This window comes from Mustela erminea, chromosome 12 (assembly GCF_009829155.1).
Source record: "Mustela erminea isolate mMusErm1 chromosome 12, mMusErm1.Pri, whole genome shotgun sequence".
In the NCBI taxonomy this organism is placed as follows: Eukaryota; Metazoa; Chordata; class Mammalia; order Carnivora; family Mustelidae; genus Mustela; species Mustela erminea.
This window is the reverse complement of record NC_045625.1, coordinates 89,399,397-89,661,795: the sequence shown is the minus strand read 5'-3', so window position 1 is coordinate 89,661,795 and position 262,399 is coordinate 89,399,397. Positions and strand designations below refer to the sequence as shown.

General features: G+C 53.9%; 5 protein-coding genes across 20 annotated transcripts; 2 read left to right on the top strand and 3 right to left on the bottom strand.

Annotated features, from left to right (window-relative positions):
- Nucleotides 1-48,699: 48,699 nt before the first annotated feature.
- WNK2 (WNK lysine deficient protein kinase 2) lies at nt 48,700-167,387 on the bottom strand. 11 transcript variants are annotated; one of them, XM_032306410.1, is made up of 30 exons: nt 167,145-167,387; nt 165,989-166,674; nt 135,985-136,157; nt 135,668-135,888; nt 132,240-132,397; nt 130,039-130,127; nt 128,250-128,469; nt 123,476-123,758; nt 119,795-120,003; nt 117,621-117,752; nt 117,090-117,281; nt 115,374-115,943; nt 113,167-113,460; nt 112,638-112,687; nt 111,687-111,855; nt 111,484-111,600; nt 111,070-111,240; nt 110,780-110,825; nt 110,153-110,272; nt 82,942-83,717; nt 82,598-82,667; nt 80,742-80,803; nt 79,958-80,649; nt 77,735-77,946; nt 76,704-76,892; nt 75,906-76,004; nt 70,386-70,430; nt 68,733-68,992; nt 51,531-51,636; nt 48,767-48,899 (listed from the first exon to the last, which is right to left on the bottom strand). In XM_032306410.1, exons 2-30 carry the CDS (start codon nt 166,670-166,672, stop codon nt 48,874-48,876), a joined length of 6,435 nt encoding a protein of 2,144 aa, XP_032162301.1. In that variant the 5' UTR covers nt 166,673-166,674; nt 167,145-167,387; the 3' UTR covers nt 48,767-48,873. The 11 variants fall into 11 exon arrangements, with proteins under 11 accessions (XP_032162300.1, XP_032162301.1, XP_032162305.1 ...); XM_032306409.1 differs by lacking the exon at nt 51,531-51,636 and having other exon boundaries at nt 48,700-48,899; XM_032306405.1 differs by lacking the exon at nt 48,767-48,899 and having other exon boundaries at nt 49,797-51,636; nt 80,742-80,800.
- Nucleotides 68,992-75,743, top strand: LOC116569924. Its single transcript, XM_032306429.1, is given in 2 exon segments — nt 68,992-71,999; nt 72,001-75,743. Coding segments are annotated over 2 exon segments (1,038 nt in total). The 5' UTR covers nt 68,992-71,828; the 3' UTR covers nt 72,868-75,743.
- A 33,532-nt stretch (nt 167,388-200,919) lies between the features above and the next one.
- On the top strand, nt 200,920-209,745 carry NINJ1 (ninjurin 1). Of its 2 annotated transcripts, XM_032308051.1 has the most exons (5): nt 201,808-201,827; nt 201,918-202,050; nt 207,323-207,548; nt 208,179-208,340; nt 209,196-209,745. In XM_032308051.1, the coding sequence occupies exons 1-4, from the start codon at nt 201,823-201,825 to the stop codon at nt 208,331-208,333; spliced, it is 519 nt and encodes a 172-aa protein (XP_032163942.1). In that variant the 5' UTR covers nt 201,808-201,822; the 3' UTR covers nt 208,334-208,340; nt 209,196-209,745. The 2 variants fall into 2 exon arrangements, with proteins under 2 accessions (XP_032163943.1, XP_032163942.1); XM_032308052.1 differs by lacking the exons at nt 201,808-201,827; nt 201,918-202,050 and adding an exon at nt 200,920-201,075.
- A 7,654-nt stretch (nt 209,746-217,399) lies between these two features.
- Nucleotides 217,400-232,120, bottom strand: CARD19 (caspase recruitment domain family member 19). Of its 3 annotated transcripts, XM_032306554.1 has the most exons (7): nt 231,905-232,119; nt 226,692-226,836; nt 221,299-221,441; nt 219,523-219,676; nt 218,378-218,437; nt 218,123-218,194; nt 217,400-217,683 (listed from the first exon to the last, which is right to left on the bottom strand). In XM_032306554.1, the coding sequence occupies exons 3-7, from the start codon at nt 221,395-221,397 to the stop codon at nt 217,568-217,570; spliced, it is 501 nt and encodes a 166-aa protein (XP_032162445.1). In that variant the 5' UTR covers nt 221,398-221,441; nt 226,692-226,836; nt 231,905-232,119; the 3' UTR covers nt 217,400-217,567. The 3 variants fall into 3 exon arrangements, with proteins under 3 accessions (XP_032162445.1, XP_032162444.1, XP_032162446.1); XM_032306553.1 differs by lacking the exon at nt 226,692-226,836; XM_032306555.1 differs by lacking the exons at nt 218,378-218,437; nt 226,692-226,836 and having other exon boundaries at nt 231,905-232,120.
- Nucleotides 232,121-236,304: 4,184 nt separating this feature from the next.
- Nucleotides 236,305-249,287, bottom strand: SUSD3 (sushi domain containing 3). 3 transcript variants are annotated; one of them, XM_032306552.1, is made up of 6 exons: nt 249,145-249,224; nt 242,939-243,026; nt 240,476-240,664; nt 238,608-238,752; nt 237,950-238,108; nt 236,305-236,925 (listed from the first exon to the last, which is right to left on the bottom strand). In XM_032306552.1, the coding sequence occupies exons 2-6, from the start codon at nt 243,024-243,026 to the stop codon at nt 236,730-236,732; spliced, it is 777 nt and encodes a 258-aa protein (XP_032162443.1). In that variant the 5' UTR covers nt 249,145-249,224; the 3' UTR covers nt 236,305-236,729. The 3 variants fall into 3 exon arrangements, with proteins under 3 accessions (XP_032162443.1, XP_032162442.1, XP_032162440.1); XM_032306551.1 differs by lacking the exon at nt 242,939-243,026 and having other exon boundaries at nt 249,145-249,287; XM_032306549.1 differs by lacking the exons at nt 242,939-243,026; nt 249,145-249,224 and adding an exon at nt 246,134-246,374.
- Between the last annotated feature and the right edge of the window lie 13,112 nt (nt 249,288-262,399).

The following is a 262,399-nucleotide window of genomic DNA, read 5'->3' as shown; positions in this document are numbered from 1 at the left end:
TATTTTTGTATATAATGTAAGAAAGTCATCTAGTTCATTCTTTTCCATGTAACTGTACAGTTTTCAAAATAGTTTGTGCTGAAGAGACTATATTTTCCCCATTGCATATTCTTTCCTCTTTTGTTGAAATTAATTGACCATATAATTGTGGGTTTACTTCTGGACTTTCTATTTTGTTTCATTGATCTATGTGTCTATTAATCTACTGTTTTGATTTCTACAATTTTGTAATATAACTTGAAGTCTGGACTTACAATAACTCTACCTTTTTCTTGTTTTTTTTAAAGATTTTATTTATTTATTTGACAGACAGAGATGACAAGGAGGCAGAGGGGCAGGCAGAGGGGGGTGGGAAACACGCTCACTGCTGATCAGAGAGCCTGATGTGGGGCTCGATCCCAGGACCTGGGATCATGACCTGAGCCAGAGGCAGAGGCTTTAATCCACTGAGCCACCCAGGTGCCCCTACCTTTATTTTTCTATTTCAAGATGCTTTTGGTATGTAGGGCCTTTTGGGGTTCCATACAAACTTAAGCCTATTTATTCTATTTCTTTGAAAAATGTTGTAAGTATTTTGATAGGAATTGCATTAAATGTGTAGATTGCTTTGGGCAGCATACACATTTTAACAATATTTGTTATTCCAATCCATGAGCATGGAATGTCATTCCTTTCTTGTATCATCTTCAGTTTTGTTCACCAGTGTTTCATTGTTCTCAGAGTATAGGTTTTTCACTACTTTGGTTAAATTTATTCCTAGGTGGGTTTGTGTGTGTGTGTGTGTGTGTGTGTGTGCAATTATAAATGGTATATTCTTAATTTCTCTTTCTCCTGATTCATTATTAGTGCATAGAAATGCAACAGATTTTAGTACATTGATTTTAAATCCTGTGATTTTACTGAATTCATTTATCAATTCTGGTATTTTTTTGTGGAGTCTTTAGGGTGTTCTTTATATAGTATCATGTCATATGCAAATAGCAGAAGTTTTACTTCTTCCTTACCAATTTGGATGCTTTGTATTTATTTTGTTGTTATTTGATTGCTGTGGTTATTGACTTCCAGTACAATGTTGAGCCAAATGATGAGAGTGGATATTTTGATTTGTTACTAACTTTAGTAGAAAAGCTCTTAGCTTTTCTTCATTGAGTATGTTAGATGTGGGTTTTTCATATATGGCCTAATTTATCTTGAGGTTCATTCCCTCTAGACCTAATTTGTTGAGGATTTTGTATTTTTTTTTTTACCATGAATGCATGTTATACTTTGTCAAATGCTTTTTCTGCATCTATTGAAGCAATCATATGGTTTGGGGGCCTTTTCTAATTTGATGTGATGTATCATATTCATTGATTTGCAGGATACCAAATACATACTTTAACCCCTAATCCCTAGCCCTAATAATAACCCTCTGGAAAAGTCTTTTAACTGCAGGATACCAGGCACATACCTTAACCTCAAACACCAACCTGAACCCACACACAGAGACTCTGTTTCTCTTTCCAGCATTTCCCTGTGACACCCTGTGGAGTTTCCACATCTTCCCCCACATCATCCATCCCTTCTTGTAGCTTCTGCATGATCGATTCACTAGAGCCTGTAGCAGAATTACCATATTGTTTGAGTTCCCAATCAGAATTCCAAAATCTTTGTCCTATAGAAATCTGCTTCCGATGCTTGTTCTCTTTGAACTGCTTGCCTTGACTTTAGCGTGCCTTGTCTCAGTGTCTCAGTGCCTGTAAGGCGGGCAGGGTTAGGGATAGAGGCGCGGAGGCAAATAGATGTCACCATGAGATTCACATTTTCCCGGTGAGGAGTCAGGCTGCCTTTATTATCTCAACCTCCCTCTAAGGGTGTTCACCACAGACGCAGACAGGGAGCAGGACAACGCCAGCACGCCTTGCCCTCCTGGGCGCTTTTGCTCCTGAGGTCTTTGCTCCTGAGTCTCCCTTGGTCCTCACCAGGGCTGAAACCTGCCGAGGGGTCCGGCAAGCATGCCCAGAGACATGTTCCGCAGTGACTGGCAGGTCCTTTTGGACAGGGAGTTCTATTTGCAAACCCATATCCCAGGGAGCACCCGCGGGAAAGTCTCAGAGGCCTTTCCCCCCAGAGATCCTACTTTGTGTGCTCCCTCCGAGGCTGCATTGATGTGCATTCACAGTCCTTCTGAACACTTCACTGGAACCCACTGCCACCACCAGAGTAAACTTTGTGACCCAGAGGAGCAACTCAGTGTGCAAAGTTAGTGGCGAACCTTAAGTGCCATGATCTAGTTCAGTCCCTATCCTGTGGCAGGGCTCGCCATCAAGGACATCATTGGCGGCACCCAGCACTGTCCTTTCCTGGGAGTGGGAAAAAACCTCTTGTCCCCGTTCCTGGCTCCTCCTCATTCCATGTTCTCCGACCCCCGTCACCCAAACTTTGGGTCTCTGACCCCTGGACTGGTCTGCTCCGGCTGACCCAGAGGACATGCAGCAGGACTGAACCTGACCCCTGACCTCTCCATGACCTTGAGGTACCACTCGAGAGAAGGTGACTGCAGAGTCCTCTGACTCTCTCATATCCCCCATGGGAGAGGCTGTGGGGTGGGGTCAGCAGCCCTTCCCAGGACGTCACCCTCCCCCTTCAGGGTAGTAGAGCCTGACCGTCCAAACGCAACTGCTTCATCCTTGAAGGGGATCAGAAGCGGGCGGAGGAGATGACAGTATTCCAAAATACCAAGTCAGCCCTGAAGAAAGAGACGTGGAGATGAAATCATTGGCCCGAAGTGGAGACAGTCTGCTGTGTGAAAGACCACATTCCAAACAGGGAGGGTTCCAGAAGTTCTGGAATGGCAGCTCCAACTCCTCCTTTGAGGAGTGATCTGACCTTTCACAGGATCAGTCTGAGGGGCTGGTTGTAGACTGAGGGGACAAAACAGGTTGTTCACATCAGATGCAGAGAACGTTCCCTTCATTGGCAGCTCTTGAGGTGTGGCTCGTGCCTGACTCCTTCCATTTGTCCACCAGTCGTGCAGCCGTCAGTCGGGTCCCTAGTGTCTGAGTTCATTCCCGCTGCTGTAACAGAGCATCAGAGAAAGGCTGCTTCGACAACAGCAATTACTTCTAGTTCTGGAGGCTGGAAGTCCCTGATCGTGGAGCCAGCACGCTTGGCTGCTGAGGAGGCCCCTTTCCCAGGCTGCAGGTGGTGCCTTCTCCTTGCATCTCGTGACCCGGAGAGAGGGAGAGAAGTTTTCTGGGGTCCCTTTCTTGAAGGCACTCATCTGTTTCATGAGGGCTTCACCTCATGACCCTGCGGACCCCCAAAAGGCCTTACCTCCTAACAAGACCATACGGGGGGCTAGGTTTCATTGTAGGTTTTGGTGGTGGGCAGTCAGTCTTTAACACCCAGCATCCTCCAAAAGCAGCTAGTGGGGTTTGGGGTTAATATTTCAAAATACTCATCTTTCAGATACCGGAGGAGTTTCAGACCATTGCACTTACCGTTGTTCCAGTGATCCCATATCTGGCAAGTGGAAGCGCCACCTCATTGGCCCCTGGGTCCTTCCCACGTGCGCCCACAAGCAGTCCCTGTCACTTCCTTACTTTTGGTTATAGGAAGATGCTCCAGGATCACGACGCACCTCCTTCCCCCAACAGGGCATGGCCGCTTCTTCCTGAAGGATGTCTGGTTTCTTTGGAGGGAAGTGCTCCTTAGCATCCTCAGTGAGGGCAGTACCTATGCTCATTGCTATGGGCTTTATTGTTCCCAGCCCCTGGCAGCAGATCCAACGAGAACATAGAAATTTTTAATGAGCGTCTTGATTCCAAGATAAACTATAGATTCCCATGCAGCGTTAAGAATGTGTTATTTACTGAGGTCCCACGTAAACTCGATTCCAGTCACACCTCTGAAACTATACTACAACAGCACAACCAGGAGGAGGGCATTCCCACTGTCAGGATCCATTTCCAGCCTTATAAGGATCCGTCAGGATCTTTCAGAGCTACACCACTTACCCTGTCCTGAGCCCATCCCGCACTCCCGAAAGCCACTGTTCTCCATTTGTCTAACTTTGTCCTTTGAGGAATGTCATATAAATGGAATCCTACACTGAGTGATCTTTCGGATTGGCTTGTTTCACTCTGTAATTCTGTGGCAATTGGTCCACCCTGTGTGTGAACCGTGGTGTGCTCCTCCTAGTGTCTGCACAGAGCTCCGTGCCTCCGGTGTGACCCGGTCTGAGTCATTCACCCCCTGGAGCACCTCTGGGACTTTGTCCCCCAGCTGCTGGCTGATACAAGCAAACCTGCTACAAACGTAGGTGTTCAGGCTTCTGGGTGAACACCAGTCTTCCCTGCTGTGAGAAATGCCCAGGACTCCATGGCTGGGTTGTATGGTAGCAGCTCTTTGAGAGTTTAAAAGAAGTACAAAAAAAAAAAAAAAAGAATAAATAAAAATAAAAGAAGTACAGAACTACTTTCCACTGTGGCCCCGCCATCTTCCATCTATAAGAGTAGTGAAGGAACAATGCATTTCTGCATGCCTTTGTTCCCTGTGCCGTTGTCAGAATTTTCTCGTTCAGCCATTCTGACAGGCGTGTGGTGAGAGTACCTAAGGAATTTAACTTTCATTATGCAATAGCTAATGGTGTGGACATCCTTCCATGTGCTTGCTCACTCCCCATCTCTTCACGCTTTCTGGTCACTTGCTGGTTTCTTTGGTTTTCCCGTGGAGACTGGATCAGCAGGTTCCTGCAGCCCTGGAGCACAGGTGGAGCCTTTCTAGACCAGGCGGGCTGCCCTCACCTGACGGCAGCTGACCATTAATCTGCACCCTGGACGGCGGTGCAGGAGGCCATGACAACTTCCCAGGAAGTACCCGCTTAGACCCTAGTACACTGTGGACTGCAGTGGACAGGTGCGTCCCAGAACTCTCGCCCAGCGTCCACTGCGTCAGCGTCTGGCGCTGGAGGATCTCCACCCAGCTTCCTTTGCCTCCTTGATGGCACCCGTGGAAAACCCGACAGCGGATGCGGAGTCCTGGAAAGCACCTGCGGCCACCCAGCCCCACAACAATGACCGAGATCCCTCCCAGCATCCTCTGCACCCTAGAGGGCACCTGGGGCAGCTGCCCAGCCTACGGCCTCCTGGAGGATGTCTGCAGAAGTGCCGCCCAGAGTACGGATTCCTGGACAGCGCCCTCCGTGGCCCCGCCCTGTGTCCGTGGCTTCCCAGACTGCGCCTGATGCCACTTCTCCCCACAACGAAGTCTTAGAGGAGAATCCAGCATCCACTGCGCTCGGGATGAAGCCTGTGGAATCCCTGCCTGACCTCTACAATATCCCGGAGGGTGCCTGCTGACGCTCTGCTCAGCCTGTGAGGCGTCCTGGAGGGCGCCTGCAGCCTCTAGCCCCTCGACAACATCCTTGGAGGGTGCCTGCGAAGGACCCTCCCACCACAAAGGCCCTGGAGGAATCCTCGGCCCCGGGAGCCAGGCATGCTGGAAGCCCCTTGGAGCGTCTGGACGGCCCTGTAAGGCGCTTGCGGAAGCCCCGCCCATCGTCACCTGCGCCTTGAACGGCACCTGCGTCCCAGACGATGTCCTTGGAGGCCGCAATCAGTGTCTGTGGCCTGTTGGATGATGACTTCCCCCTGCCCCTGCTGAGGTCCTTGGAGGCCCCGCCCGGAATCCACGGCTTCCTCAGCCACGCCTCAGGAAGTCCCGCCCCACGGCGGCGTCCTTGCCGAAGGCCCGCTCGCCCCTCACCTTTGCCCTCATCCTGGATGGCGGCTGAGGAAGCCCGGCCCCATGACGACGTCCTTTTAGATGGGTTTCCCCCCACCATCTTTTTCCTCATCCTCGTTGGCGGCTGAGGAAGCCCCGCCACATGGCGACCGCTTTTTGTCTGGGGCGGTGCCTGAGGAATTCCCACCCAGGCTCCACTGCCTCCTGCAGGGAGTTCAGGCCCAGCGTCTACGGAGTCCTGGACGGCGATAGTGGAAGCCCCGCCCCACGACGACCTTCTTGGAGGAGGTCACCTCCGCCCAGCGTCTCCAAGCCCCTGGTCGGCGTCTGTGGAAGCCCCGTGCAAGGGCAACGTCTTTGGAGGAGCACGCCCAGCCCAGCATCTGTGGGGCTCGGGACGACGCTTGTGGAAGCCCCCCTACGCCGGTGCTCGTGGAGGAGACCCCGTCCTGCGGCTCCGCGCTGCCGGAGGGCGTCTGTGGAAAGCGCGCCCCACAATGGCGTCCGTGCCGGAGGCCCGCGGAGCGTCGCGGTTTTGGCGGCGCTTGTGGAGGCCCCGCCCCACGACGCCGTTTTTGTAGGAGCCCCCGCCCAGCGTCTGCGAGTCCTGGACGGCGCCCGTAGAGGCGAGGCCCGTGTTTCTGCGCGGTCCTGGGCCACGGCGCTGGAGTATCCCCAGCCACGCCGCCGGCCCTCCCGACCCCCGCTCTCGCGGGCCCGTCAGTGCGCGTCCCGTCGGGTTTGGATGTGGGGCGAGTCTAGAGCTGCCCGTCCGCGGCTGGGTGTTCCCGCGGGCGCGCGGCCGGCCCCGGAGGCCGTCCGGGGTTGCTTCGGGCAGCGCCGCTGGCCTCCCCCGCACTCTGCTGGCCTGCCCCGCGGTCCCGACAAGTGTCTAGTAGGAGCCTGTCCGCAAGTTTCGCTCCTTCGTGGACAGCGGCCTGGTCCTCGGAGTTCCTGAACGGGCCGAGCGTTGGTGCGGGGACGGCCTTGGGGCTGCGGACCTGGAAACGGGTCGGCAGCGCCGGTGGGGAGGAGAGCCGTGGCAGCCCCGCGCTGCCGTCCCGTCTGTGAAGGCGGCGCTTCCCGCCAGCGGCGGCGCGGGCGAAGCTGGGGAGCGTCGTCGCGTCCCTGTCTGCGGAGGCGCCTCCCTGGGACGCGCCGGACTGCGGGGAAGCCGTGCGTGCGTTCCAGCGGGATGGCCGTCTTCTCACCCACGCACCAGGTGTGTCTTTGCGCTTCTTTCGATGCCGGTTGATGTCATTCCATTCACCTGCGTCCCGTAGTTCTCAGGATACGAGGCCTGTGGGTGTTTTAGGAGACGGAGCTCACATTCCAGGTTTTGAAAAATTGTGAATGATGCCGTCTGTGTAACTAACATGTCCGTGAGTTGTTTACCGCTGTCTACAGCAGCGCGTGGTTTGTTTCTTTTAAGATTTTATGTATTTGAGAAAGTGCGTGTAGGAGCGGCGAGAGGCGGCGAGGGAGAAGCAGGCTGCCCAGTGAGCGGGGAGCCCGGTGCTGGACGTGATCCCCGGACCCCGGGATCATGACTTGAGCTGAGGGCAGACGCTTCACCGACTGAGCCACCGGGCGCCCCATATTTTTTCCTTTTTTATGTCGATCTTGTATCATGCGACTTTGCAGAACTCGTTTTGCATCTAAGGGTTTGGCGTTGTTGTTGCTTTGGGTGTTTTTTGTTTTGTTTTGGATTGTTTGGTAGGTTCTTGTTTTTTTTTTTTTTTTCCTACATAGTCAATCACACCGTCCGCAAATAAGAATAGTTTGATTTTTTTCCCCATTGATTTCACATGTTTGTATTTCCTTTTCTTGATTGATTTTATTGGCCGTGTTGAAGTCCGGTGGTGAGAGCAGATACCTTATTCCATTTCTCGGGGGAAAAGCATTCTGTCTCACCTGGTAGGTGAATTAGGCCTTCTTACTGATGAATTTTATCAAGTCTAGAAAGTTCCTTCTACTCTTATGTTGCTGAGGGGGCGTGGTTTGTCGTGAATGGGTATTGAGTTTGGTTAAATGAATGCCTGCATGGATGAATGCAGTCATGTACTCTTCTTAGGCTGTTTCTTAGGAGGTAATGAAGTACGTTCACTTAGGAAACAAGTCTCGCAGCCCGGAACAAACTCCATCTGTTCATGCTGTGTAATCCTTTTTATTTATTGGTGGATTGTGTTTACTCAGATTTTGCGGAGGATGTTTGAGCCTGTATTAGGTCTGTTGGCCTGCAGAATTTTTGAGGTACAGTCTTGGTCAGGTTTTTTTAGTACTTCAAGGTTACATTAGCATCACGTACTTTGAGAAGTGTTTTGTTGTTGTTTTGGAAAAAGTATATATACATTGGCATTGATTATTTTTAAATAGTTTTTTTAAGATCTTTAGAGAGAGAGAGCATCGGTGAGCCAGAACATCAGTGGTGGTGGGGGTTGGGTGGGGGTGAAGGGCAGAGGGGGAGGGAGAGAGATATTGAGAATCTCTTATGTAGACTCTTCTTTGAGCAGAGAGTCTGACCCTGGACTCCATCCCACAACCCTGAGATCAGACCTGAGCAGAAACCAAGAATCGGACACTCGACTGACTGAGCCACTCAGGTGCCCCTGATTATTCTTTAAACTTTTGGCGCAATTTTCCAGTGAGACCTTTAGAGAGTGAGGGTCTCAAAGTTATGGAATAAATTTGCATAATAGTTGTTGAGCTATTTATATTATTTTTATTATCCTTCCCTCCCTCTCCTGTAACCCAAGGCAACCACTCTCTCCGTAGTTTTGCCTTTTCTGGGATGTTGTCCAATTGGAATCATAGGAAATGGAGCCTTCTCAGATGGGTTTCTTTCACTTAGTAATACGCATTTAAGATCACTCCATGTCTTGTCATAGCTTGATATTCCCCCTTTAAAAAAACTTATTTACTTGTTTTAGTTTCATAGGTAGAGCTTAGTGATTCGTCAGTTGCACATAACACAGAGAGTGCTCATTACATCCTGGGCCGTTCTCAATGCCCATCGCCCAGTTACCCCGTCCCCTCACCTGTATCCCCTCCAGCAACCCTCAGTTTTGTTTTTTATAGTTAAGAGGCTTTTATGGATTGTGTCCCTCTCTGATTTCGTCTTATTTTTCCTTCCCTTTCCCTGTGTTCATCCATTTTGTTTCTTAAATTCCTCATATGAGTGAAATCAAATATTTGTTTTTCTCTGACTTGCTTCACTTAGCATAATACTTTCTAGTTCCATCCATGTTCTTGCAAATGGCAAGTATTTTATTCTTATTGTTGGCTGTGTGATATTAACGTTCATGTTTATATACCACATCTTTATCCATTCATTTGTGGATGGACATCTGGATTCTTTCCATGTTTTGGCTGTTGTGGATATTGGTGCTGTAAACATTGGGGTGTTTTTATCGCTTGGAACACACTTGTATCCTTTGGATAAATACTTAGTAGTACACTTGCTGGATCATAGGGTAGTCTTACCAGATAAAAGGCAAGTATCCAAAATCTATAAGGAAACTCAAACTCCCAAAAAACAAATAATCTAGTCAAAAGTGGTCAGAAGAGATGAACAGATATTTCTCCAAAGAACACATAGAAACAGCCAAAGGACACGTGAAAAACTGCTCAACATCATTTTGCATCAGGGAAATACAAATCAAAACCAACAGTGAGATACCACCTCACACCAGTCACAATGCCTAAAACTAGCTACTCGGGAAACAACAGACGTTGGCAGGGATGTGGAGAAAGGGAAGCTCTCTTACACTCTTGGTGGAATGCAAACTGGTACAGCCACTCTGGAAAACAGTATGGAGGATCCTCAAAAAGTTAAAAATAGAGCTATTTTTTTTTTTGGAGATTTTATTTATTTGAGAGAGAGCATGTGAAAGAGAACGGGGTGGGGTGGGGGCTGTAAGGGCCTATTTAGCCAGAGCAGCTCCATCCTGTAAGTTCCCCACCTTCAGGGAACTTACTTACAAGTCCTGGAAACCAGTCCCAGGTAACAAAGCCCAAATACAAGGGTGGGTCAGGCCAGGTGGAGGTATTCAGTCAGTGGGGCCGCATACTGTCTCCTAGCTCCTAAGGAGTATGGGCCCCGTCCTTTGGGTGCCTTTTGGGCACCCATTCTGACCAAGGTGATAGGCTGGTTCAAATGTCTACTATAGGGTAAATTGTAATTCAATTGGTCACTTATGTGTGACCTAGCAGGACTGTGCAGTTTTCTCTGTGTTAGAGTCTCATTGGCCACCTGTGCATGGCCAGGCCCAACCACATGGCCTTTGCCCTTAAAAGCTAGTCTGTAAGGCAAGAGGTCTCTATGCAAGAGACAGCCCTGGCTGATCAGTTTGATTCTTGATGCTTGGCGCGAAGTAAAGCTTTGCTTGACCTTCACTTTGTATCAGTCTCGCTCCTTTGACCATGGACCCAACAGTGGAGAGAGGAAGAGAGAGAAGCAGACTAGAGCAGGGAGCCTGTCAGGGAACCTGATCACAGGATCCCGAAATTATGACCTGAGCCAAAGGTAGACGCTTAACTGACTGACCCATCCAGGCGCCCTCCCTCCTTTTTTGGAGGGGGGGGCCACTGAATGACATGCCATTATATGGATTTGTCAGCTTGTTTATTCATTCATTTACTGACAGATGCTTTGGATGGTTCTTGGAGGTAAAGCTGCTGTAGACACCTGGGTGCAGGTTTTTGTATGGACTTAAGTTTTGGAGTTGTGTGTGACTACCACACGAAGTGTGATTGCAGGGTTGTATGATTAAGAGTACATTTAATTTGATAAGGAACTGCCATATTGCCTTCCCTTGAGGTTTTAGTGTTGTGCATTGATACCAGCAGTGAATGAGAGTTTGTTACTCTCCATCCTATCAGCAGTTTGTGCAATCAATGTTTCGTATTTTTGCGGTTGCACGGGTAGGTAGATGCGTGGTAGTAGTTATTGTTGATTCAGTTTGCAATTCCCTAAAGACAGGTAAAACTGATCATATTTTATATGCTTATTTGTTATTTGTATGTCTTTTTAGGTGAGATGTGTGTTTGGATTTTATAAGATTACATTTTTAGTTTTTTTTTTTCCTAGCATAACAGTATTCATTGTTTTTGCACCACACCCAGTGCTCCATGCAAACCATGCCCTCTCCAATACCCACCACCTGGTTCCCCCAACCTCCCACCCCCCGCCCCTTCAAAACCCTCAGATTGTTTTTCAGAGTCCATAGTCTCTCATGGTTCACCTCCCCTTCCAATTTCCCTCAACTCCCTTCTCCTCTCCATCTCCCCATGTCCTCCATGCTATTTGTTATGCTCCACAAATAAGTGAAACCATATGATAATTGACCCTCTCTGCTTGACTTATTTCACTCACCATAATCTCTTCCAGTCCCGTCCATGTTGCTACAAAAGTTGGGTATTCATCCTTTCTGATGGAGGCATCATACTCCATAGCATATATGGACCACGTCTTCCTTAACCATTCGTCCATGGAAGGGCGTCTTCTTTCCACAGTTTGGTGACCGTGGCCATTGCTGCTATAAACATTGAGGTACAGATGGTGATTCTTTTCACTACATCTCTATCTTTGGGGTAAATACCCAGGAGTGCAATTGCAGGGTCATAGAGAAGCTCTATTTTTAATTTCTTGAGGAATCTCCACACTGTTTTCATTGTGGGTGATCACATAAGCTGAGATCTACTCTGTCAGAAAATTTTTGAAATGTATAGTGCAGTATTAGTTAACTGTAAGCAAAAATGATGTACAGCAGAGTTCTTGAATTTCATGTTGTGTAACCAAAACTTTCTACCTGTTGACAGCAACTCTTCATTTTCCCCTCCCCAGCCCCTGCCAACCAACATTCTACCTTCTGCTTCTAGAAGATTGACTAATTGAGATCCCCTCATGCAAGTGGAATCATGCATTAGTCCCCCTTTTGTGACTTAGTTTGAGCATAATGTCCTTCAGGCTCATCTCTTGTTGAAAATGCCATGATTTCTTCCCTTTCAAGGCTGAGTAATATTCCATTGTGTGTAAATGCCGCATTCTTTTTATCAGTTCATCTGCCAGCAGACTTTTAGATTATCTCCTTGTCTTGCCTGTTGTGAATAATGCTACAATGAATGCAAGAGAGCAGATGTTTCTTTGAGATCCTGATTTCAATTCTTGGATAATTACTTTGAACTGCTGGATCATATGGTAATTATGATTTTAATTTGGGGGGACCTCCATACTGTTTTTTTTTTATACTGTTTTTTTCCAACATTTACTTTTTGTTATTTTTTAAAAGGTTTTATTTATTTGTTTGAGAGAGAGGGAGAGAATGAATGGTGGGGCAGGGCAGATTGGGGGAGAGAGAGAGAGAAGCAGACTCCCTGTTTAGTAGGAAACCTGATATGGGACTCTATCTCAGGACCCGGAAATCACTATCTGAGCTGATGGCAGCCACCCAACCAACTGAGACACCTTGGAACCCTCTATTTTTTGTTGTTTTTCTTTTTATTTATTTTTTTTAAGATTTTGTTTATTTGACGCGGGGGCGGGGGATGTGTGCGAGCACGCACAAACAAGGGGAATAGCAGGGAAGAGGAGAGGCAGGCTCTCTGCTGAGCAAGGACTTCTGCTGTGTGGGGCTCAGTCTCATGACTCTGGGATCATGACCTGAGCTGAAGGCAGATGCTTAACTGACTGATCCATACAGGCACCTCTGTTACTGTTAGTTTCTTATTTAAATTCAATTAGTCAATATATAATACATCATTTGTTTCAGATGTAGAGTTCAGTAATTAGTTGTGATTAACACCCAGTGCTCATCACGTCACGTGCCCTCCGTATTGCCTGTCACCCAATTAGTCCATCCCCCTACCCACCTTCCCTCCAGCAACCCTGTTTGTTTCCTATAATTAAGAGTCTCTTATGGTTTTTCTTCCTCTCTGTTGACTTCCCATACAGTTTTCCCTCCCTTCCCCCATGATCCATACTCTTTTCCATGGTAGATGCACCTGTCTCCACAACAGTGCACAAAGATTCCAATTTCCTCACATCCTCATCAACAATGGCTATATTATAATGGCCATTCTACAGTGTGGGAGATGATACCTCATTGTGCTTTTCATTTGCATTTTCCTGATGATTAGAGATATTGAGCATCTTTTCATGTATGTGTTGAGTATTTTTCTTTTTTGGAAACATGTCCATTCAAGGTCTTTGGCCATTTTCAAATTGGGTGGCTTTTTTTGTTTGGTGTGTGTGTGTGTGTGTGTGTGTGTGCAGTTCAGTTGTCTGTGTTTATATGTTTTTAAGGGTTTTTTTTGGTTTGTTTTTAAAGATTATTTATTTATTTGACAGATGGAGATCACAAGTAGGCAGAGAGGCAGGCAGAGAGAGAGAGAGAGGAGGAAGCAGGTATCTTGCTGAGCAGAGAGCTCGATGTGGGACTCGATCCCAGGACCCTGAGATTACGACCCGAGCCGAAGGCAGAGGCTTTAACCCACTGAGCCACCCAGGTGCCCCTGTTTTTAAGGTTTTAATCCCTTATCAGATACCTGGTTCCTGGTTCAAAAATGTTTTTCCCACTCCATAGGTTGCCAGTACTCCCTGTTGGTTGTTTCCTCTGCTTTGTAGTTTGATGTAGTCCCACTTACCATTTTTGTTTTTCTTGTGTGCTTTTTGTGTCATATCCAAGAAATCATTGCCAAGACCACTATCATGCAGCTTTTCACCTATATTCCCATCCAGGAGATGTATGGTTTCAGGTCTTTTTTTTTATAACTTCGGTTCATTTTTAGTTGATTTCTATGTGTGGCATCAGAGAGGGTTCCTTTCTCATTTTTTTCCATTTAAAGATCAGGTTTTAGGGGCGCCTGGGTGGCTCAGTGGGTTAGGCCGCTTCCTTCGGCTCGGGTCATGATCTCAGGGTCCTGGGATCGAGTTCCGCGTCGGGCTCTCTGCTCGGCGGGGAGCCTGCTTCCCTCTCTCTCTCTGCCTGCCTCTCTGTCTACTTGTGATTTCTCTCTGTCAAATAGATAAATAAAATCTTAAAAATAAATAAAGATCAGGTTTTCCCAGCATCAATTTATTGAACAGACCTTCCTTTTCCCAATTGTGTGTTGGTGGCATGCTTGTTGAAGATGGGCTGACTGTAAATGTTTTGGTTTATTTCTGAGCTGTTGTGTTCCATTGGTCTAGGTGTCTGTTTTTACGCCAGTACCATACTGTTTTAATTACTGTAAGTTTATGATCATTTTTAAAATTTTTAAAATTAAAAAAATTTTTTTTAAAAAGCGTGAGGCCTTTAGCTTTGTTTTTCTTTGTCAATATAGTTTGGGATCTTCAGGGTCCTGTGTAGTTCTGTGTGATTTTCAGGTTTGTTTTCTCTTTTTCTGTACAAGTGCCATTGGGATTTTGATAGGGACTGCATAGACTCTATGGACTGCTTTGGGTAGCTTTGATATTTTAATAATAGTAAGTCTCTGATCCATGAACATTAGCTATCTTTCCACTTAGGTGTCTTCTCTGCTCTCTTTCATCAATGTTTTATACTTTTCAGTGGACGAGTCTCTCTCCCCCTTGGTTAAGTTTACTCCTAAGTATTTAATTTTATTGGATGCTCTGGCAAATGGGATTATTTTCTAAATTGCTTTTTAGGATAGTTTATTGACAGTGTGTAGAAACCAAACTGATTTTATTTTTATCTCCTGCTTCTTTACTGACATTGTTTATTAGTTCAGATTGTTGCTGGTGCTGTTGCTGGTGTTTTTTCTGGCCTTATTAGGGTGTTTTATTTAAAAGATGCTCATTGTCAATGCAAAAAGTTTTTGTTTTCCTTCTCAATGTGAATATTGTATAGCTGTTTCATATGTTGTTTTTCTGGCTAGTGTTTGGAGTACTATGTTGAATATAAGTGGTGGAAATGAGTGTCCTTGCCTTATTCCTGATGAGAGAAAAAGTTTTCAGTTTTTCACAAGTGAGTGTGATGTTTAATGTGGGATTTTCACCCATAAACTTTCTTATGTTGAGGTAATTTTTTTCTGCTTTGTTCAGAATTTGTATCATCAGATGTGCTGAAATTTGCCAGAAAAATGAGCTTTTTCTTCATCTGTCAAGATGATCAGATGAATTTTTATCCCTCATTCTGTAAATGACCAGTGGTCACATTGATTGCTCTTCATATTGAACTGTCTTCACACCCCAGGGACAAATCCCACATGACCCTGGTGTATGATCCTTTAATGTGCTGTTGAATTCTGTTTGCTAGTATTTTGTCCAGGATTTTCCATCTGTGTCCATCTAGGATATCAGCCTGTAGATTTCTTTGTGGTGTTTTTGGTTTTGGTATCAAGGTAATGCTGACATCATAAAATGAGTCTGGAAGTGCTCACCTTCAGTTTTCTTTGGAAGAGTTAGAGAAGGATTGGTGTTAATTCTTTCTTAAGTGATAGGTAAGATTCGTAAGGGAAGCCATCAGGATCTGGCTTTCCCCTGTTCAGAGGTATTTGATGCGGGATTCAGTCTTTCTCTTAGTTATAGATCTGGTCAAATTTGTATTTCTTCATTATTCCACTTGGGTATATTTTACATTATTTTTGGAATTTATCTATTTTATCTAGGTTATCCATGTAATTTTTGTAATGGTCTCTTGTGATCCTTTATATTTGTGTGTCATTGGTTTTAATATCTAGTTGTACATTTCTGATTTTATTTGAATTGTCTTTTTTTCTTATTTGGTATAGCTAAAGGTTTATCACTTGTGATAATCTGGGGTACCTGGGTGGCTCAGTTGGTTAAGTGTCTGCCTTTGGCTCAAATCATGATCCCAGGGTTCTGGGATCGAGCCCCACATCAGGCTCCCTGATTAGCAGGGAGTCCGCTGCTCCCTCTGCTCCTCCCCCGTGCCTTGTTCTTGAGCTCTCTCTCTCTCACAAAAATAAATAAATCCTTTTTTTATCTTAAAGATTTTTATTTACTTATTTGACAGAGAGAGAGATCACAAGTAGTCAGAAAGGCAGGCAGAGGGTGGGGGAAGGAGGCTCCGTGCTGAGCAGAGAGCCCGATGCAGGGCTCAATCCCAGGACCCTGAGTTCATGACCTGAGCCAAAGGCAGAGGCTTAACCCACTGAGCCACCCAGGTACCCCATCTTTTTTAAAAATTGGAGGAGGAAAAAAGACTATTCTTTCTTGAGGTTGATCTGGCTGTTTAGAGTCTTTTGTAGTTCCATACAGATTTTAAGATTGTTCTATTTTTGTGGACTGTGCCTTTGGAATTTTGATAGAGATTGCATGGAGTCTGTAGATTCCTTTGGTAGTGGGGACATTTAATAAATGTTAATTCTTCCAGTCCATGAACTCATGATATCTTTCCATTTATTTGTTTTCTTCAATTACTTTCACTGATGTCTTACAGTTTGCCGGATACAGTTCTGTTCTCTCCTTGGTAAAACTTATTCTTATGTATTTTATTCTTTCTGATGCAGTCATAAATGGGATCACTTTCTTAGTCTTTTTCTTTGATAGTTCATTATTAGTGTATAAAAATGCAGTAGATTTTTGTATATTGACTTTGCTGCAATTTTGAATTCCTTTCTTCATTGTAGTCATTTTTTAGTGGCGTTGTTAGGGTTTTCTATGTATGATATCATGTAATTTGGAAATACAGTTTGCCGCTTTCTTTTTTATTTGTATGCCTCATTTCTTTTTCTTGTCTAACTTCTCTGACTAGAACTTCTAGTACTATATTAAATAAAAGTGTCAAGATTGGGCATCCTTGTCTTGTTCCTGATCTTGCAGAAAAAACTCCACTTCTCCGTTGGGTTGTCATTCAGTGACTTTGTTATTAAGTTAAGTTCTCTCTGTACCTACTTTGTTGACCTGTTTTTTTTTTTTTTTTAATCATAAATGGTTGTTGAATTTTGTCAGATGCCTTTTCTGCATTTATTGAGAAGATCACCTGGTATAATGTAGTTAATGTTAATGTGGTTTATGTTGTTAATATGATGTATCTCATTGATATATTTTGGATGTTAAATCTTCCTTGCATCCCTAAAATAAATCCTTCTTAATCAGATGTTATGGTCCCTTTAACATATTGTTGAATCAGTTTACCAATATTTTTTGAGGATTTTGGTATCGATTTTCTTTATGGATATTGGTCTGTAATTTTCTTTTCTGCCATCTTTGCCTAGATTTGGCATCAGGGTCTCAGAAAATGAGTTCGGGAGTATTACTTATTCTTGTATTTTGTTTAGTTTCTTGATTTTTTTCCTGTTGTCTTTTTGGTTGATTTTTTATTTATTTCCACAGTGATCTGTATCGTTTCCTTCCTTTTACTAACTCTGGGCTTTGTTCTCCTTTTTCTAGTTCTTTGTGGTGCAGTGTTAGTTTATTTGAGATTTTCCTGGTTTTGTGACATAAGCATTTATCTTTATTACTGTTCCTCTTAGAGCTGCTTTTGCTGCATCCCGTAAGTTTTGTTTTGTTGTGTTTTCTTTACTGATCATCTCCAGGTCTTTTCTGACCTCTTTTAGTTTCTTCTTTGACCCAATGGATGTTCAGTAGCATGTGATCTAATCCGCGGTTACCTGTGAATTTTCCAGTTTTCTTGTAATTGATTTCTAGTTTCATGACATTGGTTGGAAAAGATTCTTGATATGATTTCAGTTCTCTTAATTTTGTAAATTTTTGTTTTGTGGCCAACATGATCTGTCCTGGAATATGTTTCATGTACGATTGAGAAGATCGTGTCTTCTCTTGCTTCTTTTTTTTTTTTTTTTAAGCATCTTATAAAGTGATATTTTGTTTTTTTTTAATTTATTTTTTATTTTTTTTATTTCCAGCATAACAGTATTCATTATTTTTGCCCCACACCCCGTGCTCCATGCAATCCGTGCCCTCTATAATACCCACCACCTGGTACCCCAACCTCCCACCCCCCGTCCCTTCAAAACCCTCAGATTGTTTTTCAGAGTCCATAGTCTCTCATGGTTCACCTCCCCTTCCAATTTCCCCCAACTCCCTTCTCCACTCTAAGATGATCTGTGTATGTCTAGAAAGGCCCATTTGGTCTGAAGTGTCATTTGAGTCTCATGTTTCCTTACTGATTTTTCTGCCTGGATGATGTATCACTGATGAAAGTGGGATTTTGAACTACCCTTCTATTATTTTATTGTTTTATTTATTTTATTGTTTATATTATACTGTTTATGTTTATTATTTTATTTCTCCCTTTAGGCCTTTTAATATTCTTTTTGTATATTTAGGTGCTCTTCTGTTGGGTGCATAACTATTTACAAATATTATATCCTTATGTTGGATTGACCACTTTGTCACTGCATATTGACCTTCTTTGTTTCTTATTACATATAATCATTGTCTTAAAAAGTAATTGTCTGATAGAAGTATTGCTATCTGAGCTTTATCTTGGTTTCTGGTTGCATGGAATATATTTTTTCAGTTTGTGTGTGTCTTGACATCTGAAGTGAGTCTTCTGTAGGGTATTATGGGTATGGATGGGTAATGTTTTTGTGCTTTAATTTTTGTAATGTTCTTCTTTTTATAACATTGGGATGACTTTTTTCTTCCAGATTCTTGAACTGTAAATTGGGATTGAGATTTTAAAATTTTTATTATTTTTTTAAAATTTATTTTTCTTTTTAAAATAATTTTTATTTAAATTATTTAAATTTAATTAACAAAGATTGTATTTGTTTCAGAGGTGGAGTTCGGTAATTCATCAGCTTATATAATATGCAATGCTCATTATATCATGTCCCCTCCTTAATGTTCATCACCCAGTTACTCCTTCCCCCACCCCCAATCCTTCCAGCAGCCCTCAGTTTGTTTTCCTATAGTTAAGAGTCTCTTATGACTTGTCTTCCTCTGATTTTTCTTGTTTTATTTTTCCCTCCCTTCCCCTATGATCCTGTTTTATTTCTTAAATTCCACATGAGTGAGATTATAGATAATTGTCTTTCTCTGAATGACTTAACTTTGCTTAGCATATATCCTCTGGTTCCATTCATATTGTTACAAATGGCAAGTTTCATTTTTTTGATGGCTGAGTAATATTCCATTGTGTATATTGTATCTTTATCCATTCATCTGTTGGTGGTCATCTGGGCTCATTCCAGAGTTTGGCTATTGTGGACATTGCTGCTATAAACATTGGGGTGCAGGTGCCCCTTCAGATCGTTACATTTGTAACCTTGGGGTAAATACAAGGTAGTGCAATTGCTGTGTTGTAGGTTAGGTCTGTTTTCAACTTTTTGAGGAACCTCCACAGTGGTTTCCAGAGTGGCTGGACCAGTTTGCATTCCCACAGATAGGGTAAGAGGGTTCCCCGTCCGCATTCTCATCAATATCTATCATTTCCTGACTTCTTAATTTTTGCCTCTCTGACTGTTGTGAGATGGTATCTCATTGTATTTTTTTTAAAGATTTTATTTGTCAGAGTGCACAAGCACACAAGCAGAGGGAGTGGCAGGCAGAGGGAGAAGCAGGCTCCTTGCCAAGGAGCCTGATGTGGGACTGGATCCCAGGACCCTAGGATAATGACCCAGGAGCAGATAGTTAACTACTGAACCACCTGGGCATCCCTCATTGTGGTTTTGATTTGTATTTCCCTGAAGCCAAGTGTTTTGAACAGTTTTTCATGTGTCTGTTGGTCAGTTGTATTTCATCTTTGGAGAAATGTCTATTCATGTTTTCTGCCCATATCTTGACTGGATTATTTGTTTTTTTGGTGTGTTGATAAGTTCTTTATAGATTTCAGATATTAGCCGTTTATTTGGTAAAACTTCTGCAAATATTTTCTTCTATTCTGTCAGTTGTTTTTTAGTTTTGCCGAATCTTTGCTGTGCAAAAGCTTTTTATCTTGATGAAGTTGCGGTAGTTCATTTTTGCCTTTGTTTCCCTTGCCTTTGGAGACACATATAGCGAGAAGTGCTTGTGGGTAAGATCTCAGAGATTGCTGCCAGTGTTCTCTAGGTTTTTGATGGATTTCTGCCACACATTTAGCTCTTTCATCCATTTTGAGTCTGTTCTTGTGTATGGTATAAGAAAATGGTCCAGTTTCATCCTGCATGTGGCTGTCCAATTTTCCCAACACCATTTGTTGAGACACTGTTTTTTTTTTTCCATTATATATTCTTTCCTGCTTTCTAAAATATTAATTGATCATAATTTGAGGGTCCATTTTGAGGTTTACTATTCTGTTCCATTGATCTATGTGTCTGTTTTTGTGCCAGTACTATACTGTCTTGATGATTACAGCTTTGTAGTAGAGATTGAAGTCTGGAATTGTGATGCTACCAGCTTTGGTTTTCTTTTTCAACATTCTTCTGGATCTTCAGGGTCTTTTTTGGTTCCATACAAATGTTAGGATTATTTGTTCCAGCTCTGTGTAAAAAAGTTGATGGTATTTTGATAAGGATTGCATTTAATGTGTAGATTGCTCTAGGTAACATAGACATTTTCACAATATTCTTCCAATCCATGAGCATGGAATGTTTTTTTATTATTATTATTATTTTTTTGTCTTCCTCAATTTCTTTGAATAGTGTTCTGTAGTTTTCTGAGTACAGGTCTTTTGTATCTTTGGTTAGGTTTAAATCCTAAGTATCTTATGGTTTTGGTTGCAATTGTAAATGGGACTGATTCCTTAGTTTCTCTTTTTTCTGTCTCGTTGGAGTATAGAAATGTAACTGATTTCAGTGCATTGTATTTATATCCTGCCACTTTGCTGAATTCCTGTGTGAGTTCTAGCAATTTTGAGGTGGAGTCTTTTGGGTTATCCACAAAGTATCATGTCATCTGCAAAGAATGAGAATTTGACTTCTTTCCTGATTCATATGCTTTTTATTTCTTTTATTTAATTGCTGAAGCTAGGATTTCTAGTACTGTGGTGAACAACAGTGGTGAGAGGGGACATCCTTGTCATGTTCCTGACCTTCCTGAAAAATTGAGAGCTTTTCCTCACTAAGAATGACATTCGCTGTGGGCTTTTCATAGATTGCTTTTATGATACTGATGTATATTTCCTCTATCCCCATGTTGTGAAGAGTTTTTATCAAGAAAGGATGCTGTACTTTGTCAAATGCATTTTCTGCATCTATTGAGAGGATTGTATGGCTCTTGTCCTTTCTTTTATTAATGTAGTATATCACACTGATTGACTTGCAGATATTGAATCACCCTTGCAGCCCAGGAATAAATCCCACTTGGTCGTGGTACATAATCCTTTTAATGTACTGTTGGATCCTGTTGGCTAGTATCTCTGTGAGAATTTTTGCATCTATGTTCATCCAGGGATATTGGTCTGTAATTCTCCTTTTTGGTGGGGTTTTGTCTAGTTTTGGGATCAAGGTAATGCTGGCCTCATAGGAAGAGTTTAAACGTGTCCTTCCATTTCAATTTTTGGAACAGCTTCAGAAGGATACGTATTTCTATTTCTTCTTTAAATATTTGGTAGAATTCCAAGTTCTACCAAAGAATTTGGGGACGCCATCTGGCCCTGGGCTCTTGTTGGTTGGAAGATTTTTGATTACTACTTCAGTTTGCTTACTGGTTATGGGTCTGTTCCGGTTTTTCTGTTTCTTCCTGGTTCAGTTTTGGTAGTTTATATGCCTCCAGGAATGCATCCATTTCTTTCAGATTATCTAATTTGCTGGCATATAATTGCTCATAATATATTCTTGTAATTGTTTGAATTTCTTTTTTTTTTTTAAAGATTTTTATTTATTTATTGAGAGAGAGGTAGTGAGAGAGAGCATGAGCGAGGAGAAATCAAAGGGAGAAGCAGACTCCCCATGGAGCTGGGAGCCCGATGCGGGACTCGATCCCAGGACTCCGGGATCTGACCCGAGCCGAAGGCAGTCGTCCAACCAACTGAGCCACCCAGGCATCCCAATTGTTTGAATTTCTTTGGTATTGGTTGTGCTCTCATTTTTCATTCATGATTTTATTAATTCAGGTCCTTTCTCCCTGGCTAGGGGTTTTTCAGTCTTATTAATTCTTTCAAATAACCAGCTCCTACTTTGTTGAACTGTTCTACTGCTCTTTTGGTTTCTATTACATTGATTTCTGCTCTGATCTTTATAATTTTCTCATCTCCTTTTGGGTTTAGGCTTTATTTGCTGTTCTTTCTCCAGCTCCTTTAGGTGTAGGGTTAGGTTGTGTATTTGAGACCCTTCTTGTTTCTTGAGAAAGGCTTGTATTGCTATATATTTTCCTATTATGACCACCTTTGCTGCATCCCAAAGATTTTAAACAGTTGTATTTTCATTTTCATTTGTTTCCATGAATTAAAAAAAATTTTTTTTCAATTTCCTGGTTGAGCCATTCATTCTTTAGTAGCATACTCTTCAGCTTCCATGTGTTTGAGTTATTTGCAACTTTTCTCTTGTGATTAAGTTCTCGCTTCAGAGCATCGTGGTCATGCTCTGGTCATGCAGGGAATGATCCCAATCTTTTGGTACCAGTTGAGATCTGATTTGTGACCCAGGATGTGATCTATCCTGGAGAATGTTTCATGCACAGTAGAGAAAAATGTGTATTCTGTTGCTTTGGGATGGAATGTTCTGAATATATCTGTGATGTCCATCTGATCCAGTGTGTCACTTAAAGCCTTTATTTCCTTGTTGATCTTTTGCTTAGATGATCTGTCCATTTCTGTGAGGGGGGGGGTGTTAAAGTCTCCTACTATTACTGTATTATTGTTGATGTGTTTCTCTGATTTTGTTATTTATAGGTTTATATATTTGGCCACTCCCATGTTAGGGACGTAGGTATTTAAAATTGTTAGATTTTCTTGTTGGACAGACCCTTTAAGTATGAAATAGTGTCCTTCCTCATCTCTTTATTATAGTCTTTATTTTAAAATCCAATTTGTCTGATATAGAAATTGCCACCCCAGCCTTTTTTTTCCCCTAAGATTTTATTTATTTATTTGACAGACAGAGATCACAAGTAGGCGAAGCAGGCTCCCTGCTGAGCAGAGAGCCTGATGTGGGGCTCAATCCCAGGACCCCAGAACCACGACCTGAACTGAAGGCAGTGGCTTAACCCACTGAGCCACCCAGTTGCCCCTCAGCTTTCTTTTTGATGTCCATTAGCATGGTAAATGGTTTTCCACTCCCTCACTTTAAATCTGGAGGAGTCTTTGGTCTAAAATGAGTCTCTTGCTGACAGCTTATTGATGGGTCTTGTTTTTTTATCCATTCTGATACCCTATATCTTTTGATTGGGGCATTTAGCCCATATACGTTCAGGGTAACTGAACTCTTGAAATTGAACTCAACTATTGAAGTTGAACTGAACTATTGAAAGATAGGAATTTAGTGCCATTGTATTGGCTGTAAGGTGACTGTTACTGTATATTGTCTCTGTTCCTTTCTGGTCTACTGCTTTTAGGCTCTCTCTTTGCTTAGAGGACCCCTTTCAATATTTGCTGTATGGCTGGTTTATTGTTTGGGAATTCTTTTAGTTTTTGTTTGTCCTAGAAGTTTTTAAATCTCTCCTTCTATTTTCAATGACAGCCTAGCTGGATATAGTATTCTTGGCTGCATATTTTTCTCATTTAGTGCTCTGAATATATCATGCCAGTTCTTTCTGGCATGCCAGGTCTCTGTGGATAGGTCTGCCAATTTAATATTTCTTCTGTTGTAGATTACAGACCTCTCGTCCTGAGCTGCTTTCAGAATTTTCTCTTTGTCTTTGAGACTTGTAAGTTTTACTATTAGATGGCCGGGTGTTGACCTATTTTTATTGATTTTGATGGTAGTTCTCTGTGTCTCTGTGCGCCTGGATTTTGATGCCTGTTTCCTTCCCCAAATTAAGGAAGTTCCCCACTATAGTTTGCTCCAGTATACTTTCTCCTCTCTCTTCTTCTGGGATCCCAATTATTCTAATACCGTTTCATCTTATGGTATCACTTATTTCTCAAATTCTCCCCTGTGATCCAGCAGTTGTTTACCTTTTTTTCTCAGCTTCTTTATTCTCCAACATTTGGTCTTCTATATCACTATTTGTCTCTTCTGCCTCATTTATCCTAGCGGTAAGAGCCTCCATTTCTTATTGCACCTCATTAATAGCCATTTTGATTTCAGCTTGGTTAGAGTTTAGTTCTTTTATTTCTCCAGAAAGGGATTCTCTAGTATCTTTTATGCTATTTTCAAGTCCAGCTGATAATTGTCATTCTGAACTCTAGCTCTGACATCTTACTAATATCTGTATTAATTAGGTCCCTGGCAGTTGGTACTGCCTCTTGTTTTTTGAGGTGAGTTTTTTCCTGTTTTGTCATTTTGTACAGAGATACATAGGTGAATGGGAGAACAAAATGCTAAAAGGGTAACAGTGACCCCAGAAAAATATACACAAAACAAGTCAGAAGAGACTTGAAACCTGGGGGAGAAGGAAAAGAAAAGCTCTGTTCTAGTAACAGAGCCACACACTAGATTTTTGGTGTATTTTGGTCTGTTAGAAGAAACTGTATCCCAAAGTTTTAAAGAAAGAAAAAAATATATACAAAAATGAGGGTAAATATGAAAATTAAAAAAGATTTTAAAAAAGGAATTAATAAGTTCAGAAGCTGTTTGAAAAAAGAAAGAAAAAATCAAACAAAAAAATGGCAAGGGGACAGAATGTCATCAGGCAGGAGACTAGAACAAAGCCATACACTAGATTTAGTGTATGTATATATTCTGGTCTGTTAGAAGAAACTGTATCTCAAAATTTTAAAGAAAAAGTGTGTACACACACGCAGACACACACACATACATATATACACACACAAAAAAACTAAGGTTAAGTATAATGACTGCATAGAATGGGACTGTAAAAATGAAAACTAAAAACGATTTTCAGAAAGGAATTGATAAGATGTTAGTTAAAATAGGAAAGAAGAAAAATTGAAGAAAAAGAAAAAAATAAGGAAAAATTTAAAAATTAACTTCAAAAGACTAACAAATCATGGGGAAAAAAGCTGTGAATTCAGTGTGCTGTATTCCCCTACCACGGGAATTTTGTAGTTCTTATTGATTGGTAAACTTGGTCTTGGCTGGATGTTCCTGGCAATCTTCTGGCTGAGGTCGCCGTTGCAGAGATTCTCAAATGTCCTTGCCTGAGGCGGAATTGCACCGCCCTTGCCAGGGACTAGGCTAAGCAGTCTGCTCTAGTTTGCTCTCCGGAGTTTTTGTTTCCTGAATGCTTTCCATAGAGCTTTGGAAGACCGGAATGCAAGTGGTGGTCTCCCAGTCTCCAGCCTGGAGGAGCCAAGAGCTTGGGGCCCCACTCCTCAGTGCGCCCTCGGGGAAAAGCAATCAGTCCTTCCCGTCTCCCTGGTCTCCAGCCGCACTCCATGCTCACCTGGCCTGTGACCAAGCTTTTCTGTCCCTGGCACGTGACCCCATTTGGAGTCTCCAAACCCAGCAGATTCCTGAGGAAGGGAAGTCTCCCCAAATCTGCCACTCCTGGGGCTGCTCAAAGAGCAGTGGCCCGACTGTGCCTTGAATCTCAGTTTATGGCAACCCTGAGCTGACAGACCACTCCTCGGCTCTGTCTCTGCAGCCTCTTCCCCACTGCAGTACCTGGGAGCTCTGCTACACTCTCAGGCATTCCTGGTCTTTCTGTGACCCCGAGGGTCCTGAGACCACGCTGTCCCAGCAGGGATTCCACTCCCCACTTAGCCACTGGAGCGAGGTCCCTCCACGGAGCAAACTTCTAAAAGTTCAGATTTTGTGCTGTGCTGCTCTCTCACTTGCCGGTAGCTGGCTGACAGACTCCCTCCCCACCGCGGTCTGTCTTCCAGTATGTCGCCTCAGATTTACTTCTCTGCACATCCTATCTTCCAGAAAGGGGTCACTTTTCTGTTCATAGAATTGCTGCTATTCTTTTTTGTGATCTCTTGTTGAATTTGTAGGTGTTTAGAATGGTTTGATCTGTCTAGCTGAATTCCTGGGACCACTTGAAACTTAGGTCTCCTACTCCTCTGCCATCTCGCTCCTCCCTTAGACTTCTGTGGTTTTGCACTTTGCATTTCGGTCTGTGATCCACTTTGAGTTGACTTTTTGTGACAGGTGTAAAGTCCATGTGTAGATTAACTTTTTTTGCATGTGAATGTCCAATCGTTTCAATACCATTTGAGGAAAGAGTATCTTTGCTCTATTGCCTTGCTATTTTTTTTCTCTTTTTCCCTCGTTTCCACTTACAGCTTTTCTTGACTCATTATCCTCTCGCTGTCTGCTTTTGTGTGTTGTGCTAATTTTTGAATGAGATATTTTGGGAGCTTTCTTATGTTATTTTTGTGTTTGTGTCTCTTGTGTGGCCATTGTTGTGGTTGTCACTGGCTTTACATATAAGATGAACTAGTCATAGCAATCTATATTAAAAGCAACTTAAATTTGATCACACAAAAACCTTACACTTGTACTGCTTCCTTCCCACACTTTGTTATTGATGTCACAAATCACATCCTTTTAAAAAATATTTATTTATTTATTTATTTATTTATTTATTTTATAGAGAGAGTGGGGGATGTGGGAGAGGCAAAGGGAGAGAAAAACTTAAGTAGACTCTGCACTGAGTGCAAAACTCAAGCTTACGACCCTGGGATTGTGACCCTGTGCCAAAACCAAGAGTTGAATCCTTCAGTGAGCAGCTGCCCCCAGGCACCCCTCAAATTTCGTCCTTCTGTCTTTTGCCATGTTCCACTTATGGGTACTACTTATACCTTTATGTTCTAGTTTCTATGTCAGAATTAACAGGAGATTTATAACACCGTTATGGAATTATGATATTTTGTATTTGTTTAAATCCCTCACTCTACCAGTGAGCTTTATCTTTCATATGCTTTTGTGCTGTGATTTCACATCCTTTCATTGTTTCTTGAAGGACACCCTTTAGCGTTTTTTGAAAGGCAGGACTAAGGGTGGTAAAAGCCCTCAGCTTTGGGATCTTCCTGTTTTCTCCTTTATTTTGAGGGACACTTTGCTATTTAAAACATTCTTCTTGGCAGTTTTTCCTATCACACTTTGTATACCATCTCACTGTTTCTGGGCTTGCACAGTTCCTGCTGAGAAATCTCCTTGTAGTCTTCAGGGAATTCCCTAGTATGTGGCACTTTCTTTTGCTGTTTTGAAAACTCTTTTCTTGACTTCTGTCACATTGATTATAATGTGTTTTATTGTGACTTCTTTTGGGTTCATCCACTTTGGAGCCTTTGGGCTTCTAGCACCTGAATGTACAATTCTTTCCCAGATTTGGGAAGTTTGGGGCCATTCCTTTTTTCCCTTTTGGAACGCCTGTTAAGTTCATATAGCAGTCAGTTTGATAAGAATTCTGTACGTGCCTTAAATTTTTTTCACTATAAAGTTCCTTTTCATTTTGCTTCTGTGACTATATAATTTTATATGACCTGCGTTGAGTCCACTTACTGTTTTTTTTTCCTGCTTCATTGTGTCTAGTGCTGGCCTGCTCTGGTAAAAATATTCAGTTAACTTACTGTATTTCTTAGCTAAAATTCTGTTTTAAGTATTTGTAGATCTTTTAAATACCCAATTTGTGTGTCAATTTGTTGAAATTATAGCACTTTTATGATGGTTATTCTGAATTATTTAAGTCCATATGTCACCATTTTCTTTGTGTCCGTTGGTGAAGATTAATTTTCTTCCTTTGTTTGGGTTGTGTTGGTCTGCTTTTCCAGATTTTTTGGACACTTTGCGTTGGTGTCAATGCATTTAATAAAAGTTGCCGGTCTGGCCCCTATAGACTGGCTTCTTAATTGGGAAGACCTTCACTAAAGGAGACTGTGCCCACTTGCTCCCTCTGGTGTTTGGTAGCTGTTGTGCAGGTCCTCGAGCAAGAGCATACTGCCCAGACCTTTCCTTGTGTTGTTTTCAGTGGCCTTTAGACATCCAGATTGCACCTGGTCCTGTTAACACTCTGACAGGCTTGAGAGAAACTGGTGTCTCAAGTAGCCCCTGCACAGTTCTGAGCATAGGATGGATGTTTCAGTGCTATCTTTCCCTCCCCAGGGAAAATTCAGGCGCTGAGAGTCTTTCTGACTCTGTTCCTTTTTTCCTGCTTCATTGTGTCTATTGTTGGCCTGCTCTGGTAAAAATATTCAGTTAACTTACTGTATTTCTTAGCTAAAATTCTGTTTTAAGTATTTAAGCACTGAGCTTGGGAGGGGCTATGGCCAGTCCATTCCCAATACCCCAGCCATTGCCTCTGTTTTCAGAGGATCCCCGTCTTTGCTGCCCTAAAGTGTGAAGAGAACATGCATAGCTCTGCCATTCTTTTTTATTTTGATTTTTGGGCTTTTTTTTGTAGACGTTTTTCCTGCTTGGTATTCTCTGAGCCTGGCTTCTTTTGTGTGTGTGAGTTGGGGGCCCGGTGAGGGAATTTGTCAAAAAGCTTCTGTTCTGGAAAGCCACCAAGATTCTCATTTTCACTTTGGATATTTCCATAGGGTAGGATACCTTATGTTGTCAATAAAATACTATAATGTATTTATTTTGGGGAGGAAGATGTTTGTTAAAGTGTTAAATTAGTTTACCTTCTCAATCCAGCACTGGAATAAGAGCTGAGGATGACAGACAGGTCAGGGAGACATAGCATATTGGAAATGGGTTACTTTTATGAAGCTTCATATTTAGGGACTGCTTAGAAACTTATAGCTGGGGGAAATGCAGTGCATAAGGCCTTGTATAGTAGACAAAATAACACCCCCCCAACAATGTCCATATCCTAATCCACAGAGTCTGTGAATCTGCCATTATATACCGAAAAAGAGATTTTTGCAGATGTGATTAAATTCTGGAAAAGGTTCTGAAATGGGTAGCTTATAGGGGTTACCTGAGTGAGCCCAGTGTCCTTGTAGAAGGGAGGCAGGACAGTGAAGAAGGAGATGTGATGACAGAAGCAGAGATCATAGGGAGACAGGATGGTGTTTATGGTCCTTATGGAGGAAGGGTATTCAGATGAGCAATGTTGGAAGCTCTAGAAGTTGGAAAGGAAGAGCCCCAAAAAGATGCATCCGTGCTGCCACATGCTTTTCTCAGTGAGAATGACATAGGAATTCTGTTTTCCAAGACGACAGTGAATTTCAGCTACCAGGTTTGTTGGAGTATTTTACAGCAAGAAATAAGAACCAAACATAAGAATTAACCCAGGGCTGGTGGTGGTCCAGACATTACATGTCCTATCCTGAAGGGATACAAGGTATGTTTGGTGGAGGAACCCCAGGGAGACACTTTGTAGACTCAGCCCTGAAGAGAAGCATGGCCTAAAGCCCATGGATGGAGCCAGTTTGAGGTGATCTCATCAGGAAAGAGCCAGAAGATAAATGTCCTGAGTCATATGCCTTCCCTCACCCTTGTCCGGGCTTCCCTGGCAGTTGAACACAAAGTTGAACACGAAAGCTGAAGATATGGGAACCTCTTGGAGGTCAACACTTCATGGGTTCTGCTTGTGGCTCTGCCCTCTCACCTGAGTCCTGGGCTCCAGACAGGAATTGCACACACTAGGCACCTGACCCCTCGACAAGGTTGTTTGTGACATTGTGTCTCTGCCTGTACAGTGACTCCTGCCCGAAATGTCCCTGCTCTCTTCATTTTTAACCCACTCCTGCACCGTAATCATCCTAACATCGTGGAGAGTCCATGTCTGCAACTGGGGCTGACATCAACTGGGCAAGGGGAGTGGGCAGCCTGGTGCTAGAAGACCCCGCCGCCTGCCTTGGCTCTGTTCGCTGCACAGACAGAAAGGGAGACCACTTACACAGTGCGTGGGGGACATGGACTGGGCTGGTTGTGGCCTGGAGCTCAGGGCACTCTTGGCCATTCCCCTCCTCTGCCCATGTGTGTCAGGCTCGGGGGACCTGTTCCTGGGTGAGGCTCAATCCCCCGTTCACAAAAGCTTGGTCCTGCTACAAAGGTCCCAGGGGTCTCCCCCTCTGAGACTCCGTCTGTCCTTGTCTTTGGTGGATGCTGGGGGACCTGGTGCTCTGGACGGAAGGTTGTCCCCAGAGGTACCAACCAGGTGTGTAGATTTTCAGGTATAACAACACACAAGACAACAGTGGGACCAGCAGGGTTGGAGAGTTTTGTGGATGTTTGTTCGGTGCAGCCTGTTTTCCACACTGACTCCAAGTGTTCTGGAAGGGGGTGATCTGCTCTTCTGGAGGTGACACAGAGATTCACCCTCTTTCTTGACTGTGGCCCTGCTGCTGTCTTCAACTCGTTCTTTTCCAGGTGTCTCTGGGGATAGTCTCAGTTCACCGAGTCATCTTCCAGGTGGCGTCTGTGCAGGACCCAGGCCCTCTTTGCCTAAATTTGCCGCCTCTCATTTGATTCAATCACATCTCCCTGTGCTCCTGTCTCTAAGGCGGACCTAGGCTCAGAGCCTCCTGACCCATCCCCGGGACTCTGCTGTGAGTGTCTCATCCCCAGAACCCTGCCTGTAGACGAAACGAGAGAGGCCCTCGCTGAGGCCGTGTGGGTGCGTGCACGAGAAGAGGGTCTGCCCAGTGGGGCTAGGGGAGGAGGGCAGAGCCAAAGGGAGAGGTGTTTCTCCCTTTTTGTCTCTTAACAGCAGCTTTAGCTGTACATGCGACGGAGGGGGAAGTACAGTGTTGCCATTTAACACTGCGCTTCCTCAGACCAGGAGCCCATCTGAGACCAAGGTGTCCCGCAGACCGTGGGACACCTTGCGTTGGAGTACTCCAGCCCTGACAGTGGCGGATTAGCTCGCCTCCCTACTGTGCAGGGTTTGCTGCTTGTGTTGTGCAGTGCAGGGAGTTTGACAAAAATGTAACATGTTTGTCCACAGTGACCACATCGGGCGGAAAAGGTTCCCTGCCTCGAACAAGCCCGGTGCTGCGCTGCCTCTTCCATGCTCTGTCTTCTGCACCCGACCCTCTCCGTGTTGGGGAGGCTTGATCTGATGATGACGCAGCCCCTGCGGCATTCTCCGGGTCGTGTGAGCTCGGCAGAGCTCTCTCCACCCCTGTTCCTTCCCTTTAACTGTGTCTTTGTGTTAGAGCGGGTTTCTTCCCGATGACAAGTTGTTGACTCTTGTTTCTGGTCCTCGCTGACATCTCCTTTCTTTCAATGCTTGTGTTTAGAGTGTGGACGGGTTCACTGATTACTGCTCTGTTTGGGTCAATACCTGCTATATTTTTACTTTTTCCTGTGAGGTGTCTTTGTCCTTTGCTTCTTACTCTGAGTCCCACCACTTTTTTTTTGACAGACAGAGATCACAAGCAGGCAGAGAGGCAGGCAGAGAGAGAGGGGGAAGCAGGCTTCCTGCTGGGCAGAGAGCTTGGTGCGGGACTCCATCCCAGGACCCTGGGATCATGATGCGAGCCAAAGGCGGAGGCTTTAACCCACTGAGCCACCCAGGCGCCCCAAGTCCCACCACTTTCTTTCCTTGTCTGCTTGAGTTCAGCATTTCACAAGAATCCTGTGTATATCTCCCCTCTTAGCCCAGTCATTATATTTTGTTTGAGACCATTTCTTTGCAGTCCCTGTAGTTAACCACTGACCCAGTCTACTTCCCGACAACGCTGTACCGGTCCATGGGTGGTGCAGATGCCGTGGAGCGGGCGTGCCCTCCTCCGTACCTGTTCTCACAGCGATGCGGCCGGTCAGTCCACTTGTGTGTAAGCCGTGACCGCCAGGACCTCAGTTGGAGGCGAGTCATCTGTTAGGTCAGTGAAAGGTTTTGATCGCATGCATCCTCCTAGTGCTCTCTTAGACAGATCTGAGTCTCCGATGCACAGCCTTTTCCTTCATGGGAAGAAAAGCTTTCAACAATTCACGCAAGACTAGTCTACTGGGGACAATTGCCGTCATCTGTTTGTCTGAGGATGCAACATCCACTTGTAGATTATTTCTTTCAACGTTATATAGTCCATTGCACTCTCTTCTTGCTTCCACAGTTTTCTCAGGACAAGTCTGATGAAGTCTGAGCCTTGTTCTCTGTAGGTGATACATTCTTTCCCTTGATCTGTTCGGTATTTTATCTGTGTCCCTGATTTCTGGCAGTTTGAATGTGATATGTCTAGATATACCTTATATTAGCTCTACTTGGTGTTTTCTTGGCTACCTGGGTCTCTGATTAATTTTGGAAAATTCTCAATCCTTATTTTTCAAATATTTTATCTGTTTTCTTTGTCTTTCTTCTCCTTCTGTTGTTGTCGTCACATTTATGTCACAGTACCCCACGTTTGTAGATACTCTCCTCTCTCCGTGGTGTGACCAGTCTTCTGGTGAGCCCGTCAAGATGCTCTCCATTTCGTGTAAAAACAGAAGGTCCAGTATCTCTGTAAAGAGTATTTAGAGCCCCACATTGCCTCAGCTCAGTAGATGGCAGTCATGCCTGTTTCCGCCCTAGCTGATGTCTGGGGTTTATTCTCTGGAGAGCTCTCCGAACTGCAGAATACCAGGCACATGCCTTAACCCCAAACCCCAACCTGAAAATACACACACGCGCGCGCACACACACACACACACGCGCGCACGCATAGGCATAGGCACATACAGACACTGTTTCTCTTTCCTCCATTTCCCTGTGACACCCTGTGGAGTTTCCACATCTTCCCCCACATCGTCCATCCCTTCTTGTAGCTTCTACATGATCGATTCACTAGAGCCTGTAGCAGATTTACCATATTGTTTAAGTTTCCAATCAGAAATCTAAAATCTTTGTTATATACAAATCTGCTTCTGAGGCTTTTTCTCTCTTTGAACTGCTTGCCTTGACTTTTAGTGTGCCTTGTCTCAGTGTCTCAGTGCCTGTAAGGCAGGCAGGGTTAGCCGCCGCCTGGGTGGCTTAGTGGGTTAAAGCCTCTCGGCTCAGGTCATGATCTCAGGATCCTGGGATCGAGCCCTCTGTCGGGCTCTCTGCTCAGTGGGGAGCCTGCTTCCCTCCCCCACCTGCCTCTCTGCCTACTTGTGATCTCTGTCTGTGAAATAAATAAATAAAAATCTTTAAAAAAAAAAAAAAGGCAGGCAGAGTTGGGAATAGAGGTGTGGAGGCAAATAAATATCACCATGAGATTCACATTTTCCCGGTGAGGAGTCAGGCTGCCTTTATTATCTCGACTTCCCTCTAAGGGTGTTCACCACAGACGCAGACAGGGAGCAGGACAACGCCGGCACGCCTTGCTCTCCTGGGCACTTCTGCTCCTGAGTTTCCCTTGGTCCTCACCAGGGCTGAAACCTGCCGAGGGGTCTGGCCAGCACGCCCACAGACATGTTCTGCAGCGGCCGGCAGGTCCTTTTGGACAGGGAGTTCTATTTGCAAACCCATATCCCAGGGAGCACCCGCGGGAAAGTCTCAGAGGCCTTTCCCCCCAGAGATCCTACTTTGTGTGCTCCCTCCGAGGCTGCATTGATGTGCATTCACAGTCCTTCTGAACACTTCACTGGAACCCACTGCCACCACCAGAGTAAACTTTGTGACCCAGAGGAGCAACTCAGTGTGCAAAGTTAGTGGCGAACCTTAAGTGCCATGATCTAGTTCAGTCCCTGTCCTGTGGCAGGGCTCGCCCTCAGGGACATCTGGCAGCACCCAGCACTGTCCTTTCCTGGGAGTGGGAAAAAACCTCTTGTCCCCGTTCCTGGCTCCTCCTCATTCCATGTTCTCCGACCCCCGTCACCAAACGTTGGGTCTCTGACCCCTGGACTGGTCTGCTCCGGCTGACCCAGAGGACATGCAGCAGGACTGAACCCGACCCCTGACCTCTCCATGACCTTGAGGTACCACTCGAGAGAAGGTGACTGCAGAGTCCTCTGACTCTCTCATATCCCCCATGGGAGAGATGTGGGGCGGGGTCAGCAGCCCTTCCCAGGACGTCACCCTCCCCCTTCAGGGTAGTAGAGCCTGACTGTCCAAACGCAACTGCTTCATCCTTGAAGGGGATCAGAAGCGGGCGGAGGAGATGACAGTATTCCAAAATACCAAGTCAGCCCTGAAGAAAGAGAAGTGGAGATGAAATCATTGGCCCGAAGTGGAGACAGTCTGCTGTGTGAAAGACCACATTCCAAACAGGGAGGGTTCCAGAAGTTTTGGAATGGCAGCTCCAACTCCTCCTTTGAGGAGTGATCTGACCTTTCACAGGATCAGTCTGAGGGGCTGGTTGTAGACTGAGGGGACAAAACAGGTTGTTCACATCAGATGCAGCTGTTCTGTAGAGAACGTTCCCTTCATTGGCAGCTCTTGAGGTGTGGCTCGTGCCTGACTCCTTCCATTTGTCCACCAGTCGTGCAGCCGTCAGTCGGGTCCCTAGTGTCTGAGTTCATTCCCGCTGCTGTAACAGAGCATCAGAGAAAGGCTGCTTCGACAACAGCAATTACTTCTAGTTCTGGAGGCTGGAAGTCCCTGATCGAGGAGCCAGCACGCTTGGCTGCTGAGGAGGCCCCTTTCCCAGGCTGCAGGTGGTGCCTTCTTGCATCTCGTGACCCGGAGAGAGGGAGAGAAGTTTTCTGGGGTCCCTTTCTTGAAGGCACTCATCTGTTTCATGAGGGCTTCACCTCGTGACCCTGCGGACCCCCAAAAGGCCTTACCTCCTAACAAGACCATACGGGGGGCTAGGTTCATTGTAGGATTTGGGGGTGGGCAGTCAGTCTGTAACACCCAGCATCCTCCAAAAGCAGCTAGTGGGGTTTGGGGTTAATATTTCAAAATACTCATCTTTCAGACACCGGAGGAGTTTCAGACCATTGCACTTACCGTTGTTCCAGTGATCCCATATCTGGCAAGTGGAAGTGCCACCTCATTGGCCCCTGGGTCCTTCCCACGTGCGCCCACAAGCAGTCCCTGACGCTTCCTTACTTTTGGTTATAGGAAGATGCTCCAGGATCACGACGCACCTCCTTCCCCCAACAGGGCATGGCCGCTTCTTCCTGAAGGATGTCTGGTTTCTTTGGAGGGAAGTGCTCCTTAGCGTCCTCAGTGAGGGCAGTACCTATGCTCATTGCTATGGGCTTTATTGTTCCCAGCCCCTGGCAGCAGATCCAACGAGAACATAGAAATTTTTAATGAGCGTCTTGATTCCAAGATAAACTATAGATTCCCATGCAGCGTTAAGAATGTGTTATTTACTGAGGTCTCACGTAAACTCGATTCCAGTCACACCTCCGAAACTGTACTACAACAGCACAACCAGGAGGAGGGCATTCCCACAGTCAGGATCCATTTCCAGCCTTATAAAGATCCGTCAGGATCTTTCAGAGCTACACCACTTACCCTGTCCCCAGCCCATCCCACACTCCCGAAAGCAACTGTTCTCCATTTGTCTAACTTTGTCCTTTGAGGAATGTCATATAAATGGAATCCTACACTGAGTGATCTTTCGGATTGGCTTGTTTCACTCTGTAATTCTGTGGCGATTGGTCCACGCTGTGTGTGAGCCACGGAGTGCTCCTCCTGGTGTCTGCACAGAGCTCCGTGCCTCCGGTGTGGCCCGTCTGAGTCCTGCTCGCTGATCCAAGCAAACCTGCTACAGACGTTGGTGTACAGGCTTCTGGGTGAACACCAGTCTTCCCTGCTGTGAGAAAAATTCAGGGACTCCATGGCTGGGTTGTATGGCAGCGGCTCTTTGAGTGTTGAGAGGAGACTCATAACTACTTTCCAGAGTGGCCCCGCCAATGTGCATGACATCTGCTAGTTGGGATATTGTTGAGCAGAAATAGGAACCAAGGAAGAAATAACCTGGGGCTAGTGCCAGTACATCTAGTATGCCTCCCTGCCCAAAGGGAACAGAGAAGTTTTGGTGGAAGAGAGGCCTGTGTCCTGGGCGGAGCAAGGGTCAGTGATGTGTGTGTCCTGAGGGAAGGAGGGGGGGTGTGGTGTCCTGAAGGGAGAGGGGGGTGTGGTGTCCTGAGGGGAGGGAGGGGGGTGTGGTGTCCTGAGGGGAGGGAGGGGGGGATGTGTGTGCTGGGGACTCAACAGGTGCCCTCTTTCCCACTCAAACCAAAGGCCTGACGGCTTGATGTCAGGAGCCTTAGTTTTGATTGGCATGAGCTCATCTTGGGACATTCCTGGTGTATTTCCTGGGGTCGTTGCTGAGAGTCTGGGAACACTTTGCACCCTCAGGGGCCAGAGAGCCTGGCACCCCACCTCTTTTCTGACGATGGCTGCACTTTTGCTCAGCACCGATGGCTCCCACTGCTTATAAAAAGCAAATATAAAAGAAGCTGTCTACAGGAATGTTCTATTGCATAGTGGAACCTGGGTTAGTGGGGAGTCCCTGACTCAGTTTCCCCTGTGGTAAAATGAAACAGGTGTGCTGTGAGTGCTGTCCGTATAGGGTCAGAGGATCAGCTGAGGTTCTGGGTGCTTAAAAGCCCATCCCAGGTCCCACCTCTGATTTCCTAAGACTTCACACTGAGATGTGGGTAAGGGCTCCATTGTGGTGTAGAGGGAAGCGCGTAATTTTCTTCTGATGACCACATAGTTGGCACAGAACGAACAGGAGCCTGTGAGAACAGGACAGTTGGAGGCCCATTCCTTCTTTTGAGCTCAGCATCTAAGAAGTTTTCAAAATACACTCTGAAGTTATTTTCAGAGTTTGCCAAACACTTTTGGGAAGAAAAGACATCAGAACCAGATGATATATTTGCTACAGTTCTAAGTGACACCCATTAAAAACAGGGCTCACCCTCCCCACAAAGGCTCCCCAGCCCTCAAGGGAATCAGGAGCATGGCCTGCTGCTGCCTACAGGCCTGGCCCCTCTAAGCTGGGCAGGTGCGGGGCATTTGTCTGCTGGTTCTGATGGGTTGGCCTTCATGTCCCACACAGGGAACAAAGACTTCTTTAGTTTTCCACGTGGGTGAGTGACATCTCTTTCCCAGGCCAAGGGAAGCAAGCAAGAGGACCCTCAGATTTCGCATCAGAAGGTCGGGCAGGGTACAGACCTGGCTGACTTCCACAGTGAACATGACAGCCTTGTTGCTGAGGTCACAGGGTGAAGCTTGTGGCCCAGGCCAGCCTACAGACAGTCTGCAAACAGGCTGGAACAAAGTCTTTGTTTGTTTGGGGGAAATGTTCAGATATCCGTAAAGGGGAGAGTACAGTATAATGATGAGCCCACAGACTCATGATCAGGTCCACAATGACCAGCTAATGGCCTGTTTTACCACCTGCTACAGGCTGACCTGCATTCTCTCAAAATCCGTTTGCTGAAGTGCTGACCCCCAAAACTCCAGAATGTGACTTTCTGTGGAGATGGGGCCTTTACTGAGGTGATTAAGGTAACATGAGGCCATATGTGTGGGCCCTAATGCAGTGTGACTGGTGTCCTTGTAAGAAGAGATGAGGACACGGACACTCGCAGAGGGATGACCAGGTGAGGACACGGGGAGAGGACAACTGTCTGTAAGGCCAGGAGAGAGGCTTCAGGGGGTACCAGCCCTGTTCACCCTGCATCTTAGGCTTCTCGACTGTGGAACTGTGAGAAATACATGTCCATTTTTAAAAATGCCCCATCTGTAGTTTTGTTTTGACAGCCCAAGCTGACTGACATGGTCTCTGCTGTCACCCGTGCCCTTGAGGGTGTTGCTGAAGCACATCACAAACTTCGTGATTTTTTTTTTTTCTTGCCTGTGGTGTTTTTAAAGGGTTCCAGTATTCTGTGGGGCTTGTTGTGGCTCGTGCCAGACTGAGGGCCTGGGCTTCCCTGAGTGGGGAAGGTGGGGATCAGGTGAGAAATGACACGCCTGACGCGCAGTGTGGTGTGTTCACAGAGACACACACACACGGGCAGCAGCACTACTGAGAGAGGGACTCCTCCCTCACCACCAGCAGTTCCTTCTTGTCCCCCTGCCATCTCCTGCCCCCATCGTAGGCAGCTGCGGCTGGGCTCCCCATCACCGTCGGTTCGTGGTTGCCTGAGTCCGGGATGCAGGGAAACACCAGCCTCTGCTCTGCGGTCCAGCGGCTTCGCTCTGCACACCCTGAGATGTGTCCATGGTGCTCGGCACAGCAGTGGGTGATTCGGCCCGGCTGCTGGGTTGGTGCCCTGCGTCTGTGACCTCACCTGCGGGTGGCTGTCGGTCTTCCCGGTCCTGGCTAATCGGGAGAAAGCTGCTGTGAACAGTGGTAATCAAGTCGCCGTGCAGATTGATGTTTGCATTTCTCTTAGGAGGACTGCTCAGGCGTTGACTGGCTGGGTCACACGGTCAATAGCTCCTTCATTAGCGGCAGATCATTTCCTCGCTGCTGCGCTCCGCACTGCCCCCTGCGGTGTGAGAGCCCCACCTCCTTGACATGCTTCCAAACTTGGTGTGGCCAGTGTTCTGCTTTTAAGCCATTGCAGTGGTGTGCGTTGGTATCTTACTGGGTTTTATCTGCATTTCGGTGATGAGTATTGGTTGAGAAACATTTTTATGTGCTTGTTTGCCATTTGTATCTTTGGTGAAGTACTTTAAATTCTTTTCTCATTTAAAAAAATTGGTTTATGTTCTACTTGTTGCATTTTTAGAATTCACATGTCAGTCTGTGTCTTATCTTTCAGTCTTTTACCACTATCTTTGAAATGTTTAACTTTGATAAATTCCAGGTCATCAGTTTGTTTTTTTTAATTTGCCATATTTAATAAATCTTTGCCTGGCTTCTCATTTCTTTTTAAAGTCTGACACTTTCAGATTTTATATTTGGAAATGATTCATTCTGACTTGATTTTTGTACTTGGTTAAGTATGGATCGAAGTTTTATTTTTTTACATGTGGGTATCCAACTAATCCAGTACTATTTATTGAAAAATTTGTCCTTTCTTCACTGAATTGCCTTTGTGACTTATGTCATGCATGTGCAGGTCTGTTTCTGAATTCCTTGCTTTGTTCCATTTGGTTTATTCTCTTGCTGCATTAGTGTTGTAGACTCATGATATGTTTTAAAATCCAGTAGTGTTTATCCTCCAGCTTTGCTCTGCTTCAAAGTTGCTTTGGCTGTTCTAGGTCCTTTGCACATTCCTACATGAATTTTAGAATCAGCTTTTCAATTTCTCCATAAAAACTTAATGGAAGTTTGGTTGAGATTGCATTGAATCTGTAGATCAATTTGGAAAGAATTAGCATTTTAACAACATTGAGTCTTCCAGCCATGAACTCAGGATGTTTCTCATTTGTTAGAGTTTTTTGTTGCGACTTTATCTTTCAACTTAACCTTAGTTATATAGGGCTTTCACATCTTTTGTCAGATTTATCCCTAAATATTTCATAGTTTTTGGTGTTATTATTACTGGTAATGTAATACTGGTTAATTTTTGAAAGTTGAACTGTCCATGAATTACTGGGACAAATTCTACTTAGTCATATAGTGCTGCCTTCACCTAGCTAAAATCTTATTTAGATTTTTTATGTCTTTATTCAGGAGGGATATTGGCTCTAGGTTTTGTACAGTTTTAATATGCCTTTGTCATAGAATGTGAGCAGCAGAATTATCGGGAAGAATTCATGTAGGAAGAATTTGTGTAGAATTAGCATTATTTTTTCCTTAAATATCTAGGAGAGTTTACCAGTGATGCCATCTGTGCCCAGAATTGGTGGTGCTTATTGTTTTTTTGTTTATGGGAAGGTTTTCAACTATGAAGTGGATTTATTTCACAGATACAGGGCTATTCAGGTTATCTGTTTCTTTTTAAGCAAGCTTTGGTGATACATGTTTTTTAAGTAATTTGTCCATTTCATCTAAATTGTCAAATTTATTGGCATAAAGGTATTTATAATAGTCTTTTATAATGCTTTTAATATCTATAACTAGTCTTGGTGTCACCTTCCATTTTTGATAGTGGTAATTTATGTCTTTTTTCCTGACCAGACTAGCTAGTAGTTTTTCAGTGTTAGAGTTTCTCACATATCAGGCTTTAGTTACTTTGATATTCTTTATTGTTTCCCTGTTTTCTATTTTATTGATTTTTATTACAGTTTTATGCTTACTTTTGATTTAATTTTTTCTTCTCTTAGGTAGAAGATGAATCATTTGATCTTCCTTTTTATCTTTTTTTCTAATAGAGGCTTAGTGCTCTCCGTTTCCTCCCAAGTTCCTGGTTTAGCAGTATCCCACCAATTCTGTTATGTTGTATTTTCATTTTCATGAAGTAAAATTTTTTTTTCTGACTTTCTCTCTGATTTCTTCTTCTATCCATGGGTTATTTAGAAGTATGTTATCTCATTTCCTAATATATGGGTATTTTCCAGAGATATGTTCTTGATTTCTAGTTTTAATTCAATTGTAGTTAGAGAACATCATTTGTATGACTTGAATACTTTGGAATTTATTGTCACTAATTTTTTTGCATGGTATATAGCCCATCTTCATAACATAGATTATGTACGCATAAGAAAAATGTATGTGTTCTCCTGTGGGTGGAGTGTTTTAGGAATGTCCATCAGACCAAGCTGGTTGAAAAGGGTGTTCATGGCTTCTATGTTCTTGCTGATTATTACGGTCACTCTGCAGAAACAGGAGGCACCTCCACCCCAAATTTGATTCAGATGTTGAAACAGATGATGCATACGTGCGTGTGTGCACAAGCATGTGCACACCCACACAGACATACACAATCTACCCATTAGGAGAAGATGAAAAGGCTGTTACTCACATAATGAGGCTTTCAGGTCCAAAATGGATTGAGAGAGCATCGAAGGACTGGATTGGGGTTTTGGTTTTTTTCCTAATTCAAGTATAGTTAATGTATAGTGTTACTGTTTTCAGCGATACAGTATAGTGATTCAGTAATTCTATATATTATGCAGGGCTTATAATGATAAGTATACTCTTTATCGCCTTTATCTGGTTCACCCATTTCCCCCACCCCCAACCGTCTCCACTCTGATAACCATCAGTTCTTCACAGTTAAGAGCCTGTTTTTTGGTTTGTTGCTCTTTTTTCCTTTGCTTTGTTTTTTAAATACCATGAACTGAAATTATATGGTATCTGTTCTTCTCTGACTTACTTCACTTAGCATTATACTCTTTAGATCCATCCATGTTGTTGCAAAAGGCAAGATTTCATTCATTTTTAGGCTGAGTGATACTCCATTTTGTGTATATACCACATCTTCTTTATCCATTTGTCTATCAGTGGACATTAAGAATGTTTCCACAGTTTGTCTACTGTAAATAATGCTGTGGTAAACACACGGGTGCATTTATGTTTTTGAATTAGTATTTTCATATTCTTTGGGTAAATACCCAGTAGTAAATACCCCTACTGGGTCATAGGGCAATTCTACTTGCAGTTTTTTGAGGAACCTCTGTCCTGTTTTCCACTGTGGCTGCACCAGTTTGCATTTCTACCAACAGCACAAAGGTTACCTTTTTTCCTACATCCTCACCAACACTCGTTTCTTCTGTTTTTTATTTTCGCCACCTGGACATGTGCGAGGTGATGGCTCATTATGGTTTTGATTTGCAGTTCCCTGAAGATTAATGATGGTGACCATCTTTTAATGTGTGTGTTGGCCGCCTGTGTCTCTCCTTTGGAGAAATGTCTGTTCATACCTTCTGCCAATTTTCAATGGGATTATTTGCTTTCTGGTGCTGAGTTTTATAAGTCTTTTGTATATTTTGGAGACCAATCCTTTATTGGGTATGTCATTTGCAAACATTTTCTCTGATTCTGGTAAGTTGTCTTTTAGTTTTATTGTTTCCTTTGCTGTGAGGAAGCTTTCTATTTTGAAGTAGTCCCAATAGTTTACTTTTGCTTCTGTTTCCCTTGCCTCAGGAAACATACCTAGAAAAATGTTGCTATTGCCAACATCAGAGACATTACTACCTATATTCTCTTATAGGATGTTTCTGGTTTCAGGTCTCATATTTAGGCCTTTCATCCATTTTCAGTTACTTTTGTGTAATGTGTGAGAAAGTGGCCCAGTTTCATTCTTCTGCATGTAGCTGTCCCAGCGCCACTGCATGTAGTTCTCACAACACCGTTAGTCGAGGAGGCGCTTCTCATTGCAGTTTCTTGCCTCCTCTGTCAAAGATGAGTTGACCATATAATTGTGAAATTATTTCTGGGTTTCTCTTCTGTACCACGGATCAGTATGTCCGTTTTTATGCCCGTACCATACTGTTTTGATTACTATACCTTTGTAGTTCAACTTGAAGTCTGGGATTGTGATACTCCCAATCCTTCTTTTTCAAGATTCCTTTGGCTATTTGGGGTCTTTTGTGGTTCCATACAAATATTACAATTTTATTTGCTCTAATTCTGTGAAAAATGCTATTGGTGTTTTTGATAGCAGTTACATTAATCTGTAGAGTGCTTGGGGCAGGATGGACATTTTAAAATCATTTGTTCTTTCAGTCCGTCAGCATGGAATGTCTTTCCATTTGTTGTCATCTTCAGTCTCTTTCATCAATCTTCCATGTGTCTCAGGCGTACAGGTCTTTCACTTCCATGGTTTAGTTTATTCCCAGGTATTTTATTCTTCTTGGTGCAGTCGCAGACAGGCTGTTCTCTTTTCTTTTTTTTTTTTTTAAAGATTTTATTTATTTATTTGACAGAGAGAGAGAGATCACAAGCAGGCAGAGAGGCAGGCAGAGAGAGAGAGAGAGGAGGAAGCAGGCTCCCCGCTGAGCAGAGAGCCTGATGCGGGACTCGATCCCAGGACCCTGAGATCATGACCTGAGCCGAAGGCAGCGGCTTAACCCACTGAGCCACCCAGGCGCCCCCAGGCTGTTTTCTTAATTGCTTTTTATGCTGCCTTGTTATTATTGTGTAGAAATGCAACAGATTTCTATAGATTGATTTTGTATCCTGAGACTTAATTGGTTTATCAGTTTTAGTAGGTTTTGTGTGTGTTTTGGTGGAGTCTTCAGGGTTTTCTGTCTGTAGTCTGTCATTTTCTTCCAAACCAATTTAGATGCCCTTTATTTCTTTTTCTTCTCTGTCTGCTCTGGCTAGTCCCATTTGAATTAAAATGGTGAGAGCGAACATCCTTGTCTTGCTCCTGATCTCAGGGAAGAGCTGTCAGTTCTTCCCCATTGAGCATGATGTTTGCTGTGGGTTTTTCATCTGTGGCCTTTATCATCTCCAGGTATGTTAGCTGTAAACCCACTTTGTTGAGGGTTTTTTCGTGCTTGGGTGTTGAATTTTGTCAAATGCTTTTTCTGCATCTGTTGAAATGATCATATGGTTCTTGTTCTCTTGTTCTCTGGTTCATACATTCTCTTGTTGATGTGACATGTCACGTGATTTCCAAATACTGAATCACCATTGCAGCCCCAGGAATAAACCCCACTTGATTGTGGTGAATCATGTCTTTGAATGTATTCTTGGATTCGGTGTGCTAGTATTTGTTGAGGATCTTTGCATCTATGCTAATAAGAGGTACTGTCCTGTAGTTCTCTGTGTGTGGGGCATCGTTAACCTGGTCCTGGTTTTGGATCAGGGTAACGGTATCCTGACAGAAAGAGGTTGCAAGTTTCCCTTCCTCCTTTATTTACTTATTTATTTATTTATTTATTAATAGCCGGAGAAGAATAAGTATTAACACTTCTATAAAAGTTTGGTAAAATTCACCTGTGAAGCCATCTGGTCCTGAACTTACATTTTGTTGGGCGTATTCTATCAATGGCGTTTTCATTGTTGGGGATCAGTCTGTTCAGATTTTCTGTTTTTTCCCCGATTTGGTTTTGGGAGGTGGCTTCTTTTTCTAGGAATTTATCGACTTCTTCTAGTTTGTCCAAACTGTTGGCATGTCATCTCCCATACTCCTCTCTTACGTGGTCCTTTGCATTTCCGTGCTATTGGCTGTTACTGCGCCTCTCTCAGGTCTGACTCTGAGCCCTCTCTCTCGTCTGTCTGCCTCTCGATGAGGCCGGCTAAGGGTTTATCGATTTGTTGATCTCTTCAAGGAACAAGCTTTTGGTTTTATTGATCTGTTCTGTTGGGTTTTTCTTAGTTCTCACTTATTTCTACTCTAATCTTTCTTATTACTTCCTTTTAGTGGTTTGGGGTTTTGTTCTTCTTTTCTAGCTCCCTCCAGTGTAAGGCTAGGTTGTTTGAGATTTTCTTGCTCCTTGTGGTCGGCCTGTAGTGCTCTACACTTCCCTCTTCCAACAGCTTTTGCTGCATCCCGGTGATTTTGGACCGTTGTGTTTTTGTTTTCACTCATTTGTGGCCATGCACTTCTTGATTTCCTCTGATTTCTTGGTTGACCCACTCATTCATTGTTGAGTAGCATGTTATTTTTAGTTTCTACATATTTGTGTTCTTTCCAGACTTTTTTACTTCTGGTTGATGTCTACTTTCATACTGCTTTAGTCAAAAAAGATTCATGGCATGACTTCAGCCTTCCTTAACTTGTTGGAGACTTGTTTTGTGGCCTACTATGTGGTCTGTTCTGGAGAAGGCTCTGTGTGCACTAGGAAAGAACGCGCATGCTGCCGTCTGGGGATGGAGCGTTCTGAATATATCTGTTAGATCCATCTGGTCCAGTGTGTCATTCAAAGCCACTGATGCCTTGTTGATCTTCTGTGTGGCTGATCTCTCCACTGATGTCAGGAGGGTGCTCGAGTCCAACCAGACCAGATGTCTGCTCCTAGTCCAGGGCTGGGGCCGTAGCTGGACTGTTGTGTGTGGTTCTCGTCCCCTCTCCCTGGGCTGATGCTGGCCTCTGTTGGCGCTGCTTGCATTCTCTCAGGGTTTTGGTGCTGCTTTGGATGGTTCCAGCCAGGTGTGTCCCAGCCAGGTGTGTCCCGGCCAGGTGTGTCCCGGCCAGGTGTGTCCCAGAGGGGCAGGATCCCAGGGGAAGGCAGGGATAGTGCACATAGTGCCCTCTGGCTCTACCAGAGCTAATCTCGCTGATTTTTAAATTTCCAGGTGTTAAGACCCACTGATTGTAAGAACTTATAAAGTCAGTCCCCTCTGGTTTTCTAAGCCAGTGTTTTGGGGATTCATCTTCTTTGTGTGGATCCCCCATGCCTGAGGTGCCCAGTGGAGGATCTGCTTCTTCTCCCTCCCAGGACATCCCTTCATCTGTGGTACAGTAAGAGTGGCCTTCTGGCTCCTGACCACATCTCTGCCCTTCCTACCCCTTCATTGTGGCTTCTTCTCTGCATTTAGCTATGGAGAGTCTTTTCTGCTTGTCTTCAGGTGATTTTCCGGGTTATTATTTACACCCACGTGAGTGTTATCTTGGTGATCCTAGGATACTCTGTCATCTTCCCTGGAACTCTGGCTTGGGATTTTGATGGTGGTTTGGGGTAAGGTCAGAATGAGGGCTTCCCCTCCCGGTGTGACTTTCCCATGGTGCCAAGGGAGGGGGCACCTGAGCTTCTCATCTGCTGTCCAGACGTGCCCAGAAGGGAAGGAGGGAGGACAGGGCTTAAAAGTTGTCAACAGTCATACATCAAAGTGGGATCAGACTTTATTATGGTGGTTTTTTATTCTATCAGTTGAGAGAGGGACACTGAAATATCAGAGTGCGATCGTGGATTTGTCCATTTCTCCTTGCAGTTGTGTTTTCCTCGTATATTTTGAAACTCTTGTTATGAGCATAAATATTTTGAATTTTATGTTTTCTTGATGAGTTGAGCCCTTTTTATTTATGAAATGATCTTTTTACTCATAATAAGGTTTGCTCTGAAATTTACATTGTTGGATATTAATAGTCACTCCTCTGACTGATGATAGGATGGTGCATTTGGGCAATTCTTTTACCTTAGCTGTGTGCCTTTATGTATAAATAGGTTTGTTGTGTGCAACATTGGTCGGTTTGTTAATTCAGTCTGACAATTTCTTTTATTAAAGTGATCAGACCACTTACATACCATTACAAAATGTGTCTGTAGATAGGGTTGGGCATCTCATCTTGCAATTTGATTTTTCTCATCTGCTCTGTTCCCCTTTCTTCTGTCTTCTGTGGTTCTGTGTGTTTGAGGTCTAAACCAAGAGCTTTGTGGTCCTCAGTGTTGGTGTGCTGACCAGCCCCACACAGATGACCTTGTGTGTTCACCCCTGACCACTGTCAGTGGTGTTTTAGGGTCAGGGAGGGATGCTGACCTCCATCTCCCCATGACCTCATGTAGGTACCAGCAAAAGGAGCAATGGGTGATTCCTTTCAGTTTTTTGCTAGAAATAGGTCTTAACCCCACTCTTCCTCCTGTGCGTGTATGTGTGCACGTGCATCCATTTGGTATTCACTTAGTTTTAAGATAATGTGTGTGTGCAAGTAGAGACGAGTATAGTTTCCATTGTACCAACGGCTTGTATATCAAAACAATTTAATAAGCCATGTGTCTCCAACTGAATGTTTGTTTCCAGTATTCATATGTTGCTGGCTGCACTGGGGATAGGGCCTTTATGGAAGTAATTAAGGTCCAGTGGGGCCTCGTGGGTGGGGCCCTGATCTGACAGATCAATGCCCTTATTAGAAGGAGAGAGCAGAGCTTACACACTTTTGCCAGGTGCACACAGAGAGGCCAGATGAACACAGAGCAAGAGGGCAGACACACACCAAGAGAGGAGGACTCAGGAGAAACCAGCCCTGCCCACACCTGGTCTTAGACTCCAGCCTCCAGAACTGGGGGAAATGCGTGTATGTTGTTTAAGCTGCCCCATCTGGTATCCTGGGATGGCAGTCTGAGACACTGTTTTCCAAAAAAACATAAGTCAAGGCTGGACTCCCAGGCTAGACTGCAGAATTATTTATGATCTAGAAACAGTGCTAACATGGCATAGCCGGGGTGCTCAGAACCCTGGGGGATGCTTTCTTCTGTTTTACTGGGTTTTCCAACATCACAGAGAACAACCCAGCCTTTTAATAAGATGCACATTTCAGAACTTAAGCTCGTCAGCCCAGAGCAGATGCACACAGACCATGGCAGGCGCTGCAGGAGAGTGGGACGGGGGGCTCTCTGGGAAGAATGAGAATTGGAAGCAGGGTCTGCAGCTCTGCACCTAGGCCTGTGGGAAGAGCTTGGGTGAACCTGGACAATGGTGCCATTCCTGTCCTGGAACAGTCTGGGCTGGGCCCAGGAGCTCTGGGAAGGCACCCCGTGTGGGGCAGGTCTGTTCCAGTTCAGAAACCCTGTAAGCAGCGATGAGCAGCCGCAGCCACAGGCTTCTGCCCACAGCTCACCGTGCAACCACTGTGCTTGAGGATGGTTCTGGGATGCGCCTGAATTCTCCCTTGAGGGGCTTGAAGCCAAGTGTGACAAGTGAGATGTATACATAGGAACCTTGTGGGGTCTGGTGAGTGGTTCCCACCAGCCTTGTGACAGAACTAAGTGCGGGGGAGATCCTGAGGGCTTGAGAGGGCCAGAGAGGAGTCCGGGAGCAGCAGGAGAGTGAGGGCGGGCAGCCCCAGGGGGCAGAGGCGCCCAAGCAGCCACGTGCAGGGCAAATCTGAGGGGAGGCCGGCACAGGAAATCTCAGACCTGAGATGGGGGACTGGGGCTTACCCTGGCAGTTCCAGAGACCTGGGTGTGCAGGGCCCCCTGGGGTGGCAGCTCGCTCATGGCCATCACCAGCCCGTCCCCCAACCTGTGCTCGCAGTATGGCGATCGAGAGCTGCTTCTAGAGGGCGGTCCCCTTTGCAGGGAGGACCCTGCTGCTCCTCGAGTGGGCGTAGGGCAGATACTGCTTCTTGGGGTCCCAGGAACTAGGGGTTGCCAATTAGGGAATGTGGGTAAACCCTCACCTGAGCTGTGGTGTGAACAGGTGTTCCATCCCAAAGTCTCCCTTGTGCAGAATCCTCCCCCACGGGAAAGGAGTCTGGGTGCTGTCTCCTTAGATTCTTACAGAACCCTTGGGCCTCCCAGGTCCTTGTGTCCAAGTACTGTTGGGAATGAGCGCCCGCTGGGCCTCCGGCCTTCTGCCCTCGTCATGTTTACCAATAGCACCTACGATGTTACTTGCTTAAAGGGATGAAAAGGTAAATTGTGCATTACTAGTGCAGTAGAAACCTAGGACCAGCCATGACGGGGACAAAGAGAACCTGAGGAAGACACAGGATGTTGTTCCGTCCAGCTGCGTGCTTGCCTGCTCTGCTCCCTCGCAGACAAGAGCAGGGACTGAGGCCCAGATGCGAGCTAGGCCCAGGCAAGCCGACATGAGCAGGGCATGCAGAGCTGGAGAGAGCTGGGGTGGAGAGTCCTCATGAGTGTCCCCAAGCCACATGCACATGTCCCCCGCAAAGCCCATGCTGCTCTGCCTTCATCAGCCAATTGGACAGGAGTCTTGTCACAGGCTGATCTTTTGTCATGATGAACAGATCCGCTGTGACAACTGTACCCTGCAGCATCTGGGGCTCTGGCAGCAGCTCGCCCCAGGTGCTGGTAGCCCTGCCCTACAGTCACCACTGGAGGAAGCACTAAGTTGTCATCCAAGAGGAATGACAGCAAAGCTGCAGTTCCTCATCCTGATGAGTGGGAGCCCTATCCCCCCCAGGCCAGGCCGCGCTGCAGCCCCTCCACTGCAGGACTCTGTGAGGCTGCTTGCAGGCTTCCCTTTTTTCTTTTGGGGGTGCAGCCCTGCCCTGCCATTCGCTGTGGCTACAGGTCTCAGGCTGCTGTGGATGCCCACCCTGTGCCCCAAGCATGACTGTCGAGCTTCTGAGACAGAGCAGGGGAGCCCCCAGGTCAGCAAAATGAACGGAGCTGTGTGCGCCAAGGGCCACATGTAATGGGAGCTGCTGCTTGGTCTCCTAGGGCCTGGTGCTGCCAGAAACCAGGCGTCACCCTGGTGTGATGGGGAGGGTCCTTGGCTGCTTCTGAGCAAGGCGGAACCTCATCACCTGTCTGGCTTGTGCCGGCTGCTGTCCCAGCCTGAGGACCCTGGGCTAGAAGGTGCACTATAAAGTGCTACGTAAACGTGCAAGTTCCCCACCACACCAGGAACTTCTTGGTCAAAGGCACTCCCAGACCTTGTCCTGCTGCATCGTCCCAGGACATGTTCCAGCACCCCTCACTCACTTCCTACTGTCTCAGGCCACTAGATAGGACAGAGCTTGAAAAACCAAAGTCCCTTTTCCCCCAAAATATTCTTTATTCTTGCATTACGTCTGTGTTTCCAGTTGTGAATAAAAAATGCTTAGAAAGTGGTTACAAAACAGCGTGAACTGGACACGAGGCGTGGACTCGCCTTCTCCACGTGTGACGACACGGGGCCTGGCGTCGGGGTCGGGCTGGCCTGCCTGGGCTCAGTCGGGCTTCTCACTCTCAGAATCTAGAAAACAAAACCGCCACAGCTCATTACAGGCCCAACTCGTCACACAAGGCCCTGGAAGGTGGAACAGCGTGGCCAGACGGTCATCTTCCCATAGGGGAACCGGTGGCCTGTGACCCCCACACTGTGCAGGCAGACCCCAAGCAGCTTCTGCCATCGGGCCAGCTTCTGCATGGAGCCACTGCCCAGGACCAGACAGGGCCTACCGGCACCTGCATGTTTGCAGTGCCGAGCTCCTTGGGTGCAGTGAGAGAAGCCGCAGCCCTGAGATGCCCCAGCTCTGCCCAGGCCAGTGTTAGATGAGGCACCAGATGGGGCTGTGGGGTCTGCACTGGTTCTGAAAAGGGGGTCCCCTCCCTCCGACAGCATGCGCATAGGGCCTGACTACCTCTTAGCTGGCTGGGCCAGGAGGCACTGTAAACCTCAGCTGAGTGTGTACAGGGCGCGGGCAGGAGCGCAGACCACCGAGTGTGATGCCACCAAGGGTGGGTCGGCTGCAGAACGGCACCAAGGGCCATGAGGGCCCTCCCCAAACTTGCACGTGCTCCAACCTTCATGTCCTCTCCGAGCCTGCATTCCCAGTGCAGATCCAGGAGAAGGTACAAAGGAGCTCACCTCGCCCCAGCTCTCCAGCCTGCTTTGTGCAAGTCAGTCCGTGTGGACAGGGGTCAGAGGCACCAGTTAGTTGCCCATGAGTCACACTCTCCATGGGCTAGAGCCCACTGTATGTCCAGAGTGGCAGAAAGCCGAGCAGATAGGCCTGGAGGCAGCAGACCTGGGTCCTCAGGTCCCAGGCCACACCTGGCAAGCACCATGTGCCGAAAATGGCAGGGCGGGGGTGGTGAGTCCCACCTAACAACCCACTGGATCCCAAGCCAGCTGAGCACACACCAGATGTGGCTCCTGCTGGGGACCCGGACCCCACCATTCAGTCCAACGTCTCCTCACAGCCACCCTGGCCTCTGGGAGCGGAGTGTAAGGCTGCGCCCAGGACAGCCTAGGAGCCTGGATGCTTTGACATGGGCAGAGGGAAAGGAAAAGATGTTGTTCCACACTGTTTTCAAGCAAAAATGTTTATTTTTCTCCTTTATATGTACAATCTCTTGGGGATTCCGTGCCACTGACCATACATGTACGAGGCCAGAGCCCAGATCTCCCCTCTGGTGCAGCAGGGAGTTAGGGAGAACAGGCGAAGGCAGCTTCCACCCCCTCAGGAACCAGGTACGTGAAATTCTACACCAAGGGACCCAGGGCACGGTACAGAGAACAGAAATCTCTTATTACATCATCGTGCCCTGGCAGAAGACTGCGTAATCACCTAGAAAACTCAATTCTAACTGAATTGATGGAATGATCCACGTAAAATCACTCAGCCCATTCTCGTGAGGTCCCACAGTACGGCGGAACGATACAGTTCACAGAAGGCCCAAGCTGCCGTCTGAGGGGAATTGAAAATGTCCCGGCCATGAGGAGCAGGGACTTCAGCTCCCTCCTGGGGCTGCGTGGTGCCCATCTGGGAGGGGTCCCACTAAAACCTTCAGGGGAGGGGTTCTCCTGGTCCTGGCAAGGCCACCTGCACGCACACAGCAGAGTGAGACCCAGGCCTCCGTGCAAGTGATGCAAGAGGAAGCACAGCTAGCAGGAGGGTCGGCAGAACCCCAGAGCTCAGGGGCCTGTGCGGTCTCTGCAGGGTAGGGGGCCTGCCTGCCCCCCACTGGCTTTGGGTCGAGAGGTTGTGCCTGCTCATCTAGCATTTTCCAGCAGGCTCTGCACAGCCAAACACAGCTGCTTCTATTCCTTCCTGAGAGACTGGCTGCCGCCAGCAGCACGCTCCCCCAGGAAGCGCACAGCCCCGGGTAGCCTGCTGGCAGCACCCAGAGCACTACTGCTGCTGGAGGCCGGGGGCAAGGGGTGTCCGTCCGTCTGCTCTCAGGGACCAGAGGAGCCCAAAGAGACCTAAGAGAGATCTAAAGTCAGGCTTTAACTTCAGATTTATAAACTGTTTGTATCTCTGCAACTGAAAATGGGCGAGATATCAAAGCACAAGCCAATTACCAAAATGAAATACAATTTTTTCAACATATGATTTTCTTTTTTTTTTAAACATCTCTTTTCATTAGGGAACAGAAAAGCTGGAATTCAAGGCACTGGACTTCTGCAGGGCGATTACAACGTTCTAGCCATGGATTCAAGTACAGGAAGTGGGTGCAGAGGCTGTAGGTGTAGAGCACGGAAACCTAAGAGGGAGCAGGCTGTGCAGCAGTCAAGGAAGCAAGCATCGCCCGCGCGCCGGCCCCTCGCCAGGCACCCACGGGCAGGCGGGGCAGGACTCGGAGGCTAAGCCGCAACCTGGCTCCTCCAGACTGTTCAGTTCCACGCATGCCAGCTGACAAGTGGTAAGAGAGCGCTATGTGATTCGCAGTCTAGGGCCCGGTGCGCTGACCACAGGCGGCCGCAAGAACGCAGGCAGTGCAGGCACGCCTGCTGCCCCCAAGCCCAGCCTGGGGGTGGGGGTTGGGCTGCCCACCTGGGCTGCCCAGGGCCCCCAGGACACTGGAGGTGGGAATAGGATTCCGTACTGGCCCAGAGGCTGGGCACAGGGTGGGGCTGGTAGGCCGGAAAGGGCAGTACCTGGCATGGGCAGGGCTGGGGCGGTTCCAGGAATGGCCGCGGTGGCTAGAGGGCTGGGCGCTGGGGCCAGACATGGTGTCCCCACTGCTGCTCGAGGGGCGTTCATCTACGAGACAAGAAGAGGAAGGCACATGTGGCTGCCAAAAGCTGGCCTCCCCAGGGATCCCCACAGATGCTCTCTCCTCAGCAGAGAGTAGTCTCAGGACCTGCTACGGGGTGTCTTCTAATGGCTGATACCAAAGCGACAGCATGGGCCAAGAAGCAGTCCCCAAAGCCGCAGCCTGGCCACCTCCTGGCCCGGCTGTCCGTGGGCCAAAGTGGACCCTGTGGGCACAATGAGGAACTGCACACCCCACCCCAGGGCTTTTTATTTGACTGGTCAGGGTCTTTATGGAAGGACCTGAGCACAGGATCTCATGGCAGGGCAGGCCCCCCTCTCTCCACACCCCAAGGGAGGAGCAGCACAAGGATGGGAGAGTGAGTAAGGATGGGTGGTGAGACCAACAAAACCATGATACCGAAAACTGAGGCCACGGAGATTACAGACCAGGAGCCTTCAGTGCCCGAAGTCCAGGCAGATCGAAGAAAGCAGCTGTGAAAAGAGCACAGCCAAGTGGAGTCGGCCCCAGAAATGCAAGGGTGCTCTTCCCGGGGAATATCGCTGCCTCTTGCCCCAGTTACACCGTAAGGAAGAACCCCGTGTGATGCTCTCTGCAGATGCAGGGAGGGCAGCTGAGAAGTTCCACGCTCCTTCACAGAAGGCACAGCAGCCAAGGCCAGAGGATACTTCCTCCATCTGTGAGGGCCTCTCTGGAACCTGCAGCCAAACCTACGCTGCAGTGAAATGCCAAATGCGCTTCCCCTATAGCTCGCCCTGCTCCTAGTCCACGCTGTGTGGGAAGTCCCAGCCAAGGCAAGAAAAAGAGCAGAGCCAGAGATTAGAAAAGAAAAAGGAAAACCATCCTCACTTGCAGAGGACAAGTTTGTGCTTGGAGAAAACTCAAAAGACTATACAAACAGATTTCTAGAACAAGCAAATGTAGCAAGATGGCAGGATACAAGATACAAAGTTCTATATACTAGCAATATACAACTGGAAAATGAAATTTAAGAACAATACAATCTACTTACTTATTTTTAAAGATTTTATTTGAGAGAGAGAGTGTGAGAGAGGGAACAAAAGGAGTGGGAGAGGGAGAAGCAAGCTTCCAGCTGAGCAGAGAGCCCAATGCGGGGCTCAATGCCAGGACCCTGGGATCATGACCTGAGCTGAAGGCAGATGCTGAACGACTGAGCCACCCTGGTGCCCTGAAAAATCAAATTCTTGAAGAAGATGGGCATTGGAGTTTGTACCCTCCTCGCTACTAAATATACTACAAAGCTGCCGTGCATCGGGGGTGTGGTACTGTCATAATAGTACCGTCATAATAGTGAAAGAACAGATCGATGTGACAGTTCAGAAGTCGACCTACACATATAAGGACCATGTGACCCATGTCTGTGCGATGCAGTGTGGGAAAGAAGGCGCTGTAAGAGCCAGATGTGCATATCGGATGGGGGGATCCTGGCACCTCCATCAGACCACAGGCTTTCAGGCCTCAGTGCAGCAGCCAAAACAGTGACGCTTCTAGGGAAAAACGCAGAAACATAGAGAATATCCAGATTTGAGAGATGCAAAAATCCCTAATATAGGACAGAAAAATTAAATCATGGGATGAACTGGACCCCAGCAATACTAAAATGTCTGCCATGTCACTTTCAGCATTGAAGAAATGAAAGACAAGCCACAGACCGATAGAATGTATCCATGATGTGTACATATGTGAAAGAACATACAATGAACCCCACAAATCAATAATCAAGAGATAATTCAACTTTTAAAAGGTAAAGATCCCTGACTAGGCTTTTTACAAAAGCCAGCCAGAATGTGAAACGGCACTCAAAGACCAATGGAAACGTTATAAGAGCAATTTCTAGGCCTCCATTTTGTTTTACAGGTAAATTTTCATATAAAATATCTCATATAACTTAAAATTTTAAAAGATAAGGCAATATAAAGGAAAACAAGGTGAAATAGAAAACAGAAACTAAAATACTATGTGAAAGAAAGACAAGCCTGAGAATTTTTGCAGAGAGCGAGGAACTTATAAAAAAGGACATAACAGACTTGCAGGGAAGATGGTGGGCCAGGAGGATTCTGAGCTCACCTCATCCCAGGGTACACCTGGATAACACCCACATCAGTGTAAATAGCCCAGAAAGTGACCTGAAGACTGGCGGAACAGACTCCACAGCAAAATGCAGAGAAGAGGCCTCATCAAAGCAGGTCAGAAGGATAGAGACGCTGTCTGGCTCCAAACAGACTGAGGACTGTCTGCAGGAGGGAGGGACGCCTCAGGGACAGAGAAAGGAGGGAAACAGACCCAGGCACAAAGAACCCGCACGAAAATCGGGGGGTGGGGATGGGGTGGGGGTAGAATTATGCCAGGTCTTAGAATCAGCAGGGCATAACACGGGAACTTCAAAAATCAGCCAGCCCAGCTTTGGAGAGCCTGGAGGGAGAGGAAACGGATTCCTGGCCTTGAAGAGGCAGCACAACAAATGGCCCTGCTACGACAGCCTTGGAGCAATGGTCTGAAGAACATTCGCTTCTACGAGAACACTCACTAATTTCACAGTGAGTGCCACAGGGGCAGGGACATTTGGAAGACTTTCCAAGAACAAAAAAGATCGTAGGTGCTATTCCCCTCCCCAGATACATGGACACCTCTGGGAACCAGGGCAGCAGGGACACTTTACCTTCTTCCTGTAATAGCGGCACCAGCCTGCACCCAGCTGCAGGTGCCCCCCCTCCAACCTGGCCAACTTCTGCACGGTTTTGAGCTCCTCTGATCCCCTCTACAGCTGACCTGCACAAAACTTGCTAACACTGCACAGCCTGCCCCTCCCCTACATTCTCCTGCAGACCTGCCCCTCTGGGACACACCTGGCCGGAACCATCCAAAGCAGCACCATAACCCTGAGAGAATGCAAGCAGCGCCAACAGAGGCCAGCATCAGCCCAGGGAGAGGGGACGAGAACCACACACAACAGTCCAGCTACGGCCCCAGCCCTGGACTAGGAGCAGACATCTGGTCTGGTTGGACTCGAGCACCCTCCTGACATCAGTGGAGAGATCAGCCACACAGAAGATCAACAAGGCATCAGTGGCTTTGAATGACACACTGGACCAGATGGATCTAACAGATATATTCAGAACGCTCCATCCCCAGACGGCAGCATGCGCGTTCTTTCCTAGTGCACACAGAGCCTTCTCCAGAACAGACCACATAGTAGGCCACAAAACAAGTCTCCAACAAGTTAAGGAAGGCTGAAGTCATGCCATGAATCTTTTTTGACTAAAGCAGTATGAAAGTAGACATCAACCAGAAGTAAAAAAGTCTGGAAAGAACACAAATATGTAGAAACTAAAAATAACATGCTACTCAACAATGAATGAGTGGGTCAACCAAGAAATCAGAGGAAATCAAGAAGTGCATGGCCACAAATGAGTGAAAACAAAAACACAACGGTCCAAAATCACCGGGATGCAGCAAAAGCTGTTGGAAGAGGGAAGTGTAGAGCACTACAGGCCGACCACAAGGAGCAAGAAAATCTCAAACAACCTAGCCTTACACTGGAGGGAGCTAGAAAAGAAGAACAAAACCCCAAACCACTAAAAGGAAGTAATAAGAAAGATTAGAGTAGAAATAAGTGAGAACTAAGAAAAACCCAACAGAACAGATCAATAAAACCAAAAGCTTGTTCCTTGAAGAGATCAACAAATCGATAAACCCTTAGCCGGCCTCATCGAGAGGCAGACAGACGAGAGAGAGGGCTCAGAGTCAGACCTGAGAGAGGCGCAGTAACAGCCAATAGCACGGAAATGCAAAGGACCACGTAAGAGAGGAGTATGGGAGATGACATGCCAACAGTTTGGACAAACTAGAAGAAGTCGATAAATTCCTAGAAAAAGAAGCCACCTCCCAAAACCAAATCGGGGAAAAAACAGAAAATCTGAACAGACTGATCCCCAACAATGAAAACGCCATTGATAGAATACGCCCAACAAAATGTAAGTTCAGGACCAGATGGCTTCACAGGTGAATTTTACCAAACTTTTATAGAAGTGTTAATACTTATTCTTCTCCGGCTATTAATAAATAAATAAATAAATAAGTAAATAAAGGAGGAAGGGAAACTTGCAACCTCTTTCTGTCAGGATACCGTTACCCTGATCCAAAACCAGGACCAGGTTAACGATGCCCCACACACAGAGAACTACAGGACAGTACCTCTTATTAGCATAGATGCAAAGATCCTCAACAAATACTAGCACACCGAATCCAAGAATACATTCAAAGACATGATTCACCACAATCAAGTGGGGTTTATTCCTGGGGCTGCAATGGTGATTCAGTATTTGGAAATCACGTGACATGTCACATCAACAAGAGAATGTATGAACCAGAGAACAAGAGAACAAGAACCATATGATCATTTCAACAGATGCAGAAAAAGCATTTGACAAAATTCAACACCCAAGCACGAAAAAACCCTCAACAAAGTGGGTTTACAGCTAACATACCTGGAGATGATAAAGGCCACAGATGAAAAACCCACAGCAAACATCATGCTCAATGGGGAAGAACTGACAGCTCTTCCCTGAGATCAGGAGCAAGACAAGGATGTTCACTCTCACCACTTTAATTCAAATGGGACTAGCCAGAGCAGACAGAGAAGAAAAAGAAAAGAAATACTTGAAATACAGAAAGCAGATGTAGATGGGGTGTAGAAAACAAATACAGTAAAAACACAGTAACTGGGGGTGCCTGGGTGTCTATGTAGGTTAAGCAGGAGGCTTGATTTAAGCTGGGGTTTGATCTCACAACCCGATGTTGGGCTCCATGCTTAACAGGGAGTTGCTCAATATTTCTTCTCTCCCTCTCCTTCTATCCCCTTCCCCACCTCTATCTCTTTAAAAGAAATCTAAAAAAAATACAGTAACTGAAATTTAAATCTCAGTTTACAGGGTTAATAGCAGTATAGACACAGAGAATAATTTAGTGAACTAAAAGACCTGAAGGAAATAATCCAGAATAAACTGTCAAGAGAGAAAAAAATGAGAAAACATGTAAGAGACCAAGGATAGACTAAAAGACCTTATATATGGACTGGAGTCTCAGGAGTAAAATAGGGGCAGGAGAGTAGGCCAGCAGTATGGGAAGAAATGAGGAAATGGCAGAAAAACACTCAAATTTGACCAAGAAATGAAACTGTAGAGTCCAGGAGCCCTATGAAGTCTACGTAGAATAACAATGTGTATTTTTAGGCATCTCGATAAATCTTCTGAAAATGAAACTAGCAGAAGTCGGAAGAAAAAGAATTCTCTTCAAAGCAACACACTGGAAGTTCACTTAAAAGAAAAATAAGGGAGGACAAATAACAAGAGAATGATAGTGTCATAAAGCTGAACGTCATTGCTAACCTAGAATTCTATACCCACTAGAAATGTCCTTCAAGACTGACAATGAGGGGCGCCTGGGTGGCTCAGTGGGTTAAGCCACTGCCTTCGGCTCAGGTCATGATCTCAGGGTCCTGGGATCGAGTCCCACATCGGGCTCTCTGCTCAGCGGGGAGCCTGCTTCCTCCTCTCTCTCCGCCTGCCTCTCTGCCTACTTGTGATCTCTCTCTGTAAAATAAATAAATAAAATCTTAAAAAAAAAAAAAAAAGACACAATGAAATAAAGAGCTTTTCATGGGGTGCCTTGGTGGATCCCACTGGTTGAGCGTCCAACTCTTGGTTTCGGCTCCGATAATGATTTCAGGGTTGTGAGATGGAGCCTCATGTCAGGGTCTGCTCAGCGGGGAGTCTGCGTAAGAGTTTATCCCCCTCCCTCTGCCCCTTCCCCCACTTGTGTATGGGTGCTTGCTCTCTCAAATGAATCTTTTTTTTTTTTTAATGATCTTTTTTTAAAGTAATTTTTAGACAAAAACTGAGGTATAAGTCACTGGTATACATATGTTAGTAGAAATTCTGAAGGAAAAAGCTCCTAGAAGGAAGGTTAGAGGCAGGAAGAAATAAAAAACAAAAGACAAAAAACAATAAATATGCAGATATAGATGAATATTGACTGTATAAAAGAGGTATTCGGAGACTGAAAGTTGACATAGAATTGAAAAAAATCAATGTTAGGAGGGGGAGTAAAAGCAATGAGAAGTGTTCTACTGGGTATTTTCCCCAAAGATACAGATGTAGTGAAAAGAAGGGCCATCTGTACCCCAATGTTTATAGCAGCAATGGCCACGGTCGCCAAACTGTGGAAAGAACCAAGATGCCCTTCAACGGACGAACGGATAAGGAAGATGTGGTCCATATACGCTATGGAGTATTATGCCTCCATCAGAAAGGATGAATACCCAACTTTTGTAGCAACATGGACAGGACTGGAAGAGATTATGCTGAGTGAAATAAGTCAAGCAGAGAGAGTCAATTATCATATGGTTTCACTTATTTGTGGAGCATAACAAATAGCATGGAGGACAAGGGGAGATGGAGAGGAGAAGGGAGTTGAGGGAAATTGGAAGGGGAGGTGAACCATGAGAGACTATGGACTCTGAAAAACAATCTGAGGGGTTTGAAGTGGCGGGGGGTGGGAGGTTGGGGTACCAGGTGGTGGGTGTTAGAGAGGGCACAGATTGCATGGAGCACTGGGTGTGGTGCAAAAATAATGAATACTGTTATGCTGAAAATACATAAAAAATAAATTAAAAAAAAAGGCTATGAGAAGTGTTTAATGTTCTTTCCACTGCCTTGGGAAATGGGTTAAAGAAAATTAGACTGTGATAAAGTAAGGATGTATGCTATAGTATTTAGAATATCTAATCATTAAATGAACTGCAAGAGAAAGTAAAATTTCCAAGCTAATAGTGGGAGGGAAAAGAGTAAGAAAATAAATTTAACAAATTCTAAAGAAGACAGGAGAGAAAAAGGAACATGGAACAGATAGGACAAATGAAAATATATGATAAGATAATGGATTTAAGCTAAAATACACTTTGTCTTGAGGAAAATGGGTTTGAACTGTGCAGGTCTGCTTTTATAAGTAGATTTTTTATAGTGCACTACTGTAAATTTTTTTCTGCTATTCTTTTACGATTTCCTTTTTTCTTAGTTTACTGTAAGAGTACAGTATATAATACAACGTAGAATGTGTGTTAATCAACTGTTATTGGTAAGGCTAGCAGTAGCTAAGTTTTGGGGAATCAAAAGTAATATGCGGATTTTTGACTGAGCAGGGTGTGAGTACCCCTAAGCCTTGTATTGTTCAGTGGTCTGTATATGCAATTACATTGTGTGAATGGATAACATTTAAAAGTAGAATCAAAAAATAAAACAACCGAAGTTATGTGCTTTTTACCAAAGATACATCTAAAACAAGGATATAGAAGTACTGAAAGTAAAGGATAGGAAACCATACCACGTGAATAATAATAACCCACCAGAACTAGCGTAGCTACCGTAATTTCAGAGAAACTAGATTTAGAGGCAAAAGTCATTAAGAGATACTTAAAGTCACGAGGACGATGAATATAAATCTCAATTTGAATATAACTGATAGCATGGCCTCAAAATATATAAAGGAAAAATCAGAAATACGGTAGGAAATACCCAAGTCCACAGCCAGTGTGGGAAACTATAAAAATTCCTCTTTCAGTGACTGATACAATATTCACGAATATAATATCTCAGTACAAATGACATAAGCAGAACGGAGCAGGCGCCTTTAAACTTCCTTCCTTCCACAGAAGCGTTGAAAAGAACCAGGAAGTATCAAAACCAACTTTTTCAGAATTCCAGAAAGCAGTTAAAGGTTTATAGCAACCAAACAGAAGTAAAGGACAAATCAAGAAAAAGGCAAATTTTTTGTTAAAGATTTTTTTGAGAGTGAGAGCACGAGCAGGAGAGAGGCAGAGGGAGAGGCAGACTCCCCTCTGAGCAGGGAGCCTGATGCAGGGCTCGATCCCAGGACCCTGGGATCATGACCTGAGTTGAAGGCAGAGGCTTAACCAGCTGAGCCACCCAGGCACCCTTAGGCAAACTTTATAAAAAGAAGAAAAGCACTTTGATGTTTTTACTGGCCCCAGGCCCTGCCCATCCCTAGCTTTATAGGCATCTTAAGGAGGGAAGCCTATGTTCCCAGTGTGGGAACCTGGTCCTTGGTTCTAGAGGGAGCAGAGCTGTTACTGCAGGTTATTACTGTTTTTTTTTTAAAGAAGCCAAGTACTTTTAAAAGATTTCTTTTTTTTCTTTCCTTTTTTTTTTTTTTTTGAGAGAGAGAGAGAGAGAGAGAGAGAACATGATGGGGAGGGCAGAGGGAGAGGGAGAGAGAATTCCAAGGAGACTCTGTGCTGAGTCTGGAACCTGAGGCAGGGCTCAGTCCCACAACCCTCAGATCCTGACCCAAGCAGAAACCAAGAGTCAGGCACCCAACCAACTACACCACCCAGGCACCCCTTAAAAATTATTGCGTAGGTCTGTTCTAACCTGTGTATGGGCCACCTGAAGGACTGACACAAGGTACACACATCTGTCTGTACATATTTAGAACTCTCTAAGGGCAGAAGAGTGGCAGGCATTACTCATAATTGTAAGGCAATTAAAAAATCCACAGTTGCTTGGGGCCAAAGATTAAAATCATGATATAGGTAGATTGCCTAAAAGCCATAGTAGAAAACATGGTAGAGAGTTTCTATGGGAAATGAGGGAATTAAAAAGTATGTGTGTGCTGGGAGTTTAGAAAGTCATGCACATGCTCTATTCAGAGTACACTGCCAGGGAAGAAAAAACTGAGAAAAACCCAAGCTTTCACCACTCATCACACTGCAAGCATAGGCAAATTGTAAATGGCCTGGCTAAGTATTGAAGGAGTTCTCTAGCCTTGAGCCAATCAATCTGTAAAGACTGGAAGAGGTGTTTTTAAAGCTCCTGATATTCAAGGAAATCTCAAGCTAATGTAAGTTAAGCATTCATCGAAACCAGCAAATACTGGGAAAGAGGGGAATCTGATTTCTAATCAGATTCAGTTACTAATTATAATATGTAAGTGCCTGGTTTTCAACAAGAAACAGAAACTGTTGTTGAGGAAAGCTAGACATTGAACTGAAGACTTTAAGATTTATTTATTTTTAGAGCAAGAGTGAGAGCACATGTGTTGGGGTAGGAGAAGGAAAGAGAATCCTTAAGCAGACTCCTTGCTGAATGTGGAGTCCGACTCATGGCTCAATCCCAGGACCCCAGGATCATGACAGGAGCCGAAACCAAGACTCGGCCACCTAACTGAGCCATCCAGGCACCCCTGGATTAAAGACTTTAAATCAGCTCTTTTTAATATCCTCAAAGGGCTAGAGGAAACCATGTACAGACTGAAACCAGGACAACTGTGCAGGACACCATGAGAATATCAATAAAAAGACAAATTATAAAAGGAACCAAATAGAAATATCAGAACTGAAAAATTGAACTGAAATTTGAAAATCTGCTAGAGGGACTCAACAGCAGATTTGAACAGCAAATAAATAATCAGCAAACTTGAGACCATACAATTGATATTATCCAGTCTGAGGAGCAGAAAGAAAAAAATGAAGAAACCTGTATGGAGCCTGAAGGGTCTGTGGGATACCGCTAAGCAGGCCAGTATATACATTATGGGAGTCTCAGGAGAGAGTGTGCAGGAAAAAATACCTGAAGTAGAGAAGAGACTGTCAAGTAGGAATTCTGTATTCGACAGAATGATTCTTCAAGAATGAAGGAAAAAACTTAAGACTCCCAGATAAACCAAATCTAAGACCAGGTGTTACTAAAAGGTGTGCCTTACCAGAAAAGGTAGAGAGAGCCTTACAGACTGAATGGAAGGATAAAAACCACCTGAAGAAATAAAGAAGGTAACTATGTAGATAAATGTACTGAGCTTTGGCTTTAATTCCTTCTTTCCCTATATGATTTAAAGGGCAAATCAGGGGCGCCTGGGTGGCTCAGTGGGTTAAAGCCTCTGCCTTCGGCTCAGGTCATGATCCTGGATCCTGGGATCGAGCCCCGCATCGGGCTCTCTGCTCAGCAGGGAGCCTGCTTCCTCCTCTCTCTGCCTGCCTCTCTGCCTACTTGTGATCTCTGTCTGTCAAATAAATACATAAAATCTTAAAAAAAATAATAATAAATTGCAAATCCATTATGCCATAATAATAAATGTTAACGGGCGCACAGTATATGAACAGTCGGGAAAAATACAAAGGAAGAGAGATGTAGATGTATAGGAGCAGTGTTTATATGCTACTGAAACAAAGTTGGTATTATTCAAACTAGGTCATTTTCATATGTTAATTGTAATCAGTAAGGGGACCAGTTAGAAAATAACTAAAATCTATAACAAAGTAAAGAAGGGAATACAAAGTATACAATATAAAAGAACAACTAAATTTTAGACTAATTTTAGACTAAATTTAACTAGAGTTGAGAAATAAAAACTAGTAAGAAAACCAATAGTTAAAAGTCAGAATTCCCTCCTTATCCCTAATTACTTTAAATATAATATATTAAACTTTCTAATAAGCAGAGGTTAGCAGAGTGGTTAAAGAAGCATGGTCAGTCTCTATGCCGCTACCAGAGACTTACTTGAGATACAAAGACCCAAAGAAGTTGCAAGTAAAAAGATAGAAAAAGAGAGCTGGGGTGGCTGTTTTATTATCAGACAAAACTGATTTTAAGTCAGAAAAGGTTATAAGAGACAAAGAAGAATACCATATATATATATATATTTTTTTTTTTTTTTAAAGATTTTATTTTTATTTATTTATTTGACAGACGGAGATCACAAGCAGGCAGAGAAGCAGGCCCAGAGAGAGGAGGAAGCAGGCTCCCCGCCGAGCAGAAAGCCCGATGCGGATCCCAGGACCCTGGGGATCATGACCTGAGTCGAAGACAGAGGCTTTAACCCACTGAGCCACCCAGGTGCCCCAGAATACCATATATTGATAAAACTTGATACATCAAAGTTTGCCAATTATATATGCACCTAAAAACAAAGTCCCAAATTATATGATGCACACATATAATTTGAGAAGCAAATTATATGAAACAGTTCCACACTATTGTAGACTCTAATACTTTAATTTCAATAAAGGTTAGAATAATGAGACCAATGAATAAGGAAAGAGAGGATCTGAAAAGTACAATAAGCCAATTATCCCTAACAAAACTCTACCCAACAAGAGCAGACTGTACCTTCTTTTCAAGTGCATATGGAACCTCTAAAGAATAGGCCATATTAGGCCATAAAACAAGTCTCAATAAATAAAGAATATAAATATAATACAAATCTAAAAAGATTGAAATACTATAAAGTATCTTTTCTAACATAATGAACGAAATTAGAAATCAATAACAAAAGTACTAGAAAACTGTCTTATATAAAAAACTAAATACTCAAACAACCAGAGTCAAAGAAATAATCACAAGGAAATTAGAAAGTAACTTGAGACAAATGAAAAGGACAATACAATACATAGACATTTATGGGACAAAGCAAAAGTTCTCAGAAGGAAATTTAGAGCTGTAAATGCCTACATTGAACAATATCTTAAATCAATAATCTAACTGTATACCATAATAAAGTAGAAAATAGGAAGTCATAAAGAAAAAGTAAAGCAAATGAATTACAAATGAAACCAGAAGTCAGTTCTTTGAAGAGATCAACAAATGGACAAGGTTTTAGCTACCAAACTGTATAATTTAAATGAAATAGAACAATCTCTAGAAACACTCAAACTACCAGAGCGGACTCCAGAAGAAACAGAAAATCAGACCTATAACAAGTAGTGAGATTAAATTAGTAATCAAAAATGTCTCAACAGGGACGCTTGGGTGGCTCAGTGGGTTAAGCAGCTGCCTTCGGCTCGGGTCATGATCCCAGCGTCCTGGGATTGAGTCCCGCATCGGGCTCCTTGCTCCTCGGGGAGCCTGCTTCTCCCTCTGACTCTGCCTTCCACTCTGTCTGCCTGTGCTCGCTCTTGCTCGCTCTCTCTCTGACAAATAAATAAATAAAATCTTAAAAAAAAAAAAAATGTCTCAACAGAGAAGCCAGATTTTTAAGAAGAATTAATACCATTCTTTCTCAAAGTCTTCCAAGAGTTGGAAGACATGGGAATAATTCCTAACTCGTTCTATGAGGCCAGCATTAAGTGCTACCAAAACCAGATAAATACATCACAAGAAAATTCAACTAATACCCAATGAATATTTATGCAGAAGTCTTCAATAAAATATCAGCAAGCTGAATTCAGTAGCATAACTGGAGTATGTATATATACCATGACCCGGTGGGATTTATCCCAGGAATTAAAGCAGAGTTTTAACATGAAAATCAATTAATGTAATATACCACTAACAAGATTGAAGGGATAAAGAAACCTATAGTCCTCTCATTTAATGCAGAATAAGTATATGACAATATCCGACTGTCTTTCATAATAAATGCATTCAACAAAATACAAACAGAACAGAATGTCCTCAATATTATAAAGAACATATATGAAAACCCATAGCTAACATTATATACTCAGTGGTGAAAGTCTGTAAATCATACCTGTTTTTGCCACTTTTATTCAATATAATATTAGAGGTTCTAGCCAAAGAAATTAGGGAGGAAGAAAAAAGGCAGCCAAATTGGAAAGGAAGAAGTAAAATGATCCCTGATCAGAGATGACAAAACCTTACATGCGGATAACCATAAAGAATGCTTGTGCGGATTCACACAGCTAATCCATGAAGTCGGCAAAGTTGCGGGTTACAAAATCCGTTTCATTTCTGTACACTAACAATGAACAATCTGAATGGAAATTAAAGAAGTTACATTTACAATAATGGAAAAGCCATCAAATATTTAGGAATAACTTCAGGGGGTTTAAAGATTTATACACTGAAAGCCACACAACTGCCAAAGGAAATTAAGACATAAATAAATGGAAAGACACCCTGTGGTCATGGATTGGAAGACTTGTATGGTTACAGTCAGTACTACCCAAAATGATCTACAGATTCATTGCCATCACTGTTAAATTCCCAAAGGCATTTTTTCAAGAAATAGAAAAAACCCATCCTAAAATTCATATGGATCTGAAGGGACCCCGGAATAACCAAAACAATTCAAAACAAGTTGGAAGACTCACACTTCCTATTTTCAAAACTTACTGCAAAGCTAAAGAAATCAAAACAATGTGATACTGGAAAAAGGACAGACATATACACCAATGAAAAAACAAAGAATCAAGAAATAAACCTTTGCAAATATGGTCAGTTCATATTCAACAAGAGTACCAAGTCCATTCAGTGGGGGAAAGGAGAGCCTTTTCAATGAATGATGCAGGAGAACTGGTTATCCACATGCAAAAGCATGAAATGTGCACCCTTACCTCATACCATATACAGAAATTAATCAAACTGGATAAAAGGCCTACACATAAGAGCTAAAATTACTAAACTCTTAGCAAGAAACAGGGGGAAGTTTCACAACATTGGATTTGGCATAATTTCTTGGCTATGACACCAAAGAGATGGGCAACAAAAGAAAAAACAGGTAAATTGGTCTTCATGAAAATTAAAAACTTTTGTGCATCAGAAGACACTGTCCAGGGGCACCTAGGTGGCTCCAGTCAGTTAAGCATCTGCCTTCAGCTCAGGTCATGATCCTAGAGTCCCAGGATCAAGCCCTGTGTCAGGTGCCCTACTCATCGGGGAGTTTGCTTCACCCTCTCCCTCTGCTTGTGCTCGCTTTCTCTCAAGTGAATAAATAAATCTTAAAAAAAAAAAAAAAAAGACACTGTCCACAGAGTAAAAAGGCACTCAATAGAATGGGAAAAAGTATTAGCAGATCACATATCTGATAAGAGATTAAAATCCAGAAAATACAGAGAACTCCTAAAACTCAGTAATAAAAACAAAACAACTGATGAAAAATGGGCAAAGAGGGGCACCTGGGTGGCTCAGTGGGTTAAAGCCTCTGCCTTCAGCTCAGGTCATGATCTCAGGGTCCTGGGATCGAGCCCCGCATCAGGCTCTCTGCTCAGCAGGGAGCCTGCTTCCCTTCCTCTCTCTCTGCCTGCCTCTGCCTACTTGTGATCTCTGTCTGTCAAATAAATAAATAAAATCTTAAAAAGAAAATTAAAATTAAAAAAAAAAAAACAACCAAAATAAAAATAGGCAAAGGACTTGAACTGCTGTTTCTCTAAAGATCTACAAAATGGCCAGTAATCACACGAAAAGAGGCTCAACATCCCTGAGCATTAGTAGAGTACTAATCAAAACCACACTGAGATAACCACAGTAGTATCAGGATGGCTACTATTTAAAAAAATCAGAAAATAAAAAGAGTTGGCAAGAATGAAGAGAAACGAACCCTGTTCACTGCTGGCAGGAATGTAAAATGGCGCAGCCACTGTGGAAAACGGTTTGCAATTCCTCAGACAGTTAAAAACAGAATTACTGTATGATGCAGTGGTTCTGCTTCTGGTACTCTCTCAAAAGAATGGACAGCAGGGACTCCGAGAGATGCCTGCACACCCTGTTCGTGGCGGCGTCGCTCACAACGGCTCATAGGTAGAAGCGACCCGAGCGTCCCTCAGTCGATAAATGGATAAAATGCGGTGTGTACCTACACTAGAATAGCATTTAGCCTTAAAAAGGAGGACATCTGGACACAGGCTGTAACGTAGGTGAACCTTGAGGACATTACAGTGAGTGAAGTAAGCCCCAGAACGACAAATACTGGAGGGTTCTACTGACACAGCGCCTCCGGGAGTCCGAGCCATGCGGCTGGAAGGTAGAATCACGGTTGCCAGGGACTGAGTGGGGGATGGGAAGGTCGTTTTCAACGAGGACGGAATTTCCGTTTTGCAAGATGAAAAAATTCTGGGGACGCACGGTAGTGATGCTTGAACAATATTAATTAATGCTTAATGCACTTAAAACCGGCACTTAGAAATGGCTAGGATGGCAAATTTTATGTCATATATTTTGCAATTAAAAGATTGGGAAAAAGTAATTTTTAAATTTTAATTGAAGTGTGGTTGACATAAAATACTAAATTAAGACCTACAACGTCCTGATTTAAGATACATACACATGACAACATGCTCACTAGGGTAAGTGTAGGACAGGACTACTGTCTTCCCGGTTTCCTTCTCACCGCCCCGCTGCGGCCCAGCTGTAGGCTGAACACAGGACAGGGCGGACACGACACGATGCCACTTACATCCACAGAATGTAGGATGAAAGTTAATAGGGGCTGGATAAGTAGAGGCACCAGAGGTGGGGACTAGAGAATATTTTTCTTAGAAGCTTCTATCTGGGATGAAGAGGGTTTTAGAGATGGATGGTGTGACGGCTGCGCAACATTGTGAATGTGTGGAGTACTATGCTGAATTACATACTTAAAAATGACTGAAATGATGAATGTTATGTCATACAGATTTACCACAGTGAAAAAATGTTTTAAAAAAAATCTTAGTAAGGGGGCTCCTGGGTGGCTCAGTGGGTTAAAGCCTCTGCCTTTGGCTCAGGTCATGATCTCAGGGTCCTGGGATCGAGCCCCACATGGGACTCTCTACTCAGCAGGGAGCCTACTCTTCCCCCCCCCCCGCCTGCCTCTCTGCCTACTTGTGATCTCTGTCAAATAAATAAAATCTTTAAAAAAAGTAATCTTAGTAAGAATCCCTGCCATTCAAACAATGGGATTAGCGAGCTGGTAAGATGGGGTATGGCCTGCGCAGGTATGAGATCCCATGTGCTGGAGTCCGGACAGTGAAGCAGAGACTCCCCTGCCTGGGGGGGTTGCTGAAGACTCTCAACTTGGTCACAAAATACCAGAGCGGGGTTTTGAGGCATTAGGACTCCAGGGCTGCTGCTGTCGGAAGGGAGCTGCCATCACTGGTCACTTGGCGGACACAGGAAGGCTCGGGCACCGTGTGCATGGCAGGAGCGCATCGGGGCAGCAGTGCACAAGACTGATTGACAGCTGGACTGAAAAGCCAGTCCCAGCACATTTTAAAGAACTGAAAACACCCAAAGTTTGTTCTCCTACACAGTGCAGTTAAGGTCAAAAGCAGTAATAAAAAGAATGAGGCAATTAATAATTATATTGCTTCAACCACAGCGGAAATAATAAAATAATTTGAACGGAAGATTAAAGAAAATGCTATATATCAAAACCTTTAGGATCCAGATAGAACCACGGGAGGGATTTTTTTGGCTTGAATGCCTGTATTAGAAAACTGGAAAGGCTGGAGATCGATGACCTGCTCATCTCAAGAAACATTCGAGAACAGCAAAGCCGCTCAGACACAGCAGGAAGGAGATAATAAAAGGAGAAACTAATGACACATAAAGATACCATCAGAGCCCAAATGAGTTCTTTGAGAAGGCTCGTAAGGTTTATGAGCCCCTCAGGAGGCTGTACAGGAGGGGGAGGGAGGGGCGCGCACGCGGAAGCCACCGTCAGCAGAAATGAAAATCAACATCACTACAGGCTGAAGACAGGACGTTATAAGCAGCTTATGTCAATTAATTTGAAAACTTAGATAAATTTAGGTATTTACCAAATGTTAGAAAAGCAGGACTTAACGAAAAAACAGAAAATCCAAATGGCACAGAAAGTATAAAAGAAACAATCTGTAACGGAAACCTTACCCTCAGGGGATGGAGAGACGTGTGAGAAACACAGCAAAGTGTCAGCCGCAGCGTGCAGGCTGGGGCACACGCAAGTTCACTGTGCAATTTCCAACATTTCTCTATGTTTGAAATTTTTCTGAGTCAAAGGTCACAGGGAACCTTCCCACACTCAAGAAAGAACTCCTAGACCAGATGGGTTCACCAGGGACCTCCGCTAAGCATTTCAGGACCAAGTAACAACGTGACACACACTCCTCCCGAAGACGAGCAGGAGCGCCCTCCTAGGAGGCGGTGACACTGTCAGCCCCGTCGCAGGGACGCAGGGACGACGGACCAGAGCCGAGAGGGCAGCTCCTGGCGCTGCCCCGGCGCGCACCGCAGCCAGCACCCACCGCCCGTGCGCCGCCCCCTCCCCGCCCCTTCAGCCCGGGCACCCCACTTACAGCCTGCGCCTCGCCGGCGGCCGGGGGCCAGCCCGCCGTGACCTCCACGCCGTGCAGCCTCTGGGTCTGCTTCAGCTGGTTGAGCGAGGGCTTCATCGGGGCGGCCCCCACCGTCTTACTCGTCCACTCGTCCACCAGCTTGTGCAGGTCGTCCGTGAAGGTGCCTCTCTTGTTGTTGCTGTTGTTGGCCTGTGCCTGGACGTGCAGGGTCGGCTGGGGGCCCGGCTCGGGGCCCGGGACCAGGCTGCTGGTGGAGGACCCTGGGGAAGCACACACAGGCCAGGTCGGTGACGCTGCAAGGAGCGCCGCCGGCCAGCTGCAGTCATTCGGACAGTGCTCTTGCTTAGGCCTGACAACACCTTGCTTCAGGAGATGGTCTGCGTTTGGGAGCCCATGGGCCAGCCTTAGACACTTTGGAACACTGCCACAGGCCATAAGGACCAGGCTGTGCCAGGCAGCTGTCCCCCATCAGAGCTGGGCCAAAGGACAGGACCGAGGCCGCTGGCAGCCTTACTCAGCATCAACCCTATGGCCACGCTGCCCAGGAACCCCAGATTCCTAAATGTGAGGGAGCTCAGGAAACTGAGGGCGAATCCCAAGGCCTGTGCGCCCTGAGTGGGGACGAACGTGACCATGCCGGGTGTTCAGCCCACGGCAGCCGCTGTCGTCCGGCCGGCAAAGGGAAAAGGCCTGAAAATCTTTATCGTGGGCCTGCCCGTGAATGACTGTTAATGGGTTAGTGGTTTGGAAATTTAAGGCACAAAATCGTGTCTCTTCCCACCAGAGCATGTAAGGAAGGTGTTAATCAAGGGTACAAACACCCAAAGCTTTCCGCTGTGGGCCCCCACGCTTAGAGACGTTTGTGGGGCACAGGGTGCCTGCACCAGCAGGGGCCAGGAGGCCAGGCGGCGGGAAGGCCCCGGGGGCTGTGCTTCAGGCGGAGTGGGACAAAGAAGTCACTGAGATTAGTTTTAAATGGCCAACATGGGACTTTTAAATTCTTTTTAAATTGTGTTCCCCACCCCTACAACATGTAATTTCTGATTAGCAATTTTGAATAAGCCAAATTAAAATGTTTCTGCATTTAAAAAATAGTGTAACGACCATCTCTTCAAACAAGTCATTGCAAAATGTAGTCTAGAGTGGCTAGCAATGAAAAAGCACAGACACACACAGTTCGGTATTAGTGATGGAATTTTACACACACACACTGCTATTTCTACATGAATGTTTCAGCCAGAAAAAAAAAAGGAGGAAAAAAAAGGTGTGGGTGAGGGTGGTGGGCGGCCCAGGTGGACTGATACCCATTTCATCCTGGCATCTCTCCTCGGGGCACTCATCTCTAGCACTTCAGGGACATACTCATTCCTACGGTTTTGGAAAAGGAGCCAATTAACGATTGGTAACGTGTGGACGTTCCAGGAAGGGGAGTGTCAGTGTGTCAACCAGCCAGGACACACAGACTCTAGGAGCCATGGACACGCGAGGGGCACCCGCGGGTGGCTTTCCCTCCAGGCAGAGGCAAAGCAGTGCCCTTGGAGGATGGGCGCGGAGCAGACGCCGCCCGCCGGCCGCGGAGACCCTGATGTGCACTAGCCACATAAAAGCCCATGCGATGGAGAGCGGACAAGGGGTAAAAAACCCGATAATTACGACTGCTGTGCTCTTTGCCTAGACAGAGACGCTTCAGGGCAGACCCTGCAAGGGAAGAAGAAACGACACAAGACCACAGGGTTAGGCAGGACAGCACACACGGGGGACGAGCCACCACACTCTAAGCACAAGTCATCAGTGTGCAAGGAGGAGCAACGGCCAGCGCGTCAGAGGGGACCAGCCACCTGGGCTACCCGGGCGGCCCGAGTCAGTGTGCGGGTTCACGTGAGCTTCGCCGAGGGGGCAGAGGTGCAGGGCCAGGCCCCAAGCTTCAGGTAGAAGTGAGTGTGTCTCTAAAAGCATATTAAAAAAAAAAAAAAAAAAAAGGAAAAAGAAAAGAAAAAGAAAAACAAAACGAAAAAGCAAAGCACACCACTTGGTTTTCAAACAAGAGGCTTCTGGAGCCCCATTGATTGAGGCAAAAAAAACCCCAAAGTCAGCCAGGAGAGCTCAGGGGAGCCGCTGGCTGGTGGAGCCGCTGGCTCTGCCCTGTCAGTAGGCCCAAGGGAGGTTTGTTTTCCAAGTAGAAAGATACATTGTTTTGCAGGTTTGAGGCCCATCCCAGATGCCAGGCCGCTGCCATGACCAGACCAGTGGTGCCTGCGGAGGGGAAAGTACACGGGTCCTATCGGGGGGGCTGGGAAGCAGGGCTGGCCCCAGTTCCCTGCACTGCTGCTGCCTCCTCTGGTACCCAAAGCCCACCAGGTCAGGGAGAGGCTCGTCCTTCCGCCACTAAGCGTCAGGCCCTACGGTCCCGGAGGCTGGCGGTGCCGCCGGGCGCATCCTGACGGTTGGTGCCGCCTAGAGGGCAGACAGGCTGGCCTGCACAGGCCAAGTGGGACAGGCCAGGATGGCTGGGGCGTCCCCAAGGTCACTCAGCAAGGCTGCACTATCCGAGAGGGCCGGTGCTCCCACCCTAGCCCCTTGCCAGACCAGGACCCCCCCCAGCCAAGCTCCCTGAGGGTGCCCTGTGCCCTTGTCAGGCGAGGCAGGCGGCCACCCCTGTGTTTGAGGAGTGAGGAGACGGTCAGCCCAGGCTCCGATGAATTGCTCTCGAAGTTCATACTGTCTGTGCTCAGAGGCTGACTTGGGGAAAGGGAGATGATCTTCCGTTGGGGTCTGGGATGTATAAGTAAAAACAAAGGGGCCGGGCAGGAGTGGTCCAGACCAGTCTCTCAGTGGAGCTCTGCAGGGCCTTCGCTGGTCTGTGTCCTGACGTGGAATCCCACTGGGAGCTCTGAGCCCTTCGGGGGCTCCATGGCACACAGGTCCCAGGCTCTGACTGGGCGGGGCACCATGTGAGGCACAGACGTCCCCATCCAGACCCTGTGGTCTCAGCAGCTCCGTACAGACGGCGCAAGGCCATGGAAACAGCCGGCCAGCCAGGTTCCCGCAGCCTGACAGAAGCGGGTTCTTTTGGTCCCCGTCCTCTCCACGAGCACAATGGGTGCTGCCTGCTGGGAACCACCTGAGAAGTCAGGGCCTGTGGTCAGGGCCCCAGAGGTGGGACCATTGGCCACCAGCCACCATGCTCAGCACTGGCCCACAGAGGCCTCCACACACTCACCGGGCACGGCCCACAGTGACCAGAACACAGACGCTCCCTGCCCTCAGTGACCCGGCCACCTCCACACCAAGGTCGTGCCACCCGGTACGGTGCAGAGCTACATGGACCGTGTGTGGCGATGAGCCCTCACTCATGCCACAGCCCTGCCCCTCCTCAGGGCTCCCCGGGGCCTGTGCCCTGCCCTTGAGACCCAGCACGCGCCGGCTGATGGATACGCCTCCCCCACTCACCTCCCACCACGCCAGCGCGTACTCTGCCTTCCTGCCTGAGCCGCTGGGCTACAAGGCAGCGACGCAAGGGCACTGTGGACACACGAGACCCACAGGAAACCCACATGCAGCAGGAGGTCTCCCCTGCAGGACTGCTGTCCTTAGCCAAGGCCTTGGGAAGAGACAGCATGAGGTCCAGAACTACTTGGGGAAGCTTCCACCTGGGCAGGGATGGGGGTGGAAAGCCACGTGGCCAGCTGTTGGGGAATGTTCTCCCAGGCTGTGGCAGGGCCAAGGGTCTCTGGCCAGGACACACAAGCTGCTTCTGGTACGGACAGGCAGCCCCGCCAGGCACCACCACCATGCGGACCCTCGCCTGGCTGCCGGGGAGATACCCAAAGTCACGGTTCTTGGCCATGGACACGCTGCTGGAGAGGTGGGCCAGGCCTCGTGGTTTTGCCACACATGCTGCTGGCGCCAGCCTTCAGCTCCTGAGGAGGCTCCCAAGGAACTCCTGCGCCTTCTTGCAGGTCCCTCAAGGAGAGGCACACCTCCAGCCGCTTGGTCGCACCCTGCACAGCGGCATCAGACACCCGTTCCAGCACAGGAGACAGATAAGCTGCCGGCACCAAAATGCCACGGGCTTCTTTGTAACGAGCCACCAGGTCTTCACACCGCTGAGCAAAGTGCCAGCCCTTGTCTGTGAAGCACGAGATGGGACGCCTCCCTGCTCCGCTCTGCAGTGACTGCCCCGAGGGCAGTCCGGCCTGGACAGGCCTTCGTCGGGGATGGCCGCCTCCTTGGCTGCCCAAAGGCCCCCTCCCACACCCGCTGCTGTGGGTCCCCACAGAAAGGGTCGAGGACACTGCAGGGCGAGGCATGGCCTGGGCAGCCTCCTCGGAGGTCCCAGGGACAGACTCACTGCAGTGCAGACGGCAGGCTGATGGGTGCATGAGAGAAACAGAAAGCAGATCCAAAGCTGTGTGTGCAGAGACACCACGGAGGGATCGTACCTGCACCTAGTCCGGTGCTGGAGCCAGAGGCGAGGGGAGGTCTGACAGCAGCGCCTGACCACCAGATGCTTCAGTAACTCGACCACACCCCTGAACCCCGAAACATAGTCCCCAAGTTTCCCCAAGTCTCCTGTCGACCACAAGGAGGGGCCTTTGCCCAAGGCTTCACCCTGTCTGTGCTCCAAGGAGTGCAGCCCTCTCCCCGGCCAGCCCTCCCCCCGGCCAGCCCTCCCAGCAGCAGACCTGTCCAGGTGCCCACCCCAGGAAGGCACCCAGGTTTGGTTCTCTGCACGCTCTTCCTCCCAAGCCTGGCCATCTTTCCCACGTGAGGTCCCCTCCTGGCCGCCTGCGGCTGCCTGGGCTCCACCCCACTCGTCTCTGACCCGGCCTGGTTGCTCTCCTGGTCTCAGCACGTCACAGAACTGGGGGCCTCCTTTCTATACTTTGTAACTGAACATACTTTGTCTTCCCAGAGCCTGGCCTCCTATGCAAGGCCTCCGCGTGCAAGGCCATGCACAGAACACCTCTGGGTTTCTCCTCGGATGCAGGCCATACCAGCTGCACCCACGCCCCACGGCTGCAGCCCTCCCCTCGCCGCTAGCCCAGAGGCCAGAGCAGGCCCACCTCGGGGTCTTCCCACAAGCTGCCCTAAACACCCTTTTCTCTGCCACCTCTTGGCCTTCAGGGCTGTGACCGGGCTTTCACAGGTGCCCATGCAGTCTCCTTGGGCCGTGGGGTTCCCCTGTCAGCAGGGAAGCAGTTGGCCCTGGCTCCCAGAGAAGCCCAGCGGGTTGGGCAGGCACCAGGAGACAGAGCCTTGGTGGGCGCGTTTTCACACACCCTTAGGTCACACGTTTGCGGGTAAGCGGGCTCAGGGCCACAGTCTGCCGCATGCTCTCCCGACCAGCAACCTCAGAGCTGTGGGGGCCACGCTGTGGCCACGACAACCAGGTCATGCCTGGAAAGGACCCAAACAGTGATGTCACGGGGTGCACAGCACCAGAGAAGACGAGGCACGCCCGGCCAGCACACACCACCACCCGGAATCGGCCCTGCTTGGGCCAGCGCCCTGTCTGCCACAGAGCCTGGCGTTACATGTTCCTCTCCTCTTGGCCAGAGACAAGTGAAACCTAAACCACTTGTCCCTACTGTGCCTCCAATTTTTTTTTTTCCTTAAATCTCGGAATAATAATAGTAGAACAAACAAAAACCCTTCAACAACGCAGAACCACGCAGGTGCAAACATGGAGCTGGGGCAACCTCAGAGGAGTATGTGGTGCCTGACGCACGTACCACCGCACGCACCCCAGGGAAAGCACCACCTGCTCTAACTACCCTGCTTCCTGAGCCTGACCAGTGGTGTTCCCAGCAGCGACGCAGCCACCCGTCTGACCACGAGATGCCTGGAGACCCAGCTGCCCTGCACCTGTCCTCGCCAGGAGACAGCCACGCACACTCGGGCAAAAGAGGACCAGCAAGTGACCCAGGAAGCAGAACGCGTTCAGACCTCGCCCCCACTTCTCCACCAGCTCAGCAGCTAACCAGCAGCTCAGTTGGGACACCTGCTGGGAGAGGAGGATCGAGGGACAGTCCCTGGGAATCACTGTGCTTCTGTGCCTCTGACCTCTGCTGCCTGGGGGAGGGTAACAAGGCAACTCGGATGGGAATGGATGCCCACTGTGGACTTGGCCTCAGGTCCTGACAAATACAATGTATCTTTATTGTACCAGCAAAAAGCCACGTGCCCCAAACCAGCACTTCCACCCAATTGAGAGCTTAATTTTTGTGTTTAAAAAAAAAAAACAAAAACTAAAAAAACCTTGAAAATCCCACAGCTTTGGATTCATTTTCCAATTGTTCTGAGGGAGAAAATAACTTTGGATGGCCCTGAGCATGTGCGCCCTTCGGGGACAGGAGTCCTGGGTGCCAGCAGGGCATCCCGGGAATCTGAGGGCCACCCGGGCTGAGGTTCGGTTGAGCAGAGCTCGGAGCTGTGTGACTGACTTCGTGTCTGAGGTCTGTGAGGTGAGCGCGGTTCACCAAGTAAAGTGCTCCAGCTGGAGACCAGGAGGGGGGCCGGGGCCAGAGGGAGAGCCAGCGTGGAGGACACCGAGAGGTTCCCCAGGTGACCAGAGCGCGGGGAGGGGCGGGGCGTCCTAGCTGGAGCACCTTCTCTCCGCCTTTCCGCATGCAGGGAGCGGGCGCGGGGTAACGGTGCTGAGCGCTGTGGCCCTTGTACAGAAGTCACACCCTCCAGTGACCTTCTAGAACTGTCTCAGCTCGCTACATGCATGTCTTCAGAATCCAGACACGTGTGAGACACACCATGCGTCTAGAGAAGGCCGGGGCTCTCTTTTTGTTGTTGCTGGAACTGGGGACAGCGGACGTGTGTATGCACCACAATTGCAACAGAAATAAAACTACGTCCAACGTAAAAAATACGAAATTAAACAAACAGGTGAGGAGAAAAGCGCCGAGCGCTCCGGGGCCCGGGAGGGGGGCGGGTGCCCGAGGCGGGGGTGGGCGAGCCGCGGCACATGCGTCCGGCGCCGGGCGAGCCGAGAGCATGCGCGGGCGCGTTCGGGGGCCACGGGGGCGTGTGTGCGGGGCGGTGCGCGGGCCGTGGGCGGGGCAGGCGCCCCACGGAATGTACGGAAGGTGATGAAGACAGGGAGGGGCGGGGAGAAACCAAGGGCCAGGAGGTGGTAAAATACAAAGAACAAATACAGACAGATGGACACAGACACGGGTCCACTGAGGAATCGAGCGCGAGGTTTGCTACTAGACTTATAGGTCAGTCTCTCAGACGTTGGGTGGTAAACCGTCCAGCCTGCAAATGAATATAGAGGGAAGAAAACAAAGAGACAGGCATCAAGTACAGTCTCTGGGATCGCTGCCACACACCACCAGCCACATCAGCCTCGTCACTTAGCATCCACGGCTGCACCTAGCCCAGCCCGGAGGACCACAGCCGCCGACCGCGTAATGGAAAGGAGGCGCCGCTGGAGCACGAGAGAAGCGGACCCTGGGAGGGCGTGCGGGGCGGGCGCCGGCAGCGGTCCCCACGGCTTCTCTGGACAGAGATGGTGGGGACGGAGCACCTCCTCGCGCGGCGGCCGCGCCCACGGCAGAGGTGACGAGCGTTTCCTCCTCAAGGCAGACCCCCAGCTCAGGAGCTGTGCCCTCACACCCCCTAGCCGCCCCTCCGGACAGAAGGCCCTGTGTTTAGCGGGGACCTGGGGACCTGCACGGAGCGCGGCCGACGCCTCGTCTGACCCGGCGGTGCCGGTGCCGGCGCCTCCCCCGGGGCGGCTCTAGCGCCGCGGGCCTCCCTCTGAGCCGCACACGGCCGGCCCCGGGGACGGGGGGGGGGGGGGGGGGGGGGCCACCCTCTCCCTTTACTCAAGGGCTGCAGCTACGGGTTTGGCGCAGACGCGGCGGGCAGCGTGTGCTGCCGCCCTCGCCCCCTCACTCCGCGGGGGCCCGGCGCAGCTAGCACATGCTCGGAGCCGGGCAAGCTGGGAATCACCTGGGCCGTGCGCTCCGCCGCCGTCAGTGGCTAAGCCGGAGCAGATGTCTGCAGACAGGGAGGCCCGCACGGAGCAAGGCTGCTGGGTCTGAACTGCCTTCCCACACGGGTCTGACGCTGCCGCGGGCCCTGCCCCGGCTTGGGCAGGGTCCTTAGCAGGAGGGGCTCTGCTGCAGTCTGACAAGTGACCTGGGGGAGGGGGGAGAAGGGGTGACAGGCACAGTGAGGCGCTGCGGGTCCTACCGGCCGGCGCGGAGTGCATCTGTCCTCCCTGCTCATTGCTGGGTGACCTTGGGGAAGCGCAGTCCCTGTAGGCAAAGGGCATGTGGCCCGGTGGCCTGAGTGCAGGTGCCAGGAAATGCGAGACCAGTTGCTCATGCCGTGCCAGGTGTACGGTGTGCCAGTGTGCAAGGAGCACGCCACACCTGGAGCGGCACACCTGGGCACCGGAGGCCTGCTCGCTCTACCTAGTTTGCAATTCGCTTAGGAATCCTTCTGGAATTCTGGAATTCATGCAATCTGCAGAACTTTTAGTCCGACATGTACCCTGCAGGTTCTCTGTGACAGCAGAGGGTGGGCTCATGGACAGCTCACGGCTGGCTCCCCCCACCCCCCCAACCACCCCGGCGCACTGGGGGACTCCAGCTCACTTGGTCTCTGGCCCAGAGTGTGGGGGTCGCCGCACCCCACAGCCCTCCCCCCTCCCTGAAAGGAGCTGCTCTACTCCCCACTTTCAGCAGGTGACAGGTGCCTGGAAAACAGCCAGAGGAAGCAGCTGCAGACCCAGGCAGCACCCTGCAGGGAGGCGGGCCGGCGAGAGAGACCTGAGCCGGGCTGCCCAGAGGCGGCTGAGAGCTCCAAGTAGGCCTGCCTACTCCCAGGGGCCGCCTCACCTGCACGCCTGCCAAGGCTTCCCTGCTCCCACGAAAGGGGAGCCAAGGACTGCTCTCCCAGGGCTGGGTGCCCGCCTCCCAGGCTGGGTGCCCGCCTCCCACCCGCCCGGCTCCAGTGGCGGCCAGGAGGGCACCGACCTGTGCTGGAGGCCACGACCTTGAGCTGCTGCACCAGCGGGTTGAGCAGCTTCCCCGCCTTCAGCTTGCTCTTGCTCTTCCTCCTGCGGCCAGCCGGGGGTGCCGTGTGGAACAGGCCCAGGTTGGGGGGCAGCGGCTTGCCCAGGCGGCGGTACAGGGCCTCGATCTCCTGCTTCTGCTGGCTCTGCAGCTCCGAGATCTCCTTCAGGTGCCTGCAGGAGGGGAGGGCGGGCGGTGGGCATCCTGGTCGCTTACATCCTGAGGGAGTCCGCGAGAGCCCTCGGCACGCGGGAAGGGCGTGAGGGGTGGGGGGCGCAGCCGCAGGGCCCGCTGGGCGGCGGCAGGTGCCCTGAAGACTCTCAGCCTTCACTGGAACAAAGAGGGCCCCACTGGGGGGATCTCCTGCACACACACACCCAGCAACACTGAAGGGCACGAGGAAGAGCCTCAGGAGATTCAAGTTCTCATGATGCTGCCACTTTCAGTGGTTGGGGAGTGGGGTACGAACAAGCTCACATCTGCTCACCACACACACCCCATACCTACACCCTGGGGAAGAGAAACTGCCAGAACTGGGAGGCTGCCCCAGCCCTTCCAGCAAAGAAGTGTCACTTCCTCTGAGTGAGGGACTCATAGGAGGGCATGGCAGACGAGGGGATGCCCACATGAGTAGTCACCAGCCAGGGACCTGGGGTTCCTGGTGCTACCTGCCCGGGGGGCTCCCGGCACAGGCAGCACCACCCAGGGCTACACGGGTGCGAAGCGGCCATGAAGACCCAGGTGCAATTACTGACTGTGGGCGAGGGAAGTTTCTAGAAGCCAGAGAAGGACCTTCCTTTGGGGACCCGCTGGCCCATCTCACAGCCACTGTGCTCGAGTGCCCGCCTAAGAGCCCTGGGTGATGCCAGCCCCTCAGACGGGACTGCCCTGGCCAGGAGGCTCAGCCCCTCAGCCACACCCACGGCCCATCTTCTCGGGGCATGGTTGGAAACGGGTTGCTCGTGACTGGACCACAAAGCAAATTCTGGTTTCACCTCTTTTATCTCCAATGCCTACAAGACTTTAGGAAAATTATTCCAAGCAGCAAACTGCCTGTTGCATCAGATCAGCTTCTGATGGGGTGATATTTTGAAGTAAAATTGCCAAGAGGGAGGAAGAGGAAAGGTTCCCTGGAGCATCTGACTCAGAATGACCTAGGGGAGACCCCGAATCTGAGGCTCCCACCCCGGGGCTGCAGCAGGCAGCTCAAAGTGCAGGCCTCCTGGGCTCTAAGAACCACGAGTGCCCCCCACCCTGTGGCCTGGCACGTGTCCCCCATGGTGCCCACTGGGTCTGAGCAAGCAAGGCTCCCTTCTATCAGGTGCCATCAACTCCCTGTCCCCCTCCTAAATGGTTTCCCTTTTCCACTGGGATCCATGGCCCCACTACCAGGTAGGAGCCTAGACTTCTCACTTAATACCCCCCTTCCTCAGACCCCGAAACCCTGCCTTTGATGCAACTCTGGAACTCACCCTGCCCCCACCTCCAGGCTCTGCCCCCTGAGAACCCACAGCAGCTTCCCCCAGACCCTCCTCCAGCCCTTCCACAGCTCTCCTCTTGGCTCCCCCTTGTTCCTATGGACCACAGGCTCCCAGAGCGACCACCAGCCCAGAGTGAGAGCGTACAGATGAGCCCCGCAAGGACATCTATCCTCGGACCGAGCGCCTCCCTGACTGCCTCCGAGCCCAGTGGCTGCCCCGGGCCGGTGCTCAGCTGTGGCTGCACAGGGCACCAGGAGGAGGGGCTACAAGTGCCTCGTCCTGACATAGTGGCTGGGGCAGGTGGGAGGGAGGGCAGGGCACTGGGGCTGGTGTGGGTGGGCAGAGGGGAGGTGAAGGTGGGCGGGGGGGGAGCGAGGCTGGGAGAGGGGAGGGGAGGCAGGGCCGGGGCAGGTGGGAGCAGGGGAGGGTGAGGCGGGACTGGGCATGGGCGGTGGCGGGCAAAAGAAATAATGGCACTTCGGTGCAGTGTCTCCAACACAGCGGGGCACGTCACACTGGGGGAAGTGCCAGCCCAGTGAGGGTCACCACAGGAGACCAGGGACCGGATCAGCCTGCTGCAGGGCTGCTGCCTCTGCCCTGTCCCCAGCACAGGCAGCCCCAGGCGGACACGGCGGGACCCCCGGCTTCAGCTATGGACGGTTCTTCCCTGAGCCGCCCCTGGTGCCTTCATCTCAGGACCTACTTCTCCCGAAGACTCTGCAGCTCCTTCCTGATGTCCGCATCCTCGATCTCCGAGTCATTGTCGCTGCTGATGTAGGACGACTGGGAGTGGAAGGAGGTCACGCTGATGGTGGGGACCTTCACACCCACCCTGCTGGGCGTCTCTGGGCCTGGGGAGCCAGCCCGCGAGGACCTGTGCAGGAAGGCGGTGGCCTTCTTCACCAAGTCGCTGGCCACACCACCACCGCTGCTGGGCAGGGAGGTGTGCTTCTGCATGGGGGGCCTCCTGTGCGGACACTCGTCCCCAGAGTCGCTGGACACCGGCTCGCCCGCACCGACCTCGATGGATGAGGCCGTCTGCGCCCGCCGCACAGCCAGCTTCACGTCGGGGCTGTGGGGGGCCTCCTCCAGGTACACGTCCGGGGGCGCCGAGTACCGCAGGCTGTGGGGGGAGCCCAGGGTCCACTCGTCCTGCGTGCTGACCACCGAGAACCGGCCCACGGTTTTGGCTGGTGAGCTGCCGTCCTGCTGTCCCAGACGCTTCTGGGGGGACTCTGAGGCCAAAGCGCCCTGCATCTGGGGGTGGCTGGCCTGGCTGTGTTCCGTCAGTGTCCCCAGGCAGCTTGTTGTGGGCTGAGCTGAGGATTCCCCGGGAACCCCACTGCTGCGGTCTGTGGGCTCCTGATGTGCAGAGAAGGCAGAAGCAGGGACATCCTTGAGAATGCGTGGAAAGGGCAAGTTCTCAGCACACAGCAGCAGGGCGGAAACCCCACCGACCAGCGGGCGCCTCAGAGAACACTCCTTACCTGGGGGGCACCTGGTGCTGTGGGCAAGCCTGAGGCTGTCACTTGGCTCAAAGAAGATTCTGCTGTAGGAATGTCAAAGTCATTACTCAGGCTGGTGCAGAGGGCAGGGCAGGAGCAGGCACCCTCAAGCTGAACCAGATCGCTGAGAGGAAGGGGACCTACAGTGTGTGCTCGGCAGCGGGGAGAACTCAGAACATTCCAGGGTGTCCTACCGGTGTTTCTTCTCAGGAGACCTCCAATAACTCAGGGAAAGGAGGGTTCAGCCTAGCACCGCTTGGGTCCCCGGAGGCACCTGCTTGAGAACCCTGGGTGCAGCCATGCCCTCTACACCCCTGCTGACCATCACCTGTCCCACCTGTCCCTTCTGACCCCTGACAGCGTGGGCCTGTGTCACAGGTTATCTCTACATCTCTGATGACGAAAGGTCTCAGGAGGCCCTGCGTCAAGAGCGCCAGTGTCTGGGGAAGGACCGTGTCCTCTGAGTCTGTCTCCCCATCTACGGGGTAGACACGGCGTGGGATTCTGACCACCTTTCCCACGGCTGCTGAGTGTCGGGCAGAAGGAGCCGCTGTGCTGGCGGGGCTGGCCTGTGCGGAGACCTGCACACAGTAAAGGAAAGCCTCAGGCAGGCAGGGGCTGTGTGCCAGTCCGTAGCCAGACTGATGTGCTTGTAGCAGGGGTGGGGGGACAGCCTCTGGCAAGGTTTGGGGGGCTGTCCCTGCACAGACCTGGGGAGACCCAGACCCAGTGTCACCACTCACCCACGGCCAGTGCCTGACGCCCGTTCTCACACCCCTGCAGCGGGAACCATCCACCCTGTCTTCGCACGGCTCTAGGCACGGGGTTCACGGTCAACTATACTCCCTCTCTTTCCGGACAGCTCTGACTCCAGAAATGTTTACCTTTTCCAAACTAGAATATGTTTCCTTAGAGTTGCCCCATCAGCCGGGCGCTCCAGGGGCGAGGGTTTGGGACTGGCTACGCTGACGTCCCCGAAGCTACGGGAGGGGCTCAGAGTGAGTTTCTTGTGCAAGGAAGTCAGAAGACGGAACAGGCACTCCTCGTACTGTCCAGCACATTCCTGCTTTACCACCCGACTCTCACCTTCCCAGGGAAATGGCACATGCTGCAGCTTCTGACCCCACTGCTGGCTGTCCCCTCTCTCTACAGCGTGACACCCAAGAATGCGGTGTCCAGAGGTCCGACCAGATCCGGCAGCCCGCTCCCCTCACTCTGCGAACTGGGGCATCGCCTGCCATGGACGCATACCCAGAGGCCTCTTACAAGGTCAGCTGGATCCCTGTCTTCCTAATCTCTGGAGGAATTCCAGGCCAAGAAGAAACCCCACACCTTGGAAGATCAGACCAGCGCCCTTGGGCTGAGACACGGGTATTCCCACAGAGAGGCACCCCAGGACCCTCAGAGGAAGCCCGGATCGAGAAACTCGATGGCCCCAGCCTGGCCACGTCCATGGACCTGCTGGAAGCCCCTGGCCCCAGCCTGCGCTCTGCCAAAACGACCTTCAACACCCTGTAACCTTCTCAAGGAGCATGGGACTAGGGGACATGTGCCAGAGCACTTTGAGGGCACGGGAGCCGGCAGCTGCTCGCACCCTGACGCCCAGCCATCTGTGCTTTTCCCTGTTTCCATGGAGGATATTCTCACCTTGGGGCGTGAGCATGTCACGGTTTGTTAGAACACAGGGGGCTTTAACTAACACCTCACGACAGCCGCTGCTATGTCTGAGCCCCACCCACGGCGCTATGGGGGTGAGGGATAGAGATGCGGCATGGTTCGGAGCAAGGAGGGCGCCTCATGGGCACTGGGGTTCTGACCTGGGACCCAGGGCTCATTACCTGTCATCGGCGAGGACCCAGCCTGCTCTGGCGCAGCCGCCAGCTCAGGAGCCGGTTCTGACTTGCCTGGCTGCAGGAAGAAACAGCAAGAGTCACAAGTCTCGCTTGCTGACCTCCGTAGCTAACCGGCGGATCTCACCCATGAGAGCTGGACCCCTCCCCCAGGCCACCCCAAGCAGAGCCCATGTAAGCCAGGTCCCCCAACCTGCACACACATCCCAGTTCCCCAAATGGGCCACTCTGGCAACACACCCGGAGTTGGCCTCAGAGAACAGGACAGTCAGGGCCACAAGAGGCAGCTACGTGCCTTGGGAACCCGCCACCCTGGTGGGACCAGGACTCACCACAGGCTGGGGCTCCAGGGTCAAGTCTCGGTCCCCTGGCTCCACGGGGGTCCCAGCCGAGGCTGAGGAGGTGGGCATGTGCTCCTGGTAGAGCAGGGTTCGAAGCTTCTCGTCCAGGCTCTTGATGGTGCTGTCCACAAAGCCCACCCTAGGGGGCGGCCCCTCCCCATCTGACTCCAAGGCCGAGGGCGGCTGGGGGGGCACAGTGGGCCCCAGTGGGGGGCTAGGGAGCTGGGGGGTGGCCAAGCTGATGGCCCCCACCACAGGGGGAAGAGGGGGTAGAGGCTGGCCCAGGGCAGGCTGAGGGGTCCCACTGGGGGCACTGGGGGCGCTGGGTGCTGGGGCCGGAGCCCGCGAGGGCTCACCCTGGGCAGCGGCTTCCTTGGCTGAGGTGGGCTCTCCCAAAGCTGTGGGGTAACGGGGGGCCTCCAGAGGTGGGGCACAAGGCCCTCCGCTTGCTCCCAGAGGCTGTACAGCAAGCTGGGTGTCTTGAGTCTCTGCCAGTGGCTGGGGGGTCTCGCGCTCACTGGCCATCCCCTGAGAGGTCCCTGGGCCCCCCGCCTGCACGGCAGGCCCCATTACTGGCTCTGGCTTGGGGCTGGCAGCTGGTGCAGCTGCATCCTGGGGCAGAGCAGTCACAGGAGGGGAGGATGGCACCAAAGGGGCTGGGGCACTCCCAGGGGTATCCCTGGGGCCTGCTTGGCTCAGAGGCTGCGGACTGGCTGGGAAGCTGGATTTTTCTTTTAAGGACAGCTGGTCTTTACAGGGCGCTGGATCTAGAAGAAATAGGAGAAATGCCTCTGTACCTGCCTCCCATGGTCCTGAGAGAGGCCTTCTATGAGCTGCAGACCCCGCACACTGGTCTTCTATCCTTGTGCAGTGCACCAACTTCACGCGTGGCCTGGCCCCTGCCGGAGGTGCCTTCCGAGGTCCTGCAGCAGCCTGGCTTCCCTCTCCAGGCCTCCACCCCAACACTGTCCCCTCAGCGCCACGGGCATGCCCACCCCCTTCCCTTGCCCTGCAGCCCTCAGGCAGGCATAACCCGCCTCTCCAAGCCCCCCCTGCTAGGGGAGCTACAGGAATCACGGCTCTGTGATCCTTTCCACGGGCCACCCCACAGGGTCACCAAATGAACTTAAAAAAGGAAGGTATCTATGCGGTGAGGCCCACACTGTCCCCCGCCCCAGAGCATGAACTTCCCATGGACAGGAGTCGATGAGGTCAGAAGCAGCCACACCAGCGCCCTGCCGGGGGCCGGGAAGGATCCTCCGGGGGGAGCCCTGGGAACCAGGCGGTAGAACGCGGCTCCTCGGCCTCCCGCCCAGGAACCCCTGGGCCTGGGAACACCCAGAGGACGGTGGATGTCCTGTTTCCTGGACCAACTTGTCCTTTGAACCCACTTCACTTGACACTGCACACAACAAAAACGAGAAGCTTACAGAGATAAGCGGGAACGCGGCCGGGACCCCGCGCCCCGGACTCCCACTGCCCCTCCCCGGGCAGGTCACCAAACTCCGCATCTGGTTTTCTTCACGGCAGCGCCCTGTGAGCACGTGCTCTCAACACCAGAGCTCAGTTCCGCCTGTCGGAGCAGCGCGTCAAGCGGCTCCTGCTCGTTCTTTCCCGTCTGGCTTCTCTCTCCCGCCCTTGGATCCGCGGAAGGCGGCCCGTGGCGCGTCTGCAGAGTTTCAGTCCGCGATGCTCCCGCGACACTCGAGCTGCGGAGGTGCGGATACGCACCACTTGCTGCCGGTCTGGGACACGACGGACACACGCGTGTGAGTGTGCCTGGGCACCTCTGCTGGGCACCCAGCCCGGACGGGGCTGCTCGGTGAGAGGGGCCGCAGCGCGCAGGACGGTGCCCCCACCCTCCGCATGCCCTCCCGGGGAGTGGATCACACCTAGTGTGAAGCTGTTGTTTACCGTGGTGGGAACACTCCGTGCGAGGTCAACCCTCCTGGCACAACTCTGTGTTAGTTCGGTCCTGGTGTCCGCAGCTCAACAACACACAGGCTCCTCCATCCACAAGCGAAACTTCATCCCTTGAACGCCCCCCACCCTCCCCCGCGCCCTCCCGCTCTGCTCCCAAGTTCCAGAACTCTCGGGGACCCTGGTCAGCATCGCGGAACTGTGCAGTGTCCGTCTTTTGGTGACTGACTGATCTCACTTGACATAACATCCCCGAGGCTCATCCACGTTGCTCCCAAACGGCAGAGTTTTCTTTTTCAAGGATAAATACGATGTCCTTGTAAGCAGCTGCCACGTTTCATTCATCCATCCACGGAACACTGAGGCTGTTTCCATGTCTGGGCCATTGTGAATAGTGCTGCAGGGAAGGTGGTGGTGCGGGTGTCCCAGAGCCACTGACCTCCCGTCCCGTGGCCATGCAGCTGGCAGGATGACTGCGTCATATGGGAGCAACCCTTTTTAATTTTCTGAGGAACCTCCACTCCATTCTCCAGAGTGGCCACACCAATTTGCATTCCTGCCAACAGCACAGGAGGGCTCCCCTTTCTCCATATCCTCACCAATATTTATCTTTGTGTTTGTTACATTAGCCCTCCCGACTGGCGCACGGTGGTATCTCTGCCTTTCATTCGCATGTCCCAAGGGAACAGATTAAACCGAGCATGTCTTGGGCTGACCTGGACACATGCTTTCACACCACACCTGTCCGCGCCCCTTGCCTGTTTTTCTGTAGAGCTGTCATTTCCCTGTGGATTGGCTGGAGTTCTTCATGTGCGCTGGATAAGAACATACTATAAGTATCTTCTCTCATGCTGCACTTTGCCTGTTTGCCCAATTAGCAGTCCTTTAGTGAACAGGACTTACTAATCTTAACGTAATCAAATTTAACCAACTTTTAGCCCGTCTCTCCTTCAGCGCTTTTCGTGAAGATGTTCTCCTGTGTCACTTTTACATTGAGATTCACAATCCACTAGTAACGAGTTTTACAGCAGGAGGTTAGAAGCAAGGATTATTCTCCCAGTGTGGAGAGCCCATTGTCCCAACTCTTTCTGTTTTTAAAGATTTCATTAGAGAGAGAGGGAGGGAGAGAGAGCGCATGAGCGAGGGCAGGGGGCAGAGGCGAGACTAGCAGACTCCCACTGAGCGCACAGCCCACCTTGGGGCTGGATCTCGGGACCCTGAGCTCACAACCTTATCCAACTGAGCCACCCAGGTGCCCCCAACTCCCTCTTCGTTTCAAAGACCATCCTGTCCTCACAGCTCTGCAGTCAGACAGCTCTTGTCAGTCAAGATGTGGGCACAGCTCTAGATGCTTCTACTCCATAGCTCAGTGTACTCCCGCTCCAGTGCCACAGTGTTTCCATGGCTGTGGGTTTACATAATTAGTCCTGACACTTGATAGAACCACTTCCTTCCTCTAAGATAGTCTCTTGCCTTTTCCTGGCCTTTCCGTCTCCACAAATACAATATAATCAGCTTGTCAATGCCCATAAAACACTGTTACAATTTTAACTAGGACCACACGGAATCTATAAGTCCGTTTGAGGAAAAGTAATGTGCTTACAATATTGAGTCTTCCAATCCATGAACATGGTATGTATCTTCTCATTCATTTCTTTTTTTTTTTTTTAAGATTTTTTATTTATTTGCCAGAGAGAGAGCGAGAGCGAGAGCAAGCACAGGCAGGCCGAGTGGCAGCAGAGGCAGAAGGAGAAGCAGGCTCCCCGCCGAGCAAGGAGCCTGATGTGGGACTCGATCCCAGGACGCTGGGATCATGACCTGAGCCGAAGGCAGCCGCCCAACCAACTGAGCCACCCAGGTGTCCCTTCTCATTCATTTCTTTTTAAGTTTCAGTATTTAAAGGTTTGGAGTATAAAGGACTTTTATTTTTTAGATCCATCTCTATTTGATGTTTGGTATTATTTTGTTAGTACAAATGGAATTTTTCTAAATTTTCTAATTATTGCTGGTATAGAAAAATAACTTATTTAGCTACCTCACTACACTCCCTTAATTTGAATAATTTCTAAGTTTTAATTTTCACATATGTGCCATATAGTCACTTTGCCAACAAATAATAATTTATTTCTTCCTTTCAAATATTGACAGCTTTTTAAAATAATCATTTAAGGGCTGTTAAACAGAGGTAAAAAATATATATTATTACCACAAATATTACTACACATTAATTTCTACCTCAAAATGGGAAATGTTTTAGCAAACATATTCTTCAGAAAGAATTATAATTTGGCCCCAAACAATGTTATAGCAAGGGCTTCTTCATAAAAGATCATTATCTTATTCTGTTCAAATGTTTAATAAAAAGTAATAATGTTAAAAGAAACATCACCTTTTATGAAACACCAATATGGAATTACATTGAAAAATCAAAATAATCATTCAGCTCTGAGCATCTATTATGGGAGCCTACCTTAAATTGGTACCAACTCAAGCCAAAATTTACTTCAGAAAACCTTATTGTGAGGTGAACGAATGTTCTTCAGATGAAAGCTAAAGCTACTGTACCATTACCATAACACCTCCAAAAATATTTACAAAAAGTGGACAGCGAACTGGCTCTTAAACTTGACCGCAGATTGAACTCACTTGGAGGAGCAAAGACGAGGACACTGGCTCCCATCTGCGGAAATTCAGATTTTACCATATGGGCACACTTCTTCAGTCCTGCTGCTTTTCTTTCTCTATTTCTTTTTCCCTTTCTCCTCTTCCTCACCCTCACTCCGTGCTTCTCCTTCTTTCTTTCCTGATGTCTTACACCACAACATTGTACTAAGACCACCAAGAGGGTACAGAAAGTAAGTGGTGATAAGTGATAATCTGTTGCTCTCCATCTCAAAAGGAAAGCATTCAACACACCACTATTAGATACTTGCTGTTGCTTTTTAAATAGATATTCTTAATCAAATTTAACTAGTTCACTTTTAACCTATCTTCTTCTTATTCAGAGGCATTGATAGACTTTGAATCTTACAAAATGCTTTCTTCCATCTACTGAGATGATCACATGATTCTTTAATATGCACCCCTGGCAGCCCCCATTCTCCTTTCTGACTCGATGAACTCCCCCTGCCCCACACCAGACATCATACAGGATTTGTTTTTCTCCCTATGGCTTATTTCACTTAGCCTGATGACTTCCATGTTTATTCATGTTGTCACAAATGGCAAGATCTCCTAGTTTTTATGGCTGAATAGTATTCCACTCTATATATTTGCCATATTTTCTTTATTCATTCGAGTGTTGACACGTAGCTTGTTTCCAGATCTTGGCTATTGGGAATAATGTTGCAAGGAACACAGGGTTACGGATATCTCTTCAAAATAGTGACTTCTTCACCTCTAGATCCAGAAGTGGGATTGCAGGATCATATGGCAGTTCTAATTTTAATTTTTTGAGTAACCTCCACACAGTTTTCTATAATGGCTTTACCAGTGTGTATTCCCACCCGCAGTACACGAGGTCTCCCTTTCCCCTCACGTCCTTGCCAACAATTGTCATCTATTGTCTTTTTGAAAATAGCCATACTGACAGGAGTGAGGCAATATCTCACTGTGGTTTTTATTTGCAGTTGCCTGATGATTAGTGATGTTAAACACCTTTTCATGTATCTGCTGGCCATCTGTATGACTTCCTTGGAAATATACCTATTCAGATTCTTTACCTATTTTAAACTGGATTATTTGAGGCATCTTTTGTTTCTGCTTTTGAGTTGTGTGAGTTCCTTACATATTTTAGATATTAGCCCCTTACCAGATACATGGTTTGCAGATATTTTCTCATTCTGTAGGATGCCTTCTCATTTTATTTCTTTTGCTGGGCAAAAGCTTTTTAGTTTGATGTACTCCCAGTTAAAATTTTTGCTCTTGTTGCTTGTGTTTTTAGTGTCATAGTCATTGTCAATGAGTTTTTTCCTATTTTCTTCTGAGTTTTATGATATCAGGTCTTTAATCCACTTTGAGTTGATTTCTGTAAGTGGTGGAAGGTGAGGGTCCAATTTCAGTCTTCTGCGTGCAGACATCCAGGTTGCCCAGAACCATTTACTGAACAGACTATCCTTTCCCCGTTGTGTATACTTGGCACCCTTGTCACAGATTAGCTGACCAGACATGCAGTCTCTCTCTTTTTTTTTTTTTTTAAGATTTTATTTGAAAGAGTGAGAGAGCGCGAGTGGTGGAGGGACAAGCAGCTTCCCCGCTGAGCAGGGGGCCCGATGCGGGGCTCCATTCCAGGACCCTGGGATCAAGGCCTGAGCTGAAGGCAGATGCTTAGCTGACTGAGCCACCCAGCTGCCCCCAGAGTCTGACTCTTGATTTCAGCTCAGGTTTTGCTCTTGGGGTGGTGGAATCAAGCCCTGCATTGGGCTCTCTGCATTCAGCACGAAGTCTGCTGCAGATTCTCTTTCTCCCGCTCCCCTTCAACGCATGCTCTTCCTCTTCTCGAAATAAATAAAATCTTAAAAAAAAAAAAATTGGGAGAAGTCACCAGTGGTCTGGACTTTTATTTGTTGGGAGATTTCTAATTACTGATTTAATCTCCTTATAGTTACACAGCCCTTCAGATTTTCTGTTTCTTCATGATTCAGTCTTCATAGGCTGTGTCAGTCTAGACATTTATCCATTCTTCCTAAGTTATCCAATATGTTAGCCTAACTGTTCATGGTAGTCCCTCATGATTCTTTATAATCCTGTGGAATCAGCTATGACGTCTCCTCTTTCAGTTCTGTGTCCTTTTTTCTTAGTCTAGCTAAAAGTATGTCCATTTTTTTTTTTACCTTTTCATAAAAGCTTGCTCTTCATGTATATGTTGTATTGTTTTTCTGGCCCATTTATTTCCGCACTTATCTTTTATGTTTCCTTCCTTCTGCAAACTTTGGGCTAGTTTGCTTTTCTTTTTCTGGTTCTTGGAAGTGTGAAGTTAGATTGTTTCTTAATGTCGACTTTTATCGCTATAAACTTTCCTCTTAAAACTGTTTTTGCCACATCCCTTAAGTTTTGGAATTTTCATTTGTCTCAAGATATTTTATTATTTCCCTTTTGATTTCTTCTTTGACCCGCTGGTTATTCAGAAGTATGTTGTTTAGTTTCCATGTATTTGTGCATTTTCCTGTTTCCCTCTTGTCACTGATTTCTAAAGTTTCATACCAGATTGTCAAAAAAGATAATCATGTGATTTCAATCCCTTTAAATTTGTTAAGACCAGTTACATGATCTAACAAATGATATATCTTGGAGAATTTTCCATGTTTGTTAAGAAGAATGTGTATTCTGCTAATGTTTGAGGGAGAAAGGAGGTATTCTGTGTATGTGCTTGTTAAGTCCATTGATTCTTAAATGTCATTCCAGTCAATATTTCCTTATTGACTTTCTGTTTGATCTATCCATTGTTGAAAGTGAGGTATTTAAGTCTATACTGTCTATATATTTTGAATTGTGAACTTAATCCATGTACATATAAAGTAATTATTGAGAAGTAAGGACTTGCTATTGCCATCTTGTTGTTTTCTGGCTGTTTTACAGTTCCTTTCTTCCTCTCTTCTGTCTTCCTTGGTGATTTGATGGTTTTTTGTAGTGGCATGCTTTGTTTCCTTTCTCTTTACCTTATATATTAGAGCTATTTGTGATAACTGTGAAGCTTACATTAAAAAATATGGTTATAACAGTCCATTTTAAGCTGATAACTTCAGTTGCACACTGAAACTCTACACTTACACTCCCCCCCATTTTATGTTTTGATAACACAATGTACATCTTTTTTATATTTTGTATCCATTAAAATTATTGTGATTATAGTTATTTTTAATACTTCTGTCTTTTAACTTTCTACTAAATTTAAGTGATTTACACACAAGTCATATTCTGAATGGCCATGTACTTTTACCAGCACGTTTTACACTTTCATGTGTTTTTATGTTACTGAGGAGCATCCTTTCACTTCAGCTTAAAGAGCTCTCTTTAGCGTTCCTTGTAAGGCAGGTATAGTGGTACTGAATTCTCTCAGCTTTTGTCTGAGAAAGTCTTTATTTCTCCTTCATTCTTGAAAGACAGCTTCACCAATATTCTTAACTATCAGTTTCTTACTTCCAGCACTGAACTCTATCATCCCATTCTCTCCTAGCCTGCAAGGTTTCTGCTGTGAAATCTGCTGAAAGCCTTGTGGGTATTCACTTGTTTGAAATGAAGTGGGTTTTCTTTTTTTCCCCCAGGTCTTGCTGCTTTCAAAATTATCTCTGTCTTGATTTTTGATAGTTTAATGTGTCTTGGTGAAATCGTCTTCAGGTTGAATCTATCTGGGTTCCTGTAAGATTCGTGTGCCTGGAGGGACACATCTCTTCCTAGATTTGGCAATTTCTTAGATAAGCTTTCTGCCCTTTCCTTCTCTCTTCTCTGGGACTCCCACAATGCAAATATGAGTTGCTTGATGGTGCCCTGTAATTCACACAGGCCCTCTTCACTTTTTTTGGTCATTGTTCTTTTTTCTCGTCGGACTATATAATTTCAAATGACCTGTCCTGATGTTCACGAATTCTTTCTTCTGTTTGATCAAGTCTGATGTTCATGCTGTCTCCTGCGTTGTTGTTTTGTTTTGTTTTGTTTTTTCATTTCATTCATTGTATTCTTCAGTATTTGGTTCTTTTCATGATTTCTTTCTCCACTGAACTTCTCATTTTCCTCACATTCTTTTTTCCTGGTTTTGCTGCGTTGTCTACATGTATTCTGTTAACCTTAAAAATAAAACTGTCAGTCATTTTACCAGGAAAATGGGTTTATTTGGGAATAAGAGAGAACTGCAGTCTGGCACAAGCAAGCTATGGCAAAAGCACAGGCAAGTTGGGAGAACGAAACGAGAGGAGGCTCCTTTAGAGAGGAAAGGATGTATACGGAGGGACTGTCGTAAACTAAAAGCCCACTGGAGTGAACTGGGAGCTGGAAGTCTAGTGGCCTCTCACTGGCTGAGCTGAGACTGCTTCTCATCGACTGGGCTGGTGCCCGGGATGGAAGAAAACTTCCTCCCTCCTGCTGGAGCAGTGAAGTAGCATCCACTTGTGAGGTCCTTCTCTTCCCGTTGAATCTGCAGCTGAAAACCAGTTCTTGGTGTGAGAGCTCCCCCTGCCAGCTTCTGAACTCCATTTTAGATGAGGTTTTCTTTTCAGTTTTCTTGTAGCTCACCAGACCGCCTTAAGATAGTAAGTGTGAATCCTTGGACAGTTCATACATCATCAATCCTTTGGGGCCGGTTACAGGAGAAGTGCTGTGTCCCCTGGTGGTGTCCTGTTTCCTTGCCTGCTAGTTTCTCGTAGCCTCCTGTTGCTAACTTTGCATTGGACGAAGCAGTCATCTCTTGCAGCCTTTACAGATGGGTTTTGGTGGTGGAAGACCACCCGTGAGTGGGTGCAGAACGCCAGCTGTGGTGGTTCCAGGCACAGGACAGGCCCAGCAGGGCAGTCTCAGCACAGATGGCAGGAACCCGTGACTGCAGGTGGCTGCAGTGGCTGTGGGGGTCTTCAGTAGTGAAGGCTGCCGGGTACCTTCTGAATTTTTTCTCCCCTGGGGATGCTGCAGCTGAGGTGATCCCTCCTGGCACTGGGTCCAGCTGCCGGGCACCTGCACAGTAGTGGTGCACAGGTGTCTGAAGTGTGGGTGCCTAGGGCACAGATACCGAACAGGGGTCTGGAGTGCAGGCACCGAGGGGTGATGGCTCCAGGACCCCCGGTGCACGTGTGTGGAGTTGCCACAGAGCTGAGATCTGGAGCATGGGTGCACCCAGAGCAGCCAGGGGCCTGGGATCTGCACGGGGCTGGGGAGCCAGCAGGCAGTCCTGATTCGAGGGTGGCATAAGAGAGCAGATCCTTCTGGAAAGAGGGTGCAGCAGCAGCACTTTCCCTAGAGGGTCTGTGGTAGCAATGGCCAGTGGTTACGCCCATGGCAAACACTATGTCTTTTGTGAAACAGGCCACTGTGGTCTGCCAACTAGCACATGGGTACTCTGCTGTGAAAGCTGTGGGGAGCCCAGGCGCCACAGGGCCGCAGAACTCCTCCAAGGTCCTCCCCAGGGCATGCCACTGGGGACCACGATAGCACCCACCACGGGACTGGTAGAGAGCCCCACCGCCTTCTCTGATCCGAGCCACTTTCTGAGGCCTCACGTAAGCCTGTCTCCCCGGCCGTCCTTTCAAAGCAGTAGCACTTTTGCTCCACTGCGTTGCCACAGGTTCTTAACTGGACACCCGAGTCCTCCCAAAGCTGTTTCCATGAATGGACAGATGTCTAAGAGCTTTTCTGGGGGTGCAGAGGCTGGTACCTCCCAGTTATCCCTGGATGGGCCTGTTTCTCTCTCTGTGGTTTGAATCTGAGTTCTCTACTCCTTACATGAATTCCATTCGTCCTTTCCCTCTTTGCAACAACTCTCATCTGTTTCCCAGCACCAGCCGGATCCTTCTGTGTCATTCTGATGAACTCCTACTGGCCGGGGCAGGGCAGCATCCAGCCCCTCCCTTGTGCGGCAGAACAGCTGTCCCTGTGCCGCCTGCAGCGAGATGCACGGAGCCGTGCATCTGGCCTCCTGGCCACACACCTGTTCCTGAGACAGGTTCAACTCCGGGCCCTGCAGAGCGGACTCGGGCTCTGGTCCAGAACTTCAGAATCTTCCTGAACAGAAACAATTCTCTTTTCTAACCTGTACTTGACCCCAGAAGACAACACCCTGACTCTTCCAGCAATCTTGCCACCACAAGGGACATGTGTGAGAGGGTTTTTAATGAACTGATTTAGGTTTTTTGAAATATTTATAGCACTTTTCAGATTTTCTGTATCTTCTTATGTAAGTTTGGTAAGTTGTATTTCTCCAGGACATCATCCATGTTTTGAAATGTACCGGCTTGCATTACACACTCTTCTCAGGGTCAGACTGCAGTGACGTCCTGCTCATGCCCGAGACGGAGTACGCCTTTTCCACAGTCGGTCTCATCAGGGGCAACCAATTTCATTAGACATTTGAAAGAGCCAGTTTCAAGCTTTGTTAACACTCTTTTGTATGTTTTAGATTTTATTAATCTGTGCTCTTATCTGTTGTATTTCCTCTTTATTTGGTTTTTCGTTTTGTATCAGACACTGATTTTTAGCCTTTCCTCCTTTCTAATATATGCATTTCTGCAAAATTATAGCTTTAGCTGCATGCCCAGGTTTTGATATGTAATATTCTCATTTGCATGGTTTTCATGTCCTTACCATTCAGAGTATTTTCTTAATTTCCACTGTAATTTTTTCTTTGCTTCATGGAATATTTATAAGTGAATTTCATACACATACACACACACACACAGACACACACACACACGCACACACACTCTTTATATTTTTCTTAATTGGAAAATATAAAGAGACCTTTTAGGGATCTCTTGTTTTTGAATTCCAGTTTATATCCAAATGTAGTTGGAAAACATGCATTGAATGATTTGATCCTTTGGAATTTACTGAGATTTGCTTTGTGTCCTTCATATAGTTAATTTAAAAATACTCTATGTGGACTTAAAAACAAATGTGTACTCTCCAGCCACTGGCTGTTCTACATATAGACCAATAATGCTAATTCTATTGTTAAAATCCATTACATCCTTATTGATTTTTGTCGTCCTGTTCTAAAGGCTGTACAACTCACATAACAATTCCAGATCCATTTCTTCATTTGCTTCCACTTTTGCTTTATATATGTTAAGGCTGTGTTATTAGAGACACACAAACATGGAATTATTCTGTCTTCCTGGAGAGCTGAACTCTTCTCCATTATGACTTTGCCTTAAAGCCTATTTTGTGTGATACAAAAAGATCTTTACTAGCTTTCTTTGGTATTCGCGTGCCATGTTTTCCCATTTCTTTACATTTAACTTTTGTATTCTTTGATCTTAGTTTGTTATTGGTTTGTTCTCTTTTTTCATGTTGGGCAACCTTTGATATTTAGTCCATTTATATTTAATTATTGATCTATTTGGGTAAAAACTACCACCTTACCAATGATTTTCTATGTGTTGTGCATGGTCAACGTTACTTTTTCTCTCCTCCTTGTCTTTTGTTAAGAATTCTTCCCTACTACACCCCACCATGAGTGTAGGAGTGATCTACTATTTTATAATTCCCACAGGGGCATTCTAGACACAATACACATTCTTGATTTTAGCTCTTCTCAGACAATGCAAGAACCCAGGAGCCCTGTGAGTACAATTCTCCCCTCTAGTAAATACGCCTGTCTTTTCATGTATTTTAACACGACAGATAGGTTCCAACTCTCGGAAGACACTACGCTTTTCTACAGTCAGCATTCACTTAGATCTGCCCGTGTATCTATAATGCCATTACTTTTATGCCCTCCTGCATTTCTGACATTCCAACAGGGGTCACCGTTCTTTTGCCTAAAAATATCCCCTCCAGTATTTCTTCCGGTGACATGTATAGGTAGTGAACAGCTGCAGTCTCTATTCTGTCTTCCTGTCGGCAGGACCCTGCTGCCAGGCAGGGGGTCAAAGCTGGCACTTATTCCTTTATCGCATGAGGGTAGCAACATTTCTCGGTCTCCTGGCAGCCCTGTGTCTGCTGAGACAGGAGCCATCCAAATCACTGTTGCCCTTAGAGGCACCTGCTTTTTCCTCAAGCATTCTTTCAGTTCTGTTTGCCTCTGGTTTTCCTAACTTTCACCATAACATCCGTTAAGTATAATTGTTTCTCCTAATTTGGAGGACTTCTTGAATCTGTGGTTGATGCCTTGCAACTCTCCACATTATTTCCTCAAAATGGACTCTGTCCCACTCTCTTCCTTTCTGGGGCACGAATTAGATCACATGTTTGACTATCTCACTGCAATCCCTGTATCTTGTAGCTCTTTTCATTTTAAATATATTTTTAAGGATTTTATTTATTTGACGCAGAGAGACAGTGAGAAAGGAAACACAGGCAGGGGGAGTGGGAGAAGAAGCAGCAGGCTTCCCACTGAGAAAGGAGTCTGACGTGGGGCTGATCCCAGGACCCTGGGCTCATGACATCAGCCAAAGGCAGAGGCTTAACGACTGAGCCACCCAGGTGCCCCTACTTTAAATACTTTTTCGGGGATGCCTGGGTGGCTCAGTCGGTTGAGACGCTGCCTTTGACTCGGGTCATGATCCCAGAGTCCTGGGATCAAGTCCCGCATCGGGCTCCTTGCTCCGCGGGGAGCCTGCTTCTCTCTCTGCCTCTGCCTGCCGCTCTGCCTGCTTGTGCTTGTGCGCTCTCTCTCTCTGACAACTAACTAACTAACTAACTAAATAAATAAATAAATAAATAAAATCTTTTAATAAGTAAATAATTTTTGAGTTGCCGTTTAATTTGGTAATTCTCTCTCCAGGGGTGTACAAACCATCCAGTGGGTCTTGGTTTTAATTACTGTATCTTCTAGCTCTACAATTTCTGTTCAGTTAGGATTTTTTGTGCTTTATTTTTTTTTAATATACAAGCAAAACCATCACCACAGTCAACATGGCTCATGAATGTTTGTCAGGGAATGTTTGTAACCCCTCCCTCCGCGCCTTTCCTGCCACATGCTCCCTCGCAGACAACTACTGATCTGTTTTCCCGCCCTGCAGTCTGCATTCTCTAGTCCTTCATATGGGACCGTACAACATGCACTTCTGTCTGGCTTCTTTCATTTCAAATAACTATTTTGAAAATGACCCATACTGTAGTAAAGAGTTCATTTCTTTTTTATTACAGAATATTGTTATGCTGTACGGACAAACCACAATATGATTATCCGCACCTGCTGTTGGATACGTGGGCTGATTTGCGTTCTGGGCTATTACACATCAAGTTGTTATAAACATGTGTGAAGCTTCTCTTATGGACATCTGCTCTCATTTTTGTTGAATGAGTACCTAGGAATGGAATGTCTAGATCACCAGTAAAACCATTTAGACCTGGACAATAATTTGGGGGAGAACTTCTTACTATAAATTCCATCTTTTTAATTGGTACAGGAGCATTCAGGTTAACTGTTCCATCCTGGATGAGTTTTAGCAGGTTGTGGCTTTTGTGGAATTAGCCCATTTCATCTAAGTTGTTAAATTCCTATGTGTAGGTTTGTTCATAGTATTCCATGACTATGACTCCTTGATGACGATTCTTTTATGCAGGGTCTCTGGTGATCTCTCTTTTATTCCTGATAGAGGTACTCAGAGATTCATCATAAATAGAGATTTTCTTCAAAGAACAAGTTTTTTATTTCATTGGTTTTTGTCTGTTGTTTTTTCCATTTTGAATTTCTACTTTTTAGTCCTTTCATTCTGCTTGCTTTGGATTTCTTTTTTCCTAGTTTTTAAAAATTTCTTAAGATGGACGCTTGGATGACTGAATTGACACTTCTTTTCTCATCTAACCGTGTAGTGCTGTAAGATTTCCTCTACTGCTTCAGCTGCGTTCCACAAATTTTCATATGTTGCATTTTCATTCTTGTTCATTTCAAAATGTTTCTGATTTTCCTTGAGATTTCTTCTTGGACGTACAGATTTGTTTATCTACCGCCGAGAGAAGAGTGTTGAAGTCTCCGGCGCTAACTGTAAGGTTGTCTATGTCTCCTGTCAAAAGAAAGGAGCTCTGTTGTTGAAGATCCATGGTTAAAGCTCCGTTGATAGGTACCTTCACATTTAGAACTGTTGTGTCATCTTGATGAATTGACCCTCTTATGTTTTTCTTTAAACTGACATACAGTATCCTGTTAGTTTCAGATCATACTGATTCAATAGTTTTATGTATCAAATGGCCCCTACGATCAGAAGAGTTGCCACTTGTCACAATTCTTAAAAGTTACTGACGATATTCCCTATACTGTACTTAACACCCCTGTGACTTATTCATTAAAACGGGAAGTCCGTACTCACTCGGCGCCTCCCGGACTCACTCGTCCCACAGCCCCTCCCTTCTCTGGTCAACAACTGCCTGTTTCCTGCATCTCTGAGTCTGTTTCTGCTTTGTCCATTTGTCCTTTTCGTTTTCGTTCATTTGTTTTCAGACTTCACACATAGGTAAAGTAATATGGAATCTGTCTCAGACTTACTTCACTTAACATAGTATCCTCTAGGTTCATCTATGTCGTTGCAAATCGCAAGCTTTCTCTCTTTTTTACGACTGAGTAATATTCTTGCGTGCGTGTGCGTGTGCGTGTGCGTGTGCGTGTGTATGCATCTCGCATCTCCTTGATCCATTCATGTACCGATGGACACTTAGGTCGCTTCCATAGCTTGTCTATTGTGAACAATACGGCAAGGACGACAGGAGTTCATGTATCTCTTCAAATCGGTGTTTTCATTTTCTTTAGAGAAATACCCAGAAATGGAATTGCTGGGACATATGGCAGTTCTAATTCTTAATTTGTTGAGGAACCTCCATACTGTTTCCTATAGTAGCTGTACCAATTTTTCCCACAAGCGGTGCACAAAGGTTCCCTTTTCTCCATATCCTCACCAACACTTATTTCTTGTCCTTTTTATTCTAGCCATCCTGACAGGTGTGAGGTGGTATCTCCTTGTGGCTTTGATTTGTGGTTTCCTGGTGAGGAGTGATGTTGAGCATCTTTTCATGTGTCTGTTGGCCATCTGGATGTCTTCTTTGGATAAATGTCTGTTCAATTCCTCTGCCCATTTAATCAAGTTGTGTTTTTTATTTTAACTTGTGTAAGTTCTTCATATATTTTAGATATTAACCCCTTATCAGATATATGGTTTACAAATATCTCCTCCCAAAATGTTACTTTTCATTTTCTTGATGGTTTCCTTTACTGTGCAAAAGCTCTTTAGTTTGACGTAATCCCATTTGTTTATTTTGGGTTTTGTTGCCTTTGCCTAAGAAGGGTGGTCCAAAAAAATACTGTTAAGATCAATATCAAACAGCTTATGGTCTGTTTTCTTCTAGCTGCTTTTGGTTTCAAGTCTTTGATCCATTTTGAATGTATTTTTGTATATGAGTAAGATAATGGCCCAGTTTAATTCTTTTGCGTGGAGCTGTCCAATTTTCCCAAAACCATTTATTGAAGTGATGTTTTTTTTTCCCCCCACTGTATATTCTTGCCTCCTTTGCCATAGAATTGACCACATGTGCATGGGTTTATTTCTGGGCTTTCCAGTCTATTCCATTGATCTGTCTCTGTTCTCATGCCAGTACCATACTTCTTTTTTTATTATTACTATGGCTTTTTAAAGATTTTATTTATTTATTTGAGACAGAGAGAGAGAGAGAGAGAGCACAAGCAGGGAGGAGGGTCAGAGGGAGAGGGAGAAGTGGCCTCCACACAAAGCAGGGAGCCCCACATGGGGCTCCATCCCAGGACCCCAAGATCATGACCTGAGCCAAAGGAAGACACTTAACTGATTGAGCCACGTGGGCACCCCTGATTACTACGGCTTTGTAATATAGTTTGAAATCAGAGAGCATGATACCTCCACCTTTGTTCTTTCCTCTCTGGGGTCTTTTGGCTATCTAGGTTTTTTTGTAGTTCTGCACAAATTTTAGGACTCTTTGTTCTAGTTTTATGAAAAATGCTGTTGGTATTTTGATGAGGATTACATCGAATCTGTAGATTGCTTTGGGTAGCATGGACATTTTAACAATATTTATTCTTCCAATCCATAAACAAGGTATATCTTTCTATTTATTCTAATTGTCAATTTCTTTTATCAATGTCATAGTTTTCAGAGTACATGTCTTTCCCTTTCTTGGTTAAATTTATTCCTAGGTATTTCATTCTTCTTGATGCAACTGTAAATGGGATCATTTTCTCAATTTCTAATAATTCATTATTAATGTACAGAAATGCAACAGAATCGTCTATATCAATTTTCTATCCTGTAACTTTACTGAACTCACTTACAGGCATAACTTGGAGGTACTGTGGGCTATTTCAGACTACTGCAATAAATGAGTATTGCAATAAAGAGAGTCAGAAGATTTTTTAGTTTTCCAATGCATATAAAAGTTGTTTACACTACAGTCTGTTCAGTGTGCAATAACAATATATTTTTCATTTATTTTTTTTAAAAGGAGTATATACACCTTAACTTAAAAATATTTTATTTCTGGGGTGTGTGAGTGGCTCAGTCAGTTAAGTGTCTCTTGATTTCAGCTCTGGTCATGATCTCAGGGTCATGAAATTGAGCCCTGAGCTGGACTTTGCCCTGGGTGCGGAGCTGCCCTTAAGATTCTCTCTCTGTGCCAACGTCCCTGCCACGGAATCGCTCTCTCACATAAAATGCCTTATTTCTAAAAAATGCTAACCATTATCTGACCTTTCAGCGAATCAAAATTATTCTTCCGGTCTTGCCTTGATGATGATGGCCGCTGCCTGATCAGGGTGATGGTGCTGAAAATTGGGGCGGTTGTGGCATTTTCTTAAGATAAGACAATGAAGTTTGCCGCAGCGACTCCTCCTTTCAGGGAAAATCCCTCTGTAGCGCGCAGTGCCATTTGACACCGCTCAGCTTCTTTCAAAATTGGAATCAACCCTCTCAAATGCTGCCACTGCCTTATCAACTAAGTTTATATAAAAGTCTAAGTCCTGGGGCATCTGTGTGGCTCAGTGGGTTAAAGCCTCTGCTTTCGGCTCAGGTCATGATCCCAGGGTCCTGAGATCGAGCCCCACATTGGGCTCTCTGCTCAGCAGAGAGCCTGCTTCCTCCTCTCTCTCTGCCTGCCTCTCTGCCTACTTGTGATCTCTGTCAAATAAATAAATAAAATCTTTAAAAAATTAAAAAATAAAATAAAATTCTAAGTCCTTTGCTGTCATTTCCACAGTCTTCATGGCATCTTCACCAGGTGTGGATTCCACCTCAAGAAACCACTTTCTTTTCTTTGCTTATCCATAGAAAGTAACTCCTCATCCATTCAAGTTTTATTGTGAGCATGCAGTAATCCAAATACAATAAATATTGCAAAATTACCAAAACATGACAGAGACACTACGTGAGCAAACATCATTAGGAACATGGCACCAAAAGACTTCCTTGACACAGGATTGCCACAGTCCTTCAGTCTGCAAAGAAATACAGCACCTGTGAAATGCAGTAAAGCACACAAGAAGATGAGGTGTGCTAGCATTAGTTGTAATAGTTTTTTTTGCTGGAGTCTTTACAATTTTCTACATGTGGCCTCAGGTCATCTGCATATAGTGATTCTTCTACTTTTTCCTTTCTAATTTGGGTGGCTTTTATTTCTTTTTCTTGCCTAATTGCTGTGACTATGACTTCTACTAATACTATGTTAAATATAAGTGATGAGAGTGGACATCCTTGTCTTGTACTTGATCTTAGATAAAAAGCTTTCACCTCTTCACCACTGAGTATGACATTACCTGAGGATTTGTCATATGTGCCCTTGAATCTGTTGAGGTACAATTCTTCTATACCCACTTTGTTTAGAGTTTTTATCATAAATGGATGCTGAATTGTGTCAAATGATTTTTCCTCATCTACTGATAAGATTATCATTTCTTTTGTTAATGGAGCATAGCTGTGGAACCATTCTCATCTCCCTGGAATGAATCCTACTTGATTGTGGTGAATGGTTCTTATAATGTATTGCCAAATTCAGTTTGCTGTATGCGCATCAAAGGTATCGGTTTGTAATCTGTCTGTTTGTCTTTGTCTGGTTTGGTGTCAGGGTGATGCAGGCCTCACAGGAGGAGTCTGAAGACATTCATTCCTATTCAACTTTATGGAATAGTTTAAAAAGGACAGGTACTAACTTTTTAAAAAATGTTTGGTAGAATTCAAGATGGAAAGATGGCAGTGGAGTAGGAGGACTCTAGGCTCACCTAATCCCATAAATATAACTAGTTATGAAATCATCCTAAATACCTCAGAAATCTATCCAAAGACTGGCAGAACAAACATCACAATTAAAGGTAGAGAAGAGGCCACATGAAGAGGTAGGAAGCACAGAGACGGGACTCAGGAGAGAAATGGACAGTGGCTGCAGTGGCAGGAAAGGAGCCGTGGTCGCGCAGATGGCGGAGACAGACCAGCACAAGTGCACGAGAGAAACAAACTCCCAGAGCAACCGGCTTGGAACGTGAGAGGAGCAAAATTTCATGAGTTCTTGCAACCAGCAGGGGTTAAAGCCCGTTGTTTTAAAAGTCAGTGGGCTTGGCTGGAATAGAGCCCAGAGGGTGCTAAGCTGCTCTCACAGAGAAGGCAGGCAGACTACCCTCAGACAGTGTGGAAACAGGGATCTGAACAGTGGGGAGGGTGTGTGCTGATCTCAGAGCACATCCCAAATAGGCATCATTCACGGAGAGACCATTCTAGGAACAAAGGAACTCTCCAGCGCCATTTGCCTTCCCCGCCCCTCACATAAGCATAGGGCCACCTGCAGGAACCAGTGGACCGTCACTACCTCACTTGCTTACACCAAGCCCCACTCTCGACCACGCACGAGAAAAAATGCACTTCCTAGTTATACCTGTCTCAGTCCCCCTACCGTGGACTCCCTCTCCCAGAAGACTGGCCCAATCCCTGCCCACACCGTATTCCCAACTTGGGAGTTCTGCAGGGCCTCTTCCAGCAACAGTGGTGGCAAGTGTCCTTTCACAAGCAGACAAGAGCACATCTAATTAAAACACTCCACATTCAGGCCAGGGACCAAACACTGCCCATAGCAGACAAAGAGAACCTCTGAACTTGACTGGCCTGAAAAATCAAGCAGCCAGGACACAACAGCACAGCCCATACAACATACACAGGAGATACTCCCTGAGGTGCCAGACCCTGGGGAAGAGAGGACATTGCACTGCAGGGCACTACAGGACCTCTTCTTCATAAAGCCATTATCCTCAAGAAGAGGAGACATGGCTGACTTGCCTAACACACAGAAAGAGGCGCACAGATGTAGACAAAATAATAAGGCAGAGGAATTTACCCCAAATCAAAGAACAGGATAAGACCACAGATGGAGACATAAGAGAAACAGATATGAGTAACATGCTTGAGGGAGTATTTAAAGCAGTGATCATAAGGTTACTCAAAGGACTTGAGAAAAGAATAGAGGACATGACTGAGATCCTCAACAGAGATAACAAATAACACAGGAGATAAAAGGGTTCCATAAACAAAAGCATATGAGAAACATACTTGATGGAATGAATAGCAGGCTGGAAGAAGCAGAATGAATTAATGACCTAGAAGACAAAATAATGAAAAGTAATCAAGCTGAACAAAGGAGAGAAAAAAGAATTATGGAAAACGAGAACAGACTTACGGAATTCAGTGACTCCAACAAACGTAAGAACATTTGTATTATATGACTCCCACAAGGGCCTCTTCCTGTGGGGGGGCACAAACTTATTTGAAAAAGTAATAGTTGAAAACTTCCCTAATCTGGGGAAGGAAACAGACATCCACATCCAGGAGGCAAGGAGAACTCACATCAAAATCAACAAAAACAGATCCACACCAAGACATATTGTAATTAAAATGGCAAAACCTAGTGATAAAGAAAAAATATTAAAAGCAGTGAGACAAAGAAGACAGTTACAGACAAGGGAAACTGCATAAGGCTATCAGGGGATTTTTCAGCAGAAACTTTGCAGGCCAGAATGGAGTGACATGATATATTCAAAGTACTACATGGGGAAAATCTGCAACCAAGAATACTCTAAGGGCACCTGCGTGGCTCAGCTGTTAAGCATCTGCCTTTGGCTCAGGTTGTGATCTTAGTGTCCTGAGATCAAGCCTGCGTTGGGCTCCCCGCTCAACAGGAAGCCTGCTTCTCCCTCCCCCCTCCCCCTGCTTGTATTCCCTTCCTCGCTGTCTCTCTCTCTCTGTGTCAAATAAATAAATAAAATCTTAAAAAAAAAAAAAAAAAAGAATACTCCATCTGGCAAGGTTATCATTCATAACAAAAGAAGAGATAAAAAGCCTCCCAAACAAAAGCTAAAGGAATTCATGACCACTAAGTCAGCCCTGCAAGAAATTTTAAAGGAAAATCTTTAAGTAGAAAGAAGACCAAGAGTGAGAGTATTAAGGCAGGAAACACAGAAGCAGTAAATATGAGTATTTCTGTAAAAATGCAGTCAAGGAACTCATAAAATGGAAGGATGTAGAGTATGACACCATATATCTAAAATGTGGAGAGGAGAGTAAAGAATAGGCCCAAACTTAAATGATCATTGACAATACAGACTGCTGTAGGCAGAAGATATTACATGCAAACCTAATGGTAACCCTATGTAAAAAATGACTAATAAATATGCCAAGCATAGAAAGAAATACAAATACATCACTAAGGAAACCAGCAAACCACAAAAGAAAAAAAGACAAAGGATCAGAGAAAATCTTCAGAAATGACAAAACAATAAAATGGCAATGAATATATATCAATAGTTACTTTGAATGTAAAAGGACTAAACGCTCCAATCAAAAGACAAGAGGTGACAGAATGGATAAAAACAAAAAACAAAAAAAGCAAAAAGTGACAAGACCCAGCTATATATACTGCCTACAAAAGACTCATTTCAGACCTAAAGACACCTGCAGATTGAAAATGAGGGGATGGAGAAACATTTATCCTGTTAATGGATGTTAAAAGCAAGCTGGAACAACAGTACTTACCTTGAACAAGATAGACTTTAAAACAAAGACTGCAACAAGAAACAAAGAGGTATGCTATATAATAATAAAGAGAACACTCCAACAAGAAACGACGATTATAAATATTTATGCATCCATCATAGGAGCACCCAAACACAGAGAAAAGTTAAAAGCAAACATAAAGGAACTCATTGCTAATAACACAATAACAGTAGGGGACTTCAACACCCCACTTATATCAGTGGACAGATCATCAAAACAAAAGAATCAACAAGGTAAACATTGGCTTTGAGTGACATACTGGATAAGATGAACATAACAGATGCACAGAGAATATTCCATCCTAAAACAGAATACACATTCAAGTGAAAATGGAACAGTCTCCAGAATATATCACATATTAGGCCACAAAACAAGCCTCAACAAATTCAGAAAGATCAAAGTCATACCATGCACTTTTTCCAACCACAATACTATGAAACTAGAAGTCGACCACAAGGAAAAAAAACACAACAAAACACAAAAACAGAAAGACCACAAACACGTGGAGGTTAAATTACATGCTATGACGCAATGAATGGGTCAACCAAGAAATAAAGGAAGAAATTTTAAAGTGGATAAAAACAAATGAAAATGGAAACAACACTTCAAAACCTTAGGGATGTCGCAAAAGTGGTTCCAAGAGGGAAGTATATAGCAATACAGGCTGACCTCAGGAAAGAAATTCTTAAACAATCTAACCATATACCTAAAGGAGCTAGAAGAAAAAACCTAAAACCAGCAAAAGGGAGGAAATAATAACAATTAGAGCAGAAATAAATGATACAGAAACTAAAAAATAGAACAGATCAATGAAACAAGTATCTGTTCTTTGAAAAAAAATAAAAATTGATAAACCTGTAGCCAATCTAATCAAGAAAAAAGGATTCAAATAAATAAACCCCAAATGAGAGAAGAGTAGTAACAACCAACACCACAGAAAAAAACAAGTATAAAAGAATATCATGAAAAACTGTATGTCAACAAATTAGACAACCTAGAAGAAATGGATAAATTCCTAGAAAAATAACCTTCCACAACTGACTCAGGAAGAAACAGAAAATTTTAACAGACAGATTACCAGCAAAGAATTTCAATCAGTAATCAAAAAATTCCCAAAAAACAGAAGTCCCAACAACAAAAGCCCAGGACCAGGTAGTTGCACAGGTGAATTTTACCAAACATTTAAAGAAGAGTTGATACCTATTCTTCTCAAACTATTTTAAAAACTAGAAGAGGAAGGGAAACTTCCATATTCACTCCATGAGGCCAGTATTATCCTGATACCAAAGCCAGAAAAAGACAACACTAAAAAAAAAAAAAAACTATTGGCCAGTATCCCTGATGAACACAGATCCAAAAATCTTCAACCAAATACTAGCAAACTGAATCCAACAGTACATTTAAAAAAAAAAAATCATTCACTATGATCAAGTGGGATTTATTCCTGGGCTGCAAGTTGGTTCGATATTGGGAAATCAATCTACATGATACATCACATATCAGTAAGAGAAAGAGTAGGAACCATATGATCATTTCAGTAGATGCAGAAAAAGCACGAGACTCAGCACTACATCCAGTCATCATAAAAACCTTCAACAACATAAAGTTTGGAAGGAACATACCTCAACATAATAAAGGCCATATATGAAAAATCTATAGCCTGGGCAACCTGGATGTTTCAGTTGGTTAAGCGTCCACCTCCTGGTTTACCTGAGCTCCTGAACCTAGATCAGGTTATGATCTCAGGGTCGTGAGATTGAGCCCTACCTCGGACTCTACAGTCAGCAGGGAATCTGCTTGAGATTCTCTCTCTCTCTCTCTCTTTCTCCCTGCACCCCACCCCTCTCTAAAATAAAGAAATAAATCTTTTTTAAAAAGGAAAAGAAAAATCTACAGCCAACATCATCCTCAAGAGAAAAAAACTGAAAGCCTTTCCCCTAAGGTCAGGAATAAAACAAGGATCTCCAATGTCACCACTTTTATTCAGCACAGTAATGGAAATCCTAACCATAGCAATCAGACAAGAAAAGGGAATAAAATGTATCCAAATCAGCAAGTCTTTCCACAGTCTACTTACAGTCAGTATTTTACCACTTCAGTCAGAATGTAGAAATACTTTCAACTTCGAAGGCACTTCACCCTCTCCTACCATAGTTTCTTTATTCTGTTTACATACATTAAAAGCTCCGTCAGACAATATATAATTTTTTGTTACCAGCATCAATCCTGTTTTGAAGAACTCAAGAAGAGAAGTCTATCACTTTCATCTAGATATTTACCATTACAGTCCTTGTGTTCCCAGTGTCTCTTCTGCTATCATTTCCCTTCTGTCTGAAGATCTTTACCAATTCTTTTAGAGCACAAATTCTACAAATTATAGAACAAATTCTGTTTTTGTTAACCTAGGAATTTTTCTTCAGATTCATGCCTGAGGAATATTTTCTCTGAAAACAGATTTCTGAGTTGATAGGTTTTTTTCCTTCAATGCTTCAGAAATGCTGTGCCACTTGCTTCTGGACTACATGGTTTCTGGTGAGAAATCTGCAGTCATTTAACCACTGTTTCCCTCCAGGCCCTGCATCCTTTTCCTCTGGCTGCTTTCACCACTTTTTATCTTTATTTCTCAGCAGTTTATTCATGTGTCCAGGTATGGATTTTTTTGGGGTTGTACCTTTTAAGGATTCATTCCACTCCTTCAATCTACAGGTTTGTCTTTTACCAAACTTGGGAAGTTTTCCATATTATTTCCTCATATTTTTTCAGCATTGCACTCTTTCTCTTCTGCTTCTGGGTCTGTTGACACAAATGTTAGATCTCCATGGCTATTCCACAGGCCGTGAAGCTCTGTTCATTTTTTTCTAAGTTCTGATTAGTTCAGGTATCTTAGTTTTCAGTTTTCAAGTTTCCATGTCTCTCCTCTTTGTATCCCACATCTTCACAGGTACTTTCCACTTTACATTTGTTTTAACAATGTTTGTAACTGCTTGCTGAGGCATATTTACAATAGTTTCTTTAAATTCTTTGTGGGATCATCCCAACATCTATTTTATCTTGCTATTGCCAAGTGTTGGGTGTATTTTTCCAATGCAAGTTGGCATTTTTATGGTTTCTCATTTGATAAGTATTTGGATTGCACTGGTTAGATCAGATTGGATTGGATTTTAAATATTATGAGACACTCAGTCTCTTTACATCCTGTGGTGATTGGCTAATATTGTTCCTTTAGCAAGCAGCTGACCTACTTGGGTTTAAGCTGCGAGTTACAACTCATCTTCTGTGGCTATAGCGTCAGTTTGGTTTTCAGTGCCTGTGCTGTTCTAATCCGACCTGAAATGTGTGTAGCTCTCGGGCCAATCTAGCCATCAACTCAGTTCTCAGCTTATTATATGCTAATTAGAATCAGATCCATACATACACAGGTCAGGAGTGAACCCAGGAGTTCATCAACAACTTTATGGGGTTACTTTCCCAAGCTCCTCGTTTTTCATGATCTCCCTGACCCGTGGGACTCCCCTTTCCAACTCCCTAGAGAGAACCATCCACTTCCACAACTGAGCAGAGCCAAGTGGCTGAACAGAAAGGGAAAAAAAGCAGTGGATTTTGGTTCTGTACCCTTTGAGCCCTGGCTCCACCCAGCAGAGAGAAGGGCTCTCCCCTATCACTGTGTTGGCGCCTGTTCCTGCTGCTACCGCCCAGAACTGTCTGTGGGCTTGGGCACAAGCGGAGGGACAAAGAAAACAGCGAGGGACCTAAGCTCCGAGCTTCAGGAGCTCCTTCTTCTTCCTGCTCTGCAAGCCGAAACTAGCAGACGTCTCCTGGAGCTTCCCTGCCTCACCCAGCACTCACTCCCAGGCTTCACGCTGCCCTGACCTCGGGCCAGGAGGCACCGAAGTTGGAAATGCTAAGCTCACCACTAGCCCAGGAATCCCTGGCATTCTGGCACACTTCCCCATCCTCCTGTTGCTACTTACTTCCCAAGTCTCAGAGAGCTGAGCCCTGCCCGGGGCCCGGCGCATAGCTAGGCTCAGTAAGTGAAGGGCTGGTGTGCTGTGCACACTCTGTCCTGCCCAGGACCATGATTCTCAGCCTAGTTATTTTTTATTACGAGTCAAATAGTGTGTTGATAAAGCTGTACAACTGTGAGGTCCAGAGCGGTGCTGTCTTCCTGCAGGAAGGACCGGAGTGCTCCTGCCTGGGCACACAGAAGCCGCCCTAAGATCACCCCAAGGCAGGCATCTCTCTGCCTGTCCTGTCACTCTGCCAGCAGGACTCCGTCCCTTTTCTCTGGGCTGTTAAACTGCAGAAGCTTCAGTGCTCAGCCTCTCAGTCACTCTACAGGAACGGGAGCTGCCCCCAGGGGAACCGAACTAGCATCGGGCTCCCTGGTCTCCATCCCACCCTGGGCCCCGGCCTGATCTGCACGGTCTTGAGACGCTCAAATACCTTCAAGCCGACGATCTTTATAATTCATCCCGCTTCTCTGGTCACCCTCAGTGAACGGTTCACCCAAATGAAAAGATCTGCCATCCTTGGAAGTAGCGAACTCCCCACCCACGTCTTTTTTTTTTTTAATTTTTAAAATAAACAGATTCCCAAAAGTTTCTTGAGATCAGTGCACAGAAGAAGGAACTAGGGCTTACCTTGGGCACATCCCGTGAATCCCTGCCGCACACCAAAAATCAGCTTTATGTCTAGAAGGGTCTTTCTCCCCTCAGTTAACCACGTGTGTATGCATTAAAGTCAAGACGTAGCAGTTGAGTGCGCTCTTACTGCAAACGGAGCCTCTGCAGACGATGCTGCTGCCCCCCTGATCCTTCACCCAGGTTGGACCTGACCCTTCATCTGAGGTCACCAGACCTGTTCTTGGCTCCGCTGGGATTTTCTTACTAGGGTGACCCTTTCCCCATAGAAAAAACCTCTAAAAGCATGATGGCAGTCATGAGAAACACACAATACGAAATGAAAAATGATTCACAAATATTTTTCACAAATGTGCCACAAAGTTAGGTCAAGTTACATAATTGGCAACTTTTTCCTGCCAGCTTACCGGGAATTAAACCCAGAATCTGTTCAAGCGACTATATTCAGCCTCCCAAGGGACCAAAGAATCAGGATTTAAGCGACAGCCCCAAGGGCAAGCTTGCTAGCGTCTGTGCACATGGGGGCACATCATTATCGGGCGGATTTCCTCAGGGACCTTTTAAAATCAGAGTGTTGGCACTGAAAGGGACTTTCCCACCCCACCCTCCAGAGCAAGTGGAGCCAGAAGGATCAGGTCGCTGCAGGTGGGTCACACAGTGGGAAGGAGTGAGATGTGGGAGCCACACACCCACACCAGTAACAGACAGCGAGGGCAGAGCTCTCCCAGCGCACACCTGAGCAGCCCGGGTGGGCCGCCTGCACCAGGAAGGTAAGGACTGGCTCAAGCCGAGCACCACCCTGACGGGGCTCATCAGGTGGAAAACCAGGCTACGGATGCAGATGTGATGGGGTCCACAGGCTACTCTGGGCTGCAGGGTGACTGGGCTGGGGGCGCCAGCATCCCAAGTTACAGGGGAGAAACGCTTGGAACTTCCAGCTGCTCCTACCTTGGCTGGCTTCTGGTTGCACGGAGCTTGGAGGAAGGGGGGGTGATGATTCCGGGGCCTCCGCCGCTGGGTGCTCAGCCACGGGGCAGATGATAAACCACCTCTTCCCTGTGTGCAGGACTACGGAGCGGGACCAAAACAGCAGGAGAGACCAGTGAATTTCTCCCATGGCCAATGGAACCCCTCACCATCAGCACCAGACCTGTCTGGGGAACTCAAGTCAGTTGTGGGGGGTGGGGCATGTGCAGCCCACTCGGGCTACTGGCAGCCTGGGGCTCACACAACACCCCCCAAACATGGGGTGAGCTCCTGGGATGCCTGCAGTGCCGTCGGCGAAGGGGTGACGCCAGCCGGGACAACAGGAGGCAGCGGGGAGTCCCCGGCATGCTCGGCCCCACCAGCGCCAGACCCAGCCCCTCACAGCGGCCCTCCCCACGCCTGGGGAGATGCTCACCCCATAGTGCAGCAACCCCCGCCCCCCCCCAACTGTGTGACGGCCAGACCCCTTCACGACACGCGCAGCGGGGTCTGACGGAATGCCTACTAAGAGACACGGGAAGCATGGGGATGGAGATGCCTCCTCCAGAGTGGGTCTGGCGGGCAGGCGGGCCCGGAAGGCACACGTACCGTTCTGCTGATACACAGGGGCGTTTGCTTGGGACTGGCGGCTCTCCTGGTGGAGGCAAAGGGTCAGAAGTCAGCAGACCACGTGAAACAAGGACGTGCTGCCAAACACACTGTGGCCTCGAAACACCCGAGGGGCCTCTGAAACTCAGACATTTCCAACTGAACTGAAGGCGCTCACCCCCCCACCCCCCGGCCGCCTCACCTGACACTGCGTGACCCGCAGCCGCCTCCGGCAGGCCCGGAGCATCAGCCAGCCCTGACCCTTTTGGAACCCCACACCCGGGACTCACCTCCCCGGTACCCAGGCCGCAGGTGCTGAGGTGCGGTGGGCTCATCCCCGGGTCGGAGCCACGGTCAATGTCTGTGTCCTCACTGAGCATGTCCTCTGCCTTGTCCATGACGTCTTTCATCTGTTCAATGAACGTCTCCCGCTCGGCCTGCAGGATGAAGTCGTGCTCCACCTGCAACAGCACAGGCGGTCCTGCTGGGGGACGCGCCACGGGCAGGGGCATGCGCCAGGTCGTCCCTGACGGCTCTGCCTCATGTGTGCTCCGCACTCAGCCGGAGGAAGCCCCAGCCGGTGGGGGGGGGGGGGCGCGGCTCTGCAGAGAGCCAGGGGCCAGGGGCCGGGGAAGGCCGGCAGCCGCGTGCCCCACGGACAGGGGGAGACGGCCTTGCTGACCCAGGAAGCCGCCCAGCCTCACCATGTAGGTGGCGATCTCATCGGGTGCGTCCCCATCCAGGTCAAACTTGAATGTCACCATCTTGTGGTTGTGTGTCTCCAGCTGGCACTCCACCATCTTGTCACCCGTGTTGCACACCTATGGGACACTCAGGTGGTGAGACCGAGAGCAGGCCGCGTCCGGGGAGCCCTACGCCTGCGGGCCCTCCCTGCCGGGCCACTCACGTTCAGGATGGTCAGCCGGGGGCGGCTGGCTCTCTCCTGGCGGGAGCGCGCACGCGTCGACCGGCGGTGATGTTTCCGGGCGGCCTTGCCTTCCAGCCTCCCCCCGCCGAACGCACCCTCACAGCTGTCACTCATCTCTCTGCCAGAGGTGACATCAGAACCTCCGTAGCTGTGGGAAAACCGAGAATGTGACAGCAACCTGCAGACCAGCCTCACGTGGGAAGCTTGATTTTTCAGGAAACAGCCAGAAAACCTGGAGGGCCCGGAGCCAGCCCTGACCCCACCTTCAGGGCCCCATACCCCTGCTGTTCTGTCTTGGGTGGCACTGGGGTCATGGGAACTCAAGCACTGTCTGACCTGGGACATTTGGCCTGAATCCTGACCAGTGACACAGGCCCCACAGGCTCGCAGCAAATGACAAAATCAGGAAAAATACTCCCCTGTGCCTCAGTTTCCCCATCTGTGTAACCGCAATGAAAACTCGACAACCCCCTGGGACTACTACAGGGTTGAGAAGGATTTGCACCCAATTTGGAGCTAGCGCACTGGGAAACAGCCATTTCCTACATCCAGTCCGTCCCCAGCTGACATGTTCTGTGACCAGGAGAGGACAGGTGGCCAGCAGCCACGGTGCTGGGGGTCTGCAGGGTTGGGCCATACTCTGCCCTGCTCTCCCAGCCTCCCCAGGCCCCCAGGCCTGCTGACTCTTTGTCCACTGCCTCTCCCTTCTAGAACATCCTGATCACCACAAACAGGCACCAGGACTCAGGACACAGAGGGAGCACATGACAGCCAGACCCCAGGGGACCAAGTCAGGCTTGGAAATGCATCTAGAGGGCCTGACTCATGAAGAGAAGACAGGTGGGGTCTGTGTGAGGTCGCAGTGGGTGGGCTGAGCGGACTGTGAGCCTGTGGCCACCTCCACTGTCCCCAGGGGCCAATAGCCGTTACCTCTCACAGCTCTGCGGGGGGCCGGGCTGCTTGTCCTGGGAGGCCTGCTCCTGCAACAGAACCGTAGATGGGACGATGGGTCACCATGGCACAGCAGCACCCAGCCTCCTGCCCCTCCTCAGACAGCTGCTGTCCCCAGCCCAGAAAGCCAACCACACGAGGCAGGCATAAGGGTTTTTATCTCGTGCAGGTCCTAAAAGTCGAAATCCTCCCCTCTTCTTGGCCAGTATGCTACCCCACTTTGATCTTCCCCGTGGGGAGCACACAGGGCCAGGGACACTTGCCACAGGCCTTCCACTGCCCCCAAGGGAAGGCCCTGCAAATCCACGTGTAAACACCGTGGTCTCCAGCCAGATGCCTTCTAAGGAAAGGTAACGTGTCAGACAAGAGAACAGTTAAAACAGCCGTCCCAGGGCACACACTTCTGCCTTCCTGAGTGCACGGTGGCTTTTAGAGCTGTGACGTCACCACACAGGGGGCCACCGGGGTCAGGTGTCAGGGGCTGAGCCCGGAGGGCAGGGGCACACACCTCTGGCGCTGGCTCCACCGTTAGCTGCACAGCTGGGCAGGGGCTGGCAATCCCGGGCCCGGAGGGCGGCGGTGGCTGGGTAGCAGGTGGCAGGAGTGGCGCGGTCTGGACGGGCAGGCTCTGAGGTGCCACCACCACTGCAGGGGCCAGGGAGCTGGGGAGCTGAGGCACCTCAGGGACAGCAGGCGGCAACACCTCTGGCAAAGGTGGGGAGAGGACGGCGGCCGGCGCAGGCGCCATGGGGACCTGGGCGGCGACCTCAGCAGCGTATGCAGGCGGGTGGCCAAGTAGGATCTGGAGGCACAGGGGACAGGGATGCAAGTCGGAGGGGCAGCCATGCCTGTGCCAAGGGTCCTGGACCAAGGCGGGCGAGCACACCGGCTGTCCCGCTCCAGTCCACCCCCAGCCTGAGCGTGTAGCTACACGGACTCCGCAGAAACCCTCAGGTCCCTATTTGCATCCAAGCAAACCTAAAACCACGCTTCGTTAAGGAACCCGTAGCTGAGGCCAGCTGGGGCTCTAGAGCCGGCATGTACCTAGCCCCAAATACGGCTCTCCGCTGCCACCCGAGGGGCCTGACCCCCACGCTGCGTCCTTTCCCAGCCCTGTCAGCCACGTAGGAGAGGGACCGGGACCGGGGACCGGCCGTCCGTGGGCTGGCTCCTCACAGTCCCTTCTGTGAAAGCTCCTGGTGGGATGGTTGAGACAGGCGGCAGGCGGGTCCCCGCGTGGATGAGCGGGAGACCCCATCCAGCCCCAGCTCCGGGACAAGGTCAGGAATGGGAAGGTCTGCTGTCGGCCCTGCTGGGGGGACGGCTCAGCACCAGGGTGCCGCAGCCCAGCAGCCTGTCTGCCCTGGAAGGACCCCCAGCTGCTGTGTTCAGGGGCGTCTGCTCTCAGCATAGGGAAGCCCATGAGGCGGCCGGCCCAGTGTGTCAATAAGCCACAGATGGTGGGGAGGCCGCCAGGCCTGACCAACAACCTCTGAGCACACCACGCCTCCTCCAGCCGCTGCCTGGGCAAGCAAACCTGTGCACCTAACCCAGGTTAGCCCGAGGGACAGACCTGGCATGTGCTTGTACGGCCCCGTGCCAGATTGCGGCGCCCCCTCATACCTGGTCGTCAACCCAGACGACCCCTCCCTTCACCGAGTACCAATCCCTTCCAGAATCAGACGCTGAGCGTCAGCAGCCCAGAGAGCCCATGTGCTGTCAGCACAGGAGTCTTATTCCAGACCAGATCCAGAAGGATCAGCGCAGAATGACACCCGGAACCTCCACATGCTCTGGGGATGGCTCTCCACCACGAAGCCTCAAGGCAGCTACTGGTCCCACCACACAGGAGAGCAGTCCAAGCTCGGAAGGCCATGGGCTTACTGCTTGCACACAGTGGCTGAGGCTTAGAGCCAGGTGGGGGGACCCCCAAGTAAGAGGCCTTGGGAACCAGGCTGCAAGGTTCAAGGGGCCCCAGGAGAGAGGCCCCCAGGAAACACAGTGCAAAGTGGGGGGGCCCAGGTGGGAGGCCCTACAAAACAGGGTGCAAGGTAGGGGGGCCCCAAGTGAGAGGCCCCGGGTAACAGGCTGCAAGGTGGGGCATGGGGCCAGGTGGCATGGCCCCCCTGCAGCTCTTCTCCTTATGCGAGACTGGGAAACAGCCCTGGAGCTCGAAACCATGCATGGGCTTACAGGTGTGTGGAGCCCTGGGGAGGCCTGCCCATCCAGCAGGGCCTGTGACCCTCGTCCCGTCACTGTCAGCATGACAAGCAGCCCAAAGTCCCACCTGACCCTGGACATCATCCTTGCCTGCTCTGTGCCCCAGAGCCCGGTCGGCCTCACTGCCTGGCTGCTGAGCCCACACCGGAGCAGACATCACCATGCCAAGGCCGCCAGACCCCCCCACCAAGGGAGGGCCGGTGCCGCAATGCCCTGCACAGCCGGTCATGCCCCCCACCATGGCCAGGCACCCCCCACCACCACGAACGGCTGCAACTGACCCTCGGATGGGCCCGATGGCGGAATCCTTAGTCACGCCCGTTCCCACAGCTCTGGAGGAGACCAACCCCCTACACACTCCAGAGAAGCCACAGCCGAGGACCACAGCTGCCTACTCTCCCCACCCCCTGCCCCCCGGATCTCACGCCTTAGACTTAGATGCCAGAGACATCTGCCGGCACCCAGAGGGCAGGCCTGACATGGCAGCTGGATTACCTGGCTTCCCGCCCCACTGGCCGGAGCAGCCTGCTCAGGAGGGCAGATGAGGCCAGGCTGGTGGGGCTGTGGCAGGGTGGGGGGCGCCGGCTGTGGAGGGGCGGCCCGCACAGTCTGCGCCACGTGGAGGGGAGACGGTGGGATGTCGCTGGGCACCATCTGCGGGAAGGCCGCCGGGTACACGGGCTGGGCCGGGAGCTGGGCCACGGCGGCAGGGTGAATGGACAGGGCGGCCACACCCTGCGGCGCCACGGCCAGCAGAGGGATAGCGGTGGCGGTGGCAGCCACGTTTGGCACAATGGTCCGGCACGGCACCGCCACTGGCGCCCCAGCGGGGTGGGGCAGCTTGACGGCCTGCAGAGGCAGGGCTGGCGACGCGGGTAGGGGGGCAGCGGCCGCGCCGAGCGGGAGGCTGGGCAAGATGACGGCGGGAGAGAAATACTGCGAGGGGGCGGGCACGGTGGGCCCGCTGGCGGCCGGCAGGTCGGGGAGAGCTGTGGGGAGGCTGTCGATGGAGGCCAGGGGCGCAACGGGGGGCACAACGGGGGGCCCCACAGGAAGCGGAGGCACCTGAAAGACACGGGAACACCTCAGCATCACCAGGGCTCCGTCCCACCCATGGCACACCCACGCTGCTGGAAGGAACCGGACCACAAACCCGGTTCAAAGAGGACCTTGGAGAACCCCCCAATGCCACAGAAGGGCCACAACGCTGCCGTCTCTCCTGTGCTGACGGGTGTCTACCATGACAACCAGTGGCTGAAGTCCAAAGGGTCAGAGCAGGGAGCAGCAGCTCCGCGGCTCTGGTATGTTTTCATTCGGGGAGCCGGGACCGTCCGAGTCTCCAGATTGGCCCCAAAGATCCAAACACACACACACAGAGACCAAATCCTGTGGCGGTCTGTGTCAGGGTAAGCATGGCCTTGAGCCCCCATGCGTGGAGGCTATGCCCCCGTGCTGCGGGGCCTGGGGAGCAGGCCTCTCCCACAGTGGAGCTCTGGAACCTTCCATGCCTGGTCCTCCATCCTGGAGACCCCCAGCGTCTGATTCCTGGAGGAAGCATGTCTGACATTCCAGAGTCTCCAGCGATCCTCTTTAACCCCTTCCGGTGGCCGGCGCGTGAGCGTCCTCACGAGACGCGCGCCTTTGCACAATTACAAATCAGTCACGGTCCATGAGCCAACGTCTGTGTACCAGAGAGCAAGCAGGGACTCAGCGAGACAGTGAACATAACCCGACGTGGCTGTGATGAGGCTGTGATAGGAAGCTTCTGGGTGGTGTCCACAAACTTCAGGACACTCACATCTCCAAGGAGGCACACTGCGGCTGTGTCCTGCCAGGGTCCACAGTCGGAAGGACCCATGAGATGAAAGCCGTGGATGGCGTCAGCCTGGGAGACGGCTCCCGGGTACCACACGCCATCTAGTGTCACCCGTCACCCGAAGCCATAGACATCCCAGGAGGACAGTCAGCACGGCTTGGCGGACGCCGGGACAGACGGTGGCTGTAGCGCCGTGCTCCTCCCTGGCCCTGACCCTGGACCAAACCTCTCCCTGACCTGGACATCCCCGGGAGATGCCAAGGGCAGGTGGACACAGCCACCCCGTCCCCAGGGAGCGGTCCTGACCCACAAGCCCAGGAGCATCTGCAGCCCAGAGACCGGAGAGGGACGAGCCGGACGGGAGACGCGAGGGGCAGGGGCGGGGCGGGACGTACCTGAGCAGGCACTTGAGACAGCGGCTGCAGAGACGCTGCTGGCATCTGGAGGGGCTTCAGCTGAGTGGGGGCCACCACCTGGGACGTCGGAGCTAGGTAGGGAGGCAGATGGGGGGGCACCGGCGGGAGAGGGCCCACGGATGGTGGGGCCAGGACAGGTGGCAGGGGCGCCGGCTGGGCCAGCGGGGGAGGCTGGGGAGAGGGGGGCTTCTCTCAGACCAGCGTCCTGCTGAGACACCCCCTCCGACCACGTGCTTAGATATGATGGAGGAAATCGACTCCCACACACACACGCACACACACACACCCAGCCTGGAGCCCGAGACACGCCGATCCGGGGGAATCCCTCCGCAGGACTAGTGCCCTTCCACGTGCTGTGGACCCAGGAGCCCCACTCCCATCTGCCTCAGGCCCCGGGGAGCCGCAGAGAAGAGGCAAAAGGGGCCTGGGCCAGCAGACCCTGTCACCCACCCAGAGCGGGCAAAACTGAGGCACCTATGATGGGGCCGGGCAGGGGCAGCCCACACTTACCTGGTGGCCAGGGGGCACAGGCTGGCCTGGGCCCGTCGGCACGGGGGCAAAGCTCATGGCCGGCTCCGGGAAATGCTGCTGAGGGAGCGGAGGGTGGGCTGGGGGTGGGATGGAGGCCACTGGCAGGCCCGGCTGCAGAGAGGTTGGACGACCACGCTTACCAGCTGCCCAAAGGCCCCCACCCAGCTTGCGCTCCACAGCTGCAGGGGCCCGTCCCTCATTCCCCATGCCTGTCACCCTAACAGGGACTCTTCCCTAGGCACAAAGCCTGGCACAAAATGAGATGGGGAGGCCCCTGAGATTGGCCACTACTCCCAACCAAGGAATGTTCTGGAACTTCAGTTCTGTGGCATATAACGCAATCATTTAAAAAAAATGGCCTAAGGGAATTTGCAGAACCAGGGAGGGACACTGGTTACAACGATCGGTGGGAGAGAGATACAGATGCACTTGCTTTCCCGTCTCTAGGTCTGGATAAAACAGGCGCACGCAGATGCATCACAAACAGCACACAGAAAAATGTGAACAGGGGAACAGAGGCGGGATGCCCGGCAGTGCGGCCACCAGGAGGACTGGGCGGCAGACACGAGTCCTTGCTGCCTATGGCAGCGCGGACACTGCGCAAGCAAGAGGCCGCGATCTGAGCACTGGACGGTGGATGCTATCAAGGAACTGACTGAACGTGTTCACTTTGGGGTTAATGAGGGGGCCGGGCTCTGCTCTCCAGAATCCTGATCCTGCCGATACAGACTGAGGTCTTTACAGGCAAGACCTCTTTCTGGGGTAGACCGGGAAATAGCAGGGCCACAGAGGAAGCGGGTTTGAACATGGGGAGGGCATCTGGGGCAGCAGGCCCAGGCCTCCATGCCGACCCGGGGAGGCCCCTGGTTTTCTGGGAGCGGAGACCTTCCTTCCTTCACCCTTCGCAGTAGGTGCTCTACAAGAACAGCACAGGGAGGGACATTTCTCTGAGACCACAGCACAGGAGCCGCAGCCCCAGGCCCAGAGGGAGGCAGTAGCTCAGGAGCCTGGAGGCCTCAGAGTGGCTGGTGTGCCGACACCTCCCCCGGGTCCCCCCGGCAGTGGGGAGAGGGAATGGCAGGTATCCCCAGGGCAACCCCCCACCCCCCCACTCCCCACCCCCGTCTATCCCAGGGAACTGCCTGTAAACAGGCAGGGACATGGGACAGAGTGCTCTGGCCTCACCCATGTGGGGTGTCCCCTGCCCGGCGCCACGAGGGCCTGAGCAGAGGGTACACAGCGGCCAGGGAAGCCCTGACCTTGCACCCAGGAGCAATGAAGGACAGTGAAACATTCCTGCTCTGCCCTGGGACTGGCCACTCAAGGCCAACCAGCCTCGATCTGGGGTGAAAATCTGCCTTTTCCTAAACAAGTTCCTCCCACCATTTAAAACCATGTCTTGTTGCATCTCATGAAACCAGCAAAGCTACAAATAGCAGCGAGAAATGAGTCTGGGCCCACCGGCAGAGGCAAGGGCGCTGGCTGTTCTTCCTGGGGGACTGGCCAGCCCCAGGGGACAGGGACGGGGCTCGGGCAGCGCCAGGATGGGAAGGGGCCTGGGGGCCTCACTGTCCCTCCGGACACTCCGCCGCTCACTCAGGCCCAGCGCTCCGCGGCAGGCCTCCTGGTACCAGGGGACAGGGAACATGTTTCCTCTGGGATGAGCACGGGCTCTGAGGCGCGACCCCTGCATGCGACCCCTGCACGCGACCCCTGGCCTAGCTCCATCTGGGTCCCCCGCCCCAGGGCGGCTCCTCACGAACCACCCCTTGGGTTTTTCAAATGTCACTGAACCGTTTCCCACAATCCCGATGCTCTCCTGCTTCCAACATTCAGTGGCCACGTGCTGTCGGGTGGAGAGCGGCCAGGAGACACTGAACACCTCCAGGGGTGGACACGCCTGGACGCTCCTCTGCGGCCCCGGCCCGGCCACAGGATGAAACCCTGCTGGCTCTGTCACAGCTCTGAGGCCCGGCTCTCCCTTGGGCTCTGCGTTCCTGGTCTCCTACCTGTTGCAGCCTGCAGTGACCCCCAAGGACGGCCCTCTCGGGGGCCTGACCACAGGCCGCTGCAGCCCAAACAGCCTGTGGGACGTGGGGTCTGTGGGACGCGGGGCCCGGGGGACGTGGGGCCCGGGGGGCGGGCCGACTCACCGCGGCAGGCTGCTGGTAGGTCCCCAGCGAGGGCAGGCTGTAGGGCAGGACGGGGCCGTCGCTGACGCTGACGCTCACGGGGGGGCTGCACACACACTGGACGGGGGGCGGTGCCGCGTCCGCCAGCGAGCCCAGCACCACACTCTGCTGGCTGCTCTGCGAGTCCGAGTACACTGTGGAGCCCTGGCCGCTGTCGAAGGTGCTGTCCGCTGAGGAGCACAAGGGCACAGTTCAGAGCAGACACCCCCACAGCCACACGGGCCGCAGGAATGCCGACGTCAAGTCCCCTGGCCCCCCGAGTCGTAAGTGTGTGTCACTCCAGACCATCGATCCCAGGATGGCAGGGGGAGGGGGCTGTAACCCACCCAGAGACGCCCTGGCGCCCCACCCCACCACCGCCTGGCATCGGGGGCCAGCACTACCAGTGACACGATCCCAGGTGGGTCCCTCACACAGTCCTCTGAAGGAAGCCCAGCCGCGTCCACCCCGGCCACAAACAGGGACCTCACCCGTCCCCCACCTGAGCCTGGGGAGGGAGAGCTCAGTGAGCTCTTAGGAGGCTGATAGTGGGTGTGCCCAGTTCAGCAGAAGCCAGGGTCACCTGTATTTCACAGGGAGGGACTCTGACCACCTTCACCACCACAGCAAAAAGCCAAAGCAGGAAGAGCTGGGTTCAAACCTGGTCCTCACGCCACAGGCCTGGGTCTGAGCCGGCTGGAGAATGGGGCTGACAAGGCCCCCACCCCGCAGGGAGGCTGGCCTGGGAGACCAGAGGCTCTGCAGCCCCAGGAGGCCTCCCAGAGGCCAGCCTCCCCTGACCCTGTGCCCACAGTCCATCAAAGTGGGCCACCGTGGACGGAGCCACGTGCACACGAGGCACAGCCCACAGCCACAGGCTCACCTCCCCAGGGAGCACCTGGGAAGATGGCCGCCCCCTTGGCCAGGCCAGTGAGCAGGGACACCAAAACCCTGCATGAAATGGCATCTCCAGAAACCACACACACAACGCGACTTGCCACCCCCACACCGGGCACTTCCACACAGGCGCCTCCCAGGATGCCAGCATCCGTGTCCATTTATAATTCAAGCGAATGGAGTAAAAGGGAATCCTGCTGGCTTTACATCAAAATAACCTCTCCCAGGGGCTGATCAGGGCCGACTTCAGCTTGGGAAGACGCACGCACGCCAAAGCCCGACTGCGCAGAACCAACCCAGCCAGCGGCGCTGACTGGTAACAAGGCAGCAGGCAGTCGAGTTGACCTACACAGAGAGAGACCGAGACAGACACACGGGGAAAGAGAAAGACACAGAGACATGCAAAGACACACACATAGCGACAGAGACTGAGAGATACAGAGAGACATACAGAGACACGTAGAGACAGAGATACACACACAGGAACAGAAACACAGAGACAGAGACACAGAGATAAAAAACAGACATGCAGAGACAGATACACACAGAAATACAGAGACAGAGACAAAGAGAAATACAAACACAAAGACAAACTGTGTGTGTGAGAAAAGAAACATGTACAAACTTGACAAATCTTACATAAACCAACTCTAATCATACATGTAGCACTGTAAATTTTTAAGGGGAATGTGTTTGCTATTTCTATAATTAAAATTAACTGCAGTGCCTCGGGGCTTAGTCTGTTAAGTGTCTGCCTTCAGCTCATGTCATGATTCCAGGGTCCTGGGATCGAGTCCAGCTTCAGGCTCCCTGCTTGGGGGAAAGCCTTCTTCCCCCTCTCCCCAATATCTGTTCTCTCTCTCACTGTGTCTCTGCCAAATAAGTAAAATATTTTTAAAAAGAAAATTAACATAGAAGTCATCTTTAGGGGCACCTGGCAGCACAGTCGGCTGAGCACCCAGCTCTTGGTTTCAGGTCCAGTCATGACCTCAGGGTCGTGGGTGTCGGGTTTTGCGCTCAGAGGGGTGCTACTTGGGATTTTCTTTCTCTCCCTCTGTCCCTCCCCAGACACGCACATTCTCTAAAAATAAATTGAAAAATCAAAAAACCACCTTTGCACCTCCTGCAGCCGCTGGGAGCTGGCGCACACGCCCTCGCTGAGGGGGTACAAGCTGAGGTAGGCCGTCACACACTGTGTGGCGGGGAACGCTACCTCTACATGTGCCATACCTTCCTCCGCGCCCAAGCGTGTCTGCCCGCCCATCGGGTCCCTTCCCCAGCGATGTGTGTGCAGCCTGGAGTCCCATCATTTCTCCTTTACAAGGTACGGAGCTTCCAGGCCACCCCCACATACCATGGCCAGAGCGACAACAGAGCACGGGCCTTGTATTCTGACCAGAGCATGGAGCAGACGTCTGTGCGGGTGTGGTAGGACGGACAGACAGATGGGAGTGCAGGTGTCCGTGTACGCACACGCATGTGGATGTGTGAGCAATCACACGGACACCTTCCTTCTGGAAGGTTACCATCAAGTACAGGTAACATGAGCAGCCGCTGGGTGGGTGCGCTAACGGGCTTTCCCGCACACCCTCTGTACCGTTTGAATTTGACGCAACACCTGCTTCACAGAAACGACCACAAACGAGGGAGACACGTGTCGAGAGCGTGGCCGCGCTCGAAGCGAGTCGACAGGAAGAGGACGTCTGCAGACTGCGCGCCCAGCCACACGGAACCCGCCCACAATCCGCGTCTGTACGGGGAGCCGGGCCTGCGCAGGGACCCCCGAGCACAGCCACCCCTGACCACAGCTGAATGTGGCGGGAATAGACTGTCCCACCGACAGTCACACTTTTAAAGTGGGCAGTGGCATCACGAGGAAATTTTTCCAACACCAAGTTTATGCTCATTAATTTTTTTGGTTTATCGAGAAATGGACAGAGTATGTAGCGATCTGATTCTCCGAGGCACACCTGCGCCGGTCAGGAGGCGGCCAACGGCAAGCGGACGGCCAAGTGACGGGCAGCGCCTGGTCTGAATTTAAATAGCCTACTGTGAAGAATGCGAGCTGTAATTTTAATGATAAATGAAGTAGGTGCCTATTAAGTAACGCGAACAGGCTATTTTGGTCTTTCGACAGGAACCACCTGAAAAAGGCGGCCCGGGCAGGCTACGTTCTACTTGGCCCTCATTCACAGGATGGACAGGAAACACCACGTCCTGAACCTCAGCTCCCTGCGGCATTTTTAGGCCACTGAGGGCAAAGGCAGGACATAGTTCTGCCTGGACGTGCAGAAAACAGGTTCTCTCTCCCAGGATTCTGAGATTCAGAGTGATTCCCAGCGACCCATCGTGGACACTCTGGGAAACGTGAAGATTTCAGAGGTCGGGTACTACAAGGGACATCATCTTGGGGACAAATAATCCTGACGGTAAAGGTCATGGCTCAGAGTGTTGTCATGACCACTGGAGACCACAGCCGTCCGTGGCCCCGGGACAGTGGTGTCCCCACAGGGACGCCCCCTCCAGGCACGGGACTGACAGCCTCTGCAGGGAACAAGGGGCTGGATGGAGCCGCTCTGTCCTGTTGGCTTGGGGCCTGGGAGGCTCTGGCTCTGTCTGCCCATTTGCCCCCACCTGTCCTGAGAAGCTGGGCTTCGGGGAGCCCAGGACACCCAGTGCCCGCCCCCAGAAGAAGGCTCGCCTATGCCTGCGGCCCACATCTGCAGCACGCGTGGGGTGAGAGGGAGCCGGGAGGGCGGCACTCACAGGCCAGGGAGGTGGCGCTGGCCGGCAGCGCGCTGGGGAGGAGGTGCTGGTCCGCCTCGGGTTCCTCGGACTCCGGGGGCCCGGCCTGCGCATGGTAGGTCACCTGGACCTGCAGGGGTGCGGGCGGGCCCCTGGCCTTGTCGGGGCTGCCAGGGTCTCGCTGTTCGGGAGGCTGCAAGGCCGGCCAGATCCGCTCCCGCCGCCATTGGATCAACGCTACACGGTCACGAATGGACTTGGCCACAATCTTCACGTCACTCTCGTGGAAGAATCCTGACTCGATCTGCAAAGGGAGGCACCATGTCATTCCCGGGGCCCCACCATCTGCACTGCCACCTCCTGCTCACGGGGTCTCTGCAGGAGTCCCTCTGCAGGCCCTCAGCCCGTCCCTCAGAGACGCCCTCGTCTTCCCGTTAGGAGACACTCCCGCCAGCGGCCCGTCGCAGGAAGCCCTCTGCACCTGCCCAGCCGGGCTCCTGGGCCAGTGAGGGTGCAGCGGGTGCTTGTGCCTGCAGAGGGGGAGAGGGGAGAGACCCCAGCTGCCTTCCACAGGCGGGCCCTGGGCATTCCCCGAGAAGGCACAGAGGGAAGGAGTGTAGGCAGGCACCCATGTCCAGAAAACTCTGAACACAGGAGAGGATTGGGAGAGTGTTTGTGAAGGAGCCTGGAGTCTCTGGGGAGTGTCACAGCTGTCCCTGAGGACATCTCTGGTAAATCCACAGAAGAGCAGAGGCCAGTCTCCACCCTGTCACCACTGCAGCCCCATGTGGAAAGGGAAAAAGTGCAAAGGATTCAGCGCTGGTCAGGACCTGTAGGAGCTCCTGGCTTTCAGCACACAACAGACATACACACGCCTACATGTAGACATGAGCATGTGACACAGCACGCGTGCAAGTGTGAAGGACCCTGGGCAGGCCTGGGGTGGTGCCTGGAGTCTGGCCACTGTGAGTGTGTGTGTGGGGGGGTACAAGGGGCCTAGACACTTAGACACCTAGACACCTCACTGTGCCTCAAAGCAAGGACAGACTCCGAGGACTGAGGGGACACACAGACCAACACAGGAGCCCACGCCACAGGCCAAACCTGGACGTTCTGGGCATCAAAATGCACAGTGACGGGGCGCCTGGGTGGCTCAGTGGGTTAAGCCTCTGCCTTCGGCTCAGGTCATGATCCCGGGGTCCTGGGATCGAGTCCCGCATCGGGCTCTCTGATCCGCAGGGAGCCTGCTTCCTCCTCTCTGCCTTCCCCTCTCCCTCTGCCTGCCTCTCGGCCTACTTGTGATCTCTGTCAAATAAATAAATAAAATTATTAAAAAAAGAAAAAATGCACAGTGACACCATGATGGTCTGAGGGCCGCGCTGAGGGCCGTGTCTTCAAGGGCCCGTGAGGGGAATGCAGCTGTCCCTCCTGGCAGGAGGCCACACGCGATGCCACGGTGGGTGTGCCACCTGTCCCTGCCCACACACCCTCGCGCTCCTAGATCACCTGCTCCCAGGAAGCTGTATCCTGAGTGAGCTACAGAACAACCACTGGCAGAACATCGAGTCTCCCGCCAGGAGCAACCCTCAGCCCTGGCCAGCCCCAGCCAGCACCCAGCCACACAGCATGGGGACCCAGAACCAGAACGACCCACTCGGCTACTCCCAGATCGCTGACCACGAGGACGGTGTGAGACACTAAGCTTTTCCAGCACTGTGCTGGGGTAACATACTGTGTGGTCACAGACAACTCACCAGCAAAACCATAGTCCACAGAGATAGAAATAAATGGGAAATTTGGTGAAAATGAACATTTACACAGTTTCAAAGTTACACCCCCCCAGGACACAGTCATTACTTGTCATTCCACACGGAGACGGCAGACAGACATGTGTCCTCCGGGGCTGGCCATGGTGAGGACACAGCCCCACGCCAAGTGCTCCCGCAAACGGCCAACGTGACTGCCAGGGAGTTGCCCCGTGCCCTGCACGGCAAGGTAACCGAAGACAATCGCCGCCCAGAGGAGCTCCTGCTACGAAGGTGTCACCACACATGAAAGGACCCCAGGCAGGCCGTGGGCAGCTCTCCCAGTTCTGACGGCTGAGACAGCTGAGCGAGAAGGTGGGCAGAGCCACAGGCCCACACCGGGTGGCATGGCATCGGGTCTGGATGTCCCCTCCAACGGGTTCTTCGTCAAACGTTTTCAAATTTTATGTAAGTTCGGGACTGTTCAAAGTCTCTCCACCCCACAGGACAGAACGGCAGCCAGCCCTCCACCCGACTCGGGCACGGGCAGCAGCCGTGCGAGCAGCGGCACGTGGCCGGGACGCAGGCGAGGGGCCGGGGCTGAGGTCAGTGCCGCCCGCCCGGCCCGGCCGGAGAGACTGCTGACGGGAGGCGCCCGCAGACACCCCCGCCGCTGCTTCTATTTTCTGCTCGTGGCCCAGTTTTCCTTGCGTCTCGGTCCTCGCGGTCACCCCCTGGCGATCCTCTCGAAGGTGTTTCTTCTATTTTTTCCCAGACAGGGAGAGCTTAGCCCCATTCTCTGCCACACTGAAACGTCCACTACCCGGAGGCTGTGAGGGCAGGAGGGCTGGCGCGTGGACATGGGGACGCTGGGCCGGGCCACGAGCCTCCCTCCCGGGGTCCTCGCCAGGGGTCGCCTCCAGGTCAAAGCCAGCCCAGGTCCCCAGAGATGCCCCCCTTCTCTCAGCCCTGGCGGCACTCGATCGGTCCCCGGTGCCCGCCCAGGAGCCGCCCGCTGGTAGGTGGTTTCAGGTGAGGACACCGGTGCAGGGGTTCGCGGGGGCTGGGCCCCACGTCTGGAAGCAGCAGTGTGATCACGGGAAGCTGTCCGTAAGTGACCGCCCAGAGCGGCCAGGGGCACTGGGCCCTGAAATGCTGCCCAGGAGGGCACCTCGCACAGCGGCGGCCTAGAGAAGCCGGGGGGAGGGAGGGTCCGCCCCGAGGAGGGCAGGGGCTGGACCCGCCAGCAGCCAGCGGCAAAGGCCACCCCAGCTGGAGCGCTCACAAGGGGCCGAGACCTCACAGCGGACACGGGCCGCCGTCAGCTCATCCCTGCCTCATCCTGGTCTGCGAGCGGAGGAGGGTCCGTGTCCTTCGGTCATCACTCCTCAAACACGGTGCCGTCTGCACGGAGTCTGCACTGCCTCGAGGGCACTCCTCATGGGAAGGTGTCCTGAATGGCAACGGGGGAGGCACAGGTCCAGGGGGCACCAGCAAGGACTCACGGACACTGCCCACTGAGTCCAACCGAGATGCCGGGGGACCGTGCAGAGGACGGGCGAGGCGGCAGGCCCAACACAGACGCAGGGCCTGTGGGGCCACCGTGTGGGGGAAGCCATTGAGGCAAAGAAGGGAGGGGTCCCTCAGGAGGATGGGTGGTCCTAGTAAAGGTCCCAGGTCACGTGTGAGCACCTCCATGTCCCACAGCTGAAGAGCGTGTCGATGGAACCAAGAACCGATCCAGAGCTGGAGAAGATGCCCGGTCCGACAGGCACAGGAGCCCCTCTATGCCGCGGTACCCTCGTCCCCACGCATTGCTGTGACACTTGACCCTGCTGGGCTCTCACCAGACTCCATCTCAGGCAGGAAGCCTCCCTGGGCACGTGGAGTAGGTGTGGGGCTCACGGACAGCCTGGAGCGTTGCTGCCACCCAGGCATCCTGAGGACTCCACACTGGCTCGGCCTCTGCAGCCCTCATGGCCGCCCCTGGGACCCACCTCCTCTCCTGCTGCCCCAGGGACAGAGCTAGCTCCTGGCCTGGTCCCCTGGTCTCAAGGGACTCAACCCTTTCTCCCGGCAAACCGGCCTGCGTGTCAGCCGGCTTGGGAATATTCAAGTGTTAACTTCCGCAGCCAGGACCACACAACCACAGCACTTAGGGGACAGCGCTCCTGAGCCCCGTGGAGCTGTGTGTCCCGTTTCTGGGCCCCGGGATGTGACCGGCAGTGGGGAAGGTATGGATGGCTCCTGGCCACCAGCAGACATCCCGCTCACCACAGGGGCAAGACACAGGCCACCGTCCAGGGCAAGTGGACACCCTTACACACAGCTCCTGCTCTGCCAGCCCTGAGGCACTGCCCTCCGCAAGGTCCCGGGACCCTCACCCGCTGCGCCCCAGGTGCCGTCTGCCCACAGTGGCCAGCCCCGGCCCGTGGCCCACACCTGCTATGGCCCAGCCAGCCTGTTCCCTCATCCCTGCAGGGGCCTGAGGACCGGCATGGTCGCCCGTCCCCCATCCAGAGTCGCGGTCCACATCCTCCCCATTAGAACCTGCCGGGGCCAGGACGTCCAGCTGCACGGCAGCCGGTTCTGAGAGGTGTGCTCCATTCCGTGGGACGGCGCAGCCTCTCCCGCCACGAGCGTGGCTTCCCCTGCGCTCGCTTCCTACAGCGAAAACCAGTGTCTCCTTCCTTCCCCGAGCCTCCGTCCCCCCACGAGGCCGAACACCCGGCGCCCGGCGCCCTGCGCCCGGACACAGCACCCTCAGCAGCAGAGCGAGAGCTCAAACCGAAGGCCCGCGTTCGCACACAGCAAGACTCTGGTCGACCCAGGCCCTTCGCAACACGCCCAAGCACACCCCACAGGGCCCCTCACTGTGCCCCCTCAGGGCGGGTGTGGCTTTTGTGCAGCAAGAGTCCCCCCTGCCCCCCTCACCGTCCTTCATAGGCACACACACCCCACAACCGGAGTCCACACACCCCACAACCGGAGTCCGCACACCCCTGCACGCGCGGTCCCGCCACCCCCTCCACCAGCACGCGCCCCGTTACCATCTCCTGCGCCACACCATCAGGCGTCTCCTTCTCCAGGTCAAAGGTGAACTCTATGGCCCCGTTGTCCTTGGGCTTGCCCTTTAGTTTCTTGGGGTCCTCGACCCAGAGCCGCAGGGCGATGGCAGGCTTCCTGCCGTGGTCCTCCTCCGCCAGCTCCACCCTCACGCCGGTGTCCTCCGCGAAGAAGGCGTGGCTCAGCAAGTCCTTGATCTCGTACCTGAAGAGGGGCGACAGGACGGTGAGGGCACGGCAGCCGATGAGGCCCCAGATGGAGTGTCCAGCTCCTTCTAGAAAGTTCTCCAAGTACCACTCAGCAGGCAACGCTGTCCTCAAGGGGAGCCCGTGACAGTTTACTCCGGGGCGGAAGGGAGAATTACCCCCGCACAGAGCCTACTGCACAGCACTGAAGGCTGCTGCTTTCTCTCGTTATAGAAAGTGAACCTCTCATCACCAGAAACTCGGGGAAGTGAAGTTTCCTGATCTGGCTCTGCACCAGGCAGACAGGCCTGCGAAGGTGCCACCGAGCTCCCAGGGGTCACAGGTGAGGCTGAACCCAGGAGCCCTGGGCGTCCTGGCTGCTGGGTGTCCTCATAGTGGCCGCTCCTCATCCCTGAACAGGAGCTTGGTCCCAGGGCTGTCCTGGCCTGGCTCCCTCGCGGCGTCTTATCTGTCCCGACAGCCCCTGCCTGATGACTGCGTCCGTGACAGGGGGAGCCCAGGCCCGGTGGATGCTCGCCACACTTGTAAGGGGGAGCAGTCGCATGCCTGAGGGGACTCCTGGGGGACGGAGGTCGTGGCCCCTGCCGGTCCTGGGCGGGAAGGTGGTCTTGTGGGGTCTGCTCTTAGGGTTCTTTAGCTCTATGCGGTTCCTTTTCTACTTCTCCGAGGTGAGCTCTACTTCACGATTTCCAGCTATAAGACAAGGATGACCTCCAGAGGCAGGAGAGAGCCCACGGATCAGAACGGGGCACCTGCGTGACAGGGGATGGCCGCGGTGAGGACCGGGACAGGACGGACGTGTGGGCGCGGAGGGCACACAAGGGGGCCAGGAAGAGGTGTGGAGCGAGAGGCGAGGCAGGGGTGGGGGCCGAGATGAGGGAGGGGCAGGGGAAGAGGAAAGTGGGAAGAGAGGAAGAGAGAAGATGAGGTCGGAGTGTGCAGGGGGAGGGAGGAAGGGGGGGGAGAAGGGGGAGGGAAGAGGAGGAGCAGGGAGAGGGAGGGGGGAGGAAGAGGAGGAAGGGGGAGATGGGGGAGGGGAGGGAGAGGAGGGAGAGGGAGAGTCAGGTGAAGGGAGGGGGTAGTAAGAGGTAGGGAGGAGGTTGCAGGGAGGAGGCAAAGACAGGAGGAGGGGGAGGAAGGGGAGGAGGAAGAGGAAGAGGAGGACAGAGGGGAGGACTCAGGGGCGAGGGCAGAAGGAGGGCGGAGGGCGGGGGGGGCTTCCTGGCTGACCCGCTGAGGAGGTGGGGGCTGGTTCGGGGGCAGCTCAAGGGCTCGGACTTGTGCACTCTGGGGTCAGCAGTGGGTGCATGGGACTCACGGACCAGAGGTGACAGGAGGGGCAGTCCGAGGGCATGGGGGAGCCCCTGCTCCAGGCTGGGTGGGGGAGAAGCAGCTGGCCAAGCAGGAGGCTCCAGGATGGCCCCCAAAGCCAGGGATCGTGCTGCGGGCAGCAGAGGTGGGACCCCGGCTTGAAGCAGCCAGCGTCTGGGTCTCCTGCGAGCGTGCGCCGCTGCGGTGGTGACTTCAGCGTGAGCAACACCCAGACCCAGCGCCCCACCGGCCTCACCTTTCCTCCTTGTTTTTGCAGATGCACTCCCCAATAATCTCCTTGATTTCGGGATCGTGCACCTTCTCAAAGCTGGCAGGCTTGATGCCCTGTAAGACCAGAGGGGCAGAGTCACTGGCAGGCCAGGCCAGGACCTGGTTCAGCTGCACTAATTCAGGGGGGCAGGGGGGCAGTTAAGGCAGGAGGCAGGAGGGGTGCAAGCCGGCTGGGGAACACAGGCTCATGCTGAGGGAGGAGGGGCTGTCAGGAACAGCAGGCTGGGGGAAGAGCCCCACGCGGCCCCCGCCTGGCAGGAGCGTCCGCACACGTGGTGTGGTCACCGCTATTGGCCGAGGGCCCCAGGCACTCTGCCCCACTGCGGCCATGGGCAGGGCTGACGTCCAAGGCCTAGTGGCTCTGGGGTTTTTTTAAGTGTCTATGCCGTGGAGTTCTGCAGCCGGGCGGTTTTCGGGGGTACCCACACTGACCACAGACCTGGTGGGTGCTGGCAAGGTTGGCTGCAGCCAGGCCAGTAAAGCCCATGACATGGGGGAGCCGAACCCTGGGGTGTATCCCTGCAGGCGCAGGGGGTTGCTCAGGAGAAGCAGGGGTTGGACCAGGGCAGGGGCTTGGGGGAGGGACAACTGATTCTTAAGCATCTTAAGCATACGGAGAGCCTTAACCATCCCATTCTCCAGTAAGACTCTGCCTTCAAAGTCTCATTTGGGCTGGCTTGTTTGGTTTTTTGAACACAGAGAACAGGACATGTGTGGTCTCCCACTGAGCTGGAGTGCAGGGTGGCCTCCAGCCCAGATGCAGGCCCAGGAGTGTAGGACCCCCAGGGGCTCCTGCTGCCCAGGAGGGGTGCTGTGCCCCAGACCCCAGGCCCGTAACCCGTGGGGGTCGTGTTGGCCCACACGCAGCAGAGTCTGCAGTGACAGACTGGGACGCTGGGCTCCAGGCGGGCTCCCCTCGGAGATGAGGAACCTGGACCGGGCCACAGAAGCCGAAGAAAGAGAGGTTTAATTACAACAGGAGGCAGGGCCAGGGTCCCAGCGGGAGGCAGGCGGCCTGAGAAACTGTAAGTATGGGCAAGTGTGGCCCACGCACACCTCAGAAGGGCCAAGGCCCCCAGACAGAAGAGAGGAACAGCAGTGGGACAGGAACAAGCGCTGTTTTGAAGGGGCTCGTGCGCCCCGACTCAGAAGCATGGAGTTGGGGTGCTGGGAGTGGGGACACCGAATCCTTGCAGGACCTGGGGTCAGGACAGATGCCAGGGCTGGACTGGTGTGGCTTTGTGTGCCGGGAGAGGCTGGCGGCCCCACAGGCGTTACTGCAAACCCTGCCGGTGGTCGGTGAACATGCCTCCCGTTTGGCTTCCTCGGGGAGCAAGGGTGGGGCCTGACCTTGCTTTGCCCATGGTGACATGGGTCCGCACGGGAGCCCTGCTGCCCAGGGCCTCAATAAGGGACCCAGGGTGGCTGAGGGGTACCCCAGTGGGAACCAGTCCCGTCTCCCACAGCCCCATCCACGTGGGCACCCAAGAAGAAGGGCTGGCAGGATACTCCCCCCACACCCCTCCATGGCCTAGGAGGCCCTAGCCCCCGCGGGTGACCCCTGCCCCATGGAGGACCACTGCCCACAGCCAGCAAGCCCACCCTCTCCACCAGCATCAGCAGGGAACCAGGAGCCGCCCTCTGCGTTTCTGGCAAGGCCCCGCCAACAGCCACCTTCCCCGCTCCTACCCTCAGCAGCACAGGAGGGGCTCAGATGAGTGCGTTAAGACTGAAGGAGAGAAATGACCTAAGCCCCGCAGGGAGTCAGGGTGGAAGCCCCTGCCAAGGACCTCACTCCTCGTGCATCTCTAAAGAGAGGGGAGCACCCGGCCAGAGCGAGGCAGCCAGGACTCGGGGGTCGTGGGGCCTAATGCCCAGGAAAGCTACGGCCTCACCAGGCAGGACAGCCACAGAGGGAGGACGGGGTGACCTGCTTGCAGAGCTGAGGCCACCTGATTAAAGCTGACGATGGCGTGAGCCCACACCAGACATGGGAAAGCCAGCAGCCCTGGGAGCGGCCCAGAGGAGGGGCCCCCCTCGGGACAGGCGGCCACGCTGCTGAGTTAGACAGCCTGGTTCCCCTCTGTGACAGCACCCTTCCCTGCCTCACGCGGTGCCGTGAGCGCTTCCCTAAGCATGGTCTCTCGTGGTTGCCAGTGGACTCACACAGGTGACCTTCCGGTAGATCTGGGCGGCGTTCTGGCACTCGGAGTAGGGGTACTCCGAGGTGGCCATCTCCAGCATGCACATCCCAAAGGCGTAGACGTCCACAGACTCGTCGTAATGCTCCTCGTACATCTCGGGTGCCATAAACTCAGGGGTGCCTGTACCCAGGAGGAACAGGGCTCAGCGGCAGGGTCAGTGGCCACGGGGCCAGGGATCCCTTCCCCATCAGGCCTAGAACCTGCGGTTCTAAAGGACTGCCCTGCACAGTTCCCGAAAACTCCCCCAGACCCTCCTGATTCCAGGTGGCAGCAGCACATAGCACAAGGAGCCCCCCCAGCTCCGAGCCCGTTACTCCCCAGGCCCCAGCCTGTGCTCCAAACACGGGAGGCGCTGCACGCGGGGGAGCGCACCCTCCTGGCCCCTGGCCCAACCACCCGCAGCAAAGACTCGTGCTCCTCACAGAGCTACCTAAACTGCAAAAACCCAGAAGGCCCCAGGTGTCCCCAGACAGACACCACGGGGCGGTGTGTCAGCACAGAAAGGAGCATCAGGGGCCCGCAAGGTGTTCCCAGCACAGGCCATTCCAAAACGATGCTTCCTTGGGATTTTTCAACAGATGGAGTAAAACAAAGTCCTTGGCCTTTTCATGCACACCGACCTCCTCGCCACAGAACAGCGAGGACAGACCCATGGGGACACATCAGGGCTGGGATTCTGGCTGACTTTTCCTTTAGTTATGCTGCTCTGGATTGGGTTTTTTTTTTCTCCCCTGTGACAAGCTTCTGCTTTAAAAATCACAAAATCCTCTTATCAAAACAGGTCCAAACGATGCCTGTCCAGCCAAACACAAGGCAGAGGGGAACGTCAGAACGTCTCCGCCTTCTCTGTTTCCTCCACCTCAACGCTTTCAAAATGTTCCCGTTTCTTTAAAAGGCAGCCACAGAACAGCACAGACCGCGTTCACAAGCACGTGTAGGTCATCAGCCGTGTTCCCGGCTCTCTGGGGGGGACACAGAAAGGTCGCACAACGTTGCATCTTTTTCTCATGCCCCCATGATTTCCATTTAACGCCTATTATATGTTTAATAAAACAAGTCAACATTTTGAGTAAGAAATAGCAAAACTGGGGATCTATCTTGATATGTGTATAAAGAATTCTAGGAGATTGTGGGAGTGCCTGGGTGGCTCAGTCCGTCAAGCATCTGCCTTCGGCTCAGGTCATGATCTCAGGGTCCTGGGACTGAGTCCTATATCGGGCTCCCTCCTCAGCAGGGGGTCTGCTTCTCCCTCTGAGGCTCCTTCCCACTCATTCTCTCTCTCTCTCTCTCTCAAATAAATAAATAAAATCTTTAAAAAAGAAGAAGAAGAATCCTAGGAGATTCCAAGTCAGAAATAATGGGAACAGTGTGGGGAGAGAGCAGGAGTCCAAGGGACCTTGCAGTGGGACTAGTTCCATCTTTTGGGGGTTCTGAACCACATGACTGTGCAGACAATGTTTTGCACTTGGCTGTGTGCACCCACCGAGGGAAGCCAGCTGAGCCGCCCCACGGTCCCACACAGTCTGCCCTTCAGGGGGAGCAAGGGAGGTGGGGGTGAAGGGGAGGGGCCAGCTCCGAGCAGGGTGGGGACGCTCACATGTGCTTGGGCCACAGACACACCCTTTTTTCTCTCTCCTTGCTCTGTAGCCACTTAAATCTGAGTGTTAAAAAGAACATGCGTGTGTTCACACAGCCACACACATGTGTGCCCAGGGTACCTCCCTGGTCCCCTGGCCCCACATTCCCAGTGCTCCCACCACCATGGCCACAAACACCTGCAGGCAGCACCAGCCTAGGACCTGGCCAACAGACACAGGGAGAGCGTAGTGACAGCATCGGAGGTGGACGGCTCTCGGGAACCAACCCCACAGGGGGCAGGTAACCCACAGCTGTGTGTGCACACGCCATCAAGGGGCTGGGGCCACAGTGCTTGTGACAATGACACCTTCACACCCAATCCGTACCTCCCTTCCCATCGGCCAACACGAGCCCTCAGGCCTGGTGCCACAGGGCCTCCCCAGAGCAGGGAGAGATGTCCTCAGACACCACTGCCCAATGCAAACATGGGCACAAACCCCTCCACCGGGAGCTGCACCCAGAAGCAGGTCCTTGGCAGCAACTGTCCCACAGAGCGGGGAGCCTGATTTACAGGCTTGGGAGACCCCCTACCCGACCAAAAGCCCCCCCACTCAGTGGCTGGCCCTTCGCTGCCCAGGGCCCCGGGGAGACATGCTAATTGCCTCCCCTTCTCTGCATGTTTGGAGCTTCTGGGCCCCCCACCCCAGAGCTGGGCCCCCTTGCATTAGGGCCAATGCAAGGCCTGGAAATGCCAGGCCTTCACATCACCCCATCAGACCACCCAGCATGTGTCTGGTACCCTGAGACCCCAGTTCCAAGATGGACTTCCACCAGCCAGAGAAGCCCCAGGGAGCTTCCCCAGGCACACTACCCCAAGGTCAGACCTACAGATCCTGCTCAGAAACTGCCGGCTGCTCAGAGGTGTGCTTCCTCCAGCCAGGAACCCCACCCCACCTCACTGAGAGACAAACCGAGGCCTAGGTTGGCCCGCACCCCAGCACTCAACTTCCCAGAGCTTCCAGAGGGCCCTGTGGACCCCAGCGGCCACCCTGCCCCAGATGTCTTATTCCAAATCCACTAACCCCACCAGAGAAGTTTCCAGATTCCCAGTGGTTCTATCTGCCACAAATAGGCCAAGTTCTGTCCCCAAATGTGCATTAAAACCAAGAGCTTGCAAAACCCTAAGATCACCCTCTTGTCCTGCTGTGTTCCCACACAGGGCTTCAAAGGACAGGGGAGCCTCTCCAGGTCCCACCCGACCCCGGCCGATCCCATCAGGATTTCTGGAGCCACGTCCCAGAGCAGTCTGGCCCTGCAGCATGCTGGCGCTCCCCAGACATTTCAAATCCCAGTAAATGCCACCCCGAAGCTCTTCCAAGCACTCCCTCTGCAAGGCCCTGGAGTGGCCGCAGCCAGCGCCCACCATCGGCAGGGACCCCAGCGCAGCCCCAGGGTCTGCATAGCAGCTGTGAACAGGGCCACACCCACCAAGGCCACAGGGGCTTCTCAGAGGAGGACAAGAAACACAGAAAGACAAGCCTAGCAAACCGGCACCCACACCAGATCCCTCGGCCCTAGGGCCCCAAGCTGGCTTTGGGCCCCACAACCCCCAGGGACCCCCCGCAGGGGGCCTCAGGGTCCAGGGCACGAGACTCCTTTGCCCATTCCACCTCACTGGACACCAACCCTGAGTCCCTCTGTCATCAAGGCCTCCTTTCCTCCGAGAGTCCGCAGCCTGCAGACCGCAGCAGCCTCAGCCCACGAACCACACAGCCAGGGACCCCCCAGGCAGCACCCCGGGCCACAGCTTACCAATCACACTCTTGGCAAAGGACGCCCTCTTGAGCGTGGCCAGGCCCAAGTCGCCGATCTTCACGGAGCCGGTGGGACCCGTGATGAAGATGTTGTCGCACTTGAGGTCCCGGTGGATGATGGGGGGCGTCCTGGTGTGCAGGAACAGCAGCCCCTTCAGGATCTGCCGGCACCAGCTGCGGAGCACCTTGGGCTTCATCACCTTGAACCGCTTCAGATACCTGCGGGGGGGGGCGAGGGCGCTCCTGAGACCGGCCCCGGCCCGACGGAAAGCCCCGCGTCCCCGGGGTCCGGCCAGCGGGTGGGGGCGTGCTCACGTCTTCAGCGTCCCCGAGGTCATCAGCTCGGTCACCAGCACGATGCACCTCTTCCCCCTGGCGCTGGACTCCCAGAAGTCATAGAAGCGCACAATGTTGGGGTGCTGCAGGCCCTTGAGCATCTCAGCCTCCTCTTTGAACCGCTGCCTCTCCAGCTTGGTGAGCTTCCGGTCCTGGAGAGACACATGGGCCCAGGGTCAGCCGCCGCCACTGTGGACGCTCTCCCCATAGTGGGGGGGCCCGGGGGGAAGCCCACCAGCCACCCCTGCGGCTCTGCAGGGGAGGATGCGGCAGAGGGAGGACCAGGCACCCAGCGATCACTCTGCCGCGGCCTTCCACCCTTGACCCCGCGTGAGCCCCTGCACCAGGACCTCAGCAGAAAGTTCTCTGGCAGCCAGACAGCCCGAAAACCCACACGGCAGCAGGCACACGCACACGCCCTCCCTGAAAACATCTCCACGGCCTCATGTCCTCGACACCCACTCTGATGCTGCCACAGGAGAGACTTCAGTCCGATTCCAACTCACACGCAACTTCGAGGACATTCATGACCAGAGTGAATGCGAACCAGAAAACCAGGGGACCCGATGACAGCCCAGCGTCCCTCCCGGGCCCGGCAATGTCGCAGGGCACAGCAGACACTCCTCCCGGGTCTGGAGCGAAGCCTGACCGTAAGTTCACTCGGGACACACAGCACCACCACCTGGGTGCCGGGAGTCCCTGCGCAGTACCACCCATGTGGGGCTCCAGCCACAGCCCGCGAGGAAGACCACCAACACCCTCACCACGTTCGACCCCCATCGCCAGCGCTCCCCCGCCCCCATCTGCCACGGCCCAGCACTGCCCGTCCGGCCGCAGCCAGCAGCCTGGAGTGGTCCTTCCAGACACCCTCCAGTGGGCTCTTACCACACAGTACAAGAACAAACCCATGAGCTCTGTGGCTTCCAGCCTCGTCCCACAGGTAACCACACCTCTGCGGGCTCCAGGATGGCCGTCTCCCTTGACCTGCACCCCGCACCAGCTCCCACAAACCCTTATCAGCCTCTTGCTGCACAAGAGGGGCCTGGCAGAGCAAGGAGATACCAGGAGAACCACAGCACAGCTGACCCCAAGAAAACACAGAATTCGGGGCCAGAGGCAACTTCAAAAAAATCTAGTTCATGTGCTCACGGGGATGGGGGAGGCTGACACACATTAGTTAAGAGCAGAATTCTACCTAAAAAGGAACAATCAAAGGGGCGCCTGGGTGGTTCGGTCATTAAGCGTCTGCCTTCAGCTCAGGTCATGATCCTGGGGTCCTGGGATCGAACCCCACATTGGGCTCCCTGCTCAGCGGGAAGCCTGCTTCTCCCTCTCCCACTCCCCCTGCTTGTGTTTCCTCTCTCATAGTCTGTCAAAAAATTAAATAAAATCTTAAAAAAAAAAAAAAAAGAACAATCAAGAAAGTGCTCTTGAAAATTAAGGCTCCAGTTTTAAAGTCAGTCTATAATCGCGTGAAACACTAGGTACAAAAACACCAACATTTAATCCAGTCACCAACATGGAAACATGCTCCACTCAGCAAAAATTATGGTTTATTTAAGAAGAGTCAAGCCACAGACCGGAAAAACTATTCTCAATAATGTATCTGACAAGGGACTCCATCCAGAACACAGAACACCCACGATCCCATTAAAAAAAAAAAAAAAAAGAGGCATGAACAGGTCCGATGAAGACACAGCCAACAAGCGGGTGACAAGGTGCTGGCCATCCTCAGTCACTAGGAAAATGCCAGTTCCAGCCCGGAGTATTCCCTGATGCCCACCGGCAGGTCGAAGTAAGAGGAGGCTGGTTCCACACACTGGGTGGCCGGGAGCGGCCGGGGCCTCGGACACACGGCCGCTGGACGTGCAAGGGAGCGCCAGCGGGTTCCACCCCTGCTCCAGGCCCAACCTCTGCCCTCCAGAAACCCCTGCAGGACGGCACAGGGGTTCAGAGCAGGCCCAGAACAGCACCAGACACCAGGAAAAGCAGAGCGAGCAGGAGGCTGGGGCTCAGGAGGCTCCCCCCTGGGGCGGAGGTGCAGGCGCTGGGAGCGCGACCTCCGAATGCCCACCTGCCGTGACTTCCACACCAGCCACACGACATGGAACCACACGGCCCGTTCTCTCCCGCATGACAACCAAGGCTTCCTTCTGGGCACCCCCAGTCCAGCTGTCACTGCAAGCGTGCCCTCAAATTCCAGCACAACCCTGGGGAAGGGGGGCTGGGCAAAGCTATGGGCAGGGCAGGGCCCAGCCTCGTGGGGGAGAGGAGAGGGCAGGGCACAGGGCACTCCCCTGCCCCCCCCCACCAACTCAGGACGCCTCACATGCAGCTTCTGCATCCCTCAGCAGAAGGGCGAGACTTCACTGGACTTTCAGAGAAGAAGTCTATGTTCTCAACGACACAACTAACAAGCCCCAAGCCCCGAGAGGGGAGGAGGGCAGCCCTCGGATGCCAAAGACTCAGCGGGAATGTAGTCGGACTTCCAGGCTGGTGCCTCTGGCCACTGGGCTGGGGGCTGGGCCTGGACGTGGGAGGTGGGAGGGAGCAGGCCACATTTATATCCTAAGCCACCTAGCTATTTTTAGCTGTGTGACACGCTGCTTGATAATTTAAAAGGTCAGCTGGCATGTCCTCAGAGTGCTGCCCGGTGCCCCTCACAGAGCTGGCCCCGGTCCTGGTCACTGTGTGCTGAGGGCCAGTCAGCCCCATCAGACCAGCAACTCCACGGCGGGAGAGCCACTGTTGGTGGGATCGAGCCCTAACCGAGGTGCTGGAGGCCTCGAGTTCATGGACCAGGGCAGGAGGGAAGCCCCCAGTGCTGCGGGCGTCAGGCTGTTCCTGCATGGGGCGGGGGGGGGGGTGTCCAGTTCCCCCCACTAGACACGGAGGAGAGGTCGCTTACACCAGCTTCCCACCCACCAGGTGCCCCAGAGCAGCGGCAGCCAGTCAGCTAACGGAGAAGCCTTCTGGGGAGATGCTGTCTCCTCTCCTGCAGGACAACGGCTGCGCTGGTCGGGGACGGCCACCTCTGAGCAGGGCAGGCAGCCAGGCAGTCGCAGCCCGGGTCTGACCAGCCTCTCCCACACAGCTCGGGGGTCAGCAGCTCTGCCCACACAGAGGCGACAGGGGAAGTCCCCTGCCTCTGGGGCTTCTGCAGTCCTCTCCTCAGCCAGGAAAAGCCCAACCAGGCCTATGAGGAGCAGAGCTGTCCGGTGACCCCGCACTCAGGCAGGTGAAGGCGGGATCCACACACAGGACAGAGAGGGGACGTGGGCAGCCAGAAGACAGTGCCCAGAATCAGCAAAGCCAGAGTCCTGGGGCCACTAACTGGCATGTGCCCTCTCTCCAGCCCATCTGGTTATAAATCAAAATGAAAGAAAGCCTCCAGGGCTGCTGTTGAGAGCTGCCCCATGTTAGCGCATTGGCCCAGCACGGGGCTCCAGGGATGCTGACCCAGGAGGAGGGTCTCTGTAATCCCTAGCCCCCCCTGTGCAAGGGCCTCTCTCACGCCTGGAGGCTGTGTGGCAGGTTCCACGTCTGGGCTGCTGTGTTCCCCAGCAGAGGCAGGGAGGTGGTGTGAGGTCTGGGGCGTCCCTGGGGTGGTGACCGCATGGAGTGGGCACCGGCATATGCCTCATTCAGTCACCAGATGGTCACTGAGGCTATGGGTGTGCAGGAAGGACTGGGGGGGGGGGTGGCATGTACATACAGTCACTGAAAACCAGGGTGAAGGGACAGGTCCCCAAGGCCAGGGGAAACTCAGTCAGGGGAGTAGATAGTCGCAGCCACGCAGGCTGCTGTGGTTTCCGTCGGCACTGGGTCGGAGGCCACCCAGACCGCGGCGACCACAGGCAGATGCTGGGCCCTGCCTGGTGGGGAGCGCAGCTCGGTGGGGCCATCCTGACCCTCCCGGAGCTGAGCTCCACCCCCACCGCACACACTCTTCCCGCTGTGACCTGCTCCTTCTCATGCTGGCAGAGGTTTTAAAAATAAACTCACTTTTCTAAACACAAGAACCCTCCTCGACCTCAGCCTAAACAATGAAGTCTGTAGGTTTCTCCCAGTTCCTGATTATAATAAAGGCATCGCTGTTAACAAGAACACCCCCGCCCCCACGGGCGGACACACAGACATAGCAGGAGGGGTTCCTCAGCCGGGTCCTCTCTCGAGGACCCCAAGCATCGAGGAGGCGTCCTTATGCAGCTCGGATAAGGGTCCCCGTCCCTCCCCGATGGGCAGTGCCACCAGCTGGCCAGGTGCTCCCTACTCCCCAAGGGCTAGGAAAACGGGGGTGCCCTCAGAGCGGGCAGAGACCCAAACTGTCCCCACAAGTCCAGGGATCATAAAGGCCATCCCTGCCAGCATTTTGGGAACATTCTGAAACAGCTCCATGGCCCTTTTGCAAACACGTGGACAAAAGTGCCTTTAGTGGAGGCGTGGGTTGACGCTCCCACCCCCACAGATCTGAGGTACCGCAGTGCTCCCGGGAGTCTTCCTGATGACCCGCCCTCACATCGCCTCCCTAAAATGATGCAGCCCCGAATTTCGGGTTCTTCGTTTCCCATGGTCGTGGGCTCTGAGGGCCACACTTCTGGACTGAGTTACTGTACAGGACACGGCGCCCAGTTGACCGCACGGACAACAGCAGGGGGAACTGAACCTCCTACAAGCCAAGAGAGCCCTGCTCCATCACCAGCCATCAGCAGGGGGGACCCTAACTGGCTAGATAGAGGCTGTGGCCTCGGGCTCAGGTCGCTGGGCAGAGGGGGCAGGGAGCCACTTATAGCCACGTCAAAGGGCAGTCCTGCCAGGCCAGCTGGCAGCCCTAGGACAGCCTCCGCCAGTTCCATGGACACACCGTGGGCTGTGTCACCCTGCCCACAGTGGCCCCACCCCAGATCCTAACTGGGGCCTAGTGTGACTTCTCTCCTGGGCCGGGCTGGCCCTGAGTGGTCCACCCCTGCCCACCGTCAGGGAGCCCCTCCCTCTGCCCGAGGGGACAGTCAGCCTTAGAGAGAAGTAACCTGAGGCCCAGCAGCAGCCAGGACCTGCACTGACCACATCGCATTTCTGGTTTTTAGGAAGGGCCAGCCCCACCCTGGGCTGCTTCCCTGCAGGGACACCTCATGACAGATGTGGCCACACCATGGTCACAATCAGCCGAGATGAACACCCCTACCAAGGACATAGCTGTGGCGATGGAGGGGGTGGGCAGGACACTTGATACTACTCCACCTCAAGGCCTGCTGGGCCAGAGCCCATCCCCCTGCACAGGGTCCAAGGGCTGCGGGACACCAGAGTAGCAGTGAAGCATAAGGTCATTGCAACAACCAGCTGAAAGTTGTGGACCCTCCCGAGAAAGCAGACCCTCTGCCTGGCACGCCTCTAACCCCAGGAACCCACAGAACTGCAGCTCTGGCTACTCAGGCATGGGTGGGGGGGCTGACACCTCCTAGTGCAGAAGGCAGCATCTGGCCGCACGCTCTAATGCCCTCCCCTAGAAAGAAGCCGGTAGGACCTCGCTCCTCTTTCTAGCCTGAATGATTCCAACAAACCTAAGATGGCCCCAGAGGCCAGGAAGCAGGGGCTTCAGCCACCAACGGCTCCCAAGTTCAGGCTCCCAAGCCTGAACATCTACAGCGTTCCTCCAGGCTGGGTGCTGCCCCAGGGGGCAGGGCAGGAGGTGGGTGTCCCTCCAGGCTGGGCAGTGCCCCAGGGGGTGGGGTAGTGGGTGGGGTGTCCCTACGGGCTGGGCAATGCCCCAGGGGGCGGGGCAGGGGGTGGGGGGCACCCTGCCAGACAGACCCACTGTGTATGATCCACAGAGGCTGAGGGAAGTCGGGGGTGAGAAAAGGCCCCACAGGTGTGCACAGACTCCTTGGTTCCTCCCAAATTGACAGCAAGAGCCTTACTGCCAGAATCAAGGTAAGACAGTAGGTGCTCACTGCACACACACCTGAAATGAGTCGCCAGCTCTGGGTGTGACTCCAGTGGAGAGACAGGAGTCCCCACATTCAGCCCAGGACAATAGCCATAAGCCATATGTGGCTGTGAGGGCTTGACGAGCAGCTCATCGAAACACAGAGGTCATCTAAGTGTAAGATACCTATACACCAACTTTCTAAGATATAGTCATTTTTTAATAATTATTTAAACCTCATTAATATTCTTATATTTTCCATGAAAAAAAGAATATTTTGGATGTACTGAACAGAAGAAAAACATTATTAAGATAATTCCACCTGCTCGTTTTACACATTCAATGTGCCCGTTACTGCACGCATTACACATGTAGCTCACATTCCATCCCTAGAAGACGGCACTGCCCTCCTGTACGCACCAGGCTGCAGACCAGGAGCCAAGCCACGGGGCAGAGCATCCGAAATCTGACAGGCAAGACTCGAGCTTTCAGTCTACTTTCTCCAGAGGCTCAGGAGCTAGGGGAATGGATAAAACAGAACAGAGCACTGCTCATGAAGGCTGTGCTCAATTCCAGACAGGATTAACATGACCTGCCCCTATCTACTGCAGTATCCACTGGGAACAAAAGTAAATCTTCTCTAGAGGAAAACAAAATCGCCCACAACTTCAAATATCTCCATAAGCTTTAAATATACCAGTCAAAAATGGCCAGGCCAACGAGGAGCTGAGACCAAATGACAGAAAATCAACAGGGGGAAAAAAAAAAAAACAATAGCAACAAACCCCCAAAGGGTCCAAATATTGTAGGTATCAGACAGACATTAACACTTCTGTGATTAGTGGACTCAAGAAGACAGACAGCCGAGAGAGTGAGAGAGACAGAGAGAGAGAGAGAAATCACGAAACAGACTCTTAATTACAGAGAACAGACTGCTGGTACCAGAGGGGAGTTGGGTGGGAGGTGGGGAAAACAGGTGATGGGGATGAAGGATGGCATTTGCTATGATGAGCAGTGGGTGTCGTATGGAAGCACTGAATCCCTATATTGTACACCTGAAATTAATATAACACTGATGTTAACTGGAATTATAACATTTAAAACCATAAAAAATTAAAATTTGGTAAAGAAGGAAGATAGATCACCAAAATTCACCAGAACTAAAATCCATGAAATAAGAAACAAAAGAAATCTAGAACTAAGAAATTAAATAGGGAACCCAATACTAAATAGGGAACCCAATACATAAGCTTAGCAGCAAAAAGACACAGCTGAAGATGGGATCAGCAAACTGGAAGATAAGACCATAGAACATAAGTAGACTGGAACATGGAAGCACAAACATGTGGAAAATATAGGAAAGAGGATAGAAAGCTCATAGAACACAGCGAAGAGTTCCAACCTACAGGTAAACAGGATTCCAGAAGAGGGCATAAAAATGAGACAGAAGCAACATGCATAAAACAATACTCCAAAGTTTTCCAAAATTGAAGCAAGACCTCCAGACATACATTCAAGCAGTGCTATAAGCCACGAGCAAATTAAATGCAAAAAAACAAACCACACTAGGTACACTACAGCAAAATAAAAATCAGGGGCGCCTGGATGGCTCAGTTGGTTAAGCAACTGCCTTCAGCTCAGGTTATGATCCCGGAGTCCTGGGATCGAGTCCCACATTAGGCTCTCAGCTCCATGGGGAGTCTGTTTCTCCCTCTGACCTCCCCTCTCATGCTGTCTCTCTCTCTCTCTTAAAATCTTTTAAAAAATAAATAAATGAATGAATAAATAAATAAATAAAAATCAAACACACAAAAGAAATCTTAGAAACAACATTACAAAAGGCAGGCAGGAGGCAGGGGTGGGTAGACCGAGTTGAGTGTTCTAAGACCCTTACATGCCCAGGGTGTGGGAGATGTCAAGGATGTATCATTATCTCTGGCGGAACCAATAAAACTTACAGGGAAATGCACGACAAACTTCCTGAAGGCAAATTCACAGCCCTAATAATGGTACGTCCAGCTACAGGATGGATTCATCACGCCACACCTCAGCTGCTCCATGTCCCACTGTGTATACACAAGGAGGCAGTGAGATAATGACCAAAACTTACAAATTCCCAGTGACGTCAAGTAAAATAAAATGGCAGGTGAAATAAGCTTTTGGCCACCATCCTACTGTGCGCCATCCTCCATCCTGCCCCCCCTTGGTCATCTACCCTGCAGCCCAGGTGTCCTGGGTATGGCCACAAAGCAGCACAACCATCCCATCGCTCTGATGACTTTTCGGAAGATAACACGTGTCCCTCCCAAAATCAAAATGGAATTCCAAATCCAACAGGGAGCCAGTGCTCAGTGGGCTCCCTTCCTGCGGTGGGCTCCCTCCCCGGGTAATGGTCAAGCCATGTCCCTAGTCACCTGGGTGCTGCACGTGGCACCCCAGGGGACTCTCTGCTCCCGCCTCCCACAGGTGGGAACAACCCTGACAGCAGGTTGTAAAAACTGGAGGTCTGACACCCTGAGCAGAGGTCAGGAAGTCCCTCCTTGACGCTCACACCCTGGCGGGTAGGGAGATGCCACTTCAGGCAAACATTTACCAACAGCCCTGGCCAGGCCCAGAAAGGTATCCTTGGGCAAGACCTCTGCCCTCAAGTCTCCACCCTGATGCTGTCCAGTTCAGAGAGAGCAGAGCGGCTCACCACCAGCAGGCTGGCCGCAGCCGCAGCCCCAGCCAACCGCTCCCGCTGCTTTCCGTTCCTTGGTTACAGGCTACTATGGGGGCCTGAGGGCCGAGTCCTGGGGGTCAGTGTTAGGAGGGCCTGGCTGAAACGGCACAGCCAGGGATAAGCAGGCCTCTGTCCAGCAGACTGATGAGGGTAGGGACAGCCTCTCTGGACACAGCCCTGCTGGGGGGCACCCTCTCGCACTGTGACCCCACCACCCACCAACGGGATCACTATGCTACCTATGGCCAACCTCCTCATTTCCCAGGCTGCCTTTGCCAAAACCCAGAGCAGTCCAGGAAGAAAGGGAATGAATCTTGTAGCTGCTCCAGGGCCCAGGCAGCGCCACCGCCGACAAGCCGAGCAAGCAGAAGAGCAAGGAAGCGAATGAGCTAATGATGTTAAGTGCCTCCATGCCCCCACCTCGGCCTCCCAGAGCCCTCTGGCCCTGCCCAAGAGTAGGGCCTGCCTCCCCACACTCCCTGTGGGGCTGCCCAGGGCTATGGCCCTGAGACCCGACCCGTGCGATCCTGGGACCGTGGTGGTGCCGCAGCAGACAGCCAACCGATCTCCGAGCAGAGTGCACGTGCTCCAGGCTGGGAGACTTGCAGGGACCCAGGGTTCGGGCACACACAGTGGGGTGAGTTCCCGAAGCTCACCCTCCCGCTCCCCATCTGTAGGGCAGCTCTGTACAAAGCAGGGTTCGCTCACAGGCCAACCACAGCTGATGCCCCCCCGTGCCCAGCACTCCCAGTCCCCAGCAGAGGCCCTAGCAGCCTATGGCCCTGGCCTCCCCAGCCCCAGCCCACCTTGCTCACCCCTGAGCCTCCCACACACCCCATGGCCATCCCCAGATCCACAGGCAATGGCATCAAAACCTAGCAGTGGTGGTGCTTATTAACGAGGAAAGGTGGGGATCCACTCCCCGAGAGCCAGTCAGCCATGCCCCACAGGGCCTGCCCATCCGACTCGCAACTCAGGGCCCCACTCCCCCAATGTGGCACAGCCCCCTCCCTGCACTGGCATTGAGAAAAGTGCCAGCCTCGCTCATTGGCATCCTTGAATGTCCTTTGTCCATGTGGACACAGGTAGGGCCCCTGTGCCATGGGCACCCAAGACTCCCCAGGTCGGGGCTGGGGCTCAGGCTGCATGTGACCTGTACCAACAGGCCATCGACTTCCTTCCTGAGGCTGCGCTGTGCTCACGGCCTCCTGTTCTGGGGTCACCGTCATTGCGGTATGCGGTATGCGGTATGTGGCGTGCATCCTGGATCCAAGAAGCAGCCCGGGGGAGGCGTCCTGCGTCGGGCCCTGGGCAGTGGCAGCCCCAGAGCTCCCACCACGCTCCCCTGACCAGAGAGGCAGTGCCCACCCAAAGCCACACAGCCCGAAGCTGGTTTTGTTCCCTCGGTCAGGCACAGCTCTCTCCCCGCTGAGCTGTGCCTCCCCAAAAATGCCACAATCCACAGATCCCGGCGCCTCTGAGCACCCGACCACAGGGGTGTGGAGGTCGGCGCACACACAGGACGCGGGCACAGCAGGCCGCCCGTGGCAGCACCAGTGCTCCCCCACAAAACCCATCTCCTCCACTGCTTTCGGAACCGTGGCTCGGGAGGCTGCAAAGACGGCGTTACAAGAGCCCCACGTGCCCGGAAGGCCGCAGCACTCAGCAGGGACTCTCACCCTCGCCCCCGCAGGGAAGTCGTCCAAAACCTCGATGCCTGGGCGTGTGGCCGCAATTCTTCACTGCGTGGCTATTTATAGCCTAAGAACTAGCCAGAGGGATGCGGGGAGTGGGAAGCGGGGAGCCAGGAGCCGGGCGGAGCTCGGGTGAAAAGCACCAGGCTGGGCCAGGCTGGGATTTAACAAAACTCCCACGTGCAGACCAAAGGATGAATGAGAAGGGCCGCCTTCAGGAGGCGAGCGTGGGAGCTCCGCTTCCTCTTCCCCGCGTCCCGATTCTCTGTGATCAGATGATGCTAGGCGGCCACATCCCTGGGCTGGGCTACTTTCCTCCCCGAGGGGAGGGCACCATGGTGCAGACTTCCCCAAGCGCCCCCTCCCGTGTCTGTTCCCTAGATGGTTTCAGAGCTGGCCTCCCTGGAGCACAATTCCTAATTCTGTAAAACCCACAAGCCCTGAACGCCTCCTCCTGCTGGGCTCTGGCTCAAGGACACACGTGGACAGCACCTACTGTGTGCCGAGCGGCGGCAGACAGAGCCCTGTGGGGTGGCAGCCAAGGTCCCATCTACCCTCCTGCCTGCACTTGGGTATTCAAGCAAGACTGAGTGTCTGGGAAGAAGACTAACCTACAAGGCACGGCCAATGATAGTGAGACTGAGGAGGCTGGACAGTGGCTCTCTTCCTGGCCCATTTGGGGTTTCCATGATGACAAGGCAGAAATAACCCTACTGGGTCTCAGCAAGCTTCCAGCTCCACCGGCCTTGCCTCTGATCTGGACACCCCAGGCCTGGCCCCCGGGCCCCTGCAAGCTGCCCTCACCCCCACTGGGCAGATGAAGAGATGGGGGGTCAGGGAGCGGCGCAGCATACCCAGCAGCCCGCCTCCCCCGTGCATTCCCCAAGGAAGCCTGGGAGAGGACATCTCAAGCTTCTGAGGGGCTGGCAGCTGCACGCCCGGCTGGGCCTGCTCCCCAGGGCCTCTGCTTCCTGAGGACACCAAGTCCTCCAGGGGCTATCCTCAGCACCCCTCAAGCACAGACCCGCCCCTCCCCAGGCCCGCCACCCCCATCCTCCTGGTGCCCTGGTCAAGGACACATGGGAATGCACCCCCCCAGCCACCACACCCATGTATGCAGGGGCGGGCGGGCAGGCCGATGCCCCAGAGTCTCCTGGATGTCCCACTGGCAGTGCCTCAGCGAGGGGTGCCAAATGCAGAGGTCACCTGTGCTCCCGGCCACCAGGACCAGGGTGAGTGGGGGCAGCCCTGACCACCCCCCAAGAAACAAGAGGGCCCATGTGATAAGGAAGACACAGACTCCAGACATCATGCCATTCGTGTGGGCCTGGCAGGGGCAGGAAGACGGCTCAGAAGGAGACACCAGGACGACCCTGGTGGCCTCGGTGGCCTTATTTGTACAAAGGGCCCTGGACAAAGCATGGGAACTCACCACGTGAGGTCCCCAAAGGGTCTGCACTGTGGCTTGTGCCAAAAAGCAAGTCAGAGCTCCCAATGATCTCTTCTTATGGCCACGAGCTCAGCCCTGAGGCTGATCCACACCGTGAGCTCCAGGCTCCTCCAGAGTCACCTCCCAGAGCCCCCGTCTAGCCTGGGCACCCATAGATGTGCTGTCCCAGACCCCGTCTACACAGCCACGGGCAGCCCTCAGACCTCCCTGGAGAGGGCCCCAGCTCTGTCTGTGCGGCGCTCACTCAAAGAGTAAAAGTCAACACCAAAGATAAAATAAAATCTCTCCGCAGTGCCAAAAATACCTCCCCGCGGGATGAGGGAGCAGGCGCCAGCTTCCACAGCAGCAACTGTTGCTATGGATACAGGGCTCCAGCTGGGGGGGGGGGGGACAGGGATGACAGGGGACAGAAATGGGGAGGGAGGCAGAGATGGGGAGGGGAGAGACATGGGGAGGGGACAGAGATAGGGGAGGGGCAGAGATGGGGGCAGGAGGGCAGAGATGGGGGAGGGGGATAGGGGGACAGAGATGGGGGAGGGGGGACAGAGATGCAGGGAGAGAGATGGTGAGGGAGGCAGAGATGGGGGAGGGAGAGAGATGGGGGAGGGGGACAGAGGTGGGGGAGGGGGGCAGAGGTGGGGGCAGGAGAGAGGCTGGTCAGTGGTGAGGAGGAAGGTACCGGCAGAATGCCAGGCAGCCTTGGCCCTCAGGCCTGGCCATGGAAAGCTGGTCTGCAATCCAGACTTGAGGGAGGGCGTGTTAAACCAGAAGTAGTATTTGCCCCAGAAAGCAAGGCAGTACAGAGATCTTCCACAAACATGTGTGCTTATCTGACCTGAACACAACAGGTCCCCCAGATAGCCTTGATCCCTAACACCGGCTGCCGATTCCCTCCAGCATGTGTGTGGCTCTGTGACCGGTGGACAGAGGCACGAGCAACCCCCCTCCATGAGCCAAGCCTGGGGCAGGAGCCTCGGGGCTCAGAGGCTGAGTCGTCCCAGAGCCCCCTGGGCTGCAGCCTGGGGCCAGTCACCACTGCCCAGAGGTTCCACCCCCTGGCACTTGGGCCCCAGTGCCAGGCTCTCTCCAGAGACCTCTCTGCCCTACAAAAGCTGCCTGGTCCCAGGCCTTTCTTCATCACCAGGACCCCCCCCCCCCCCACCGCCCCGTCCCCAGGAGGGAGGAACCAAGAGGCCGCCTGCAGGGACGAGTTCCCAGAGAGGGACTGACTGCGGCTACCCGCTGCCCCCACGGCTCTTGGCACCTCACACCCAGCGGTCACCTTGCCCCTAAACCATTGTCATATTACCATACCAACCAGGCCAGGGGGTTAAGACACCCCCCTCTCCCGCACGCAGGCCGCCTACCCTGGGAGGCACCGCCCCCAGACTCCAGCGCCACTTTGCTCTCAGTGAGCCTCACCATGGCCCCCTGTTGTCCGGCCAGGGCGCACGCTGTCCACCGGGAGGCAGGATGTCTTCCTGTCCCTGCCTCAGCGAACAGGTGCTACAGCTCCAACAGCACACCGAGCCTCTTCAGTTCTGGGCCCAGAAGCAAGGAGGAAGCCTCCCAGCCAAGTCAAGGAGCTACACACATAGGGCCACTTCCTGCCGGGCACCTCGGCGAAGCCATGCCTTGTCCACATTTTAGAGACCACCACGTACATCCTCCTGTTGGAAGGACCCAGGGTGACACCAGGCCTCCCTAGATAAGCCAGGATCATCCCCCATCTCAGGATCCTTAAGGCAACCACATCCACAGGTTGGGGCCCAGGACCCACCGTCCAGCTTCCTACGTGTCTCTCCCAACTGCCTGATCCTGGGGTCTGGAGCCCCCCACGGGGTCAGACTGCTGACCCCCTCCACAGCCTGAGGAAGCCCCCCATGGGGTCAGACTGCCAAACCTCCCACAGCCTCCAGGTAGCAGGGGCTCCTGACCAAACCCCCCCACACAGTCAGACTGCGCCCCCTCCACAACCCGGGGCAGCAGGGGCTCTTGACTGAGCCCCCCATGGAGTCAGACTGCCAACACCCGCCCCCAGCCCTGGGCTCCAACCTGCCCTCCCCACAGCGCAGCAGAGGCCTCAAGGCAGGGCTCTGTGCTGCCGCCAGGATCCCCCGCAAAGGCGCTCCAGGGCGGTGGAGGGCGTCTCCAGCATTACAGCCTTCATGGGCCTCAGAGTCCCCAAGACCCCAAGGATAAGCCGGCCTCCCTGGGCTGTGGTCAGTGCTCCACAAGCGGAGGGAAGCAGGTCAGCGGCTCCTGTGAGCTCTCAGAAAAATGCCACAGTGGTCATTCCAACCATTAATAATTATACTCAGAGATCAAGGTCTTTGAAAACCCCCATGATACGACCTCTGCCCAACTACACTATCCCAACCCCTCCCACAGTACTTTCCTCCCCCAAGGAGAGCAGTGGGAGCAGAAACCCTCCACGGGAAGGCCATGGGACACCTGCCTGTACCTGTCGGCAGTTCCCCTCCCCCACCCAAGGAGAACCCCCCCGCCTCACCCAGCAGGGCTGTGGCTGGGCCGCCAGGACCCTGGGCATCTGCTCCCAGCCAGCAGCTCCCCAGTGTGCATTCCCGTGGAAGCACCCCCAGGGCAGACAGTCCTCATCCGCAGAACGCCCACCTAGAAGACACATGTATGCCCCTAGGCCAGTGACGGGTGTCTTCAGGGCACACCCAGCAGCCAGCAAGAAGAGAAGCTGGGTCAGGAGCCACTGCAGCAACACAGCGGGCCACGGGGTGAGAGTGCAACGTGGGAGCCCAGCCCAGCCCACTTGGGCCCCATGATGCCGGCCACGTGCTAACCCTCCGCAGGGCTGTCAGACGCCCAGGCTAAGCCCAGGCCCCCTAGCTTCTCTAAGCCTCTCCCCAAAGCCTGTGGCCAAGAGTTTGTCCCAAGTGGCGTCTGAAGGGCAAGACCCCTCTGTGACCTGTGGGCAGGCTGGCAGCCGAGCGAGAGGCCCAGCCGGTTCCAGGTAGAAAGCTAACAAGGCAGCCTCCGCTCCACCCTGCCAAAGGGCCCCGCTCTGCTCTCAGATACAAAGGGCCTGCCTCAAAACACGCATCCCTAAGCCGCTCCAGGAAGCAGCCCGCAGGGCCAAAATGTTCCCGTGTCACCGTCTCACTCCTCCAGGAACAGAGCAGACCTTTGTTTGCTATCTTCGCTGTCATCAAATATTTACAGGGGCTCACAGGCCAGCCCAGAGCCAATCCCTGCGCTTCCCGGGAAACAGCCGTGCAGGTGAGCAGGCCGGGTGGCAGCCGTGGTTCCCTGCAGGGCAGCCGCCCCGTCCCCAGGCCAGAGCGTGCCCACTGGAGCCTGGGGCCTTGCTGGCAGAAAGGAGGCCAGGGCAAGCAGGGGCTGGACAGCTCTCCACCACCGGGCCTCCATGGAGGCCAAGAGCAATTGGTGTGAGTGTGGGTCCACCCCAGGTGGGTGTGGGCAGGCGCCTTCTGCTGCCCAGGATGAGGGAGAGGGCAGATGGATCCTGTGTCCACCCCAGCCTGCCGCTCTCCTGTAACAGACCAAACTGGGCTGCCCCAGTGTCCGCGGCGGGTACACAGACCCATGGACGGGGAACTCCAGGCACGGTGGGACAGGGACCAGGGGGCGGGCGGGTACAGCAGGTACGGAGCGCCGAAGGACAGGGTGACAAGACCACGCGATCCATGTGTGAGAAAGTCTCAGGCGGCACACGGTATCTGGGACAGAAAGTGAGCGTGCTGCCTGAGCCGGGACGTGGGTCGGCACCCCGTGGGGCCCAGACCCACTGACCTACCCCCGGCGTTCCAGCAATGTCATTTCCAAAACAGCGGAGCCAAGAGCAGTCATTCCGCATTCATTCCTCAGTCATTCCGCATGTGCAGAACTGTATCCCTCCAGTTCCTTTTTAAAGACTTTCCCTATTTTCATCTGCTTTTCCTTCATTTTGTCTCTAGCTGATTTCTCTCAACTCCCACCTCATCCCTGAAGTCCCCACTGAGATCATACACCTTCCGACCTTCCCTTAACCTGTGCAGACCGGCCCGCAGCCAGACAGACGGCCCCGTGGGGGCCACGGGCATGCCACCTGGCAGGCATGAGGCTGACCCGGCACCAGCCGCTAGGAGGCCGGGAGGGGCACACGAGCTCCCTGGGGCTGCACCCACGCCAGGACACGGTGTACATGGGGCAGGCGGTCCACCAGCGCCCACAGGCCGGGAACCCCCGCCACAGATGGTCAGGGCCACCAAGGCCAGAAAGCTATAGCAGCAGGGCTGGGGGGGAGCCCCCCGCTCTCCGCGCAGCCCCCGCCCGGGGTCTGCCCCACCTCTTCTGACTGCAGCTCCCTCACAGGAGCACACCTGGGCTACCAGAGGCCACAGTGTTCTCCACTGCCTTGTGACAAAACCACCCTCCCGGCCACCCTCACCTTCCCCACGTGGCTGCAGCAGGTCTGTTCAGCGTCCACACAGGACCAGTCTGGCCATACCGGGGCTCTGAGTCCCCACCCAGACCCCAAACTTCCAGACTAGGGAGGGCTGGAAGAAAAGGAACAGTCTGGCCTGGACGCTCCTAAGGAAATGTCTGGGAGTCTGACCGGGCCGCTGGCTGCCGCAAGGGCAGCTTTCATCCCTCAAGGACCCCACAGTCCGTGCGCCAAGGCAACCCTATATCAGAGGAGCCAACCACCCCACAACAAATGTTAGTGTGGCTCCCACATGGGTCACGGGCCCCGTGGGCCACCAGGGCCGGGGGGGGGGGTGCCCCGTGTCCCTAGGACCCAAGAACACAAAGACTTCTGAACCGCCCCTGGGGACAAGGAGGCCAAGGGATGCACTCGCTGCTACGGGGGGCTCTCGCCAAAGCTGGGGCAGGTGGGGACCGCAGGCGGTGGGTGGTGACTCACCGTCACTGCACATGCCAACTAGGACGCCACAATCATGACTTTGCAAAAACACCAAAGAACATAAAAAAAAGGCAAGAAAGGCAGAGACCCAAGAGAACGCCACCACGTCAAGGACAGAGGTCTGGGGTGGATTTCAGCATCTGTCGCATTACCACCTTCCCGGGAACATCCCTAGAGACGCCCCCACCCCTGCAGGGGCCGCGTCCGCCGTCCTCACAGCCCTTGCCCCCTGGAGGAGCCCAGCGCGGGCACTGGGAGGGAATGGGTGAACACGGCCCACCGGGGCTCCGGAGCGTCAACCACTCGGCCCAAACAGGGGTGCCCACACGGGAAGGCGGGAGGCCTGAGGCTCTGAGCCTCACACGCTGCGCCCGCGGCCCAGCTTCCCGGCAGCAGCCCCAGGGGCCTGGGTTCAGGCCCCGCTCCGCTGCTGACTGCCCCCGGGAAGGGGACCACCGTGATCTCTCCACAAGTCTGGGTGGTTCCAGGAGCATTCCTCAATGGGTCAGAGGTCGTGGGGGTGGCAGAGCGGCCCCTTGCAGAGACCACAGCCCGTGTGCCCGCCGGGCGCCTGCCCGCCTTGCGTCTGTGACCCGCGCCCATATCTATGACCCGTGCCACCACGGGGCCCCTTGCAGAGACGCAGCCCGAGTGTGACCATGCGGAAGCCTGGCGGCCCAGGATGCCGCCTCTGTGGAAAAAAAGGCAGTGCCACAAAGATGCAAAAACAATGATAAAAAACAGTGGAGCGATTGTTCTAGACGAAATCTGCCATGACAAACAGATGCAGCTCACCGCTCCTGTGACTGGATCCTGGACCCAGAGGAGAAACGGTCAGCTCCGCCGGGAGGCACAGCCCACGTCAGACGCACAGCAGATGGCATCCAAGGTGGCTGAGAGTGGGACACGGAGTGGTGGGTTTGCGGACCCGTGAGTGGCACTCCCGGCGCGAGGGACCCAGGCCGGGGGACGTGCGTGAGGAGCTACAGGGATAGGAGCATGTGTAAAGCTGTCAACACCTGGCAGTCCAACTTCCCTAAGTTTCTCAAAAAAGTGTGTGGGGAAACGGACAGAGTCCTGGCAGAGAGGAGGCTCTGCTGGCGGGAGAGAGGCAGGCGGGGCTGCCGCAGCGGGAGAGGATGGGGACGGTCAGCAGAGGCCTGGGGGCAGGCACAGGACGCGCCCAGAAACAGTGGGCATGGAGGCTGCGCTGCTGGCGGGACAGGCCTGGACGGAGGGCCTCATCACACGCAGGCACCACAGGGCCTTGGAGACATGAGGTGACCAGGATAGACACCGGCAGGCACTCTCACACAGCCTGACCCCCTCCCTGCCAACAAAACCCACTGTATCCAGCCCCAAGGACAGACTGAAATCCACCCACGGCCGCAAGCCTTCCCCAGATCCCCGGTGGCAGGGCCAGACCTTGCCACCCCATTCTAACCCAAGAGACCAATGTCACTTACTGGTAAACAGTTTCCCTCATGGATTAAAACATGGGCACCCATCTACCCACTTGCTTCCTGCCTTAAATGTAGTTGTGATGCCTGACGCTATGGCAGCCTTTCTGCAGCCATGAGGCAAAGGGCCTGTGGACAATTCCAACACAGCCAAGGACAGTAGGAAAGAAAAACAGGAAAACACCACTGTCCCTGCCAACACTGCTAAGCCACCAGGGCCCTCGGCTGGCCCTACATCCTGGGAATGATGAAAACTCTGCATTGCTTAGCCACACTCAGTTCACAGCTGAGAATTTTCCCAGCTTATGTGAAAAGCAGGGAACCTGGGGAAGAGTGGACACCAGAGGGGGATGGGTTCCTTCCCACAGCATCTAGCCAGAGACAGTGGGAATCTCAGGCAGTGTCCCATGCCTAGCGCTAAGCACAGCCATGGCCCCACTGATGAATGGGACAGAAACCCCCACAGTAACTGCCACAGAGCCAAGACATGCCACAGGAACATACACATCCCAACCAATATTTGGCTGCCACATACTGGGCACTCCCCAGAGGCCATCTCAGTCCCATGAAGCAATGGGAAAAGAAAAGGCAAAGGGGCAGGGTCTCCAACAGCCCCTTGAGAGCTTCGCAACACAGTGGGCACTTTAAAGGCTCTGAGAAGTACCGAAACAGCAATGCCTACCTGACCCAACCCTCCCCAAACCCGTTAGTGACACTCCCTTTGCACAGCAAAGCAATAAACACATATACGAGATGGTGATGCACGGAAGAGAAGCCTGGGCCATGCCACCAGCCACAACCCCACTGCGTGAGCGCCCCACCCCTCACCCCATGCCAAGCCTCCTGATCTGTAAAAGCAGAGTCCCAAAATCTCTCATGGTGGTTCTGAAGACCCAATGAGCTCACTTGGCAGTTGAGGAGTCTGAGAAAGCCCTCCACATCCCCACCCTGCCTGTGGCCTGCTGACGGCCATGCCCAGACCTCCCGGTGGAGGAGGCCCCCCAGCCAAGGCAGCCTGCATAAACCATCAGGACGTAGGGGCACCAAGCCTTGCCCAGCGCCCCCTCTACCCACCGGCTCCTCGGCCCGAGTGTCTGGGCAGGGCTCATCCCATGACATCTTTATTTCTGGGGCCACCGTGCAGAGATCTCCCTCCTGAACACTTTGAGAGATATGCCCAGCTCAGGGGGAGGCAGGTGTGAAAGGAACCACCTGTCTGAGACCTCCTGGCACCAACACCCCTGGGATGGACCCTCAGGGAGCCCATAACCCAGAGCCTCCACTCTGTGGCCTGGAACACTCAGTCCAGCTCCAGCTTCTCCCCGCACTGCCAGCATGGCTGAGAACTTTCTAGAACCGCAAACACAAAGATGGAAACAAACCCTCACCATAGCCTCTCCTTGAAAGCTAACAGCATTAAAAGATCCTTTAGCAACAAAAAGATTTTAAAACCTGTCACCCCCTGACGCAGTGCCTGGGTGGCTCAGTCTATCAAGCGTCCAACTCTTGATTTTGGCTCAAGTCATGACCTCAGGGTCGTGAGATGGAGCCATCAGGTTCCGTGCTCAGTGGGATGTCCACTGAGGTTTCTCTCTCTCCCTCCCTCTGCCCTTCCCCCTACACACACATGCTCTATCTCTCTAAAACTAAAATAAATCCTAAGAAGATAAATGAACTGATGGGGCGCCTGGGTGGCTCAGTCGGTTAAGCAGCTGCCTTCAGCTCAGGTCATGATGCCACGGTCCTGGGATACAGTCCCACATCAGGCTCTCTGCTCAGCGGGGAGCCTGCTTCCCCCTCTCTCTCTGCCTGCCTCTCTGCCTACTTGTGATCTCTGTCTGCCAAATACATTTTTAAAATCCTTAAAAAAAAAAAAAAAAAAGATAAATGAATTGGGATGCCTGGGCGGCTCAGTCAGTTAAGCGGTGGCCTTCCGCTCGGGTCATGATTCCACGGTCCTGGGATAGAGTCCCACATCGGGCTCCCTGCTCAGCAGAGAGCCTGCTTCTCCCTCTGCCTCTGCCTGCTGCTCTGCCTACTTGTGATCTCTCTCTCTCTCTCTCTCTGCCAAATAAATAAATAAATAATCTTTAAAAAAAAAAAAAAAAAGGAAGAAGATGATGATGACGAATGAATGAATGAATGGGTAGATGGAACCCAGGACACCCTGTGATTGCAGCTACGGCTATAGGACACCCACGTGTGAATTGTGAAGTGTGGCCGTGCTTGCTGGAATTAGGATTATCTGCAAACTCCCTTAAGGCAGCCGTCATCATCGCTTTTTTAAATTAACGATTTTTAGAAAGGTTCCAGGTCTATGGAGAGATTTAGCAGAAAGCGCAGAATTTGCACATACTCCCTCCCAAGCCCCACGGCCTCCCTCTGTTGACATGCTCACTGGGTACACGGACAACGGACGTGCCTTATCATCTCCTGGAGCCTCAGTCTACATCAGTTTCACTCCAAGTGCTGGAAGTTCTGTGCTTTGAACATGGCTTTGAGGACCCTCATTAGAGCATTGGAGTCGTTTCTCTGCCTAAAATTGCTCTGAGCTCCCCCGTTCATCCTGCCCAGCCCCCCCCCCGACCCCCACCCAATCTGCAGTGACCGTGGTCCTCTTTCCTGGCGCCACAGCTGAGCCTTTTCCAGAACTCCCATAGCTGGACTAACACACGACTTATGGCTTCCAAATGGCTTCTTCTGCTTCATAATGTGCATCTAGGGTTCACTTCTGTCTTCTCGGGACTTCATAGCACATTTGTTTTTGGTGCTAATATTTCCTCGTCTGGACGGACCACAGTTCATTTGTCCGCCACCCACTGAGGGACGCCTTGGACGCTTCCAAGTTTTGGCGATGATGAATGGAGCTGCTGTGAGCATCCGTGGGCAGGATTTGGTGCGGTTAAGTTTTCAGCTCATTTGGGTTTTTTTTAAAGATTTTATTTATTTGAGAGCATGAGAGAGAACACATTAGCAGGGGGAGAGGCAGGCAGAGGGAGAGGGAGCAGGCTCGATGGGGACTCGATCCCGGGACCCCAGGATCATGACCTGAGCCATGCTTACTGGCTGGGCCCGCAGGCGCCCCAAGTGTGTCTGGTTTCGGGAGGTGCTGCCAAGCTGTCCTGTGACACTGCAGCACGGTCCGCGTCCCTGCAACCGTCACTGGGCTCCTGCCGCTCAGCATCCTCGCCAGCACGCGGTCGTGTCAGGGCCCTGGAGTTCGGCTGTTCTAGTAGGTGCGCAGCGGAATCTCGTTTGAATCTGCATTGCCCTGATGACGCGTGATGTGGAGCTTCTCATGCACTTCTCTGCCGTCCGTATGTCTTCTCTGAAGAGGTGTCTGTTAAGTAAGGTCTTTGGCCCGTTTTTTAATCAGGTTGTTTGTTCTCTTATTCTTGAGTTTTAGGAATTCCTCATACGTTGTATCACAGTAAATGTTTTTTTTAATAGATTATGCCCTTGGTTTGTACCTAAAATGCCACTGCCAAGAATATCACCCTGACACCAAAACCAGACAAAGACCCCACAATAAAACAGAACTACACGCCAAGATCCCAGATGAACACAGAGGCAAAAATCCTCCATAAAATACCGGCAAACTGAATCCAACAGTACATTTAAAAAATCATTTACCACCATCAAGTGGGATTAACTCCTGGGATGCAAGAGTGGTTCAGCATTCGCAAATCCATCAACATGACCCATCACACCATTAAGAGGAAGAACAAGAATATGATCATTTTAACAGATGCAGAAAGACCATTCGAGAAAGCACAATATCCATTCGCAATACAAGCTCTCCACGCAGGAGGTTTCGAAAGAACACACTTCAGCTAAACACGTGTGTGTGTATAAACCCACAGCTAACATACTCAATGGGGGAAAACTGAGAGCTCTTCCCCCCCAGACCAGGAACACGACGAGGACATCCCCTCTCATCATCAGTACTGTCATTCCTCACAGCACTAGAAGTCCTGGCCACAGCAATCAGACAAGAAAAAGAAATAAAAGGCATCCAAACCTGTACGGAAGAAAAAAAAATTTCCCTATTTAGAGATGACATGATATTTCACATAAAATCCCTAAGAACTCCACCAAAAAACTACTAAAACTGATAAATGAAATCAGTAAAGTCAAAGGATACAAAATCAACATACAGAAATCTGTTGCATTTCTATACACCAATAATGAAGCAGCAGAAAGAAAAATTGAGGGATCAATCCCATTTACAATCGCAACAAAAATAAGCTACCCGGGAATAAACCTAACCAAGGAGGTGAAAGACCTGTACTCTGAAATCTACAGAACACTGATGAAGGAAACTGAAGAAGACACAAAGAAATGGAAAGATGTTCCATGTTAGTGGATTGGAAGAACAAATACTGTTAAAATGTCTATACTCCCCAAAGCAACCTACACATTTAATCCCTATCAAAACACCAACATTCGGGATGCCTGGGTGGCTCAGTTGGCTGAGCGTCCAACTCTTGATCTCAGCTCTGGTCTTGATCTCAGGGTTGTGAGATCAAGCCCCACACTGGGCTCCACTATGGGTATGGAGACTACTTAAACAAAAATATGAACAACTTTTTTCAAGGTAATAGAACAAACAACCCTAAAATTTGCATGGAACTATGAAAGACCCCAAATAGCCAAAGCAATTTGGGGGGGGGGGGGAGTGAAGCTGGAAGTATCATAATTCCGCACTTCAAGTTATATTACAGAACTGTAGTGATCCAAACAGTACGGTGCTGGCACGGAAAAAGACACACAGATCAACAGAATGGAGCAGAGAACACAAAAAGGAACCCACAATTATACAGTCAGTTTATCTACTCAAAGGAGTCAAGAATGCAATGGGATAAAAAACAGTCTCTTCAACAAACGGTGTTGGGAAAACTGGACAGCTACATGCAAAAGAATGCAACTGAACCACTTTCCTTCATCACACACGAAGATAAATTCAAAATGGATAAAAGACCTAAATGTGAGCCCTGAAGCCATAAAAATCCTAGAAGGGAACACAGCCAGTAATGTCTCTGACATTGGTGGTAGCAGTGTTTTTCTAGACACATCTCCTGCGGCCAGGCATACAACAGCAAAAACGAACTAGTGGGACTTCACCAAGATAAAAAGCTTCTATACAGTCAAGGAAACAATCAACAAAACTAAAAGGCAGTCTACGGAAATGGGAGAAGATGTTTGCCAATGACATATCCGATAAGAGGTTAGTATCCAAAATACATAAAGAACTTAACAAACACAACACCAGAAGAATAATCCAGTCAAGAAATGGGCAGAAGACACGAAAAAACTTTCTTCCAAAGAAGATGTCCAGACAGCCAACAGACACATGAAGAAATGTTCAACATCGCTCATCAGGGAAATACAAATCAAAATTAAATGAGATGCCACCTCACACCTGTCAGGATGGCTAAAACTAACAACACTGGGAACATGAGGTATAGGTAAGGATGCAGAGAAAGGGGAGCCCTCGTGCATGGCTAGAGGGAATGCAAACTGGTGCAGCCACTGTGGAGAACGGCACGGAGGATCCTCAAAAAGTTAAAAACAGAGCTGTCCTGAGACCCAGCAATTGCACTACTGGGTATTTACCCAAAGAATACAGAAATACTGATTCAAAAGGCTACATGTACCTGGAGGTTTACAGCAGCATTATTTACAGTAGCCAAATTATGGAAAGAGCCCAAGTGTCCATCAAGCGAGGAATGAATAAAGGAGACGTGGCGTAGCTACGCGATGGAACATTACCCAGCCATCGCGAAGAACGGCATCTTGCTATTTGCAGTGACATGGATGGCGCTGGAGTGTATTATGCTAAGTGAAATACCACATGATTTCGCTCATATGCGTAATTTAAGAAAGAAAACAAGTGAGCAAAGGGGAAAAAAAGAGACAAACCAAGAAATGGACTCTGGACTGCAGAGAACACACTGACGGTACCGGGGGGGGGGGGGGGGGGGGTTGGGGAAACAGGTGACGGGGACAAAGGAGGGCCCTTGTGGCGATGAGCACCGAGTGTTCCCGGAAGGCCTGAATCACTGTGCTGCACACCTGAAACTGATGTCACACTGTACACTAACTACTATTTCATTTTAGATACAATAAAACAGAGTAAAATAAAATAAGCCATTGCCAAGCATACGGTCACCTAGATTCTCTGTCACCTTCTAGGAGTTTCAAAGTTTTGCACTTTCCAGTTAGATCTATGGCCCATTTTGAGTTAATTTTCGTGGAAAGAGTAAGGTCTGTGTGTGGATTCACTTTTCTGTGCAGGGACGTCCAGTGACTCCAGCACCGTCTGCCGCAGAGACTGTCTGCCCCTCCGAGCTGCCTCTCCCCCGTGGTCACAGGCCGGTGAACTCCACTACGTGGGTCTGTCTCCGGCCTCTCTGCTCTGCCGCACTGAACTACTGGTCTGCTCTCGCCAACACCGCACTGTCCACGTCTCCTTCCTTTTACTCTTTTCCAAAAAACTTCACATGTATTTAAAGAAAGCTGACGTAAATTAGAGGCAGTGATCCTGTAGTCCGGAAAATCTTAGAATGCATCCCTCTGGGGAACAGAACCGGATCTGAAAACTATTTGAAGTGAGAAAACCTGCAGCCAAGCCTCCGACGGGCCGAGCTTCTGGTCCTGAGCCACCCTCGCGGGACCGGTCCTCCCAGAACACAGCCCCTCGGCTGTCTGTGGCTAGAGGCAGCTCCTAACTTGCTTCTCGGAGACTCCGGCCGCTGCTTCCCACCTCCTCTCGTCGGCCGCTCAGATGAGGAGCCCGCGGCAGCCAGGTGCGAGGGCAGAGCACAGGCCCCCGCCTGCCTGCACCCGGGGCCCCCCCGCCACATGGGGGCCTGCTCCTGCCCGCGGGCCTCCGTGCTCCCCGGGCGCCAGCTGGCTCTCCACTTCGGTCTCTCTTTCCACACGTAAGTGCAGGGGGAGCATCACTCTGCTTTGCCCTCAATGCCCAACACACGTCGGCAGTTCCCACGACCCCATGATAGTCTGCTAGCACCAGCCCCACTGCACAACAGGTAAACCAAGGCTCACAAAGGCAGGTGTCTTCCCCAAGACCTCTCCACAGGGAAGTTGTGGGTCTGGGGCCCAAATGCAGTGGGGGCCCTGCTCTGGGGTGTTCGTGCACACTGGCCAGGGGCCCCGTCTGGCTGCAAGGCTCCTGAACGCCCCTTCCCAGCACCTCAGGCAGACGCCAGTTTCCACCTCCTCACTCAGCCAAGCGGGTGGCAAAGGAGACCCAGGCGCACAGCCCAAACCTCTGCAGACCGGGTCAAGTTCTGCTCCTTCGAAGAGATGACCTGAAGCTCCACGTCCTCACCCTGGTCATCATCCAGCTTCAGCCTAATGCTGGCCCGAGCCACAGGCCCTGAGAGAGGCCTCTGGCCACGCATGGGAGCACAAGTCCGAGCCATTCTAGAAGGCGAGTGACAGGAACAAGGTCAGCCCCGCCAGCCCAGGACCACAGGATGGCCTCTCCACACACTCACTCCCTTGCCTCCTGCAGGCTTCTAGAAAACACCCCTCCTCCACGAACACCGGGCTCTCCCACTGCAATGTAGTCTGCCCTGTTCACTGTGGTAACCCCAGGCTGGAACCAGGGCACCCACTGAACAAAGGCCACTCCACTGCCAACAGGGGACCTGGCATCCAGAACCTTCTGGAACACCTCCCCACCCACTTAGCACCTTTACTCCTCTCCACGTTCTGGTTCACAGCCCACCTGCAAATCTCGTACACCTCAGTAAGCCTAAGCACGAACTGAAGTGACATTGGGGGGAAGCCCGCCAGTCCGTCACACTAGTAAGTCCGGGGTCCTCATCCTGGGGCCCACGTTACTTGGCAGTCGGGCCCAAATCAGGCTCAGTCCACTGCCCCAGATGCCAGGACCCCAGAAAGTGCCCCAAAAGGCACACACTGAGCACCAGGAACTCCTGCTTCCAGCAGGAAAAAAGCTGCAGCATCCAGGACACCCCCAAAGGTGACCCACAGCTGGGCGTGCTCACCTATCATCGCCAACCATGCCGGCCTCACCAGGATAGCACGCCCCTGACACAAAGGCAGGGAAAGGGAGAGAGCCAGCCCCTCGGGTCTCTCAGGCAAGCAAACCAGAACCAGAAGGGGAGGGGCACAGGAAACACGGCTCCAGAAACTGAGCTTTATGCACCATACTCCAGCAAGCAAGCACAGTCCCCTCCGCGTGGGGCCCCCGCCCCCAGGACAGGCTGCTTGAGGTCACTGTGACAGCAGACAAGGCCCCTGAGGGGACCTGAGCACCTTGCATGTGAAGCTGCCCGGCGCCCCGACTAGTCTCCAGCCTGTCTGTGAATGGCAGTGGTGCACCTGCCCGGTCGTGTGCCAGCCCAGCGCCTGCAGAGACAGGCCGCCCAGCCACGGGAGACCCCATGGGGCCACGCACAGCGAGGAGACCATGCACACCCACCTGCGACAAGCCTCCCAGGGCGCAGGCCAGCCAGGAGCACACAGCAACCCTGTGACACACAAAGCGGATGGCAGAGGTTTCCTGGCGCCCATGTCCGCAAGTCGCTCCTCAGGCCGGGCCTGCCCCTCAGGAGCCCAATCACCTTTGGGCAAAGCAGGGCAGCAAGACAGCGCCGCTGGGTCTGGGAACCCGGCCATGGCGGGCGGGGGCCCCCCATAGTAGCTCTTTAGCACTCTTTAGGATGCTCCCAGTCCCACAAGAGCCCCATGAGTACTGTGAGCAGATGACCCCCACCCTGCATGCGGGCCTAAACCCCAGCACAGGAAACATGGTCCCCGCTACCCCCTGCCCCCCGCCGCACTGAGGCAGTGTCCAGCCCCCAAACAGCAGCTCCCAAAGCCTTCTACACGGAGGCCCCATCTTCCCGGAAGGCAGGGGGCCATGGACAGGAGGGGGCTGAAACCAAGGCTCTCCAGGATCCTGAGGCAGGCACCAGAGGAGTGGGGTGACCCAGGAAAGGCCAGTAGCCCACCTCCAACACGGCCTCCAGATGCCAGCCAGGTCTCCTCAGGGGCCCATGCCGGCTCAAAGGGCACAGCGGGGAAAAAGGTGCCCTCACACACCCGAGACAGTGTCAGTGGTCAAGACCTGGCCCGACACCAGGACGGGTCCACACGGGCCCGAAGCCAGCCGAGGACAGTCACGGGACAAGGGAAACATGCGCAGAAGCGAGGGCAGAGCTCTCTGTGTGCGAGCACTACCTCTGCTCTCAGGACACGTTCTGGTGGCCGAACAAAAGTTCATTCAAAAGAAGAAAGACAGGGAAGTGATACTTTAAAATGGCTTCCCCAGAAAATCAGTACGAGCTCCGGCCAACTAGAGAATTCAGGAGGTGACGGGTCTTGCTGCAAAGCCCTTCCAACACGAATTTATGGAAGAAAATCAGACATCACAGAAATCTTTCATCCTGCAAGGCGGACTTACTGGGTCTAGAGATGCAGCCTTTACCCCCTCGGGCAGGGCACCCTGCGAGAAAAGTAAGGGAGCCCTCCTCCTTTCGTTCCGACGGAGGCCAGCAGGTGCCAGTGCCCCCCAGCATCCTGAGGGCAGAAAGAAACAGACTTTGGAGAGTGAGTTTGGGGATATTCCAAAGCTGCCAGCCAAGGCACTCCTGGGGGCTGAGGAAGGGGAGGTCAAAGGGTGAGGAGAATCCTGCAAAGCTCCCCATGCAACACTCCCAGTGACCTGCCCTCCACTGGGGTCCCTGATACCCTGCAATCCTGGGGGCTGAGGGAGATTGAACATCTCCACACTGTGCAGGAGGAAACCCCTTCCTTCCCTGGCACAGAGCCAACAGGCCACCTGTTGTCCTCTCTCGGTGCACAGGGGTCCCAGAGGCCCAACCCTCACCTCCACCAAGGATGGCCTTGCCAGGCTGGAGGCCTCCTCCCATGATGCTACACTCTCCCCTCGCCCTCCCACCACCTGTGTCCTAGATGGTGACCTTGGGGGTCCTCAACACTGAGCGGGGTAAACATCAGCCTTCTGCTTGGTGAGGAGGCACGGGACACCAGCAGGAAGCTACTGTCCTGCTGCTCCAGGCCCCATCTCAGACCAGCCCTGCAGAGGCAGCTGGTCCCAGATGCTGCCCATGGAACTAGAGGAAGCCTTTGCTGCCCAGTCACTGGGAGAGGTATAAGGACAGTTTCCCGCCAACGGGGGCTCCCAATAACTCCTATTCTAGAACTGCCACCAGTGGGATGGGAAGCCTTCTCCAGCCTTCCCACTACCTCCCAGAGTCCAGGCATAAGAGACCCCTGGATGCCAGCCAAGCTCCAGGCCTATGTTCTGCTCAGGGAGCCAGAGGCAGAGCCGCCTGCCTTGCCTTACAGGGAATGGGAACGAAAAACCTTTCTGAGGGTCACGTGCGCCTGCAATGCCTCATCACTGCTGAGGGCTACCTCGGATCCCGCCTACAGCCACTCCCACGGGTGCCCACAGCGCCACGAAGGGTCACTTGGCGAGAGGGAGAAGGTGGGAAGGAAAGGCGCAGGGCCACGCTCCAAACCCTGGGGTCCTCCGCTCCTCTCTGGTCCTCCTCTTGCCAGGCGGCGGCGATGCCCAGCTCACTCCCTCACCCACGCAGCGGATGCCGGGGGCCCCAAGACCACAAACTCCCCAAGCCGCCCCTCCGCAGGGGGCCCAGAAGTGACAGCCATGAGGAAGGAGAGCTCAGTCCCTCCTGAAGGGCTCCACAGGACGCCAACCAGGCCTGCCCAGAAAACTCCTCACTGGCCCTGCAAAACCAAAGGACTGCAGGAAGGGGTGGCCTCTGGAGCTCTTTGTCTCTGGAGAAAAGCCAAGGACAGGTCGACACCCAGCAAATCGGGGGGGGGGGGGACTCGCACACATGTAGGCCACACTGCAGGGGCCCAAAGGATAGAGTAACCAAAGTCAGTTTGGGGGTCAAAAAGGCAGGCAACCTGCAGCGTGGCGGGCTGCCCTGTGCCAGGCCTGGAAGGCCCTGCTAACTTTACGGGGTGCTGGGGTAGGCTTACACCCGCGCAGCCAGCTCTCAGCACAGGACAGCCCCATGCCTGACAGCTGACCCCCGGCCCATGAGGGAGGGCCCCTGTAAACACCCTCTCTGACAGGCACTGTCCTGGCTTCCACCGATGGCCCAAGAAGCTCGGGTTACGGTTTATATAATCTTCCAGGGCTGGGGCTGACACAGCCAACGTGAGGGCAAGGTTATGAAAAATGCATGTCCACCGGCTTTGCATCAAAAAAGAGAAAGAAAAAAAGGAGAAAAGAAAGAGAGGAAGAAGAAGGAAGGAAGGAAAGAAGAAAAGAAAGAAAAAAAGAAAGAAATCCCGGCCGCATTTTGTATGACTTGGTTTTAAGACCTCTCGCACAACCATTTTGTGAAGCAATGGGCCCTGGGAGAAACCAAGAGGCCCCTGCCGCATCCAGGCCGGGGGCGGCCCCACCTCACACAGACCACGGGTCAGAAGCGTCTCCTCAAGCGTCCCCAGCGGGGGCACCCACACCTTTAAAGACTCCAGAGCGCCCGGAACACAGGCCCCCACACTGCCGCTTCCCATACAGACCACCTGGGAGGGTACAGCCAGGCGGACGGACACGCCCTCCAAGTGCCCACTCTTCAGCAGGGACCCACACCGTGCCACACTCCACCGCCACATGCTGGGAGGTCGGACCCCGACCACACAGGCCGTGCGCACGCAGAGAAGGACACGCGCGGCTGCCCCCCAGGGCCGGACGCGCGGCCCCGCACAGGTGCAAGGCTGCGCCAGGACGCGCTCGCCCACCGCCCACCTGCGGCCGGCGTCCTCACCTGCAGCTCACACCAGGCCACCTCCACCCAGGTCTCCGTGTCCAGGCCCTTGTAGACGGTCTTGAATGAGCCGCGGCCCAGTTCGATGTCGAACTTGAGGAAGCGGCCGTCCAAGGAGGTGGCCACGGCCTTGAGGTCGTCCTCATCGTCCTCCTCTTCCTCGGGCTCTTCCCGGCGTGTGCGCCCAGGTTCCGGCCTCGCCTCCGGCGCCGCCGCGTCCTCCCGCCCCGCGGCCGCAGCAGCCGCCGCCGCCGCCGCCGCCGCCTCCTCGCCAGGGCCTCCGGGGGACGAGGGCGCGGGGTCCGGGCCGGGCTCCTGCGCGCCCGCGGGCTCGGGGCCGGGGTCGGCGGGGGCGCCGGGCGGCGCGGCGGCCGCGGGAGCTGCAGGGGCGGCGGGGCGGCCGCGGGCGCGCTCGGCTATGAGGCGGCGCGTCTTGCAGAGCAGCAGTACCCGGCGCTGCAGCGGCTGCGGGGGCTGCGCGCTGGGCGCCTCGGCCGCCTCCAGGCCCGGCGGCTCCTCCTGGTCCGACTCCACCACGCTGCGCCGCAGGAAGCGCTGGGGCCCGGGCCGCGCCGCCCGCGCCCGCGGCACCGCCGCCGGCTCCGCCATGCCCGCGGGCCCCGCGCCGCGCCCGGCCTCCGTCAGCGCGCGGGGGCCGTCCCGGCGGCCGCCATCGCCGTCCATCTCTGCGGGCAAGGACACCCGGGCCGCGTGAGCGCCGGCCCGCCGCACCTGCCCGGCCGCGGATGAGACAGCGCCGTGCCGGCTCACGCCCCGCCCGCCCCCCGCCGCGGAGGGGCCTGCGGGACTGCCCCGGGGGAGGGGTCTGCAAACCGGACCTACAGGCGGGGAGGGGAGGGGAGGACGCCTGCTGGGGCTGCCCCTAGGTTCCCCCCCTCCGGGGGCGGGATGCGGTGGAGGCCGGGGGAGGGGCACTCGCGCCCAGCCTAGCCCTGGGAAGGGGGCCTGCCGGGCTGTCCCTGGGGTCCCCGGGACGGGCTCGCAGAGGGGACGGGGAGGTCGGAGAGAGAGAGGCACTGGACAAGCGGCTGCTCCACAAAGGACGCGGCCCGGGGCGCAGGAGGGGCGCGCGGGGAGGGGGCTGCGGCGGCGCGGCGCGCACACAAAGGCGGCGGGCGGGGGGCTCGGCACTCACAGGGCGAGCGGGCGCCGTCCATGCCCGCGGCCCGGCGGCCGGGGCGGGAGAGGCGGGCGAGGCCGCGCTTCGGTGGCCGAGGTCCGCGGCCGGGGACCGAGTCGCTCTCGGGGCCGGGGTCCTCGTTCCGGGCCGGGTTGCCGCGCTGATCCCTCGGCCGGCCCGCTGCGGGGCCGCGCTCCCGCGTGCTGCTCGGGCTCCGTGCGGCTGCGCTCGGGCACCGGCTCCGACCCGGCGCGCGGGGAGGGCGGGGCCTCGGCTGCCCGCCCCCGGCTGGCGCGGCGGGGCGGGGCCTGGCACGCCCACCTGGCCGTGGGCGCGCGCGGCCACCTGCGGGCGGGCTCGCAGCTCCGGGCCCGGCCCCGCGGCGGCGGTGCTCCTGAACCCCAGGCTCAGGAATGACCCACAGGCTGCTGGCCGCGGAGGGTCCCCGAGAGGGGGCACAGCATCACCTCCTCAACTGTCCCAGCAGGCCCGTCAGACCTCTCAGCCCTGTGCCAGGGCAAAATGGGATGGTAGAAGGTGAGGGCCCAAGGCCGGTGGTCCCCCAAACCCTCAAAAAGCAACCCGAGGCAAGCCTGGAGGGGTTGGGGTGTCCTTTCCCCCTGTCATTTCATGGGGACCTCACTGCCAGGAGGCGGAGTATCGTTATCATCACACCCACTCTGCAGTTGAGCAAAGGGAGACCCTGAGACAGAAGTTATCTCTCCTAAATCCCAGAGCTTCTACGACAGAGGCTGCCCTGGGATGTCACCAGAGAGGGCCCTGAAGAGGCTTCCAGGAGGCCCTGGGCCCACAGTGTTCTTCGCCCCTTGTGAAATGCCCCCTTCCCCTGGGAGCCTTTACGTCACCCTCCGTCTCCCCTTTTCTCCTCTGGACTACCACAAACAAGACTTTCTCTTGGGCATCTTGAACCTTCTTGCCAGGAGGTGGCATACGGCAAAGAAAGACTTCACTGCTTGCTTCTGAGCCCTGTAAGCCCCTGAACTCCTCCATCTAGTTGTGGTGACCCTGTGGCTGCCATGAGGTGAGGGAACAAAGACACAGGGAGGCAGCTCCAGGGGAGATGCCCAGCGGCTCCCACCTTGGTGCTGCCTTTGGGTCTGGCATGCCATCCAACACATGGGGTGCCCATGGGCTCCAAGCTCCCGGCACAAACTAACTCATGGGATTCAAACCATCACAGTTACAGGGGAGGTGTGCCCAGCCCTGTTCCCCAGAGTCTCAGGACTTCCCAAGTGCTGGAACCTGTCACGACCGGTTCTCCAGCACTGACATCCCTTCCCAACTCTGCTCAGGGACACCTTGTGGTGCTGGGAGCATTTGCATGGTGGAAATGGGCAGATGCCACAGATCCGGGCTTCTCCCCTTGGAGAATGGTTTCATGGCGTGCTTGCGCTGGGCTGGATGATGGGTACGTGCCTTCGGAATATACCTTGCGGTCGTCACATCTACCTTGCGTCCAGCCCAGAGCCCAGACAAAGAAGGGACAACATCCAACACCAGCTCCGCTAGCCTGAGGCCCTTCGAGGCAGGGATCTGGGCGTGACTTCCGAGGGCGGGGGCTGGCCAGGCCCAGGTGGGGCTGCTTAGAATCTTTCTGTCAGGAGTCTGGACACACCTGAACTTGCTCTGGCATTTGCATGACCTTGGGTGAGTCCTGCTGTAGCAAGCCTCAGTATCCCCACAGAACCCACCTGGCCATCCTAGTTCGCACACGTGGAAAGATTGCCTGTTCCTCCAAGACTCAGTCCTGGAGGACGCCCAGAGTCCTAAGCCTGTCCTTGCTGGGCACACCCAGGCGTCCAAGGGAAAACTGAGAAGAGGTAGAGCTAAGTGTGCTGTGGACAGATTCGAGGCCATCTGGCCTCCTCCCTTCTCCCTGGGTCACACTGGCAGGGAGCAAGCATCATGCCTGTCTGGTGATGGAGGAGATGGGTGGACATTCACAGCGTTGCCTGCAGGCTCTGTCCACCCCCAGCCGGCATATATACATAGCTTGGCAGCGTACCCCCAAATCGCTGTGGGGGAGTGGGGAGAACCCATCCCTGCCTGAGTACTATATGCTCTCTGAGCCCTTAGGGTTGGCTTCAGGCAAATGTGCTGGCATGCCTCCAGTGACAGGGAGCTCACTCCCTCTGCTGATTCCATGGCTAAGCACCTAGTAGACAGGTCACAGTCCTCTTCTGTGAGGACCCTTGGGCTGGGCTCAAGAGCAGGTCCTAGCACCCAGGAAGGACAAGACTGAGGGATCCCTGGACAGACCTTGGGGCCAGGACTTTGCCAGGATCATGGTTGTCCTTAGATCAATTGGCACCTCTGAACCTCCATGCCCTGGCTCTGATGGGGATAGCCATCACCCCCCACCCCCCTCTGCTCTGCAGGTGGTCCTGAGGCTCCCACAAGCCAGGGTTGCCGGACATGGCAAACTGCCTGACCCTGGCTGGTGCTGGCAGAGCCTGTCCCCTGCCCGGAGCCCTTGTCTCCATGGCTGTCCAGCCAAAGGGTGTGATTACCTTTATGTCACAGAGGAGTATGCTGAGGCCCAGGAGAGACACTTTTCGATTTCAGTAGCTTGCTCAAAGCCTCAGAGCAGGAGCCTGTGCCCCTCCCCTCCACTACCAACTTGGCTCCCCAAGACTCCAGTGCCAGGGAGCCCTAAGTCCCCCCAAGTGTAGGCTGTCCTGGTGCCCCTGCCTGGCCAGGCCGGTGGACACCTGAGGCTCACTTCCAGGGCCAGGACCCAAGCAGGCCACACAGCTGTGTCATCCCACTGCTCTTCTGTAGGTGGACGTAAAGGTGGTAAGCAAGACTTCTGGGAGGGGAGCAGGGTCTAGCCTTGCCCCCAGAAAGCCCAGTCACCAGGTACTTTTGGAGTGAGTCTGCCTCTGAGTGGACTCCAGCAGCCTGGGTCTTGTCGTCAGACACAGTGCAGCCAGCCCATCCCCAAGCCCCCGCCCCCGACATAGGCCACAGCCCAGGGAGGTGGCCCCTTACCCCCAGGGGTCTTCTGTGGGGCCCGTCCCCAGGTGAGACCTCAGGGCCGGAGTGGGTCATCTGGATCTCAGGTCCTGTGGGGGTGGGGGACCCTAGCTGGAGGCAGTAGGAGAGGACAGGAACAGGGCAGGCTTCTCAGGACCTGAAGGTAGGTGCTGGGGCAGACAGGTCGGGGTAGGAGTCCCGTGGGCCTCTGAAGCTCGGGCTCCGGGTCCCTGTGAAGTGCTGGGAGGAGAAGGAGCAGGGCCGCTGCCCCAGCCCCTCAGGAAAGCCTCCCCGCTCAATGGGCGATGCGAGGCTCTATAACATCATCTTTGTTTTTCTCCTTTTGTAATTAATACAATTCTATAACATTTCTTTTACTCCCTAATTTTAAAACGTGGTTTAAAAAAATACTTTGCACTGGGGGACGCCCGGGAAGCCCTGTCCGTTGAGCCTCCAGCTCTTGATTTCAGCTCAGGTCATGAGCCCAGTGATCCAGGATGGAGCCCCGTGTCAGGCCTGGTGCTCAGCGTAGAATCTCCTCGAGATTCTCTCTCCCTCTCCCATCCCCCTGCTCCTGTGTGCGATCAGTCAATCAAGGAATCAATCGTAGTTGCACTGGGATGTAATTCACACTCCCTAAAACTTACTCTTTTAAAGTGCACAACTCAGCGGCCTTTGGTATATTCAGATGTTGTAGACGCCACCACCATTTCGCTCCACCACATCTTCACCCCCAGAACGAGACGTCACCCCCCCACCCCCATCTGTGAGCCCCAGGCAGCCAGATATCCGCCGTCTCTGGATTTGCCTGTTCGGGACATCCCACGTCCCCGGAGTCACGGAACGCCCGGGTCTCTGACCACGCCCTCGCGCTCAGCACGTCTCACTCCACGTGGGTCAAACGCGCATCCGTGCTCCGCTCCATTCGTGGCCGGATTATATTCCATTGCACGGTGACAGACATTGATTTTTCTGAAGAGCGTGTAGTCATTATGGGGAATTTGTAAGGCAAGAAAAATAGAAATAGGAAAGTTTACGCTATCCCTGTGCACTCCCAAGTGAGCGTGGCCCACCAGCTGTCCGAGAGAGACATGTTCAGTAGCCGCCCATCCCGTGAGCCCATGGCCATTCGAAGCTTTTTCTCCCAGAGTCGCTATTATTTAATTTTCCTCTGGAAGGCTAACACCAAACACTGGGTCATATGCCCTGTTTAGTTCAGTCCAGAGAATGAGGCTTTAGCCGTGCTGGGTCGCGCAGGCGTTGAAAACCCTCCCGCCTGTGACCTCTCTGTCAGCACCTCCTGCTGTGAGGCCCTGGAGCTCAGGCCCCGCTGTTGCAGCCTGTGTCCCCCGTCCACTTCTGCCCACGCCCAGAGAGACCCACGGCCCCCCTTGGCTAGGCTCTGTGGGTGTATGCGCAGGGGGGAGGTTGGAAGGGTCCCGTCGCATCCACCAGACAGGGTGAAGGCGGGCTTCCCTCAGGCTTCTTTGGCCCCCAGAGCCGGTCACACCTCTCCTTTCTGCCGGGGAGCCGCTGGCATCCCCCACTGCCGGGGGTCATGCACACCTGAGCTACCTCCCCTCCAAGCTCCAAGCCTCCTCCGTCCCCACCTGAGAGTGCTACCTGGGTCCCTGTGGAGCCCCTGCTGGGCTCTGGGCACCCAAACCCAGCATCAGTGCCCCCTGTTGGAAGAACCTGCCGTGGATTGTCTTCGGAATCCCTTTCCGACAACTGACAGGGAGGAAGTGACCAGCTGTGCAGATAAAGGAGCCCAGAGATGCTCCCTGACGCTCCCTGATGCAGTGCCCAGCAGCTGCAAATGGGCAGCTAGAATATGCTGCACACGATTACATAGGACAAAGCGACTTCGAGACTCCTCCGAGCATGCTGTGACCCAGGAAGTGATGAGAGGTCAGGCCCAAGGATGCAGCACGGGGTGGCCTGGAGGGAGCAGAGGGTGCTTCTGCTTCTGTGCATTTTCCTGCATGCAGGATGAGAAATAGCTCCCCTTCTCATATGCCGCCACTTTGGGAAAAGTGCCCAGACCCGCAGAGGCTTGCCGTGAAGGACTCCATGGAGAACAGAGCCAGTCTGGGGGGGCTTCCTTCTAATCCTGGCACTGCCCACAGGTGGTGACCTTCAGCCCATCATGGGTTGACGAGTTGAGGGCTCTGAGCGCAGCTTCTGTGTTAGTCCTCCCCAGGGCTGGGGTGGGAGATGCTGAAGGAACCAGCTGAAGGGCTGTCCTCTGCTCTGGCCGGCTCCTGCCTGTGCATCTGTCTCCTTGCCCGTGGGACCTGCCCGTGGAAAGGGGAATAGCCTCTGCTTCAGCAGGGCTGCCCACTCCCCATCTCCATAGGGGGACGCAGAGGCCCTGGGGTCTTAGCCAGGTGCTCGGGGTCATGGAGCTGGTGGGAGGGGCACGTGGAGGGAGCAGAGAGGAGGAGGAGGTTGGAGACCAGGGAGGCACAACGTGGCACCCGCCTGACAGGCTGGGCAGGGTCCTCCAGGTAGAGCCCACATCACTGTCCAGGCCAGGCTCTGACCGGTGGCCAAGACACATTGTCCTGCCAACTGGGGTTGCAGGGCCCACTGGGGTCTCTTCCGCCCAGAGTCACCACTTGGCACTCAGCGGGTCCCCTGTAGCCCCCATACAAGCCCGGGGGAGCCACACACTACCCATGACGCACAGGAGGCTTTTTCCACCGGCCAGGAGCTCGGGCTGTCTGCCGAAGAGTTTTCCAACACCCTCCACGCTCACAGCAGCGCCCGCCCTCGGGAGGGCCTGTCCATTCAGACAGAGGCGGCACCCGGGTGACCTAAGGCGGCATCCAACACTGGCCAGGGTTCTGGGGGCGCCAGGCCCAGGGTCCCCCCTGGAAAAGGGCCACATCATGAGGGAGGCGGAGACAGAGCAGGAGGACGGAAAGGCGTCTTTCCCTACGGATCTCCACGCGGGAGGCACGCAGTGCAGAAGCTCGCTCTAGGGTACACAGGTGACGCATTATTCACGGCCCGTGTGTTCTCCAACGTCACTGCCAGCACCACAGCCCTGGGAGAGACAGGTTCAGGGGTCTGAACCGCTGCACATGACATTTTTGTCAACTCTCTGATGCGCAGCTTCGCGTATGTGTTTCTAAGACGCGTTATCAAATATGTGTTATTGCTTCACCAACATCGAGCTTGGCCAACAGCTCCCTGTCTGGAGCCTGAGGGAAGCTTGTCACCAGCGCGTGTCCTCTTGCGCTTGGGAGTGCCACACAGCACGTCAGTGGGACACTTGGGCCATTTTAATCAGCAAAATCGCCAACAAAAGGCACAAAATAAAAACACACAAAAAAAACCAACAACAAAAAAACACCTAACGGAAAGGAGACTGAGACCAAGACACTGGCTCACAGCAGGGAGCTGGACCAGGGGGCGGAGTGTCACCTGTCACATGTGGCCGGGGTCACACACGGCTTGGGTCCACTGCATTCCCAGATTCGTGCACACCCACAAGTGACCTGGGAGGTGAGGCAACTGTCAGTTGTGAGTCAGAAATACACTTTTGCGTGTAGTAAATTCACAAACACGGAATCCACGAACGCTGAGCGTGGGCTGCCTTTACAGAAAACGGGTGAATTGAGTCACATGAGCCTCTGCCTGGCAAAAATCTCATAAAGGAGAAAGACGAAGGAAGTGTTTCCTTAGTGCGTGAGAGCTCCCTCAAATCAGAGAGACCGATAACCCAGCAGGAAAATGGACAAGGGAGGTGCGTAGGGAACAGAACGAGAACACAAAAGCCTCTTAAAGGGTGAAAAAAGTGCCACTTTGCCCACAATAAGAGAACTGGCGATTACAGCTCTAACCAGACCCTTATGATGCCATGTTCCCGCAGACAGGCTGGCCGCTGAGGCAGTCCAAGGGTGATGTGGGGGCCATGGGGACCCCAGGCTGCACTGGACACGAGGACCTGGTCCTGGGAGTTTGCTCTGGGACACACAGCTGAGCTTTCGTACACTCGTGCTCAAGGACAGACAGGTCATCGCATACGGCTTTCCTGGGTCTGCCCTCACTGCAATGCCTGATCCCATGACCTCCACGTCTCACTTCCTCTGATGTCTGAGGCGTAAGGCCCATGGTTCTCAGCCTCTGAGACATTCGGAAGTGGGGGAGCTGATGTATGTGCTCAGATGTCCCCAGAGGGGTCCCCAAAGGGCTCCCAGGGGAGACATCCACCAGGCCCCACAGCTCATTCCTGCTGAGCCCCCAGTGGGGTGCACCCTGGCCTCCTCACCGCCTCCTGCCCAGGGCCGCAGTGAAGGACAGCCTGGCACCCAGGAAGCGCTCTCTAACCGCTCCCTGTCCCCCCGGGCCCAGCCCCCCACACACCTTTGAAGGGAGTGGGTCACAGCCTCGGCGGCCTGTTGGGCGAGTGGCATGTCTTTCTCTGCAAGGTTTTGTGTGACCTGCTCATCCCGGAACAAAGTCCCTGATCATGAACCCACAGCACTGACCCTTCGATGAAACAACACTTAGTGGTCTTAGAGACAGAACTGCCATTTTGCAGGAGAACAGTGCACTGATGACCAGATGCTTTCTGAGCTAAAGAAACCCAAGGTGCTGCTGATACCCCCAGGGGACCAGCAGGCACTCCCAGTCTCCTGGGGGATTTCTACATCAGCAGCGCAGGGAGGGCCAGGCCGAGACAAGCTGGAGAGCCCACAGGGTAAGGACGTGTGGTGGTGTGTGCTGCATGGGGCTGGCCGCAGCTCTGGCCCGTGTCTCTGTGGGGTGTGGGGGGCTGGGGCCTGGAGCTGAGGGCCCTGGCCTGTGCAGATGCCAGCAAGAGCAGAGCAGGCCTGACTGAGGCCTAGAGAGGAAAAGGCTGTCACCAGGGCGCCCAGGGAGCAGGTCACAGAACCAGGTTCAAAGGAGGCCCCTTCCCAGCCCAGAGGGAGCTTTCCACAAACGGTCATCAGACATGTGCGCATGGGCCTCCAAACACAACGGTAATGGGGGACCGGGGGAGCCGGGTTTTAAAAACAAAGGTAAGCTGACTGAATTTTAAAATATTCAAGAATAATGACAAGACAAGCATTTACTTGAGGAGAAGTGTTCACAGCAGATATGAAAGCTAAGGAGTATTATCATTAACATATGAAGAGCTCGAGGGGCACCTGGATTGCACCATCGTTAAGTTTGCAACTCCTGCTTTTGGCTCGGGTCGTGATGGTGAGATCGAGCCCTGCGTCAGGCTCTGTGCTCAGTGTGGGGTCTGCCTGGGATTCTCTCCCGCACCCTACTTCTCTGCTTCCCCCCACATGCATGCATACGCTCCCTCTCTCTTTAAAATAAATAAATAGGGTGCCTGGGTGGCTCATTGGGTTAAGCCTCTGCCTTCAGCTCAGGTCATGATCCCGGGGTCCTGGAATCGAGCCCTGCATCGGGCTCTCTGCTCGGCGGGGAGCCTGCTTCCCCCTCTCTCTCTGCCTGCCTCTCTGCCTGCTTGTGATCTCTCTCTCTGTCAAATAAATAAATAAAATCTTTATTCAAGAGCTTGCGTGAGTCAGGATGCTTAGAAAAGGCCAAACTCCTCAAAGAAAGGAGAGCAGAGGCCAAGCTCAGACAGACGGTCACGGACACATAAAACCACAGAGAGGTCTCACCAGGAGCTGTCTCAGGGCAGGCGAGACAAGTCCGCATCTTCACACGGAGGTTACTGCTCCTCGTTTGAGTAACTAGGCCCCCATGCTGGCCGCGGGACAGCGAGCTACTGGCCATTCCACTGGACCAGCCTTTCAGGAAAGCAATTTGGCAAAATCTCACTTAGTTCTACTCTTGGAATTTCCCTGAGGAAAGCAAAGACCTGGGTCCATAGTTGTTTAGCTCAGAGTTACTGAAAAACACCGACAGAAAGACTGGAAACCACTGGGTTCTGGCAGGTGGGCCTGGGGAACCACGGGGTCTGAGACCGCCTGCTCCCGGCCACGGCAGACGCTGGGTGCCAGCCTCAGCCCCAGGGACCTGGCCCGGGACAGCCCTGGGCTGCACACAAGCTCAAGGAAGGAGCGTGCAGGCGGTGGATGAAGGCTTGATCTCATGTCAGAAAATGCACCCGGTATCAGCCGCGCCTACCTCTGTTTGGGTGAATTCCCTTTTCTTTCCTCTATGTTTTTCCAACCATAGCAGGCCATAGCAGGCCCCCAGCTGTGCGGGCACTGGGCCCGCTTGGCCGGCCCGGGTCAGCGGCTGGGTCAGGAGTGTGCCTGGGTAGCTGTGGCAGATGCTGTCGGACCGTCCTGGAGCGGCTGTACCAATTTGCACTCCCACCAGAGAGGCAGCCTCGCCCGCAGAGCCTGTTAATTGAGTCTTGCATCAGGAGAGAAGCGGTATCACGGGGAGGCTGTAATTTCTGTGTCCCGTGCACGTGAGCTCAGCCTCTGACCCCGGGGCCCGGGCTGCTCCACCCAACACCTCTTTTCAGCAACCTGCCTGCACGCGGGCTTGTGTCTCCCTGGACCCCTTTCCTGAGCCCTGCCCTGCCTCCGTTCCAGCACCTGCCTCGCCCATGAAGGGCCCAGGCGGATGGGAGGCCCCCTACACTGGGTACATGAACCTGCCTCTCTCTCCCGGGGCCCAACCCAGTGGGGTCTTGCCCCAAGACAGAGCCAGGGTGGTGGCCAGCCAGCCCCTGGGCTGCCCCAGGCCACCTCTTATCTGTAGGCACTGCCCCTTAACGCACCCCCAGGCCTCAGTTGTACCCAGTGTCATAGGACCATCAATCCCGAGGTCACCAGGAGGACAACAGAGGGGACCTCTGCAGGCCTGCAGTGGGCAGCCCAGGCTGGAGCAAAGGAGGATCAGTCCTTGAGGCTCCGGGCAGCTACAACCCTGTGCCCCCCAGTCTCCCACAGATCGTGCGGGGGCCAGACCCCTCCCAGGACCCGCTGGGCAGCCTGTGCCACGGCACGCCATAGCATGGCTGCTGTAATGACGGCTGAGTCCACACCAGGTCCCTGCTGGTCAAATCCCTGCCGGCTCATCATCACGAGGCAGGGGTCAGTGGCCCGAACCACCTCCCCCCAGCCCTCAGGCCTGCCTGAAGCCCACACTGGGCACTGCTGGGGGAGGCTGGGGTCCTCCATGCCCCCTGGGCCAATGGCTATGAATCCGGGTGTCCTCAGGGTGACGCCTGGACAAGGGACAGAAGCTCAGCCGTGCATATGGACCTGCTGTTCAGAAAGGCCAGCGCAGGGACCGTCACCCGCCACCAAGGAAGTGGCCAGCCAAGAACAGCTGTAGGGACACCTGCCAGCACCCCCAGCCCTGACCGGTCCTCACCGTGCGCGGCACACGCCATCCTTACGTCACTCATGGCCGCGCCTGATGCTACCTCCTCTGGCCCAAGGACACTGACAGCCGGCCTGGCAGGTCTTGCCGCCTCCTTGCCCAGTTCCCCAGGCCACCACAGGGGGTCCAGCCACTGTGTTTCCAGGGCACTTTCTGCACATGAGCCCCTCCCCCCACTTCGGCTGGCCAAGTGCGGTGGGCCAGGCCCACAGCTGCCTCCTCTCTTGGAAACCAGGCATTTATTGGCTTGTGTGTTTATACCGCGAGACTTTCTACTGCCAAACACAACATATTCCCAGAAAAGGCATCAAACAGCTCAGCAAATCACAAGCAGGCACACTCACGGGACACCCCCAGATCTCGACGTCCCAGAGGTGCTCCCGTCCTGTCCTCGCGGGAATCACAGCCCGGAGGTGGTTTCCTTGCCCCTGCTCCATGACTGAGCCCCACAGCCGGCTTTGCCAGGAGAAGGGCAGGGCTGGGGAGCGCCCACAGCCCCAGAGCCTCGCTGCAGTCTGCCCACTGTGTGCGGAGTGGACCCCACACCCCGAGTCCCGTCTGCTGCGTCCACAGAGAGCGCCAGCGCGTCCGGCCCACAGGAGGACCAGGGCTCCGTGCACCCCCTTGTGGGCGGCGTGAGTGGGCAGAGGGCTGCCGCTGCCCAAGCATCCAACCTTCCTTCGGGCAGGGGCCAGCGGCGTGCCCGGGGCTGTCCCCGCTCTCGCGGCTGGCTCACCCGTGGCTGGGGCAAGCGGACCTCACTGCATCCACGTGGCCACGGTCAGTGGCGTGCTGCACCATTTTTATCTCCCCCAGCTCTGCTGTGGGCGTTTTGTTCTCTCTAGGAACCTGCGCCCTTGTGGGAATGCAGCTTACAGGGCGAATTCCACACCGAGGTCCGTTCCAGCCCCCGGAGTCAGCCAGGAGAGCCCATTACCCTCCCTTTCACCAACTGAGACCCTGTGGTCAACCCTCTGCTCTACACGGTGTCGCTGCCGTGCCTGGCGCCCGCGGCGGCCACCTGTACCATCCCTCCCTCCCGCCTTGTCTGGTAGCAAGACCTCTCTGAGGTGAGCGACCTCATCCCCATGAGCACATGTGTGCTTTTTCTCTTGTGCTGACACAGGAAGTATAGCGAAGAGGGCATCCCCCGTGACCCCAACCCCCCGCCGGACCGCCGTTGTGCCTCGCGTGTCCCCAGACCACTCGTGTGGTCTGTGTGTTCATGCCTTCAGCACACTGGGACTTTCTCAGGGCTGGCGTCATGGATACAGCCCTAAACCGGGTGGGGCTCCTGGGCTCACAATCCAGGGTCCCTAATCATCCTGGAGCCTGCAGGCCCCCCGTGGATGGGCTTCCAGAGCGAGTAGTGCCCCTGGAGCATGGGGTACAGCCTGTGCCCTCAGCCTCTTCCAGCAGAACTGCCCTGCGGCCACGGGGGCCAGCAGCCAGGGGGGCAGCAGCCTCAGGGAGGCGGCAACACCCTTTTCCAGCCACGTCTCCTCGGTGGGGAGAGGATGGGCAAAGGGACGAGCGAACGTGGCCGTCCTTGTCCAGAGGACGAGAGGGTGGGAACAAGAGGCGGCAAGAGGGCAAAGAGACCAAATGCTGGGATGACAATCCATGTTTCGGCAGAAGCAGCCCCGCCCAGTCAGCTGTGCAACCCTGGGCAGGCTGGCTGACCTCTCTGGGCTCGTCTTGCTGACCCACTGGACAGAAACCACAGCAGCACAGGGCCTAGGGCTCGTCCTGAGCTCCCTACCCCTGGAACCCAGGCCTGGGACGGTTTTGGCTCTGGGCCTGGCTGTGCACGCTGGGAAGCACGTGGCATCCTTGCCCCGACCAGGGGCTCTCGTGTGGCCTCACCCTGACCTCCCCGCAGGCCTGCCTGCAGCGACATCCAGAGGCCAGAGGCCATGAGGCCAACCAAGCTTTGGGGGCCTTCCTTCGCAGGGCCGATTGTAAAACAACGTCTCATTATAATCCACTTGGAGACACCGTCTGTAACTCTGGGGCTGCACCCATGACACGTGACCCAGACAGTCAGTCTCCAGGGGCCAGCCCCAAGTGAGACAGGACACCCACCCCGCAGCCTGAAGCGTGACTGCCAGCCCTGCGGAGATCTCCCCAGAGTGGGAAGGCACGGCCGTGCCAATGTCCCCTCGTCTTCCTGGGACAGCTGGGCAGGGTCCCGGGATGGTGACAACCTGCCTGGGCCAAACAGCCGCCCCCCCATCATGGCCGTGCACTCGCTTCTGTTGCCTCCACATCTACCCCAAGAAAGAACCACAGGATAAAATGGATGAGAACAGCACCTTGACAGAGCCGAAATGTCTGGAAACTGGGTAGAAACGCTGAGCAACGCGCTGGGCCCGTCATGACGGATGCCGGCCACCACGTGCTCACACCGAGTATGTCCTCTGTTCCTATGGAGACATAATTCCCATAGTTCCCTCGTAAGGTGAGCAACCAGTGGTTGTCAGCCCAGCAGTGGACCTGTGCAGCCGCCACCACGACCCTCACCCAGGACAGACGCACAGCCGCCAGGGGACCTGGCTCTGCCAGCAACACGCAGCCCCTCTCACACAGCATCACACCTCATCACACCACGAAGGGTCCCACGCATTCTCCTGTGCATCTAAGTAGGGCTCTGAGCCATGAGGCCGTTCTGTCCCAGACCTGGGAGGAGCCCCTGCACCGGCTGGCACGTCCCGTTCCCCCAGCCGTGCCCAAGATTCTGATGTCTCCGCAACCTTGCCGCTGTGCAGGGCCCGTATTTCCCATTCTAACCACCTGGAGGGTGGCAAGCAGCATCTTGCTGTGATTTGGGCATACTTCTCCCTAACAGCTGGGGGTCTTCTTGGGAGAAATAGCTGTTCAAGCACTTTGACTATTTTATTTTATTTTTTTATTTACTTGACAGACAGAGATCACAAGTAGGCAGAGAGGCAAGCAGAGAGATGTGGGGGGAAGCAGGCTCTTTGCTGAGCAGAGAGCCCAATGTGGGGTTCGATCCCAAGGCCCTGAGATCCATGACCTGAGCTGAAGGCAGAGGATTAACCCACTGAGCCACTCAGGCACCCCCTTTAAAGATTTTATTTATTTAGTTGACAGAGAGGTCGAGCACAAGTATGGGGAGCAGCAGGCAGAGAGAGAGGGAACCCAACGCAGTACTCGATCCCAGGAGCCGTGCGGATCATGACTTGAGCCAGAGGCAGATGCTCAACGACTGAGCCACCCAGGTGCCCCCTTTTTGACTATTTTTGATTTGGGTTGTTTGTCCTTTTGCTGGTGACCCTTAGGGGTTCTGTACACTAGTCCATGGACAGTAGTCCGTGGACACTAGATTGTGGTGGCATCTGTGACTGTTCTGGGAGGTTGACCCATTCGCTGACAGTGCCCTTTGACCCACAGAAGTGGGATCGTGCTGAAGATGCTCTGCGTCTCCCTCAGGGGACTGTGCTAACAGGATGTTCAGGTAAATCCCTCACACAGCCCTGGCCAAGCTGGGCCGAGCCCCTTCCCGCTCAGTCCCCTGCTTTGCCCCAGCCCTCCTAGACCCCGACGCCCTGCGCCCCCTGCCGGCGCCCGGCCACACAGCTCCTGCCTGGAGGACAGGCGTGAGGGCTGAGGCCGAGGGACACTGCAGCTCAGGGCTGATTTTCTTCCTCTGAGAGGGCAGGAGAGGAAGACATTTCTGCCTCCTCAGCCCCATGGCCACCTCTCCTTGGGTCCTGCCCCCGCCTCTATAAGGGGCCAGTCCTGACTCCCCAGAGAAGAAAACAGAGGCTCCTGGGAGAGTGGGTGTAAGCCCGAGGTCCAGAGTCCCTGGTGGGGCTGAAGGGACTGGCTGGCTCGAGCAGTCACCCCACAAACATCCTGAGACCGCTGCTGAGTCCTGGGGAGCGCGCGGTCCGGGGGGATCCACGCCACTGGGGAGTGCAGGTCGGAAGCCCAAGGAGGGGGTGGGTGTCAGGGTTTGAGGGCTGTGGTATGGGAGGAGTGACGTCACTGCCCCTGAGCCAGCAGCTTGACCATGGACAGAAGGAGCCCTGGGAGGGGGGATGCTGGCGGGCTTCGTCCTGCTCCTGTGTGACCCGCAGGACCTGCCAGCTGGGCCCCTCACTAGCAAAAGAGACAGAGAAGGTCAGCGTCCAGGACGAGAGGAGGCATCCCAGCCCTCTGTGTGTGCGGACAACATCCACAGGACGGAGTGTACTTCAGTCCCTCCCAGCGAAAGATCCTGGAAAGAAACAGTGTTTGGCTGGGCGTGAGGGCAGTGAGCGGGGGGTAAGCACAGAGGACACTTTCTCAGAATGTTTGAGTCACTCGAGTAAGACTTGAAATTAAAAATGAAAAGGAAGGATCAAAGTGTCCTAGAACCAATTACGGGGACAGACGCAGCCCCAAATACACAAAATCCACCGACACGCACGCTTCAGGTGTGTGAAGTGTGCGGGTGTGGACTGCATCTCAACCAAGCTGTCTGCAGGGAGCGCTGGCTCGTGCTTCCGAAGGCTGCTCAGGGGGGCTGCGGGCAGGACAGCGTGGAGAGCAGGCTTCCTGGGACACAGACAGGCTGCGTGCCACCCCAGAGGGAAGCCTAAAACGTGGCTTCCTGGCCTCACCCCTAGACCATCTGGCTCATGGGTCTGGGGCAAGGGCCTTGGAATCTGCATTTCTGAAAATCCCCAATGAGGCTGGGCCAGTACCGGGACCCAGAGGGCTTGGGTGCCCAGGAGCAGAAGGGAGAGGTTTCACCACAAAGTGTGCTGAATTTTCTATCGTGTCATCAGGCTACTTGACAAAACATAGGAATAAGGTTTAAGCTTTGGAAAGAATCAGAACGTAGCAGAATTAGGTACGGCTAAGTGTCCTCCACTCTGTGCTCGCTTCCTCCTCAGTCACAGAAACCTGGAACTTCGCTTGGGAACATGGATGCCTCAAACAGAAACTCTGTCCCTCTCTTCCCTTATATCAAGCTCTGGCCACGTGGCTCGGTTTTGGGCTTTGACATGACTGTACGTGTCCAGACACTTCTGAGAAGCGTCTTAGAGTGTAGGGTGTACTCTTTTTCTCCTCCTTCTTCCTGCTGGGTGGGACGCAAGCAAAGTGGCTGGAACCCCAGCAGCCACCTCGGGCCACGAAGGGGAGGCTGTGTGGTGATGATGGCACAGCCCAGGGCAGGAGGAGCCGGAGCTCCAGGCAGAGCAGAACCACCACACCAGTCCCGCCTGCCCGCCTCGGGGCAGCCTCTACAAGATAAGAAAGAAATGTCTCCTTTGCTTAAGCCACTGTTACTTTGGGGTTTGTGTCCCTCCTAGTCATACTCAGCTCTGAGCAACACAGCATATAAAGTACTGGGCACAGTGCCCGGCCTGTCCCTGATGTCCCACTGAGGATTAGACCCAGACACTCAGCTATAAACGGGTCGGGGAGAAGGGAGCCCAGGCCTGCAAACCTGGGAGCGGGTCGATGCAGAGAAGAACCCACACCCCAGCGCCCTAACCCCGGGCCAGCTGTTGGCCGTTGGCCCCCGGTCTCTGAAGGCCAATCCCCTAACAAGATGGCATGTGTCGACCCACGTGCTTTTCGGACCACACGCTTTGCCAATTGAATTAGACTGTCCTCTGGCTGGTGTTGGAGTGAGCTTTCATTTCCTGCCCATCTGCTGTTTGGGTGGCAGGCAAGCCCTCTGAGTGCCAGAGGAGAAGCCGCCAGAGTTGAACAGGTTCCACGGATGCGCGGGGAGCAGACGGCCGGTGGCAGCGTTCCCGGGGAGGCCCCAGCAGCCACGCCATGGGCGGGGGCGGGGGCGGGGGTCAGGAGCTGCCATTCTGGGCCAAGTCCTGGCCCCGACCCTTCTCTCCTGCCACTCGGAAAACCAGGGGAGGGTGAGCGGAGAGTAAAAGAGGGTGTGTGAGCTCGCACAGTTCTGTGTGTGTGTAACTGTGTGTGCCGTGTGTGTGAGCTCGCACAGTTCTGTGTGTGTATAACTGTGTGTGCCGTGTGTGTGCCTGAGCTCCCACAGTTCTGTGTGTGTGTAACTGTGTGTGCCGTGTGTGTGAGCTCCCACAGTTCTGTGTGTGCCGTGTGCGTGCTCGAGTGCGTATAACTGTGTGTGCCGTGTGCGTGCTCGAGTGCGTATAACTGTGTGTGCCGTATGCATGCCTGAGCTCCCACAGTTCTGTGTGTGTATAACTGTGTGTGCCGTGTGCATGCCTGAGCTCCCACAGTTCTGTGTGTGTATAACTGTGTGAGCCGTGTGCGTGCCTGAGCTCCCACAGTTCTGTGTGTGTATAACTGTGTGAGCCGTGTGCGTGCCTGAGCTCCCACAGTTCTGTGTGTGTATAACTGTGTGTGCCGTGTGTGTGAGCTCCCACAGTTCTGTGTGTGTATAACTGTGTGTGCCGTGTGTGTGAGCTCGCACAGTTCTGTGTGTGTATAACTGTGTGTGCCGTGTGCGTGCTCGAGTGCGTATAACTGTGTGTGCCGTGTGCATGCCTGAGTGCAACCGTGTGTGAGCATATGCATGCGTGTGAGGGTGTAATTGTGTGACGTGCCACGGGGCCTGTGAGGGCGGCCTAGCGGTGCGGGGGAGGGAGCAGACAGTGCGCACACTCGTGGGCCCTCCGAGGACAGCACAGCGCAGGCCGGCTTCAGGCCCCTGGGCACACTGGCTTGCTGGCTTCTTGGTTTGCCTCCCGAATCCTAGGAGCTGAGAGCTTCGGGGGTTCTGCCCCCACCGCCCCACGCAGCCCCCCTGAGCCTCACCTCCCTGGCTCAGCGCAAAGCCAAAGCCCGGTCACAACCACCATTATCCACGCCCACTGCGGTCACCCACACATCGGGTCCCACACGTGCGCTCCCCTGATGGCAGCAGCTGTCCTCACAGAGCGGACAGGGGAGGGGGGATGCAGCCCCAGCGGCCGGGCCGGGGGACGCATATCCAGCTCGCGGGCATGCTGGTGATGGAACATTCCTCAGCCCTCAAGAGGGAGGACACCCTGACGCCTGCCACAGCATGGGCTTGAGGACACGAGGCTGAGTGCCCGTCCCAGAAGGACAGACACCGTGTGAGGTCCTTGGAATCATCAAATCACAGAGACAGAGAGTGGATGGTGGCCCAAGGGGCTGCAGGGTAGGGGGTAGTGTTTAATGAGAACGCAGTCTCCGTTTGTGAAGTTGGAACATTCTGGAGACGGACAGTGAGGACAGCGGCACCATGTGCAAACACACTTACTGTCACTGGACACATAACAATGGTTAAGATGTTTTTACAAAATAGGCAGAGGGATGCCTGGAGGGCTCAGTCGGTTGAGCATCTGACTCTAGATTTCACCTCAAGTCATGATCTCAGGGTCATGGGATCGAGCCCCGCATTGGGCTCCCTGCCCAGCACGGAGTCTGCTTGAGATTCTCTCTCTCTCAATGTCTCTATAAAATAAGTAAATCGTTAAAAATCAAACAGGCCTATAACTACACATAGATCAGATCTGGTGCGGATATAGCTTAGCTATAGGTCACGTCATGTTGGTCACAGAGACCTGATCAGTGGCTAATCTGTACCTGTACATCAGTCTGCATCCAGTCAGGGACGTTTAGGGGGACATCAGGACCATGAGTAAGTAAGTGCTGACAGGACTAGATGCTACAGAAGACCTCGGGGTGAAGGGAGCCAGCTTGGCAGGGATGGGGTCTCCCCGGGGAGGGCATGGACATCAGGGAAGTCCGCTGGTTTGCACGCCCTGGGCTGGTCTGCAACCACCTCGGCGTAGGCGTCGTGCCTCACAGCCAGATACAGGGTGAGCCCAGAGTGGGGGGCCTGGGTCGAGAGGCCACAGAAAGGCAGTGACAGGCTGCGGACTGCAAGGTCACAAGGGGCCCACGGCTGTGTGCCAGAAGTCCTCACCCTACATGGAGGACCCCCAGCGCCCTGCACTGGGAAAGCCTGACATCGTGCTGGCCGTGAAGAAGAAATGTCACCACAGAGCAGGTAGTGGAGGGTGTCCAGAGCTCAGAGACTGTGGGGAAGAGGCCTCCGGGACAGGATGCCAAGACGCATACTCATAAAACCTTCTGCTTATCCAAAGACACCATCGACAATACAACAGACAAGGTGCAGACTTGGAAAACTATCCACAGCACCCGAGTCCCAAAAAGGATGTGTGGAACTTAACAAAGGGGAGTGGGGAGGCAGGCAGGGGGGCCTCGTGCCCCCCGCCCATGCCAGGTAGGGAAGGACCCTCAATGCCAGGAAAGGGGCACTGCTCTTGGGAGAAACCCACCACCCCTGTAACCCAGCCAGGGCAAAACCACGGTCCCTCGGACCTCCTGCTTTTCCCGAGCAACTGGCTCGCAAAGCAGCTGTCCCCACACCCTCCTCCATAAAACAGTGCTTCTCTCTTTCATCTGTGGCCCTAACCCATGCTGCGGTTTTGCAGTAGCTTGCTTGTCCCAGATTGCAATTCTCGGCTATTCCCAGATGAGTCTGTTTTTGCTGGTAAAATCACCGGCAGTTTTATTTTTCAGGTCAACACTACCTGCGGCCAGAGAAGTGCGATCCGCAGTAGACACCCAACCCACCCCCTCCCCCGGGCTGGCCAGCCTGCAGGTGGCAGCGGCCGCAGAGCGCGCTGACCTGCCTGCTTCCTGCGGGACCCTCGGGCTTGACGGGCAGGCGTGTCTCCGGGATGACCCGCTCCGCGTGCTCTGCATTCGGAGCCCTCCAGGCTTTGTTCAGAGCCTGTTTTAAGTCTTGTTTCTGGGAGTGCTTGTTTGGTCTTTGGTCCCACTCCTTTTTGGAACCAAACTGTTCCTAACTGGAAATGTGCTGGCTTAGGTCAGATTGCTTTTGGAACAGACTGTTCCTGTTCAAAGTGTGCTGTTTAGGGATTTTTCGCTTTGCTCTAGAGAAAAACCTCTAAGAAATGGGATCCAAGTCATCAAAATGCTTTGAGGTTGCCCCCCTCCCCCGGCCCAGTCCTGTGTGTGAGCACCGCAGGCCCGCCACCTGCGCATTTCTAACCAAATGGACCAAATAAAGCACAGGATTTTGTTTTGTTGTTGTTTTGACAATTTTAATTATTTATTTGACTGAGAGAGCATGCACGAGCTGGGGGAGGGGCAAAGGGAGAAGCAGACTCCCCGCTGAGCAGGGAGCCCAACGCAGGACTTGCCCCCAGGACCCTGGGATCATGACCGGAGCAGGAGGCAGACGCGTCACCGACTGAGCCACCCAGGGGCCCTAAACCACAAGATTTTAGAACTTCAACGTCCATGCTCGCTTCAGCAGCACATACACTAGAACTTCAACGTCCATTACAGGGAATGCGCATCTCCCCAGACTTTTCTCAGAGCCGGATCGGACAACTGAGGCTCTGAAATTCTCGAAACTCTGGGGTATGCTCCTTAGCTGCTCTGCCCCTGTTCACTTATTGGGCTGAGATTTCTTAGAAAAATTTCATGCTGGAATTTCTACCTCTCCCAAGGGGGAAATCATTCTACAATTTGACAGGAGCCATCAAAGTAGCCAAAGGAGTAAACCAAACGCCCCTTCAGCATCTCTTCTCTGCTCCATCGCTGAGCTACCCGGACCTGATTCCAAAGACACGAACCATCTGTCCCGATGAGATCAGCTGCCATTCTCCTTACGGGCAAAATCTCCAACAGATATTGGCGGAATCTACAGAAAGTGCCTACCTTACTTGTCCCACCCGTTCCGAGCCCAGTTCGGGGGAAACTGCTCTGCTCCCAGACTCTGGACCACCTGCTGGGCCACTCCAGTTTGCCAAGTGGATCCCCTACAGCTTCCCTATCTCAGGGACAGACAGACATTTCAGTCGTGGTCTGTATGTTTGGTCACCGGACCGAAACGTTCCCTTGTAGACAGGCCACTGCTTCTCGTGTGGCTAAAATTCCGTGAGAAGGAGAATCCCTATCTGGGGACCCCTCTCCAACTCCCCCGCGATCGGGGAACCCCTTTTACTGGGCAGGGGCTTCAGCAGATCTGCGCTGTCGGCGGGCGCTATGACACTTGCCCTGTGTCCACCATCCTCGGTGCTCGGAGCTCGTCGCACTCACTGATGGTGTCACGGAGTCTCTGCAGGCAACATCTGTGAGACCCTCCGCATACCGTGGCCGAAAGCACTGCCGTGGATCCTTCTAAGTCTCAGATCCACGGTCTTTGGAACTCCCGGACTCACCCTTCCAGAGAGTTCCGGGACATTCGGCCCGCATGGCCTCCTCTGACACACAGCTGATAAAGGGGGCTCCACTTCACTGCTCTCAAGGCCTAGCTGCTTGTATTTAAAAAACCATGGTCTGGCAGAGCGACCTTTCCATGCTGTGCTCCCAGGGGACATGACCTGTTATCACACCTTGCAACCTGGAGATTCCGTCTGTTGGAAAAGATGCTTCCAGAAGGACTCTCTTCAACCTCGCTGGAAAGTGCCGCCAAACTCCAGGGAATAGGCTGTCGGGTTCACGTGAGACCCGCAGAGAAAGCAGCAAACCCCGACTGCCCCGCACGCCATCTGGTGAGCCCCAAGTGCAGCTTTCCCAGAACTGAAGCAGGTTTCACCTGACCACACGGCTTTCCCACGATGCCTGGACCAGGCCAGCGTACCTTCTTCTCACTGTTGTTCTGCTCTCTTTTGTGGGAAGACAGTATTTCTTTTTGTTTTATCCAAGTCCTCGTGAAAGGGGGAACCTCTTCTTCTGAGTGTGTCTTTTTAGAAACAACCTCATTCTGGTCCCAGGACGGGTCCACTTTCACTTGCCTTCTTCAAACGGTTAGAAAGTTCAGAATTCACAAAAAGCCTTCTTTCTTCTCAACTATTAACTGACTTCGGATTCTTATCCAAATTCATGGTCTCTGAATTGGCAAGCTTACCGGCTGTATTCTCCACAGCAGATTTGGTTCCAAACAGCTCTTTTGAGACAACAACACTGTTTTACAACATCTTCAAAGTTGCGCTGTTTTGCAAAAAGTTCGTCATCTGTTGTTTCACATTTATATCTGCGCGGTGTCTTCCCAAACGTACTTGGTTAATTCTTCCAACAGGCCCTTGTGGTACCCGCCAGTCAGCTCTCCTGGTTGCTTCTGCCAGAAACTTCCAGAAGGTATAGAGGACTCTGGCTTTGCCCTGAGAAGGAGACCCTTTCCCCTCTAAGGAGGAACAAATGCCAATCAGTTTATCAGTTGGCGCCTTTCAGACCTGGATTCCTGGTTTAGAACCAACACACAATTTGGAATTGTCATGTAACTTCTTTTGTTTTGTATAATTATTTTGAGTTTTGTGTTTCGTTGCCCGTCAGACCTGTGTAAAAGTGGTATGCAATAAGGAGATGGTGATCTCCAGGGCCTGCGATCCTGACAAAGGTGGGCAGTGGGACAGGAGTGCCTGAGCGTTCTGCCTCCTGAACTTCCTTGTTACTCCAACAGGCCTTCAATCTGTGCAGTTTCCCTCCAGCATGGGACATGACACCCAGGAAAGGTCCTTCCTGGCTCCAAGGGACAAAGGCCACTGAATTCAGAAAACCTCACTCTTGATCAGTGATGCTTCCAGAAAGCAAAAACCAAAAAACAACTCTTGATCTAAAGGGGGAAATGTGAAAATTAGGGAAAGGAAATTCAGTGACACGGAGCCCCGGCGCCAGCAGGGGGAGCTCTCACAGCACACGGCCCTGTGTCCCCAATGTGTCCCCACCAGACCGGGCCCAGGACTCTCAGCAGGAGAGAAGCCTCAACTACAGGCCCCAACAGGAGGAGATGTTCACCGCATCTCCTACAGAAAACCCACCAGCCTGCAACTCAGCTGTGGGAAACCGCCTCACGTTCTCCAGTGGGCTGTGTTTCAAAACCGCCCTCCCAACATCCCCTTACTCATCAACAAATAATGTCCCTCTGCTTAGTGTGTGGGGCGAGTCAGTGGTTTCCCCACAGCTTGCTGGTCCCAGATTGCCATTCTCTGCCATTCCTGAATAAATCCTTTTTTTTCTCTGGCAAAATAATTGTTTTAATTTTAAGGTCAACAGGTAGATATGTATAATACACAAAGAATGTCTTAGGGGCACCTGGGTGGCTCAGTTGGTTAAGCGTCTACCTTTGGCTCTGGTCATGATCCCAGGGTCCTGGGATCGAGCCCGCGTCGGGCTCCCTGCTCCGTGGAGAACCTGCTTCTCCCTCTCTTCCCTACTCGTGCTCTTTGTCACTATTTCTGTCTCTCTCTCAAATACATAAAATTTAAAAAAAAAAAAGAGAGAGAGAGAGAGAAGAATGCCTTAAAAAATCAAGGCTAAAAAGATGAATAACCCAATTTTGGTTTTTTTCCTTTTTTTAAATAACTCAATTTTAAATGAGCCAAAGACCTCTCTCTCTAAAAAATAAAAAAGTACATAGATAGATAGATAGATAGAATGAGTCAAAGACTTGAATAGATGCTTCATCAGAAAAGACCCACGAGGGGTTCACAAGCACGTCCAAGTATTCTCAGTGCCACCAGTCACGAGGGGAGCAGTTGGAGTCGCCTCTGCAAACCCACGGGAGGGGCAGGAAATCCGCAGAAACCCCCAGTGTGGGGGGCGTGCAGCAGCGGGACTCGAGCTTCGCCGGAAGAACGCAGGCGGCCCCTGCCCAGCGGTCTGGCAGCCTCTGACACACTGGACAGGCACTCACCAGAAATTCCACTCTGTTTGCCCAGGAGAAGTGAGAACATGTGTTGACATGAGTCCTCGCACACGAGAGTGAATGGCAGCTTCATCCAACACAGCCCCCAGCGGGCGTCCTCGGGGCCCGCCCCACAGCCGTGTACAGCTGGGGGTGGGGGGGACGAGCTCCTGACCCACCAACACCACCAATGAATCTCGAAAACATTTTGTGAGCCAGAGAAGCCGGATACGGAATAGGTCATTTCCTGTGATTCTAGAGGAGGCACGAGGAGTCTGGCCTCTGTAGCAGAGGGAGAGGCCTTGCCTGGCAGAACATTCCAGAGGACTACACTGTTCCAAGTGTTGACCTTTGTGATGGTCCGTGAATATGATTCTCAGGATGGGGACTGACCTCTGAGGTCCATCTCGCCCTGTCCAGCCCAGCCCCTGGTGCCACAACCTAGGCCCAAGATATGGGCCTGCCGTGGTCTCACACCACCCAAGGGGACAAGCTGAAGATGATCAGGGCTGGCGCTGTGGGATGATGGGCCCCTCGGCTGCCCAGCGGAAGGCTGGAGCTCCTGCCACAAGGCCTCCAAGACAGCCTCCGCCCCTTTCTCGGCCGCAACTCTCCAGCAAGGTGAGCCAAAGGAGCCGAGCTTAGGAACGTGGGTGCGCCTGGCCGTGGGTAACCTCGGATGTCGAACTGTCAAGTAACTTTACCAGCAAAAGATGGGGTTATTGGGGAAGAAGAGAGAATTGCCTCCCAGGACAGTAAGCGGCGTCAAAACCGTAGGCAAATCTGGGGTACAAGGGAGAGGTACTTTTTTTAAGGGGAAGAGGGGTCCATTGCCAAGGTGGCTGCCGACCCTGAGCACAGCACCCGCAGCCTGCGGCCGCGTCAAACACAGAACCAGACGGACCCCCGTGTATGGACCTTGGCCCGGTCACCCTCACACAGGCCAGCCTGGTCCACCGGTGAGGGAGAGCACACGCGGCGTGACAGTGACAGTAAGTACGGGGCCGTCTGGGGGCCAGCGAGCTCACAGGTAGAAATGCATTCTTTAAGAAGTCATAGAAGTGCGCAAAGACAGGTGTCCGAGGGGGTGGTCATTGCAGTATGGCTTTAAGAAGCAGGGAGGAGAAGGAAAACACGTGTGCGCCACACTCGCGTAACTCATGATAGGACCACAAACCAGAACTGTGTGCGTCATACGCGGCGGAACTTTCACCACGTGGAAAGATGTGTTCGTAACATGAAATGAAGCCCGTATGACATTTGTAGGATCATTCTGTTGGGTAAAAAACACGACTTCCCATAAAAGCCGAGAACGGGTGTGGAAGGCTGTGTCTGGGGTAGTTTCCACGACAGTTGACAGTTGACACGCGTCACGCTCCTCCCTCCAACGCATGGATCTGGGAACCGACCAACAGCGGCTTCAGGGAACAGTTCTACCCCGAGGCCCGTGGAGGGCTCACTGAGAGCCCCGGACCCCCAACAAGGGGGGACAGGCCCCGAGGAGCGGGTGGTCCCAGCTGCGGGACACACAGAGCACATGTGCCGAGCCCCAGCCGGCCCCCAGATGCAGGAGCGAGACGCACGCTCCCTCCGCACGGGGCTCCCGGGGGGCTGTGACGGGTGACAGCCCTGAGCGGGGACCGCCACTCCTCCCGCCTCTGATGTCCTCCTACCCTCACTTTCTAACTTCTCTTTCATGGGATGTTGCTTAATTATATTATTTTATTATCTATAGACTTTATTAACGACGTATTGTTTATATTATTATGATCTATTTTAGCATGTACATACATTCCTCGTGTTTGTATGTTTCATTATCTATAAAAATGTCTTAAATTATTTCGTATCAAGAACGTGTGTGTGAGACAAGCTTTTGCTGAATCTTAAAAGAACATCTCGCCCTTGTGGCCAGCCTGGCTGCTCCCAGCCTCAGACGCTGGCGTCTCGTGCTGCTTCAGTATCGCACGTATTTGATATCCTGTCCTTCCTCGGAAGCTGCGTTACCACGGGTCCTTCAAGAGTGACATTTACCGCCACTGACGGGCTGCCCCAGCACGCGGCTGTCACAGAATGCGTTCGCATGTTGCCCCTGTTAGAAGCTTATTTCCGATCGTCACGTTTATTGATCGCGGTCAACGAATGTGCTCATGCATCGAAAGGTTGTTTGTCCCCTCGAGTTCCCAGAGATAAAGTGATAAACATGGACAGAGCGGAGGCCATGGGCGTTCCGCGTCCTCGCAGTAGGTACGCCCTGTGTGCCTTCCAGCAGGGCTCAGCCCCTGCATGGCTCTGCCAGCTGGACTCAGCGGTGCCAGCCGGCCGCAAGCAAACATCCCACACATCGCTCAGGAAATGAGCACTGGTTTCACTCTGGGGGCCAGTTTGCCCCGCCCACCCTGGAGCAAGCGGGAGCTGGTGAAATGGAAACAGGACGTAGATATTCGCCTGCAAAGTTCCTTAAGGGGAGACAGACAACTGGCAACCAGCCCCCTTTTGCCCCCTACACCTTCCTGCACTGATGGTGGGATCTCCAGCAGCCATCTTGGGCCATGAGGCTACTCTGAGGATGGAAATTCCACATTACGCAAGGCAGAGAAGAAAAGTCCCCAATAACACTGTGGAGGAGTCATCCTCACCTTCGATTTCCCAATTCCAGGCTTGTTCTGTGTGAGAGAAAAATCCTGTATTAGTTAAGTCTTCGAACTTTCTGTTAGTAGCAACTGAGCTACTCGGCTTCTTCAGAACATTACTAGCATTGGTTTTAGCACATTAAAGTTTCTAAAATTCTTTATACGTGTCAAGTGGGACTTTGTGGCTTACTGGTGCGTTTTTCCAGAAACATTACAGGCAGGAGGAGTAGCACAAGCAAAGCCGAACATCTGGGAAGAATAGCCCTTTTCAGGGACACAGAAGTCTCGTCCTGCAGGCCACCTGCTATCCCCTTACCAGAGCCTGTCAGTGAGAGCATCCGTGCGCTCTAAGCTCTGTGTTCCTGCCACAGGGGATCACTGAGACGCCCTGACCGAACCTGACCCCTGACCCAACCACTTCCCTGTTTCCGGTCTCTCCCTCCTCCCCCCTCCTCCTCCTCCTCCTCCCCCCTATCCTTTTCCTCTCTCCCCTTCTCCCCTTGTTTCCTGCTCCCCCCTCCTCCCCCTCCCCCCTCCTCTCTCTCCCTCTCCCCCTCCCCCCCTTTCCCATGCCCCTCCCACCTCCTCCCTTCCCTCCCCCCCCTGCCCCTTCTGCATCTTCCTCCCACCCCTCCTCCCCCTCCCCCCTCCCCTCTCTCTCTCCCTCTCCCCCTCCCCCCCTTTCCCATGCCCCTCCCACCTCCTCCCCCCCGCCCCCCCCGCCCCTTCTGCATCCTCCTCCCACCCCTCCTCTCTCCCCCCTCCCCGTCCTCCTTTCCTTCCCTCTCCCTCCCCTCCTAACCCTCCCCCCCTACTCTCTCTCTCTCCCTCCCCCACCCCCAACAGTTTCAGCAGGAGAGGGATCAAAGAGTCCCCTGCCCAGGACACAGTGAGTAACTCACCATGAATAGGGACAGGTTGCCCAGCGCAGAGAAGGAGCTGGGAAACGGACACCCTCCGAGCCGAGCCCAGAGCCCCGAGCCCGCTCTGCTGGCGCCCTGTGAAAGGCTATTTCTGTCCTCCCTGCGTTTAGGCGGAGACACAGCATCTAGTCCGATAAATGCCCCTTTGTGCTAGATGGGTTTCCATCAACTTGTGAGATGCCCTCAAGGAGAGCCCGCTGCATGCTGTCCTGGGCTCTGCCCAGCAACGGGCCTGCCAGGGCCTGGCCTGCCGCCAGCCTGGACGCCACTAGAGCCAGGGACAGGACACGTGGCACTTTGGGGAGCCTCCCCAAAGACTGCAGCCTCTCTGTAGCATGCACAACGTCCTCAGGCTGCCCAGGCCATCAGCCCCATGGAGCGGCTAGCAGGCCACACGCACATCCGGGTTCTAGGACCTGCCTTGACCATGTGACTGGGGCCCCATCTGTCTGGTGGTTCAGCCCCTGAGCAGTGGTGGCCCTTGGAGGAGCCCCTGGGGTGGGCCAGCCGTCCCCATTGCCAGCCACCAGGGCACACCTGCCTCCCACCTGCTTCCTGTGCAGGCTGCTTTGCCCCCAGACCTCTGTACCCCTCCTCAGGAAGGAAGGAGCCACTGTGGAATCAAAATGGAATTTCTCAGCTCTGTAACCCTTCTGATCAGCCTCGGCTGACGACAAGGAAAGAAGCAAAGACTAGCCAACCAGCTGGGCCCAAGGAAGCGTGGAAGAGGGGCATGTGAGCCCAACATGTTCAGACTGAGAAGCACAGACCAGGTGTTGCGAAGGCCGGCAGAGAGCAAAGGGCCACCTGCTCCTGCCTGGCCCCCTGCTCTGTGGCTGTTTTTAGAGAAAGGTCCTCCAGGCACCCATTTGTTGGTGACAACTGCTTTACCCTCCCGAAATGACACACACCAACCGACAAGCCTTAACTTTCCCACACAGAGGGACACTTACCCCGTGCTAAGGGGTGATGTGTGACAGCGCCTGTGTGAGGTCAAGGCAGTGCTCAGAAAGCCCTCCTTTTCAGGGCCCCTCAGTCAGATCCATGACTTGACTTAAGTCCCCACCTTGGGGCTCACACTGGGGTCCCCAGACCAGCTGTGCAGCCTCTCTGGGACTGGGCAGTGGGCCAGAGAGCCAGGTCCCTTAGTGGTCATGATGGTGATCAAACCAAAGGCAGGACAAGGATAGCTGTTTGCATGGGGACCTCATCGGGTCGGGCAGGCTTGGGAGCCTTGGGGCAGGGACCGGGAACAGGAGGGATCCATGCTTCCTTGGTCCAAAGCCCCTCCCCACTGCAGCTCCTGCGGCATTTGCTTTCCCTGAGGAGAGCAAAGCTGTGGTCTGCGTGGGGTCTGAGGTGGGCCAGAGGAAAGGCCCTGAGTCAGATGAGCACACCTGTGTGCCCCACCATGGGCTCGAGGTAGCTCCCAGCACCCATCTGGGGGGAGGATGATGTAGGCTCAGAAGACCTGGGTTCAAGTCTGCTTGCTGGGGGCCTCAGTCTCCCCATGGTAGAATGGGTATTGTACACCAAGGCCCCAGCCCAGGTCCCTTAGCAACCCCTGCTAGTTCCATCCTTGGCCTCCTGGTGTCTCCACTTGGTCATAACCTGTGGGATCCTGGTCACAAGCCATGGACCCCAATGGCAGGAGCATCATGGAAGTTGCCCTGAGCCTCAGTGAGCCCCAATGTGTGTGTATTGGTGTGTGTGGGGGGGGTGTCCCTGGGAGAGACAAGGAGAGATCTGGGCATATCCAGAGTCTTCCTAGAGGAGGTGACCCCCAGACTTGGAGAATGAGAAGCCTCTGGCCCTAGGCAGGGGGAGGCAGGGAAGGGAGGGGCGGGCCGGGTGTGCCTGGGCCTCACAGGTCCCTCAGTAGCTCTTCTCTGACCTGATTTACTAAGGAGGAGCTACTTCCTGCCCAGAGGAGCTCCTCTCGGCCTGTGGTTGGGCCCTCAGCCCAGCCAGCTCCCTGGACTGGCCAGGGTCAGCAGCTGACCTTCAGGAGAGGTGGGAGGAAGCCAGACACGACCTGACCTCCCAGCGATGTCCCTTCGCCAGACCACAGGCCACTTGCCGGGACTCCAGACAGTCATCCTCACTCCCACGGTCACCTGCGGCCCATCAGCTTGAGGGCCTGAGTCAGAGGTCAATGTCAGGGCCAGGAATTTAGAGCCCAGCAGCTCTGTCATTAGTGGTTTGTGGAGCACGGGCTGGGCCGAGCCAGCTAGGCTGAGGGATGCCTGCAGGCTGAGAGCAAACAAGACTAGGGCACACCCTGGGCCCAGCAGGGCAGGGTGCTGGGCTGAGGGTTTGGGGTGGGGTTGGTGGGGGTTGCATCTGGGAGGGAGGAGGCTGACAGCATGCGCATAAATAAGCAGGTGCTTTCAGGAGCTGACCCAGGGCATGGAGTGAGGGGGGCCGAGGGCCAGCAGACGATCAGGTCTGTGATCGAGTCACAGGAAAGAGCCACCCACACGGAGGCAGGATCCGTGGGGTAAATGCGGAGTACAAAGACCGTCAAGCATAGAGTCCATGGAATAAACAGAAAGGCAGAGGGGAAGCTGAAGGGAGCAGAGGGTAGGGATCTCGGCTCTTTGGGGCCCAGGAGCTAGGCTTTTTTAAGAAGATTTCAGAGGTGGGGCACCTGGGGGGCTCAGTTGGTGAAGCTGTCTGCCTTCTGCTCAGGTCATGATCCCAGGGTTCTGGGATCGAGCCCCACATCGGGCTCCTTGCTTAGCGGGGAGCCTGCTTCTCCCGATCCCTCTGCCCGCTTGACTCGTGCTTTCTCTCTCGGGTTTTATCTCTTTAAATAAATAAATATTTTTTTAAAAAGAAGAAAGGGATTTAAGCTGGTCAGTGACATAATCTGATATACATTTTCAAAATAGGATTGTGGGGAAAGTGGTTCAATCTCTTATATGTTCTGTGTTTAAAGAAAAAAATCTATTTATTAATGAAAAACATAGGATCTAAATCAATAGTATCACAATCCCCCCAAAATTATGGGACTCTCCCAACAAGATAGTTTTTTTTCCTTATTCACACCCAAGTAGTCTTGAGGTGGGCAGCCCAGGGAAGACCTGTACACCAAGCACTGGGGACACAGGCTCCTTCTTTAGCTCTGCTATGTGAGACTCTCAGGCCCAAGGTCCCCTCATGGGCCAGTGTGGCTGCTGGAGCTCTGGCCATTACTTCTGTATTCCACTCAGCAGACAGAAGGAAGTAATAAGGAACGGCACCCCCCCCCCCATTTCAGGTCCCTTCCCTGATGTTGCACGTCCCCTTCCATTGCCAGAACCAAGCCACAGGACACCTCTAGCTGCAGGAGAGCTGGGAATTGCAGCTTCTCTTCTGGGAAGCCATTTTCTGAGCTAAAAATCAGCAGTCTGTGATAGAGGGGAAGGGAAGAACCACCGGGGTGGGGGGTGACCCCGGATCCTGCCACCTTTGCCCTGGCTGCCCAGGACAAGGATACAGATGCCCAGAGACGACAAGTGAAGTCATTCCCACCCTGCTCTCAGGAGGGGTCATGGCTTCAGGAGGAAGCCACCTGTCACTGCTCTCTCCACTACTGGATGTGTCCCTCTGGGCCAGCCTGCCACCCACTCACTCTGTTAATGGCTATGTGACATTCCCAAACATGGACGGCCCTAACTCGGTGTCTCCATTATGGTGGATACTCTTTATTTCTGGGGTCCAGAGTCCTCTGGGGCTCACTGCATCTTACTGGGTAGCCTCAGTGGGTCACGTCTCTCTGGGGGACTGTGGGAGGCGGTGCAGACACCTGCGTATGTGCGCACGTCACACTACCTGGCCCGTTACCATCCCTGCCAGGGCATGTCTACGTGACCTTGGCACATGCCTCTCCTGTCTTTAAAGTGGGTGTGATGGCACAGAAGCTCCTTACGAGGCTGGCCTCCTTCCTCTGACCTTCTGGACATGGAGTGGCCACTCCCACCTCCTGGCTCTGACCCCCCATCCAGTGGGAGCTGTGGTCCCTGCAAGGAACTGACGGAGGCACAGAGCCTCGGCCCACCCGCTGCCATGTCACGGTGCCGCCAGGTGGGCGACAGACCACTGGCTGCCGGGGTGTGCCGGTGCTGTGGCTCTCCCTGGCGGTAGGCATGTGCGGGCCGGCCTGGGCCCTGGTGGCAACCGGAGCTGCTCCTGGCCGCAAAGCTGGCCTCCTGGGGCAGGACCGAGCGAACACAGGTTCACTCAGCTGGGTCGCATGGGGCGTGCCATGCCACCTTTGCCCCACTGGCCCCTCCCTGCAGAAAATGGAAACACCACCTGCAGGGTCCATGCCTCGTAGAGACAGAGGGGCCGGAGAGCCCGAGACTTCCTAAGACTCCTGTTCAGGAAACATGGCCTGTCTGCATACATATCCTCCTGGGCCCCGGAGTGACGCACTGTGCTCTCCCTGTGGTAATGTGGGGACACGGCTCTGGGAGTGGCGGGGGCATGGGGGCAAGACCAGGGTCCCTCCTCACCAGGAGGGATGTTGCTCTGGTGGCCTAGGCTCTGTCCTTGGTGTCAAATGGGCTGGGACCCTTCATCTTCACAGCATCCCCGTTTGTCAGACAGAAGCATGTCCCGAACCACACAGCTCCATGGACACGCTGTGTGCAGGTGCGTCTGAAGGTGTGGGCTGCCTGGGCGCCTCAGGGTCTCTCTTCGGGAGCCTGGCCAGCCCATCCCTGCCCGGCCCGCGCCCTCCGCGGGGACACGCCCCATCAACACTCCTCCACGGACCCACAGCTCCGTTCAGCACCCCGAACCCGCCTTGGCTGTTCCTGCTGGTCTCTGCAGGAGGATCTGAAACCCTTTACGTCTGTGCTGGGAACAGTCTGGGAAACTCACAGTGCCCAGGCCAGCAAGGATGACACAACAGAGCCTGGAAGTCCCTCCCTGGGGATTCTCAAGGGAGGCAGGCCTGGAGGGGGGCCCCAGCTGGGGAGGTCTGGCTGCGATCCTGATCCCAGAAAGGTGAACTGTGGGGAGCTACAACCCCAGGTGTAAAGGCTGAATTGTGACACCAGAATCCTTCCCGACTTCCTCCTTGGGGATGGAGCAAATGGTGAATCTCAGCTCTGAGCCGCTCTGGGGCCCACAGGAGAAACCCAGTGTCGCCCAGCCTTCCGCCTGCAGCCCCCACGCGGCCCAGCAAGACCCTCTCACCTGCTGAGGGGGTGCCCTCCTCTCTCTCCTCCTGCCCCCCAGCCTCCCCTGCCCCCTCAGGACCCTCTTTCCTGGCTGCCCTGTCTCTGGCCCCTATAGGAGCCAGCTCTGCCCCCTGGGTGGGAGGGGGGACCGCTTCTGTGTGAGAGGCGCTAACATTTTAAAATCGGGGTTTCCAGCTGTGTGTCAGCAGTCAGGTATGGGTGCTGTGCCCAGACCTGCCCTGCCCCCACGGCACTGTGGAGTCCCGCTCACAGCCCCTGAAGCAGGACAGAGGGAGAGACGGAGGTACTGGCCACGTCTCCAAGCTTCAGTTCCTTCAGCCTCCAACTGGGCCGTGGGCAGCTCCTTCAGAGACCAGCACACTCTGGGACAGCTGCCCGCAGGCGGTGCCGCCACCCAGTGGGCGCTGCCGCTCCCCACACCAGGGAGGAGAGAAAGGTCTGCAGGTTTCCAGACCCGGTTTAGTGGAAGATCCCTTTTCTGCCCCTGGTGACTTGCATTTTCCATGCCTTCTGTTTCACTTATAATACTGCTCTCCCAGCAGGGGTGAGGCACCCGGTGGGGGAGGGGCGTCTCAGCCTGGAGTGTGGCCAGGACCCTGAACAAGGCAGGCCCTGGGTCCCCACCCCCACAGTGCCCACTTGCTGGCCATGCAGATCTGGGGGAGCAACCCATCTGCTGTTTGGATGGCCCACAACTGTCCCAGGGGTTCTGAGCTTGTCCTCCTGGGTCTCTCCCCAGCTGCGCCTGTTTCCTCCCTCACCAGGTGATGGGGGAGAGCCCACTTCCCAAGGCTGTCAAACAGTAATGTCCCTGGCCCCAGGCAGGGCCCCCACACAAGCCGGGCTCCAGCTACAGCCCCCTCAGTCCGGAAGAGGGCCTGGCTTACAGTAGGCAACCCATGATGGTCAGGGTGAATGCGCAAACCTCCAGCCCTACCGCCTAACTTGCTGCTGCCTGACCTGGGTCACTGCTGCTGACATCTGATGCCAGTTTATGGGGGGGAGGGGGAGATCAGCCCGCAGGGCCTAAGAAGACCACTCCCCTTCAGGGGAGTCTAAATTGAGAAGTCCAGCCACCTGCCCCAGCCCACAGGGCTACCATGGCTCAGGGTTACAGAGTCCCCGCAACCTGGCCCTGCTGGGCCGTGAGAGGGACCACGGCATGCCCCAGAGCAGCCCGTGGCCGTGCGCGCCGCATACTAGCGGTACCCGGGTGGACACATCAGTAGATACTGTGGCAGAAGTGGGAAGGGTAAAAACCAGCTGGGCCTGGCCGGAGGTCAGGACCGGAGGACACAGTGGCACGAGCTTCGCAAACCAGCGCCGGGAGGTAACGCCCGGCCCCTCCCGCCCCAGCGGCCCCAGCCTGGCTCCGGATGTCTGGGAGCGGCCCGCGTCTTGCCGGGCGCCCTGGGAAACAGAGCCTAACTCCGCCGAGGGCTGGGGGAGCCGACGCGCTCTGGACGCCCGCCGCGACCCGCCTGGGCACCGGGCGCCTCCCCAGGCGTCGGGTCCTGCCTCCCGCTAGGGGGCACGGAGGCTGCGCCAACAGGGCGGGGGCCCGCACCAAATTGGCCCAACCCGAGGCGACCGCCCTCTGCCTCCCCTCCCCTCCCGGGCGTGCAAGAAGCCAGGCTCAGAGGCTGGGGGGCCCAGGGTGCGAGCCGGGCGCCCGGGCTTCGCGGCGCGGGGAGGACACCCATGCCGCGGTAGCGGCGCACTCCCCTTCCTGGCGCGCCCAGAAGTTTGCGAAGTGGCCCTGGAAAGGCTGCCCCTTGGCCTCGTTTCATGAATTAAAAGTGTTCACGACGGCGGTAGAGCCGGACGTGCAGCCCGCGCGAGGCCGGGGCCTGGGGGAACCGCATCGACCCCGCTGTCCTCACCGGGGAAGGAGGGGTCCTGTGGGTCCCGCCCGCCAGCCCCTGCCGGGGGCGGAGTCCGGGGGCTGTGGGGCGGGCCGGAGGCGGAGTCCGGGGGCGGGCCGGGGGCGGAGTCCGGGGGCAGGCCGGGGGCGGGCCGGGGGCGGGCCGGGGGCGGGCCGGGGGCGGGCGCTCAGCCGGGTCCCCGCGGCCCAGGCGCGGGCGGCGCTCAGGCCGGGAGCGAGGTGGCTCCGGCGGCCGCACCATGGAGTCGGGCCCCGAGGAGTACGAGCTCAACGGCGACCTGCGCCCCGGCTCACCTGGCTCCCCGGACGCCTCGGTAAGCCCCGCCCCGCCCGCGCCGCTGTGCGATTTTGGCCGGCGCGCGCCCTCTCTGGGCCCTGCGCCGGCTGCTCCCCGGGCACCTGGGGGCTCCGGCCGGCAGCGCGGCGCTTCCGCACTGCGGGGTGCCGGGGTCCCCGTGCCCCGTGCCGTCAGTCCGAGCGGTGGCCCCGGGGCTCCGGCCACCCCGGCAGGGGCGAGGGTCCGGCCGGGAGGCGCCCACGCGGAGCCGCGCGGTGGAGGGGCCTGGGCGCCACCTTCCCCCGCCTTCCGCGCCAAGCTCTAACTTCGGCCCCCGCATCTCCTCCCGCTGCTGCGCGCCCGGGCGCGCAGGATCCCAGCCTCCGGGCCCCAGGCCAGCAACGGGCAGACGGTTACGTCACCCGCCGTGTCCACCGCGACTGCACTATCCGCTGCGTGCCCCGGTAGGGAACCTGGGGCGGCTGTGGTCCCCGCTCTTGTCCCCACCGCCGGCCCCCGGGCAGTGGTCCCGACTTCCACTTGAGAGGCGGTTGCGCCCCTTCGCCCCGGGGTCCTGCCCCGGGGGTGTCATGCCCTCTTCCCGGGGCCCAGAATTTCCCCAGAGCCTTTGTTGGTGGTGCAGTCCTGGGCATGGTCCTCTGGTGACTTGTTGACTTTGAGCATTCTTTCACTTTCTGACCCCCTGGGGATGGGGGCAGGGATGCCAGGTCTCTCAGCCGTGCGAACCAGACTGGGGCAGTGCTGCCCGAATGTGGGAGGACACATGGGGTGAGTGAGGCACAGGTGGCAGGGACAGGTCCTCCTGTGTGCAGGTGGCCCCACGCAGTAATCCTGTCCATCCTTGCCTGTTCTTGGCAGAAGCTTCCTGGGGCTCAGCCTCGGTGCTGACCCTTCAGTAAAGCTTGACAGCCCTCAGGTGGCACAGGACTTGTCCCTGACTTCGTGGTGGGGAGACCCAGGACTGAGGAGGCCCTCATGCAGCCTTGCCCTGGTATGTAAGAACTTTGGAGCTGAGGGCTGTGTGTGCTTGGGGAGGCTGGCTCACCTCTCAGGGCCTCTTGTGCACGGTCTGAAAAGAGAAAACAAAATGCCCCTGCTTGCCTTTGGGAAAGTCAGGTAACAAATAGGGCAGGTGGGTTGGAAGGGAGGGATCCTGCTCACCTCCCAACCTGTGGCTGTGCCTTCGGCTCCAAGCCTGTTCTGTCCCTCTCGGCTTTGGCCATGCACCTGCAGGCTCCCATGCATCTTGGGCCCAGGAAGGTCAGGTGGGGTCACTGTGTTGGCCCTGGGACCAGCCTGGGGAGATGTGGCTCCATTGTCACATTGTCACTGAGCTGCTATCTTAGCTTTGAGACCAGCCCTAATGGAAAGTGCTAAGTTCCACCTATGAGAGGTTGGTAGTGGAATCAGGAGGGTTCCTGCACTTGGGGACGTGTGCACTGGGTGTTGCAGGGCGGGGGTGGGGGTGGCATGCCGGTCCAGTGTAGTGGTAGGGGGTTTCTCCATTCACTTTCCTCCAGGAAGGGTGGGCAACCTCAAGGCCACTGCTCCCGCTGCCTGGGGCCTGGACGCCCTGACACCACCCCCAGCCTCTGCCTTGCCCTTCCCACCTTCAGGACCTGTCTTGTTGTGTTTTTGAGTCAGTGACTCTGTGTCTCAGTTTCTCATCTGTGACCTAGGATGATAGCAGTGTCTTTCTCAGAGAGCATGGTGAGGACCTCCTGGGCTAAGCCGTGTGCTGGGCACACAGTCATCACATTACTACGCGCCGTACAGGACCCACTCCTGGAGAGGACTTTGGGGCAGCACCTTCCCCTGTCGCGGGACCCTGTGGATGGGGGTGAGGGTCAGGGTGGGAAGAAAGTCTTGCTGGGGTAAGGGGAAACTCCTGGGGTCGTCAGACTTACCACCCAGAGTGAGAGCGCTGGATGGCAAGGTGGATGGTTAGGTTGGTCCTCTATCCCCGGGGGCACCCCTGAGGTGGGGGGACTGACTGGGAGGCTCAGGTTGAGGACCCCTGTCAGTCTCAGGACTCCCACTGTGGGCCACAGTGGGGCAGGTCGCTCACCTTCCAGGGTGGCCTGGCTCCAGGAAGAGCCCCACAGCAGATGAACCCCACAGGTGCCCCCCCACACCTGTGCCTGTGCGCCCAGGACTTCTCAGAGACCAGGCTGTCCAGCTTCCCTGCAGGAGGGGCTTGTGGCTGGAGGCAGGAGAAGTACTAAACATCAATTTTACTGTGGCCCTTGGCTGTGTCATGCCTGCTGTGTTTTGGCATGGAGACACCTGCCTTGGCCCTGCTGTGGACACTGGGGTCATAGCAGGGAGGGAGCCGGACAAGCTGGAATGTGGCTCCTGGGCCACATCTGGGCTGTGCAGACTCAGCTTCCCCAAGGGAAGTTCACTCTTTTCCTCACTTCTGCTTTCCTAGCAGATCTAGAACGCTCTGGCAGGGTCTTGGCTAAGTTCTAAAAGGCCACCCTGATGTGGCCGCAGGGTCACTGCTGGCCAGTGCTGAGCCCACAGGAAGTAGGTCTACCCAGCCTGCGGCCCAGCTGCTGCGGGAAACCCCTCCAACAAGACTTCCTGCCGGGACACTGACGTGGATCCTGAGACCACTTAGGGCAGGCACGTGCCTGGTGGCCTTCACGCCAGCTCTGAGCGGCAGCCTCATGCCCACTCTCCTGGGCCAGGTGATGGACACTGAGGCCCTGCCAGACCCTCCTAGTTCTCAGGTTCCTCCCCAGAGGCCCACTGGTATGTGCTGCGCCCCAGCGGAGGGGCTATGGTGGGCCAGGATCCGGGGTCCTGGGTCCTGCTCAGCTCACACTGCCGTTTCCTCTGTTTCTACTTTCTCCTGTTTCAGAGTTTTGGTTACAGATCTGTGTGGCTGTTTTGGGAGGTCGTGTGCCCTTGCTGGCTGTGCTCCTGCAGATGGAGGGGCCTCCGCACCTGCAGTCAGTTCCATCTGCCCATTTTGCAGATGAAGGAAGGGAGGCAGAGAACCTGGTTGTGGGATTCAGGGGTGCTAGAGACAGGTGCATGTGGAAGTGCCACACCAGCTCCTAGCCGGGCAGCTGATGGACATTGTGGATCTGGTGGGGGCCTTTGTCTCTCGTCCTGAAAACGCAAAGGTGCCTCTGGGCAGGAGTTCCTGTCCCACACTCTTATGTGGGGTTTGGGGTCAGTAACAGGCAGGATTAGAGAGTATCCGTAACTGAAACCCCTTGGTCCTGCACGAGTTCAGCTCTCATCTCCCAGGGGAGCAGGAGGCTGGGGTGGGTACCCCAGCTCCTTCCATCCAGGCTGGGGCTGGACTGCTGGACTACAGCATCTGTTAAGCTAGGGCAAGAACCCAGTGCTTGCTCAGGTGCACATCTGGGTTCACATATGTCTCAACCCTTCCCCATCCAAGCTGAGGATGCTCGGCACAGTGGCCCTGGGCTAGGTCTTGTGAAGAGCCACCCCAAGGCTTCTGTCCACACAAGGGGGTCCTCCTTGCTCTCTTCTGGCTCTTTATCCACAGGGAGCCTTCCTGGTTTTTAGGGGAACACATCCAGAGCTCACCCAGCTCCTGGGACCACCACCGAGGTTTGGGGAAGGCCCTGGGAACACATTAACCAGGGTGTTTGTTCCCTGCACTACTCAGGTCACAGGCAGAGGCCTCTGGGGGCGGTTCCCAGCACAGCTCTGGGAAGTCCGTCAGTTCAGGCCAAAGGCTCCAGCCACCTTCCGACCTCACCCTGGTGGGCTTCCCAGGACCGGGACTTCCCTGGGACTCAGCCATCACCCAGGCCCCAGAGTCCCCCTGTAGGTCCAGGCCCCTCCTCGGCAGCTGTGGGGCTCTGCTCTGCCCCGGGCAGCTCCCCTGAACCGCAGCTCCCCGACTCTGTGGAAAGGGAGGTTAGTGCTCCCTCTCCGTTAGTGGGGAACTCTGTGGGCACCAAAGCTTCCTAGTGTGGCCTAGGGCTGACGGACAGGGAGAAAAGCCAGCTGCGGGGGAGCACGTTGTCAAGGCCGCATGGCCAGGACTGGACTCCCGCCAGCGCCCCCATCACTGCACGGGTTCAACAGGAAGCAGATGGTCCTGTGGCAGGAAGTGCCCTGCACCAGGAGGGGCGTGTGTCCCCGGCCCTGGCATGTCCCCCAGGTCTGTGAGGCAGAGGCTAGGCCCACTAGAACCTCGCGGGTTGTGTGCTCCTGGCCCTGTGGCCCACATGGGAGACTGAGGCTCAGAGGGCGCTGTCTGTCCTGAGGTCACACGGCTGGAGCCCAGGGGTGCCTCCGAGTACACAGCCCCCATAGGCCAGCCCTGACCCCAACCCCCTCTGTAGGGGACTTCTGAGTCCCGGGCCTGCATTCCAAGTGCAGCCCTCACTTGCTCTTGGCTTTGGATGGGTGCTTCCTGCTAGTCTCAGTTTGCCCACAGTGTGTGTGTTTGGGGGGGGCACCACGGAGGAGGGCACCCAGCTGTGCGCGGGGCGGAGGACAGCGAGGACGCAGGGCATCGAGTGTCCTTCTGTATTCATACGTGCATGTCTGTGAAGGGCTCAAAGGGTCTGGAGGGGCTCAAGAGGGAAGGAACTTCCTCCTCCTCCGCAGAGGCCAGCACCGTGAGCCTAGACGTGCATGCGTGTGTGCGTGTACTGGGTACGTACATGTGTGCTTGTGTGTGCCTGTATGTGCTTGCTCGTGCGTGTGGATACGTGCAGACACGGTTATGTTTGCTCATACCCTGTATTTATGTGCCCGTGCTTGTGTGGGTGTGCGTGGTGCACCTGGCTGTTTTCTCTGGGCCTGGGGACCAGAATGAGTACTGTGGTGGCCTTGAGGGAAGGCTTGGTGCTTCTGGCTTTGTGCACCTTAGGAGCACATGCCCAGTGCAGGCCAGCACCCCGGACACCCACCCCTCAGAGGGGCGCACACAGAACGAGGCTTGGCCAGCCCTGCAGCTGTGCAGGAGCAGAGCCGGGGACAGCCTCCGGCGGTGGGAGCACTGGCCCCTGCTGCCTGCGCGGGGACCCTGTGGAGGAGCAGCCGTGCCCTGATGTCTCTTGATGGGAAGATGTGAAGTTGGGACCCCAGCGGGACTTGACTGTGGGTGGAATATTCCAGAAGCAGTGCTGGGGTTTGGGTCCCAGGAGCCGGCTTTCCCTGTTGGGTCTGGAATTTTAAACCCGGTGGATTTGCTGCTTAGCCGCGGTGCTGAGGAAAGGCGGGGCAGGTCCCACAGCCTCTGTTCTGCGCGCCCATTCTCCCTTCCTCCTGGGCACGTTATTCTCGATTCCGTTTAAGTTTAACAAGACAGGCAGCTGGAGCGAACCCTGTCCCGCCCCTGCTCCTGGAGTTCAGGATTTTCTGGGGTGAGATTTCCAGATACAGAAAGTGGAGGGAGCCTCTCACCTGCCGTGTCGGCCCCTCTCAGGGCAGCCTGCCTCCCAGGCCTGCATCTTTTATGACGGGTAGAAACACGAGCTCCGAGTGCCCCGGGAGGCCACAGGGCTGGGCCTGGTGGCTCTGTGACTCCTGTGCATGAGGGCCTGGGCTGAGGGGTTACGGGGAGGACTAGTGAGGGAGGAGGGCCTTCTCCTGCCTCCCCCAAGCTGGCACCCCAGGAGAGAGGGGCTTCCTGGAGGCGGTGACCTCTGGGCGGTGTGTGGAGGGCATGAGGCGTGGCCAGCGGCCGGGCTCATAGGCCTGGCCCTGTTCCCAGGCAGAGGTGCTGGGAAGCCCCGGCAGGAAGTGCCCCGCCCCGCTCCAAGTCCTGGAGGCTCTGTGGGGACAGACCGCCGCACAAATACTGAATAAAAGGCAGGAGGAGGCGTCTGGAGCGGAGGCCTGGGAGCTGCCAGGGTGTCACGTGTGTGCACGCTGAGGTTCCAGGTTGTTTACCTTCGTTGTGCCCAGCTTTTCCTGGGGTGATGGCACCTCAATCAAGTGGTTTAGAATTGTTTGTAAAAATAAAAGCAGTAGCAAAGCTCGACTGTAGCCCTGCATCGACACCATCCGCTCACCCTTTCCCGCCCTGGCCTGCGGCCACTAGAGGGCCGCAGGGGCACCAGGCACGCAGGGAAGGCGCCAGAGGGCCCCACCCAAGGCGGGGGACGGTGGCCTTCTTGTCTCAAAGTGGCTTGTGTGCTGAGCCTCTCCTCCGGGACCTGACTCCCAGGGGCGTCCCGCAGCCCTGTGTGGGCCTCAGATCTGCAGGCCCCACCGAGCCCCACAGCCCTGCCCGTCCCAGGCTGACTGCCCCCTCCCCGCAGCCATCCCGCTGGGGCCGGAACCGGCCCATCAACGTGAACCATTACGCCAACAAGAAGAGCGCCGCGGAGAGCATGCTGGACATCGCGCTGCTGATGGCCAACGCTTCCCAGCTGAAGGCCGTCATGGAGCAGGGCCCCAGCTTTGCCTTCTTCGTCCCTCTGGTGGTCCTCATCTCCATCTCCCTCGCGCTGCAGATTGGCGTGGGCGTGCTGCTCATCTTCCTTGGTGTGAGCCTGGGCTGGGGTCTGGGGGGTGGGCCCTGGGGCAACCCTGCCCGTGATCCGATGGTGCTGCTTGCAAACCCCCCGGGACAGGGTGCTCACCATCTGACAGGCCCCACTCAGCCATGCGGTCAGGATGTGGCTCCCCACTGTGGCCCTCAGAGGGCCCCCCCATGTCTCTGTCCTTCCACCCACCCAAGCTGAGGATATAGAAAAAGGCAGCCCTCAGCGGTCTCCAGGGAATGGATGGTGGTCCTGCCCCCGAGGTGAGGGTCAGGGCTCACCTCCACTGCTGGCTCTGTGACCTGGGGCAGGTACACAGGCCTCAGTTCCCCCATCCGTAAGGTGGGCATAAGGACGGGTCCTTGGGGAGACGTGAAGATCGCCAGACACCGCACACGGGCTCTCAGAACGGGGCTTCCCTGCGTGAGCTCAGCACAGTGTGCCTTCCAGTCTCCAGACCTGTCCCCAGGGCTGGTTCCTCTGCTCCCACGGTGTTCCGGGCCACTCAGCTCTGTGCTGGCGGAAGCATGGCTGCAGGGCTGAGGCCACAGGCCCAGCTCTCACCCCTCATGAGGCCGCAGCCCCAGGGTTGCAGGGCCACGGTGCATTGTCTGCTCCCTTGTGCCCACAGTCAGGTACGACCTCAACAATCCGGCCAAGCACGCCAAGCTGGACTTCCTCAACAACCTGGCCACCGGCCTGGTTTTCATCATTGTCGTGGTCAATATCTTCATCACGGCCTTTGGTGTCCAGAAGCCCGTGATGGATGTGGCTCCCCGGCAATAGGGTTCAGGTGAGCAGAAGGCAGGCTCCCCACTGTCCAGCACAAGCAGACCTCTGTGCCTGGCGTCTGTCCTGTCTGGACCTCACAGGGTGGGCACTCTTGGCCATGTAGCTCCCATGTCCTTGCTCAGAGAGGTGAGCACCCACTCACGGTTGTCCTCCTTGGGAGCAGGAGCTACAGGGAGGCCGGGGAACCCCTGGCCATCTCCAGGGCCAGTGCTGTAGGCACAGCATGTGGCATGTGTCCTGCACCTGGGGCTCTGGCCCCGGGCTGCACACCACAGGTGCATATGGCCTCGAACCTGCCCCCAAGTGAGGGTGGGTGCTGCTAACAGACAACCCGCCAGCACCCCCACCCCCCTGCACCCCGGCCGAGTAGGCGGGACACTGCCTGAACACCCCACTGCTCTGGCCTGGCCGGCAGGTGATGAGGCAGGATCCTAAGCAGGGCCAGCACGTGGCCTGGCTGGGAGCGTCTGTTCTGCCCACACCATGGCTGTTGGCCCCACCTGGGTTCCCACTCCCTACCTGGCTGCTGGCCCTGGTTTATTGTCAGGGCTGTCCCCCATAGAACCTTCCAGATGCCAGCCTACTCCCATGCTCGGGGCATGGTGACCCGGCAGTTTATTAATTGCCGACTGTGTACCCCCAGACGCAGTCCTGACCCTCCCTGACCATCAGCCCGCCAGCCTCTGCCCTCCACGGCCCCCCTTTAAATCCTGACACTGACCCGAGCAGGGAAACTGAGGCTTGCCCAGATCAGAATTGGGCCCTTCTGCCTCTGGAGTCATAGTGGCCTCAAGGCTCAAGTCTGGTAACCACAGTAGTTGGAGGCCCTCACACCCCTCCTCTCCCTTTTTGGCAGATGCCCCCGGATTGCACCCGACCACAGCTACCCAGATCCTGGAGCCGCCTCCCCCTTGAGGCCCATCTCCCTATGGGGGGCACTCCTAGCAACCGCAAGAGCCCAGGCGGGCCCCACTAGACTGTCCTGGGACTAGCTGCCCATGGCTAGGCCACCCCAAGGCCAGTGCAGGTCCTGCTCTGTCCTTGGCTGCCCATTCTCCTGGAGCGTGGCCCAGGGGACAAGTGGGGCAGGGTGGTGGTCACCACGGACACACAGCAGCCCAAGGATGTGGGCAAGGGGTCCCAGTCGGCCTTGGACTCAGGACGTTTCCAGAGTGACAAGGAGACCCCTGTGTCTGCCAGTGCAACAAGGACTTCGAGGCCACATGCTGGGGACCCTTGGCGTCTGTGCCTCCTGACCTGGGACAGGGACTGCTGGCCCCCGCTGGCCACGGCCTCTGCACACGCCTTCCACCAGCATTGACGGGGCCGTGCCCCTGCCCCCCCTCAGGGGCCTGAGCCCCCACATTTCTAAACCAACAATCAATAAAGCTGACGCATCTCTATCCCTCTTGGGCCTGGGCCCTGCATTACGTCCCCAGACCCCCAGCCTGTGAGGGCCACCCGCTGGGCCAGCGTGGGGCTGCAGTCCCAACCAGGGGCGCCTGCACAGGGACCGAGGGCTCTCGCGGTGCCGGCGCCTGGCCTGTCAGTCTGAGTTTGAGGCAGAAACCAGGTTCTGGACGCTCCAGGCTGGCATCTTTTGTTACTGGAGACACACAGGAGAGCCACAGAGACGGTTCACAACACGCACCCTTGTTCGCTCTATGAGGCGCAGGCGTGGCCCCCAGCCCTGGAGCTGCTCGGGACCCGGGTTTTCCAGGGCGGCCATGGCTCCTGGGGACAACACACAGTGACGAATGCCAGAAAGGTCAGTGTGGGCCTCCCAGAAGTGAGGTTGCCGACATGACCGCACATGATGACCAGGCCAGAAAACCAGCCTGACCCAGGGCTCTCGTCTACACTGCAGATCTGCGCGCGTGTTGCCAGGCAGCCCGCGGACTCACATAGCAGGGTCAACCCTGCCCACCCCACTCCCGGCTCCGGGAGTGCTCCGGCTTTGGGGCTTAGGTAGGCATGTTCAGGACGACGGGCAGGGGTGCTCTGTCATGGGCGTGATGAGGCCACTGGTCCCTCATCAACTTTGGTGGCTTTTGTGGTCAGAAGCCAAGGCCTGGAACCGCCACTGCAGAGGTCAAGGGAAGGACAGTGTGCAGGATAAGCTTGGGGAGCAGAATCACCCCCATGTGTACTCGGGGCACACACCACAGCCCCTGACCTCATGGAAATTTCCAGCACTCAGGTTTCCTGCCCACAGTCTCCCCCCAATGCCCACAGCCTTGGCCCACATGGGGTGCCCAGTGCTGCTGGTTAGTCAGGCCAAGGGGGCCAAGGACGGGGGCTGGTGTGGGGTGGACACCTGCAAGGGCCTGTCTCGAGGGTCCCCTCGCTGGCTGGAACCCCCTGCTCTCTCAGTCCACACCTGCAACCTACGGGGGCTGACCCCTCGCTCTCTGCCCCCTTGGCCCCTCTGTCCTGACCCCCACTGGCCCCACCCCTCATACCCTTGACCTGGCGACACCCTCACCCGGTGTTCCAGGTCAAGTACCTAATGGCTCCAGGGCCCCTCCGCGCTCTAAGCCCAGGGCAGTTCCTTAGAGATGCTCGGTGACCCCCTGGTCAGCTTGCACAAAGTGATCAATGACAGAAGTGCTGGTTCTGAGACGGGCCACGCTTTGCCTTAAGACCCTCCGGGAAAGAGGCACCTGGGAGACACAGTGGGTCGAGCATCCAACTCTTGATTTCAGCTCAGGTCACAATCTTAGACTCCACACTGGACCCAGAGTTCGCTTGGGGTTCTCTCCGCTTGGGGCCCCTCCTCCGCCTCAAAAATTTCCATCAAAACACTCCCAAGAAAAAGCCTGGGGAAACGGATGAAACACAGTGGCGAAATGCCAGCTAGCACGGAGCTGGGGCCCCAGGGCAGCCCTCCCCTCTGGCGAGCGCCTCCGTGCCCTGCAAGGAGGGCTTGTATAGGGGAGCCCCGTGTGGGACAAGGCCCGTGAAGAAGCACAAGGAGCCGGCAGAGGACCCCCCCGCTGTGTTCCCAGGGGGGCTGAAGAGCGCGAGCCCCTGCCGAGCAGGGGCAGGTGTGGACCTGCGCAGTGGCCGGCCCTGGGCTCTGGTGGTGCGAAGGTCACCAACTCGGGAATGGGGGTGCAGCTGAGCCCACCCCTCCCGCTTCTGGCTTCCGTAAGCAGGTCTCCCCTTCATTGACTTGGCTTTTGCCAGAAAGCTGTGGTGAGTCAGGCTCACATCTGTGACCTGTCCCCACAACCTGGCCCTCCTGTCAGCCCGTCCTGTCTCCCTTGCCCCTCTCCCCCTCGGCCGCCCCCCATGCCCCGGACAGCCTGTTCCCTGGCTCAGTCCTGCCCCAGGTCTGACACAGGTGGAAGACGCCCCGCACCACGCCCCTGGTGTTGCCCACGGTGGCCTGTGGCCGGTGCTGTGGGCTGGCCGGCAGTCACATGGGGAGTGCCAGGGACATGGCCAACAGATGGCCCAGCTCCTCCTTTGGCCAGGACAGGGAGTGTGTCAGCATGTGCCAGAGGGGTGAACCCCAGAGGACCAAGCCCCGGTCACGAAGCCAGGCTGGCCTTCACGGGTGCCGGGGGCACTGGGGACAGCGAGAGATGGTGGCCATAGTCCGTGCATCCCGGACCCCACAGCCTGCTCTGCTGGCCCGGGTGCCCCCCGCCTCTCTACCCACCAGCTCCCAGGCAGGAGCCTCGGCAGCCACTCTGGCCCCTGACCCTGCAGATGTGTTTCCATCTCAGGACCTTGGCATGTGGGCCGATCCGCTGGGTCGCCTCAGCTCTGAGGCCCCCCGTAGGGGCTTCCGACCCTCCCCGCTGGGCGCGCTAGGCCGTGTGGGTTCGCTCCGCCTGCGGTGGCCCGGGCTGGCGTGAGCATCCACGGCGTCCGCCGGGCCCGTGTCTGAGCCCTGACCCCGCTGCCCTGCCTGGCTGAAGGCCAGGGCTGCCCCCGGAGAGGGGGGTCCCACCTGCCAGTCTCCTGAGGCTCGACGCCACCATCTGTGTCCTGTGTCCTTGGCACCGTGTCTGGCATACAGCAGGCGCTCAGTAAATGTGCCGCAGACCACCTCACTCATCCTCCCGAGCCAGGCCCTGCGTGTGTGTCCGCCAACCGGGGCCCACAGAGCCCTGGGGGGACAGCGACACCCCGCGAGTGAGGGAGGGGCGGGAGGAGCCCGGAGACGCGGAGACCGGGGCCCTGGGTACGCGGGAGCTCTGAGGCGGTGCCCGACCCGGAGGGACCCTGGGCGGGGGCTGCCTACCCGGAGAGAGCCGCCGGCTGGGCAAGGACCGTGGGGTAGGTGAGGGACAGGGGCCAGGGGCCAGATGGGTCATCCCTGGGCAGCGGCCCCGTGAGGGGAACTACTCCGCGCCGTGGAAGGCCGAGGGCGCCCGCCATCTCTCCCCGGAACCTCTGCCCTCTGGGTCTCCTCACGCGGCGGTTCGTCGGCCCCGGTGCAGCTTTCAAGGCCCCCGCGCCGCTCACCTGAGAGGAGGAGGGCCGGGGGCGGCTCAGGGGCCCAAGGAGGTGAGGCTGGGTGAGGCTGGGACCAGGTGGGCGCCGCTGGCTGCGGGGTCAGCCCGTCCTCCTCCCGCACCAGGCTGCTGCCGCCTTCGCCTTCCTCGGCTTCTCCTTCCCCGGCAACTCCTCTCCCACCCGACTTGACTTGGATGGAATTCTGCATTTCCCCGGGCATTTTAAAAATCAGGGAGCTGACGTTTTTGATGGTTTTTTTTTCTTTCTTTCTCTCAAGTACTGAGGTAAGGGTGAGGTAAGGTGTGAGGCCCCAGGAAGCTGCCCCCCGGGCAGCAGGACCTGCCCCCACCACAGCCAGGCCCTCCCTCAGTGGGGGGATTGGCCCCGGCCCCTCCCAGGTGAGGTAAGAATCAGGGTCCCAGCGGCCACGTGGCTAGTGCTGAAGGGCCTTCATCCCATCCGTGCGACAGCGGGTGCCAGGGCCAATCCAGCAGGAGGCCGATCCAGGGGTCTGGTCAGGCCTGGCCTTGAACAGAGCTTTCGGGGGGCCTGGGGGACAGGACCCTGCTGAGCCCATCGAAGAATGCTGACCCAGGGGAACGGGAAATAACAACTCCGGATCCAGCCGCGTCAGCACCTTCGCCTGGACACCGCACCTGCCGTCAACACCACCCTTTCCCAGGAGGGAGCGCTGTGTTGTGCAAGATGCCATTTCCGGCCCCACAAACATCAGGCTGTGTCCTCACCCAGCCCTAATCACATGGCCCTAACCACATCCGTCCAAGGCAAGGGTTTCTAGAGCCCAAACTCCTTGCACTAGAAGATCCCTTCTTCACCAGCACTCTCTGTCACACTCTCCTCACACCTCCTCACACCCTCCTCTACCTCCTCACGTCTTCTTCCACCTCCTCATACCTCCCTCACACTCCTCACACCTCCTCACACCCTCCTCTACCTCCTCACGTCTTCTTCCACCTCCTCATACCTCCCTTACACTCCTCACACCTCCTCACACCCTCCTCATATACTCCTCACGCCTCCTCTACCACATCTCTTCCATCTCCTCCCACGCCCTCCCACTTGCTTCCAACATCCTCCTCATACCCCTTCATATACTCCTGTCTCCTCACACCCTCCTTTCACCTCCTCATGCCACCTGACTTCTTCACACCCTCCTCAACTTCCTCATAGCCCCTCACACCGTTTCACACCCTCCTCATACTCCTCCTCAGGACGCCCTCCTCACATCCATCTCAACCTCCTCATAGACTCCTCACACCCCCCACGTCACCTCGCACTTCACACTTCTGCACACCCTCCTCACACATCATTTCACTCCTTAACCCTCCTCACACCCCGTCACGGATCTCATCTTGGCAACTATGCTCCACCCCAGGCAGCCTCTCCCAGCTCCTGCACTCCTCTGGAGGTGGAAGTGGCGTCCCAACACTACTGTAGCCAGGATGAGGACCTATTCTTGTCACTGTAGTATTTGGAAGGGCTTGGAGGAAGTAACATTTTACCGAGGTCTGAAGGTTAAATCCATGGGGGCTTAGGAAAGAGCGTTCCAGCTGTGGCACGGCGTGCTCGGGCCTGGACTGTGAATGGTTCCGGTTGTAGATGTGTGGAGGTGAGGATACAGGGACGAACGGGGAGGGCCTAGAGCAGCTGGGGCAGGGGGAGCAGGGGAGTTTGTGACCTGTGGTGCCTTTCCTGCCCCGAGGGACCGCCACAGCTCACCCGCTGGGTCCTGAGACCTGGAACAGGCACTGACCACCCCTTGCTCAGGAGAAGGAACCCCACCACAGGGCCCTAAGGAGTGGAGGCCTCACAGGTCTCGGGTGGCAGATGGCAGCGGAGCCTTTCCCGTCACCGGCCTGCCAAGCCTGTCTTATCTCTGGGATGTTTCTTCCGAGGCGTTGTCTTGGTTCGGGTGGCGTGTACAGACAGACATTTACTTCAGGAGGCTGGAAGTCGGAGATCAAGGCACCGGCAGATTCCGTGTGGTGTGTGGTGTGTGGTGAGAACCGGCTTCCACTTCTCACTGTAGCCTCATGTGGCAGGCCCTCTGGATCCCCTTTTGTAAGGTCACTAATCCCATCTTGGGCACCACCCTCGTGATCTGGTGACCCCCAGGGGCCCTAGGTCCTACCACCACCACCTTGGGGGGTAGGTTTCAATATTGTGGATTTTGGAGACACAAATGTTCACAACATAGCAGGTGTTACCAGCTGAGCTAAAATTACAGCCCTTGCGAAGCCTCTTTTCCCCTCCTGGCAGCCAGCCATGCCTGCACTCACCACCTTCACCCAGGTGTCTCTGTCACCTTCACCAGGGTGTGTCTGTCACCCTTTCCCAGCTGCGTCTCTCAGAAAGTGTGACAAGCATGGAGAACACCCCAGGGCACCTGCCCAGGAAGAAATCTGCTCTGGGAATTGGCATCTCACGCCCTCGTGATACGTGGAGTAGCTGTAGACCAGACAAGGACCCTCACGGGCCCACTGACCTCCAGAGGCTCCGCCACCCCTGAGCTCCGAGTCCAGAGCAGGTGCGGGGACCAGGCCACTGGTGTGGCGGGCCAGCGGGGCAGCAGCCCCCAGTCCAGCCTCTGCAGTGACGGGAGCCGTTCGCATGGGGACCTGGCTGCAAGGGATCTGAAATCCAGCCCCAGCCAGGCCCGGGAGGGGGACTGCTGGGGAACGGGCAGGCTCACGGGTCCCTCACCTGGGCCCTGAGCAAGGTCAAGAGGACCTCTGTGGGGGGCAAAGCTGTGGGTGCTCCATTTGGCCCAGTGGCTCAGCGTGGCCCTTCCGTCCTCCCAGCCAAGTGCAAGCAACTGTACTTGCTCCACCCAACGGGGGGTCCTGGAGAGAAATATACCTCTGAGGCACCTTCCCACAAGCTGCTAAGTTCACAGAGTTCTGGCTGACAGCAGTGCTGTCCCAGGCCTGCTCCAGTTCTCCCAGGAGTGTTCCCATTATACAGATGGGCAAACTGAGGCTCCGAGTTGAGAGCCCCTGGGGCCTGCCGCACGGGCGTTGAGCCAGCGGTTGGCCATGCTGTCCGGCGGCATCCAGGCACACCAGACGGCCCCTGCGCCGGGCTCTCCCTACCCCCGGCCCTCACTTGCCCACCCGCACCTGGGAATGAGTGTATTAGCCCGAGCTGGCTGCATGGGCCTGGGCCGCCGGGCCCTGGAGCTGCTTCCTCTGCCCCCGCCGGTTTCCATCCCTGTGCCCTGCCACCCTGAGACCCCCGAGCAGCTGTCATTTCCAGAGCTGGCTGGCCCCGCCTCTCTGGAAACCTCCCATGGAAAATGCAAACTCATGGTGATTCTTAGGTTGACAAATATGCTTGTTTCCCCAAAAGGAGGCTGTCGGGGCAGGAGCTGACAGGGCGGCTATTGGGAGAGGGACCTCGGGGGACCAGCTGAGCCTGATGCACGTGCGCCTCTTGCGCGTGGCTGTGAGTGAGTGTGAGTGTGCGTGTGCAGGGAGCGTGTGTGGAAGCCCCATCTTGGTGGCCCTAACGAAAGTGGCGGTGCCTGGAGGGGGTGCGGTGCGAGAGCTCCTGCCTGCCGGCGGGTGGTACACACACAGTGTGTGGGTTAAAGCCTCTGCCTTCGGCTCAGGTCATGATCTCAGGGTCCTGGGATCGAGCCCCGCATCGGGCTCTCTGCTCAGCGGGGAGCCTGCTTACCCCCTCTCTCTGCCTGCTGCTCTGCCTACTTGTGATCTCTCCCTGTCAAATAAATGAATAAAATCTTTAAAAAATAAAGTAAAATAAAAAATAAAAGTTCTAATAGGTTCTGTGGACTTTTTTTCTCTGAGCTTTTGGAATCTGGGACAAGATCTTGTGCTCATTTCCAGGCTCTGCCTGGAGCTGTATCCATCAGACCCAGCCCAGACCCACTAAGACCGGGTCCTAACCTCCTGGCGGGGAGAGCCTCCATTCCCAGGACACAGGGGCTGGCAAGGCCAGGTAGGGCCCAGGACTGGGGTGTCCACTCTGGTGACTGGATGGGGACACATCATGGAAAGGGAATGAAGACAGTGGTGACCCCCTCACATGCTGGGTCCCCCTTTTCCTGGCCAAGTAACCTCTGTTTCCTCTTCAGGAAAGCAGAGAAGCAGCCCCCACCTGCGGGGGCACTGGGCAGAAGGAGGTGAACGTGTGTGGGCACTGAGGCTTCTTGGGGTGTGCGGCTGGTGCCCCCGGAGGCCCAGGGCAGTGCCCCCACCTAGCCTTCCCACCTGGGCCTGGGGCTGGGAAAGGAGAGAGGATGGGAAGGAACGGGTGTGGGGACAAATGACACACCAAGCAAGGAACGGCCGGCAGAGGGGCTCGAAGCGGGAGATGTGTGCTCTGGACGGGATATGTGTGCTCTGGACGGAAGCTGTGGGGAGGGGCGGGGAGGGAGAACAGGGAACACGTGGGGGAGACGGTGGGGGTGGGGGGTGGGGGGGTGGGCGCTGAGGGCCGCAGGGGCCAGGGGCCAGGCGGACAGCCTGAGCAGGACCTGGACCCTGGGCTGGTTGTGGAACACCAGGCGTCCTCAGGGTCAGAATCATCTAGAAAATACTCCTGAGAAAAAGGACAAGACTCCAACGTTTAATATTGTTGAGCACCTTCGTCAGGCGAAGGCAACTTTCTTTAAAAAAGTATAAATAGTGAAAAACAAGCATTTAGAAAAGAAGTGGCAGGCCCCTGGGCGGGCAGGTGGGACTTCTTTGGTGGGTGGTGGGCAGGCGGGGGTCGTCAGAGCCCTCCCAGGTCATCTGTGAGGAAGGCCAGCAGGAAGCGGCTGACGTGCCTGTCGACGATGACAGGGGAGAAGCCCAGGACACGCCGGGCCCCCGGCAGCACCTTAGGGTCTGGAAGACAAGGTGGTTTCAGAAACTGCCACCAACAGGCCTTCTTAGCCCTATAGGCGCGTGACGGGGGTGTCCCTGCCAAGCACGGCAGCGATAGGCCTGGCGTGGCAGGAAAGGGGCAGCCGCTGGCATGTGGGGCCACGGGCCTCCCGTCCATTTGTCAGGGCTGAGCCACAGAGGGGCCAGAGGTGGGCGCCCTGCTCCAGGCACCACAGAGCGCAGGGCTTTCTAACCCCAGAGCCCAGCTGCACTCTGCCACCTGTCAGGGGATGTCATTCACCGCCCTCTGGGGGTGGTGGGCTTGAGAACCAGGGCACATTCCTTCTTCCTCCTGGGCCCTGTGAGATGGGCCCCGCCACTGTTCCACTGCACAGGCAAGGAAACTGAGGCACGGGGAGGCCAGGGACTCAGTACTTGGGCCTGGCCAGGCAGTACCCACCTGGAGGGCAGCAGTAGACGAGGAGCGCCAGCCCTGCGGCCAGGCCGAGGCAGGCCAGGAAGGCCACGGGTCCTGGGGACAAAAGGGGCAAGTGAGCAAGTGGCTGTCTGAGCCTGGAGGACGGGGCGCCCCAGCAAGCACCCTGGGGCCCGTGCAACGGGAAGTCAGGACCAAGCCTGACTTGGAAAGGAACAGCCCCTGAGGCAGAGACAGAGCCCTGGGGGGGGAGGGGGCGGGGGACGCGGAGGCGGTTACCCCTGTCACTGAGCTCGCGGCCCACGGTGCCTGAGTCTAGCTCTGTGCAATCTGAGTTCTCTGGAAACAAAATCATAGGGCTCGGTTAGTGGGGGGTGGGCCAGAGGAAGGGGTTTGCCCCGCCCACCGGAAACCAAGGGCCTGCTCAGGCTCCTTCCCCCCAACCCTGGGGGGCCCTGGCTGGGCAGGACCAGACTGTAGGGGCACCCAGTCTTCTGGGCCGGACTTGGGGGGGTCAGCACCAGAGAGGGGACTGGGGGCAAGCCTCATGGAACCCTGAATTTTGGGTTTCCTTCTGTCCACTTCCTGAGACCCTGAGGGCCATGGGGTGAGGGCCATTGTCCCCTGCAGATGCAGGATGAACACCCGCCTGTCCCAAGTCTGATGTCCACACGAGGGCAGGGAGTGTACTCTCCCCAGAACTTCCCGACCGGCCACCTGCCAATGGCCTGGAGCCTAGAAGGTGCATGACTCCCAGCCAGGCAGTGGGCCCCCCACCCCCGGTGGCTGGCATGACACATGGGTCCTGGGCCAGAGCTCAGGGCCCAGTCCTGCGGCCCACCCTCAGGTCAGGGACACTAGCCCTGGGTCCCAGCTGAGCATCCTGGGGTGAGTGGGTGAGCCACCCTGCCCTTTGGCCTCCAGGTTCACATCAGAGGATTGAGGGACAGCAGCCCCTGCTCCAAGAGACCAGGCCACAGAGGCCTCAGGACTGAGCTACCATCCCCACCCATGCCTCCCCTATCGCCAACCCAGCAGCTTGGAGGGTCGCTCGGGACTTTCACGCCTCCTGAGCATGCAGGCAAGACCCTATAAACCAACACACGGGCCCTGGATCCACCATCTGAGCCCCAGACCGTTCTACAGAAACCCCACGCTGCAGGGATCCCCCTGGGCATCCTGGTTGTGGGGGCAGCCTCGGCTTCTGCACTGTTCACTCAAGGCTGGTGCTTGCAACACAAGCCTGTGGATTCCCGGTGCCTTGGGCCAGAGGGAAGGGCAGGGCCACGTGCACGAAATGCTACCTTCTCTGCAAACACTGGCCCAAGAGATACAGAGATGACGATCTCTGAATCTGAACACTGCCTCCTCTCTCTGGGGACCACTGTGGAGACGGCGCTGGGTGAGAGGCTGGGCATACTTACGCAGGGCAAGCCGGCTGGGCAGACGGCTGTGCAGGGGCTGGGCGTGGATGTACAGGGCCCGGTAGAACTCCTGGCAGTCCCGCTCGCCGCTCCGCTGCAGATGACCCAGGAGGTCGCAGAGCCGCACGCGCAGGGACGCCTTGGGGTTCCGGAACTGGGGGTGGAAAGGGTGCAAGGGAAGGTCAGGCTGAAGGGGCAGGGCCAGGGTGGCTGGGGGGCTGAGAACACCTAGAGGAGGCAGCAACTGACCACTCCAGACTACCCAGGGTCGCAGCCCAGCATGCTGAGGTCACAGCATGGCCACTGGGCCTTGCACTCCCTCCTTGCAGAGGCCAGACACAGCATCGAGAAGGACAGTGGTGACATTATTCCAACTGTTGGAAACTGATGGCTTGCTGTGTGACCTTGGCAAGTCTCTTCACCCCCTACAACTCTGTTTCCTCACTTCTAAAAAGGGCGTAATGAACCCAAATGGTAGGGTCCTTACAGGGAAACAATGAGATGATAGCCTAAGTGGTAACTTCCAGTAGTTCAAGGTCTACAGGAATATGATTCAAGTTTTTAAAAACCCAGGGTTAAGGGGCGCCTGGGTGGTTCAGTCAGTTAAGCAGCTACCTTCGGCTCAGGTCATGATCTCAGCGTCCTGGGACTGAGTCCCACTTGGGGTTCCCTGCTTAGCGGGGAGTCTGCTTCTCCTGCTGCCTGCCACTCCCCCTGCTTCTGCTCTCCCCACTCCCCTGACAAATAAATAAATAAAATCTTTTTTAAAATTTAAAAAATAAAAAATAAAAACTAAGGGTTAAGCAGAAAAAAACAAGCTCTTTTGATGTGTTTGATGGAGAAATGCATGGTTCTAAAGGTCAGTGAACTGGGCACTTGGCCTGGATCCCTGGGACCTGGCGGCTGTGGCCTGCTGCTGCCACCTGGTGGCAGTATTCCCCTCCACCTGGAATGAGAATTGGCCCAGAAACTGCAAGGCAAAGACAGGCATTATTTGGCCGGAGCCACGGAAACTATGAGGAACAGAAGAGTGTGGGTGGGCGGAGGCAGGAGTCTCCCTTTTTCTCTATAAATGTCTGAAACTTTTCAAATTCAAATTTGTACCCAATATACTAGACTTTTAACTATAATAATAAGGTATAAAGTTAACCCATGCTTTTTAACTTACTGTAAACTTTTATACCTTAAGCTTCTGAGCTAGTAGCAGGGCCCATGGAGATTTCAGCTGTCCCCAGGAGAGGCCCCGAACCCCGTGGACAACCCTGCATACAGCACCATTGCCCGGCACCAGCGGCGAGGGCCGCAGCTCCAAGAGCAGGGCTCACTCAGTCACCCAGCTGGAGGGGAGCCCTGCACCCCAAAGCCCTTGTCCTGAGGGGGAGTCAGAGAAAGGGCAGTGCAGGCAAAATGAACCCACTCTCCCTCGGCATCCCTGAATGTTTGTCCATTTGTGAACCTTTGCAAGAGGCAGGGGCAGAGCCCCGTGGCCCTGGCGTGGAGCCTGGCCAGCAGCCCCGCTCCTCACCCCCTGCCCCTCACGCCACTCCTAGGCCTGTCATGTGTGGGGGCATGCTGTCCTGTCTCCTGGGGTGCTCCCGGCAACTCTGGAGGGCCGCCAGCAGGCCCCGATGACACAGGAAGAGACAGGTTTGCAGAGCTGATGTTCTGGGCCCAACGTCCCTGCAAGGAGCCAGGCTTTCACCTCCAAGCTGCCCTGCCCTGCCCCCAAGCTTGCTTCCTCCCAGCCCCAGGGGGGAGGGGAGGGCCCCCCATTACCTTCTCCGCATCCTTGTTGCTGAGTATCTGGGGGTAGTAGCGGTTCAGCTGGAGGATGATCCTGTCCACCTGCTGCTCACTGAGGCGTCCATGGCCCATCAGGAAAGGTGTGTCCTGGACCAGCCGGTCACAGTAGGTCTGCTCTGAAACAGCAGGGGGCACGGAGGGCCTGAGTCAGCATGGCTGGGGTTGGGGGTGGGGCAGCTGGTCCCCCACACCACACACGGTGTGGCCTCTGGTCCCCTGGAGGCACGTCAGCTGTGAGCACCTGGACAACTGCTGACATCCCACCTGTGTGGGCTACGCACAGCCTGGATCCCCACCCTTGTCCTGCTACCCCCCATTAGAGATGGGGTGCACTAGTGCACGGGAACAGTCCTGAGGGCTCAGAAGCAGAGTGGAGACTCTGCCCCTCTCTTCTATGCCCGAGAGCTCACTGCAGAAGACAGAGAGGCCAAGTGCGCTGTCCCCCTGGAAGGCCCAGCAGCTCTCACCATGGCTATCTCAGGGACAGGAGTACTGGGGGCTGGGGGTGCCTGTGCTGGCATGGATGTGCCCACCGGTGGGCCGGGGTGCTTTTCCCTTTGTTGATTTTTTCAGGACCATCCGTAAAGCTGCACTGTGCACCTTCTCTGGCATTAAGAATGCCCTTTAGAACGTCAGGCCTCTAAAGACCAGAGGTGGGTCAGTGGTTGGTGGGAGGCCCAGGATCCCTAAGGGAGAGTCCCGATTCCACAGAATCAACCTCCTGACCAGGTGCACCAGCCTCCTAAGCGGTGGTGGCCCGTCCCCCCTGCCGATGGCTAGGGGCTGGGTGCAGACCCCACAGCACAGGAGGGGAGTGCGTATATGTGACTGGAATGAACTCGCTCTCCATTCAGTTAGACGGTTACAGCTTGAGGATGTTACACATAATTCTTATGACAACCACAAAGAAAATACCCACAGAATATAGACAAAAGGAAATAAAAAATGTGTTACTACAGAAGGTCAACCAAACAAGAAAGAAGACAGTAGTGGATGGACAAGAAACCTCTAAGATACCAGAAAACAAAGAGCAAAAAGGCAGAAATGAGTTATTCATTACCACTAATTACTGTAATTACTTTAAACAGATTAAAGACACAGATTGGCAAAATGGATTTGTGATGCTGTGATTTAGGGTCAGAAATATATAGGGGCACCTGGGTGGCTCAGTGGGTTAAAGCCTCTGCCTTCAGCTCAGGTCATGATCCCAGGGTCCTGGGATGGAGCCCCGCATCCCACTGCATCGGGCTCTCTGCTCAGCAGGGAGCCTGCTTCCTCCCCTCTCTCTGCCTGCTTGTGATCTTTGTCTGTGAAATAAATAAATAAAATCTTATTAAAAAAAAAAAAAGAAAAAGAAATATATATTAGGTCTTCATCCCAATTCCTGGCACAGAGCTCCTAAGACCCTTGGAATTTCCTAAGTGATGAGCCAGGAAGGGAAAGGGTGCCTTTTGTTGTTTGAAAGAGGCCCCCTGCAGCCTCAAATGACTTTGTGTGAATGGGGTGATTTTTCGAAAGCCCCTAAAGAACCACAGGATGCGAGCTGGTTGCCAGTGAAGCTGAGCACAGGGTTGGAGGCCTGGAGCTTTCGGTCCCACAGAACCCAGAGCTCTAGGGAGGGGGGCATGGCTGGAGGCCAGTGAGGTCAGTGATTTAATTAATCATGCCTACATAAAAACAAAAACAAACAAACAAACAAACAAAAAAACTCTGCATAAAAACCCAAAACGTTGGAGTCTGGAGAGCTCCCAGGTTGCTGAGCACATTGGAGGAGCTGGGAAGGTGGATGTGGAACCTGTGTGTCCCTCCCACATACTTTGCCCCAAGCGTCTCCTGTGTGGAGGGTCCCTTTATCCTTTCAAATATCCTGTGTAATTGACTGCCCGTAGTGCCTACAGTGTTTTCCCAGGTTCTGTGAGCTGCAGCAAATGACTGAACCAGAAACGGGGTCATGGGACCCTCGAGGTACAGCCAGTCCATCAAAGGCATGGTGGCAGCTGGCCTGGGGACCAGTGTCTGCAGTGGGGGTGCTGTACAGGACCGAGCCTCCACCAGATGGAACCGGAGGCCATCCCCAGGGAGACGGGGTCGGACATGAGTCGAACTGGGAGACACACAGCTGGTGTTGGAGGGCTGCTCGATAGAGGGGAGACCACACATCCAGTGACCAGCAAGCAGTGTCAGGGGTCCTCAGGAGTATGAGTTCTGGGGTAGGAGTAGAGGGGAAACAGAGTTCTTTTCCCTCTCAGGATGAAAAAAATATGATTCAACCATACGCTGGCTCCAAAAGACTCAGATCCAAAGACAACCAGGCAGAGAACGAGCACAGGAGAACAGGTGTCACAGCAAATGATGCCCGAAAGAGCAGACGGGCTCCCCGGACAGGAAGCAAGATGGGCTTTGCATCACAGACGGGCACAAGAGACACAGAAGTACACCCTCGGTTAATAAAAGGGTCGATTCGCCAGGAACATCTAACACATACATTTGCCAAATATCAGAGCCCCCAGATAATAGTAAAGGTTTAGGAATAATGAGTAACAAGAATAGTTAGAGACGTTGGTACCCCAATTTCAATAACAGAACAAGGGAACCGCAGGGCTGAGCTGCAGTATAAATCAACCACAGCTCACACACACAGACACACAGACACACGGACAGTCCACCTACCAGCACAGGCACATCGCATGTCACTGTGCTTTGCAGGTGCCGCGTTTCTACAAACCCAAGGTCTGCAGCAACCCTGTGTGGAGCAGGTCTATCGGCACCCTTTTCCACCAGCGACCTTTTGCTTCATGTCTGTGTCACATTTTGTTAATTCTCACAACTTAAACTTTTCATTCTTTGAAACTTTCATTATTATTTTAATTGTTATGGTGATCTGTGATTAGTGATTATGACTTGCTGAAAAATCAGATGACTAGTAGGATTTTTCGCAATAAAATATTTTTAATTAGGGTACATACGTTGTTTGTTAGACATACGCTACTGCAAACTTCGCAGACAGCGATATAGTGTAAATGTAACTTTTACACGCACTGGGAAACCAGGAAATTCACCGGACTCACTTGATTGCAGTATCTGCTTTACTGTGGTGGAACAGTTACTTATTGTCAGGAAGCAAACCCACGATAGCTCTGAGGTGGGCCTGTACACATTCTTCTCAAGTGCACACAGAACATTCCCTGGGACAGACTGCAAAATAAATTTGGCTACAAAACAAGTCATAATACATTTTAAAAGACTGAAATCATACAAAGGATCTCTTCTGATCACATGGAATAAGGCCAGAAATCAGTAACAGAAGGAAAACTGGAAAATTTGCAAGTGAAAGTGAAACAACGATGGAGCGAAAGAAAAAACCACAAAGGAAATGAGAAAATACCTTGAGGGGCACCTGGGTGGCTCAGTGGGTTAAAGCCTCTGCCTTTGGCTCAGGTCATGATCCCAGGGTCCTGGGATCAAGCCCTGCGTCAGGCTCTCTGCTCAGTGGGCAGCCTGCTTCCTCCTCCTCTCTGCCTGCCTCTCTGCCTACTTGTGATCTCTGTCTGTCAAATAAATAAATAAAATCTTTAAAAAAAAAAAAAAGAAAATACCTTGAGACAAGTGAAAATAAAAATACAACACACCAAAACTTAAGGGGTGCCAGGAAAGCAGATAGGAGGAGGACATTTAGGGTATAAATACAAATTTTACAAGAAAAGAGAGATCTCCAATCAACAACCTTCCTTAATGTTACACCTTAAGGAAGCAGAAAGAAAAGAACAAACTAGACCGAAAATAGCAGAAAAGAAGAAATAACAAAGATTAGAGAAAAGACAAATGCAATAGAAAATAGGGGAAAAAAAGGAAAACTTTCCAATGATCTTTGGAAAGATCAACACACTGACAAAAACCATCAGCTAGACACACAAAGAAAAAAGACTCAAGTTACTAACATCAGAAATAAGAGTAGGGACAAGACTACCAATCACACAGAAATAAAAGAGATTACAAACAGATACTATGAAAATCTGAGCACCAACAAACTGGACAAACGAGATGAAGTAGACAAATTCCCAAAAACACAAATACAGAGAAACTCTGAAGGGACCTCTCACTAGCAAGGAGGTTAAATTAGAAATCAAAACTGTCCTCACCAATGGAAGCCCAGAACAAGATGGCGCCACTGGTGAATTCCATGAAACATTTACATGCCAATACTTCCACAATTTTCCAAAAACAGAGAGGAGGGAATACTTCCTAACTCATTCCATGAGGCCAGCACTACCCTGATACCAGAATGAGACAAGGAGACAAGACAACTACAGACCAGTATCTCTTAGAAATACTGATCCCAAAATCCTCAACAAAATACTAGCAAACTGAATTCAACAGCACATTAAAAAGGTGATGCCGCAGAATACCAGGATGGTTCAGGGCGCCTGGGTGGCTCAGTGGGTTAAAGCCTCTGCCTTAGGCTCAGGTCACAATCCCAGGGTCCTGGGATCAAGCCCCGCATCGGGCTCTCTGCTTGGCAGGGAGCCTGCCTCCCTCTCTCTCTCTCTGCCTGCCTCTCTGCCTACTTGTGATTTCTGTCTGTCAAATAAATAAATAAAATCTTCAAAAAAAAAAAAAAAGAAAAAGAATAGCAGGATGGTTCAACATAGGATCATCCATCAGTGTAATACATTACATTAACAGAATGAAGTAAAACACACACACACACCATCACCTCAAGCCATCAGTGTAATACATTACATTAACAGAATGAAGTAAAACACACACACACACCATCACCTCAAGCCATTTGACAAGATTCAATACTTTTTCATGATTAAAGTAAAAAATTCAATAAATTAAGAACTGCAGAAAATTTCCTCAATATTATGAAGGTCGTGTATGACATGCCCACAGCGACCATCATACTCAGTGGGTGGCAGACTGAAAGCTTTTCCCCTATGACCAGAACCCAAGCAAGATGCCCACCCTCGCTGCTCCTATCAGTGTAGCACTGGGAGTTCCAGCCAGAGCAATCAGACCAAAAAAGGATATAAGTTACTCAAATGAAAAGGAGGCAGCAATACTATTTCTTTTTTGCAGATGACATGACTTTATATATAGAAATCCCTAAAGATCAAAATTAATCAACAAATTCAGCAAAGATGCAAGATACAAAATCAATACCCCAAAATCAGTTGCATCTCTACACACTGACAATGAACAACCCACAAAGGGAAATAAGAAAACAATTCTATTTATAATGGCATCAGAAAGAATAAGATACTTAGGAAAAATTTTAACCAAGGAAGTGAAAGACCTGTACACCGAAAACTCAAAACATTGCTGAAAGAAATTTTAAAAGATACAAATAAATGAAAATATACCCTCTGTTCATGGATTGGAAGATTTAACGTTGTGAAGATGACAATGCTCCCAAAGTAGTCTACAGAGTCAGTGTAATTCTTATCCAAATTCCACTGATGTTTCTTGTTTTTCATCCTAAAAGGGACCTATATAGCAAAAACCATCCTGAAAAAGAAGAAGAAAGTTGGAAGACTCACAATGGTTTCAAAACTTTCTACAATGCTACAATGATCAACACAGTGTGATACCAGCATAAGGACAGACATACAGACCAATGGAATAAAACAGAAGGAAACCCTATTTTGAGGGCGTGAGGGGAGGTGGTGTGAAGAAAAGACACCTCACAGGATGGGAGAAAATATTTGTAAAGCTTATACAGATAAGCTGATAAGTAAATATATATATAAAGAAACTTTATACAAAGTTCTTTATATAAAGAATATATAAAGAACTCCTATCATTCCATAACAACAACAAAAAAACATAAATAACACAATTCAAAAATGGGCACAGGTCCTGACCAGGCAGTTCTCCAAAGAAGACATAAGAGGACTACTGAGCACAAGCCAAGATGCTAACAGTCATCATCCTGAGGGAAATGCAGATAAAACCACAATGAGAAAGCACTCCACACTCAGGACAGGGTACATCCTGTATGAACAGGACTGGGGGACTGTAACGTGGGGCAGACACTCTGTGGAACAGGAAAGTCAAACATAGACTTACCCCACGACCCAGCAATCCCACTGCTGGAGATAAGCTCCATCCGAGTAACGGAAAGCGGGGGGACTCACACACCCGCACGCCCGTGTTCATAGCAGCACTATTCACAGCAGCCAAAAAGCAGAAACAACCCAAGAGTCCACACACAGAGGAATGGATAAATGAAATGTAAATGCACACAGTGGAATATGACACAGGCAGAAAAGGGAAAACACCTTTAAGACGTGGATGCTACAACCCGGGGAACCCTGAAAACATGCTAAGTGAAATAAAGGCATCAAAGGACAAATAGTATATTATTTCCACTTACAATAAATATATAGAATAGCAAATTCCAGAGGGAGAAAGTAGAACAGTGATTACCAGAAGCCGGGGGCAGGGGAGCAAGGGAGTCACTGTGTAATGGAGACAGTTTCCCCTTCGGGTGAAGACGAAGTTCTGGGAGCACAGAGGTCTGATGGTTTCACAACACTGTCCATGTACAGGATGCCCATGAAATGTGTAAACCAGTCAGTTTTATCTTCCATACATAGTAATACACACACACACACACACACACACACACAGATGAATGCATAATTGAATGGTGGTTCTGTTAATCAGTTTTATTATGAAATTCAGGGATAAAAAGAAAAGACCTCTGGAGTCACAGAAAAGCAAGGAGAAAACTGCGATGCATCTTGCTAAGGGAAAGAAGCTGGTCTGCAAAGGCAACGTACTAACTATATGATATTCCAGAAAATGCAAAACTACTGAGATGGTAGAAAGAGCAGAGGTTACCAGGGCCAAGGCAAGGACATGGGATGAATGGGCAGAGCCCAGGGGATTTTTAGGGCAGTGAAACTATTCTGTGGAATACTGTAGTGGTGGACATAGGACACTATGCAGTTTTTAAAAGTCATAGAACGTGTAACACAGGCGTGAACTAGAATGTAAACTGCGGGTTTTAGTTAGTAACAGTGTATTAGTATTGGTTCATCACATGTAACAAATGCACCACATTAATGCAAAATATTATTAACAAAGGAAATTGGGTTGGGGGGAAGAATATGGGACTCTATATAATCTGCTCAATTTTCTGTAAACTAAAAAGTCTCTAAAAATAAAACACATTAAAGAGAAATGCTACTTGTTAAATTCCATTCTTAAATTTTATTCTTTTTTTAAAGATTTCACTTATTTATTTGTCAGAGAGAGACACAGTGAGAGAGGGAACACAAGCAGGGGGAGTGGGACAGGGAGAAGCAGACTCACCCCTGGAGGAGGGAGCCCAGTGCAGGGCTGGATCCCAGGACCACCTGAGCCAAAGGTGGACGCTTAATGACTGAACCACCCAGACACCCCTCCATTGTTAAATTTTAAAGAAAAAAATGGAAGGTAAAGAAAGCAGATGAATCCCTGGGTTCAGTGCGGTTACCGGGGAAGGGGCATGAATGACCTTTCTAGAGAGATAGAAACACTTGACTTCACTGGGCCTGTGGTGTTATTTCTATGGATGTATACATTTGTCAAAATTTATAAAATTATTCATTAAAAATAACTGCACTTGTTGTGAGTAAATAATCTCTCAATAAAGTTGATTTTTAAAAACGGGGTCATTGGGGCGCCTGGGTGGCTCAGTGGGTTAAAGCCTCTGCCTTCGGCTCAGGTCATGATCCTAAGGTCCTGGGATGGAGCCCTGCATTGGGCTCTCTGCTCAGCAGGGAGCCTGCTTCCTCCTCTCTCTCTGCCTGCCTCTCGCCTACTTGTGATCTCTGACAAATAAATAAATAAATAAAATCTTAAAAAACAAACAAACAAACAAACGGGGTCATCATGTGGGAACAAGAAGGGTCTTCTCCCTTATTGCCACCATGGGGCCGACTCAACAGACTGCGTCTTCCTCACTTCTCTCTCCCACCGCCACCTCATCCAGGCTGGTCTTCCCCCCTCAAAAATATGTATTTCTAACCTCTGACTCCTTCTAGGCCCTGAAAGTCTACCTGGAAGACAGACTCAACAGCAGCCCTACTGTGGTGAGGAAGCTGCCCACAGGGCCACCAGAAGACCTGCCAGGGAACATGGGACGGACCCCCTGGTCATGCAGCTTCACCACTTGCAGCCCCCCTGGTTCCAGTGTTAAGGACAGTGGCCACAGTTCGTGGTGTGTGCCCCATGACCAGGCGGTCTAAACTCTAGGCATATACCTTCACCATTCCATCAGCTCTGCGACTCCAGCAAGACCACCAACCTCCATTTCCAGATGGGGAAACTGAAGCACAGCAAAGAGGGATGGCGCCTGCCTAAGACCGCAGCCAGCTAGGGAGTGAGGACGGCGGTTGGACCCCCGCATGGTTGTGTGGCAACCGCTTGACATCCGGACTTCCCACTTATCTAATTATCACACTCATTAACTGTACAATTAAGCTGCATCAAGTCTGTTCCTGGCCTGGCCCCAGACTGTTCTGCCCTGTGCTGCCTCTGCAGTGTATGCACGGGGCAGGAACACAGTAGGCACTCACTAAAGAATTTTGCAATGAATGGATGTAGCCCCGAGGCCCAAGGTCCAGGGCTACTTGTGGACTGTGGCCTGCATGCTGCATTGGCTCCCCCTGCTGCAGCCACCAGCATGAGTCACCTGGCATGGTGGCAAGCCTGGGGCTCACGCTTCCTCTGGTGGCTGGAAGCTGTGCACATAAACCACACCCAGAGGCCCACACCCAGGAATGAAAAAGCACAGTAAGAAAATGACTTTGGTCCCAGGTCCTGATTGATAATCTTGACAGTTTTCATAAGACACAGGTGAATGTTCTGGGCCAAAACCCAGCAGGACTGTGGTTCTTTTGCCAAGTCCCTCCTCCCCCACCTTCGTGGCTAGCTGGGGCCAAGACCACAGACGCCCCCAACTCCTTACCCCCACCTGGCACTCAAGGCCCTGTGGGGCCTGTCCTCACCCCAGGCCTCTGAGCCATCCTGCAGAGCAGCCCCCAATGGCACCATACTGTCCGGGACACCTGCCCAAGGATGAGGACATATGTTCTGGGGTTCCTCCCTGGCTAAGTGGTGCTCAGCTCACTGTCCTCCCCTGAGGAGACCTTGTTGAGTACCCGGGCTCCTGTCCTTCCCAGAAGCCCCTCCTGTTTCAGGGCCAGACCTGGCCTCAGGTGTGGAGCTGAGACGGCTCACTCCAAAGCACACCACAATGCAGGGCCGGGTTCCATAGTAGTAGGAACAGCTGTAGTGACACCTGGCTGGCACTGGCCCGACACATCGGGTCGAAATGCTCATCCTGCAGCCTGTCATGGTGGCTCCAGAAGCAGCACAAGGCAGGCGCCCCGTCAATGCACAGGGACAGCGAACCAGGGACTTCATGCCTGCAGCCTTGCAAAGGCTGCCCTTTTGACTCTCCAGGGCCTGTATTCTCTGGGCCTCAGTTCCCCACCCCCAAAGTGCAGGGCTGTGATGGGAAGGATGTCTAGAGGCTCAGCACTCAGACTTGGCTATGAGAAAGGGGCAGGTGGGGAGGCTCCCACAGGACCTTGATAGGGCTTGGGCAGGACCCAGGCCTAGTTCTGCCTCTGCCACTGACCACCCACGGGCAGCCTGGGGCTCGGCACCTGTCCAACCTGAGCCTTCATTTCCTCCTCCACACAGACAGGATATCCTGCAGCAATTCTGTATGCGAGGCACCTGAGTGTAGGCGCTGGGAAGCAGCAGCCACAAATAAAAAGGTTCCGGGAAGATGACAGGGGCATGGGAGGCAGCTAGGGTCACTTCTGACCTAGGCTGGGACACTGTGGTCCTAGAAGACACCAGGTTCCAGCCCCTGAAATCCTACTCGTGGGACTCCAGTGAGCACAGGGAGACAACGGGGACTTCTGGACCACCCCCTGAGGTGGAAGAGTACGGCCCTTGGGAAGGAGGTGCGTGGGAGCAACAGCGTTCCCAGATCAGGCTGTCATGGGGTCCCCCGCCACCCCATCACCATCACCGGGTGTCTCCCACCGAGAAAGTTTCACAAAGCAAGGTGGCCCTGCTCAGCCGGGACCAGAACGTAGTGGGTTCTCCAGTCCAAACAGGCTCCGGGGGCATGGCAGGGAGCCCCATCCTGGGAAAAGCAGCTGGAGGGGGCAGGGGCACCCGGCGGAGTCTGTCCCCCAGCGCCTGTCCCGGGATACCGCAGAGTCCCACCGGGACGCCCCCTCTGGATGACAGGTGGCTGAGGCTGGAGGGGCTGCAGCTCCTCACAGAAGTGCGGGAGGATCCCGGCGCCAGCCGGCCGCGACCCCCAGCGCCTCCCCCGCCCACAGGCGCGCTCCAGCCCCGCCCCCGCGGGCCTCCCAGCCGCGACCACGGCCCCCGGCCTGGCGTTCGCCAGCCGACCCGCAGGCGGTCACGAACCAAGGTCACTCGGCCGCGCCCGCGAGCAGCTGCGGCCGGGACAACGTCGGGGAACCGGACCCTGGGGGCCACCGCAGCTGCGCGCCCGACCGGGAACGGCAGGGAGGACCCCCGCCCGGCCCGCGCTCACCTGTCATGGCGGCGGCACGGCGCGCGCCCGGCCGGCCCCGGCCCGTCCCCCCGTCGCCGTCCGCCGGTCGGGCTGTCGGTTCACCGCCGCCGGTCTCGGTTCGCCCCGCCCCTTCCCGGAGGGCCCCGCCCCCTCCCCGCAGGCCTCTCTCCGGCGTCTGCAGCGTCGCGGTCGCAGCCCAAACCCGCCCTCACTGAGCCCGCCCTTTCCCGTTATACTCCGCCCCTAGCGTCTGCGGCGTCCCCTCGAGGGCCTTAAGCTCCGCCCCCTACGTCCCGCCTCCGACGCAGTCCCGAGTTTTCGGCCCCGCCCCTCACTGCGACCCGCCCATCCCGGGCGCTCCTGGAGCCTCTCCGCCAATGCCAGGGCTCTACGCCCCGCCCCCACTGAGCCCCACCCTCGCGGACGTTTGTTGTCACTGCTGTAGCCCTGAACCACGCCCCCCACTGCCCCCACCCCGCCCCGCCCGCTACGAGGGCCTTCTGGAGTCTTGAGCCTTGCTTACACCTGCGTAAGGTTCTGGATTCCCATAAGTCCTTAGCCCCGCCCCTAACTGAGTGCCGCGCGTCGTTCCTTTCCAGGGTAGCCCTGAACCCCACCCCTCATTCGAGCCCGGCCGCCAGACCTGGCACACCCTCCGTAGCAGCCGACGCCCGCCTCCTGGCCCCGCCCACGATGGCCCCGCCCCGCGATGGATCCGCCCGTGCTGGCCCCGCCCCACACCTGTTCCTCCCGAGCGCGGGTGGCTCAGCGCCGCGGACGCCGCTTGCAGCCCCGACGCGCTCCACCAGACCCCACTACCGGAATGAGGAAACTGAGGCTCTGCGAGAGTAAGTGACTTACTTAAGGTCAGGCAGGTCAGGCTGTAGGAGGTTCAGGGGAGAAGCCAGAAATAACCGTGTCACCTGAGTGAAGCAAGCTCCTCTCGAGGACCCTGCCGGCAGAAGAGGACACCAGCCTGGCAGTGACCATGACTAGGAGCTGTTTGCCCTAAGCCTCAGTTTCCCTAGCTGTAAAATGGGTGACCTCACGCAGCTCTCTCTTTCCCGCTCAGGAAGCCACAGCCCCACAGGTGAATGAGCTCTGCTCCCAACTACGAGATGGAGAGCTGCCTGGGGAGGAACCCGGGGGCCTTCACATGGCCACTGCGACAGGGTTTGGGTCTTCCTTGGTTCCTTCTTTGACTGTGCTGGCCTTTCTACATCGGAAGCTCTAATCTGCCACACGGGGCCTGACCCAGAGTTCACTTCAGCAACAGCACAAGGGTGCTCCACTCCGAGGCCCATGCACCAACCCCACCCCCACCGCGCCTGTGCCTCAGCTGCCCCCTGTAAAACAGCCAGGACTGCCCATCACGGGTGGGTGTGCTGGGGGTGTCCAGGGAATGGATTGGAAATCCCAGAACTTGTGGGCCTAGTTTGCCATTCACTGCTCGGGAGTTGCCCTATCCCCAAACACTAGCAAATTCCGCGGGCTTCCCTCGGAGGCCCAGGCTGAGGGACGGCAAGGGCAGGGTCCCCAGGGGCAGGAGAGTCATGGGTGCCCCTTGGGGTCCCTCCTGGCCTCTTGCAGGCCTGTTTCCCAGCCAGCTCTGGGCCCCAGGTGCTCCTCCCACAGGGGCCTCCCAGTGGGACACCGTCTGATCCCCCATTATTCCGCTTTCTGCACACTGCCATGGATCCTACATTTACCTCTCGGTTGTTTCTCCCTCTAGAAGTAATGCCAGCGCCATACCAGCAGGGGCTGGATAGGACTGCGGGGTTTCCCAAGCACTCCCCACCTTTAGTGAGCGCCAGCATTCCACCCTCACGTCACTTCCTGCTCCAGGTTGATCGGAGAAACTGAGGCCCAAAGCATCGGCAGCCCTTGCCAGGCCAGGTCTCCTGGTGCAAGAATGGCTCCAAGGGACCTGCACCCAGTGAGCACAGACCCGCACCTCTGAGCCCTCTGGATATGCCCTTCAGGCGAGCTGAGTAGGAGTGCATGGAGCAGCTGGGAGCCCAGGACAGGACCGGCCCTGTCCCCACCGCTGGAGCAGCAGGTGGTCGTGGCTCCCTAGATCAAAGGGCTGGCAGGGAGGGGGTTTGGGGGAGGCACAATGTCTTCCCCGCTTGCCCACTTCAGCACCCATCAGGGTGCAAAGTGAGCCCTTGGGCCAGCAGGACAGTGGTCCTGGGGACCCTCACTCACTCCTGAGCAGCGAGGGTCTCACATGGCACACAGGATCGCCCTTGCATAGGCTTCGGAGAGCAAACTGAAATTGTCCCCTACCTGTCCCTGGACCTCAGGCAGGCATTGGCTCTGACCCCCTCCCACCCCCACTCCGCGTCTGCCTCAGACATTTGCTTCTTTTGAATTCTGTCACTGTGGCAGGATTTATGTGATCAGAAAGTAAATAGTTTTAAACTGGGCGGGGGACGCCCACCCCAAGTGGTGTCTGCACCTGCTACCCCCTTCTTATTGAGGTTTCTTCTCAGCCGCTGCCCCAACAGCTCAGCAAAGTCACAAGGCAAAAAGAAGTGGGGGGTGCTGGCAGCTCATCACACAGAAGGCTCACATCCATAATTAACAGAGGTCCTAGGAGTCCCAAAGAAGGGGGTCAACACGCCTGTCATCAGTAAAGGAGGAATCCAACTTGCGGGCCACTCAATTCTGACCAGGCCCAGAACTTCACATTTCATGGGTCCAAGCAGCACAATCCAAGATCCTAAGCCCTGTGTGGGCCTGCCAGTGGAGACGGCCGCCCACCCCCCCACAGGGCACCTCCCCGGGCTTCTGGTCCTGCTCCCCTGCACTTCCTACTATTTCCCCACTAGAATGTCAGCTTCTAAGGATGGGGCCCCACCTGGCCATGGTGCCGGGCATCCAGCAGGTGCTCCAGAAATGCACTTAAAGCCTGACTCCATGAGCTGAACAAAGAGGGGTTGGAGGCAGGAGGGGCGTGGGGTGCCCTGAAGGGTGGCCCGTGTGGCTGGAGCTGACCACACAAAGGGACTGGGTGATGAGGGGCCTGAATGCTGAGGAGCAAGGACGTTCTCCCACATTCTCACACCACCAAGGCCCACCATTCATTCCTTCACTCTCTCATTCCTGTAACACACATCTCCTGAACGCCTGCTGCGTGGCCCACCCAGATCTAGATTACAGGGAAGGTAGAGGGGGCCCTGCCCCAACAGAGGTTCCACTGATATTAACCAAATGAAGTGTGTAAGAGGCTAGAGACCTCCTGGAGAGGCTGCTCATGCCCAAGGGGGCCCCACCATCCTCCCATCCCAGGTCGCACCCTTCTGCCATCTCATTCCATGGCAAATAGGCTGGCCTGTGCGAGGGTGACGGGTGACAGAGTGAGCTAGGTGCCCTCTGAGGCCGGGTGGTAAGGAGCACTGTGGCTCCCTTCCCTCCTGGGCCGCCAGCTCCAGAGGAGGAGCGGTCCCCGTGTGCTGAGGACACTCAGGCCGCGCTGCGGTGAACCCTGTGCCGGCAGGAGCCGAGGCCCACAGCCAGCAGCTGGCACCTGTCCTGGAAGCAGGTCCCTGGCCCCAGCAAGCCTTGAGGGGATGCCCCAGCCTCATGAGACCCCGAGCCAGAGCCACCCTGCCCCCACCTCACACAGAGCGGTAACAGGTGCTAATTATTTCTGAGCCACTACATTTCAGGGTCACCGGTTATGTGGCAGCATAAAAGGAACATGCCAGACATTCGAGTGGGAGAGCTCCGCATGATCGCTGAGGAGGGCGTGGGGATTTCTGATTGCTCCATCTGAAAATAGCCTCTGTATACACCAAACAGTTGAGAGCAGGGTCTCCCAGACGTCTGCACACCCATGTTCACAGCAGCCGAGAGGTAGAAGCCATCCAGTGTCCACCGCCAGATGGAAGGACATACAGATGTGGCATAGATACACGGTGGGTTCAGCCTTAAAAAGGAAGGGTGTTCTGACACCTGCTGTGACAGCTGTGGGTTTTAGGGGACCAGGATGGCTTTAAAGGTGTCCACCCCTGCCTGGTCCTCCTCCCCCACAGAAGGGGAGCCCCGCTGCCCTCCTCGTTGGGTGGGATGCAGCGGCCGTGCGCTGGCATGACTTCCCAGGCCCCTGTAAGGCAAGGCTTGCACTCAGGACTCATCATGGACACCGGCCACCAGGGTGCAAGGAGACCCAGGCCACACGAGACAGCCGCCACCAGTGAGGTCTCTGCTGACAGCTGCAGTGTCCAGATGTGTGAGCCGGCCAGCCTCCACGTGGCCTGGTGCCAGCCAGCGGCTGACCACGCTGCCCAGCACAGCCCCCCAAGCCCAGAGCATTGAGCAGGAGTGAAGAGAGAGTTGTTTTACACTTTGAGTAAAACCTGCTTTATGTCTTTTGAGAGAGACTGAAAATCGAGACAGCGATTTTTACCTCCGTTTCTCCAGTGTTAGAACTGTTTATTTCATACCCCTTTCCCCTTGTGGTACCTTTGCACAGAGCAGAAGCAGTGCCCAGCTCAGTCCTTGCTCTCTCTCCCCCAACCCCATGCAAAACGAGATTTGCTTAAAACATCTCCCAGGCTCTTTAAAGGAGCCAGCTGGGCGGGGAGGTTGCATCTGGTTCCGGAAACTCTGTGGTGGCTCGGAGGACGCCTGTCTATAAAAGCTGCTCCAGAGGGGCCCCCCTGGGACAGGACAACGCTCTGGAGTCCCCAGCTCAGTTCCATGAGGGATCTCTAACCCCGAAAGCTGGTTTCACTGAGCCATCGCAAGCTAGACACAGGTTGAGACGGTAGGTGGCTGGGTGGTGGGGTGTCCCTGGTCCTCCTGTGTGAAGGGCAGGCTCCAGACTCTGCCTCAGTCACCCCGGGACGTAGGCCATGTGCTGTCTGGACACTCCTGCAGTGGGCCAGGGGGCAGGAGGGGTGCGCCCCAGATCGGCCACGTGCACCATCACCTGGGCACAGGGTGAGCTCGCAGGACAACTGGTGGTCCAGGGGTCCTTGTCCACGCCACGGGCCATGCCAGCCAGCTCTCTGGTGCCCTCACCTAGGTCCCTGCAGGAAAAAGAGGCAAGGCTTGGGGGAAGGGCAGGGACCTGTGTCACCCTGCCCCCATGATAGGCCCCTGGGGCCTGGCCTTCCGTGGGCTTAAGCAGGCTCAGAACTGCCTTAAACCTGAGGAGGTCCCTCCACTGGTGCCCCTGCCTGGGCCTCAGACCCCTCACCTGTACGAGGTACGTGATCCAAGAATCAGCGTACCCACCCTCCAAGGGTGGGAAGGGGCTACTTGGGGGTGGTGCTGAGGAAGGGGGCTCATTCAGAGTGTACCTAAACCCTAGGGGCCATTCTGTCATCCCAGGGCAGTAACTGGTTCTGGCTGGAACGTCCCTGGACCCTGAGGCCTTAGGTCAGAGGTCGTGGAGACAGCAGAGTGGTCCCTCGTAGAGACCGCAGCCCACATGCCCATGGGATGCCCGCTCAACCCGTGTCTGTGACCCGCACACATGCCACCATGGGGTCCCTCGCGGAGACGCAGCCCGAATGTGGCTGTGCAGAAGCCTGGTGGCCCAGGATTCCACCTCCGTGGGACCACAGGCCCAGGGCCCGCACATGGAAATGGCCATCCCACTTAGGGTGCCCGGAACCCAGCCTCAGGTGCCACCTGTCGCGGGGTAGGAAGGCATGCATTTAAAGCTAGCAACACTAGGAGGTGCTTTCTCTGCAGTCCACATGCAGAGACGGGACTCCCCGAGTCAGAGACGGGGTGTAAGAGGACATCCTTGTGACGGCTCAGGAAGCACATGCACGCATGTAGGAAGCATGAGAGACAGGAGGGGGAGACACAGGGAGTCCTGCTGGGGCCTCGGGAAGGGAGCTCATGCCTCTGCAGGTCTGAATTCCCAGGAGAAAGGCATCTGGCACAGGGTCTGGACCCTGGGTGAGAAGGACGTCCGGCCACTGGTGCAGGGGCAGGAGTTGAGGTCCAGGTAAGCCCGGGCAGTGTGTGGGGTGGTGGTATTCTGACCGAGCTGGGGGCCCGCCTCACCCCGGTGCCCCCCTCAATGCCCCCCATGCGCACGTAGTGAAACTGTAGTTGTCGTGGGCCTGGCCAGGACGGCCTGCGGGCCCCCCACCGCCGCCACCGCTGTGGCTGTTGTTCATGCCCTTGAGGCCCAGGTAGGCAGGCGGCACTGTCTCCAAGTCCCCGGCTCTCAGCTGGAGCCACAGCTGGGTCGCCCTGCGGAGAGATGGGGAAGGATGCTCAGGGTGCCAGACCTCGGCGAGACAGCCGCTGCAGCCGGAAGCTCTAGGGCCGGAGGGTGCCAAGGGCCACTCACACTGAGCCCCGAGCCGCACCCCTGCGGAGGGTTAAGATGGCAGCTCGCACCCTGTAAATATTTTATAAGAAACACACAGGCAAAGCTATTGTACGGTGAAGGTGGCGGTGGCCCAGCGTCTGGCTGCCCGCCAAAACTCCCTATCACTGGTCAGCCCTGCTCACCCAGCACAGTGGGGTGTGAGCCAGCCCTGCCTAAGGGACACCCAGCCCAGCCCTATGTGCATGGGATGCCGAGCCCCCCACTGCCGTGGGGCCACGCTCTGCAGCTTGGCTCCCTGAGGAGCCAGGGCTGCCCCAGCAGCCCCACATACCTACAGGAGGCCCCGGCACAGACGGCAGGGGCCCGTGAAGAGCCCTCAGCAGCAGGGAGGCCCGGGGGCTGTGGGGGCCAGCGTACCTGTCGGATGGCTGCTCACTCCTCTTCATGCACCGCACGAGGCAGCAGGTGAGGAAGGCCATGGACATGAGCAGGATGATGGCACAGCTGACGATGGAGGCGATCACGGCCACCTTGAAGCCGAAGGTCTCGTATGGCGGCACCGCTGCAAGGAAGACAAGGCTACTTCCTGCGCGGGGCTCGCCCAGGCTCTCAGCAAGCTCTGCTCCATGGCAGGGGAGCAGGGAGGTGCTGGTGGCTGGGGCCAAGCTCTGTGCGTAATGTTGTTGGAGTGGGGCTATCAGGGAACTCTGTCATCTAAGGGTGTCTTGGGGCGCCTGGGTGACTCAGTTAAGTATCCGCCTTCGTCTCAGCTTCGTCTCAGGTCACGACCCCAGAGTCCTAGGATCGAGCCCCACATGCTGCTCAGCAGGAGGTCTGCTTCTCCCTCTCCCACTCCCCCGGCTTGTGTTCCCTCTCTCGCTGTCTCTCTTCTCTGTCAAATAAATAAATAAATAATCTTTAAAAAAAAAAAAAAGAAAAAGAAAAGAAAGGGGTGTCTCAGCAGGGTTTTTGAAGGTGCATAGGAGCTCCGAGTGGCACACTGGGAACAGCTCTGACAGCGAGGTCAATGCTGGCCCACACACTGCAGCCTGGGCCCCAGATGCCCACATACAGCCCATGGCCTGCTTCCACAAGGTCACAAGCCAGCACAACCCTCCAAACGCCTATGGGCCGTCACTTTCTGGAAGGGCTCAAAAACAAGAAAAATGGCTGTGCTCAGGGTCAAAGGGCCTTTGCCACTTAATAGCCATGTGGCCAGCTACGTGCTGAGAGGTGGTTCTATTTGGTTCTAAAGGGTGTTCTGGGACAACAAGGCCCGGGGTCTCGGTATGAGCAATACTGCATATCCTCTCTCGCCACAGACACTGCTCATACCCCATATCCCCGTCTCCTGCCCTAGCTGACACAGCCCACCCACACAGAGGTCTTCTCCCGGCCTCCCCTACAGCTGCATGTCCACATTCCGCTCCGTGGGGTGAGGAGAAGGGTGGGGAGCATTGTCTGAGGGCCTTCCTTGCCCTGCCTGGCAGGAGCAGCTGCTTCCATCCTGGGCCATGTCCCCGAGCCGCAGCCCAGAGAGGCCTGGGTCCCTGTTACAGGGGGTGCCACATGAGATGCCCTTCCTGGGGGCCATGGGCAAGAGAAAGCTTGGTGAACCTGTTCTCTTGGGTTTCCTGTCTCCTGGAGTCTAATCTGACAGGCACCCTCCTTCAAAGACATTCATCCAGCACATGAGCATTTTAAAGGCTCTGAGAAGTGCTGCAGCCTATGACTCCTGCATTTTCCCACCTGTGTTGACCACAGAGCCCTCTCCGATGCACATACATCAACACAACAGTGACCGCACTTTGAGAAATGCTGTGCTGGGTGTTATTAACACCCTGTACAACAAATACAACTCAAATACTGGAAAGCCGTCTCTTCACCCAGCTGGGAACATCAGTGCCCCCAGTTCGAGGATCCGTGGCACACACAACCCGGGGCACCCTCCTAGTACGATGGGCCATGTGCATGCACAAGAGGACACATGAATGAACAAACGTAGCCACCCACTTCAAAGACGACAGAGCGCTAGTTGCAATGTACAAGTGACCTCTTGGAGGTGAGCGGCCACCTCAGGGGCAGAGCTGGGGCCCCGCTGCTGGGCCTTGAGTGCAAACGAAGACATGGAGCCCCATGCGGGCTGTTGGGCTGCCAGCACCAGGAGTAGACCCTACACAGAGGCCCCACGCTGACCCGTACCCACTGCACCCGCTGTGGATCGGCAGCCCCCCCACCCCCGCAGGTGCTGAGTTGGGGGGTGGCTTCGGGGGAGCGGGACTCACATTTGCACATGGGGGTCACTGAAGACCACTCGGCGACACTCCCCTTCCAGGCACAGGTGAGGAGGCCAGACCCAACCATCTGGTGGCCTGAGGGGCAGTGGAACACAATGATGGTCCCCACGGAAGTGCCGTTGCCACGGAGGACTTGGAGGGTGCCCCTCGGTGGTGGCTGCACATGTGTGCACACGCCTAGGGAAGAAAAGAGGAGAGACGGTGTGAGGACCCCACGCTGGCAGGCAGAAGCCCCACTAGCCCCACTAGCCATGTGACACTCTGGAGAAGGTCCCATGGCCCAGGCTAGCAAGTGCGTGGCAGCCATCAGGCCAGTGACCCACAGTAGAGTGGGTCCCACAGTAAGCGAACTCTGGAGGCTCCAAGGACCACAGTGTTGAAAACACAACTTTGTGTCAGACGACAATAAAGGCAAATTCAGGCAACCCCTGAAGGTGGTTTGAATGGCTCGGGTCCACTGATGCTGGACTCATTACAGGACAGAACTGTCCACGTAGTTCCCTCCCTTGTGACTTTCCCAATGTCTGCTTCTCTCCAGCTCCCTTTACTGTAGGACCACAGTACGTAACACACCTAACACACAAGCCACGCGTCTAGTGGCTGGTGGTGTGATCAGTGAGGCTTCGGTCACCAGGGAGCAGTAAGCAGCAGCTGTGGTAAGGTTTTTGGGGGAGTCTGAAGTTATACCTGAATATCAACCACGTGGGGGTCATCACCCCTAACTGTGCTCTGCCAGGCTGCAAGTGCTCGGCCCCACTGAGAACCTGGGGGGGCCCACAGGCTGCAGTGTGAGGGAGAAGGTGAGCCAGGGGCCCTTAGGCTTTGTGCACTTCGTGGGGGCATGGCTCACTCCCGGATCAGCTGAGACACCCTGGGCACCTAATGGGTGCTTCGCTCCCATAAGCAGAGCAGTCCATCACTCCCTCACAGATGGGGAAACTGAGGCATGGCAAGGCTGGACAGTGCTTGGCCTTCCTGTGTGCAGATCACCATCGCCAGTGTCACCGCCACCAGCAATGCAGCTCTGATAGAATGTTCTGGTCAAGAAGGACCCGCACGGAACTAAAAAAAGAAGAAGGACCCTCACTCCCAGCCCGGTTCAGCACCCACAGCCATCCCAGAGGAGAGCAGGGAGGAATCCTCACCCCCACTTTCCCGCGGGGACGCCGATCTCGCGGAGGGGGCTGACGCCATGGGGAGGGGCCCAGAAGTAACACTCGGCATAGCAGGAGGGTCTCTCCCTACAGACCGCCCTTATGTATCAACAACAGCGCCCAGAGTCACAACAGAGAAGTACAGGTCAAGCAGAAAAGAAAAACAAATGCCTCAAAAACCAGGAGCAGGGCAATCAGTTAAAAAAATTAAATACAAGGGGCGCCTGGGTGGCTCAGTGGGTTAAAGCCGCTGCCTTCAGCTCAGGTTGTGATCTCAGGGTCCTGGGATCGAGTCCCACATCAGGCTCTCTGCTCAGCAAGGAGCCTGCTTCCCTTCCTCTCTTTTTTTTTTTTTAAATATTAAAAAAAAATTAAATACAAGACATTCATGTCAAAAAGGAAGAAGCAAAACTTTTTCATCCGATGACATGATCTTGGATCTAGAAAAATCCCCCAGGAATCTAGTAAAAACCTACAGAAACAAATAAGAATTCCCATAGGGCCACAGGAGGCATGACCGACACGCGGAAATCTGCCATACTTCAGCACAGCGGCTGTGAACAGCCTGGGAGTGAGACGGAGACGTCAATCCCGCTTTCTTTTGTAGGACAAACTGAACAAAATAAGGGCAAAACTTAAACCATGAAAACTCTAAGACATTGTTGGTGGAAATAAAGTTCCTGAATGAAGGGAAGCCACCCAAGCCTGTGGACAGGGAGACGGACTCCAGGGGGACGGACGCTCGCCTCCGCTCAGCCGCACACGCAGCCTGGCCTCTACCAGAGTCCCAGCTGCTGCCCTTCTAGAAACCAACGGGCTGGTCCAAAAATTCATAAGGAATTGCCGAAGACCCAGCAGCCCACACAAAAATGATCTTGAAAAAGAACAAAGTTGGAGGACTCACACTTTCAAAAGTTTCCACAAAGCTACAGTGACAAAGGGACAGACATCGAGGCCAGTGGCGCAGAGCTGAGAGCCCAGAAATAAATTCCTATTCCCAGTGAAGCGAGTTTCAACAAGGGTGCCAGGATGATTCAGTGGGACCAGAACAGTGCTCCAGCAACCAGGCCTGACCACACTATTCACCTGCAGGCAGGGGAGGCCGCAGACTCCCGGCTGAGCAAGGAGCCTGATGGGCGGCTCGATCCCAGGACCCCAAGACGACCAGAGCTGAAGGCAGACACTTCACTGACTGAGTCACCCAGGTGCCCTGCAGAAATTATTATACTGAATTACAGAAGGGACCTGAATCTAAAAGTGGGCACAGGATCGGACAGACATTTCTCTACAGATGTACCAGCGGCCATGACAAGATGCTCAGCTTCCTTCACCTTCAGGAAAGCGCTAATCAGATCAGGGAGGTGCTGCTTCTCCTCCACAAGCATCTGTCCGTGACACAGAGGGGGACAGGTGTACCAGGGGTGTGGGAGCCCGAGCCCCACACAGCAGGCGGGAAGGCAGGCGGGCAGTGGCCCTTGCGGGGCCCCGCACGCACGTGGACAGTCAGCGTGTGATGCCGCCACGCCCCGCTCAGCCACAGACCGGGGAGGGGAAAACACATCCACATAGACCTGTACACACAAGTTCCCAGCAGCACAGTTCACAACAGCTGGAACCTAGAAACTGCCCTCCTGCCCACCTGCTGATCAACGGATAAAGGGCACACAGAACAAGCCACACAGGGAATATCGAAGGACAGAGGCGCTGACCACCGTGCGGCCCGGTTGGCCACAAAACCTCACGTGGTTGGACTGCATTTCTATGAACCTCCTGCATGAGGCCAATCCTCAGGCAGAGAGTGGATCAGCCAGGGCGGGAGAGACACTGCTGCGGCATGCATGGCTTCTTTCTGGGGTGATGAAAATGTCCTGGGGCAGACCGTGGGGAGGGCTGCCCAGATCTGCCGGACACATTAAATACTGTATACTTCAGGGGCGCCTGGGTGGCTCAGTGGGTTAAAGCCTCTGCCTTCAGCTCTGGTTATGATCTCAGGGTCCTGGGATCGAGCCCCGTATCGGGCCCTCTGCTCAGCAGGGGGCCTGCTTCCTCCTCTCTCTCTGCCTGCCTCTCTGCCTACTTGTGATCTCTATCTGTCAAATAAATAAAAATAAAATCTTAAAAAAAAATACTGTATACTTCAAAGAATGAATCACATCGTATATGAATTCTCTCTCAATAAAGCTCCAAACCTTTCAGGAAAAGACTTATGTCAATCAAAGAAATGCACATTTGAAACGTGAGGCATTGTTTTTGGGCTGTTGGCAGGGTCAACGGTAAAATGACTAGCCTACCAAGGTGGGTGGGGGGTGGAAGGGCGCTGACCTGGCACCCACCCTGTGGGGTGCCCAGTGGGACGCACACCCGGACTCCGGAGTGAGCTCTGAACTAAGCATCCTCTCCCTCGACAGCCGGCCATGCATTCATGAATGGACGGAAGAAGGCCCAAGCCCGGGACTGACACCAGGACCGTGGACCTGGACTCATGCAGTCCTTCTGGGCAGGGGGGTTTGGGAAGGGTAGATAGGCCACAGGCCGGTCACATGGTCACCCTGCAGCCAACACTTCCGAGTCCCCAATTTAGACCTGTCACTTCTGCATTCTTCTGTGCTCAGTGGCTTCCTTGGTACCGCCCTGCAAGGCCCTGGCCCTCAAGGAGGGGAGGCAGCTGAGTTCCGGGGGTGCTCGCCCTGGTCTGCACCCCCCCGCTCACCAGAACCCAGTCTGTACAGCTAGAACTTTCTCAAGAAAAGGTTCAGAGTCAGGGCCAGGCTAGAAGGCATGATAACAACTCCCTTCAACTCTGCGAGTATGTCTGAGTATACTTAAGTATAACTTAAGACCCAGGGAGAGCGCCCCCAGCATGCGACATGGCTGCATGTAACCAGGTGGCCCTCTAGACCCCTACCCCTGGGGCTTTGCTGGCCCCAGGAATCAAGGCAGCAAGGGTGACACCAGCTGGGTGACCCTGTCACTCTGCCGCTCTGCGCCTGGGACCTACCTGTCGGTGTGGCAGCTGGCTGGGCAGGGGGCCTGCCCCAGACAACGAGGCCCCAGCAGGGAAACTACCACTATCATTGGGACACAGTGCGCCCTGGCATGTGCACAGGGTGGGGGCAGGGCCCGCTACCAACAGTCACATCCTGAGCTGTGGCCAGTTCCGGTGGCCAAGGTACCCAACCTAGCTTTCACCACCCGGCAATGCTCCTCCCCAAGTGCTCCCAGCAGTGAGGATGGGAGAGTGCGGGGTGGTGCTGACCCGCAGGCCCGCCATGGAGCACCCAACGCAAGATGGGGAAAAAAATGTGGGGCTCACGCTGTGAACACGCAGCAGGGCTCCAGGAGAGTCCTGGCCCCCACTCCAGCCCTGGGGCCTCAGACACTGCATCTCCCAGCGGCGAGGGGAGCTCAGACCCATCAGAGGCTGGGAGTTGTGCCACCAGCACGCGAGCAGCTTGAACACTTAAAAACCCAGGCCTGAGGAAATAATCCTGGTAAATGAGGGAATGAGGGGAGGATGAGGAGCCCTGCCCACAGCCCACCCTGCAGAGGGGCCAGGCTGCACGCTCAAGCCTCTGTGATCCCGGAGCCTGGACGGGAGGCGGACAAGCAGGAGGGTGGTCCTGCCCTGTGGGGAAGACCCCAAACCTCAGGCCCCCTCCATGGGGCCAGACTCTGCTCCACTGTCTCCCAGACCCAGGTTCTTGCTCAGACTCCATGTCCCCATCTGCGACCCCCCCAGGGTCATGAGGAGGACCGCCTCATGGAAACCTTAGAGCCATGCCTGGAGCTCACTAACACTCTCCCCTGGGAGGGCGCAATGCCTCTTCTGATCCTCCAGGCCGTGGTACCCAAGCCAACCTCCCAGCCCCAGGCTCCTACGGGCTCTCCTACATCCCTTCCCTGGCGGAGCCCATTTGCCAGACGAGGAAGCGGAGGTCCACCCTGTCCACCCAGCACCCCAGGGGTCCACTGGCAAGGTCCCCACAAGACCTGCCCACTGGTGACACACAGCCAGGCCAGAGCAGGGAGGCAGCATGGTGCCACTGGGGATTCGAAACACCTACCTACCCCAGCTCTCCCCCCCCCCCGCCCCCTGACACGTCCTGAGTCACCAAGGCCTGGCAGCTGAGCCAGCTGCTCCAGTGGCCGCATCCCCTAGACTGCAAACCCAGCCTCTGCCCAGCCCGGAGACCCCCCAGGACACCCCCCACCCCTTCACTACCCCACCAACAGCCCCTGCCTTGATGTCTAAGAGGCAAATCCCATCTTTCCCCCCTCCCTGCTGAAAACCCACACAGACACCAGCGGCCAGGCCGGCCCTCCACCTGCCACTGGCCCAGACACTGGAAGCTGCACCCCTCAGCCTTTGCCGCCTCGCTCCTCAGGCTCTTTATGACCCCTCTCTCTTTTCTGCTATGTTCAAATACATCTTAAAGGAGGAAAAACACAGCAAATGGATTGGATGCAAAGAAGACACAAACCCAAACCAAACCTGTGGGCTCCCTGGACAGTAAAGGGCAGACCTGCGCTGGACTCGCACACGGGAGGGGGGCAGGGCCTGACCCTGGCGCTTCCCCAGCCCAGCCCGCATGGCCAGCGGGAGAAGAACAAGCCTCTCTTGTTAATCTTTTATCTGGAACCTTGGACCACAGGCCACCCCTCTCATCCTTCTTCCTGGAGACCATGCTACCCTCAAACCCTGACCTCACCCACAGGGGCCCAGGTAAATAAGTTACCTTACCCCCTTCTGCCAAAGGATCACGGGAGATGGGGAGGCCAGCCTCAGGGCCAGCAAACCAAGGGCCTGGGTCCCTCTGCTGCGGGGGACTCTCTTCTTGCTCTGAGTCTGTTTCCCTCAAATGGAAAGGGAAACCCCAGGAGGAGAGTTTAAAAGGCTGACTTGCGCACACACAAGTGTTCTATGGAGGGTGGGACCCCCACGATCCCAGCAGGAGGGACAGCCACACGTGGGAGGCCCATAGCCCTGGTTGTATGTCCTCAGGCAAGACACCCGCCCTCTCAGAGTGGGTCTCCTTTCCCCATGGGGGGTGGGGGCGGGCCTGGACCTTGGCCACTGTGGAGACCAGGTCATCCCGGCATTCCCCAGGTGGCTGGCAGGTGACCTCACACCAGCAGAATACACAATGCCTTCCAGAGCAGAACCAGGCTGACTCCAACCCTTTCAGGGGAGAACATCGAGGCTCTGCCCACACCTGACAGGAGGCCGAGCTGGCCTTGCAGGGGAACACAGGCCACATCTGGATTCCCACGACTCCCCCTGGGCCTCAGTCTCTCCTTCATGAAAAGGGCAGAGGTCAGCTGTGCAGCAGGACAGCAGAAGCGATGCCCAGGGCATGCCCTCACCATCCTGGGTCCTCCTGCTGCCCCTTCCAGGCCCCTCCCTCAAGGCCTTCCAGAAGGTCCGGGAGTGGGGGCACCTCCAGCTGCTGGAACCCTGTGTCCCTCCTGCAGTCCTATACAATCTCCCCCATCAGGGAGTTGCTGGAGCTGCTCTGGGACAAGGGCCAGAGCCGGTGGGGGCCATGGGCAGTGGAAGGGTGGCCTCCGTGGTGGGCTGGGCACCCAGGCAGCCACTCCACAAAAATTTAAGCCCCTGCTCTGAGCCAGCCTCTCCCTGCCCACCTGCCCTTCAGCAGCCACACATGGGTGATGCGGGAAGAATGCGGACCCCAGGACACAGCTGGACTTCAACACCTAGTCTCAGGAGAACAGAGCAATGTGTCCATTTTACGACTACAGGAAAAACACCCCCCACTGCTATGTTTAAGGGAGTGCCAAAGTGTCTCCAAAAGATCCCTTCACACATCTCCTCCCACATCCCTTCACAAGCCCACAGGAACAAGAGGGAATCCACTTCACAGCTCGAAAGACCAAGGCCACGGGGCAGGGGAATGGTGGAGTCTGGATGGACATGTTATCTGAGAGCAGAACGACCATGCCGGGGTGGGGGGGCACACAGGTCCCCCAACTCCACCTAGCCCGTCCACAAGCATGGGGGCAGGTATACCATGCACACGGGGAAACTGAGGCGAGAGGCAGAGAGACACATCCCAGGTCAGAGGGGGCTTCCGAACCCAAATGCGGGGGAAGGACTCCTATGGGCTGGGAGAGCCCCCTCCCCAGGCTCACATCCAGAAGAGGGCTGAGCGGTAGCTGATCAGAAGCAGGGGTGGAGCTGGGCTGGGCTGGCCAGAGGGCAGGGACTGGCCTCTAAGAAACCCCCCTGCCCCCCACTGCCCCAGGCAGAGTTCTCAGTAGTCTTTTGTATGCAAACACATCAGGGCCTTGTTCCTAGTCCTAAATTCGGCTTGTGCAAGCCCCTTCTTGGTCAACACCCACCTCCCCGGTAGTGCGGCAACAAAGCCACAGGGTCCCCACGGAACAGAGCAACAGCGGCAAAGCACCAAATGCAGGAGGGGATGGGGTGGGAGGGGGTCAAAGAAAATAAACCCCCCTCACCCAGCCAGGGGCAGGTCTCAGCTCCCACTCCCAAAGCTGAGCACCTCTGCTCTGCAGGCAACTTACCTCCTTGAGCCTCAGTTTCCCCATTTGAGAAGAACCTGCCCACCCGTGCCCCCCCCCAGTGGCAGATGTCATTGTTTTAGGCCTGAATGGGCTGCCCCCAGGGGATGTGACCTGGGCCAGCCTGATCCTCCAGGTCCACCTTCCACGTGTGGGAAGAGCCCCATCCCGCACCTGGCCTGGGGCACAGGTGTGCAGAGACCCTTGGGCTCAAAGAGGAGGGGCAGCGCGCACTAAAGGGAGGCTCTGGGACATCTGCCGCTGCTTCTAGGAGGGTTAGGCTTCAGACTCAGTCATGCAGCAAAGCCAGCGTTCAAACCTGCGCCTTCGGAGGAGCTCCTACACCCCAGCCAAGCACGAAGGGAAGCCTCACCAAAACACTCTCGAAATCAATCACAAAGTAAGCCAACTGCCAGCCCTCCCTCCTTCCGGAGACCCCGGACCTCATGCGGGGCCCGGCAGTCGCGGGAGCTCGGGCAGGCGTCCTCCCCTCCAGGCTCAGTTTCCCCACCTGTGAAGTGGGGGTGGGGGGGGAGCCAGCGGCACCTCCCCGCAAAGCGAGGCAGGTTCCGCACGTCCGCCTCACCGACTTCCCCCGTAAGCAGCCGGCCAGGAGCAGGCGCCGCACCGGGAGAGGGCGCGCACCTGGGCGGGTGGGCGGCTGGGCGCCGCCGCCTGGTTTCGGACCGCCTGGTTTCAGACCGCCTGCAGCCGGACTCGGGCTCTGCTGGGGCGCCGGCTCTGCCCGCGGAGTGGGTCGGGGAGGCTCGTTCTCCGGCGGGTGTCGGGCTGGGGGCCGTCGCGGACCCGGCTGTGCGCCCCTTCTCCCGGCTGTGTACTCCTAACCCCCACGGCTGTGCGCACCCCCTCCCCGCCTCCGCCGTGCCGCCCGCCTCTCGACTTCCCTGTCCGTGAAATGGGTGCAGAGCCCCACTCGCGGCCCGCAGCCCCAGCGCTCACCTGTGCGGTTCCCCGGGGCGGGCTCCTCGTTCCCCGCACGCTCCCCGGGCCTAGCCTTACGGCGAGGGGTCGCGGCTGCAGCGGGCATCCCTGCGCTCCGCGGCGCTCTGCGGGGACTGCGGGGCCGAAGCCCGAGGGGCGGGGCAGCCCTGGACACGCCCTCCAGGGGCCCCGCCCCATGGGTTTGGGGGCGTGGCCGGCCCCGCGGGAGCCCCAACCCCCAAGGGGCCAAGGTGGCTGTGCAGGAAGTCTGGCTCCAGGGCCTTGCAAGGGCTTTGCCCTCGGCTCCCGCCCCTCCGAACACCCCAGTCTCCCAGGCCAGGTGTCCTCCGTGAGGGGCACGTGGCTGCCCCATCTGTGTAACCGTGAGCCAGGCCCTCTTAGCTAGGGCTCGATGTTGTTGTCTTCACTGAGGAACCCCGGGTGCTGGGGGCACATTCAGATCCCTGGACTCTGGCTGTACCCCCACCTACACATGAGGGGGAACTGCCCCTCCAGTTCAACTACTTTGGATCGTAGTACCGGGCTGGGTCCAGAGCTGCAGCCCGCCTCTTCCTTTCCCCAGACCCCGCCCAGTTCAGTCGCCCTTGCCGCCCTGGCAACCGCCCAGGGGGCTCTCCTAACATCGACCCAGGATCTGAGGAGGCTCTGGGTGGCTCAGGCCGCTCCTGAGTAGGCTTGTCGCCCCTCAGGCTTGTCACCCTGCAGAGAAGGCGGAAGCTGCTTTATCAGAAAGAACAGCAGATGCAAAGGTCCTGAGGTTGGAAGCTTGAGGAACAGCCAGAAGTCCGGTGGCTGACTCAGGAAGTCCAGGAAGTTGGCCCAGGTGGACAGGACTGGCTTGGAAGGGCCTGACAGGTGGCAGCAAAGAGGTGAGTGTTCTCCTGGGACCACAGAGTAGCATTTCAGCAGAGCAGCTCCCCGCCCCCCACTGGACTGCCCTGCACCTTTGCTTTCCCAGCCCAGTAGAATATGTAAGGGGCACACCCTTCTCCTGGGTGGGAGTTGCTTTCGCCCCATAATATCCGCTCCCCACTTCAGAACTGTGGACCACATAGGATGAGTTTCTTCCATTCCCTTGACTAAGCAGGTGTTTCCCATTTGCCATGTCGGGAAGCCAGGTGAGTCCTCAGGCCTCCTCCACGCCATGCCAGGGGACTGGAGCCCCAGAATTCCCTTCCAGATGCCCCCTAGCCCTTCTCCAGGGCTTGCACAGAGGGCTGGAGGGGAGGCGGGATGGCCTCCAGGACCCCAAAATGCCGAATTGAGCCTGGCCACTTAGGGTGTGTAAGTCTTCTGGGGCTGCTGTAACAAGGAGCCGTGGACTGAGGCTCAGGATATAGCAATGTGCTCTCGGGGTTCTGGGGAGCCCGGCCGTGGACTGAGGCCCAGGATAATAGCAATGTGCTCTCGGGGTTCTGGAGGGCCCAAAGTCTAAAATCAGGTGTCAGCAGAGCCCCCCCACCCACCCACCAAAAGACACTAGGAAGGATCTGTTTCAGGCCTCTCTCCAGCTTCCCACAGTTCCTTGGCTGGTGGCAGCACCATCCCAGACTTCACATGGCTGGCAGTCCCTTTGTACATTTCTGTCTCTGTGCTCAAATTTCCCCTCTTATAGGAACACCAGTCTTATTGGAGTAACATCAGTCCTTTTGACCTCCCTGTAACTTGGTCACCTGGAGAAAGATGCTGTCTCCAAATACAGCATGTTTGGGTTGCTAGGGGTTAGTACTTCAGCCCTTAAATTTTGGGGGTGGGTGGACAAAATTCAGGCTGTAGCAGATGGTATCAAGGTCAGGGACAGACATTTTTCTCAGTGTGTGGCTTGGTTGCATGTTCTGGGTGTTCAAGTATGTGGTGCTGGCCTCCTCTGTACCAGTAGACAGCTAAGGGTGGCCCATGACCTCTGCCATTTCCCATGGGAAACCATGTCCCTCATCATGGGTCAGGGCACACACATGCCACCAAAGCCATCTCCACAAGCAGCAGGAGGCCCTGGGTTTGGTTCTGGAAGGGAGTCCACAGCTTATAGGAGTCATGAGCTGAACTGCTCTGTCTACTGATTCTGGGGCCTCTTGGAGAGCCCAGCCATACTAACTGTGTGCAGGAAGGGAAACTGAGGCCTAGGAGGGAAAGCACTTGGCTCAACTCAAGTGCTTTGGGTAGACCCACTGCCTGGGCCAACCCCTGCCCGAAACCTTAGCCCCTCACCTCTGACGGTCTCCCGCCATGCCTTGGGCCTTAATGTTCCCATCCGAGGGACACAGAATGTTGTATCACCCTCCTGAGACCTCAGAGGCTATGACATGATCAGTAATGGAGTTGTGCCACAGAGGAAGCCACACAGGCCCCACTGGAGTTTGCACTTACCCCCACCCCACCTGCCCCTGCCTCTCCATGTCCTGGCTGGGAGCAATGCCTGGACCAGGTCCAGCTGGTGCCTCATTGCCCTCAGGTACTGGCTGCCTCCTCCAGGAAGCCCTCCCTGCTTACCTGCCCCTACAAAGCTGATCTCTGTGTGTGTGACCTCAAAGCCAGGATTGTGTCTAAAACAGAGAGGACTGTGCTTCCCCTCATTCCTGTGGAAGAGACCAGGAAGGAACTTGTGGGCCGCTGTTGGAGAGGCAAGAAGCGCCCAGCACAGAAGCCTAAGGAACTGATTAAAGCCTTGGCCTCTCTGGCCCCCACCCCATTAACTGCTCCGCGTCTCAGTTTACAGCTGGGAGCAGACAGTATGCTAGAACATTTGTGCCGTGAATGACTTTGTGGAAAGGCACTTGGGAGAGGAAAGGGGTCTGAGGCCCAGGGTCTCAGTGTTCTGGTCTGTAAAATGGGCCAACACACATGCTGCCAGAAACAAAGGGATGGTGAGGCTCTACCCTGGGGGGGGGGTCCCCTCTTCCTGAAGGGCTGTCCCAGGTTGACTGATGTGTCCATGGGCACTGGTGGCCTGGGGTATGGGGAGTTGTGCATAAGCCCGGTGGGGGGCAGGGGTGGTTATTGGTGTGTTTCCCTCAAATCGGATAGTAACTGTAGAAGGGCTAAATGCTTTTTGTTTTCTTTAAATATTCCTGATTGTTTTGCTTCTACTCAAAAGAAGCATGAGATTTCCATCCTAAAAACCTCTGACAATGGACCAGGTCTGGAAAGTTCATTGCAAGATGGTAAGAGTTAGGGAAGCAACGTGGCCTCGTGGGCTGGCCCCCTTTTTTTTTTTTTTTAATTAAAGCAATTTTCAATAAAATAATGTGGGCTTGTAGCTCCAATGAGCTGAATGTGTGGGGAGGACGTGCCCCACAATGATGCCTTCCGTGCACATGGGCCCTCCAGCTGCCCCACAGGAAGGCAGCAGCCCGGTCCCCTTCCGCAGGTGAGCCCCTGCCCGGAGCCCGCTGCCTGCCAGGGCCCAGCTGTCACTGCCCAGCTGTCCTCCCTGACGGGCAGCCTGCACATGCCAGCTTGTCTGGCCTCTCAGGAGGGAGGGGGTGGGTTCCCCAAGTGTTATTGATCTGCCACTCACAGGTTCACAGCGATGGTTCGGGGATGACGCAGCAAGGCATCTGCCCCATCTCCTGCCGGGAGACAGGCCTCAGGGCCCCATGCTTCCCTGGAGGGTGAAGCAGGTGGTAGATTCACAGACAAGATCCCACCAGCCCCTCCCAGGCGCCAGGCCTACACAGGGCACGGGACACAGCGGGCACGAGAGGGACATGGCCTGCGGGGTTGCTCCCCACCTCTGGGCTGCAGGCCACTATTTCCTGCTTCTTCACTCTTTTTTGTGCCATCTGAAGTTTCTGCAACAAGCATGGATCCATTTAATCCGAAAACAGGAGAAGAGTAAAACATTTAATATTAAGGGACCTGTAACGACTGCATGAATTCACAAGATAGTCCAGGTCCCACGGTAAAAAGATGGGCGAGAACCCTTGTTTACAGATAGGCAAACTGAGGCACAGGGAAAGGGACTGTCCCATCCAGGGCCACGCACCTGGATGAGAGGGTTCTGGGCCCTGCTGGGGGCGGAGACTTGTGTTCACAGCCCCCAGTGCTCCCCAGCAACTGGAGCAGTAGCAAGTGCACAGGAGGGTCAAGGGCAATCCAGGGGCTTAGCGCCCATGAGCCGGCTAAGCCTCTTTGAGCCCTGCACCTGCCCAGTGAGTCCCCAGTCACCAGAGAAGTGTGAGAGCCTGCCCCCCACGCTCCCAGCTGGCCTCCCAGGACAGGCCCCCTTGTTGCCAGGTGGGAGGCCTTGGGTGAGCCCTGCCCCTCTCTGGCCTCCAGTCTGGTCTCCACCTCCCCCAAGCCACGCCTGCCAATGCTCAGCGCTCTCCTGCAGGCACTTTGGAGGCCCAGGCCTAAGGAGTCCTAAGGGTGGCCCCTCATGGGGCCTTGGAATCTGGCCAAGGCCATCCAAATGGACAGATCAGGGAGCCCTGGCCCCAAGCAGGTACTGGGACAGCTCTCATTTCACAGATGGGGACCCTGGGGCCTGGAGGGAAGGGTCTGCCCCTAGCGACACTGCTCACGCAGACCTTCATGCCAAGGCCCAGGGGCCAGGGACTAACTGTCCAGCTCTCTGTGCCTCTGTTTGCCCACCAGCATAATGGGTGTGCTAGCACTCCTCCTACCTGGGCTGAGGGCCGACAAGATGTGCAGTGCCTCTGAGCATGTCCAGCATGGGAGGCCCACACTCGGGGCTGGTAGGAGGGGCTCTGTGTCATCACAGCAGAAGCAGGTCCACCAGATAGCAGAGCGGGAAGGGGCTGTGCACCTGCTCTCGCCCCCTTACTCTCCATGCCGACAGCCATGCTGTCCAGTGACCATCTTGAGAACTTGGCTGTCTTTGCTTTATGGGTGAGAAACTGAGGCTCGGGCTTTCCAGCCGCACAGTTTGCTAAAGGGCTGCCCTAGTCGGCTACAAAAGAGAGAAACCCAGTGTCAGCCCAGGGGCAGAGTTGAGGACTTCTGAGAAAGGCCCTTGTGGTTCTGGGTCCTGCCCTCCCAGCATCCCGACGCCACTGCCCAGGGACGCTCTGGACCATGGGCTCATTTGTCCCTGGGCCAGTTGCTGTGGCCAGGCAGAAGTGCACGAGGACCAGGGCTCCTGGATCCTGCTGCCGTAAGCAGGGGATACTGCTTACAAGGGCCACAGTCATTTCTGCTCCTGAGTCTGCCATCGAGCCCCATCTGCAGAGGGCTCGCCCTTCGGGCTCCATGCCTCTCCCCAAGGCTGCCTGAGTTGGCTCCCAGAAGACGGGAAGTGCACGTCGCCCATTTCTCTCAGCCTAAGCGTGGAAGCTCTCTTCTGTTTTACTCTGTTCTTCAAGCAGCCGTAGAGCTCGGATTCCAGGAGTGCAGACAGACCTTGTCTTTCAGTGCTATGATCCTTGGCAAATTTGAGAGCCACGTGGGAGTCCGGGCCCTGGGGCAGCTTGTCCCAGACCCTGCTTGTGTGTCTGCCAGGCCACCTGCACTCCAGCAGCCTGCTCCCGAGCGGAGAGTAGCATCAGATTCAGACCCCATAGGCGGGTGTGATGCCTCGGAGGTCTGCTGGAGCAGACATGCACAAGCAGGTGCACACAGAGGAGATCCCGGGGGGAGCAGCGCATGGTGTCAGTGCAGGAGGGGACACTCCCGTGTCCTGGGAGCTTCCCTGTACTTCTAGACTTCACAGGAATGTGCAGTCCATTGTTGAGCCTCAGGCTGTCCTGCTGCCCTCCACCGGCATGTGGGCAAAGCCCGAGAGCAGAGACCGGGTCAACTCTTGAGCGCCTGCGGTCCTGCCGATGGTGCACGTGGATTTCCCTTCTCTTCAGACCCCTCTCAGCCTGAGTGGGTCCAAGTTCACGTGGCCATCCTGGGTTTTGCTGCACTCGTATCTCCCTCATCCCCTGCACCCTATGCTCCTAAGATCACTGGAGGCCACCTTGTTCCCAGCTCCTCTGTGGGGCTCAGGGAGGGCCGGGGGATTTTGAGGCTCACCCAGCTGGTGAAGGCCAGATGGTGAGCACAGGCTGGATCTGTGTGGCTACATGCTCACTGGGACCCTTGTACAGTGGACAACCTGCTCAACTGAACACGGTGATCCTTCATGCAGAGCATGCTGCTGCAGACTTCAGAGGGCTGGATGTTCCCAGGTCCTGTAGGAGGCAGCCACCGCCTCTGTAAGCCAGACTTAAAGGTGTGATTAGGCTGACTAGTCCCTAGTGAGCTCTTCCCATCTCTCACGTCAACCAACCCCACCATGGAGTGCCACCTGGCTGCTCTTACCACCAGCCTCCATGATCTCCCAGGTCCACAGGGCCCAGGAGGAAAGGCCTCTGTAACACTGACTTTTCTCCCATCTTACCCAGCACTTTCATACTCAGCACAGGTGTCATCTCCTCCAGGAAGGCCTCCCTGCTGACCAGGGCTGAGCTGGGGAGACCACAAGCAGATTCCACCAGGAGTGTGGGGACCACATACAGCTCATCTCTGTGGCTGTACATGCAGCACGGGCCAGGCCCAGGGCAGCCAGTACCAGCGGTCTGCAGAGCCTGCGGAGGATTGCTGGCCCACGTAGGTAATATTGGGGATGCCTCGGGCAAATCCCCTGTCTGTTCTTTCTCTCCGCTCACCTGCTGGACCTCCGGCCCAGGTCATCAATGACCTTGGCCTTTGAAATCAGCAACCTTGAGCTCAGACCCTGGAGCTGCTGGGGTGCTTTGGATAGAAGCTGCATGTGCCCACCACACCTCCTCAGCCAAGCCCTGCAGTGCCTGAGGCTTCCCCTGGGGCCCTTCCTTATGGTCTTTTCATTTTCTGTGATCTGAAGCTGGGATGGGCCACCGCTGAGCCTGGAGAGACTCCCAGGGCTCACCATTGCCTGGAGATGGTAAAGAACGCCCTGGGGCTGCCTCACCTGCAAACCAGCCCATGCAGAGCCACACCCACCTTAAAGGGTGGGCTAGGGTGGGGGGGCATCCACCTGCCCTAGTCACCCCAGGCCGGGCACCAGACAACTAGCCGCCACGCCCAGAGCGCACTGAGATTACTCAAACAGCTAGTCCTAGGCCTGCTTCCCATAGTTGCCAGCTACCTCCCACAGACACCACAGGACTAGCTCTTGCCATGTTTTCCTGTCTGCCTCCTGCCAAGCCCTCCCGGGAGCCCCCGTGCTGCCCCCACATGTGCTGTGTGCACGTGGTTTGCTGGCCCCTGGAGCAGGATGGCCCTGAGGGGACAGTCCCCCTGCCTCGAGGGAGCTGTGCCACGGGGCTCTCCAGCGGAACAGGAGCGGCCACATAGCACCAACATCACACAGGGTCGCTCTGAGACAAGGACGCAGCGCTCCCCTGTCCTGTCTACGTGAGGTCCCTGGGCAAGTGGTCGGAACACCAGACGTTCTCCGTCCTGGGGATCTGAGCGACCGCTGCCCCCTCACCTGGCACGGCTCTTCCCTCCCTTCCTCACACTTTCTGGGAGAAGTTACTGATACTCAAGCTTGGACGGGCGCATGTCCTAACGAAGCGGCCCTGCCCCTGACCTCTCCTCAGAGTCTCGTCATGCCAGCCTGGCCCCCAGCCCCGGACACCCCAGCACAGAGATGCCTGCACTCCCCATGCCATGTGCTGCTCCCGACCACGGCAGCCACCAGCCCCTGGTATGCCCCTGGGGCTTGGGAGAGAGGCCACGCTCCAGTTACCTCCAGACCAGAGTGGCTCCACACCATGCCCTGTGTCAGCGTCCTGAGGCCACCACAGCAAAGCGCTATAGACTAGCGGGCTTGGACCACCGGAGACCACTCGCCGTTCCTTGTCTGTGGACTGCGCTGGCGCTGTGCCTGGCTCTGCCCTCCACCTTTGGGCATCTTCTCCCTCTTCCTACAGGGACACCCGTCACAGGGACCTCCTCTTAACTCCATCCGCAAAGATCTTATTTCCAAATTATGCCACATTCTGATGTTTCAGGCGGATGTGGATTTGGGGGGAATTTCTTCAACCCACCACACTCTGCCCTCTGATCCCCTTAAAAGTCCCTTTGGTCTCATGTTCAGAATATACCCGCCCATCCTGCCAGCTCTCAGAGTCTTAACCCATTCCAACAGGGAGAGGAGAATGGACAGAAGGACAGAGTCGCTGGTCCCAAGCAAGTCTGAAGCCTGGAGAAGCAGCAGCCAGAGACTTCAGGGCCCGAGAATAATCCTCTGTAGCCCGACACTCTGTCCTCTAGGCACATGGCAGCAGCCCTGCTGTCTGGGGCCCTGGGCACTCCGTCAGGGAGTTCACACCACCAGACAAGAACCCCCACAGACCTGGCCTGGGGTCCCCACCTCTGTCCCGATGCTGGGCTGAGAGGGTGCACCCCCAATTTCTCCAGGAACAGGGGTTCCCACGGCACCGCCGGTGTCCCTTCAGACCTAATTTAACAATCTGGACAGGTTCCCTTTTGCCCAACAGCCCCTCCCCCATTGGCCTCCTGCCCCCCCACCCCCAGGATTTACAAGCAGCTTTGTTTGGAAATGTCCTCAGCTAAACATCCAAGTTTGTCCCTTCCAGTGTCTCCTTTGCGCTCAACCTGAGAGCGTGGTTCAGCCAGGCTCTGCCACACTCAATTCCCCAACGCCCTCCCCAGAGGAGCCTTTCTCGTCCCTGTTTCTACCGAGAAGCTCTTGGAGGACATTGAGTCACCTTCCATCCCGTGCCCCAAACTCGTCCAGTTCCCAGCTCCTCAGCCACTCCCGAGGCCCAGCGTTTGCTAGCACAAAGTTGGGGCTAGATCGCTGGGGAAGAACACATTGCCACAAAGTTGCCAACAACAGAACTTAAATTCATCAAAACAACAGAAATGTATCCTCTCTTGGTGCAGGAAGCTGGGACCCTGGGGTCAAGGTGTGGGCAGGCCACACTCCCTCTGGAGGCAGCGGGGTGGACCCTCCCGCACCTTCCAACCCTGCTCGCTCTGCCTGTCCAGCTCTCCACCGCCTTCGGGTGCGCCAGGACGCCGAGCTGTCACGTGGCCGTCCCGGAGTGTCCTCTCTTCTGATACAGACCCAGTTATGGGGTTACGGTCTGCTCTATCTTTACTTTAACTAGTATCACATTTTGAGGTTCCAGGTGGACATGAATCAACCCAAGATTCGGCTTGCTTCCCCCCCGCTTCTCCGCTTGTTCTCCCCCCGCCGCAGTTTTCCGGAGCCTCCCGAGTAAATTCCTTGCATTCAACTTGTACGGCAAGATCTGCCACTGAGAGAACCTTACGTGACACAAACCCCTGCTCTGAGCTCCCAGGGACCCCCTGAAGATGCAGCCCCCCCACCCTGAGCTCCCCGGGACCCCCCCAAAGACACAGCCCCCCCACTCTGAGTTCCAGGGGATCTGCCGAAGACACGGCCCCCCCCACCCTGAGCTCCCTGGGAAACCCCAAAGATGCGGACCCCTGCACTGAGCTCCTGGGGACTCCTTGAAGACACTCTCCCATGCTGAACTGTCGTGTACCCCTCTCTGGGCAGGGGAGATGATGGCCCCTTTCTGTGAGGTTTTGGGAGAATGTTGTGGGCTCTGGGCTGAGGACCACGTGCACTTCCTGCTCTGGGGAGCAGGGGTCCTTGGGAATGACCCCATTATTTTTTCTTGAAGAGGATGAGCTGCTCACCAGTTTTCTGGTGCCCCTTTGGGGGCAGATGTGTTTTGGGGGTGTCACTTCTCCGGGTTTTGACAAGGCACAGGGCAGCAGAGCCCCTGTCGAATGGAGACTCGTGTCACAGCAGGCAGTGCTGGCCTTGGCAGGAAAGGGGACCCTCCCTTCTGTTCTTCCCAGGGACACTGCCAGCCCGACTTCAGGTGGGGAGACAGGGCCAAAGCAGGACACCGTGGAGGCCACTGGCCGGCCCCTACAGACAGCAGCCGCCGGGTGGGCGGAGCAGCGGGGAGCGGGAAAGCTCGCTGCACGGGCTTTATTCTCGCACAGCTGCTTCGGGGAAGTCCAAGATGGGTCTGCTCCCCAGCCCTGGTGTGGTCCTCTGGGCCCCTGCACTGTGCAATGCTGGGGGCCACCGGGACCAGCCCTGACCAGGGAGGAGGGAGCTGGTCGGCAATGTTCCCACCGGGGTTGCCAGGCAGTCTGGGAAGGCCTGAACGCGTACAGTGGGAGGGGCGCCTGGAGGCCGCACCAGGGCTGTGGGTCAGGAGCCTCCATTGGTGCTCTGCACCCACAGGCGGGCACCGAGCCCAGAAGTCCATCCAGCCAGCGGGGCCGGGCCGGGCCGGGCAGGCCTCGGAGCCAGCAGGGTGGGGGCGGCCGGTTTCCCAGGACGGAATGTGCAGAATGTGGGGTGGGTACCTGGCTGCGCCCCACAACGTGTCCCGGCCCTGTCCACCTCCTTGGGCCCTCCGTTTCCCCCTCATAAATTGGGAGCAGCGGTAGGCATGAGGCTGTTTGACCAGGGAGCAGGTGGCTGCTTCCAGGAAGGCTGGAGTCCCTGGGGTCCTTCAGACTCTCCTGGGGACCACCTGGAACCCTTCAGGACCACAGAGAGCCTCTGAGGGGGCATGGCTGGGGGAAAATGGAGATGCCAAGCTGACAGGTAGACCAGCCTGGACTGGATGCCTCTGGAGCACCACGCACTGCCCCCAGGCCCCGGCCCCTGGTGCATACAGAACTCTCTAGTTCCTGTACCAGGGTGTTGGGTGGAAACCCGGATGCTGAGAGGTAGGGTCCCACTGGGGGCGGGCTTGAGGGTCTCAGGTGCTGTCCTGGGAGGCTTCCATGACTCTGTTCTCCCCATGTCCGATATCTGAGGTAACCCCCAGCCGATCCTGCCCACAGGGGAGCCCTGTGAGGATGGGGTTTGTCTGAAAGGGATGGGCCTTGGGGGTCTGGGATACAACTGGCCTCAGGTGCAGGCTGGGTCTCCAGGAAGGCTCCACCAGAGCGAGCTCATCCGCAGACACACTGCACGCAGCTCTGGGGGAGACGAGCCCACCCTCCTCCCTGCACGCCCAGTGCCAGGACCATCAGACTCCAGGAGGAGGACCAGCCCCTCGAGAAGCTGTGGTGGCCAAAGCTGGAGCTCCCCAAGGCCTGGGATCTGGGCTTGACCCTGCCATGCCCGTGTGTGTGCTGCTGTCCCCTGGGCGGGGGAGTGGAGGACAACAGACCTGCAAGTAGGACCCAAATGCCTCTCCCCAGTGTTCTGGGGCACAGCGGCCCCTCTGGGTCTCAAGGTGTCAGTCTCTGCAATAGGACCAGATGTCCAGGATGAACCGGCTCTGTCCCTGAGACCCAGAGACCCGGAGAGTGCCAGGCCCTTACAACCTCAGGCAGCCAGTGCTTCTCTCTGAGCCACTGTTTCCCCATCTGTAAAATGAAGGTTCCGGACCTAAAGTGCTCAGGGGCCACATGCCAAGAACAGTGTCCCTAAGCCTTCACCATGGCTACTGGCAGACACCGAGCACCTGTTGTCGGTGCCACATCCTGCCCTGGGAGTCTGTGTACTACTGCACAGGGGCACAGAGGTTCTACAACGGCACATACCCGAGCCAACAGTAGAGTGCGTCCAGCAGGGTCTCAAAAAGACCTGCGGGAGGTGGGAAGGAGGCGGGGCCAGAGTGGGGGTGGGGGCGGGGGGATGGTGAGGTTGGGGCCCGAGTGCGGGGTGTGGGGGACAAAATGAGGCCGGATGTGTGCAAGATCCAGGGTCTGCAGGGCGCCGTCTGACACCCGTGTCAGAAATCCAAGTGGCAGCACACGGGAGCCGGGCCCAGTGTACAAACGGGCGGATGAAGAGTGAAGGAATGACCACCAGCCGAGACCCTCGCTCGCTCTGTGACCCAGGGCAAGTGTATTCCCCTCTCTGGGCCTGTTTCCCTAAGGCTACGATGCCTCTGAGTAGTAATTCTTCTCAGCAAGTGGCTGGCTCCATCCGCTTTCCAAGACCGCGGTGGACGCCAGCAGCACCCGCTCTGGGCCTTGTGAGGACATGTGCTCCCGCGGTGGGGCGGGCAGCAGGCCCCGGAACGCCTGACTGGAGCCTGGGCTCCAAGCACCATGCAGGACCTGTGTGGGGAGGCCCCTGCGCACTCACCTCCCCAGCTCCTGCCCCTTGGTCCTCACTCTTCCTCCTGTGGGAACCGCTCAGGCAGGCCCCTCGCTCCTACCACGGCCCCTGGGCCTGCCCAGACCCCAGCCTGTGCTCCCATCCGGCAGGCTTCCCTTCCCCGCTTCTAGGGATTGTCCTGTGTCGGCACCACGGGCGCTGCTGGGTGGGGAGGAGGAGCAGCAGCAGGACGAGGAAGAAGCCAGTGGAGAAGCCCAGAGCCTCTGCCCTCTGTGGGTGCTCTGGAGAGTGAGCCCAGACCCTGGGCTCCAGGGCAGGCCGTTGGGTTGGGAAGGAGCCCAGGACCTGGGGACACGTGCCGACTGGGGCGCACACCGTCACTCACCCTGGGACCTCATGCTCTGCCGGAGTCATCTCTTGAACAGTTAGAAGCGGCAGCCTCAGGCTCGCCCATCACGGGCTCTTGCTGGAGACCTGCTGGGGACCTGGAGCCCTGTCTCCATCAGCACCCCCCGACTGACCCACACTGCCAAGTCCACCTCACGGCCCCCACCTCTCAGAGCAATGGTGCCATAGGAGATGCTGGGAGACCTGGAGCCAGGCCCTGTGGCCCCTAGCCTGCTCTGCTGGCCCCTCTCGGCCCTGCCCTTGGCCTGTGTGCGCTCCCTACACGTCTCCAGGGGACCTGCCCTCCTCTGACCGATCTACCAACACCCACGCTGCAGGAGATGTGGCTCCACAGGGAGGAATTCCTTCCTGCACAGCCTCAAAGCCCGGTCCAGAATGGGCAGCGGGGGCATGTCTCCCAGCCCTGCTGTAGCCACAGCCTGTGGGGCCCACGGCTGGCCCCGGGCTCTCCCATGGACTGCAGCCGACTGCGGGGGGCAGCACGCTCTTTCATACTGAAGGATCCTGGTGATCAACCCCAGGGCTGGCCCGGTGAGGGCAGGGCCCCTTTGAGGTCACCATGGAAACCTGTGTATGGGGACCCCAGCCTGCTGGGCAGGAGGACAGGTCCCACACAGCTCACTAGGGGGCTGGCCAGGAGGACCCCAGGTGGGCTCCTGCTGTGGGGGGCCTAGTTCCACACCTGACCCCAGTGGAGTGCCCCATACCCAGTGGGTCAGTCCTGGCTGCCCCTGAGGTCTGGAGTTCTGAGACCCATGGTGACCTCCTATGACTCAGTCTCCTCAGCTGTCACGTGGGAACGTCCCGGAC

Coding starts and splice junctions, on each gene's coding strand:
- WNK2 (XM_032306404.1), bottom strand. CDS start 166,672: ATGGACGGCGATGGCGGCCGCCGGGACGGCCCCCGCGCGCTGACGGAG. Junction 111,856..112,637: donor CCCCCGCAGAGCTGTGAGAG/GTAACGGCTATT, acceptor GTTTTCCCACAG/CTACGGAGGTTCTGATGTCA. Junction 51,637..68,732: donor CCGCCGGCGAGGCGCAGGCT/GTAAGTGGGGTG, acceptor CTTGTCTCGTAG/ATGAACGCCCCTCGAGCAGC.
- NINJ1 (XM_032308051.1), top strand. Junction 202,051..207,322: donor CCTCATGCAGCCTTGCCCTG/GTATGTAAGAAC, acceptor CCCTCCCCGCAG/CCATCCCGCTGGGGCCGGAA. Junction 207,549..208,178: donor CGTGCTGCTCATCTTCCTTG/GTGTGAGCCTGG, acceptor TTGTGCCCACAG/TCAGGTACGACCTCAACAAT.
- CARD19 (XM_032306553.1), bottom strand. Junction 219,677..221,298: donor GCAACAAGGATGCGGAGAAG/GTAATGGGGGGC, acceptor TTCCACCCCCAG/TTCCGGAACCCCAAGGCGTC. Junction 218,438..219,522: donor GCCCAGCCGGCTTGCCCTGC/GTAAGTATGCCC, acceptor TTTTGTTTCCAG/AGAACTCAGATTGCACAGAG.
- SUSD3 (XM_032306549.1), bottom strand. CDS start 246,326: ATGGTCTCCAGGAAGAAGGATGAGAGGGGTGGCCTGTGGTCCAAGGTT. Junction 240,665..246,133: donor ACTGTCCAGGGAGCCCACAG/GTTTGGTTTGGG, acceptor TTTCTTCCCTAG/GCGTGTGCACACATGTGCAG. Junction 238,753..240,475: donor AGTGACCCCCATGTGCAAAT/GTGAGTCCCGCT, acceptor TCTTCCTTGCAG/CGGTGCCGCCATACGAGACC.